At 35.8% G+C, this 288358-nt stretch overlaps 2 protein-coding genes across 2 annotated transcripts; one reads left to right on the top strand and one right to left on the bottom strand.

Moving 5' to 3' along the window:
• Positions 1-83244: 83244 nt before the first annotated feature.
• Positions 83245-96828, bottom strand: LOC127462823 (basic salivary proline-rich protein 2-like). Its single transcript, XM_051771740.1, has 3 exons — positions 95901-96828; positions 94923-95009; positions 83245-83431 (listed from the first exon to the last, which is right to left on the bottom strand). Exon 1 carries the CDS (start codon positions 96741-96743, stop codon positions 96048-96050), a length of 696 nt encoding a protein of 231 aa, XP_051627700.1. The 5' UTR covers positions 96744-96828; the 3' UTR covers positions 83245-83431; positions 94923-95009; positions 95901-96047.
• Positions 96674-266499, top strand: MMP16 (matrix metallopeptidase 16). Its single transcript, XM_051771598.1, has 10 exons — positions 96674-97094; positions 180874-181022; positions 189153-189275; positions 197557-197861; positions 217103-217264; positions 220382-220599; positions 239318-239456; positions 247159-247309; positions 251078-251193; positions 255626-266499. Exons 1-10 carry the CDS (start codon positions 96963-96965, stop codon positions 255958-255960), a joined length of 1830 nt encoding a protein of 609 aa, XP_051627558.1. The 5' UTR covers positions 96674-96962; the 3' UTR covers positions 255961-266499.
• The last annotated feature ends 21859 nt before the right edge of the window (positions 266500-288358 follow it).

Below are 288358 nucleotides of genomic sequence, written 5' to 3'. Positions count from 1 at the left end.
GCTGGAGTGTTTCTTTCCTACCATTTCTAGTACTCCTTATAAAGTTGGATTATTACTATATTGCTTCATCACAAAGCAGTTCCAGCTGTGATCTGTAGAAATTCACAATTAATTCAAAGATATGTTCATATCTGTGTATATATATGAGTCTTGCCACAGATCTCCTGCATCACTTTGTGTTATTCTGAAGTTTTACATTTCTTATCTGTCTATTCCCTGTAGGGTTTTTCCTGCTACAGAGAAAACTACATATTCAATATTTATATGGCTCATCAAAGAACATATAAACACCTGGTCATGAAATTGCAAAGATTTTCCTCTTTTAAACTAGCTAATAAAGGTGTAATGCAAGTTAAATGTGTACATATAAATGAATTTAATATCTGAAGTGGGTTTTTTAATGCCTTTCCATGGTATAAATCTCATCCTTCCAAAGTTTACAAAATTTATTGACTAAATCTTACGTAACACTGAAGCGAACTTCAAAAGATGCGTTATTATTTCCATTGTTCTCAGCTGAGATAACAAGTACAGAGAGGTGAAAATGATTTTCTCAACGTCTAGGCTTGAAGGCTGCATTTCAATAGTAGCCACTTGAAATTACTGGTATAATTCCTTCACCCAGTTATGAAAATGATAATCAAACAGCTGAGATAATTATGATAAATATGAAAAAAATAAAATAGTTGTCTAGGGCTTGGGGCTTTTTTCACATTAACCATAAAGTTCCCAATATTTGATCTAGTGTTAAGGCCAGCACACTGGCTAACACAGTACTAAAACAGTACTTGTGAAAGTTCAACTTTTCATATAAATGATGCAAAATCATTGTAACAGATGTTTCTATAACTCATTGCAATGTTTTGGATAGTAGCAGTGAAGAAGTAGGATTTTATAAAAAGAATTTTTACAAAGGCAAGCAAGAAAAAACCAGTGTAACCACAAGAACTTTAAACAGGAAAGCAGAAATGTTTACTAATAATTTTAGTCTCTCATCTGGAGCAAATCAAGAGGTTTTATCCACCCTGTATGATGTTGTTGAAATAAAAATTTGCTGCCTGTAATACTGGAATAAAACTAAAGATTTTCCAGATTAACAAAATATAACTCAACTGAGGTCATAAAGGAATTAGCTTAAGACCTAACTAGAAACTGGTTTTATTTAAGGTTTCACTGTGAAAAAAATTCACTAATCTGAGATGAATCCCACTTCCCATGGAAAGAGAGTGTGTGGTGCATCTACTAGCTAAATAGTTAGCAAACATACCACAAATTAAGAATTGTGTGTTCAGTGTATGAAAAGCAGGACAGAAAAGGAGTGCAGCTGGAGCAAGAGTGCTGAGTTGGGTCTAAAATATGGTGAGGAGGGTTGAAAATTTTCTTAGAAAATTCTGCTCTTGCCACTAGGACCAGAAAATTCCTGGTGCCAGATGTCCAGGTACTGTACTTAACAGCAAAACTTCTGTGGCTAATAGCACAATGTCAAAGGTTAACACCCTCAAGTCAGCAGCAAAAATGGGAGGTTATCTTGCAGTTGCTTGCAAACATAACAGGAAACAGGAGCCCTTTTTCAAAAACACGGGTAAAGATTTTTCCCTATCTAGATTCCTGACTTTTGCTGGCCGGGTATGCAAACAGAGCATATAGAAAGGATATTTCTTCAACAAGACTCTCGACACTGATGACCTTTCAAACCATCAAAAGCTGGAGTAATCTTTCCATCTCAGCAGTTGCAAAATGATTGTGAAGATTTTCTCCTAATTTTGAAAATACACATTATATACTTCAGACATCAGATCAGATCACATTTCTAGCATTTTCCCTTCATGATCCTGCTACAAACCCACATTTACAAAAAACTGATAGGATAGAAATCTTTAGTAGATATAGCTTATACAGTAATCATAAGTTTGCTACCCAAAATCCTTGCCTTATTAGAATGGACTAAATTATTTTTCCCCTTGATGGACAGAGCTGGTGAAGGTGCATCACTACAGACCTGACTCCCTTTCTGTTTGTCAGGAACCTTCTTCATACTCATCTGTATCCCTTTTTAATAATGTATTTCACTTTCAACTTTGTCTGGTACATTTTCGTGATCAGTGACTGATAGTTTGATGCAGTTACAAGGTCAGTTATGCAGTTACAAAGCCAGTTAAGCCTCACCTGCATTTCTATTGCCTCCCAACAGCAGTGAGGAAGGATTACACACAGTATATGCAACTTCTTTCTAATGTTGCTGGTGGAGTGATCAAAATTTAAATGTGTCAATGTTTGTGCAAAACAAGATGATAGGGTGGGGAAGAAGGGGAAAATAACATGCTTCCTAAGTTACAAAGTCCACTCTCAAAAACATAAGGAGTTCCTTTTAGAGTGTGAAATAAGATGCGTTTACACAGTTTCTAGAGTATTAAAATTGGGTGTCAGTCACAGTAGAATCTGTTATAAATTTTGTAAAAACAGATGTCCTTTGAGGCAAGCATATTTTTCCAGGGATTTGGAAGAGCATGAGTGCTACAGGGCTACCAAATCACAGTCATCCAAAAATAGTATCTCTCTCTTCTTCTCCTATTGATGATTAATTAGAAACAGTTTTTCCGGGTAAGGAATGGGTGTGTAGAAAACAGCCTAAACAAGGCTGTAGCTGAGTCAGGAATAAAAAAGTGACGTGAACCCCCAAAGGCTTTCTCAAGACTTGGCCAAAAAGTGATATTAGTACTGTAAAGGCCATCAGAACTGCTGACTGTGTCAGCAAAAATGTAAGCTACTCATCAGGTTAGCTGATGATACAGAAAGGAGAGACCCAAGCAATTAAATCCCATTATCTATTACATTAATTTATTAGGTGGCAATCTACCAATCAAATGCCACCCTGCCGTGCCAGACTTCGGCTGCTGGGATGATAACAGAAGACAGCTTGCTGAATCTTCCCGTATTTCAGGTCCTCTGGTAATTTAGAGATCACAGCATCAAGTGGAGGCTGAATGTGGCTTAAAGCCAACAGATAATTTATGAAGCAACTGTGTAATAGCAGAAGCTCATCAAGAATGTAGAGCACTAGTGCCTATGGTCCTATTTTCTTTTTATGTTATTAGAATGCATGAAATGTGTTAAATTCACATTGTGGGGAACAGGGCTCTCTGGGTTGATTTTCTGTAACAAATGAAGCTCGGAGAGCAGCAGTAGAAGCTTCCCTTTTCTGCTGTGTAATATGCTTCAGCACCAGACCTTATTGAAATGTTTATTGTTAAAAAAAATCAAAGGATAATTACTTTCCCTCTTAAATTGAAGTTTTCATAGAACATTTTTACTTAGGTAAAGATTTTCAATTTTTTTCCCCAGATAGAGCTGAATGCAGAATAAATTTTTTTTCCTTTAAAAAAGCAATGTTCAAAACAATTAAACTCCTTTAAAATTTATTGAAAATGTTATGATTAAGGAAAAGATTGGGATATATATATTTCTCAGCATGTTTAATGATAAAATCTGTTGAAACAGTTGAAAACAAATTCATTATTTCACAGAGAAATTCACATAGATGAGGAGTTTCACATAGGATGCGCTAATTCTGGGGCTAAATCTTTTTACTATTTCTTATACTGTAATATCATTTTTATTTTAAATATATGAATAAAAGTAGCATTGTAATAAATAATAGTTCTATATTGATTTATCATATGTCAATTATATAGTTACCATTAATCTTTTTTTATTTTATTAGTAACGTAAGTATTAGTAGTTACATTAAAATGAATAGCTCTATTAATGGCATTGACAGCTATCAAAAATTGTCAGTTGTGGTATGTGTATAAGTTTGTGCCTATTCTGTTGCATTTTCACTATATATTTTGAAAATGTCTGTTAATATATAGCTTAAAGACCTGGTACAGGTCCTCAGTTGCTACAGGTCTATACAGTTTTACAAGGACATGGTCTATGGAGCTTAAAGTTTAACAATGAGACAAAGGATCTAAATTTTTGAGCATTTACTGCGAAATACATGGAAGAGACAAAAATGCCCAATTTTTAACATATCTACTTGAGGCAAAGTTATAAAACCAACTCCTCTTTATGCAGCCTTTTTTCAGTACTTGAGTCCTGAAATCAAAAAACGAAAAAAAGAAATGCAAGTCCATGGAGATATATGTAATCACACAAAGTCTATAAGAAGGTACACAAAAAGGCACATAAGACAATACAGGAAATGCTTGTTTTGGTATTGTTAGAATTACCATTATTTTTCAACAATCTCTATTTTCTTTTCACATTTTTTTTTGTTCTCTTGTTAATATATTTTGTAATACAACAGTGCCTTTTACAAAAAGATTTCAGTTTAACTAGACAAAAAGTCTGCTTAAACATTTCTTCAGCTTTTTTTCAGCACAGAGCAGACACAGTGATACCAGCAAACTGTGTTAGTTAATGGAAGTAAATTCTGTGGGTGAGAATATCCAAGAACTAATTAAACTACAGAGAAAGAAACAGGAAGTGAAGAGGAACTGTTGAATGGAAGTGGGTCCGGATGGGATTAGAAAGAGGTGGGGAAGGAGATTTAGGTGGAAGATAAGAAAAAATGCTGAAAGAGAAAGTCAGTTTGTCTCTGTGAAGAAAAAGTCTGATAAAAGCTCTGAAAAGTTTTCTGAAAATCCAGTCATCCTTGGTCTGACCAAGATTTTGATTTGTGTATTGCTATTGCCTAAGGCCTTTGTACTGCATTTTTATGGCGAGGTTTTGGTACCAGGTGGCTGCAGGAGTAACTTCTTCAAGAAGCTGCAAGAAGCTTCTCCCATGTCCAACAGAGCCAATGCCAGACAGCTCCAAGACAGACAGACCACTGTCTGAGGCCAAGCCAATCAGCAATGATGGTAGCCCCTCTGGGATGACAGATTTAAGAAGGGGAAAAAAACTCTGTGCAATCGCACCTGGAGAGAGAAGCTGGAATATATGAGAGAAACAATTCTGCAGACACCAAAGCCAGTGCAGAAGGAGAGGGAGGAAGTGCTCCAAGTGCTGGAGCAGAGGTTCCCCTGCAGCCCATGGTGAAGGCCATGGTCAGGCAGTTGTGTCCCTGCAGCCCATGGAGGTCCATGGTGGAGCAGAGATCCACCTGCAGACTATGGAGAAGCCACATACCAGAGCAGGTGGGTGCCCAAAGGATGCTGTGATCCTGTAGGAAGCCCGTGCTGGAGTAGGCTCCTGGAAGGACCTGTGGGTCCATGGAGAGAGTAGCCCATGTGGAACAGGTTTGCTGGTGGTACTTGTGATCCCATGAGTGACTCACACTGGAGCAGCCTGATCCTGAAGGACTGCACCCCATGGAAGGGGCCCGTGCTGGAGCAGTTTGTGAAGAACTGCAGCGTGTGAGAGAGACTTGCACTGGAGAAGTTCATGGAGGGAGGAACCCCCACACTGGAGCAGGGATAGAGTGTAAGGAGTCTTCCCCCTGAGGAGGAAGGAGGAGCAGTCCATCATATGGTGGATGAACTGACTGCAGCCTGCAGTCCCTGTTCACCTGTGCCGCTGATGAGGAGGAGGGAGAGAAAATCAAAAGTTAAGCTAAACCCAGGAAGATGGGAGATGGTGATTGTGTGGGGAAGTTTTTTAAGGTTTGGTTTTTATTCTCATTATCCTACTTTGATTTGATTGGTAATAAATTAATTCATCTTCCCCAAGTCTGTTTTGCCCATGACAGTAATTGGTAAGTAATATCTCCCTGCCCTTATCTTGACCCATGAGCTTTGTATTATATTTTTTCTCCCCTACCTAGCTGAAGAGGGGAGGGATAGAGGTGGGCAACTGGCTACCAGCCAGGGTCTACCCACTACAGCCATTAAAGAGACTGGAATAGTTACTGTTTGCAGGAGTGCATGGGTGAGTAGAGTGAAGATGCAGTAGGATGAATTCTGTACTCGGTATGTTCAATTTTGAGCAATATGAGACTTAGAGGTTTGTAGCTTAGCCACATTTAAATAGTTTTTTGTATACAACCATTCATAAGCCAGATTTAAATTTTCATTCTGAAGTATAATAACTGAATCAGTTACTTTAAAAAATGACTGGGCATGGCAAAACAATTTATTTCCCCTACTACTGTTCTAAAATGGAATTTCATTTTAATTTTTAGGACTAAATTTCATGTGTGGCAGATATTCCACAGTAACTACTGGGGCTCAACCATTGGCCACATCTTCTTGGTGAAGATATATCTCACTAAACAGGCACTTTACTTTCTGCAGATATAATTAAGCCCTACAAATTCTGAACTAAAAATAAATCAGAAAACCCTTGATCTGATCTCCCTGATTCAAAACTTTTACTCCTAAAAATGAGTCCTGCTGTGTGATTTAAACTCATCTTGGAGAATGGATTTGGAAAAGAAGCCTCTGAACCACTACTTTTGCAGTTAGACCTCATTGCTTCCTTTTTCTTTAAATAGGTCATGAGAGATGGATTGACCTTAAATGAACAGATTTAGAGAAATTGTATTAAAATGCAAACACCAACACTAAGACTCTCAAAGTTACTTTTACTCTGTAATAAAATGTAAGGTATAGGACTGTCTACATGTCATACAAATATCTTATTTTAATCTTTTTTTCTGAGTTATTTTAATCAGATAAATGTGCAGTATTATGGTTAATATCTATGTTTTGGATACTTGAGGTGTTAATTTAGGGCTTTAAGGTGTGAGGTTTTTTCCTGTCTGCACCCTGGAAAGACTGATAAGCAGCAAGAGAGTCCTCTGTTATTAATTGTTTTGCTATCACACATGTAAACACAAATTGAGTTAATTCTGTGATGGGATCTGTAATAGTCAGTTGAAGCAAAGCATAGGAAGTTACAGACCAGAATAAAATTGGGATCCAGAATATTTAGGTATAGAATTTTAGTAAGCCTTGTCAAGACTCAATAGGATGTCTCCTTCATCTTTATAGAGGACCTAGAACAATTTACTTAGACACCTAGAGTAAAATAGAGAAGATATACTGTCCCTAATGATGCTGGCATTATAAACTTGTGGAAAGAATTCTTTGTAACGAGTAATAATTATTCTAATTAGTTTCCATGTCACAAAACTTGGAGTTTCAAGTTCCATTAGTCTCTCATTCATCCATAATAAGATAAAGGTAAGTGAATAGAATGAAAAATATGACAAATAAATTGACAGAAAAACAGGGCAGCTTAGATAATGCAAAATAAACCCCAAGGTTTTTCAAATGTTTGAATGTCTATTTCGACAATACAGAATAATTCCAGAATCCCTTCACTTATACATACCTTTTTATCTTTGATGAGAAGCAGTTAACTGCTTTTGGTTTTGAGGCAATTTAGATGATATTGCATTATATGAATCTAGTTTTACACTACAATTATGCTGAAATCAACAAAGAAAAACATTCTTGTGAATAGAGTCCTGAGAATTTTTTCTCAGCATTTTAGCTATTATCATCCCCATTGATTTCTTTATTGCTTCTTAACGAGCTCTTTTGTTAGTCCCTCTAATCATCAACTTGCACCATAAAAAACTAGGAACCTAAATCTGATTTCTCTCTTCTGCTTTCATGCTAGTGTTATTTCACTGATTTTATTTGAACATATCTTTATTTCTACCTGTTTAATAGGATAATCAAATAAATATGTTTCTTATATATCTTTTTTTTTATCAGTGCTAAGAAGACCTCACTTTAGCCTCTTCTTAATCCCACTGTAGTGGGACTTTATTTCTCGTCATCACTTTATGAATCAGATTAACTGCTCCTGTTGGTATCCTCAGTAAGGCAGCATCATCTTAATTCTATGTTTTGGGGCATTAAACAAGTGTGCATCAGGAATAGGCACAGCTGATTCTTAGGTATAGCCTAAGGAATAGCCACCAACTCACAGTAAAACCATGTCGTTCTGGGGCAGATTTTGTTTAAAATGAATTTGTAATCACAAACCAACCCTCAAAAAGCTTGCAAAATCTTCAAATTATGTTTATTTAGATGTTTGTTCTGAAAAAGATGCTGATAATACAGGCCATTAATGGACTTTACTAGATATCATTAGAGTTTTTATTTCATATGCAAAAGACTTGGATGCTAGAAAAACAGGGATCACAGAAAAGAATGTATTGGTTTTTGCTTGCAAATAAAAGCCAATGGAATGAACCTTTCTCTGCTATTTCTGTTGGCAAGTCATTCAATCTTTTTATTCTTCTGACTTCTCACACATAGTGCCAAAGGATTCTTAAAATCCATGCAGGAATTTCTTCCACAGTCATACAATCACCAAACAAAAATTTGTGGTATGAAAAAGCAAAAACATACATCACTTTGGGAAACACTTTTCTAGATCTGACTGTCAAACTCACTAAGCACAAATTGAAATGTGTCAAAAGCATCAAGCAGTTGATTAAGAGCATGTCTAGACTATCCCACTGCTCTATATTCATCATGACAATGATAGAAGGTCATTTATTTATCACACTTACCTCCATTAAAGATATAAAAGACATATGTTGTCTAAGGCAGTGTGGGTGACTTCTGTGAAATACTGAAACACATAAATTTTATTTATTCAAATAGCTGAGGTCAGCTGGTTTTTGATGTGTGGATACTAATCATTGTATTTCAGAATTTTCTACTAATATATATTAATTTGGTATTCATTATTATTGATAACCCATGTATATATTTAATTCTGACCTTTAATTAATTAAATAAGTTTATTTATCAATATGCATTTGTCAGTACTGGAGATGTTTTGGAAAGTATTTGTTCATGTCCTGCATCAACATTATAATCTGCATCATGAGGGAGAAATTTCTGTGACACTTGGTAAGTAGACCCTGACAACACATCTTTATGTGTGAGATGGGTACCCAAGTTCAGAGAGAAAGATATATGGCTATAAGTCATGTACTGTGGGAAGCTGATAAAGAAAGACAAATATCCTGTTCTCAGCACAATTGGTGATGTTTCTAAACAGGAAAACATATTACAATGTAAAAGGGAAACAATCTTCCTTTGGGATTCCTGTTGTCTGTAACATTTGCCATGAAGATAGCATGAGGAATAAGAAGAGGAATCAGGAACACAGTCCAAAAGAAAGAAAACCATTTCTGAAGGTGAATGTGAAGCACATCACCAGGACGCATTTTCCACAGCACTTCCTGTCCAACCGCCTCCACCTTCTTGTTGACAATGACTGATCATTATCATGGCTTAAGCAATTTGAAACTGAAGTATTACGAAGAATCCTCTGTAGTGGAGACAATGACTGCTTTGAGACAGAGCAGATCTCCCACAGATCACAAAGACAGTGGGGATCCCCAAAGAGGCAGTCTTCACATCCATGGGAATACTGCAAGGTAGATAAGAAAGCAGGCTGCAACAAGTGTGGATGAGACCTGTAGGTGACTTCTGTTTTCAGAGTGCTGATTGTAAAGGATAAAGAACACTGGATCTGCAGTATCCATTGAAGCATTTGCATTGGGTGCTGAGTGTAAGGAGCCCTTAATGAGGATCACCTATATGGAGGAATTAAGGTAAACTATGTTTTCTTCCTCTTTAATCTTTGCCTTTCTTATATCTGAATTAATTTTCCACCCAGTTTCAATGTTTCTTCTCCAATTATTAATTTCCATCATGTCCTTCTTGTCCTCTTTCTCCTTTTCCTATTCTGATGCTCTCATGTTATCACGTCTGTATCTAATTTTGTGTTTTCTTTTTCTGCTAAGGTATCTCCTTTTTTCATTTTCCATCATATTTACTCCCCCAAACAAATTTTCACAGACATAGTCTAAAAGTCATTGCATTTTTACTCACTTTCCCTGTCAGCTTTGCTGCTGAATTTCAGCTGCACATGCCATCTACATATATCTTGCTGTAATGAAAATAATTACCGCTGATTACCAATTGCTAGGTATCAGAATACAGATTTACTATCACCTGAAGCAATGATGAAGGATATTATGTCTCTTCCATTTTAATTCTGTAAAACGTGAGATATAAGCAATGCTATATAAATAAATTTGAGGTTGCTGATTTTTCTCTCTCATTTTCTTTCTCTTTTTTTCTTACACTACCCAATAAAATGGGTAAATAGAGAGATCAAAAATACCTGACTGAACTTCCAAAATGATACAAGGATATATAATTCAGTTGATATAAAAGCAGCCAATTTTTAAACCATCCTAAGGATTCCAAAGTCATTATTTGGATAGCCTTTTTTCTAACATTAGTCCCTTGATATGTACCTCAAAATCTAAAAAAATTGTGGTAAGCAGAAGGCAGCATGCAGATGTGTGTGCCCTCAAACACACCATGAGCATGCAGTGTATGTTGCTGAGGAAATCAGAATAAATGATGCCTCAATCAAAGGGCTTACAGTGTTTGTTCAGGCCAGTTTAAACGTAATCCATGTTTAAATTTAAAACCATAGTCTTTTATTGTAATGTAGTACATTTTCTGTTCTGTGAAAGCCATACTTCCTAATACACAACCATTTTAATAACTAAAATTAGTTAATGGCAATAAATAATGTAAGCGACAATAAGTCTTAGAACTAGATGACTTCTTGACTGACTAGAACTGGAAAGTAAATATATTTTAGCTTGGTTTTTTTCAGTAGATCAATCACTATTTATCTGTTTTGACATATCCTGGTAACTTAAATTCCACCCAAATCCTTCTATCTATAACTTCCTAATGGGCAGCTCTTTATTCAGTGTTCTTCTTAGGGTTTTTGAAATGATTTTTAATATCTAGAGCAACCTGACTTTCTTCACAGGGCAGACACAAAACTTGTGGAGATTTTAGTCATTCTGCATGTCCTGCAGAATTGCTTCTGCCTCTCCTCCACTTGAAGTCTCCATGGATCATATCAGCGAAGCCACTTCAGAGTACAATTCTCCCCTGAGTTTAATAGTCCCTTTTTTGAGGGAGAAACATCACAGCAGGTTTAGGAAGATTCCTGCACAAAAAGGTTTATGAAGGTGAACAATTTACATGATAAGAACTCATAGTTTTATTCTTAAAAATTCTTTTTAAGTATGTAGTTTTACCTCATAATATGCTAATTGAAAACACATCAATTTAACAGCTCTTCTGATTTTTTGTTAAACTTCTTAAATCTTAATAAAGAATGCTCTTAAATATAATGTTTTGCTTTGGAAATTATTTTTGTGATTTATAACTCTCAAAATCATTCTGAATATTTTTTAACTGGATTTATATCTAGCAGAGCACCATGTATAAAAATGTTAAGATAGATATGTATAAAAGAAGTGGAAATATGTATATTGAATGTGTTTTATTTCTACAGAAGTTTTGGCTAGTATTGACACTGCAGAGTTATGTTAGAAGAAAAACCTAGCAGAGCATTGCAAAAACTTGAAACAATACAAAGGCATCCACCATGACAGCTCCAGAAGCGGTCTCTAAAAAGGACATTAATGGTACTTCACTACAACATAATTTCACATACTGGGAGTAAAACCTATAGAAATTTGAAGGGAATTATTTTTACAAAATTTTATAATCATATTCCAAATTTTCAAAATTATATTAAAATGAAAGCTATTTGGAAGTGATTTACGAAAAGCAAGTAAGAAAACATCATTGACATAGATCAAAATGTCCAGTTTTCAAACTGAAAGGGAAATATTCTGCTTACTAAAATTCAGCCAATACAGATTTCGGAAATCTGTGCTTGTAGGTAACAAAAAGTTTTCACTTTGAATGCCAAATTAGATGTTATTTAAAAAAATACACAGAAGTAACAGAACCCCAAGAATCAATTTTATTTTCTGAATGTATAAGATAAACAACTGAAATAATCTGAAGAAATATGAGCAAAAATAAACAATGCTATACATTACTTGGAATAACTTGTACTTCCTCTGTGTTGAAGAATTTATAATTCAATTTACTGGTTTAAAATTTTTTTGATTTTTTTTTTAAGAAACTCTGAAGACAGTTCCATATACAATTAAAATACGTAAAAGGAACAGTTATCGCTTTCTTTTTTACAAAACATTTTTGACTGAAGGATGCCAGTTACAAAATTCAAATTTTTTTAAATCAAATTTTAATTATGACGGATTCTCAAGAAAGCCAAAGAAAACTAACATCTATCTAACAACTAACTTGAATCTATAAAAAAATAATAATAAAAAAGGATTAATTAAACAGGAATTGATTTTAGTCATAAACATGCAAAGACTTTCTTAATCAAATATTATGCAGAGGCAGGTAATAATGATTGTGAAGCCTAAATGTGTTGTAAATCTTCACTTTCTTGGAAAAAAAATAAGGTTCAATTGGATGAAACACAAAGGCAAGAAATTATCTTTCTCTGAATTATACTCTATGGGCATCATAATTTGTAATACTGCCCATATCTTCCAGTAAATGAAACCGTGTGCAGAAAATAGGTTACTAAATAATGTCAACCATATATATAAGTTTTTATTCTCTGAGTCGGAGAGCTCCGGCCTCTTTGAGCCAAACCAGTTACAGTGAACTCTAGTAAATTAGAAATATTTAATGGTCACTATGCAACTTAGATCCACTGCATGACAAATGCATACATTCTAAAATTACAAAGTAGTCTTTATATTATTTCTTACAGTAATGTTGTTGTTATATAATTTTTGTTGTTATTATTTTGTTCCTGATGCTATAAAAAAAATCTGCAAAGCCTAATAATATATGAATAAGCACTGCTTTACAAGTTAGGTGCTTAATGGTTTATAATACTAACATTAATACAAATATATTGTTAAAATATTTCCACCAGAATTCTATTCCAAATTTATAATTTTATAAATAAAAGTAGTTAGTTTAATGTTAGTACTTTTTTTTTTAGATTCTAAGGGCTGAAGTTTAAAAAGCAATATATGTAAGAATGCTCTTACTTCATAGTTTGAAGGGAGATAACCATAATTAATATCCTAAACAGATGGTTTCTAATTAAGTTCAAAAATCTTACCAAAATAGATACTATTGGGTGAAATTCAACCTTTATATAAGCCCATTTCATTCAAATGAACATCAACTGTTTACACCAAATCTGGACTTGTGTTTACAGATCTTGTTGTCATGGGATGAAAACAGATATTGTTATTAAGGCAGAAAAAACCCTTTAACATCCTGAAGTCATGGCCTTCTATCTTTTCTTTTAGATTCTCTGTTTACCAAGTGGTGAATTGATTTTTTGAATAAATGGAATTTCTTAAGAGTTGAATTTTTGAGAATTCATTTATCTGTAATCCAAAGAGACATGAATACACTTACACCAGATGTAAGGGATAACTTTCTTATTAAATTGAGACACAGATTCATCCTGATGGACCTAGAGTATCTCTAAAATTCAGCCTAATATAAAATATCTTTATGATTCCCAAATTTTCCCTAGACTCTTCAGAATTCCAAAATGGTAACTAGTCATCGTCTGTTGGAAAATACAATATTATTCAAAATGTTCCTGATCTACCAAAAAGAAATGCTCCACTGCCTGCTCTTGAGTTATATGGCAATATTGGACAAGCTAAAATTGAAGGTGCTGGAAGGAATACTCATTGTATAAAAAACCCTGCCAAAAACAAAAAGAAGAATCAATTTTAATTTTGCTTTCCTATAGGCAACATAGAAGTCCTTGAGTTATATGTTGTAGAATTGGCAGAGAATCTCTATTTAATACAGGTGAATTGAAACAAATCATGTATCAAACCTAACTAATAATTTAGGCAGTAAATGTGAATTCTTCATTTTTAAATTGAGATTACCACCAGTATAGACCTTGGACATTTTATTTCCAGAGAAACACCATTGAGAATAGGGGAAATATTCAAATGAATAGACACATGAAAAACAGGGCTGTCCATGGTATTCTTTTTTCATTGATCAGAGTATTGGGTTAAGTAGCATCTCCTCTTTACTTTCAACTAGAATTTCCCTTAAGCTAGTACCTCATTAATATGCACATCACCAGAGCTATAAATTTACAAACTGGTTATCCAAATTTATCTTGCTGCTCCTGGGTTTTACAATGAGCACTTTTTTCTCTGTTTTCATATCATACCAGGAAAGATAGTTGTCTGACAGAAATTAGAAAATATTCTTTTTTTTTCTTTCTGGCCACATTTACTTGAGTCTGCAGCAAATATGGCCCCTAATCTGAGTTCTCAGTAGGTTATGATGATAAGAAGCACAGAAGTATCTGTCTCAGGGTAGGTTCCAATATTTTTTAGCAACTGGGGCATTTGTACTCTGCAGGCACAATGGACTCCTGAGCCAGTGCAAGTCCCTTGCTCCTACCTCTTACAGCACTAGGCTGGCACTGTTACGTCCAGCATGTGCTCAGGGCAGGGGGGGAGTTAACACAGAAAGATGCTACCGAAGGTTATAAATTTCCGATGGGGCTGCATCTCACTAAAGTATGAGCCACACCATCTTGTACTTTTCTTCAAACTTTCCACTCCATCTATTTTTCAATTTTTCTTCACACTCTTATCATTTTACCTGTCTTTAGAGCCAGATGGCAGTCAAATTTTCTGGTGAACAGGAAATTCCAACATTTTAAAACTTGTTTTTCTTCTGCATTAGACGTCATGTCATTTTATATTAGGCATTAACACTACTGGCATGTTATATTGGAGTATGATACATTTGCTAAAATACTATATTTGTATTATTCAATTTGCATCATTTTTCTGATTGTGTAAAACTGTTTTCTATATATTGTTTATTTTACTTTTATATTATTTTAATATCAGATGCTTTTTCATTGTCATGCTCAGTGTCAAATCTGCCTCAATGCAAGAAACATAAGACACACCAAATTAAAAAAAGGTAATATCTTATTATCTTCTTCTAATTAGAATAAAAGGTTTGGACTGACATTACTGAAATGTGACACATGCTAATCACAAACCAACCAAGAGCTCATTGGAAGGAGTTCTTATTTAATCGGTTTATTGGTTTGATCTTTGCAAAATAAAAGTACAAACAGTCTTTGAGAATCAAGGTTTAGAATGGTTGTGTAATACAAAAAAGATCTTTTATCCATTAAGTCCAAATTTTATTCTCTAGAACAAGACATCCCTGTTAAAAGGAAACAGACCCAGTGCTGTGTACACACCACCATGAGGAGTACTCATGTGAACATACTCTTCTGGGACATCATTTAATAGAAATTGTAAGCTTTGGCCATTACCGACCTTCCTACACAGCTACCTATTTGTGACCCTGAAGAAGTGGTCATTTGGTAGCATAGGGAGGAAGCAGAGTATTAGTAGGACACAGAAATATTAACTAAAATGCTGATGTTAGAAATATACCTCCTGTTTTACTTGTCTGCAAGAGGCAAAAGAGGACTGAAACTAGGCATTGATGATTCTAAAATTCACAAATGATGTATAAACAATGAAGACTAATTAATTAAAAAAACCAACAGAACCCAAACAGCAACAAAACCAGAAATGCCCTTGTATGTGATATGGGCAGGGCATTGACAGTGTTATCCAGAGGAGTGTTATCCAGAGGAGAAAGGAAGTATTGCTGATTACATGCTTCAAGGAAGATAAGGGCCATTCAGTCTAAGAAGTCACTTATTTACAAGTTGGGGTTTTTTTGTATAACAACTGCAAAAACTGTGATTATGACAAAAGAAAACCATGGGAAACTGGGTAAGAAGTGTTTTCCTCATCTATTCATATCCTCTCGTCTTTGGTCTCCTTACTCTGATTCAGCTTTTCCAAGATGACAGGCAAGCCATGCTTTCATACAGTGATAAGCAATATGACAGCTTTGAAATTCACAACAGTGTTCTACAGGGATATAGTTTGATGCCAACTGTCTTTGGTAGAGTCTTTTCTTTCCTGATTTGTCATTCTCTCTTAACCAGAATGTAAGGTGTACACATTTACATATGTAGTCAGATGGAAAACTTGTCAATGTTTAATGAGGGTGGAATAGTAGCAAAGAAAGTAAAGAAAATGCTAAAGAGTGCATTTCTAACATTTCTCACACACAGTGAAGTTGAACACTACAGAATCTGATGCAAATTTTCTATATTCATTAATCAGTGGCATAAAAGGAACATTTATTGTTGTTTGTTTTTTGATAATTTTGGATTCATTTCCTGCTCATTAAATGTTGATTAATAAAGACAAAAAGTTATTCATAAATTCTCTTCTCCGGGGTCAAATATATGAAGTTTCTACAAATTAAGACTCACTTTTGTACTTGAATAGCATCTATTTATTCATTCATGACTATGTGGTGCTGGAATATTAAAATAGACTTGGAAACCACTAACATTTCACATTTAGCTACGTTTACCAGCTGTATGTTCTATATCGTTGTGTGACATTAGATTTTTGAACTGCACAAGGAGCCAGAGAAATAGAAAGCATGCTACTGAAAAAGAAGAAGCAGAAGAAAACAAAGACAAAAGTTCATTAAGAATTTGGCACCAAAGCTTTTTTCACCTCATCTTCTCAGTAGTGGTACTACAGTTAAGTAGTGAGCAAGTGCTAAAATATAAGAATCTGGTGCAATTTTAAATGTCTTATAGTATCTAAACATACTGACAAGACAGTTGAGCGATGACACAGGAGCTGTGCCCTACAACAAAAGTTGCAGGCTGAGTAGGACTCCCATAGGGATCTCAAAACACTCTCAATGGGCAATTGAACTGGCTTCTAGATCTCCATTAGCTGCTGTAAGGTATCGAACAACAACCTCCCATGTAAAGATTTGTATTTAGACAGCTGCATTTAAGTATCTTAATAATCAAATTTGATAGTGTCTGTGTTACTCTAATGCATTCACGGATTTTAAAACAGAAAAGAAATGTTTTGTATTCTCAAGTATTTTTCCTTAAAATTAGAAAAATATCAAAACACCTTATTAGTTTTCTCCATTAATTCCAGATTCTTAGTATTTTCAGATGAAATTTGTTTTATCAGAAGTGTCCTAGCTTTTTCTTGAATTTTTTTTTTCATCATCCACATGGTAACTAATTAAGGATTTCTGTCATATAAATGACCACTATCTTGGATAGAATTATAAATGTGTTCTGGAAATTCACAGAAGGATGTTAAGAGAAACATTGTAATAAAAAAATTTTACTAGAATTGTAACATAATAATTTTATCATGAGTAGATTTTGCTAGATCTGGACTAGTCAACAGCTGTTGTTAAAACAGGGGCTATCAGCTCATACAATTTGAGATAATTGGATAACATTTCTAAAGTCACAACTTCTGTAGTCATGTTGTGGTAAGAGAAAAAAAATCCTTCCCAGTCATAGCCAAACATTAAAAATATGTATCTAGAGATTAACAAAAATATGAACACTGAAGATAAATAAGAAGAAATTATTGTTTAGCTCTTAGCATAGAATAAAATTAAAAGAAAGATAGAATTCATGCTGTTAAATCATGAGATATACACTAGGCTTGGCAACACCAATCTTAAATATAATAGCTGTTTATTTTAATACTCCATCTCTGACAGTGGATCATATCAGGCTTTAATTACATTTTTATCTCTTTAAGGAAGGCATTTTTAGGCATCATATGCACTAAGGACAATTTTATGATAAAGTGAGTCCAAGATATTACCTGAACACAAAGCAAATTAACAACAGAGGGCTGCAACCCTGGCATATTAGTAGAAGACATTTGCCTCCTTTGTGAAGATGAAAATGCAGAAGTGTATGCCTTCCTAAACTGCACAACGAAACATCAAACAATTAATTCTCTATCAAAAATAGAACATTTAATGGACAATTTATTGACTTTAAAGAAATATGCTGTTGTTTGTGAAATTTTCCATTAACCTAAGGTCTCTGCTCAGAAAATCAAGCATTCTGAGTCAGTAAACTCACTTACTGGGAAGAAAAATCTTTGTTAAAATTAGCAAAGCTTAAGAAGAAGAGGATGTCATTCTATTTCAGGCAGTGTACAATGAATATAGTTTTTAAAGACTGATATTTTTTCTGACCTTCTTATCATTTTAGCCAGTACAAATATCTCACCTTGACTAAAGTTTCTATGGAGAAAATTCAGAGAGTGAGTGATAAAATGCAAGAGAGGTCTGAACTAAGAGATGTTCCAAAAGCAGTTATGTAATGAAACTTTACAATTCAAAGTCAGTCAACCTGTTTGAAATGTTCTTGACAACTTTTGCTACTTGGCATTTAAATTACTCACTCTCTCAGTGTCCTTGGAAAGCAATCCACCACTTCTCACACTGAGGTTGAATGAAATACAGAAATCTTGTTTATTCCTTATTTTTTATCCCTCAGAAAAAACAACCACCACTTCATAAATATATGAATACAACTCAGGAAATTCCAGGCAAAATAGACAATCACAAAGAGTACCATTATTTACAGCTAACAGTGTCAGGAATACTGTCTGGTGTGAAATATTGCATTCCTGGATAAGGAGACAGTGCTAAGGATGTTTATGCCTAACAATGCTCAGGTTTCCTAGTATTGTACCACTGAGAGGAGAGAGTTTCCAGCTCTCTGGAAAAGAAAATGGTGTGTCATCTTCATGACAAGACTATAAAATTGATGAGGAATCCCTTGTTGCAAAAGTCATCAGTTCTCTGCTGTGTGGAAGGTAATAAGCAAAAGGGCAGGGAGATTACCAAGGGCACTTCTCTGATTGTCAACATTCTTCTGTATTTTTTTTTTCTACAAAACTCCACCGTTTTAGACCAGACTGAAGGTCTGCCTGGTTCATAATCATGTCTTTGACACTGTCTGACTTGGAGGCTACTTTTTTCTTTCGCTCTGATCAGAACTATATTTTTGTAATTTATTAAACATGGTTCTGTTCCTGAGGTTTTTCTTCACGGCATAGTGTGATCCTTAGCCAGGGAGAAAGTTTTGACAATTCCATTACTCTGTCCAGTGAGAAGGTGCTTCAGATGGAACAGATTGCTGAGCTTTCTGACTGACTGTCCTTGAGATATCCTGTCAGAGAACGTCCCTCAATATTTCATGTTTACTGGTTCAGTGATCTTATTTTATTTCCAGGAAATGGCATATATACTTAATGGAAGTCTGATATGCCTGATTTAAACCCACCTCAAGGATTTTTGTCAGTACCATTCAGCAAAGAAATGGATGATGCTGTTCCATAATCAACCATGAGGTGGCTGTTAAGTTTTCCAGAACTAATTTCATTCAAGGCACGCCTGCCCATCACAGTCTAGGGACTTAATGGTGTTTCTGTCACAATCTATGGGAAAACTGATGCTGCTTTCAGCTTATGCAGGATCAGCACTGGAGGATATGGAGCCATTCAAGGCTGTGAAGGCACAAGAAGTACAGCCAGGTGAAGGGTATAGCAGGGAAAACTGTTTAGATCCCATCTCATGGCCTTTTTATTGTTATTAGTTAAAATTTGAAACAGTGTATTAAGGTGTAATCAGAAATACTAAATAATATTATATCCTCTTAGTTAATTTTTTGAGGGGGGCTTAGGGCGTTTGTTCTTTTTTTTTTTTGGTAATAATTCTCTCTGTCACTTTGCTGTATTGTCACACTGGTACCCACAATTGTACAAGTCACAGGTTTAAAATCTTCCCAATTCTAACTGATCCAGTGTATCTTGCAAAATTGCCAAAAAAATTCTCAAGAGTTATTTTGCCAAAAAAATTCCCAAACTTCTCCCATCATAGCCAAAACCTGGGAAAAAAATCAAAAAGAACTTACAGGAAACAATCAAATTATTAGCAAAATGTTTCATTTTTTTACTTGACCCCCAAAATATTATTGATCTAAATAAATTTAATAAAAAAGAGTGAAATAGAATTAGTGATTCTGAGATAGATAATATGGTGTCTGAACCAAAGGTTGTCTATAGTCAGACTACAATATCCATTATATGTCATTGCACTGGATTTATTTATATGGTATTCTTACTGCTCAGAAATGCTGACCAGGGATGTAATAAACTGCTTCAGAAAGCAAAAATTTATGAAATATAATGCAATTGCCAACAACAAAACTAACAAATAAATTCATTCAAACATGATCTGTAAAAGATGTAAGACTGTTCATATACACTTTGACCTATAATATAGTGTTGCTTTCCCAAAAATAAAAGACACTACCTGAATTATCAGGAAGATGTGCAATAGGTCATGTCATTGATTTGAATCTTCAGTGTTAACATTTACTTTAAACAGACATTGCTCTTGCTTCTATTGTCCATCCTCATAATACAAGTCAGATCTTTGCTCAGAGAAGATAATGCAGTTTTACATGAAAATTCTTTTACATTAGTATTTGTAGCTTCTGAACTATTCCAGTCATGTTTCACAATAAAATGTTTTAAGGCTTTTTACTGATAATTCCCTTAAATAGATTCAGGCCTTAGCAAGTTCAGATGAAGTTAAAACACTAGGTATTGAATGTGAAATAAGATTTAAGCCATAACGACTATCATACTTAGAGTTATATACATTAATTTAAAAATATTTTATGTCATGATGATCAAGGACATTTTCCTACAGTTACATTTGCCTTTTTTTTTTTTACCACTAAAATACAGAAAACAAAGGGGCTCTTCTCAAATACTCAATGCTCTTATTTTAATAAGAGCTTAAACGTCATGGTTTCCCTTTTATGCATTTCATGACCACCGCAAATGCTGTTTAGTAATCATTTTGGGTTTGTTACATAGGTCTATTTTTATTCAAAGTGGATTTGAATACATAACTGGAACCTAGAATTTCTTTTGTTATCATTCACAACTAGTTTCTAGGAATAAGGAGAATGACATTTCCTCACCACATGTATAAGTGTGACTCCTTTGTAAAGAGGAGAAGTGAAACACATTTGTAAGTAGCATGGGATTCCTAGAAAAATTCCTAGATAAATTAAAGAGAAAATATCTTCTGTCATGTTTTTTTCCTGATTGGTATATATTTGTATAGACCTTGAGCCAATTAATACCTCTTTCCCTACAGAACTACAATCTGTGTTTAGGGAAAGCATATTTGCCAATATCCATAATAAAATAGGTATTTCAGTAGCTTTTTTTCCCCTAGTCTATCGTGTTGAACATTAGTTTTTTCTTTTTTCACTATCCATTGAACTTTGAAACAGTATGTTTTTCCTAGGGATATGAGAAACAAATTACAGCTTCAGCTATTCAGAGACAAACAGAGTCCTGTGTGCATAAAAACATGGTACCTTATATTGGCTTGTTGGCCTTGCTAGTACATATGAGACATAATTGCATTATTGGATTATTCATTGCAGAGAAGTAGTTTGTATCAAGTTTAATTTTTATTATTTATAATGTATTTACTTTCTTGAGGAAGATGTTAAAGTTCTTGGTACTCTGGTCTGAATAGGGGTATAGAACAAAATATCCTTCTGAAGTAAACATCAGTCTCTGAACACCCTCTGGATATTCCAGCCCCTCAAATTTGAATACAAGCAATTCAGTCTTGATACAGAAATAAAAAATACAGGTTGATTTCTTTTCTTCTGAAACACACACACTGAGATACACACACTTTTAAAAATATTATTACAAAATTAGTTAAGACTACTAAACATATAGCTGAGGAAAAAAAAGAATAATATACATTTTATGCGAACAGTAAAAATGTTAAATGATTATTCTTAGTAAAATATGAGAATTTCTAACTAGAAAACAAGAACAAAAATAAGACCCACATTTAGTTAATCTTCCTTTTATGCACAATAAATTATTAATCTTCTCAAGGAATGAAATGTTGACCTTTTCTTGTAATACAATGTAAAGTTCACTTTTTGGTGAAATAAGGGTACAAACTATTTCTATAACTAAAGATTCACTAGCAATTCATATTTCTTCTTACATATTTCAAAATAAGAAAGAGTCACAGCAACATGACACTATCACAAATTCCAAACACCTTTGCCAACATCTGAAATTTCCTCTTAAACACATTGCTTAAATTGCCTGGAACAACTAGACTTTAATTCCAAGAATGTAATTAAATACTGTATATTCTCTATTGATCAGTGCTCACAGATCTCCTACCTGCTAGCTAAATTAACAGGTGGTTTTCATATCTGCAGAGTATTGCTATACTTTTTCCTATATTTTTTGTTCATGTAAGAAATAACTCAATTTCTCTTTCATACTGTTCTTGAGGAAAAGAAATGTTGTCCCACTTTTTGTGTTTATGACTTTCCAGGAAGAGAAATGACAAACTACTTACCTCCTGCAGTAAGAGAATGTTAATGACAATGAGAACTAATGAACAATATGAATTTCAAATAAAATACTTTTTATTTGGTCATGGGGTAAAACCCCTTTTCCAAAATAATAATAAATACTTTAGATATGGATAAATTGCATGGAAAATCTCTCAAAGATGACAGAAATGACAGCAATTTTTCATCTTTGCATGAGAAAATAAAATGGTGCTTAAGCAAACATTTAATCTACATGTAGTGTTACTAAAACTGTGCTATTCAAGAATCACTGAGACTAAAAAAGGAGTTCAGAGAGCAGCTTCACAAAAAGAACTAAGGCATGTAGAGATGGACACTGCAGAGTCATGCATTTAGGTGCCCATCTGTCAGAGCAGAATCAAGTCACCAATGCACTTGGGTGTCACATACTGAAAACAAAAGCAGCCATCTCACTATACAGATATTCACCAACACCTAGTCCAAAATGGAAATATGACATAAGAATATTTAATCATAATTTTGGCACATTAATAGAGGATCTACCTGCAACTACCGTTCTACAGTACTGCACCATAACCATACTGTCTTTTATGTATTTTTGCTAGGCAATTCTATTATGAAACTGTTAAATTTAATTAAATACATAAAAACAATATTATGCTAATCCCTGAAACTGTATTCCTAGTTCTGCTACAATGTAAGTATTTCAGGGCAGTAAAAGTTTAGTTCTCAAAACTTAAACTTACAGCTGAATAACATCTCCTTCACTTTTCAAACAGTTTGGTGTATGCAGCTTTTAATTCTGTTATCAACCTCCCACCATCATGCATCTTATAATATGTTAGTCTTGTAACTGGAAAAAGAAATGTGTATTCCACCCATAAAATAAGTTATAAATATGAGTTATAAGCCTCAAAATTTAGACAAATGTTTGAAACATAATTGTCCAGGCTCCCTGTGTAAGTCTATATGGTCTGCTGAGGGAAGACCTGAGGCTGTCCTCAAGACCACTCCGGTACATGCACCCAACAAGCCAGAAAACTTTGTATGTCTAGACAGCATATGGGATTTTTCACCATGTAGTGTTAACAGGTAGGCAGGCACACCACATGATCTCTAGGGCTTAAATTCAGAGGCTGCTCTTAAGAACACAGAGATGTCATCTATGTACTAATAACGTCTTCCAATTTAACACATGCAGTCTGGCTTGCAAATGGCTTTGAATTTGGACGTTTCTTGACTGAGCTAGTGGTAAGACTTCCAAGGGTCACCCCTCTGCTGATAATTGAACATCCTGATATTAAGCTACACACGTGTGTAGACTCCCCAGTCACCCGAATATACTGCTTTCAAGAAAAAGGGAATTAACTACCCGACAGTGTCATTGGATTAGTCTGAGTATATATAATTGTTCCAAAGTCTTACAGTAAAGGAAGTAGTTTCATGCCAGTTTAAGCAAGAAAAATTCCTCCTTCCTCTATGTGAGACTTCGACAATCTGAACAGGTAAACAGAAATTGTGTTCATGCATCTGTCAAAAGAGCATTTCAGCATTTTAAAGAGCAATTCCAGTCTGTCACATTACATATACATGTGTTTTCGGAGTTGAACTTACTTGTTGATTACTTGGGGGAAGATTATTGCCTTGCCCTCTTCTATCTGTCTGTAGGCAATTAGTAAGATATAATTAATGGATTTCACGTAAATGCATAGATACATTCACTTGCAGACTTTCTTTCATAAATCTTGGTATCATTATTATTCTGGATAAATTAATCTGTATAAAATGGGTTGAGCAGCCAAGTTTGTTTTATAGTTGCAACTGATTAATGATATCACTCCACGTCTTAAAATCTAAAATCATTTTTTGTCTTTCATAAATAATATAGACATTATTGTTGTCTGCACAGAAGAAAAAACACTCTGTCTGTAAAGAATTAGTAAAAGTTCCTAACAGCAGAGTGCTAATTGATCTTTAAATTATTCATAGAATTCCTCTGGGTTTTCATCTACCACAGGAGGGGTTTAGGTTTTTTCTTTTCTCTGAATAAAATGACTTTATCATTATTATAATTTCCTGTGAAGTAAATGTAGCTTTTGTTTGGAATCTGAATGAAGGACTCAGTCCATTAACATACAGATTTACACATTTTTTAAGTTAAGATCTTGACTAAAACACTGACTTATAGAAATCAACAGAAGATTTATTGTCATTTCATAGTAATTACATTAGCACTACGAGGAAAGTAAGGATAAATTTGTCTGCACAATAATTTTGGCTAGGAAGCTTCATCGTTTCTCCCTATTACTCATTAAAGTTTGTGTTTGCCTTAAATAAAATATGTTCAACTATCTGATTAATGAGCTCTGTTAACCTTTGTCTATGCGTAATTCTGCATACATTTCTTTGTCATGAGAAGATTCATGTTTTGTGTTTAACTGTATAAATCTATAAGACAGTTTTTATCTCCAGTTCTGCTGGTTTTGATTTTTTTGTGCAGGGGGGTGCGTGTTTGTTTTAAATCACTACAGAGATAATTATTTTTCTCCTCAAAATATTTTTAAGAATACTTCCCGGGCACCATATGAAAAAAAATCAATGCCTGACCTGGATTTGTGCTATTACGGGTTACAACTTCTTTTCAGTACTGCTGATGATACATATGGTATATATAATCCTATATGATATATGACAGTATATTGACATACACCAGAACGAAACTCTGATCCAGAGCATTCACATAAAATGAAATCTTTTATTGTCAAAGAAGATACTGCCCGAGAAACCGCAATTATACTGTTGACCAAGTTTTCCAAAGCAGGCACCCAAGTTACTTGTACAAAGTCTGGGCAAGTAGAACTGCAGAAAATTAATCATATAAGGATTAATTAATTAAACATGTAAGCAAACAGTGGTTTCAGTTCACAAGTATCACAATTTGTTTAGGGTGAATATTTTACTGAAACAAAAAAGGTTCTAAAAAGATACAAGCAAATTCAAGACTAGATACCTACTGTGTGAATCTCATTTGGTATAACCTAGCTAAAGCAAAATCCACCTAGAACCTTTACTTTACATCAACTTCATTTTCTTTTATTAATAAGCTGAAATATTGTCTGGCTAACTACTGCAATACAGAGAATGAGAGAAAAAAGTGCTTAAAAATTATTTAGTCAGTGCTAGTGGCCTTCTGTGCCATTTGGGAGCTAACTTATGGGTTGCTTTTCTATCACCATACATTGGGACTGATCTAGTACGGAGGTTGGGCCAAAAAACATCCAGAGCTCTTCTGCAACCTACTTATTTCATGACCCAGAGATAAGACTGAAAGGGTACAGAAGCACCTTTAGACTACACTAAATGTAGTACTGTGTTAAAGCTTGTACAGCCTAATTGGAAAGAAATAATTTGGGAATTCCTTAATTAAGATAATATGAAATCAAGGAATCCCCAGACAGGGAAAAGTTGAAGGTTAGAAAATTGCTAAGGAGTAGTATCATGTATACTTGCTCCTTTCTTCATCTTCCTAAATGTCTGCTCATGGCCACTAAGATTAAACACCAGACCCTTCAATCTTAGACATGACTCAGTATGGGTATTAGTTTTTTATTATATGTATCATTGGGGTTTCTTGTCTGATGATATTTATTGTGTCAACAAGTAATTCCTGAGTTTCCCAGACTCTGCGGGAGCCCGGTGCGGTGTTAAAACAGGACCAGGTGCTGTGGCCAAAGGCTAGGGATTTTTTCCCCCCACTACCAGCGAGAGGCAGTGGCGTGGGGCTTGAGTGGCCATCCGGGGTCTGGAGCCAGGCCCCCAGTGGGCAGGCACAGTGCTGGAGCCAAGTCAGCATGGGCAGAGGGGTGGCCTGGAGCGGGTCGGGCCCATAGCCATGACCCTGGACAGGCAGTGGCAACACGCAGCCATGGGGTAACCCAGGACGGGCTAGGGCACACAGCCATGACACTGAAACAGCAGCAGCACGCAAAACACAGAGTGGAGCGGACCTGGAATGGCCCAGACAGTGCCAGCATCCAGCTGAGACAGAGCAGACAGAGAGAGATCTGCTGGGGTAGGGACTGGAGGCAAAAACCCCCAGAACCCTTTCGACCCAGGAAAGGAGGGGTAGTCTCAGACTTGGGGGACCCCCTCAAAAACTCCCATAGAAGGAACCTCCATGAAGCAGGGGACAAAGACTTTAAGCTTTCACCCCTTGTATTCCGTGGTGCAGACGTGGTGAGACGGGTGTTTCCCTGAAGTCCATGGTAAGACCCTTGGTAATCGTGGCAGAGGGGCGAGAAGTGGGGGTAGACCCCCCTTCATTCTGGAGAGAAGAAGAGAAGAATCTTCCAACTACTGCCAATTAGAGCTGTGGCCCTAAATGGAAAAGACTTCTTCTTTCCTTCTGGACTTTTTATGGAGGGAAGGAGGGATGATTTATGTAAATATATTGTTTTACCATAGGAGAGATAGTTAGGATTATTGTATATATATATATATATGTATTATGGTATTTATTGTGTTAGTAATAAATTCTAATATAAGTCCCCCATGTTGATAGTTGTGCATGTCTGAAAACTTCTCTCACATTGAGGCAAATTGTGGGGGGTTTGAAAATTGGATTTTTTGGGGAGTCAAAGTACGACACCAGCTATTCCTCAAACTTTTCTCAATTGGTCTCAATTTATTTAGAATCGCAGAGCTCTGCTGCTCCTTTATGCAATTGTCTAGTAAGCACTGGCATCTACTTTTTTTGAAAGATGCTTGCTTGATATTTAAAACCTGGATGACCTGACTCAGCTCAGATGAAAAAAATGTTAAAAATCTCCTAAATTTATGAATAAAACACAAGTCAATGGGTATTTTATACTGGATTTTAGAGAAGACAGGGTCTCACTGCAAGACTAGACAAGAAATTTGATGTGTGTTTTTCTTATTTTTGCCACTAACTCAAAATGTATGATGGGATGCATTAATTTACTCCATTTTTTCTTCAGAATCTTAATTGTATGTTCACTGAAATGAGACACCTAAATGATTAAAAAACCCCTTCATACATCAGTACTTTTAGTTGTATACATTTCTTTTTTTAAAAAAAACTGCCCCTCTATTCTTTGGTCTCTTTATATGTAACACAAAAATCAGATTACTCACTCACTTATGTTACGATATTTTGAAATGTTAGTTGAAAGATGTTTTTCCAGTACATTTATTTATTTATTACTACCTCTACATTCAAATGGAAACAGAGATAAGCAGCATGCAAGTAATTCCAAGAATATTATAGGATCATTGAATGGCTTGGGTTGGAAGGGACCTTAAAAGTCATCTACTTCCAGCCCTTCTGCTATATGGACAGGGATACCTTTCACTAGATCAGATTGCTCAGAACTCATATGTGCCATTGGATTGATACTCATTGTAAATATAATATGGTTCTAGCTTTCTGTCAGAGCACTGTATGAAAGGAATCATTAACACATAAATTTTGGAGTGTTTTTTTTCTTACCTAGTACTTTGATCTGGGACTCAAGCCTTCAGATTCCAACTACTCAAAATATCATCTCAAGCAATGACAAATCTGTCGATGATGAGTCAGTTGGTCAGCTTGTGCTAGTGTACTTGATGACTTTTGTATTCTGCAGAAAAAGAGAAAGATGACAATGCTGAGACAGTCCATCTATTCCCTTAGGGGTTGATAAAAAGATGTTCAAAAAGATCTGACAGACAGGATAATGGTATGCTAATGGCTCCTACACACATCTGTGAGGTGAGGATAGTTTCAGTTAGAGTAGGGCAAAACCTCCTGTGTGTGAACTTTTTCAATTTCTGGCAGATTTCTCCCCTCTGGAAACACATACAATCAGTCATTTTCTGCACTGTATTTTAGAAAGAATTGGAACTGAAAAATTGCAAGAAACACTTTTCTTACCCTAATAAGACTGTTTTCTCCTGTTTATGTACCATGGATTTTGTTCATAATTTTATTACATATTCTCTCTGCTTGTTTTCATAGCAGGAGGGAGCTTGGCTAAGAAATATCAGAGGAGCTTTGAGATTATTATTTTGCAGTGTAGGATTCTTCAGAGTAGGATTGCTTCCTGATGTAACATTCCAATATGTCTCTTTTGTGTGTGGTGTCTGTCACAGATGCAGATTCAAATCTGAATTCTATTTTTATATCTATAATTAATTTAACCATTTCTCCTTTTATATTATCCAATTCTTCACTATCCTTCCATCTCCTATACAGGAGAAAGGGGACAGCTTGTTTTACCATTATGTTTTCACACAATAATATTAGAGAAATATTTTCATATGGGAAAGGAAAACATTTCTTAGACCATTTTGTGTGTCTCTCTGCCAGGCTGCAACTGTTCCCAAACATATAAATTTTAGTTTTCTGTTGCTTGAAACTTTACATGTCTCAAATGAGGAGGCTTCAACAGTTTCTCTTTAAAAAACTGTTTCATAACCTACTAAAGCTGCTCGACAGCATATTTTCCCTTCACCAGTCTCCTAAATATTTCTTTAAACTAATCTTCATTAGACTAGATAGTTTTTCTGACCCTTGGCTAATTTTTTCTACCAAATAATTAAAGATATTCCTTCTCCCTCTCCATTTATAATATTACAGAAATGTATACCAGTACATATTGTGGTTATATTTACTGTTCTACTGATTTGACAAAGTACCTGCAATCCTGCTATTTGTCAATCAAAGACTCATTAAAAATGAGTTGGAGATAAAATGGAAACTGTCTAGAGCATTTTAGGGAGACTGCAGTATGCAAGAGCATTGTCCAAGCTGGACAAAACATTGTCATGCCAAGAGATTCTACATAAAATTCAATTTATTGAACTAGACTATTCATAAGTGTAAAAGGTTGATACTTTCTAGTGATTTTGACACTAGAAAAACTATATATTGTAATGCGTTTAGTAATTATTTTAAGGTAAAGCAAAAGTAAGAAAACTGATTTCTTTCAAATTACAGTCAAGCTGAGAAACTCTCTTCTATTTGATCTTTATTTGGGAAGATTTAGCTATTTGTAATATAGTATAACATAGTTTGAATGAGCTAACAATTTTTAATAGAAGATAAGTATAACCTAACTCTAGCAACACAACACTAGTACATTATTCAACACTGACTTATTTAACGTGCATTTCAGAATGTCTTCAACTGACACCATTCAAAACCTCCCTTCAAGGTTTCCCTGTTGAAGACAGAAGCAACTCTTAACAGTAAACTGAATTTCAAAGAGGAAAGAAAAAAAACTTCTCCCAGAACTTAAAACTATGAAACATTTTTTATCACTTTTGTCACAAAAAAAAAAAAAAAAAAAAAAAGGAGATTTAACAAAACACAGTCTGGAAAAAAATATTTTTCCAATTTTCTTTTACATTTCTATATGCTGTGCCTAAAGTGTTTTCTTTCTCAAGAAGTACTCATATAAAAAAGGTATTTCTTTCTTACAGATGAAGAATGGAGACAAAATTACCGTAATTGTACACCTAGACAAGCCTTTTTAAAGTTTTTTAAAATATTTGTACTAAAACACTTTCCAACCTTCAGCAATAATACAGAAGACACATTGGCAGGAACCAGCTTGAAAACATTTTTGGAGTTCTGACTAGGCACTAGGCAGTTCAGGTCCAGCTCCTGCCTTCATGAACCATAGAAACACATAGTAGAAGTAGGAAAAATGTTTTCTTTATCATGAATGACTGAAAGTACTACTGTCTATTAACAAGAGAAATTAGAGCAATAATTTTTCATGGCCATTGCCTCCTCCTTCAGCTTTTCAAATATACCTCCTAGTGAGACTGCCAGCCTTGGGAACATCCCCCACACAGGCTGCTGTTCTTCCAGAGCCTCAGCATTACAGTGACAGTGACATTACAGCTGGCAGAGCCCAGGATGGAAAATCAATGGAGACTGGAACCTGCAATATCCATTGATGAGCTTTCAGGGTTGTTGTTCCTTGTCACCTTGGACCTCAACAGTTTGCCCAGATCTTTGTCTTTGTAGAACTCGTCTTTTCTCATTCCATGGTCTGCTCCAGGGATCCTTTACAAAGCGCCCTTTCTCCATGTTACAAGCAAACAAAGCCTCTCCTATTAACAAACTGTAAAATCAATGTAGAGAACTATTTGGCAAAGCTTTACATATGACCTTTAATGCTCTATCTTTGATTTGTATAAAGAAAATGTGGTGCTTTTTGCTCCATAACCATTTACCAAAATGTTCTCATTTGAGTAAATTCCATGCTATTAGCATTAAAATGTTGCTAGCACTTGAGAAAATGTTTTTCCTCCTTACTTTTATGACAGTTTTAGCACATAACTTTAGCAGTATCATTTCAGAGAGACACCAAAGAGTTGAGCCTTGGGGCTATGTTTTCTCGCTGATTCACTAGATAAAATTTATTATGTTTACAAAATACATCATCATGTTCATATTGCTTTTTGTTTAAGAGAAATGAAAGAAGTTTTGTGTTACCTAACATTGTATTTCTTTGCAATTTTAATTTAAAGCAACTGTAGCAATAAAGAGGGAATATGTTTCTTTTTTGGTGTTTAAATACAAACTGGTGAATGTAGGTTGTGCATACCAGACATGGGCTGCTCCTGCATGAATTAATAAAAACAAACTGAATTTTCATTCCCTCAACTTATGAATGGTGCCAGTCTTACAGTGGGATATCTATACTATTATGTGCTTAAGAAAATATACAAATTAAAAGCCAGGCTATAGAGGTGCACATTTTCGAAAGTAATTTCAAAGTAACTGTATCATAAGTTGTTGCCTTGGTGTTTTTGAATTTTTGTTAATACCACATATTATTTTAAATGATTGCCATCCAAGGCACAGTGAGGAAATGGTAATCAAATACTGAGTCCATACATCGTGATTCCACTTTCCTGAGGACTGAAAATCCACAACCGAAACCGCAGTAATATTTCCAACATTAATTTTCCTTAAAAAGGCAGAATCTAAGACCATTTGTATCAGAGTAAATTAGAAGTAACTGTTTTAGCATCTAGGACCTATACTACTTATAGTAAGACAATCAATTTTTCTACTCCTCCTACGCTAGAGCTTTGGTCACAGTCTTTCGTGTATTCAAAAGCTTTTCATGTTCCTATAATGCCATGCATCTTTACTGATTAGTAAAAAAAATCTCTAAATATTGGAAAATGGAAAGAGGGCCTAGAGATCCTAATGACTAAGAAAGCTTGTGGAAGAATATTTATTTCTCTTTTTTTCTGAAAGTGAAATTGTTGTACATATCAACTGCCTGACTGAAGACAGTGCAAATCACTTGCAAAGAATACATGTCTAGGCAGGGACAATTGGAGTGTTTACCTGCAAGACCCTCACAAAATATGTCAAGCTGCGCTCTGGACATTATTTCTATAGCTGGCAAACTAACCAAATCTCTGCAGTCATGTTATTTTGTCAGGTTTTCTTGGAGTAGCCAAAAGTGAGACACTTGCTAAAATAATACACTTTTTCTAGGGGAATACTTCTTCACTGAGGCCTGGACTGTAACAGAAATCACCAAACAGTGCTTACTCACCCTGAAAATCATGCACAAATTTTGAGTGTTTTGTAATGAGTGGAAAAAAAAGCAAAATTACGTGTAATCGGAGGAGATAAATGCATGTGAAAAAGAATGTAATCCTCATCTGAGCAGTTGCAGAAATATAATGAATAAGCATCCTAACTACAAACAATTAAAACTTCAGTAAACCACTATAGGAGGACTGATGGCGTATGAGCAATGCCAGCTGTCATGAGCTAATCCGCTTTAAACTCTGCATCCCCCCAGTGCTATTAAATACAATAATGGTGAGACACATGATCTTTCATTTCTATCCAGGAAAATTATAATTAAAACAAAAATATATTATTAAAATGTTCTTAGATTTACAAACTGGGAAACTGATAAATAGAAATTATAATCTCCATGGCTTTGTCCTTCAAGCTAAACAGCATCATCTTCTCCTGCAATGCAGTATGAACTTCCCACATTGGCTGTAATTGTCTGGTTGTGATAGGTGTTCATAGAAAAAAAAAAGAAGATATCATTTACCACTGTAGTAATTCCCACCCCCACCCTCACTTTATATCTGGTCCTATATTACAGGAATACCCAACATTCAGCTTGTCCAAGCCCATATACACTAATGTCATTTGAGTAAGCAAGTGTGTCTTGGGCACGTCAGGCACACAGTTCCCCATTGTACTTTGCTTCTCTGCCAGTACTAAAAAAGCAAAGAACTAAGGATCACAACGAGACAAAAACTTTATGTTTCCAGAGACAAATTATGACAATTATGTGGATGTAGAGAAGGTTCGAACAGCAAGTAAGCTGAAGAGCAATTAGAAACTTTATGTTGACTCTAAGTTGAGAGCAGAGATATTATGTATTAGAAAAAGTACTCTAAGGATACATTTTTTTCTAATAAATTAATCGTGGCTGGGAAAGACATTAAGGTGCTGGAGCACCTCCAGAGAAGGACATTGAAGTTGCTGAAGGTTCTAGAGCACAAGTCTTATGAGGAGTGCTCAAGGAGCTGGGATTTTTTATACTGGAGAACAGGAAGCTCAGGGATCTTTGTTGCTCTCTACAACTACCTGAAAGGAGGTTGCAACAAGATGAGTGTTGGTCTCTTCTCCCAGGTAACAAGTGACAGGATAAGAGGACATGGCCTCAAGTTACACAAGGGGATGTTTAGATTGGATATTGGGATAAATTTCTTCACTGAAATGGTTGTCAAACACTGGAACATGCTGCCCAGGGAAGTGGTGGAATCATCATCCCTGGAATTGTTCAAAAGATGTGTGAGTATACGGCTTTGTGGTGAACGCAGAGGTGCTGGGTTAACAGTTGGACTTGATGATCTCAGAGGTCTTTTCCAACCTCAACAATTATATGATTCTCTGATTTTAGGACTGCTAGTCTGAATCTGTGCCTGCACTGAAGCAATTACTTCAGCCTCCATACCAATCATAGCAAGCTTTATGCATAATATTTTTCCTCAAAATAGGCCAGTAGAACTTGAATTTTCTGTAAGTCTTGCCCAATTCTAACTTCTGAAAGGTGGTCAGAAGATATTTATAAGGATGCTGTCTGACCTGAGCAACAAATAGGTCAGGAACCATACTGTCTCCTTTACAGTGTAGGTTAAGTGAGAATTAAAAATGGATAGAAATTGTATTACATTTTTTACCTATAAATGTAACAATTGTTTTCTAAATCAGATTTCTCCCAGTTTTCCCAACTCTCCCTTATTTCCCCAGTGAATGTTTCTTGTTTTCTTCTTACACTTATGGCAATATTCAGTTATTCCCTCCAGGTCTTTTGCATGTTCCTTAACTCCTTTATGTTTCATTTAAACCTCAACCAAGTGCAAGAAGCTTGACATTTTACTAAAAACCTGCTTAAAAACTCAAGAAAGACTGCTTTTACCACTGACCTAGAAAAAATTGCTTGGAATTATGCTCTAGCTGTGATACCTTGACTTAAAGAAGTTTTCAGAAGCAAGAGAGGTACAAGGCATAAATAGAAAGATTTATTTTTTAGGACAGCACTGTAAGGTATTATATGTTCTATGTTTCATCTTACATCTGGACATTTACCAGAACCATTCCTTAAATTTATGGAGTGTTTGAGGAATTTCCTATGTATAGTGTCAGAAATAGTACAAATATTGCAATAAAGGTAAATAATGTGGTATGGAAAATATCCATTTTTTTATATTGCCAAAGAGATTTGCATATTTATAGAAATCAGGGAAAGTCCATATTTTATGTAAATCTTCAGTGGAACCACGATCACACCGTAACATATGCGATCTCCCATTAGCTTCAGAGGGTGTATGTCAAGATTTTTTTATTAAATACTTATTGTCTATCTTACTAGTGGAAAACGATGTATATAAAATAGATTTTTAGGTACATCTTATGGTGCTAAGAATGGAAAAGTCATAGAACTGTAGAGCTGAATGTCAGAAGGAATCATTAAACTAAGTGCTGTACATACTTCTAAAACCACACAAAGAATACACGATGAAGACCATTATCAGTCTAGACAAGCACTCTATATAAGATTCTTGCAGTTATATTATTCTTTCATATGGGAATGTAACAGCTCAGAGAGAATATGAAATCACTGTCCTTGGAGTATTTTGAAATACAACTGGACAAGTCCTTCAGCAGCCTAGTCTAACTTTGAACTTATCTGTGCTTTGAGCAGGACCTCCAGAGATACTTTCAGACCTTTTTGGTTGGGGTTCATTTTATTATTATTATTCTAATTCTAATGTAGACGATGTCCAGATTTAATAAAACACAAATGTTGAATTATCTATTATTGTTTAAAAAAGCTTATTTTCTTTTCTTAACTTTTAAAAATTAATCCCAGCAACATGACTTTTAGACTAGGAGCACAAAAATCAAACCAAGACAGCTTGGTGGAGGCATTCAAAGGGATCTCCCATTTCTTCTAAAAAAGTTATTCATTTTGAGATCTCATGTGATAGTAAGTATCTTCACAGATGTTGCACAATTTGCTAATATGTGTCCAGAGCAGAATCGTGCTGTTCCTGCAGGCAAAAAAAATATTCTTACAAGAGGAAATTGTAGACATGACCTAAGAAAGTAAGAGAATGTTGCTGGCTCATATTTCTAGAAAGTGTACATCTAAACATTAACAAAAGCTTAAAAAAATACAGGAATTAGGGAAATTTTCACATAAGAATTTTTCCTTTATCAGTTGGTTGAACTTCACTGGGAGAAGTGCATTTTGCCTAGGGTAAAGTTTGCCCTTTGTGTTTAAAATAATTAAGGGCCCAGCCCAGAACCAGGTGAAACTGGTCGAAGAATGAGCACTGCACTAAGGGCAGGCCTCTTAAACAAGTGATTTCCAAGTGCTTTTATAGTAATCTAGAAACTTCATTGCTTAACAATATCCCTTGTGAGTATTATCCCCTTTCTTAACCTAATTTGGTGTTAGGGTTTTGAACTCTATTCAATTTCAAACACTTCTGATTATGTCAAAAAATCCCAATTTGATATATGACATGATTCTTAATCTTTCCTAACCAAGAAAGAAGGTTATCCTGCAAAGTAATTTCCCCTGGAGAAATAGGAAGTCAGCTGAGAAAACACTCTATGTGACCTTGCAATATTGCACTGCCACATCCCATTTCTGGAGATTTTTGTACATTAAAAGACTTCCCTGGTGTTTAAGGAGACCAGTGATGTACATAGCAGCATGAAGGATTAAAATCCACAGAGATATCTCTGGGATAGAAGTAGGCATGAGAAAACTATATTTGGATAAGTTGGAAGGATAAAAAATGTATTTTTTTAGCTGAATTCTTCAAAAACCTCCATATTAGCATTATTTGCAAAGTAGGTTTTCTAAATATTGAAGTTACACATTAGTTCAACATAGAAGAAATTACTCTAACAAAAGTGGGTTTAGTAAAAGTAGTTTATAAAAAGTCTAATTTATATAAGCAAAAATCAGCATCAGCAGGGCAAAACCATAGATAGGCCTGGAATATTACAATGCTGCTGGAATATTTACACATGCTCTTAGTTCTAACATCTACTGTACTCCACTGGCAGCATTATATATCCAGGAAAATAGATTGCTTGTGATTGCACTGGGAGGTTACTTGCCTCAGTAACCTGGAGAGTAAATTATCACATTAATTGTCCTCTGACAAATATTTGAATTTAATAATGTTAAAGGTGAGCTTAAAAAATTATTTTTAGATGTCTTCATTTATGCAACTGTATAGTTTTTTTATATTAATTTATACAACTGTATTATTTCTATTCAATAGGACTGTATAGTGATAATGAGTCTAATTATTTTTATTTAGTTTTCACTACAATATGCATGCTAGGATTTTTGTCAGAAAAAAATGAAAGATAGATCTACATAAAATGGGAACATTCAAGGACACAGGTAGTGAGAAACACCTAAAATTTCCTCAGCAGATAATTTTTCTCGGGTTTTCTTTTTTTTGATGAAATCATGAACCAATTCTGATGGCTGGCATCTTGCTGGTTTCAGTGAAGGGGTTCAGCTGACATAGAAAAATACACCATCAAGAGGAGCTTCTCTATTCTTTGACCAACAGCAGTGATATTAAGGCATGAAGGTACCTGCCCAGGCAATCCAGGCACTTCAGCACCCACCTCACAGAGTCCACCAGTGCTCTGAGCACTGCAGGATGTGCAATCTGGCCAACAGCATCTGGCTAGTGGAACAGCAAGGACTCTATGCCATTGTAATATATATGAGAGATACACAGGTAGAGTTTGTGGGGGTGGGTGGGGAGGAGTTGGGAAGAGAATAGGTACTCTGAATTTCTTGGCAAGTCATTTTTTAAAAGACATTACTTTCTAAAACTGAGATAGTTCAGTGCTAGATAAAGTGATTTTCTTATTATCATTATATACTGTGCAGGTTTGACATGAGTTTTCATAATTTTAATTGCAAAAACTGCTTAGGGATCATGAATAATAGCTTCTGTGGAAATACACATAATTAGCCATAGATATATTCAGTTAAAATAACTATCACTGGTGTCTGAATTGCAGCCGTGCCAACAAACCCCAGGCAGAGACTGTGGCCTGTACAGAGGTGGCCCTTTAAGAGACAGGGTGTCAGGAGCCAGCACATCTCTTTCAATTAAGGCGTTCAGTGGAAAAGGTGGAAATTATTACAGAGGTAGGAAATGACTCATTTGAAAGAGATGTGCAGGTGAGCTGCTGCATTAGACCCAAAGACTGAGCAGAGTAAAGAAGTACCACACTCAAAGAGGCATAAGGGAAAAGACCCTCCAAGCCTCCAGGGCTGGGAACATGCAGGAAACATAAAAAAGCGTTTGTTTTAATGTTTTAGTCGAGTCATATTCTGGAGAATAAAATTGTCCCTGAAAAGAAACTCTCACACTAGTTTCTTTCAGGGCTGGGAAAGGCTCATTGCTTTCACATTGATAAGCTGATATTTTCCAGGGCCTGTAAGGCCAGGCTGTGTAAAAATCCAATGAATAAAGCCCATCTTCTTCCCTCTAATTCTTACCAGTTGCATGTACAAGTCATACCTTATAGCTGATCTGTTGAAGTACCTACACTGTCCAAAACAAACTTTACCATTTCCAGACAACTGTAAATATACACTGAAAAAAGAGTAGATTTTTTTAAAAACATTAATGCCAACTTACATCACAGAAAATTTAGATAAAAGCCCATTAGTTCTAGACTAAACATATGCCAGCTATATTTTAAACTCAAAATTCATGTCAGCAAGTAGAAATGGAGTGGACACTAATTATAGGAGGTATTCATAACCTGTAACATTGCAGACTACACACATTCCTTTGGACAAGTTGAAGCTATGTACAGTCTAAAATCTAACTCCAAAGAAAACTTTTTGAAATTAAAGTATATATCATAGTTACATACCTGAAAGAAGAATGTTAAGAAAGGAGGCAATTCACCTAAATAACAGTTTAGAGAAAACTAAGCTATTGTTTGATTTTTGCTCTATTCTGCATTCCTCCATTCACAAGGATGGGTGTATTCATGAATATGTAAATTTTTGGTATTAGGATGGATCCCACTGTGATGCTGGCACATAATTAGGAACTCATCACCAATGATATATGAGGTGATGCCATGCTATTAGCATTTAGAAATAAAACTACCACAAATAACTTTTTATTTATACTTTGCTGGGGCTATTCCTAACAGTAGCCACATTATTGAAGATCTGCAGGAAAAACATCAAGTCTTCCTTCTAAAAAGTGATGTTCATAAAACTCAGAGGATGTGAATATTTTCTATAGAAAAAAAACCCAAACCACTGGTGAAACTGTGAGGAAAGAAAAAAAAAAGGGAAACAAAACTCCCTCAGAAAAATAGTTTCTTAGTTAGAGACACAATGTGACATTGGCATAACAGATGCAATCAATATCAGTAATTCAAATTAAAAAAAATATTAATAAGGAAGTCCCAGAAAGAAAAGAAAATAGAAGGAAAAAAAAGAAACGAAAAAATGCAGCAAGAGTTATAAAACCAAACAAAAAAAATTCTACTTTTTACTGTACAAATCCCTCCATATAAGAGTCTAGTTTCTGGTTGGGAACAGAGTATTTTATTTCACTTCTAGACCTTTTTAATTACTTCTTTATCTATATAGATAAAGATTCAATCTGGGAAGGTAAAGGCTGAGACGGGGGACCTATCCATGTGTGTAAATATTTGGTAGAATGGAATGAAGAAGAGGGATCCAGGCTCTCTCAGTAGTGCCCATTGAGAGAAAAAGAGATATTAGAGGCAAATGAAAAAGAAGAAAAAAAACCAACACATAAAACATCACATTTCATGTGAACAAAAGAAAGCAACGGTTCTTTTACTGTGATGGTGGTAAAACATTGACACGAAGAAGCTGTGGTATCTCCCTTGGTGAAGATATTCAAAACCTGACTGGACAGGGTCCTGGGCAAGCTGCTCTAGCTGACCCTTCTTGAGCAAAAGGGGTTGGAAAAGATGATCTCAAGAGGTCCTTTCAAACTTAAATGATTCTGTGATAGTCCAAACTGCTGACAGAAGAAAGGCTTGTGAGCAGGTGGAGTATCTTTTACTAGGCCTTGTGGAAAAGCTGGAAAACACTTACTTTGGACCCATACAGCCAATATTAAACCTAAGAAGCAACATCAAAAAACCTAATAATAGGTAACCATACTACTCCTAGTTTACTTATTATAATTGAGTAAATACCAACATTATACAGTATTTTGATGCATTATAATAACAGTAGTTAACATTCACAAAACAGAAGTTATTAGCAGAGAAAGACAACTAGCAGTAACAAGTTAAAGCTGGCACGGCTCAGTGGTAGGGTTGAGCAAGTTTGGTCTCATTATGGCAAGTTAAATTATATTGATAAATCAACTGAGACTTTTGACCTCATTACTCTTAGACTTAAATCAGAATTAAAAATTAGTGCATCTTAAACTGCAATACTGGGGTTCTCCCCCTGTGATCTGTGTGCAGTATTGAATGCCAGCCCTGATGTGTGGTTTTCTTTAGGTTTCAGAGCTGACCAGTGTCTGGAGGAGCATGCTCCTTTAAAGTAATAATAATATAATACTGCTGGTCCAGGTGACCATCTACACTGTGGAATTGCCAACCCAAATTTTATTTTTGTCTGCAGCCCATCTGACAAGATGAACACAAAGTAGCTGCTGCAAAAGACTTCATCTCCACTCAACTGTGGTCAAACTGATGTAAGGGAGCAAGCTGTCTTGTTTAGCACATGAAGAAATTAAATTAAAGAGATTAAGGAGTCTGAACTGACCTTCAGCATGGTGATAAATGGCTTCCTACTGCACTCAGCCTCTGAGAGGAACAAATAACTAATGGCAGATGATATTACTAGAAATGTGGGAGGAGAGCCAATGGAAGGAGAGTTCACATTTGTGGTGACTGGTACTGAGGTCACTCCTCATTTAGTACAGAAGATAAGTGATTACGGAGTGACAATGGAAGAAAGAAACATTTAGAAGCTTATCTCTCTGCTCTCAATTTATGTTGAGAAACCAGATTTCCTATAATGTAGTTCCAGACGTGATATTCTCCATTTTGAGGAATCTGGTTCCATGACATTTTCAAGTGATGGAGACATAAGAGATCACAGTGGACTTTTCCTTCACTGTCAGCTATGTTCATATTACTGCTGGATTGTATATGCACATCTATTACCCTGTTTTCTGTTCTTTTACCTTTTTCCCCTCCTGGTTTCATGTTAGATTCAATAATTTAGCAACAGAGAGGGACATTGTTCAGTTGTTACAACAGCTGTAGGTCACTGCCAACACTTTTCTACAATCATTTATGGATAGACTGATAACTATGATGTCCGTATCTTCCGTAGTACTTCCCTGGCTGACATCAGGTAAATACAAAAGCCATAATATAGACTATACAGTATGTAGTTACAAGGAATGTTGCTGGGCTCTTAAATCTGACTTTCTTAATGCTAATTTGTTTCAACTGTGCCTGACTGAGTTTTGGCCCACACCATGCTGTTTCAAACAATTACCAGTCAGTCCGGGCACCAATGCAAGCGGTAGAGTATTTCTAGGAGGCTTTTCTGAAGTTCAAGGTAGTTTAGTAGGACGCAACTAGCACACCCTTTTCCAATTAGCTCCAAGACAGAGAAGGGTCCTGGGTATGTTCATGTTACTAATTTATCTATTTAATAGCTACAGATAATGAATATTAATTCAGATTTACCTAACACACCCTACCAAATTTATGACACCTGGCACTATAGATTGTTCACAGGCAATATTGGTTGTTTCCAGAGCTTCTTCCAGTACAACATTAGAGTAGATGGATAAGTGAAAAGTACGGAATGCAGAAGTTTCAGTCTTCAGCTGGAATCTGGTCTTGTCTTGCTCACATAGGTCCTCTTTGCCATGAGTATGTTGCTTGGCCCTTGTGATATCATGGACAATGAATGTCAGAAGAGCAGATATGGAGCCCATATAGCTATGAATGACTGCTCATTCACTGAATTAGGAGAGCCAAACCATGAGGGATATACTAGCTAGCTAGTTGTGCTAGCTCCTCACATTTGCCTGCTATAAAGCAGAATCATGCATATGTTGGATGACAGCAATAGATCCCAGATCAGCGCGTTTTGTTCACAGTTGCAATGTTCTCTGACACATCAAACCCTACAGCTCTCAGCAAACTAGTATTGCAAGATGATCCAGGCTCTGTAGCCCCCAGTATCTGGAGTCTCTGAAGCCCATGAAAATTCATTTCCACAGATTTCAGCTGCTTAGACCTCACAGTCCCTGAAAATCTATACTTACAGCTGCTGTCAACCCAGGTCTTTCTTTATCCAAACAGGCCCCTCTTAAAATGATTCCACCCAGCCTTTTCCAGCAGACCATGCAACTTTAATTACAATCTGACTATTGAACAAGAAAACAGTGCAAGGATTTCCTGGAAGTTAAGTCAACATGCATGCATGTGACTCAGTGTCCAGATAGGAGCTTTTTCTTTGCTTGATTTGCACTAGCCATTTAACTCAAACTTCTTTAGTCTTTAGTTTAAGGATATTATGAGGTAGACGTTGGGTTTTTTTACAGCATCCCTTGCTAGAGTTCTTCCACTTTGTGTAAACATCAAAGCACAACTTTGACTCTCAGCAGTAAGAAAAAGCTTCAGAAGACGACAGGTGAAGTTTCCCCTCTCGTTTGAGCATGTGCACCAAATTCATTATCTTTTTCTACTACAATTTCTCCTATGTTGTACCTAAGCTGTACTTTTTTTTGCTATTTTTCCTTGTCTTATAACAAAGACAGATCTGGTACATCCACTTCATTCTATTTTAAGCATTCCCTAGAGGAAAAGACACTGAAGGGATTTAAAAAAAAAACCAAACAAAACAACAAAAATCTTAGTGAAGTAAGAGATAGCTCTCTGGAATCAGTTCTGAGGGAAGAAAAATGTGAGCATATCTGATTGCTCTTTAAAGTACCAATAATAGGGATATAAAATCAATTTGGCCAATACTCTACTCTACTTTCTATATTGTTTATGGAAAGGGACAGTTTGTGACAGACTGGTGAGCAACCTCTTGTACATACAATACACATTGAGGGGTGAGGGCCCAGAGAGCAGCTCTGCAGAAAGAGATCTGTGTGTTTTGTTGATGGTAAGCTGGAAATGAGTCAAAAGTGTCCTGATGGCCAAAAGGGCTATCCGTACTCTGAGGTACAACAGACATAGCATTGCTAGATGGTTAAGGGAGGTGACCATCCCACTCTACACTGCATTGGTATAGTCCCACATCAAGTATTGTGTACAGTTTTGGGTGCCACGATGTTTGAAGAACATTGGGGTGTGTCCAGAGGAGGGCAAACAAGATGATGAAAGGCCCTGAGGGCCAGACTTACGAGAAGGGGCTGACGTCACTTGGTTTGTTCAGCTTGGAGAAGAGAAGGCTGAGGCCTGACTTTGTCACAGAGGGACAACTGCTGATCTATTACTGGTGACAAGGGACAGCACATGAGGAGATGAAGTTGCAACAGAAAGAGTTCAGACTGGACATTAGGAAACGTATCTTCACCTAGAAAGTGGTCTGTAATGGATCAGGATTCCTAGAGAAGTGGTCATGACATCAAACCTGTCAGAGTTTAAGGAGTATCTAGACAGTGTTTTTAGTCATGTAGTTTAGTTTTATGTAGCCTTGCATGGAGCAGAGCATTAGACTCAGTGATCCTTATGGGTCCCTTTCAGCTTGAGATATTCTATGATTCTATGATTGTGTTCACATCAAATGGGATTATGGCAAACATGAGCACTGAAGAAATGAGGCTGCATACACAACATGATTCAGTTTTCGGGATTCTCCACTGAGCTCTTTCTCTGTTTCCCCTTTATTAGGGTTCTTTGGTAAACAGCACCTGGTGTTGTCATTCTGTTAACCAAAATTCCCAGGACTTTTTGTAAATTCAATGTTTTGATTCACACGCTCCTTCTCAGCTCCAAGGCTGAAACACTCCCTTTTAATTTTAATTAACCGAATGCAGGTTCTTCTGGCTTAACTTGTTCCTACATGGGATGTTGTTGAGACCACAAATAAAAGATTAGCACAAATGCACAGAAACAGAATTTAAAAACTAACACACAGAATAAGTGACAACTAGCAGGAAACATAAGGGATATCATGGGATCATTTAAAAAACCCATTTATGCTATGAGAAAGTGTAATCATTTGCACTATCAATGGGGACAGTTTCAGATTTCTAAGGACAAACTGCCCTGCATAAATTCCCAATACTATAATCTTCAATTCACACTTTGATAGCTTAAAACAGATGTTCTTGTATGTGATATGTATAAAAATCAAGTTTTCTGTTCTTTCCTCAGCAATACACTCCATGAAATTCAATATTTTAGACACAGAAATTTAATTGTAAACTTATACAACATTACTTTGCATTCATTAAGCAGAATATAAACTAGAAAACTGTCTTAGTAGACAGTGGACGTCACCTAGGCATTGTAGATTTCTGCTATGATGAAGTCAGCATCATCTTTTCTGTCTGTTATTAAAAGGAATTACTTTGGTTGCTTGGACAGGATTTTAATATTTTTACTGATAGAATGCCTCATAGAAAAGCATGAAAATGTGAAGTCAATGCACTTAAAGTTCACTAGTCTCCAAATCACCCATCCTCACAGCACCAAAAAGCTATCATGCATTACAGAGCATGAAATGCAAGATTAGTCCTGTTTTCCTAAATTCATTTTTTTTTTTAATTTATACCAGGGGAGAATTTGTCTACATGTATTCATATTGAAATAGAGTCTTTTTATTTTGAAGACTAATATAATGGGAAGTGTATCAATAAGATGACAGCGGGATTTCATCATTTCTCATCTGGCTGCAGGTTGATGCATTGTGTTAGTCCATTTAACAAGCATGCATTTCATCTCAGTCTTTCAGATTTTAAGCACTGGGCATAACTCTGGACTGAATTCTGGCAAAAAAAAATCAAAAATCCAAAAACCAAAAAAAAACCCCCAAACCCTTAAAAAGTAAAAATGAAAGGTTGTCACAGATGCATTCAAGATTCACTTTTCTGACAAACTGTACATGACAGACAGCTTCCAAAGAGCTAACAGTTGGCAATTAAAGTATGAATGACCTTTGCAGAATTCAGTTTTCAGATCCCAAGTTTAAAGACATTGATGGAAAATGTTTTGAATGGCAAATTAGTAAAATCTACAAGGAAAATTTAGGAAACTGAAAAAATAATGCTGAATGAAATTTTCTACCAGTTTACCCTCTCTGCTTTTCAGAAAAAGGTTAATGTATCCTCATGGGTGTAAAACCCCTTTGGTAAGTCAGCCTCACTTGCATCTCTGTGGAATCTCTTTAGAAATCACAGAAGACAATAAATGCATAGAAGACAGCAAACGTATATTTATCTCATTTCCCAGAAAGGGAGAGCTCCAGCATGATAATGCAAAAAGAAAGATTTTTAAAATATAAGTTATAGATGACACATTAATACCACTGGAAATAATAGCAAAACCAAGAAATCTTGATCATATTTTGACTTTCAAACAAGCAGACTGTTTTTGCTGTATTTTTCTTTCTCTGCAAAGGAAAAATGCAAAATTTGAAACAGGAGCATTATCTAAGCAAGAACATTGATAAAATCTGAGTGTACTGAACAATGGAAGACCCTGAGAAAGCCAGTTATCACGTATTTTTTTTCAGCACACACTTATCTAGCAATGTGAATTGTCCCTGGCAAAACAATCTAATGTTGAAGGAATTGGTATTTGACCTGCAATTTGTACAAGCTTTCAGTCTCCTTCCCAATGAATTTAAGAACAGGTGGCGGTGGCTCAAGGTGCCCTCTCCATCTCTTCTAGAATGCAATAATCCTCCTGCTGATTACTTTAAAACAATATCATAAGTATTTTAGATAACATAACCTTTTTTAAAAAAATCTTCATTGCTCCTAAAAACCAGAAATTTGATTCGTTTTCCAGGATATATCTCCTCTCCATTGCTGTTTAATTTTTTTTTAGCAATGAGATTTACTTTCCCCAACCAATCACATTTGAACATCTGTGTTGACAACTTCAATGGGAGCTACAATTCAAAGCTCTTAACATATGTGACCCCATGTACCATGTATACTAGTTGATGGAATATTTTATTCAAGTATTTTCTGGTCTTTCAGACATTACCTAACATCTTTTACCCAAGTCAAATATCACTTGTCTGACAAGCCTCAGGAATTCAGACTCTTTCAAGCAATTGCAAGACAACAAAACTACTGCAACACACACAGGCCCCCAAGCCTCCCTATCTCACTTATACACAAGCACATACATACACCCCTCCTCAACCTCCCCCAAGACACTGGGTAAATTTAATAAGATAATTTACCAAATGTTTTAAAAAAACCTCTGAAACCATGGGGGAAAGGATAAGGAAGATGCTTTCCCTTTAATTTTCGTCCCTTCTATGAGATTCAGTTGTTGTAGGCACTTGTAGCCTGGTGCTAAACAGTTAACGAAACTAGTACTATGTCTAGTACTATTCACACAATTCTCAAGGATGTTTGCCCTCAGCTTCAGTTTTCTCTTTTGTAAAATAGAAAATTTACTGCTCTCTGGAGCATCAATTGCAAGTGCTACATGTTCTTTATAGTAGGGATGCATATTTTAGATAAAGCAACCAGAGAAGTTTCTTTATATTTATTACTCAACATTAACCCAAATATGTACATATTGCCATGAGTCCTAAAGTCTATAACTAGGAGTGTGAAGCTAGAGAAACCTGTTCCTTTATATATTCTTCACACCATGTAGTCGCCCTTTAAACCAAGACTCTTAGTACTAAATGAATCTAATCTATGAGGAAAATAACATTTCTTTATTATTGGTTTCTGTTGCTAATAAAATGGTGATTTTCTTCCATACTAAACACTAAACAATGATAAATGCTACACTGGAAAAGAAACCTTCTTGTGTTTGGTAGGACACTGTTTTTTAATCATGAAAAAACAAGCAGATATGCCATATGCTTGACAATAAAACGTATTGTATTTAGACATGGTAACTACCTATAGCCTGAAAACATGGAGGTCTTTGAAGTATATTGGGGTCATTGAATTGTAAAAGAAAAAGAAACTGAACTCTTTTACTTTTGCCAGGGAAGTTCCCAGAAAGTCAGCTGTCCTGCAAATTCATGAATGTATGCTCATGGTACATAAAAGCCTGATTATCAGACTTCTTATAAAATGCTCTGGGGCTTTGCAAATTTTAAGCAAGAAGTCTTGCTAAAGATTTAAATGTTCAGGACTCATGAGAATAGTGTCAGATTCTTTCAGACAAAAGAGAATCTTGAAAAGATCCGGAGGCATCCCTGCGGCTCTGAGTCAGGTTCCCCAGTCCTAGGCAAAAGGATGACTTCAGCCCTACTTCTTCCCCTATAGGTAAGCTCTTGACTTTCTATTTCCTCTCACAGAATGGAGCACTTAGGTAATGGAAGACAGTTGCAAATAAAGATAGTGACAGCTAATGCCACCAACCACAGGTGATGCTTTCCTTTGCTAGTAAAGAAAGTGTACAGATTTAGACAAAGGAATATTCAATCTGTATACTGGGCCTAAGTTTCATCCCCATAAATTTCATCCATATAGAGCTTTTCTGTCCAACTAGATCATGGGAGATATAATCCACAATTATAATTTCTCTTCTGAAACTTGATAGTATTTTTACTTATCTGTCTTAATGAGCTTCCTTTGACTTTCACTAGTCCTGCAGTCAGAAACAAGTCAGTATCCTTTTCCTCTTCCAATCTTTCTTCATTGTAATCTTCCTGGGAGTTTCTGCTATTCTACACTCCCCATAGTAACACAGAGTTCCAGCATGCAACCATTGAAGTTATCCTGCTTTAAATTCTAACCCTGTGAAAGGGAGCAAACAGCAATCACCTTTGCTTCACATATGCAGATCATAGAGAAGATACTTCAGTGATACTTTCTTCCAAAGACAGACTTTGAAAAAGCAAGTTCTTGTCCTTGTCCATAGTATAAATTTTATATTTTTCAGGCACATTTGTTTCTGTCTGCATAGATAGGTTTTTTTCAGGAATAGGAAGTGATTATCTCTGCTGTACAATTGTTTGCATAGTCCCTGGTACTGGGACAGTATTGGCACAGGGCAATTTTTCCAACAAAAAAAATTCTTTGGAACAGTTTGAGAGTTTACTAATAAAGATGTCGCTTCACAAACATAGAAGCCCAGAAAACAGATTCCTTAAATGTTCACTGTGGGGTTTATTTATTTAACATTTCTTTCACAGACATAGTATAGCTTTTCCAGAGGAAATGATGGACCATCGCTTTGGTTTTTTCCAGGAAAATAAGAGCTAAAACACTGAGATAATTGTACAATAGAGATCAGATGCCCCCAAATTTTTTTCTGTGTCACTGCTTCTATGTACTTGTAGGCACAGATTGATGTGTGGGAGAGAAGAGAAGAACTAAAGTCCCTAAGCGTTATCCATGTGCTGCATCAGGACCCGGATTTTGGCTTTATTACTTTAAACAAAACCAAGTTGTTTTTATAATCTTTGATCCCTGAATTATTTCCTGTGGGGTTGTCCATATTTCTCTGAGGTCCTACTATCAACTATTAAGTCAAGAACTGGCTTTGCACATCTAAATACGAAGTTTAGGTCTCATTCTAAATGTGAACATATGTTCCATCTGATTAGGTTTTGTATAACTGAGATTTCTACAGTTTTACAGAATTGAAATTGTAACATATTACTGATGTATAGTATCTTCTATTACAGAATAAACTTCCGGACATTTTAAGAAAAACTTTATTTGTCTCTTCTTATGCAGAAGCATGTTCAGACAGTTAATTTATTTTTTGCCTGTTCAATATTACAGCATCTTCAGTAGATTAGAGTATCTTTAATACTTTGGGGAAAACATTATTTCATTTTGAATTTTCGGTTGGTATGTTTTTACTATACCAAAGGTCATTACGTATAACCACTGTCAAATCAGGGACACAGCTGCCAAACTGCTCCCTACACAACTGACCCATGGAATAATATAATGCAAATAAAATCTGGAAATCTTATTGTAAAAGTTACTTTAATATTTTTTTTTTAAATTGTTGGTTATAGGTTAAACGAGTTTTCTCTTTACTTTTCTTGAGCATAATATACAGCAGTCCACTCTGCATGTATATTTATACACTAGAATGTTATATAAACACCTCCAGGAACACTGGATATTGATGGATATTGTTTAGAACATAGATGAGTGAATGGTTTGCTATGAATAATTTATCTAAATCCTTTTCTTATGACATATCTGTGAGCAGATTGCAGTTCTCTCAAATTTATAAAGTATTCAGAATTAAAAAAGCTTCTTTAAAAACTTGTTAGTTTTAGGGACTGAATATGAATTGTTTTTATAGTGTATTCATGTGTTGAATGCCTTGATCAAGAAGGGCATATAGTATTGCTCTTATTTCTTGATTGGATAAATGTCCAAGTAGCTGTACTACAAATCCTCTCAGGTGCAAACATAAATTTAGGTTCCAAGTTGTTTTCATAGACGTGACATTGTATTCCCTGTTTGCAAACATTTTACAGAGAAAAAAATAATTTGTACTGGATTTAATAAAAAGAAAAACAAAATAGAAAATGTAACTAATAGAAATGCACAAAAAAGTGAATCAGATAATCACAGAAAATATTTTGTATTATCTTCCTTTACCTGATTTATAAACATTAAATTATTACTATTTTCTTTATTTTTCCTTTTCCATAATTTATGAAATAAGATCTGTAGACCGCCATTTCTCATAATGAGTCTTCTCTCTCTTCTGTTTATTGAAAGATCTAAACCTGTTTTTTTTCCCTGCTAAATGATTACATGTCCTTTTCGTGACATTTAAAATTCAGTAAAGCATAGTGTTTAAAGGAAAAGTCAAAGTATGAATTTTTCATGGACAGACTAATCTATAATCTGATTGTTCTGAATATGACCATTTTACAGGCACACACAGTTAACTGAAAGGGAATGTGTACAATCTTCTTCATGCATACATTTCTCAGTGTACCTCTCAAGACAAAAATATGTATGGCCTATGCCTTCTTCACATTATGAAAAGAATTAATCTACTACCTACATGAAACTGGTGCTGTTCCTGGTCACTCTGTTGTTCAGATCAGGGACTTGTAAGAATCCATTACAACCCTTTCTGTAACCAAACAGAGACTGATGTCTGGTTTTGACATATTCAGATGCCCAGGAGATTTCCCAGTTATGTGAACTTGTAGTCTGAGACAGTAATGTACAGCTAGGTAATTTTATATTTTTACATGAATATGTGTGTAACAACGTTATTATAATTATAAATAATTTTAGCAGTGGTAATAATAATAGTAATAACATTGCACAAACATCTATAGAACGATCAGATTTAATTTTTTAATTCACCACAAAATATATACCAGAAGACAATCACTGCCTCTGACAAGATGCTAGACATAAATTGAAGGAGACTAGAATAACTATGAAGATGTTCTTGTAATATCACTGTGAATTGTGCTACTGGGTTATTAGAGCTCTTAAGCCCCTGATCCTTCCTTTGCCCTTACAAATTTGCAAAAGGAGAAAAGCTTGAAAACAGACAGGAATGAAAAGGAAAGCAGAATGATGACATGCCAAAGATGAAAAAATAGTTGAGGTCAGAGATATTAGTAGAATATGCTTCTTCCCATTTCTAGTCCCGTGTACTACCTACTGGCCCCTAATACACTTGTAAATCTTTCCATGTAAACCTCTGAGGCAGCAGAAGGAATCTTCAAGACGACTTCCAGAAGGAATCTTATTTTTGTTTGACAGTTTTTGACACTTCAGCTTCTCTCATGAATAAATATGTAGTTATATTATCATTTAAATAACATTTTTCATCTAAGGCCCTCCAAATACTTATCAAACATTAGTCTCTTACGTTGCACAATAGTCTTAGTGACCCTTAAAGTAAGTATCACTTGCCTGTTGAAATTTCTCATTGCTCTTTCAGCTTCCACTAAACTCAGAGATGGGTGATCTAATTCAGAGGTTCCTGGACCTTTTCCCTAGAAGTAAACAGGTCATCTGCCATGTTTTAGCATGTGAAGCTTTCTGTACTTTCGAATGGGTGATGTGTTGATAAAGAAAATTTTAATGCAATATTGAAATTTTACAGGAAAAGCAGAAGCTTGTTAACAGGTTAGAGTAGCCACTTGCCTGGTGTGTTTTTATCACTTTGTAATAGTCCTTATGTTGAAATAGTATGAGAAATGCAGTGTGGTGTCTGTGTTTACCCAAACTGTCTGAATTTCTGACTCCTGATTACCTTGGTCTATATGTTACTGTCTCATAGTCAATGATAGACCAGGCTTAGTCACCTCTGAATATAACTCAGAAAAACCTTTGAGTGAAAAGCAATATATGGGTAAATCCCAGACATTTTAACTGTGGTTTTCCTTCTGATTGGTGAATTACTATACAAACAAACAAACAAAACAAACCAAACCAAAACAAAGCAAAAGTTTTCACATAAAATGTCTCCTACAGAAAAATATTGGACAAAATAAGAATGGCCTTTACAGTTTCCTTCTGTGATGTATATTTTATAGATTCCCTTCATCAAAGAAAGTATAAAGGGACATTCATTTTTATTTTAATTTTAATTTTGTTTACAGTCTTGTATTCCACAGTACTATCAACGCACAGTTTGTGCTTTCAAAAGAACAATATTCCTTCACATGGATAACTGAAACTTTTTGTGTTTCCACTTACAGATATGGAAGTTTTAAAATTGATGATCTTGTAGGTATTCAAATGTCAGAAGGGCAATAAATTAAGAGTGTTTAAAGCCAGTAGAGATATTATATCACTTATTGTGCTATTTACCTTAGGATTTTATTTCATTAGGTTTCAAAGCTGTCCATGACTTGTTTATCTAATAAAATAGTATTTCTGTACTTGAAATATATTTCAAATACGAAAATTCCTAATTTGCCAATTAGCTTTTACAGTAGTACTGAAGTCTAAAGCTGATATCAGACAACACTGAGAAAAAACACTAATAAAAAAATAAAAGCACAAATTCTTTTGGAATGAATTACATAATAAAAACTTCATGGTTTAGATTTAATTGTTCAACTAAATTAATTCAAGAATGGGACATCTCCACAAGCCTCCTTTCCAATTTCTTAGTTACATTTCATCCTTGTCTGAGCCAAGGCTATTAGAATATTCTGAGGTTGGCTGGATTTTTAGAAATTAGAAATAAAATGTGTTTCATTAAGTGAAGATAGTAAAGAAACAGAAATGCAAAATTAAGAGGAGCAGTTAACTGCAGATGGGACACGATCCAACATAAATGCATATTTTGTCTTTGATTTCTGTATGTTTACCACAGGAATGTCATAAGTGTGGCCAAAGCTCTTACTCCCAAATAATCCTTTTAGCTGTGTGAATTTCATTCCAGATTCAAGCCTGTTAAATTCAGCATCTTAGTTATTCCCTGGAGGAGTATTTAGGAGGAATTATAAGTACAGTTTTCTTAGCATCTTAATTCAGTTTCCCTCCTAACACACATATGGGTTCCTGCAGGGAATTGTAGTATCCCAATTCATCTTTTAGTGCTTCTATCATAGGCAATAGACCAGTGCACAAGTCTGTCTGTCTACTTCTATGACTGAAATTAATATGACACTAGACAACTTCCACCTCCCATCTGAAATCTTGAATGCTTGCCTTAAAGAACAAGCATTATAGTCTACAGATAATGGACTCCTATCATAAACCTCTTGCACTATATATGCTTAATGATAGCTCCCCACATGAAGACTCCAGAAAGGAGAAAATTAGAAAAGCAAAGTTTCTTGGCCCTCGCTCTGTACTTTTTCAGGCATATAAATGATCACTTTGATTTCCATCAATAAAAAGGTAATGTCTTCTATGTGAGTGGAAAATGAGAACCCCTGAGTCTGGATTTGTTTTAAGTAAGACAGACAAATACCATGCACATCCTATGGCTTTAAATGTCATGGGTTACTCCAGGGACAGGGAATTTTCATGTCAGGTCTGATACCAAGGAGAGTTTTAGCCCTCTACATATTCTTCCATACAGGCATCTCACATTCTCCACTCCTTTTTCCCATTTGTTTAAGATTTAGCCTTTCATTTCTCAATTTTAATAGTAGCTGATGATGCAAAAATAAAGAAAGAAAATCTATTAACTGTCTGACTTGAAAAATGTCCCTCGATAGATGTTACTTAAGGGGGGAATTCGGAAGAACAACATCAAAACTTAATGTAAAAAATTCCTGCTGAGCTAAGAATTTTGTGAGTACTCACATACTCTCAGCTATGCTGAGGATGGGCCAAAGACCATCTTGATGTACCAGCACCACTACTGCTTAATCCTTTCTACATGGTTAAGTGAATGGCTCCTCTGAATTTTGAAACTCTTCCCAACATAATTATTTTAACAAAAATGGCGATTCAGCCTTTGGAATTTCTTCAGCAAATCCTTCTCTGATATTATTTATTATTGCACTTACTGCAGCATATAATCTCAGTGAAAAGTGTATCCTGATAATGTAATTAGATAATACTAGGAAATTGTGTTTATGTGACTGCTTTTTCAAGATCTCTTACAAGTTAAATGCAAGTCTCAGAAGACTCTTAGTAATGATGCCATTCCTTCACATTTTTCTATTTCCACTTGCAATTACTTTTCTGAAATTCCAGCAACTGAGCTACAATTTTCTTGTGTGCATTGGTCTAAATTCAATAAAATTCACATGAAGTAGTTCAGCTTTACCCAAAATTGAAGTGTGGAAAAAAAATGTGTTCCCTATTTTCAGAAATCACCTGGTGGCTGTTTCTCACAACACCAGAAGCACAGCAAACACTGGAACAGAACACAAAACTATGTTCTATTGGAGATGTTAAACACATTCCTTTGCTACTCAGTGAGAATAAATGCACAGGTCTATAAGCCCTCCTAAAACTCAGGAGTCACACTGTCAGTCAGTTGTTTTGAGACTAACTTAAAGCCTGTGTCTATGGTTGGATGACTACGGTTGCCAAAGCTTCTATATGACGGGATTGTTCTGTGGGCCATCTTCATGACATGCATATTCTACTTGCTTAAGATGAAGAGAACACTGAACCTAAGACTAACCTAAGAACTGACAGTTTGTTGCCTTGGACTTATGATCCAAACACTTGGAATACCATTCAGTGATGCTAAACTTGGGAAATGTGGCAAAAGCAGTGGCAAGCCAGTGGCAACGCTTGGACCTGCATTTGGGACTCTCCATGATTCACCATGGTAAGCATGGAATCAGTCTTTTATACTCTCTAAGCCATGGATAGCTCTTTCTTGTGAACTTGGCTTTTTATCTTAATCTTCTTAATTTCACCTACATAGCTAAATAAGTCTGAAAGGACGCTGTTACTGAAGGACAAATAAAGCAGTCACATGGATTCTTGACTTGTAATGGAGAGTCACTGGTTCACACAGAGTCCAAAATATGGGGTTTTGGGACCTAGTAATTTTAGTTTTAAAAGAAGAAGTGGTTTACTAAGATGTGCAATTTTAATGCTTAAAATTGCATCTTCAAAATGATTAAAATAATAGTCAAACATCTATCTGTATGAGACCAAAAAGATGAAAGGTACATAACTTGAAAAATTTATTTCCTACCCCTTTATGTCATAGAGTTCTCAGGAATATTCTGTGGTATTAAATGATCAAAAAGACACATGGTGCTCAGACTGGTATATGGCTTTTTTTACAGGCAAGAAAAACTCAGCTACAAAATCCAGAAAAAAAGAGTCTAAACTTAGCCTGGTCAAATGAAGCATTTATCTGAAAATCCATACATCAACAAAGCTAATGGGAGCTTGTGAATGTTAATACCTAAACAACAACTGTAAACTTAACATTTGTGGAGTTATTCTGGACATCAAAAATTACTTTAAATGAGTCAAAAAACCAGTAAAGCTTAAAACCAGTAAGTAACAAGTAGGTTAATATTCTTAGCCAAGAGTATTCAAAAGAATATCAAGAGATACGTCCAAAGATGTACCAGATGCTTCTGGTATTATATAGTTTGATAAATATTGTTCTGTCAGAAGGTTAGGTAAGAAAATATTATCCTAGGAAAAGTAAGATTGTTAGACTTCCTTTATAATCAATTTCTAAAAGACAATTTCTAAAAGCTGGAAGATGATACTAGCAGTCCATGACAGCGCTTTGGCCTGTTAGCATTCCTGTCTAATCCTATATTAAAGGGATTTAACAAGAACATTAGTGAAAAGCAGTAGGGTCTACCCCAGCAAACTCCATCAAAGAACACATGTAATAGTGATAGCATTAATTAATAACATAGAATGGATTAGGTACTTGTTAAAGAGAAGATACTGCTCCAAAATTGATTCAACAGTCATTCCACATGCCTGGAAAGCTCACAAATATAGACTGCTATTAGAAATAAGTCTTATGTTTTATTACTATAAATTCATGCATAGCCCATTTTTGAAAGTTTTATATCAAAAGCCTGGTGATAGTGGCCACAAAAGTGTATCTGAATTACTCCAGTGTAAATGTATCTGAGAATACAGTATTACTTTACCTGCTGAAAATATGTGCTTTACTGGTTTTAGCTATATACTTCTTGTCTTCCCTTAAAGCATAGAAAGTGTTTCCTGCAGTATTCTAGCTTGTACGGGTTTAGTGCTAAAAATGCTTATAGGCACTAACAAATATTTTATGGTTTTAATTGGATGCTTGAGATAACAAAACATTAAACAGCAGATTAATCACAAAATATATTTTCTGCTTTATCCTTTGATAAAAAACTGCTTCATATTTAATAACTGACATTGGTGATTATGTGTGCTGGTAATTCAGATCTTAATGGAGCTCCCTGCCAAGCCACCCCCAGCAGGAGCTGGCACAAGGGCTATGCTGTGGATGGATCAGAAATGACATGAGTGTAGAATCAAGTAATTTTTGTAGTGGGAGTGACAGCTGCTAAGTGTTAGCTGAAGGTGTGGAGAAGAAAGAACTGCTTTGCTCTGACTGACCTTCTATGGTAAAACTTATATCTACCATAAATATATATCATGCCACTGAAGAGAAGTAAACTGGCCCTGTTTATGCCCTGGCTATAATTTGGTCTTTACTTTCAATCTCATTAATAGAGTGATGCAGTTGAGAGCCAGTCATTCCTAAACAGATATATATTTTGCTACTGTCTTGGTAATGCAGGCTTTGACTTTCTGCCAATACCAAATTTAATTGAATAAATATTGGAATGAATTTGAGTTTGAATCAAAAATTGATTTCTGGGGGAACACCTCACAGTAGCAGCTTTCCTTTGTGTGTGATCTTTTCTCACAGGTAACAGGGAGCCACACCCTCTCAAATCCTTACCAATAGACAGAAGCCATCTTCCTAGTACCCTCCTATTTCTTTTCTCACTTCATGTAAATCTGTTGTCTCTACTGGCATATATATTGCTACTCTTGCAGATATATGAACTATGCCAAGCATAACCTGATCACAGATGGTATAAAGCTCACTTTAATCAATCTCTTGCTGTGTTCCTGGAATCAGAACTGGCCTGGCCCCAACTTCATAAGCTTGTTATGTCAATGCCCAGATTGTACAAAATATCAGTTGCATGGGGCACTAATCTGTTTATTTTTGTCCAACGAGCTATAGACTGTTTTCACAATACAGCTTTCACATGAGAAAATGTTTGTTTGCAGTTCACTAACACAGCCCTTAAGTTTTCAAGGGCCACTAATCTGACCAGCCTGAGTGATTCCAGGATGTTTATACTCCTCATTTCCTAGCAGGTAATCAGATGATATAGAAAGCTTAGATCTTTAAAAACCTGTTTTAGGATCATTTTGTGAAAATCTTAGGTTAGAGATAAATATTTAAGCAGCAGGAATTGGCCTGATAACAAACTGGATAAGACTAGTCTGGAGAGATATAAGCTGGCTCACTTTGGCACCTAATGAGGGGCGCGCTGGGGCAGCGTCTGCCATCGTCTGGCACCCAGCAGCAGGTGAGCAACAGGCCTGGCTGTTAGTCAGCAAGAGCCATGTGGGTATGAGCCAGAAGAGCAGCTCCCCTAGAGGCTCCTTCTGACCTGCTTATGGAACATGGTAACAAAAAGATTCAACTGAAATCCCATCAGTGTTTTGCAACACTGGGTTCTTGCTTACCATTCGGTTTTGAGATCTCTGACTATTTTATCTCTTTTGAGAAATGCAACAACGATGGGTTAATATGTATGTTAAAATGTGACAAAGTTTTTTCAGAGCAAGAGATGGAAAACATGCTCATTCCATTTTAATACTGAGCTAGATTTGAACCCAGGCCTTAAAAATATTTTCTATGGGATCATTATTTCCAAGATGAAAAGGAGGATGCAGCACTAGGGTCTGCTATGTGTGAGATGGAAAATACTTTTTCTGTGCATTGATTTTATTTTTTAAGTTGATGTTGATGTTTCCCCAAGGTCTGGAAATTAAAGTAAATAGTTCAGAAAATAGGATAGTGAGTAGAAACGAAAACAATCAAATTCAAGCCTTAAATGAATGTATCACATTCTTCTGGAAGTTATCCCATGCCAGTACAATTTACTACACAGATGATATCACTTTCTGTGGCCACGTCCTTGGACAGGCAGAAAATTCTGTGTATATAATATAATACACTAAAAGAGAAAATCAGATTTCACACAGATTTGAAAAAAAGCAAAAATGTTAAATCAGTTTGAAAAAATAAGTAGAAACCTCACCATGCTTAATTTCTAAAAAAACCCTCTCAATATGCTTTAACAGATTGTGTGGTGAAGTATATTCAATTCTTATAATTACTATAGAACCTGAGAATTTTGTATGAATTTTACTAAATTTTTATTCAGGTAAAATCCCCATTGGTTTCAATAACTAATAAGTTTTTGATTCTGAAGATCCAATAAAATTGTAGTAATACAACTTTAAAGCCTGAAAAAAAGTGTTTACATATAAAAATCTGAAGCAACAAAAAGTCCTTTGCACACAGGTCCTACTGAACATGATGATGACACAAAAAGATAGAAAATGCAGCTTTGCTGGAACAACATCCTCTGCATCATGGTTTCAAAAAGTCAGCTCAACACAATTTTCTTGAATGGAACTTAATTGGCATAATCCTGCAAGATGCTGAGTGCTCATAACGTTACTAAAATGCCACTCTTGAAATAATGGTTTTAATAATTTGTTTCTTAATTTCCCCATCTGTTTGATATGACTGGTAGGATTGAAAAGCTTTTGTAATGTACTTTGGTCATCCTTGAATGCAGAGCAGTTTGAAATGCAGTCATTCATGTCACATAGTAGAACTTAAAATTTCTTTCAGTGTCTGTATGTTGTGGTTTAACCTCAGCCAGCAACCAAGCACCATGCAGCCGCTCACTGACTCCCCCACCAGCAGGATCTGGGAGAGAATTGAAATGGGTAAAAGCCAGAGAAGACATGGGTGGAGATAAAGACAATTTAATAGGGAAAGCAAAACGCACACACACAAGCAAAGCAAACCAAGGAATTAATTCACTGCTTCCCATTGGCAGACAGGTGTTCAGCCATCCCCAGGAGAGCAGGGCCACATCACACTTAACTGCTGCTTGGAAAACAAACAGCATCAGTCCAAATGTCCTACCTCTCTTCCTTCATCCCCCCACTTTATATACTGAGCATGATGTCCTATGGTATGGATATCCCTTTGGTCAGTTTGAGTTACCTGTGTCGGCTGTGTCTCCTCCCAAATTCCCACGCCAGAGTGGCAGTACAAAAAGCAGAAAATGCCTTGGCTCTGTGTAAGCACTGCTCAGCAATGACAAAAACATCTCTGTATTATCAACCCGGTGGTCAGCACAAATCCAAAACATAGTCCTATAGCAGCCACTATGAAGAAAATTAACTCTACCTACCCCAGCCAAAACCAGCACACTGTATAAGGTTTAGGGTGGCTGAGGAGGAAAAATACCATCTAATTATTCTGTTCCAAATACTAAAAGTAGTTGAGAACTTCATACGAGAGCAGACTTAAAATGGCTGTGTATTTTCTCTATAATGTTTTTTACAGCTCTCTTGACTGTACTTAAACTGTTGCCTTAGAGCATCCTTAACTACTTATTTTTTCCCCAAAGTAATTAAGAAATAATCTACAATGGGCAAAAAACAGTCCTACGTATGCTATGAAAACCACAAAATGGTTTAATCTGATGTACATAAAAATGTGACTTTGATACACTAAAAGGTAAGTTTTCACAAGAGAATAGGGTTATTATTAAGAGCAATAAATGTATCTCAACATCCCATCATATATAGAATACTCAAAACCTTGTGAATTTTAGGATTTATTATATCAAAGGGTTATAACATCACAGAAGTGCTATTTAGACAGACTTTTTCAGGTCATCTAATCCAACCCGATTCTTTAACACAGGAGATCATTAGTGTCTAATTAGGTCAGTACTGGCTTTGCCTAGCTGAGTCTTGACAAGCTCCAGATATGGAAATTCCATCATCTGTTCCAGAGTTGCATTACTCCTTATCAAATTTTTTACCTAATAACAAGCCTTAGTTTGTTGCAGGCCAGGCAGCCTGCTTGGCCCCTAGGAAAATAATAGGAGTCCTTTTGGTACACTTTCCTTGTGACCCAAGAGAGAAGGAGGTAATTGGAACAAGCTGGCATGGATTTACCAAAGATCAATCATGTCTAACCAAGTTGACTGCCTTGTGTGATAAAATAACAAGGTCTGTGAACGAGATGAGAGCAGTGAATATTGTTTACCTTGATTTTAGCAAGTCTTTTGATACTGACTTACACAATATTCTTGAATGCAAATTAGTATAGTTCAGTCTAGATGGGTAAAAGGACGATTGGAGAGTAGTGGGCTGAGAGGGTGGTGGTTAATGGGTTTGTGCTCTATCTGGAGGTGGTAAAAAGTGTAGAACTAACTACAGGGGTCTGCTCTGGTACCTGTTCTGTTTAACACCATTATCGTGAAGAAATGACTGTGTGCAGTCCCCTCAGGTTTGCAGATCACACTGAAATGGAGTGAACAGCTGCTGTGGTTGAGAACAGGACTGCTATCCAAGTGTCCTGGACAGGCTGAAAGAATGGGTCAGTAGTAACCCTATAAAATTCCACAAGGACAAATGCAAAATCCTCCATCTAAGAAAGAAGAACTCCTGGAAACAATACGGTCTGGGAAGAGCCTGGCTGGGGAGCAGCTTTGCTATAAAGGACCTGGAGGTCTTCATAAGGACCTGGGGGTCTTCGTAAGAACCTGGAGGCCTTTATACACAGCAGGCTCAGCATGAGCCAGCAGTGTGTCCTGGCAGCAAAGACAGCAAACTGCATTCTGGGTGAAATGAACAGTGTCCCAGCAAACAAATATGGGGAAGTTGCACTCTACTCAGCACTCATGAGAGCACATCTGGAATCATCATCATGGCTAGGCTTCGCGAACGAAGATTTGGGAAGGCTCTATCCACATTTGCTACAGGCACGCCGGTGGCTTATGAGGCCAATACGTGACAGACATATCCGATTACATAAGGCACAGCAGAAAGACTCCTTAGATGGTATATTCTGCAAGACACGATTCTTTCTGCATTGCCTTTTTCCCTCGAGAGTGATCCTGCGTGTGTTCTCGAAGGAGACAGCTGCATTATAGATGGTGTGTCTCCAGGCCTCCCGATTGGAGGCCAGAGTAGACCAGTTATGTCGATCAATATGGCCAAGGCTGAGATGTTGTTTCAGGGAGTCCTTGTATCTTTTCTTCGGGGCTCCTCTCATGCGGTAGCCAGTGGCAAGTTCACCATAGAGCAGGATCTTCGGGAGGCGGTGGTCCTTCATCCTGAAGACGTGCCCTGCCCATCGCAGCTGCGTTCTCAGTAACATGGCCTCAATACTTGTGACAGCTGCTTGCTCTAGAACAGATGTATTGGTCACATAATCTGACCAGTGGATGTTTAAGATTGAACGGAGGCAGCATTGATGGAAGCGTTCTAGGAGACGCAGGTGGTGGCAGTAGATGACCCATGATTCAGAACCATATACGAGAGTAGACAGTACTATGGCTCTGTAAACACTGATCTTGGTGCTTTTCTTCAAGTGTTTATTACGCCATACTCTTTTGTGGAGTTTTCCAAAAGCACTGTATGCCTTTGCTAACCTGTTGTCTATCTCTCCGTCGATCTTACCATCTGAGGAGATGAGGCTACCTAGGTAATTAAACTGTTGGACTGATTTGAGCTCTGATTGGCCAATGGTGATGTGAATAATGCACCCAGTTTTGGATGTCCCAGTATAAAAAAATATTCTGAATAAGTGAATCAAATTCAGAAGAGAGTCACCATGATGGCTGGGGCTGAAGCATTTGCCCTATCAGGGAGGGCTGAGGAAGGTGGACTTGTTCACACTGGAGAATGGAAAACTTCAAAAAGACCTAAGGGCAACCTACCATTACCAAAAGGAAGGTCATTGAGAATATGGTGTTAAGCTCTTCACAGTACTACATAGTGGATGGATGAAGTGCAACATGGATAAGTCATAGCAAGAGAGACTCAGACTGCATATAAAGATAAACATTTAAACAATGAGGGAAAACAATTGAAGAGGTTGGCAAGGGAGGTCATAAGGGGTCTGTCCTCCAGTTAACTATGCTTTGAGTAGGAAGATGGATTAGAGACTTCTTGAGTTCCTGTTCATCCTGAATTATCTTATTGCCATTTCTTGAAACATTTGCTGAGAGAAGTTTTGCTCCCTTATTTTTGTAACTACCCTTCAAGGTTATTTCATTGTCCCTTAGTCTTCCCTCTGACGGTTCAAAACCCCTCCACAAATCTCTTCATATAGGTTGTTTTCTCTGAGCATGTCCATAGATAGTTTTCAGGGTGTTTAAGATCACCAGTTTTCTTTAGAGACAGAGGCATATTTAGAGAGAATAAGTCATACTTGTTTCCCATTGAACTTGTGTCAAATCTATGTAATTGTCTTTCACCTGATCACCTTTCTCACACATGCTCCAGCTCTTTCTGCAGTAAAGCTCAAGAATAAATCTGCATATATAAATAATCAATCAAAAAATAGTGACATGACTCAAATGCTTTGGACATACAGACGTGTAAATTTTTCCTAGGCCCAAGATGAAAAATGAAACAATTTGTAACACACTATGAATACAATGTGTCCAGAGAGTGGAAGAGAGTGACATGAAAATTAGGAGGAAAGCAAGCTAGAATTTTATCTCCGTTCAAATTTATGGCAACGTTTCACTGATGGCAACACTTCTGCACAGACAGTATTTCACCCACTTTTTCCAAAATAATAATTCTCAGAGATCACCCCTAAACTGCAATCCTATATTTTGCGAATAATAAATTGGTCTTGATCTTGTTCACTTCTCGTTTTTCTGCCTGATAGGCATTATTACACATCAGTATACTAATATTTTGTGCTCACAGAAGAAGAAAAAATAGTCTATCTTGGGTGGAAAATAACATACAGAACATGTTCAGCACTGCACCCAGTAAAATATTTCTATGCTTGTGAATCACAAGAGTTCTCTGTTTATCTCTATTTCCTAGGTTATTCTTTTCCTCTGGAGCAGTACTGTACTTCAGGCATTGACATGAACACCTAGCAAGAAACATCAGGATTTACTGATGTCATATATGACACATGAATGTGATGTGTATCTCTTTTAATACAGGACAGAAATTGTTCTCTTTTTTTAGTGCATGTAGAAAAAGTTACAACTCCAAAACGACTCTTCATTTTCAAGGAATTGGCAGACTAATATCTTAGTGCTGTCATAAAGAGGAGTTTGTACTCTAACTTTAGTGACTCAATAAATTGCAACACCAATATAATTCATCACATTGTCAGAAAGAAAGAACCAAGGAGAAGAGTAATAAAACATCTTATTATATTGTAGAGACAGTATTTGCAGTTACCAAGGCAGTAGGGTACCAAGCTGATTGGTATCTAAATATCAGATCACTAAAAATAGCTCAGTTAATAACTGTCTTTTTAAAAAGCTTATATTTTTAATCTGATTTTTTTTTCCCCTGGAGAGTGTTGTTTTGGTTTATCTCCACCTGTTTTAATAAGGAGTTTTTTAGTTTAGGTTCTGGGTGAATTCTGAGAATATTACATCTCATTTCTGATGAATATCTTAAAATTGTTCTCTCTACACTAAACTTTTCTGAGATTAAATATTTTGATTTAATATAATGGGTCACACTCCTTTGTTTCTAAGCCACTTAGAGAAATGCAACAGATTAGATCTAGTCTTCTTTAAAAGAAATTAATGCAGTGTCACATGGGATGTTCCTTAAACCAGAAAAAATGGGAACAAATAGAGGAACTGTATGATAGGTAAGAAACTGAACAACGAAATATGAAAAAGAACAAAAATCATATTTTTTTTTCATTGAAGAAACTTGTTGGTGAAATTCATAAAAGGTTAGCCTTGAGTCTGATATTATTTAGATATTTCATTAGGGACTCAGCACAGAAGTGTCAATGTGATAATGAAATTTATTGATGATATAGAATTGGAAAGTACTTTAAATGCAGAATATCATGTAAGGATGGCAGAATGATTCTGAGAACTGGAATAAAACATAAATAGGACAACATAAAACCCTCAAAATGCAGGATCAGGCATTTCAGGCTAGACCCCAAAGTATTCTTAGGGTGTAGCCTACTCTGTATACCTTCCATTTTAGCTGTATAGAAGCATACAAACTTCCAGAGGTAGAGTTCACGTCTATCTGGTCAATCAGGAGAGTAGATGCCTTTGAAGTCCTCATGAGTGACATCTTATCTGCCTAATTTAAGTGCTTAAACTTGGGCATACACATCCTTGCACTGGATATAAATCTTACTATTTATTTAAATACCTAAAATTAGAGGTATTAGTTATCTAAGTTAAATGAATGGGATTTATCCCAAGGAGCCTATCAGTTTGACATGAGTCCAACCAGTCTGGAATCTAAAATACACAATTAAGAGCCCTGATCTCTCATGGTGTAAATGATGTATTAGACAATCCATAAATGACATGGTTGAGCAAATGTAGAAGTTAGGAAGAGAAGCATGTCAAAAATCACATTCCTTTATATAGTTTAAGCAAGAATCCTCATTGGATTTCCCTTTCAAATGTACAGACTGAAGGAAGAAGAGGTAGCACTAAGCATCACGAGGGTTTAGGAGTAAAGCACTTTCTCCAGCTGACTGAAGATGGGCCAGGATGGACTCAGGTATAATGCAAGTTCTGAAAAGGGACTAAAAATGCTGGGGTAGGTTGTTTTATACACAGAGATTGCCTACACAAATTTGTCTAAGTCAGGAAACTTTTCTTACATCAGACTCTTACTCCTCTGTTCACAGGCATGGGTAGAGGTTTACCAAATCTGGAAGTTACAGATAAGATTGCACACTGTACTTGTCATCTCCTTATTTGTGAGTTGCAGTTGAGACCCACTTCTCACTAACTTTTTATCCTTTTCCTGCCCTTGCATGTATTAAAAGAAAATTGACTGGATTTCTGCGGCAGCAATAACTGCTCGATATAACATAGCCCAGCGTGCCTCACTCCTGACACAAACAGCATATTGAATGCTATCATCTCTATTGTTTTTCAAATGCTGTCAAGCGAGTCTTTTCCTAAGATTCCACACAATTAAGGATAAAAAAATCAAATTGTGTAACGTCGTATTACACTTAGCAATATTTTCTTTAGTCAGCTTCATTGACTACTTAAGTTTCATGTTCTTTGATTGGTTTTTATATGTTTCCTGTAGGTTTAAAAGTTTTACTGTTAGTTGTTAGTGTTGAAACACTAACAAGGGCTTTGTTAGTGACTTAATTGTTAGGCTTGAGACACCTTTTACAAGGACATCAGTAAGGACTGCCCAGGGTAGTTAAGAATAATAGAACTAAGTTTTTTTAGTTGCTTGTTTATTTAGATAAATGAATAAATGTTCATGATTTTATGAGTCAAGAATATGTAAAAAAATACCACACAGTGAAAAAGGTTTCAATTTGCTTACAGTTACTAGGATTTTGAACGCTTTTATATGCCAGTGAACACTTGTGCTTTTGTGCATGGTACTGCACTTCATAGCATGCTTTTTTTCCAGGTATGTGAAGCTCTTGGATAACAAAACTGCACCTTTTCAGAACCTGGGCAAGTAATCTGGGATGTTAGTACAGGCATATCATCTCTTTGTAAGCTACTGGCGGAATGTACATAGAAAGGTGAATTTAGATGCTGTCAAACGCTTCTGTGTGCCTAAATCTCTCACTAAATCTAGTCCTCTGTCTGTCCTCATTGAAGTTCATTACTCTTTTTTGTGGCTCAGTCTGTGGTTAGCCCAACCTTGAACAGAAAAATACAACCCAGTGGGAATCAATTACTTTAGAATTATTTATTAATTATTTAGTTTCCAAATTACTCTTTAACCACATTAACTATCCTCAGTGAAAGCCTTAAAGACTGGAAGGAAACAGCAAATTTCTATATGAGCTGTTCTCTAACCTTAAAATAACAAGTAGTGAAAGGAAAGAAGACAGTACAAATGGGGCCAACCTCATCATCACTGTCATTCTGTAAACAAGAGCTATCTTTTTGTGAGACATCTCTGCATGACGTATTAGCGGCAGTGAAACCATTTTGAATAAAATTAGGAAGTCACTATGGTTCTACCAGTTTTACACTGAAGGTTTTCCAGTATTAGGTACATCTTGAGGCTTTAAATATCCATTAAAATGATCTGTTTTCTCACACAGCAGAGTAGGAAAGGTATTAAAAACCTGCTGCCAACTTGAATTAATGACTAATCCATTAATGTTCATGCAATGCCAGGGCAATTAAAATTATTTTTAACACTTTAAAATTTACATTTAAAAAAACTAAGCACATTTTCCTACTTTATTTCCAACCCTTTATTTCCCTTGCAGATAAGCTATATTCCAACCCCCTTTTTTTTTTTTTTACCCTGGGAAATTATATATTAGCTGTTAAGATGCTAAATCAGCACTGTAATGATACAGTGAAATGGATAGCTCATTCCAACAAAAATATGGCAGGAGAAACAGACTCTAAGGTTCTTAACTCTTCCCTCTTCACTTTACATGATATTATATCTATGAACACGAGCATATCTATGAAGGAGTAATTTTAAAACCTGTAAAATCAGAGTTTAAGCTACATATATTTAAAATAACATTTTCAGCTAACGTAAAAATATAAAGCTGTTTTCCAGAGAGACTGCTTACATATGCCAAATCAGATGATACTTCTCTGTTTTCATGTACTTCAAATTTTTATGGCTATCCAAACGTTGCACTAGGGACAAGAAGAACAGAAGCGAAGGGTGTAACATAAATGCCCTCACATCTCAGCATACCATCAGGACCAACAGATGTTTAATTTTTCCTTTAGAATGAATATATGTTCTTCCCCATTTTGTTGAGAATTTACAGGTATGTTGTTAGGTAAGAGATCTTTTTAGAGTACTTATGGTGAGAAGTATCATTATAATTACTTCTTGCATACATGAAAGGAAGAGAAATTCACCACTTGCCCTTTAAGTCATTTGTTAATCAGACCATGCCTTTTAGGAATGCATTCAGCTTTCAATTCAGTGTCATAAAAGCCTAACACAGTTCCTGTTAAACTGTCTCAGTGGTTAATTGCCTTCATTAACTGAAGTAATTAATTTAGACATATAATATTATATCAATTTCTCGTTTTGGTAAACTATCTCCTTAGATTATCTTCCTACTTTAAGGTTAGGTATTCTAGATAAAATCCAGATATTGTATTAAAACCATGATCATCTGTTTGTGAAGTATTCAAGAAATTACTATTTATAATGGCAACTAGGATTAAAGTTTAATCTCTGATGTCTTTCCATAAATAGCATTAACAGGAATAACTCCCTGAATGGATTTATATTTTGTATGAATATCCACAAACATACCGAGAGCTTTGAAAATATATGCATAATTTTTTAATAAAATAACCAAAAGAAGTAGAACTGCCTACTTTAAAAAACAAACAAGCCAAAAACCTTCCATCGTATTTCATGTCGACGTATGTCAAAAAGGGTGATCTCTTTTATTACAGATACTTCACAAATAGGGAAGGTATATTTGGGTTGAAGCCTAAGTATCATGATTATCTAGAGCTGTAATTTAAAATGCTGTAATGTTTAATATTTCAAATCCATCATACCATATACTTCACATTAATATATATATTTGGCACCGCTTCTTTCATCCATTCTGCCTGTCTACATTGGATCAATTATACTTTTCTTTTAAGTGAGAGATTCCATTCAGTAAAGCTACCTGAAAAATATGGATAAACTGTGAACTGAGCACTGCCACATTGTCAGCTTTCTTATAGTCTCACTGAGAGAAGGCTAAGGAAGGTGTTGCCCATCTAAATGCAATCTCACTGTTTCACATCAAATTTTCACCTGCCAGTGCTAATTTCCATTTAAAATACTGACATTCTCTTGGTGCCAGTGTGGTGGAGATACACTTAAGAAATTTCTTTCAGTTCATCCATACAAATTAAGAAAAAACTGAAATCTCTAAATTGTGTTATTTAGTAAGTTCTTCCCTGATCTGCAAAGATGAACTTTGTATAATTTCACTTTGTTCTAATACTGTAAGTGACTTACATGGGTAACAAGTTCTAAATTAAAGTTAGAATCCCTGGTACAGATAATCCATTTATGACAAAGTGTTCTGTCAATATATGAAAGAATATTCAATATACTTCCTTTATATTGATTATAGAGGATAAATGCAACATTTCTCACTTAAAAATCAAACCAGAGGAAAATTTGAAATTCTGGTAACTTATGCTATATTAAATAAAACAAAGTTTCATCACTTTGTGTTTGCACTAACTGCTCAAAGCTTCTGCACTAAATTAATATGTTGTTAAACTACTCACACTTGAGAACATTCGATATTATTTAAGCTATTTATTTTGTGCATTTTCAGAAAGTCTATATACTATAATAGCTTAGACATTAAAAGAAAGTCATAGATGGGATCTGGTGGGAAAAGCAGTTTGAGGTACAGTTGGCTAAATCCGGAAATCCAGATTTTCTGTTTCAGGATAAAAGTTGATGATTCCTTCTGAATCAGAATGGGAACTATTTTTTCAGAATTTCTATTAATGTTAAAAATATTTTGGTCTTTGAAAGTCTGATTTTGGAAGTAGCTGTGAAGCCTATGAGGACTTGTCAGCTTACATAACCCTTGTCACAGATGAATTAGGCAGATTCATTTCTCATAGGATGTCACTCTAGGTCACCCTCTATCACTTTCTTTCTGTCCTTTATACACTGCCTGCCAATTCTATGCAGTTGTCCACAGTTTTCTCTCCGCTGTTCTCTCAGTCTGTGTTTACCTCACAGGCAATGTTTTCCATGGGAATACGGGCTATTGCCATTGTTTCTGTGGCAATTTGACAGTCGGACACAATTGTGCTCAGCTGTAGATCTCCTTTGTTATAGAGGACTGCCCACATTGCTTGGCATTCTCCTAACTGTGAGAGGGTCTGTCATTTCTCTAATGAGGTCCAGATGACTTCAGGGAATAAAAATATTTTTCTAGCTCATCGCACTTTGTTTTGTTGCCTGGGAAGACATTTCGCCAGATCCAACACTACCAGGTACGGGATCCTTTTCTGTTTGTTTGCCCTTGCCATCAGTTTCTTGGATGTCTTTCCAAGGGATTATGCATGCCTACTGCTATCCATTATGTTTTCAGATTCCCAGATGCCACTGAACCACTTGACACCTTCTGTAATGTGTTGCTCATTTCCTGACTCAATGTCAGATAGGTCAGAAATGGTAAAACCTATCTTTAGTTCCCTCATGACATATTTTGCCCTCCAGATAGACTTTCTCTCACAAATTTGGAAATTAATCTTTCATCATCCATATATTTCCTAAATAGTGATTTGATTTTTTCTACATTTAGTTGAGAACTGGTTGAGGCTGTACATCTTCTGTATTGTTTGCACTCTTCTCATTGTTCAAACATATGCCAAATAATCTTGCATATACAGACACTAGACTACATTTGTCCAGCGTGAAACATCCATTTTTATTAGGTCTGCTCCTAAATCTGCAAGGGCTACCCCTACCGCCCCCTCAGTAATGTTGCATATTTGTTCCTTAAGATCCTTCCATTGATTCAGTATCCTTCTTAGCATTTTCATGAAGTAAGCGTATGCTGGCAAGCTGACGGAATCGATATTTTGCTTTCCAGAGCTATCCTCTAGAAATCTAGTTGCATCACTTGCCAACAGTTGTCAGAGGTAAAATACTTTCAATTAGAGGAATTTTATTTATGTTTTATTGGTAATTAACAGAAACTTTTGATTACTGATTCAGGTACTGAGGAAAAAAAAAGGAAAATATACACAATTGAACACTAACATTTTCCTCCCTTCTCCCCAGGCTCATCTGCTCATTGCTGTCAGTTAACATGATTCCAGTCTTCAAGACATTTTTACACTACATTAGCCACCATCCAGAAGTTTGTATGTACATATACTGGGACCAGTGGTGTTCCTGAACATGTTCCAAGGCTATTTTCAAGGCCATTACTTCTGCAAACTGACTTGAGCCTCCAGTCCCTTCGCAGGTGGCAGCTTCTCCCATGGAGGGATTCCAAGTAACAGTTCACCACCTCCTGATTCTTGCTGTAATTTTAAAAGATCTATCTGTAAACAAATTCCATTTTTTTTTTACATAACTTAATTCATCATATGCTGGGGCTTCAATAGCCCCAGGAATCTGATTTCTTCTCATTTTTGGTTTACTGGCTATAGGCTAATAAACTCAGCTAATCCCAGTCTGGAACTTGAGCCAGTACATTCTTACTGTGCAAAGGTCAGCGCACAGCTTTGTTACATAGCACGAGTTGTTCTTCCACCAGTGGGCTTTGAATCCTTGAACTAAAAATTTAGGGCAGGTAGTCTAGAGTATAATCACAGTGATTGTTCTGTGCCTAACACTGCAGTGGTATGCAGAATGCCCTTAACTGCAGCATGAACTGCCCAGAAACGTAGTTATTTTTTTGAATCTTTTGTGACTTCAGCTCCTGAATTCCAACAGCCTGCTGCTCTTTCCTTTTGTTGTATATAATGAAATGTTTACATCTCTCTTTCTGGATGGGTACTAATGTCATTGCATTGGCTACCTCCTGCTTGACCTGGTCAAAAGCTCAATGCTGCTTCTCTTCCCTCCCAAAATGACTCTTTTTTTTTGAGATCACAATATAAAGGTTCAGTCAATTGGCTGCAACTGAGGATATGTGTACAGCAAAATGTATTAGTGTATTAAGGCATCCAAGGCATTTACTTGAGCAATTGGTTAAGCTGTGATGTGTCTCTGCCCATATGGCCATGAAAAATCTAAAAAATATATTTCTTTGGTAGACCTTGGGCTACTTTTGGAACACTTAATGGCAAATCTGGCATTGGTAAAGTACTGACTACATTTTGATTTCCTATTCTGTTGATCTGTGACAAGGTTGGGGGAGGCCTGAAGTTGTGGTCTCTGTGAGAAGAAACCAGAGGCTGCTCCACTCCAGGCAGCTTACAACTGGCTCTGTTCTAGACCCACTGCAGGACACAGCTCAGGAGTGCTGGTGGTGCTCTGTGAAAATAGTTGAGAAAGGGCAAAACCTAACACACTATCTGAAGAGAAGAAAGAAAAAAAGAGCAAGAAACAACCCTGTGAATACCAAGGTCAGAGAAGAAGGAGGGGAACAGTTCCTTCAGTCACTAGAGCAGAGATTTCCCTTCAGCCTGTGGAGAAGACCACAGTGGAGCACATGGATATTTACTGAAGGACTAGAATCCTTGGAAAGGATCTATGAAGTGGGGGGAAAGTGAGAGAAGGAAGGAGCAACAGGTAATAAATGTTAAACTGTTATGAAATGACCATAACCCCTTATTCCCCATCCACTCTGTACTACTCATGGAGCAGGGCAGAGATAGAGGAACCAGGAAAGAAGGAGTCTGAGAAATTATTTTGAACCTGTGAAAATGGGGGTGGGTGCATATATCTGTTTTAATTTTTGCCTTTATTTCTCACTAACCCCATCTATTTTAACTATCAATAAATTAAATTAATTCTCCCCAATTCAGGTGTGTTTTGCTCATGATAGTAGCTGGTAGGTGATTTCCTGTCTTCCCATGGGCTTTTTCACCCTATGTTCTTCCTATTCCCTGGTGAGAAGGTGGAGTGAGTAAGTGGCTGTGTGAGAATCTGGCTGCAGTCCAAAATTAAACTCCCTTTACTTAGCACTTCTGTAATTATTCTTCCAAGTAATGCATCATCAATGTAATTAAAAAACTGTCTGGATATCTGTTGATTCCAAGTTTGGTGGATGATGCCAAGGTGGATGGTAGGGCTGTGTTTCACCCCTGGGTCAGCTGCTTCCAGGCCTATACCACTCCAGAAAAAGAGAAATTGGGATCTTGTTTCTACAGCCAGAGGGACAGAAAACAAGTATTTGCAATACCACTTGTAGCATACAAGTTACATTCTTTGGCTTCTAGCTCACAGGAGAGGTGCAACATGTCTGAAAACACAGCAGGAAAAGGTGGGGGTGTGATTTCATCCAAAGGTTAACACCTACTGCTAAACGCCATTCTCCAGCAGGCTCTATGTATGCCAAACTGGGCTGCTGTAAAGTGAATGAGGTTTTGAGAGTACTCCTTTTATTTCCAGGTAATGAAATAATTTTTGTATTTTCCCAGAGGCCTCCTTGGTCAGTTTGATACTGCTTTTATTGATTGAGTCACTAAGGGAAAACTGCTGGTTCTATCTCAGAGAATCAGATAGAATCACAGAAAACTCAGGTTGGTAGGGAGGTAGGGACCTCTGGAGGTCCAATCTCCCCTTATTGAGCAGGATGACCTAGAGCTGATTGCCCAGTACCATGTCCAGGTGTTTTTTAAATGCATCCAAGGATGGAGACTCCAAAACCTTTCTGGACAGCCTGTACCAGTGCTCAGTCACTCTCACACTAAAAAAGTGTTTTGTTATGCTCAGAGAGAACCTCCTGTGTTTCAGATGGGGCTTCTTGACCCTTTTTCTTTCATTGGGCACCACTCAGAAGAGCCTGGCCGTGTCTTCTGTCTCCTTCCATTAGATATTTGTACACATTGACAAGATTCCCACTGAGCTTTCTCTTCTCCAGATTAAACAGTTTCAGCGCTTTCAGGTTCTCATGAGAGAGGTGCTCCGTTCCTCAACAATTTTAGTGGTCCTTTTCTGGACTTTCTCCAGAATTTCCATATCTCTCTCACATACTCTCTCACATATCTCTATGTATTCAGGTTCTTGAAAACAATGTCTGTTTCTCTGTGGTGACCAGTGACAAGACCAGAGGGAATGGCCTGAAGTTGTGTCAGGGGAGGTTTAAGTTGGATATTAAGGGTTCCTTGTCCAGAGGGTGGTTGAGTGCTAGTACAGGCTCCCCAGGGAAGTGGTCACAGCACGAAGCCTGGCAGAGTTCAAGAAGCACTTGGATGATACTCTCAGGCACATGGTGTGACTCCTGGGGATGGTCCTGTGCAGGGCTAGGAGTTGGACTCGGTGATCCTTGTTTGTCCTTTCCAACTCAGCATATTCTGTGATTCTGTGATCTTCATCTTATTCCTTCTATAGTAGCTACTGCTCTTTCTTTAACATGGCAGAGCCATGGTACTGGTCTCCTCTGGCTGTCTGTGGTTTTGGCACACAGTGAAGCACTCGCAGTGGTGTCAGAGCCGATGGAACTTGGGTGGGATCAGCCAGCTCATGGTCTCCTCCCACATCACAGCCACAACTGCTGCCCCTGTACCAAAAACCTGCCACAAATATAAAAAACAACAGTAGAGCCATTTTTGAGCAATAAAATATTGTGTTCTCCAGACTGAAGAGATTTAATATCATTCACTGCATTTTATCTTCATTATGCCTTCTTTATGGAGATTTTTATACATGATAAAAATGATAATGTGACTAAATATGTTATATTTGTCTTAAAAACTACTTCTGGAAAGTGATCCACAATGAACAGCACTTTTGAGAATCATGTCTTTAAGTATAACCCATTTTGCAGCTCCTAAAGTCTTACCAATAGATGCCACTTTCTATCAGTGCCTGAAACATTATTTAAAAATAGTGTATTGTGGTTCTAGTTTCTGAAGAGGCAAAGTTCTCTAGAAGTTGACTCTTTCCATAGTTCAACTTTGCTTTGTTGCAAAGTACTTATTTGGGCACTAATCAAATACTCATCTTAATTCTGGATCTGAGAAGACAAACCCCTGCCACTACGACTAATATAACATTAGTTACTTCAGTTACATTAACTCAGTGCACAGATTAAAATACACCATGTTTCTAAAGATAAATTGATTTTATTATTAAGAAAATTCTTATTAATTTTTTTATATTATGTACAGCAAGAAGTCTAGCTGTAAATAAGATTCTGTCTTTCTTTCTTCCTTCAAAATATATCCTGCTACAGCTGCTACTCTTCTAAGTCTAATACTACTCTGACCACAAGCTAACATGGATATCAGTATGCTTAACCTTGATGCAGACAGCAGAGACCAGTTACCTTCTATCCTCATATGCTTGTGTATTGTTTTCAATTCTCACTGTGTTTAAGGTGTTACTCTTTAAATATCAACACTCAGAGAGAAGTGTTTTCACTTATATGGCTTGCAGGTAGATGATGAGCAGCATCTTATGGCCACAATAGAGCAATAACAGGAAGCATGACAATATGATTACATTGAAGAAGTAATTTAGAAGCCTAACTTAGAAACCACTCCTAGGACACAGGAAGGTGGTATGGGGAGTGTTAGTCATGTGTCCACTACATTTGAACATTTTGGTGGCGCTGCCCAGAGTTATTAGGTTACATTGTACTGTTTAACAGTTTCCTGTATCTGTTAAGTCAATACTTTGCAGAAATTTCAGAAAATGTGGGCAAGAGCAATTAACTGATACTGATATATATGAATCTGTGACAGTCTAAATGTCAGGGGTCCTTTCCCAAACAACTTTGCAATTATTTATTTCTCTTGTGATGAAGGCACTAATACCTAAAATTAATGTACATTATTTTGCATCCAAATGGATATTTATTTTTCCTGATGTTTTATGGGGCAAAAAAGTGACTGGAGATGAAGAAAAAGATATACACCCTGGTGCTATGGCTGTATTTTCTCTATTCTTCTCTTTAATTTGTACTTCAGAAGATAGCCTGGCACAGGCTGATCTGGGAAGTTGGAGTAGAAGTTTCACTGGTACTTCAGCTATTTCCCTTTCATTAGGAGGGATAATATTTTGGCTGCCTACTCAGGCTGCTCTCCCCTTGCGAAAGCTCTGCCTACAATTATTATAAAGGACAGTTCAACACGAGGTCAATACAGAAGTCAGCCCCAAAAGACGTGTAGATCATCCCCCTCCTTTTACCAGACACTTTCTATCCTTTCTTAAACATCTATTGAAATTAAAAGCTCCTGTCTCATTATTTTTGTAATATACTTCAGGGTACCTTAAATGTGAAAGATGTGGAACAAAACCAGATTTATTACATTTAATCTTTAGGAAAAAAGAATAGAAAAAGAAAGCCAAGAAGAGAAGTAAAATCATCAATATACAATGATATATAAAAGTATTGCAGACTTCATTGTCATCCATTTGTTAAGATGAGCTGATAAGCTTCAGTCTTCAGAGAAATAATTGACTCATTAGGAGGTGAATTCAGAAATCATTGCTCTGAAGATTTTTTCTTTTTCTTATTATTTTAACTTAGTACTCTGAACAGAAAAGAAAGACAAATCTTAAAACTGCTTTACCTGTTACTTTATTCATAATAATGTACATACCCTAGCAAAAATATAAAAAAAATATTAAAATTAGTTCCATTCCACTAGCATGACACAGCTACTTTCTACCTTTAAAAGAAATCTGTATGTAAAGCAAAATGAGCATTTCTTTTAACGTGGACACACAAAATCCTTTTCAAGGAGAATCACCAAAGTCACTTGTCATCTAAAGTGACAGAGTCTGTGGCTCTAATTCAAAGTAACTTGCTCAGAAATATTTTTCATATTATGCTGACATGGCTTTGCAAGGAGTTTGGGATAGTAATGTTATTTTATAGTGGACTCGAGGCCATTTGAGTATAATGGCACAAGCATATTTGTTGCATAATTCAATACCTATTGAAAAAGACTTTAATTTTATAAAAAACTGTAGAGGCCCATCAAGAAGGAAAAGTAGGAATTGTTTTCATTCTTTTGCTCATCTTGCATTTAAAGAGTTATCAAACAATTCATACTAGAAAACGGAAAAAAGATGCAGACAGAGAATACTCTTTTCATAAATTCTAATGACAGGAAAATGTGAAATAGCAATTCTTAAAAAATAAAAATATTTTAGCAGCTGAGATCAGATTTTTTACCATGCCAACCAATTCAGACTCCAGTTAAGCTGTGCTGATAGTTACTGTACGTTTTCAGAGCAGGGCACACTGGTGAATCCAGTCAGTCTTTGTAACTGACTTTACAAAACTTTAGAGGGCTGCATAAGCAAAGGCAGTGCTACGTGACAGCTGGACACTGAAAGTCACATTTGGGAGATCTGTATCTCTCTGGGTTAAGGATTTCACCCTGTGTTTCTTACCTTATTTGTCTAGTTCCTTGTGCCTTAGACACGAAAGGTTGGTCATGGCAAAGACATGAGAAACCTTTAATTATTTTGGCAGCAAGAAACTACAAGCACTTTTAAGGAGCATCAACTACAAGATATCAAGAATTCTTGAAATAATTTTTTTTGTCTTTCTGAGTCATCTCATCACAAACACAGCTTCCTGAAGAATAACTCTAAAGGAAGAATTTTCTAACTATCCCATTGTCATTTCTTGCCTTAATTTTCTGAGGGAAACTAATTGGTAAGTCATATGAAGAAAATGAAGAAATTGAGAAAAAGAAAAATTCTTAATAGAATGCTTTAGTTTATAAATCAACATGTTTCCTTGTACTTTTCCACCAAAGTTTTTTATATTGGCTAGGCTAGGTACTTGAGAAAACTTATGTAATACTTTTCAGACAAAGAAAATTAGCAGAGACTGTGATTCAAGCACAAAATTGGATCACAACCATCCTGTCTATGATTCACTGGATTTTAGTTCTGATTTTTTAGAAATATATTATTTAATGATCTAACCACCTCTGGCATCACTATAGCATGATTCCAGACTTCCAGAAAATCATATACTAAGTAGAGAAAGCCTACACATCTGAGGTAATCCTCAGACAGAAAAAACCCTCCAGTTTATTGTAAGTATATTTTATTATAGCTATACCCATAATGATGTCTATGCTTTGGCTTCCTGTATAATATGTGTAGACAGTTTCCTCCAGATCGAGTTCAGCATGTTAAGTTAAAGTCCTGTTCATTTAGGAGAAGAAAGCTGTGGAGATTATCCTGCTTTGTTCCACACCCTGGTAAGTGCTAGTAACTAAAAAAAAAAAGCCCACTAATCCACTTAAAATGGTCTTATAAGGGATATTTTGTAGAAATCTACAAATAAGTCAATCTTCTAACAGCAAATTAATAAGATTATATATTGTGTTACTTAGATTCAGGTCTTGGTTAGAGTACTTATGGTCCCTTTAAAAACACGGTGAAAAAAATATTTCTCCTAATTGTTGAAGGATTAATTTGAAAAGTTTCCATATGCAAAGAATAGGGGCTGTGAGTTTACTTAAAGTTCACCTACTTGCTGAGCTGTATGTAGAAGAGATTTTCACTTGCATAAGAGGGAGTATCAGCTTTTGTTGCTGACATGACACCTTCCTACCAAAAATCTTCAGAAGCGAACTAGTAGTTTTACAGTCAGGACCATGTAGTTCTTGGGGAATAAGACTTCACATAACATTTAAAAATATTCTTATAATGAGCATAATTTTTGAATTTGTGAGAACATGGTAACAGAAAAAATTGTAATAAAACATGCAGTTTATTTTAACTGTGTTGTACCTGGATCTACAGTGCAATGCACTGGACACAATGGTTTAAGACATATCTACCAGGCTAAGAGAACAACATGTGTTCACAGTCAGATGTGGTAAATTCCACATGATTATCAACCAAGATCTGTATTATTTGTGAATGCTTTAAAATCACTCAGGAGCTGCTTACTGGGGAGCAGCAAGGACCAGCTGCTTGGGGCAGCCCTTGGGGCTGGGGGCTGTGGAGCCCATCCCACCACCCCAGCGAGGTGGCAGGGCAGGGCTCAGGATAGCTGACTGGTTCATCCTGGATTTCAGATGACTAAGGAAGGTCATGTTGATCAAGTAGGTCTGAAGTCAAGGGAGGTGGATGGGGCAGGTTCATGTCTGGTGAACATCCCCTGGGGATGGGGACAGGGACAGCCTGTGGGTGGGCATGTCTTGGAGGAGCCCATGGTATGGTAGGGCTGTGGGGACCTGGATATTGGCCCTGTTGCAGTGCTGCTGGGACAGGGAGCTGACAGCCTGGGGAGGCTCATGTGGGGTCCTGTGCAGTGGGCAGGATGGTGCCCTTGGGGCCCTGACAACAATATTTATTGCATTAGGTAGAGCAGATGTCTTCCTGAAAGATTATTGCATCAAAACTTCACTTGGACATTCTGGAGATAAAAACCTTCTAGGCTCTCCAATTTGAGTTTTAATATTTAAATGTGTTGTTTTTTCTTACATACATATTACCTACAGGTGATTAGGACAAATCAGAATTGATGTAGATACCATGATTCTACAGGAACAGTACATTTGAGGAAAAAGTGGGAAAGGTTATGGACTTATCTAAACATTTACCTAGATTAAAGGAAAAGATGGTTTCATATTCTATTTCCCTTGCTTCCAGGTACCTATCAGAAGGCACAAGGACTTCAGTAGCCTTAGCATGACAGGGCACCTATGCCATGCCAGAGAGAAGGCTCAAGCTGAATATATTCCCCCATCCATCTAGTGCAACAGTTATGATCTTCTAGTTTACAGTTTCCTGTGTGAATTCCTCCTGGAACATACATCAGTGCTACTTTATCTTCAGGATTAATTCAATGCTACTACTAAACCACATTTACTCATCATCTTTGACGTCACATCCCTGGCATTCTAACAGCATCTCCTTTGGCATCTGGAACATATTTCCATTTAAACTGATTTACCTATAATTTCATATGCATGTTTATTATTTCCTTAATCCATTTCGGACCTTGCACGTAAGTGTTTGTGTATATAGTAACTAGAGATATCATTAAGACTTTGCTAATATTGTGATGAAACTTAAGGAGCGTTCTTTATTTCTACTTTAATTGCTCAAAATCATCTGCAAAATTAGTTTTATAACTGAACATAGATTAGCTGAATTTGTTGTTTGTTAATAAATGCATGTTACTATTTTTTTCAGAAGAATGTTCTAACATGTGCCTGTTTGCTATCTTCTTTCTTACTTAATACTGATTTCCTACCCACATGTCCTCTACTGCAAAGGCCTATTTTTCTCTCAGTTTTAGTCTCAGTGATGCTGAGCTTTATGAGAAGTGTACCTTCATAGAGTTCAGCTAAACAGCAGGATGAATGAGAATATAGGGGCCTAACATTGCTTCAACAGTGTTTTAAATGCATTCAAATTCTATGTTTATGAATATTCTGAAAATATATATATATTGACACTATAAATAAATCTACTGCAGATTATTCACATAACATCATAATTAATTTCTACACTTAATATACTTATAGTCAAAAGTTAATTTACTGATTTTTTTCCATCTTTTTTCTTTACTTTGTTTACATAAGTGATAAATTAATTTATTATATAAATTAAATAATTTGCTGATAGTACTGGTGTGTTTTATTCTATTTTGCAGATGATTTAAATGTATATGTTATTCCATCAAAACTTTCACAATATCACTATGAACAGTCTTCTATTAGACTTATCTAGAAAGACAAATGAGCAGACCTGCATATACCTGTAAAATGTCTAATCCATCATTAAAATTTACCCAGTACAAATCTGAAATTGCACTGTATTCATCATTTTCGTATGCTTTTTGTATTACCCATGGATTAAAATTAGGCTTTCCCTTACTGCAGAAATTAGTACTCATTTCATCAGATATGAAACATTCATGACAGAAAGCCATAGCAAAGCTCTGAAGAATGAGGTGGGGAAGATGAGTGGACAAAGGGCAGTATGGTCTCAGCCTCTCTCCTTCAGGAATATTCTTTTTGCCATTTCTTCCAGTAAAAACACTTTGGAAACTACTAACTACTCTTCTATCTTTCCTACCATTCTTTACTCCCATTTTCCTCCTCATAGTGTAAGATTTGGTGCATACTCCTAAATGATAGCTTTTTTAAAGACATTGGAAAGTCTTTCTGGTACTTTGCAGGTCAGGAAGGCATTGATGACAAATATTTTACTTTTGCAACTTCTTTACATAAGTAAAGGACATTTTAACTAGTAGATCATGTGATTACTGTTCAGGATAAAGTCTGAAGGGCTTAATATTTCAGGTTGAATTACACTAGGTAAATGAGGTTCCTGAAATCCGCTACTTACAAAATTGTTTTTTTGATATTTCCTTTTCTCTTCATGGAATAGAGGACCAGCATATCTGAAGATGTTTATCCTGGGTGTTCATTTTTATGCTTGGAATAGGAAAACTAAAGAAGCTGGACAGTAGTGTTCCCAGTCTGGAGTCAGTACAAACACCCTGTCTCTTAAATGATTTCCTGTGCTTTCCTTATTCACTTAAATTTTTTAATCAACTGAAATGTAGTTATTTTAGCTGGATTAACAATGTTATTGCCCTCTAGTGGATTTAATTATTTACAATTGCATAAATTAAGCTAAAAAGATTTTTAAAAACACATGCTCGGCAACATAGAACAGTGAGTCTGAACCAGAAAACAACCTTGATTGAAAAATATCCCATAAATTACTTTTCATAAGGTATGTGTTGGGGATTATAAAATGTAAATTATATTGGAAGACAGGAATCTTCTTGTATTATAACAGTGAGAAAAGTCTATTGCAACAAAGATTCAAAAATCTACCTAGCAGTGGCACCAACCAATCAAGTATGGCACAGCCGCCTAAGACCCAAACCATACATCAGGTATGTTGTGACAGGGCAAGAGGAAATGGCTTCAAACTGAAAAAGATTAGGTTTAGATTAGATATTAGGAAGAAATTCTTTACTTTGAGGGTAGTGAGGCACTGGAACAGGTTACCCAGAGAAGCTGCAGATGCCTCATCACTGGAAGTGTTCGAGACGAGGTTGGATGGAGCTTTGAGCAACCTTGTCTAGTGAAAGGTGTCTCTGCCCATGGCAGGGGTGTAGGAACTGGATGATCATTAATGTTTCTTCCAACGTAAACTATTTTATGATTCTATGATTTCAGCTCTTCAGTATGTGCATTAATCAGTCTCAATCAGTCTCAGCTATCATTAATATTTTATTGTAGCTTCAATACTTAGCTTATTGTAGCTTGTTGTAGCTTAAATTTCTGGAATTAGTCAGCAAGTCAAACTCACATGGCTTCTGTTGGGGACAGATAGTAAGTCTTGGATAATATCCTATCAGAGAAAAAAATAAAGGGTTAGTATTGAAAGGCAACAAGAGAAAATACTGTCAGAAGTATGTTGGAGAATTATCAGGCTATGCATAAAATATAAATTGTATAAAGATTAAAATCAAGGGGAATGGTCTAATAAATATAGTTACAGTGAATAAAGATGTAGATAGATTTTAGAAAGAACCCACTAGATACCTAACTTGCTGACTTCTAAAAGCATTGTTTAATGAACATTACTTGCCATTGCAAACTACACTGAGCATCGATCTGCATAGCTAGACCCCTTCATATGTGTATAAATGTGGTCTTTACATATAAAATGAATTATATTTTAGATATTTTAATTTGGAAAAGGAATCAATGAAAGTCTATCTGGGATACAATGTATCTGAATTCTTATAAAATATGGATTAATGGGAGTAAAATATGGCTTCACAAATATCACAAATTGACATATTGCAGCATTTCTAATATTAATCTAATTTTGTAATTTAATCTTTTAAATATCAAGTAGGTTTTTTTTAAGATTTTGAGTCCATCAATAATATTTATTTTACACAATAAGGAAAAACATAAATATTTATTATATTATTCACATTTTTTCAAAACCATTTCTTAACACATAGCAGACTTGAAAACTTCACTGAGAGAGACTGATTACTGTAAATTCCATTGCTTACGCTTTGAAGTGAATTGGATTACTTTGGATTTACACTTTAAGGGCATAGAGTACACTAATAGGCTTTAGCTGCCCTAAGCAGTCTCACCTGAATCTTCACCCATCCACTCTTCCCATGGGCGTGGAGCTTTCACTGAAGCTCATGCCAGGACACATAGACCTGCCCTGAGCTACGTCGCAGGTTTCCCTGAGGCCAGACCTGCCACCTGCTCTGCTGGTTCCAGGGCTTCCTGGACAGACCTTGTGCATATGCTGCAGTAGCTTTGTTTCCACTCCTGTCTGCTATCACTCCTGAAGGAATCTCAGTGATCACCCCAGACTTTTATCTCATCTTATCTGGGACTGCTGATGGACCTTGTCCCTCTCATGGCCCTGCCTTGATGCAGTAGGGCTGTACCTTTGTCAGAGAGGACACTGCCCTGCCCATGCCACAGCTGCTCTCAGCTCTTGACTCATACTCTTCAATGGACCACCTCATACTTTTCCACTGAACTATCCTCTTCTGGACTAGACCAGATCCCTTTAACCAAGGGCTCTTGCTGCTCCCTGGAGCAGGTGACTAAAATAAGAAATTTTCCCTAATAAATTTACATACAATATCAGCAAATTAGACACACATTTATGTTTGCTTGAATTTTGTGAATCACATTTAATGTTTCTGAGTTTTCAGGCCAGAGAGGACTTCCACACATCACTCATAAAGAACTAGGGGTAAGTTTTTCTACAACTTATTTCTTGCATAGTTCTGAATATTTTCTGATCTGCTCTTATTTTGCTCATGTCATAAACAAGCCTAATATATTCATAAAAACTACCTTTCAATTATAATCCCTTTTCAGAGATTTAACTGCTATGTTGTAACCACAGTTCAAAATTTATTTTCAGATTGCATAATTTGCCAAGTATATTCTCAAAGCAACTGTTGATTTAGGCAAAAAATCAGAGTCAAAAGGACTGTGAAAGAAGACACATCCACAGCCGAAATCTAAAATTAGGCAAAGACAGATCATTCTTGGACTATTTGGTGCCTACCCTGGAGTTAACCTCTGGGGGTGGAGGAAGTGAGCAACATTAACCCCGTGGTGAAAATTTGGGCAGATATACTATATCTTTTACATCCTCAGAGAGGAATGCAAGGTAATGGAATCTGGCAAGTGGGTGCTTTACCATAATGAAAAATCAATCAGTTTAAGTGTTCCACAGTATAAGTATCACCATAATGATATAAGGCATCATATACATGGCTTCTAAGAATGAGCAAGGTGAGTCATGAGATATGTGTCAGCTATGCACACAGTTCGATCTCTGACCTATTCCTGGAGTCAGACCAACTATAAAAAAACTCTACCTGCAGCTGTTGAAAGCAAGCAAGCATTTAGGTGGTCATAATTAACTGTGATCCAGCCCTAGATTAGATTAAAAAATGACACTAAGGTGGATTTTGCATATTAAGGAATCTATCTGCTCTTCTGACTGAGTTTGAATTGTGCTTGTCTTGTTAAGAATTCCATAAAATTCTATGAAAATATAGGATTAACTCTATGAATAAAATTTTCAGGATCCAAATTTACAGCAATATTTGCGAATGAGAATCATTTTATGATAAACAAATCTATAGGTAAACATTCAATAAACTGGGGGAACTCATATCTCTGGGTTGTAATTACATGACAGACATCCCTTGGAATTTTAGTGGACCCGGTATTTCACCATTTTTCTTGCAAACTGTTTTCTGTACTACATGGTAATTTTGCCCTTGCTGCTTTAACATATACCTGGCAATTTCCAGACAAAAGATATTTTCTCCCAATTCAGTCAAGCAGTAATAAGGTCTCATAGTTCTATTTCTTGATCTCATCCTATTACTTCCCTATTTCTTTGTTCTGTTGTTCCCATCATGATGTCCTCAGATAGTATAATTTTTCCTGCTTTCTCTTAGTGGCACTGATATCTCATCCTTACCACATCCAATTAATCTCTTTAGCTACATCTGAAGAGGATATTCCCCCATTCAGATTGACTCATCATTTTTTATCACTCATTGCCTCTTTCTCTCTTTCTTTGTTGTTCGGTATTTGTTCTTTTATTTTTCTCCTCTGCTCTTTCCTTATCATGGAGTAATATGAAAGTGGCCTTCAGGTGGATGTCACAAACACAACCTACATCTCTGAATAGGGAAGAGATTGCTTCTTTCATTCACAAAAGTGGAAATGGCTCCCAAAAAATGGGGGAACAGGCAGAGACTGTAGCAGGAAATGGTGAAAGACAGTCATGTCTGAGATGGTTGACACTCTTCAGGAAATTATCAGACATTTTAAGCTCAAGTTTTACCTCTCTGTTGCTTCTGTCTTATGACGGAAGACTTTAGTCTTTTGTTTTCCTTCCTATTTTATCTACTATCTGACAAATAATTTGAGCACTATAGACAACTGATCAAGGCTTCAACAAATAAAAGATGTAGCATGAGGTGTAAACTTAGCTTTACCCACAATCTACTTCTAGGAATGCAACACAGACTTTGTATAGTTGGAAAAATTTAGAAAATTTACAACTTACTATTAGCAAAACTCTTTCTGGAGCATTGCATTATATTATGTGGATGTCACATTTGCATTTAGATATTAAGTAAGATGATCAGAACCACCTGAATGTAGAGGAAGCCAAAGCTTCAAACTAGTTTACTGAACAATTGTATAATTCACCAGAGTCCATATGGAGACAGCAATGAAAAAGTATAGCAACACAGCTGAACCAACCAACCAAACAAGAAAAACACACAACATTTTGTGTACTGATTACCTCATTAAAGAACTGTTCATTAAAGAATTCATCATTTATCTTCATCTTAGTTGTTGCTGGCACACGTATGACAGATGAAGAGTAACCAGTTAGTTTCATTTCTTTTATCTTTATGTCACAAAAATCACAGAGCAAATTCATTTTCACCAACTTGATGAAGTGGTATACATGATTTTAGGATAGGACTTCTGAGGAGATTGTGTAAATGGAAAGGAGACTCAAAGATTCTTACCTTTCACATGCACTTGCCTGAGGGTTGTTCCCCACTCAGAGCAGTTTGAAGTGTGAACAATTGCCAATTCTTTGAGTAAAATGAATGAACATGGTAAGAAGAGAACAGAAACATGGGAAAAAATTATCTTCCCTCTCATTTCAAGGAAATCATAAGTAAAAGACTGACTGGGGGACTACAGAAATACAAACTCTTTAGCTGCTTCAGTTTAATTCCAGAGAATAATTCAAAGGAGGAAAGGTGGTACTGAAGAATGACATTAGCATCCTTACTCATTTTAAAAGGGGAGATCTGGTTCCTACAATACTTTTTGTTTGTTTTCCATTTATCTCCAGTTGATGAGGTTTCCAATTGCAATATATTTGAATTGCCATGACTAGTTTTGGTTACATGTACAAGACTCATCTTCCCTAAACATTATGCAGCATTAAAAATAGCTAAATAACTACACAAGTACAGTCCTGCACTCTAATTCTGGTTCACTAGAATATTCATAGACAAACACAACCAGAAAATACAATGCTGAAGTGAATTAATTAAAAATAAAATAATATTTACAGAAATTCTTCCCTATATTCATCAGCTTATTTTAATGAAAATTACTTGCATAAGGAGTAGGTTACTCAACACAAGGTCATGCCTTTGTGTGCCTCACTTCGCTTGTTGTACTAAACAGCACTGTGTCATACTTTTCTTTTTTATGCCATACTATCTATTGCTCTACTTATGTGAAAGGTTTCTAGCTATTTAGAAGGCCCTATGTGCTCAGAGGGGCTGTTTCTTCTTCCCTGTCTTTGTTATCAAAACTATGTCAATGGTCTTCCTGGCTGTAGATATTTAAGACCCCCAGTTTAATACAGCAAAGAGCAAGCAGAAGAATGACATGGTGAGCAGTATCACTGCTCGACTTTAAATGATCTCTTTACAGTTGCTTTCAGAACAGTGGTCTTCAATAATGTGGACCAAGGTTCAGAAGTGCTTCTGCTTTTGCATTTTTCCCTCTCCAAATGGCAAGTGGAATATATTCCTGGGGAATAAAAAAAACAAAACAAAAATGCTGGAAGAGGTTACCTACGTTCATGTACCAGAAACATTTTATCTTCCCTACTTATTTTATTCACCTAACAATACAGAGAAAACTATCTAGAAAACAAGCTCTTGTGGTCAGTATTTTTAACAATTCAGAACCCTCAAGTTCATGTTTTGAAAAGGGCAGCAGGATGCCCTAAAACATAACTACAGTCTGATTACTGGCATCTGCATAGCCTAAAAACTTTTCCCTTTTCCCGTCTGTAAATGCAAGTTTAGAGACTGTACTGTAATTGTTACACAGACCTATGGTTTTCAGAAAATGAGATCACTTCCCAAGGCTGTACATGCTGTAATTACATCACAATCGTATTGTTGTCATCATGTTCTCAGAATGGCAAGCTCATAGTATTCCAAGCAAGTACATTTTTAATCATTAAATGAAAAGCTTTTAGTTCCAAGAGCTACAGAAAAATGTATCATCTGTCAGCAAAAATGAAAGGAGAGAAAACTAGCGTTTCAAGGAGTAGTCCCATTAGTCAGCACACTAATGCACTTCACAAAACCCCACAAAACTTCACATCTGTGCACTGCAGAAATGCAGGTATTTCTCTGTCCTATTTTCATTCTGAAGGGCTGGAAGTAGTAAAAATTCTTCCCACAGAAAAAAAACCCACAACAAAAGCTTCTATACACATTTAAATCCAGACCAAATATCAATTTGCTATTTTTCTAAGGTTGATTCCATTGTGTACTAGTAATTCATTACAAATTACCAGTCGATGTCTCAGTCATTTGGTCAATCTACTCTGCTTTCAGGTAGGAGCAACTTGAATCATTCTTACTTTTTAGCTTTCAACTTTTTAACTTACTTTTTAACTTACTTTTTAACTTATTTTTTAACTGTCTTGGTTTTAAATTAAATCAAATTTATCCCACAGTGATGGTGGATAAATGTATTCTTTTTATAATACCTGCACATTTTCATAGAGATCATTACCATGCCCTCTGCACCATCCTTTCTAGAGTATACAAATCCAATTTTCAGTTCAAGACAAAAACTTTTCTCATGTGTCTTTAAATCTCTGATCACTTTGTTGCTCTTTTCTGATTGTTTTCTCTGAGAGAATGGTGCCCAAACCTAATTTCTAGCTGAAGCCTTGCCAAGACTGAGGAAAGAAGTAAAAATATCACTCAGAGCTGTCAATTTTCCATGAACCATTCCCAGAACGACACTTACATTTCTTGGCAACATCTTATAAACCTTAATTCAGATTATGGCACGTCTGTACTTTTCTGTATTCTTTCTTGCATTGCTCTTCCTCCTTTTATAACTGCCCATATAACATCATTGCCAAGCGTGGCACTTGTATATGTCATCATTAAATTTAACCAGATTTGGAAACTTTTCTCTGACCTATGAGGATCTCCAGAATACTTGCAAACTCTACAAATATTGTGTCATTTGTCAATTGCGTGGTTACGCCCTTTATTTCATTTAAGTTATTAATGAAAACATGGAATAGACCTTCAGAGAAGCTGTTTCCCTGAATGGGTCAAGTGGGACAGACATACACCATCTTTTCAGTTTGACACAAAACTATCGAACACTGAACTTTGTCATCATTTTTTCAACTTCTGGTAATTTAATCTCATCATCATGGCCAGTTTTCACGAACGAAGATTTGGGAAAGGTCTTTACCCTTCGAGCCTGCGCAGTGGATTTTTTAGGTGAGAGACAGCGTGCGCTGAACTGAGCCCACCCTTTAATCCTGAGGTTCATCTGCCGGGGCCGAGCGAGCTCGGATGGTGGCAGCGAGGTCCTCAGGACATAGGTTTGTTTAGAGTGACCTTCTCTTAGATGGATGGCCTTACAGGGCTGACGGGCTCCGTCTGCCCGGGGAAGTCCCCTGACCGGGAATAGAACCCGGGCCGTGGCGGTGAGAGCGCCGCATCCTAACCACTAGACCACCAGGGGGCCCTAATTTAATCTAAACTGCATAAAATTAACATGACAGTATACTGTTAGAGAGCTGGATTTCTAAAAACTTCACATTAAGAAAAAATATTTTTTTAATCACCTAGTCATACATTATGCCACATTTTCAGACTTAAGTCCCTGCTACCCTACATGAAAAAAATATATTAAACTGATTGGTGAATGTACCAAGTCAAATAGAAATATTTGTTTTGTCATGGCAACAAAATGCTTTGGTGGGGAACAAAGCATTCAGCTAAAACCTACAATGTAATGTTATGTAAAATTTGGAACTGAACCATCAGATCTTGAAAAAACAAATTGTGAACTGTTTTGATCCTATGAATCGGTAGGAAAATGGAGATCCTTAGGTGCCAGTTTGATACCATGATGCCAAATGTCATTGTATGAAGTACTGTCAAATAACTTGAAATTCCTGTGGGTTGGAAAAGTAAGTGTCCAGTCATAATATTTTAAAGAAAAAAGTTAAGCATATGTGGCATGTCTTGGCAAACCATGTTAACTATATCATTATGATTTAAAAGGAAAAAAGTTAGTAAAAATCCAAGGAACTGTATAGCACAATCACTTTTGAATACTGAAGTAATCTCATTAGACTGAAGACCTAAGTTCCATAGACTTTGCATTTATCTGAAATTCATATTATGAGAAATAATATTAATTTTCAAGGTTATTGGTGCTTCTCTTACCACACAGACATTAATCTGGTCTCTGATGCATTATCAAAGTATTTGGTTGTACCATGCTGCAGGAAATTATTTAGGCTAAATACAGATTTTATGAAACAGGTCCTTTGGCAGTAAAAATTAGTCCCATTGAAAACAATTAAAGTATCACTTTACAGCACGTCAAGCTGAATCCTCCCCTGAATGCTAGAAATTATTCTGTCTGCTTCACACATTTTTTGGAGCTGAACTTTTAAGCAAATGATTTTTAATTCATCAGTTATTTGCAAAACACTTACTGGAACTTTACAAGTTTTTTATGAGTCTGTATAGATTCATAAGTCATCTGATAATTACTTATGGTCCCTGAATATTTTCTATATTATCATGTACGTACAGATATATTTGAATTCCTCATCTATTTTCTTCAGACTATTAATCATTTATGTGATTTGTGGATATTTAGATTTTTAACCCTTAAATTTTAGTTTTTGAATATTCCAATGATAAGCTTTTCTCAGAATTACATTATATAAGGAAGAAAAACAACTACGAAGCTTAGAGTTCATAGAAGTATAGAATGGTTTGTCTTGGAAGGGCCCTTAAAGATCCTTTAGTTCCACCCCCATGCCATGGACAGGGAACCTTCCACTAGACCAGGTTGTTCAAAACCCCATCCAACCTCGTCTTGAACACTTCTAGGGATGAGGCACCAACAGCTTCTCTGGGCAACCTGTTCCAGTGCCTCACTACCCTCACAGTAAAGAATTTCTTCCTAATATCTAATCTAAACCTACTCTCTTTCAATTTAAAACCATCCCCCCTTGTTCTATCATTACATGTCCTTGTAAGAAAGTCTCTCTCCACCTATCCGGTAGATAGACAGTTACACACTACAACTGTATGTAGGTTAACATCACGTAGATAAAAAAAATGAAGGACAAACAGCATAAAAATAGAAAAATTACAACTAAATTTGAGCTCCAGTCTCAAAGTTTTAATGATAATTAAAGACTAGACTAGTTCACTTATTTGGTTAATAAAAAATGATAAACTTACAGATTTGATCTCCCAGACAAGGTAGAGCTGGTAAAATGGAACTTGGCTCAAAGAATTAATCATAACATTTTTTTTATTTACATCTAATCTCCATTGTCTCAGTTAGTCCATATGTACATATAGATAGATAGACATATAAATAGATATAGATATACAGATATATAGATATGTTCTCATTAGCATACCATGTATATGTTTCACACTCATTTTTTTCAACACTAACCATGGATGAACATTATATGTTTGAAGAGTACCTCTATGGGTTTGGGAAAACAAGAAGTTTCTGTCCCAGAACTCCCCCTCTTACTCTACTTTCTGGCAGCTCTCCGGATATTTGTAATTAAAAACAATTATATATATAAGTAAGTCTCTTTCTAATTCTCCTATTTTTACTTTGTTTCATTTTTATTTCATGCTTTCCAAGGCAGAGCAATGAAATAGATGAAATGCATGCCTAGTGTTTGCCAATGTGCCTCTGGGATAGGTTTGTCCAGTTCCCATAAAAAATTAATGAGAACTAGGTGTTCAAATCTGTTGGGTTCCCTGGAAATTTAAACCTGAAAGTAGGAGTACTATCTGGAAAGCTCTCTCAAGCTAAAGGTTTAAGCATAATTCTTCTTCAGTTATGCATGAGCAAGAACACATGCGTAGGATTTTTACTGGAAGATTCCTTAATGATGCAGAAATACTGTATAGCCAGTTCTTTTGGTTTTATGAAGTGTCTCTCAATGCAGAAGTTAGAAGAAAATAAAATTGTGGAGACCAGAAAATTATAGGCAGAGGAAAGATATAAAAACTTGTATGTCTTAGATTAAGGAAGATTTTATAAACATATATATATAAATAGTGGCTGTCTTAGAGAAAAATAATATAAAACATTACAAATACCGGGGCTGTGTTTGTGCTCACACACTGTATAGAGCAGAATTGGGGTGAGAGGGGGTGTGGGTAGGTGGAGTGTGTTGACTTTTCTGTGCCTGAGCTGTACAGGTCACATCAAACTGAACCAGTAAGACTTCAAAAAACTCTACGCCATAATCTAACTACTTTATATATGCTCCTCCCAGAATACAGATATAAAACTGGACTGCTTTTCTAACTTTCTTGCCAGTGTCACTGTCACCATGCATAGCCATGTATAAAGAGACTTTTCAAAGTTAATAACCTTCAGTTGTGCCTCACCATTTTATAGGAACATGGAATATCCTGGGTTGGAATTAACCTTAAAGATCATCTAGTTCCAACTTTTCTGATCTTCCCATATTTGTGCTTTACCTGTGTGTACCAGAAATACAATGAATTTAAATCTATTTTAGTAGCTCTACACACAGCTACAATACCATCACATATACAATACCTAATAGACAGGTTTGAAATATACCTCTTTGCATGAGGTCATCCCCACTAAAAATGCTTTATTATTGTGGTAGATCATCAGATTATAACAACAATCTTCCCAGTAATCACAACTACACCAGCACTTTCGTCTTTTGCCACAGATTTTATGCTAATTATTTAAATTTCTGTTGCTAAGGTCATGACTACACTGGAATAGCAAATAGCCAGAGTGGCCATGAAATTTGACTGATGAAAAAAGTTAACAGGCTAAAATTTGTTTTAAGTTCAATTACTTTAAAATCATTCCCTATCCTCTTCTTCCAGAACAATATAAATTAAAAACCACCTGTAAGAGTAAGAAGAGAGTGTTCACATTGCTCTAATTGGGAAGTAAACTATGTTAAAAACAGAGGAACTGAACATTCTTTAGTTAGAGGAGTCTGGGCAGAGGAAAACTGAGTCAGGTCCAAAGTGACATTTCCCAAAGATATGTAAAATCATCTATACGGTGCAACAAGATCCTGTGAGCGTGCAAAGCATTTTCAGATAGTGTAGCCCTATTCTGGATTAATTTTCTGAATCTTTTCTTCCCTTCACCTTTCCAGCCTTTTTCACCTTGGGATATGCGGGACTATAAAAACTCACCCACACTCTAATATTCTTGCATTTAAAAGCTACATTTCTAAAACTATTAAATGTTGTTTATTAGGCCATCAGCATTCAAGACAAAAAGTTGAAATTGGTAATGGAACCTTAATCCCAGTCTCATAAGAATGTGTATTGTTTTATAGTCCTCTTTGACCTTACCACTACTTCCCAAATGACAAAAAATTAACCAAATATAGCAAAACGATGCTAAAATAATCCTAACATGGAAGATTATCAATAAAAGGGGAAAACAAACAGGCTGTAGTTGGAGAAATACAGACACAGAGAAACTGAAACACTTCTGTGTGTGATTTTTCCTCTCTCAATTGAATAACAGTTTCTATTGGATAGGTATCTGTCACTTTGGGTGCACTTACATTGCACAGTGGAGTAATATAAAAGCTTAACCTTAAGAAACCTCTTTCTTGCAGGCTGCCCTCTTCAGATCTGTTTTCAAGTATGCCCTTTTAAAACGCATTTTCTGTTGTTAACTCTGCTCTCTCTTTACAAGCAGTGTGCATTTTTTCTTGTCTAAACCCTTCTCTCAGCCCTTCTTGATCAAAAATCTCATATATGTATGGTATAAAGTAAAATGATCTTAAGAAGTCATATGTGTCCAATGGTTTTGAGAGGAGTAACTCTACTTCTTGGGCTACCAAAGAAACAGAACTGCTTTTTAGAACCTAAACTTTAATTAATGTAAAAATAAAAAAGTAATTATGCTGTCATAGTAAAGATATCCTTGAATGTATATGTCAAGTATAATAATTGTTTTCTTTCCTGAGACTGCAGAAAAATAACTTTAAGAGGTGCAATGATTTCCTTAGTGACACCAGTAATTAACTCTGAAACTCACCAATTATATTTACATGTTAACATTCCTAGCTATTTTAATGCTACTCATTTTCCCAGACGCATCCAATCATCTATGAAATTCCAGTCTTGGTTTTACTCTTGCCCAACACAATGCTATTTCTCCCAAACTCCAATTGCCAAGACTTATCTTCCCCCAGGTAACACTTCCCATGTTCATTTGTGCTGTAAACATATGGGAAGAAAATGTACTTCGATGGTGTGTTGAAAGCTGAAAAGAGACAATATAAAATTAATTTTTGTGGATAATGAAAAAGTGACACAGGTTCTAAGTACCGTTAATTTGGAGAGGTTAATTAATAGAGAAATTTTAAAAAGGCCTATTTTGACCATCTCGATGTGGAATTTCCAGCCAGGTTTGAGCAACACAAAGCTGGGGATAATTACCTTCCATTTAAGATTCTAATTGATATAAAGCTATGAAGTTCTTTGCATTTTCGTTATAGAAACCACCTAGTAACTAGATCTTTACAAAGTTTCATAAGCTAGTATTTATGACAGACACCTCTTTGTATCTTAATATTTTTAAGAGGACTTGGTTACTTTTTGAGCCAGTGTAATATCTCAGAACTCCTCGTGTCTTCCTCCTCAAATCTGTCAGAATCACCTGACACTGCTCTGTGTTATTTTTTCTGTTTCATGTACTGTGTTTTCTCCTAGCTGCTAACAAGATCAATCTTAAATGCAGGGCAGCTTGTAAAAACGAAGGAGATAATATTCAACACAAATGGTTAAGCTCTTACAACAATCACCGGACTGCCGTTGTGACACCACTCTAAACTCAGTGAATAATCACCAGACAGTCCAAAGGACAGCTGGACTCCTCATAAGCCTTTGGTTGTAAAGAATCCTCTAGTTTGAGATATATATGTTGGGAAATTGCTGATGGACTTGATATTTAAATGGACCTTTCTTGCCCTGCAAGAAAGCCAGAAATCAGAAAGCATAGAGAGAATGCACCAAGATTAGGAGAGAAAAAAGCAGCATGGAAATTGTCATAAAGTAGAGAAAAAACTGTTTTGTGTGAACAGTTACACAGATTAAATAAGCAAGGACTTGACTGCTTCACTGCATCTTTTTTAATCTCTTCTTCATTAACCCAATAGTAACTCATATTCGTAAAAGTGTTATTATGAAGCAAGAAAAAAATTTTTTTTTGTTATTATTGTATACTTCTTGATGTTTTTCTTCCAGGGGCCATTTCTTTTTCTTTCTCTATGTTCTTTCACTTTAAAATGTATTTATCTCAGTCTTCAGCTACAGAATTATATGTTCTGTACCTATTTCTCTTGACCACTTCTCCTGCCTCCATGAGAGTAGGAGACACCTGCTGTACTTGATGAAATGGGTGTTGTCACTACAGAGACAAAAATAACCAAAAGGTTGACAAATGCTTCATGGAAGAGATTTTACCCTCAAAATAACTCCCTGGGACAGAGAAATAATCTTGCAGACTAGGAAATGATGCTTGGGTTAGACTACCTTGATTTGTAACTCCCTGAACAAGCAACAGAGTAAACTAACCTGAGTTTTCTCTGCATTTGTAGAGAGTTGGACATGATGACTTAAAGAAGTCTCATTGAACCTAAATTATTCTATGAATTTAATTTAGAACTTCCTTAAAAAGAAAAATACACTTTTTTCCTCTCTGACTTCACTGGCTCTTCATCAAAAATGGCAGCCAAACGTGAACCAAAATATTCTGAAATATTACTGATTTTTATGACTCTAGCATTTTCCTTGTGATCCTTCAACCACTATGTGTGAGGTTGTACACTGTCATTTCTCGTTATCTTTACTTACGTTCTTCATAAAGCCATTGTTGCAGCTGTAAGACAACACAGTAAAGTGCACTGACAGTATAAGTCAGTTCTGTTTCCCCACAGGATAACCTTATACCTACAGTGAACCTGGGGTAAATAGATACCTGAACACAGGCAATAATGAGTGTGATCCTAACAGGAGTACATATTCAATGTAATAATCCCTCCTACACTGTTAAACTTGGTCTTTGCCTTCTATCCTATAGGACCTTTCAAACAGCCAAAAAGAATTCATATGGACACATCTATGAAAGTCTCATTCCATGAGTAAAAGGCAAGGTGTTTTCAACCCAAAACTGAATATAATGGAGATATTTGATATCTACCTTCAATCTCTGCAGTTTTTTATATCCTGTAATGAAGCTTTCTTCTTCAAAAATTTTAGCTGATACTATCAGCAGATAAGCAACACAAAATGCAGAAAGGAAAACATGTAATATTTTGATTTTTTTAATCACATGAATTTTAATTAATAATTGATATAGAAAACAGTAGAAGATGTTTGCCCCATGTTCAAAGCTGGGAATGTATCATGTTTATGTCTGATTCTGGTATTCATCTGTTGCAAACCTGTGACTATAGTCATACATAAAAGATATATTCTAGAGTCTAAGAAACTCAGATGGTAAACATGCTGCTTGGGAGTACAGGAGAAAGATCTCTTCATGCCTTTTTAAAAGGCTAGAAGTTTTACAACCAAGACTTTCAATTTCAGTTTTTCAATGTTTCTTCCCTACAAACCTGCTCACTGCTTGTTAAATACTGCTGGTAACTGCCATAGGCAAGAATATAAAAATCATATTGGTATTTGATAAAGATAAAAATCTGCAAAAGTCTTATAAAGTATATGACTTGAATCATTTAAGTACTTCAACAAACAGTTCCAATTTCTTTCCAATTTAATTTCTCTGCTTCCTTCCTTCTTCATCTTTGCTGCTTGTTCTGTCTTTTCTTTAATCTCTATCATAATCTCATACACACATAAGTACAAACAGTGCTCTGTATTGAGATTTAAATTCTTTTCTATTTTCTTTTACCTTCCTACATGTCCCATGAGGCTCTGACCCTCCTCTTGTATGTTTCTGCCCACAGCTTACTCATAAATATTCAAAGCCCTTTCCCATCATTGTTGGCATTTTTTTACTCATACAAGCATTCCTGAACGATATTTTTCACTTCAAAGATCTTCTCTGTCCTTCATATGCCTTGTCTCTTCTGTTGGTGCTCATATTCACACATTGCTACTCTCTTTCCTTACCAATCTCTTTCTTTACCTCTGTGATCTCTTTCTCTCTTCCTCAAACACCCTTAAGAAATATTCAGGTGCCTTCGTTGTCCACCATTCTATTTATATTTATACCATTGCTTTTCTTCTTTCCTCTTCAAATGTATACAGTGTAAAGGAAGGAGGTAGCTGTATTTATGGCCCTGTGCTTTTCATAATAAATAGCCACAGCAGTCCTGGCAGGGCAGACAAATGAAATTCCAGTTACAGTAACTTATTTATTTCCATTTCCGTTTCGATTTCTGGGTATTACACTGATGGCAGACTCTACAAAATAGACCAGGAAAAATAGAGCTAATGCTCACTAAGGGCACAAACAAGAAGGAGGTCCCTTTGGAAAAGAAAAAGGGACAGTATAAAATTAACGAGTTAATGTTTCTTTTATACCAGTTACAGCAATTAATTCACAGAGTAACAAAAGGGAAAAAATTACTGAATTACTTTTGCTAGAAGTAAAAAAGTTTACTGGATTTCATAATACAATCCACTGCCCTAAGAATAGACAAAGGTTAACTACAATGATCTTGCCTATCAAACCTACGTATGGAAGAGATTCCACACTTCCACTAGGTGTCTTGTTCCAAATGCTAAATTTGGAACATTATTTTTCCAGTATATATAAATATACATATTCCAATACATAAACCTTAAAGTTTTAGAAAGTTTTGTCTAATATTGAATCTGAACTTTATGAACAATTTAGATGATTCATTTTTTCCTTTTTTTTCCCAGAAAGAATAAAATATTTCTGTCCATTTCACAGCAACATCTACCATATAAAGAGACCATTTACCTTCTATCTTCTCAGTCTAAATGGAATTCTTTCAACTTTTACACATACCTCTTACTTTATATTTTAATATTTTGTTATTTTCCTCTGGACTGTCCTCTGTTTGAAAGGTCCAAACATAGCTGGTTTTGTCAATCCCTAGCAGAAAAATAATTAGTCCTGTCAGATGTACTGCACACCTATTAATACACTCTACAAATGAGGTTGTCTTTTTTCTTTAACAGTAGAACGTTGCTGACTCATATTTACTTTATAGTCCATTACAGCCCCCAGATTCTTTTCTGAAGAGCTGTTGTTTTACTGGTATTCTTTTGATTTTACATTTGATTTTTCTTCCCAAATGTAATTTGCATTTGTCAATATTAAGTTTCTTCTGATGGTTCCAAGACATTTTTTTAATTTGTGCTTAATCATTAATTTCTTTAATTTGACTTCTGATACTGGTCACCAAAGTGCAAACAGGTCATTTTAGCTCACTGACAGCTCTATATTTCATAATTTCATAACTCACATCACTAACAATCTGAAGAACAGAAAACGCCTTTAGATCAAGCAATTAACATGAAAAAAAAGTATATTACATAAGGAATTTTGCTAAAACACTGTTACTTTTGGTTAGACAGATCATGACTTCTTCAGATAACTAACTGCCTTATTCTTAAGATATCAAATGATGGAGAACGCAACACATTCCTACACCCTTTTACTAGGTGTTGTCAGAATTGCACACATCTAGTCTGCATGTCTTTTAATTCCGGCCATTGACGTCAACTATCAGAGTAAGGAAATTTCATCTGTCAGGTATGCCTCTTTCCTTCCAGGTTTTGCCATATCATGATTAAGCGTCTTTGCATCATTTTTGATAACCGAACAAGTAAAAAAAATAAAACAAGTTTTTTAAAATGCCTTTTTTTTTTTTTTAAATCCGCAGGCTTGGGGTTGGTTTGTTTTTTTCATTTTTCCCCCCTTTTGTCCCCCAAAATACATTACTGCAGTATCTTGTTCCACTGATTTTATGGATCATCTCACCTTCCTTTCACTGGATGACATATCAAGGGGCTGCATAAAATGGCCTATTCACCATAAGAGCACCGCAAGAGTAGTTTATCTGCCGTAACCACAAGGCATTTTGAACGTGACAACATCCAGCCTGAAGTTTGTCTGTGCTATAGTATTTCACGCGTTGTTTTCCCTCACGTGTGTGAGCACATATTTGGACGCGCTACCCAGACTTCCAGCCAGCCCACGGAGCGGTGTGGGCAGCGCGGCACTCCGGGGCACACGCACCGCGCGGCCGCGCCCGCACCCGGTGGGAACCGCGGGCGGCTCGGGGCGTTCGCTTCGCCCGGGCGCCTCCCCGTGAGGAGGGCTGGGAGGCTCCCACACTTTGTGCGGCTGCCGGGGACGTGCCTGTGGGGAAAGGCCGCGCGGTGCTCCCGGGCGGCCGCTCTCCCGCAGCCGCTCCCACAGGAACCACGCCGGCGCCCGACCACCGCGGCCGAGCTGCGGCGGCTCGGCGGGGCCGCCTGGCGGGGCCGTCGCCTTTGAGCCGCCCACGGGGCGGGGCCCTGTAGGTTTCGGCTGAACATTCTGGAGTGGAGGGGAGCGGCGGGGGCCGAGGAGAGGCAGGGCAGGGAGCAGAGCGGAGCGGAGCCGAGTGGCGGCGAGCCGAGCCGAACCGAGCCGAGCCGAGCCAGGCCGGCCTTCCCCGGGAGGAGGCGGAGGCTGAGGGGGAGGAGGCAGGAGAGAAGGAGGAGAAGAAGTAGGAGGAGGAGGCGGAGGCGGGAGCGAAGGGAGGACAGGGGGAGGTGGTTGCTGCTGCTGGGCAGAGAGGAGTCGTGCAGGAGCTGCGGCTGCACTCGGACGCCACATTCCCTCCTTACGGGGCTGGCGGTGAGGATGAGCGAGAGCTGACCCTGCCGCCGCCGCCTGTGCTGTGAAGTGTCTGCTCCTCCTCCTCCTCCCCGGCTGTGGGTGAACCTGCGCTACGGGCTCTTCACCGAAACGGGGGGGGGAGGTTGGTTTGTTTGTGTATTTAAGGCAAAGAGAGAAAAAGAGAGAGATTTTCCACCCGCTGAAGCACAGTCCACTATGATCGTACTCGCATCCAGCATTGGAAGCCGGTTGGATTTCGTGTCTCAGTCCAGGGTGTTTTTCTTGCAAACCTTCATTTGGATTTTATGTGCTACAGTGTGCAAAGCGGAGCAATATTTCAATGTGGAGGTAAGATCAGCCGGATGCGTGAGCGAGTGTGTATGCTTTCCCTTCTCCCTTTCCTCTCTTCTCTTTTTTTATATCCCTTAAATAAAAGGAAATCAAATAGCCAGCCAGCCAGCCATGTCTTCCATCAGCCAGGGCATACGTCTGTGTAGGCTTTCCTTCCAGCAGCCGGTAGCTAGCTCCCCTCCCCGAGTTCCCCCGCCTGATGGATGCATTTCAGCCGGAGATCCCGTTATCCCGGCAGCGCGATGCCGGGCGCTGGAGCGCAGCCCGTGCCTCCCGCTGACCTCGCCCACGGGGGACGGGAAACCCTCACCCGGGCATGGAGGAAACCTGAGGCGCAGTATGTGCACGCAGCTCAGGGAAAGCTCTGTGAATGTCTTGGACTTAAGGTACCGCTCTATTGCTGAGTTTCCCTAGCCTTTTTTTTTCCCCCCAAAGAAGAATGAATGAAAGAGAATTACAGGAACAGGAGGAAGGAAACTTGAGATTTTTGGCACGTTTCTTTGTGGTAGAGTATTTGAAAAAACAAGATCTTTTTCCCATTTAAACGTAACAAAAAGAGTTGCTACTAGAAATAGTGAAACAAATGGCATAAAGGTGCAACTACAGCAGAGAAGTTAGAAGGTGTGGAGGACAAGGAAACAGTATTTTTCGAAGTGAAAATAAAGATTAAAATGTGGGGATACCTGGATGGGGCAAACCCTAAGAGTTTACAGTGACAATTCAGTGAACATCCATTTCCAGTCATCTTTGTCTATGCTCTCAGTCTTCCTGCTGGGATTTTTTACATAATGCTTTCTATTAACTAATATTCCTTTACTGACATTTATCATCTTTGCATATATTTTTTCTCCGTCCTGTCACTCTGTTTGTTCTGCTGTGAACCCTTATTCTATTTCAGTGTGATATGTCTATTTCTTTCTGCTTTTCCCTGTCTATTCAACTTCTTAATTTTTCTTGTTATGTCTCTGCAATTGTTATGTGCTCTTTCAACTTCTAGTAAATAATTCTGGCTTTCTGTTAAAATGTTGTGTTCCTTCACTTTCTTCTGTCCTGCCACCCCACTCAAAACTTTCTGTTGCACTCCGACACCAGCCTTTTTTGTGTCTAGTTTCTTTCGTCTTCTGGGTTCCCATAATTCTTTCTTTCAGAGAAATGAAGTCTATGTCTCTTCCTCTGTCTCACACATATGCACACTTGCTTGTTTTATATGAGCTCTTGTTCTCACTCAGTGACACTCATTCTTGCTCCTGTTTCTGGCAAGATTGCTCATGCAGATGCTCCTCCATTCCTAGACTGTCTCCCTTTTTGTCTAATATTCTTAACTGTACATCTTTTCCTTCTGCCTCATGCAAGATCACCTCAAATTTATGAAAAAGTCACTTTTTCTTTCTCTATGTCTGCTTTCATCCTAGTCTTTCATTGTCTACAGCCAGTTTCCTTTGCCTCATGCAGTTGTCTCAGCTTAACACTCATCCACAGCTTCTCTCTTTGACTTCCATATCTCCAGAAAATAGTCTTTTTGCTCCATCACTGAGATCTCTCCTGATTATAAATCTGAGTCTTTTTTACTCTGTCATCTACACTCTAGTCACTTGTTTGTTCCTTATCACAGAAATGCATCTCTGCTTCTGTTTGATTGTAAGCTTTCTAGGGCAGGACTCGCATCTTCTCACATGTTTATGTGGTGTGTACCATGCTCAAGTCTGGAGTAGAATTGTGATCTTTTTGCTATATAAATATTAAACCCACAAATTTCAGAGTACACACTGGAGTTTTATCTTTCTTTTGCTCATGTCCTCAGCTGCCTTCTTTACTGACAAGCAGGGGAAGGCAGTGTAGAACAGAGGAAGTTGCTCTCTGTATCCTCTCCAGGCTTCACAGGCTGGCCCCCTGCGGAGTATAGGGATGAAATTCCAGCGACAGAACTTTCTCCTCCCACAGCAGTCTGCTTTGCTGGCATCTGGCTCTGCTGGAGAGACGGGCGGCAGATGGAGCTAGTGTGGGAGGAGAAAAAGGTTGGTTTAGTCAAGTGGAATATGAACAGGAGGCCAGCTCCAGTCAGGAGGAGATTTTATGAGGAAAGAAGGGAAACACTTTCATTTTTGCCACCTCTTCTATATGGAGAACAGCACATTTTGAGGGCAAAGGCAATATCAGGAGCAAGAAACACTGTTGGATGTAATGAAGTAGGACGTATGTGTGATGAGGGCACATATTTCTCCTTTTTGAAATATGCCATCTCCTGTTCTTCTTCCTAGCCCTTCTGAGACAGACTGTGTCACATGCCAACACTTTCAATCTCTTCATATTTAAGTCTTTGAGCCACACATTGCTGGGAACCAGAAGAGTGTTCCACGGAATTACTCTAGTATTTGAGAGTTGTCCTAATATGGGGCTTCTACCTAGGCCACTCCTTTTGACCACCATCAGTGACATGGTCCTGGGCTAAATGAACCTGAAATTTGTCCCAGAACAGCCATTGCCATGTTCGCATTGTTTGGATAGTGCTGAAAATTCAATTTTCTTTGTTGCTGGGAATAGCAAAGGCTAAAAGCATGGGAAATTTGAGGCAAAGCACTTGGCAACAGCAAGTATGTATTATGCTGTTCAATTCTGTGTGTCAGCACAAGTACGTAAAGCAGTTGTACTTCATAGTAAAGTGTGAAAATATAACAAAGATTCTCATGACAATAAGTATGCAAAGCAGGCTTCAGAAAAGAAGTGGGGTACATGTAGTTGAATGAAGTGTCACTGAAAAAAATGCTTAGAATGGCTGTAAAGCAGGTTTTTTTTTCATTCTTTCTTGTCTTTAAATAAAGTACAGATAATACCTGTTGAACGTTTTAAAATGTGAGATCAATTATTTCCTCTTGTTGTTCTGCTTTGTTTAATCCACATTCCTGACTGATAAACAAAATCTCTGTAGTCAAGTTGGATTTTTTAGTTTATTTATTTCAGTGCTGTTAGCCAGACAATTCTCAGGAGATACTACTGTAGCTCAGAGATATTAAATAATAATGTTACCTTTCAAAAGTAAAACACAAAGCTAAAGTTTACAAGCTTGTGTGTACGTTGTTGTTCCTTGTAATTTGGTTGTCCCTTTGTAAAGTTTCTTTTAGGTGAACAACTGTATAGATGAATTCTTCAAGCTTCCAATGACAACTGAGTTGTCAATCCTGAAATGTATTTGTGTGTGTGGTATTCCGTGTAATAGACATAGCTGAGCAGGATTCAGATCATAGAGTACGGGACACAGGAGGGGCAAACTTGCACTTCGTATCAGTGAGAGCTTTGTGGTAAAGCTGCATGAGATATGACTGTAACTGATAGGTTAAGAAATCATGAGGTTTAGGAAGATTTTATCACTAGTTTTCAAAGTTCATCGATTACCAGTGGCATTTCTGTGAGACTTTGCTTCTGACATGTGAGAAAAACTAGGAACTACACTGTTAGCTTCCTCTTCTCAGTGTTCTTCTCAGTCCAAAACAATAACTTCCTCGAGTAAGTGTATCACTGGAAAACTATGTCATCAATATAGAGTTTTTCTGCTACTTTCAACTGTTTCTGTACAATAGCAAGGCAAGATGTCTATCAGTGAGATAGTGAATGGAATAACAGTTATTAAAAGACCATTTTAAATGTACAACTGAATCAAACACATAGAAGATAATTTATTACTTAAAACTGATAGAGCAACCAATTATCTTCTTCTCCCTACTGGGCTCCTCACTATAGTAATAGTATTTTGTGTTGCTCAAAGATAACTCCTTTGCATGTTACGGGGAGTGTCTGTAGATGGTCCTTCTCAAGTGTCATCCATCTAGTATATGTATGTGTATATGTATATATATATATATATAACTGTTTCAGCTGGTATTCTATAAATTTCTCTTCTAATTTCATTCTATATACCTCAATAATAAGTATGTGTATATTTAATTAACCATTAAATATTCAATACAGAAAAATGAAAACCAATGTCACTGTTTTGTAAGGGAAAAATGGTTATTGAAACAAGAATACCTTGGTTAGAAGACAGGATCAGCATGAATCTAGAATGCAACTAATCTCCGGAACCTAGTACTGCTTACTCTTACACAGCTGAGTATCTGCCTAAACCCTGTCGAGAAAAGAAGTGTTTTTAGAATTGTATCCTAGTTTCATTGACTGATTCTGTGATGTGGGAAACACTAGAGAGAAAGCATGCTTCATCATCACTCTCCTCAGGCTGGCAGTTATGCTCTGTTTTCCTCCTTCTAATGCTAAATGTGTAGACTTGAATCCCTAGGGAAGATCTTTAAATGATACTTACTTTAGTGTAAGCAACTGTTTAAAACAATAGTCATCTCCCATTTTCAGAAGTGGTATAGTTAAATTGCATATTGTGGAACAAAATACAGTGGAATCCAAACTTCAGAAAAATATTGTCAGTTTCCTCCATGGTAATAAGTGGCTGAGAACCCCATTGTTTTCATTGTTAATAAATTTTACAATTAGCCTCCAACTCTTGCTGAATAGTAATGCATGACCTTTTATTCCATAAGCTTTTAGTCTTTTAAACATAAAAGCAGACTGGTTTCATTCTCCAGCTGGCAATTTAAGAGGAATAAACATTTGAGAGGGGAAAAAATCCTCCAATATCACCTTTACATACTTTTCAAATAATGGGCTTCGTTGTGAAGTTTGTAAGCACAACACAGGTTTTTTTAGAATTTGTTAAAATGCAAGCTGAAAACTATGGAGAAGCAATTAAGGTGGTTTTGATATCAGTAGTGCCATATGTCCCAAAAAGAATTTACAGGATCTTCTGCTTTATTTTTAGTTGCAGTCAGTATGCATAATTCTTAATTATTTAAATTCTGAATCTCACTCTTGCATGTTATCAACTAAATGAACTGGACTTTTGTTAGAACAAGAAGTTCAAACTGAAATTATTAGAAGGATGGAAAGGAGTTACTGGATCAGGTGGTGAAGGTGCTTAATGAGTGAACTACTAGTCAAGAAAAATATATAATGCGGTATATTTCCTATATGCTTATTGATGAAATACAGATATGAAGAAAGCCTCCTGTACAGGCCTCTCATGAGCAGGTATATCTAGATGAGGAAGATAATTGAAAAGTTATATGTTTGATGGATAGGCAACAGAATGTTTTTCTATCAAAGAAGGTGAATGCCTACAATCTAATGAACTGGATCTCATTTGATATGAAGAAATACATGTGTAGACAACTACTTGGTCGAGTGCATTTTCTACTGTAAAGTATGAGATTATTTTGTGCTACTAATGTTGCAGAGAAGTTCATGGATTCTGTTGCCTGTATTTTGTTCAAAGACAGGTTAAAAAGATGGTTCCCGTTCTTATGGGTTCATAGTTGACATAGTATGTTAGACCTTAGGTGCAAGATCTATTTGTTTATAATCATAGTTCATCTTGTTTTCCTCTTGCAAATTTTTGACAGTTCAGTATTTAAGCATCACAGCTATTAGTGAATCTCAAGTCTACTGAAGAAAAGAAATAAAATGGTTAAAGAGATTTATGTAATCATCTTATGTAGTGCAAAATAAACCCACAAAACCAGGTATTCATAATGTTTTCTGACATGAAGCTTACTAAAATAAATACACAATTTATTAGCCCATCAGTAAACCTTGAACAAGCCCAAGCTCTCCCCATTCCATTATTTGGAAGGCGTAATGTAAAATTCCTGCCTTACCATTCATTGTTTCTTCAGAGTGGATATACTGTGTTCTTTAACTGGTTTAAGATTTATGCTGCTCTTTGTCAGTTTTATTTGAATCCATCTAAAAGGTCAGTACTTGCTCTAGGCGCCTCAGCTCTGCTTATGCACTCAGCAAGACTGTGTTGTAAGAGTTTATAAAGATAGAATGTGGTATTATATAGATTTTAGAGCATTTCAAACTGCATCTGGTTTTAGTATTTTAAAGTCTGTCTCAGCCTTCTACTTCCCTGAATGATCATTTTGTGGTGTTAAAAACTGGAGGACTTTGTGTTGATACTTGAAGATCCTTAAAGAAACAATGTAACTTAAAAAGAAAATTACCCTATTTAAATTGCTTAAATCTTCTCAGCTCTCTGTTTCAGATTCCAGTCTAACCTGTTTGCCATCTTCAAACTACATTGTTAACTGTAATCTGAAGAAGCAGGTTGAGTCTGTTTAATTTGTTATTTGCGATATGTCAAATGACAGATTTGGTTTCATTTCGTATGAGGAAGACCAGGATTAGTGCTACAAACATGATTTTAGTTGGCACTGAAATGGATTTGAAAAATAATTGTGATTAGAGCTTTATCCTTTAAAGAGAGGTCATGCTATTTGGAACCTTTATTTATGGGTTGCCTGGCAACTGTTCATTCATGTTCCTGCTTATCATCATTCATTATAAGCATCTTTGCTGTACAGTAAGAGCAATTAAGTGGTAACAATTTATTTCTGTGATGAATTAAAATTGACATAAATTACAGATAAAGAAAAAAATATTTCTGTAGTTTTACTTATTAACCAAAACTGTTGGTACTATGTTTCTCTGCTTATTAACATCTGGTTTGTACCAGCTGAGGAGTTATCTGCACTTAGCTGTGATCATGATGTTTCTAGCAAACCTTTTGAGGTATTACAGCACATAGTTGATTTAGGGACTTGTTCAGGTGTTTTTGTCATGTTTAAAATCCCCTGTTAATTTCAAGATCGAGGCTTCAGGGTACGAGGAAACTTATGCCTCGTTGATTTCAGTGCTTAACATTAGGCAGTCCAATCTCAAGTGCTGAGGCTTGAACACAGTTATTGGGAAAGGAGTTTAACATTCTGGAGTTAAAACTGCTGTGCTAGGGGATGTGCAGCTAAAGCAATAAGCTGCAATTGCTCTGAAGAGCATAAAAGTCTCTTGATGCTTTCTCTCTGTAGAACAATAGCAGTTTTTATTACACTGTGAAAAAAACATTTATAAAGCATATGATTCAACAATTGTTTTGTGACTGTGGATGAAAAAATATTTTGCTTTCTGTATTAATTCATTATGAATTATATCACAATTGACCCGTGTGTAGAAGTGCCATGTGGAATGGGATGGGTTGGGCTATGGAGTATTCGTAGAAGATGTCTTTGTAAGGAAGACTGAAGAAAATTCCTTATGGATGCATCTTAAAAGAACATCTGCACTGTATGACCAGGGTGGAAGTAGATTTGTGTCTCTGCTGCTACTTCTTGGTACCTTTGCCTCTCAACTGGTTAGTTCAGAGCTTTGGAAAAGAGGCCACCTCTATCCTCAAGAATGACAAGAAGATGATTGGGAATAGTCAGCGTGGATTCTCTAAAGGTAAATCGTGCTTGACCAACTTGATTGCCTCCTACAATGAAACAACTACCTGGACAGATGAGAGGAGAGCAGTAGATATTGTCTACCTTGACCTCATCAAGGCTTTCAACACTGTCTCTCACAACATCCTCAGAGACAAACTCGGAAGTATGGACTGGATGATTGAGAACTGGCTGAGCAGATTCCAGAGTTGAAATCAATTGCACAGGGTTTAGTTGGAGGCCTGTCACTAGTGGTGTCCCCCAAGGTTCAATACTGGGCCTAGTATTGTTTAACTTATTCATCAAAACTCGGATGAAGGGGCAGATGCCCCCTCAGCAAGTTTGCTGATAACAGAAAACTGGGAGGAGTGGCCAATACCCCAGAGGGCTGTGCAGCCCTTCAGAAGGACCTCGACTGGTTGGAGAGATGGACAGAGTGGAAACTGTTTGAAATTCAGCAAAGGCAAGTGCAGGGTCCTCCTGCATCTGGGGAAGAATAACCCCAAGCACCAGTACAGGCTGGGGGCTGACCTGCTGGAAAGCAGCTCTGTGGAGGAGGACCTGGAGGTCCTGGTGGACAACAGAGTGTCCATGAACCAGCAGTGCTCTTGTGGCCAAAAAGGCCAGTGGTATCCTGGAGTGCATTAGGAAAAGCATTGCCAGGAGGTTGGGGGAGATGATCCTGTTGCTCTACTCAGACCTATTAAGGCACATCTAGAGTGCTGTGTCCAATTCTGGGCCCTTCAGTACAAGAGAGACATGGAGCTACTGGAGCCAGTCCAGCGGAATGCAAAAAGGATGATTAAGGGACTAGAGCATCTCTCTTAGGAGGAAAGGCTGAGAGAGTTGGGCCTGTTTGGCCTTGAGAAGAGATGGCTGAGAGGGGACTTCATTAATCAATGCCTGTAAATATCTGAAGGGAGGCTGTCAAGAGGCTGGAGCCAGGCTCTTCTTGGTGGTACCAAGCATTGGGACAAGATGCAAAGAACAGAAACTGGTGCACAGGAAGTTCCACCTGAATATGAGGAAGAACTTTACTGTGCAGGTAACTGTGAGTGGAACAGATCGCCGAGAGAGGTTGTGGAGTCTCCCTCACTGGAGATAAAAAATTATCTGGATGCAATCCCATGCAATGTGCTCTAGGATGACCCTGCTTGAGCAGGGAGGTTGTACTAGATGACCCATTGTATACCTTGCAATCCATTCTGTGATTCTGTAAAAGAATGTCCCTCTGGGACTGATGCCCTCTTTGAGCTTCTGATTGTATTCGCTCACCAGTACTCTTCATACCATGCCACCGTTATGAGGAACAAAGTAACTGCTGTAAGACAATTCTGTATCAATTTGCAGATTTTCTCACTCGTGTGACATGTTGGTAATTTGAAGATGCTGTGCTATGTGTTTTTCCCTTTCATGAGATAGTTGAACTGTTTTCAAAGTTGTATAGATAATTTGAAAAGAAATGCCAACCTCAGAAAATCTGGTCTTTAATATTTTTTTCTTATCATCTTGTAGAGAAAAAGTTGTTTTATTTCATTGGTGCAGTTAATTTTTGCTGGCATGTAATCACAAATCCACTTACAGGTGTGAAATACAGGTTGGAAAGTGAAAGACTTATCTTTTCTGAAAATTACGAGCTGAAAGGCAGACAGAAAATTATCAATATCTTTAAAACATAGATGGTAAAATGGAAAAACAAGCCTCCCTTTCAATGAGGAGGGAGATACTTCATTTAAATGTATTGGTAGATATTTACGAAGTGTACAAAAGAGGAAATTGCTTTCTTTTTGTACGGCATCTCAAACTGAAGGTGATGATCCTGTCACATTTTTCTTTTTTACCTCAGACATTGGTTGTGTGATGCTCTTCTAGGAAATTGCTTTGACCCACTGTCTTTGCAGAGACTTGACAGATTGTATTTATCTACATCATGGTTTATGTTTCAAGTGAAACAAATGGTCTTTCACACAATACAATTATTATTGTTACTAGAAATAATAGAATTATATTGCTAACTGTATAGCATGATTTTGGTCTTGGCAAGTGAGGCTTTTTTTTTTCTCTCATTACTTCTATGTATTTAGAAAAATAAAATAATAAAAAAAAACCCAACCCAGGACAGTATTCCATTTTTTGGTTTTCCTTATTGATTATGAACTGCTAGACTCTGATATTTCTGTCCTTCATTACTAGGACGTGAAATGTCAGCTTTGGAAAGGTCTTTGTTATATTTTTCTCTATCACATATATTTTTAAATATGTAGTAAAATGGATGTGATGTAGATTACTGAGGCATTGTGCTGGGGTCTGGAGATCCAGATTGTGTGTCCAGTTCCATCATGAGTCTTCATTTCGATCACGTAGCTTATCCATGTTTGTAACCTAGCTTGCACAAATATGCATTGAGCTAATTGAAGAGTATTTTTGGCCTTTTCCAATACGTGTCAAGAGCAATAGAAGTGATGTAAAGAAGCCAGGAATATATCTTTATCATTCACTTACTTGGGACTATTTCACATTTTTTCATAAAATGTAGTAGAGGAATATCATAAAATATAAATACAGCATTTCAATTTAATCCTCTGTGTAATCATTCCAGGAGCGAATATGTTCAAGAGACAAGTACCAGAGCAGAAAAGGTGAAAAACATGTCTATAACACTTGACCACTAGTTTTGAGTTTTTTTTTTTTTTAGTTTTGTTTTCATCTTTTAAAATATAAGTACTAAAACTTGGTAGACAACGTTGTTAGGATTAGGTGAAGGATGTCATTAGATGACTGAAGACAGAGAGTATCACATTCTCTCTCAGAATGCAAGTTGAATAAGATAATTTTTGTTGCTCAAATATGAAAACAGTCTGCCTCAAAATGTTTTTAAATAAATATAAAAGTCTTAACAAATAAATAGATTTTGGATCAGATTGTAAATATTACACAATGCAAAATTAAAAACTGTTCTATTCTCGAATGAATGTACTCTTAAATAAGTAATTGTTCCACAAACATTCATGTTTCCTTTTTATCACAGTACCTAAGCTTCTCCTTTTTTATTCGAATATTTGTAGATTTTTGTGAAATACAATAAAAGATTCACTGCTCCAGGTATTTAATGTTTTTATTAGACACCATTAACACTCAGATATGCTGCTCACATGCCCCTGGATGTTAAAAACTGAATGGGGGGAGGATTAGGCCAATAAGATTTGCTGTGCTGACATGTGAAGTGGAAGTGGATGATAGAAGTGGAAACTTAATCTTGTTCTTCAAGGTTCCTGTACCATGTGTTCACCATATTACCTTCCTTCTTTCCTCTCTCCTCCCTTATTTTCTTTTACTTGCTTTTTTCTCATATCTTGTTTTCTTTTTTTTTCTTTCTTTTTTTGTCCCTCAGTTTGTCTTCGTACAGAGCATTACCTGCAGCCAAGGAACATCATCAGTCATTATTGAACCACAGAATCGGAAAGATTAGAGATGGGAAAGACTTATCAAGAACCTATTTCTCTGCCAGTGCAGGATTGCTATAAAGCAATATAGCAAATATAGCTGGAGTTTTGTCAAGTCAAGTTTTAAAATCCACAGTGGTGGGACTTCCAAATTTGGAATTAAAAAAAAAAACAAACCAAAAACCAAAACATGATAAAAGTACAGTAGGGAATACTACAATGGAAGAATTCTCTTTGATAGATTTTTCCTTTGGCCACTGGCAGCAGTTAGAAGTTGGCTCAGGTTAGGCAATTTCTGTTTGTAAGATATGTCTGTCCTATAATCCAAGATGACATGAGCTGTGTATGAGCATAGATGGCATACACTGATTGGTAATTCAGTATATTTCTTTGGCTTTACAGAATGAAAAATACAGAAAGGGCAGAGAGAAATGAAGGCTTGATTTAAATTTTCACTCCATTTGAAATCCTTAGTGCAGTTGAAATGGACTAACACTGCCTGATTTTGAAATATTTTTAGAGGCATGTAGATTGATGACACTGTCTCAGGAGGACTTGGCTACTTTAAGATGATTTTCTCTAAGTATTATGCCTGTTTGTATTTAAATATCACTACCTATTAATAAAATTGGATGCTAGTAGAAGTGTAATAGATATCTAGATATTACGCTCTGTTAAAAATGTTATTTTGGTATTTCACACATTACTTTGTTAGTATGGTCACAAACACAGACTTAAAGATGCCTATAACACTGGCAAATATGAGTGATCACAATGTCCATGCTTTGCAAATTATGTAATACTTGCAAAACAAGATCTAAAGATATTTTATGTGGAAAGGTTGAATTTGTTTGCTGATGAGATATGTACAGGATGGGTTACATGAGGTATATTGCAAGTGTGCAAGAGGCAGGGTTAGATGGGGAAAGGGATTCAGTTAGAACAGTACTTAAATTTAAGTGTTAGATGTTCTTTACATGTTTCTAATATATTAATATCAGTCAGATCCCTGTCAGTGAAACAGAGAGCCAACCAATCTGTTAATATGTACCAATTCAACCAACCAGCCAGTTAATATATGTATCAAAGCGACTGGAATAATTTTTCTGAATTCTACTGATGGTATTGACTAGTAGTGTGATTCAGTTGCTTATGTGTATAGATATCCAGCCCCTTTTAAGGTACCCTTGGCAGAGATGTACACAAGTCTGGCAGAAATAACATGGGACCAAAGAAAGCTTCATCTTTTTAGGCTAGCAACAGGAAGCCAGTCTGTGTGTCCTAAGTCATCTCATATGACAGCAGACATTTCTGTTCAGGTAACTAAATCCTGTTCCTAATTTTAAGTGGTGGTGGAGAGTGTTGAGACCTATGTCCATGGGGCTCCCCCAGGTAGACACTGGCATTCAGATGTCGTAATTTTGGGTTGAATCCCTTCCCTCTAGAATGGTAGGATTCATTACCCTTTTGTAGTAACCTGGTGCTGTTTAGGCCCTGTGGTCTGACTTGCTTGGTCTCTCGATATTGTTCCAGAAAACCATGTGCCTCCTAAAGGTCTGATGATATCTCCCCCATCCCCTGGATATTGTAGATTATCTCAGATCACACCAGACATCTGTATTCCTGACAAAAGTAGGAGCAGAACTCCTTTCTTATGACACTATTACAGCCAGGTCCAGGAGCTCCATGCTTTTACTGGTTGTACACTTTAATTTCAGGCTTCAAGAGATTTTGCTCACATAAACCCTTGCAAAGCCTTTGATTCTTTGATACCTTGAGTTCACGTCCAGAGAAAAGACTTTTCTCTGAGAGATTTCTTTTAATTTGGTGAGCAAATAGGCATTTTGGCAAAAAGATTTTTACAGAGATAACATGCAAACCAAGGAAAATCATTACAACAGATTACTGAAACTAGCAGGCATTGCTATAGTAAGGGAACCTTTGTTACATTCAGCAAATACAAACTCCATACAACTTAGATGCAATACCCATAACTTAAGTGAAATAGGGAAAACAGGTGTTTAAGTTGCCCACAAGAGGAAGAAAAGAGAAATTAAGAGAAGAAAGAATAAAGAGGGAAAGAGGAGAGAGAGAAATATATAATTACCACTATGAAGGTCACATTCTGACAAGTCAGAAGGGCAGAGGCCAAAGGCAAGATGGAGGCCTCGTGCATGTCTGTTTATAGACTCTGGCTATTGTGGCCACTCACCCTAGGCGGGACTTTTGGCTCGCTGCCACTCAGTGTCCCCTTAGCCAAAGTGAGGGGTGCCACAGCCAATTAGAGGCTCCAGGGGGCACGTTGTGGGCAGGCCACCAGGCAGACCTTATTGATTGACAGCCCAGCCTCATGGCTTTCCCTGCCGTGTGCTCTTCTTGGGTTCAGCCGTGTCGGCTGCTGGCCTTACATGTGCCTTCTTGCCATGGACCTGCAGATCATGTGTCTGCAGGCCTAGCCTAGCCCTTCCTCCCCCCTGCACACAGAGCCTCACAAGGTGATTCTGACCCAAGAATAGCTGATCTGGTGTCTTAGCAGGCACTACAGTGTGCCTGTCACTCTGGTGCCCTGCACATCATTAAATATACATAATAAATATATTTATCCCTTAGTGCAAGAGGCTAACACTACCTTACATCTTTAGATCTCATGTATTCTGAGTATTTAGTCAGAGATTTAAAGAACACAACATTTCTCTAGTGGTAACAAGGCAGTTTTGCCTTCAACCATAACAAGACCAGGCCTGGGCCTATTTAAATCTGTGTAAAACATGTTGCCTAACGTGGGGTGAATATTTATGTCAGGTTTTATAAACTCAGTGCTTCTAACTGTTATATGGCCCCTTAGCACAAAGGATTTTAAAGGCTGTCTTTCCTTCCTAAACTTACAAACTTCTAAACAGCTATTTGTCACCCTTGAGGGGAAAGAAGAAAATGTTAAGCATATTTTTAAAAAGTAAGTAATTAGAAAATATATTTTAGGAGAATAAGCTCACTAAGTGTCTTTTGTCTGATAGGCAATCCCCAAGAAGATAAAAATGAAAATGACATTTTAATAATTTCTTTGGATAACAGCCCTAGGCCCTCAAGAGTAATTATCTGTGTTTTCAAGTACTTTTGTTATGTAAAGCAAAATGTGGATTAATCCAACAGAAATTTACATTTCTGTGTTAATACAAGAATTTAAATCTTATCATAGGCAGGTATGTAATTTCACTGATATATTTATACTGCTTGCTTTAGATCATCAAAACTGTGATACGAAATGTGTCAGATTAAGAGTGTAATTGGCCAGCTTGGATTTATATGTTTGCTTATTTACTTAAATTATAGATTCAAAATTTGAAATACCTCAGTATGCTACCTGATGTACTATTTAAATGAGCTTTCTGTTATCATGTAACTACAGACAGACTAGATCTGCTGTTGATTTTTAGAACTGCATTTGGGAAGAAAGAGTGCTGTATCTGCAATCTTTTAATCCAGAAGAGCTTCCTTTGTAGTATATAGCTCTATTGTTTTTCACTGACAGGCTCATTTAGAGAAAAAACAGTATTTTAGATTCTTTCTGAATAATTCCATCATTTTTCCTGACTGCCAAGAGAATTCACTTTTTGTCCCAGCAGTCAGATATAGATAGAGTCATTGTTCTTCATAGATTAATTGCTTAGATGCCTTTTCCGCTGAGATATTAGAGAAGGTGATGTCAATTTAAATTGGACCAAAAGATTTGGATTCTATAGAAATATGTTCTTTCTGTAACTTTGCTACAAATAAAGATTTCGTTTAAGTTTTTTTTTTTTTAACGTCTTTATGAACATTCCCTTATCTAAATTTTCAGCAGCAGAAGAAATGATTCTTAAGGCAAAACTAAGCTTTTAAAATGTTAGAACAATATTCTGTGACATTTTGTAAAAGTTACAAGTGACGAAGGACAGGGGAGCCTTAAGCAACTATAGCTTTTCTCATGTCCCAACTCTAATAATACAGTAGAGAACTTCACCATGACTGTTAGATTATCCTGATAGATAGAAAATGAGACAGGGAATTTTAAATGTCCTACAATCCAAGGGCTTTATAGGTATTAGTTTGTTTTTAGAAATAAAATAACTAAATGTGTAGCGAAAATTATGTAATGGTGTTTGGTGAAGTATCTAATAAAAAAAAAGATTACTTTTTTTCATTTGGAACAAAAAAATTCACAGAGTTTTTGAAAGAAGTTAACAACCTTCTGAGTTATATAGAAATGGAGATTAGAAGTATGCTTTTGCTCCATGCTTGCTTTGTTTGGAGCTCATACACTACTTATGTTTCGTTGATAAGAAGAAACTAGAGACAGTAAGAAGAAAGGGAATCCACCCATATTTAATCTATTTTCTTTTATGTACCTGTTATTTGTTTTCTTATTTACTTATTAGCCCAGTAAAATATCTGTGTCTAATGGTCTTCACTGAAGATTTTAACTTCATGGAATTGGTCAGATTGTACCCTTAATTTCATTGCATCCAAGACTTTACTCCAAGCTGTTTGAAAAGCACTGAATTGCTAAACATTTTAACTGAGCAAATGAAGAGTATGTATATAATAGAATCACAGAATGGTTTGAGTTGGTATGGACTTTAAAGATCATCTAGTTCCAACCCTCCTGCCATGAGCAGGGACACCTTCCACTAGACCAGGTTGCTCAAAGCCATCCAACCTAGCCTTGGAAAGTTCCAGGAATGGGGCATTCATGCCGTCCCTTGGCAGCCTGTACCAGTGTCTCACTGCTGACCCAGTGAAAAATTTCTTCCTAATATCTGATCTAAACCTGCCCTCCTTCTATTTAAACTCTGTGTCCTATCACGACATGCTTTTGTCAGAAGTCCCTCTCCAGATTCCTTTTAGGCTCCTTTAGGTATTGGAAGGCTGCTAGAAGGTCCCTGGAGCCTTCTCTTCTCTAGGCTGGGAATTTATATAAATATTTTATAATATATTTTTATATTTATTAAATACATAAGGTAAATATTGGTGTGGAAATAAGGAATAAATATGGAAATAAGGGATGAAACAAGTACAAAAAGAAGTAGAGATACACTATCTATGTATAAACTGACTTTTGTATTTAGAAAAAAGCTTAAAATCATTAGAGGGGTGATATTCTTGAGCCCTTTTACAAAAAGAATAGTAGTGGGGTCATGTAGTGGAGAAAAACTTCCGTTATTTTGAGATGGGATCTAACTATTTAATGAAGGGGTTTACATAGTATAAGTTCGGTTATCGGCAGTAATGGACTGGATTCCTTCCTTTTTCTATACCCTCAGTCTAACAGTAATTTTCCTCATTCACTGGGGCTGATGGCTCTACTGACAGCCATTGACTGTAATGTTTATTCTTCTGCATTAGTCTGTCTACCTTAAGAAGTCTATAGCTATTGTATTAGACTGAAAATGTGGGCTATATTGCATCAATACAGTTCTCTGCTTCATTGTTTTTTCTCATTTGCACTTTTCAGTCACCATGTGTGAAAGACTATTTTTCTAATAACATTAAATTCAATGCTGAAAATTGTGAATAAAGCCTGTGGTATCAACCAGTCTGGTTTGAAAATCATAAAAAAGACTTTAAAAATATTTTTGATTGTCCTCTTTTTGAGCTCTTGGGTTCACATTTTTTTTCTTTTTCTTTCTTTTTCTTTCTGAAATGAGTGAGAAATTCACAATTAAAGATGAAACTGAATATTTTCATTATGTACAGTAAGCCAAGTCTTCTGAAAACTTTCCAGCAGTTTAACATGAAAACTGTCTAACACCAGCCACAGTGCTCACTTCATACCTCTTTTCAGTTTTGATTGTCTTCAAAATTGTATTTGCTACTATTTTTGGCTGCTGTTAAAGCTTGCCACTTCAAAAGGTTAAAGTACTTCTAACTGCTGACAAACACTGTTTTTCATTATATGATGACTACTAGCATTACACAATTTGCATAACACCATTAAACTGTTTAACAGTGCATAACTGGCTGACCTTGTATGTTACTATGGCAGGAGAAGCCTGTTTGATTCTAAGACTTAGGTGCTAATTGTTTGTAGCATCAGGGTCTGGGTAGTTCTGAAATTTAGGTTTTATTTTTATAGGTATTGAAGTTTCTCCAACAGGAGAAACAAAACACAGATTTTACTGCTTTTAAACTAAGTTTGTGATTTTATACTCTTGACTTGATATTTTATAGCATCTATGAGAGACAGAGTTGTAGTGAGGTAGGACAAATTCATAGAGGTTCAGGATAAGACCTTCAAAAACAGTATTTAAAAATACCAATATCATTAGTGACATGTACTTTTAGTCATAAACTAACATTAGTTTATGAACTAAGGAGTTTAATTTAGATAATAGTGTTTAAATAATATAAATGAATTTTTAGATGAGTATAAATCCTCCCTCCTCCTCGGTAATCAGGTACTTTTTCTTCTATTTTTTTTGTTTTATTTTGTTTCACTTTGATTATGTGAAATTTAACAAGATAGGACTGCTTAGTAGCTGACTGCTTAGATAATATTTTCATGTGAAAAATACCAGTGATTGATATACCTCAATGAATATTGGATGAAGGGGGGGTGACACTATAGACAGTTGACTGCCAGCAATATAAACTTAAACCAGAATTACTATATTGATTGAATTTCATGCATGAATCAGGAGTTAGAAACAGAGGATGGCCTTACAAGCTGGCAGTAGAGATTCTACTTGTTCAAGAATGCAAATAGGGCATTCAACATTATTTTAATCATATATACTTATAATGGGGGACATTTTAAATCAGCTTATTAATTTCTGTCCTACAATTCAGAAAACATTTCTGGGGTAGAAACGAAATAACAAGTCATGAATTTCAAAGTAAGAGATAAACAGAAACATACTGTATTATGTTAGAAGTGCAGTAGATAGTGAGGCTCTTTGTTTTGAAAGAACAGAGGTATTGCCCGTTGCTTGTATTAGTAGGGTTAGATTCAGCTTTTGAGGTGTAGCCCCATAAAGGGTCTCTTTAAGGACAGAAGGAGCACCCAAGTCTCCAGGTGAAAGAATAGAGTCATCTGAAGCAGAAACATTGTTACCTCTGATCATGGCCTACACAGTTGGCTCTTGTGAAACATTGCCCTGCAGTTCCTATGTTTGCAGGACCATGTTCCAACTTCCATTAAGGTGGTAGATTGTGGGTGATGCAAATGTTATGCTGTTGCCTTGTGGTCTGGTCCATATCTCTGGGTTCATCTCACAGTGTGTTCATGTCACAGTGGATAAAATTTTGTCTCAAAATGTGTCCCAGTTTGGTGAGAAAACCCAAGGCTCCTTTGAGGAATGTGGACAGTTGTATGCTGGTGATATGATTAATTTCTGGTATATGATTCAGGGAAAAGAAGAAACCAGTGCTTGGAGTCTCCTGTGATTAAGGTGAGATAAGTCAAGAGAGCTTTCCAAGGCTCCTCACTGTTTGGTACTTCCTGAGACTGTCAAAGAAGAATGCCACTGAGAATTGTTCTGTACTATATTTTTGGGAATGGAGCTGGGATGATCAACTTGTTTTATGTGCTAGCAGCCCTCTGAACTCCTGTAGTAGCAATGATGTAGCATTATTAGCCTTTAAGACCACATTCAGAGTAGTGCTTAGGTAGGGAAAAATGAGTCTTCCTCTGCTTTATTCCTTTCTCTTTCTCTTTATAAACCTCAGCCTGGTACACAGCAAAGGACTTTAGCCTTGATCTGGGAAAGCATGCAATTGAGAACTGTGTTTAGGGAGGCTGGACCAGTCAGCATTTTTAAGAGGAGAAAGCCCAGTGGCTTTTATCATTGATATTATTAGCCTGCTCTAGTAGCCTGTGAAATAATGTCTTCAGTATAAACTGTGTAAGCAAAATCAAGCTATTGATACCTACTGTGCTTATTAATCCTACACAAGTCAAATGTTTTCTCTTGATCTGACACCCTCCATTCTTGTTTTGTATGCCCGTTCTTAATCTCTGTGAGAACCTTCTTTAATGTCTGACCTTGTAGGTGAAACTGCTGTGTGATGCAGCATTAACTGATTTGAAATTGAAATAAATAAAATCTTCTTTGTGTCCCATTTATCATCTGTCGTATCAGCAATACATACAGTATTGTTGGGTTTTTTTTTTGTTTTTCATGCTGCATGAAAAACTTTAAAACAGAGACCATAACCATGGTCTATGCTGCATACAGTTTTAAAGTTTGTAAATGAGGCCATAGAAAGCATTTTCAATTTCTGTTCTAAAAGTGAAATCAGAGTTGCTGGACTGCAGTTCTTCAGATCCTCCCTTGTTCTTTATGTAAATATAGTTATTACCATATAATATATGGTGCTTCCTCTCTGCTTTTTAACTTCATTTCTTTATTCTAAGTAGAAGAAAGGATATTAAAAATACAGCAAGACTGGTGACAATAAAATTCCTACCGTGAAATTGTGTTCTGACTGAAATTTACAGGAGTTTTGCTCTGACCTGTGTGTGCCTGTGCTTTCACCTGGGGCACTTCTCTCACAAAGCTTTCAGTTCAAGTCTGAGGGGTTATGTCTGAAGCTGTGAATCCCCTGTCACTAGCTAGAGTGTTTCATATTGCTTTTGCTACATGCTCTTTGCTCATGGGATTAGTTCTTAATAAAATCACTGCTGTAGGTTGAACAATGTTGGATAAATGCAATTCAGGGAAGTATTTCTTGAAGGATGATAATATGGCTTATAATTTTCCAGAAATGTTTCATGTGCACTTGGCAAAGTAGTTTCAAGTCATTAAGACTTATTTAACTTTATTTAGAAAATGTTAAAACTAAACAAAATATCAAGTAAGGCAACACAGCTGTTTGAACTGAGAGAAACCTGTTGGAATCCTTTGAATAAGTTGTTGACAATTTTCAAGGTAGTGCCTAAGTTTAAGCAACTTGCAGAAAAATGTGTCAAATGATAATCAATATGTTAACTTACCTATATCCACAAGGTAAATATATACCAGATCACTAGAAATATTTTTCTTGCATTTTATCGTGATATAAAATGAGAACATAGTTTCTGCATGAACTTGGAATTATTCTCTCTTAAATTTAGTCTGAATGATCCACAAGCAGAACAAGCTGTAAATGTTGTTACTTTCGTCCACCCTCTTTACTTGAACTGCTTCTGGGACAAATTATTTGCAGTTCGTCTCCATGTGGAGGAGAGTGTGGGATAGATTGCAGCATTGCCACTCCATTGGCATTAGCTGTGTTACTCCTGCTTTCTTTAGCCAAGGACCAAATGAAGTGTTTCTTTTAAAGTGTATGAGATACTCTTTAGTGATATCTATAGTGACATATAGATCTTTCATGATGTTCGTGATATGCAAGGCATATCTGTCCTACAATATCTGAAACACAGTTATCCTGAAACTGCTATTGATTCTACCTGCTGGTGCCTGCTGGGTACAGATATTTGATTGGGCTCCCAATAGCAATCGTACCTTGCTATACCTGACCCCAAAATCCCCATATCCAAAGACAGATAATTAGTATGTGTGTGAGTAGATCCAGACCTACATCACTTTACTCCTTTTGGACAGAGACCTAGGGGAGATCCCTTCTTCACTTTAAAGTCCATTTTACTTTATTTCATTTTGCTAGTCAGCCTAGCGTTTTGTTAAGCAGTTGTCATGGCTTAACCCATGTAAGCAGTTGAGCCCCACACAGCCAGTGGCTCACTTTCCCTGCAGTGTGATAGGAGGAGAATTAGAAGGGCAAAAGTGAGGAAAATCACGGGTTGGGGTAAAGACAGTTTAATAGGTAAAGCAAAAGCTGTGCACATTAGGAGAGCTAAAAAGGAATTAATTCACCACTTCCCATGGTTCAGCCATCCCCAGAAAAGCTGGGCTCCATCTCGCATAACAGTGGCTTGGAAGACAAATGCCATAACTCTGAATGTCCCCCCATGCCTTTTCACAGCTTTATATGCTGCACATGACACTATATGGTACGGAATATCCCTTTGGTCAGTTGGTGTCAGCTGTCCTATTTGTGTCCCTTCCCAACTTTTTGTGCTAGCCTGCTAGCTGGTGGAGCAGTGCAAGGAGCAGGAAAGGCCTTGATGCTGTGTAAGCACTGCTCAGCCATAATTGAAACATCCCTGTGTTATCAGTGCTGTTATCATCACAAATCCATAACATAGATACAAGCTACTATGCAAAAAATTAACACTATTCCAACCAAAACCAGAGCAGCAATTAAAATAGTGGAACCAAAACATTTATGTGTCCACAATTCCCAAATGCATAGAAAGATATACAAGGTGCCAAGGTAAAGGAAAGTTATAGTGGTGGTCTGGAGGAAGAGCCTTACATTCTTTCATAGTTGCCAGCAGCTAGATATGGCTATCTTTTTTTTACTGTACATAAATGTGTCATTGTTCAAAATACTTGACAAACATCATCAAACAAATTCTCATAACAATAATAATGCTGGTAAAAGTATTATTTCTGCATTTTCTGTAGCATTTTATAGGACATTTATTAAAACTTTGTGTATATATGCTGGAAAATATTAGTCATCACTCCAGGCAGACCTTTTAAACTGCTCTGCCACATTCCTATAGTTCTTTTTGAGTCTCCAGTCTGTACTGCTTTTATGTTCTAGACACGCGTACTCTTTGTTTAAATATCCCACTCAGTGAACACCCACCACCCCAGTGGTTTCTATGGATCTATCACATGCCATAGCAGTTACCTATAGTTTGGTGGTAAAGTCATTAAGGAATCACGGTATGGCTCCAAAAGTTCTTTCCCTGAAAGGCTTCCTCATATATAGCAATTCAGTTATAGGTGGGATGTTTGGTAATGTGATCTGTGTGATTAAAAACAAGCTACAATATGCCATGCTTGATACTAGTACATTTGTACCATCCTAGCCTTCTGAAACTTCAGCAGACATTTGAGAAAAGTATGTACTCTTTGTCAAATGGGATTTTTTTTCGGATACTTTTGTTAGTCTGTCGTAGGTATATGTCATAGGAAAATGGCATCAGTTAATCTGCCCAAACCTTGCTGCAAGAGACAGATTCAGACATTATGATTAATATCTTTGGAAAAGCAGTGTCATACCGCTGTGTCACACATTCTCCTATTAATGAGCTTTAAAATCCTGTGTATGCTAGCACGTAAGCCACACTCTCTACAAGAAATATGGGTCAAATAACTAACATCAGAGTGCTTAAGAGATGCTAAAGGAACCTAGAGATGGAAAGAGAGCCAAGCAACCGTAAAAAAAAGGAGAAAATGGCCTTCCTCTCCTGTGACAGAGGACAAGGTCTTGTACATTTTACCCCATCTTTCCTTTCCCCTAAAAGTATAAAGAAGAAAGAGGCAATTGTTTTGGGACAAGGTGAAATTTACTGCGTTTCATGTGAATAACTATTTTTCTACCCTTTTCTGTATCAAAAGAATCTTAAGTTCTGTAAACAACATTTATGTCCACTGTAAGACTCCTATGCAGAGAAAATTTAAACAGCAGGCCAGTAGCTGAAAACCAACTCCAAAAGAATCCATTTCCTATGTCTTTTATGTCCCACATGATCATAATAATAATAGAAGAGGAAGCTTTATGTCAGGAAATGTGATTTTTCTTTATTACCTTTATTTCTACTACGTATACCCTCAGCAGCCACTGAATCCATCTGTAACAATATTTTCTATCAAGTTTTCATGGTAATTGTTCTTTTTTATATTTTTCCCCATGTCCATTTATGCTGTGTTCTAAAGGAAAAATGTGTCAACAGACTCTTACTTATGCCTTTTCTTTGCACATTTTAGAAATAAAGAAAATTAGGCTATATATATTTGTTTTTTTCTTTTTACAAGCAACAGTTCGTAAAAAAGAGATTTATTAACATCAGCAACATGCAAGGATTTACAGGAATGTAAGTGCAATATTCATGAAACAATAGATAAATTTAAGGCAGATGAATAACAACTTTTTTTCCAAGCTATGTATGTTCAGGAGAGGATAAAAGGCCTCTGGATAAATGGCTCTGGCATTACGTGAAGGTTGGATCAAAATTACCTCTCTTCTAGTCCTTTTAAATCAGCGTGAGCATCAAAATCATCAACACTTTTCTTCAGCTGTCCAGCACTCACTGGTGTTTGTTTTACCATATCTGGATTTTTTACATGTTCATAATGAGGTCTTCAGATCCACGATACTCAGGCTGTTCTCTGTGTAGCCTTGGAAGCAGACCAGACCTGTCAAATCCAATGGAAAATAAATGTAATGGCCAGCTGGCTTAGAAGGCTGCAGTTAGATCATCAAGAATGAAAACTCAGAGCTTTGCCTTCCTCCTGTAGTGGCCTTTGGTCTTCCAAGCAACAGATTGTGCTATCCCTACCTGAGCAGCAAGGCTTTAACCTTCAGGTTTTTTTATCATTTCATAATTGAGCTAAGGGACTCTACTTGTTCTGATTTTCTGTCTGAAGCATATCAGAGCATCAGTAGAGGTTTTTTTGTGATTTAGTAATCTCTTTCTCGACATGGGAACTCTTGTTTTCAGTGTAATGAAATAGTGGAAAGATGTCCCACATGCCTTCTTGTCAAGAAAATATGTGATGGTAAGAGTCAGTCACATGATAGTACCTGGATTTCCAAACTGTTTCATGCCAAAATATTATTCTAAAAAAGAAAAAAATCTTCTCTATAACATAAAAAGCTATTTTTAACTCTTTTGCCTCCTTAATAATTAGACAACAAAGACAAAAGAAATATGTTGATAAAGTGGGTTTTGTTGAGTGGACTGAGATTTAAACTGGGCCCGTGTTTCTTACATCAGGGGTTGCCTGACTTTTATCTCCTTAGATTTTTTTTTAAGAGCTACACTAAGTTCCAATTTTTATCTATCAGCTTTATCTTGGTAGAATTTGGTCTCAAATTCTATGTGGTTTACACACATGCAATTGCTAGAGGGGACACTACTGCAAAATGTTGTGGATCTTCTCTTTATGAACTTTAATTTGAACATGGAGGATCTCTGTGGGAGTATAGAAAATCAGAAAATGTCTATTATGTCCACTCAGCCCTCCTATACTTTGAGTAGCTTTTAGTAAACCAAAAATCTTTAAGAAATGATAGACAAGCATATTGCTAGAAATCATTGAGCCTAAGCAGAAGTTGGGATTGACAGCTATAGAGAAAAAAATTAAAGGGATTGGTCCCTACAAGATAAAGGGTTCTGCAACCCAAACAGGGGTGTGTGGTGGAGGCAATGGGAAGCTCTATAAGATCTTCCAGAGCAAGCAGTCAGAGATACTCTTCTTCTGTTTTCAGGGTTACCACACAGAAATCATGTGGTTCTCTCACTTAGGCACTTGTGGTCTCATACTGTAAAATTTCCCATTATCACCTATAGAAAGTTCACTGTGGTTTGCAAAGGCTATATATATAAGTATATATATATATAGTACTATGTTGTATTAATGTGATGTCAGCATTCCACAGAATCACTTTTTCCAATAAATGTGCAAGCTTGAGGATGTGGGAATGTGCTAGAGGGAGTGGTTTTATATGATTTCTGGAATAAATATGCTTAGAAATGAGGAAAAAAAATCAAGAACTTTACAGTAAGAGGTTGCAAAATATAGTTTGTTTTAAGGTTTGTGCTTTATATATCTAATAAAAACATGACCAGGCCCTTGATTTACAGGTGGTTTTGGGTAATAAAATATGATGATGTTTAATAACAGGTGCCTGGAGAACAAGATAGCCAAGGAACAGCAGTACATAGCAGGAAAAAAAAAGGAAAGAATACTGGTTATGAAGTTAAGCTGATCTACTATAAATATTTCAGAATAGATTTTCATTTTTTCATTCATAAAGCATACAAAAATGCTGATTTCCTGTTAGTGAAAAACGTTTAGCAAGAAATAAAACAAACCTTCAGTAAACACAGTTCAAAACATTTTTCATCTTTGATGTATTTTTTTACATTTTTGACTGCTATATTTTGTGTTAGATAATAAATATGCCTGTCTTTTTAAAGAATGATGAGAGAACTCTGAAAATCAGTATTCTATAGCAACTGTACACAAGAGGGTAAAAGAAATCTAAGCAGCAAATCTTATTTTTTGTCAGGATTTAGTTTTACCCCTATAACTCTATTTTAGTAGCAGAAAGGAGTTCCAAGGAGAATGTGTCTTTAATAATTTGTATAGGATAGTCTAGTTGTTTGAAGAGCATCAATAGCTCTTACTAATAATGGGAGGATTAATACTTCTTTCATGTGAAATAATAGTTGTAGCAGTCTAAATAGGAACTGCTTTATGACTCATTTGTCATTTAAGTCTTTCAATGCAGTTACAGCAGATGCTTTTATATGCTTATTTTGCCTTTTTTTTGTTTTATTTTATTATACCTATTGTTCACTGCTGAAATGAGCATGGCTGCTCAGCCGATGCCGTTCCTCATAAGCTCTCTCTGCAGCGGAGGGAGCGGGGGATGAAGCTGCATGTAGGTCTCCATGGCGACCTTGGTCTTGGCCTGATGCCTGCAGTCTGGCCTGCTCACAGAGCGCTGTGCCCTGATGAATTATTTAGCTATGCTGAAGAAAAAAAGTATGTCAACAGGCTCCTAGTGAGTAACTGAGGAGAGCAGTAAGGTGACATCAGTCAGCTTATACCAATGTGCTTGAGGGTTCTCAGCAGCTAGCAGAGGAATTTTTTTGCTCTTGCTCTTCTTAAGGCTCTGCTATTTATCATTGTCCATATTGAATACCTGCATTTTGTCAATTATTGTGGATGAAAAATATAATAATAATATTTCTGTCACTTCATAGTCTGTTTTTCCTCTGTTGGTTTTTATTTATGTTCAAACAATTTTGTTCTTCCATTTTTAACAATACACTTCCATAGAAATTTTGACAAGAGTTTGAGAATATCATACACTGAATTATTAAGCTCAGAAATAATTATGCTTAAAATTGCTATGTGTTTTGGTGTAATTATATGACTGTATCTGTTTTTTAAAGAGTATTTGGTAGTTGTGAATTGTTTCTGACAGTATTAACTGACCTTTATTCTGTTTATGCAGTGTTATTGCGCTTGGTTACACATACTCAACCCAAAACTTTTGAGGCCAAAACTCTGGGTAAAAAGTTTAAGCAGAAGAGACAGAAATTATTGCTATTTCTAACAGTATTATCTGCTGTGAGTATGAAGAAAATTTGGAATATTGGGGGAAGAGGTAATGTATCAAGTGTGCACTGTTTGGTTTGGCATCTCAGACTTTGGAGACAAATTTTATTAGTTAGCCTGATTTTTAAAAGTTCAGTCTATAAAGAATTATTCCTGTGGATGTACTTAGGGCAGAGTACCATTACGTGAATGTGCATGACTCAAAAGCCATCTATTTCAGAAGAATTCATAATTTTCTTTCTAAGGAAGAGAGATTATTTCATATTACTACTGATTAAATATCTTCATTTCAATAAAGTGAAATATTTAAAATAGTTTTGACCCTAGACCTGGTGTATTTTTGCATGCTTTTGAACAATACAATAGCTCATCCTGTGACCCATCCTTGTATAACACCACTAAGTAAGGTTTACAAATGAGCTATTTGACAGGTTCAGTGAGGAGCATGTCTGTGTCAGGGGGTTGAAGTTCAGGTATATTTTTTGGTTGACTGACCACCTCCTCTCAGTTTTGAAACGGCAACATGTAATTGGCCTTCATGCCAATTCTATGAAATCTGAACCCGCAGAAGGAATGTTTCCTGCTTGACATACTGTATAATTAGTCCATGTGAGTCTTGAACTAACTCAGTGAAATGCTACCAGTGCTACCCCTCATCATCAGGGCCTTGCAAAGGAGCCAGACCTTCACTCCATTCCTCTTTGCAGCATCATCCAACCAGAAAGATCCTCTTCACATCTCTGTCAGCTTGTAAATCCAAGGCAGGACTCAGAATGAGGTGTCTGAACTTGCACTGTTCCCTTGCACTCCGCTTTTGTTTTAACCAGCAGTTACATCAACTAAACTAAGGTTACTATAAATAAAAAGCTGTGTGGTAATTATTGAGTCCTTATTTTGAAAGTGAGCAAGTTAGTCTAATAATCTCATTTTGCCTTGGGACTCACATTTTTTGAAAATGCAGCATGGAATAATTTGCTGAAGGAAAATTGTATCTCCTCTACATTTCACAAAGTCACATGTCAAAATCTCCTGAGTGTAGCTAACATCTTTGCATCTGCCAGCTGCAAATAAAGATGAATTAGTAAATACAGAGCTTAGTTATAGTCAAGAGAATACAAGAATGTGAGGACCTTACAAAGTCACTGTAAAGATACACAATATGATTCAAAGGCAGACAGCTAATGACAAAAAAAAAAAAAGAAATTATCATTTTTTTTTATCAGGCAAACATACCAGAGTAATAAAACACTACAGTGGAAAAGCATCCATGGATTAGCAGGAAAAAACCTCACAGATTTCTGACTATGGAAAATCATAAAGTCCTCATTTTCTGTGAATTATCAACAAGTACTCTTCTCTTTTTTCATTGTCTTTATCACTTTTATTTTTCTTCATTTATAGGAATATTCATTATTCTTGGGGGAACTGGTTCTGCATCTGGGAATGGTGCTCTACATAAGGCTGTTAGGTGATTAATTATAGCTGAAATCTGGAGTTTGCTTAGTCCTTTCATTGTATTATTTTTGACAGGTGGAACATCTGGGTGTTGTTATTACATGGATTATATTTATTCCCAAACAATCAAACATGTAAGCTTATACTTATACTTAGTTTCACTTTAAAAATATTACAAAAATCATTACTTCAAAATTTAAAGCATCTTTGTAGAAACCATCAAAACCCAATTGACTGTGTATTAAATAAGTTCCCTGAAATACCATTGCAATAGTACAGATCCATTATAAAATCTCATTAGACTACTCTCATTAACATTAGTTAGGTAATTTCTAGTTCTAAAGATGGTATTGAAAATTGGGAATGGATTCTTTTTGATTTTCAAGTAATAGCATGTAAGTAATATATTTTATTTTGCATATTTTTTAGGTTTTTTTACAGTATCAATTTATGAGTGTTGGTCCTTTGCATTAATCATCCAAGGTGATGGCCATCTCGCTACTACCATGGCCCAAAGTAATTTAGGACCATTCACCACCTTTGATTACAAATTAACAGTTACAGTGATTTATGAGATATGTTCTATTTTTCCAGCTCTGGCTTTCAAGATAACCTGATGATACCCGGTAGACATGTAAAAATAAATTCTATCAGCAATGTAGTGTGTGGGTTTGGCTGTGACGTTTCAGCATTGCTTTTAATAAAACTGACTATTTTAATAACAACCCCTTGTGCCATTTTGCCCCGTTAAAATACCTCCATTTCCCAGTGAACCTACTTAAGAAAGGATTTCAATCTCTGTATCTTTGCTGTTCTTTTAAAGATTTGAAAGTCGTATTCAAAATACTTAAATCACTGAGTTAGGTTTACTGTTGAATGGCTCAGCTATGTTTAAAAATGAGGTGTAGAACCTCTAATCAGTAGGCTTAAAAATTTATCATACAATAGTTAAACTGATTTGTCAGTGGTCTAGGTGTATAATGTGGTATTAAATTAGAATATTCTTCATATTTTTTCTTATGTTGTCTTCTGTTATTTAAAACAGAAGTGTCTGGAGCAAGGAGGAATGGTATTTTAAAGAAATATTATGAGGCTTTTACATCTTTAGTTTGCAGTTGTGTTTACTGAAGTGTTCCTTTAAGATAATGTGACTTCAACTATGCCACAGGAAATTCATTTTGTGCTTAGTGGGAAAAAAATCTTTTTTGAAAATACTATAATAATGGCAAGCAAAGGTCTCCAAAACAATTAAAAGTCTGTTAACCAGTTTAGTACATTATTTCTAATGTTTTCCTGGCACGTCTTGTGAATCAGAGAACGTTTTGGTAGGTCAGTTTCAATTTTATGCAGTTTTTACTGAGAAAAATGGTGTTCAAGTGCACTGCTGCTACACCTGTCATTTACATCCTAGATAAAAGGGAAGAGAGTTTTGCCCCAAGTTGTTCCGCAGAATTCATTCCCATGTCCCTAAATTTCAGGGGAAACTGAAAGAAAATATCCTATTTAACATATAATGCACGGTATGATCTCATAGCTCAGCTGAAGTAGAAGACTGTAATCCATAATTTAAGAGTGTGAAATGCACTTTGTGCAATTAAATCAAACATAATTTAAGAAATACTTTTCATATTAGCTGGTCTGCCTTTCAAAAAGACGGCACAATTGGGATATGGAAGGAGAAGTTTCTATTGTAAATTATTACTCAAAAAATGACCCTTTAATTCTTGCTGGTTAGTGCAGTGGACTGAATATCCTTCAATGACTGCTTACCTTAATCAGCTTTTGGTATTTTCCATCTGTTGAATATTGACATGAATAAAACAGAAAAAGCAGCATGAGAGGATTCTCATGGCATGTCTAAGCTTTTGTAGAGACTGCAGAGAGGGATGGCCCTCAGGGAAAAGACATTACATAGTATGGGTTTGGTGATTGGCACAGCTATAAAAGAAGTTGCATGCAGACAAGCAAAATTTAGTATTCCTGTATTAGTATCCCAGTATTCCCTGCACAGTAGTTCCCCCACACCCTGGCCCTCTGCAGCTGCCCACCTTCTTGTGTGTGTTGCTTCAGAAATTGCTGCTGGTATGGATATACTTCTGTCATTACAATGAGCATGAACCTCGCCCTGAAATTAGCCTACATTATTCAGTGTGCTGTTGTTAAAATTAGAAAGGATCAACTGCAGACTAACTTGAAAAGCATAAGCTTCGAAGAAATGCTTATGAAAGTTAGATTTAAGTAAAGGATTAGTAAGACTGAAAAATACTTGAGGAGTATTCATGGAGTCGTTTGGCTTGGAAGGGACCTTAAACATCATCTAGTTCCAATCCCCTTACCAGGGGCAGGTACCCCTTCCACTAGATCAGGCTGCTCAAGGCCCCATCCAACCTGGCCTTGAACACTCCAGAGATGGAGCATCCTCAACTTCTCCAGAAAATGTCACAGTTTGAGGCCACATTGACAGTGTAGAGACTAATGGGGCTCCGGGGAGATGATTGGTGCTGCGGTGGCTTTCCTTGTTTCAAATAGGTGGGTTGAATCTTTGTTATTCATGAGGCACTTCTTATTCCTTTTGCTAGATGATTGTCTAACAGCAATCAGAGGTAAAAGTTAGGAGGGGTTGAGCTCTTGAATTGATGACCAAATCTATGAACTTACAAGACCAACAGACTTGGTACAGCTTGATTCTGTTATTGATTATTTTTCTTGTGGTGGCTTTGTTTCTTTCTTTTTGCCAGAAACTTCTGAAGCTTTCCTGATATTCATTCCCTTGCACGTGCAGATAGTTTTGTGATTTCATCTGAAAATTATTCTACTGAATTTTAGAGAAGAAAAGGTATTTCATTGAGGGGGTCACTTCTAAATGTTCCTTCAAAATACAGTCAAGCAGAAGTATTTATCTAATTAATGCATAATGGGAGTGTTGCATACCTTTAACTGATTGGTCATCAGTTGTTTTTTTTCTCAGAAGCGAGACTTAAGAGCAGCGGTCATGGTGCCTGAGAACAAGCCATTCAGTCATTGGTGTGTTCTTGATTGTGCTGGTTTTTCTGTAATTGTGTGTATGTGTGCACATACAGCTCACAGGTTTGGTGATTGTGTACTTTTTCAGGGGTCAGTCTTATGAATCCAGAGTCCTTATTCATCCCCTGGGAGATAGGCTATTTAGTCTCCAAGAAAATGCTGCAAACTATTTCTTTTTCTTTCATTCATTGTGGAGTTTAGCTGGTGGGATGTGTAGGTTGGATGTATGAAAGCACTTCTGGTATGATGTGATAAGTGACTTTGAGAATTGGGCACTTTTCCTTCTGAAATAGGTTATATGGATTTTGTAGGGCTTGCTTAGTGCACAACTCTAAATGAAAGCAAACTTTCAGTTTCCATAGAAATAAGTACAGCGTGTGTTTAAAAACTTTGAATCATGGCCCTACTTAAGACTATCAAAAGATATTTAACAGCAGTATAACTCTGTCTGCTGAAGTTGCACATTACTTGCAGCTTTATTGCTATTTAACATTTTTCAGTTTCTGGAAATATTTGTATATGCTTGGTTTCTCTGATTTTTGAAAAGAGTCATTGCACCAACAGCTGTATAGTAGATTAAAGCTGAACATTCATTCAAATTACGGTTCATGTTCACAATTCGAAGTAAGGAAATAATAAGTTTAATATCTGGTTTTCATTTCTGATTGTTACGTGTGACATATAAGCATTGTATCTGAAGCAAAGACAGTGCTCAGACATGGAAAGACTGTGTATGGAAAAACTTTGGCAGAACACCATACTGGGAATTGACTGGATGCTACGTGGGTTGGTGACGGTGTATGAAAAAATAAAGAAAATGTAAAAATAAAGAGAGGTGTGAAAGTTTCAGCATAACTTGATCAACACAGGCTTTCCAGGTCTGTTTGTTATCCTGCTACTGTATCCTAATGCATGTTGAAATCTTGGAAGAAGTGTCTGGCAAGCAGTTTGTGATAAACTGTAGCCTGTCATTCAGAAACTAGATCCAAAGAGAAGAGGGTTATTTAAAAAGCAGACAGTAAGTCAGTGAGGTAAGCATTTCTTCTGTAGTAACTAAGGCTATGTGGAAATGGATAGTTTTCCATTCGTTTTAGGATATGGAAAGTTTTGCAGGAGCCTCTCATTTTGGTAAGTAATATTGCTGAACTGATATTGCACAGTCACAGCACAGGTTAAGTGAGAAAGGCAAGCTTGCAATAGTTAATGCAGTGTGATTTTTCCTTCATAAGCATTGACAACCATTTCTCTAGTTTTAACCTGCTTGCATGCCAATAATTCTTTAAAGTCCAACACACATGGCAGTCCTTAAAATCTCAGAAAAATATATCAGCATACCAGTGTCTTAAGAAGGTGGTATGTCATGGTAGGAGAAGTCCAGACTTTCCTTAAAGAAATAATCACATAAACTTGTAGTTGTGATTACATTCTAGAACATTTTAATCTCATTTGTCATCATTTCTATTCAATAGAAATTGTGTATCCCAACAATAGATTTTATGGTTCAGGATTCTTGAGCATCAGGTCAGAAAAAAACCTGAACTGTTATGACTGATTATAAATTTAAAGCAGGCCTGGGCATAAATGTGGTAATGCTGATGTCCTAACCAAGTATTTGATATTTGAGGACAGTATCTAGATGAAGAACAAAAGTTGAATGTACAGGAGGAAAGTATACATGGTAAGAGAGGTTTATCTCTTTATATAATTCAAACAGTGAAGAGTTTACTAAATTTCTTGGTAAAACATAGAGTAGGAAGATGTGGGAAATCACTGCAAGTGAAATAAGCTTGCATTACAAAGTTTTTTTAAGACTAAGCTTCAACAGTTCCATGTCATTCAAGGTTCCTTATTGGAGTATGCTGTAATTTGGGCATCTGCCTGGAACAGAAGCTGACAATTGTGTTTGCTGATAACAATGAACTGCTTCACAAAATAGCCTGAAACTTACTCAGTAAGAAACCAAGAGGCTGTGACAGTAGCCAGGGCTCCACAAAACCAAATTGATTGGTTTGGATGTTCTGAGTCAGTTCAGATGGGAAAGCCCAGCATTCAAAGTGTTTCAAAGGCCTTGAAGCAGTCTAGGTTAAACAAAAGATACACCATCTTGGAAATTAAAATCTAAGAGAAATCTAGTATCAAATCTCAGGAATTCTCCTAGGGAATGTTCCGACAACATGATGCAGTGGTTGGTCTGATTAGCTGTGGCACTTCTATAGTGCAGCTATACTGCCTCCAATATTTGAGCTAGCTTGTGCAACTCCACTGATAGCATTATATCCTGCTGGCATAGGTTGGAATTCAGCTTACTGCCTATGCAGTACAAGAGCATTACAGCTCAGAGCCAGACTGTGTGGAAATTCTAGTAACCAGGTAAAAATACAAGCAGAAGAGTTGGAGTCTGTTTTCATTAAAATCACTTCCTGTGTTAATGTGTCTCACTGCTTTCTGCTAACATGCTTTCCTGTGCTCACCATGCTGTACCTCCCCATTGTTTCATAACAGAACAGCTGAGGCCTTGATTATTACTGAGTGAAATGGAATGGATTGGTTAGTCGCACCTTCCAACGGTACTGAACCAAGTGTGGCAGCTCTTCCACCGATTGTTTTGTGTTGATATATCTGTAGAGACAGGACAAGGAGTAATGGGTGAAAACTGAAAGAGGAGAAATTTAGGCTAGACATTAGAAAGAAATTCTTTACTGTGAGGATAGTTAGATACTGGAACAGGTTGCCAAGGGAGGTTGTGGAAGCCCCAACACTGACAGTGTTCAAGGCGAGGTTGGATAAGGCCTTGAGCAGCCTGGTCTAATGGGAGGTGTCTCTACCCTTGGCAGGGACAGATGATTTTTAAGGTCCCTTCCAACCCTAAACATTCTATTATTCTATGATTTTTCTCTTAGTTTAGAATTATCATAGAGAGTTGTTTGTAGTCAATATGTGTCTATATGTGTAGTCAATCTCACAGCTGTGCTTAGAAAATTCACCCTTCACTCCCCCGCAAGTCAGGGAGGTTTGAACACAGTTGTTATAAACAAGTCCTTGTGGGGAGAAACAACATTTCCTGGGATCAGCATTAATTACCTTGATATCAAACTTCTTTCCCTGAATCCGTCAAATCCACCTTTCCTTGGGCTATCAGTTAAAAAAAGAAGACTCCTGATTGCATCATTCTTCACTGGACCTGTCAAACAAATGTCACCTATTGACAGAGATTAGTAGAAGCTTGATAACCATCCCTGGTTGTTGGAAAAATCTGAATAATTAATTTTTTTCTTGCACAGGTTTTCTCAGTTCTTTCTTTTCCGTCTTTGTTACTCATTCTTTCTTTTTTTTTTCTGTTCTTCCTACTCTTTAACCAAGAGTTACAACAGTTACAAACAGTCACAGATGGAAATAGGAATTATAGGGAAGAGGGCTTATAAAATACATCCAAGTAGGAAAAAAAGACTAGAGAATTCTCTTCAAAATTAAAAACAATGCCAAAAACCTAAGTCTGAAATTGACCTCTTTTAATGTAATAACTTCTGAGTTTAGACCAAAAAGAGTAAAGACCTATGTTCACATTGAGAATGAAGGTGAGAGATATGTATCAGTGCTGGAATGGGAAGAGTGGCCCTCCTATTTCATTATAATCACATTTGTTGCCTGGATATGTTTCATTTAGCATGACTTGAGAGATAATTAAATTAAGGCATGCTATTTAAAAATTTTTTTTGATCCTTTTACATATCAACTTAGCAGTTGTTCTACTGAAGGAAGATGTGTTACTTTTTCATTACTGATGATTAGTTATGGAAAGACTGTACTGCATGAAGCCAACTGGGATATGAGTGGCAGTTTTCAAGCAGGAAAAAACTACTGACCCATCACATGCTTTGGTGATACTAGAAAATCTTCAGTATCTATGTAGCATACTGTGCTTTCAAACATGAAAACACCTTCTCCATCATCCCTTTTAAGAAAATATCCAAAAAAGCATTCTGACATATGAATGGAAATTCGGGTGGAATGTTAGTGTCTGAATTGAAAGTGAGTTCTTCAAAAGCCCTGCTGTGAGGGCTGCCCACTTACCTACAGAGGTTTGGAGATTATATCATTTTTGTGCAGGATGCTCAGGACCTATAACCCAATTGAAATTATTGGAGCTTCTCAAATGATGAGTCCTTAAACTTCATAATCTCCTCAGCAGTCAATTTAATAGGCAGGTTTGAGGAAATTCGGATGTATAAACTTAGAGGATCTCTTTTATAACCAGTGCAGTCATGTTTCTTTTGCTCTAAACAGACAATTGGAAATAGTCTGTTAGGTAGACATTTATTAGAGAGAAAATAATTCTAATTTTCAGAATGTTAATCAAAGGCAATCTTGGGGTGAAAAAGTCTACTATGTTCTAAGGCTATCTTTATCTGAGGCCAAAAGAAGACACAACTTTTACAGATTTTGAGAAAACTCTGAAAGGATTTCCCCTGCTTAAACGGGATTAGATTACCTGGAGATGCATTTTATGTGTTAAGAGATATGATTAGAAAGTCAAGGCCTCTGAGGATAAAAATATTTAATGAAAAACAGTAAAAAATTGGACTTTCTAGTTTTCTGGATAATCCATCTCTTATCATTCTTAAAAATAATTTCAAGTATTTGATGACCTCAGTTTGGTCAAGTGGTTTTCACACGTCAGTGAAGAATGTTAAAAGCAGACATAATATACTAAATTTGAGATTGTAATTACACAAGAGACTAATGTCAGTGATTAAACCCTGTTGTGTGAGAACATGACATCACTGCAGAAATTTCTAAAACTAATCTCTAATATGGGCCTGTTTTGCTCTAGCTCTGTCAGTAGAGCTATCATTTTGGATGCAGACAGTATAAGGGATCTCTTAGAAGCTGTGGTACTCTGAAGACATTTTTATTATATTAATTTTATGACTTCACTGAGAGCATTTCCTGCTCAGTGCTTTTAGCATAGGACAGGACAAGGTAAGAGCCGGATGGTCTCTTTTTTTTTTAGGGAGCAGCACATGTTGGAAAACACTTATCTGATAAAACAGAAAAATTTCTAGAGTATGTTTTCTTCTACAATTATTCTCTCCTGTGATGAAGATTCCCATGAAATAGTGTCTGAGTTTCTTTTTTGTGTCTATGTTTCTTTGGGTAAATCAGACTGGTGATAGGTAGTTTCCTTCTGATGAAAGTTAAAGACATAAATACGTCATTCTTCCTTAATTTTATGATATTAATATTCTCTCTGTATTTAGATACCTATTCTAATACTAGAGAATAATAAAAGTAATATTTAATGGCAAGGCTTATATGGAAAAAAAGAAGGCTGGTATTTGGTTTATTGCAATAAATTTTAATGATTCCATCCTTCTTTGGTGTATGATTGAGACAAGGACTTTGTTGGAAAGGATCTTCCTCTTCATGTATTCCCACCTTTCCTTCCAGTGTATCAGCAGCATTTCTATTAGCTAATCCAACGACGCAACAGGAGACAGTGCCTACAGGAAGCACCTATTCCACTGGAAGGTTCTTTGTTCTGAAAAACTGCAGCTCATGGTACAAATTGCTGAGTTCATTTGTGCTGTCTTTGTATTTGTTGAAGGTATAAAAACTTAGGCTGTAGCTCTTAATATATTGACTTACAAAGTGCCTGGCATGTGGAACGATAACTCCCTGTATTCATCCCACCTTGTCAGTGTTCCATTAGGCTGCTTATGGTGAAATTACTTAATCATTTGTTTTATAACTTAGAAAGACTAAGAGCAGAAGGTGTTATTACATCAGATAAAGTGTTGCTATGTACTGCAGATGCCATGCAAGTACAAGCTACACAGTCTATGGGGACATCCTCCCATATGGTCTGTGGTAAGCTAAACTCTTGGCTGATGCTGATGCCCACTATATTTTTCTGTAAGTGAATGTAAATGCTGATTTGTAAAACCTGAGTAATTATTTATTTAAAATTTATCTTCTGGATGGCTGTTTGAGTGTTGATTTTGGCAAGCTCTCTGAGATACTCAGTTATTTTGCTTTTCTTGTATATCCACTAAAATTTAAAATGCATGTGAATCCTATTAGGATCATAGAATTGTCTTTTTACAAATGGTATGTTTTCACTCCACACTCTGTTTGTGTGTTGAGCTTTTATATTCAAAGTGTTGCTGCACATTTCATTTCTATGCCCGAATCTTGAAATGCTTGTACTAGCTAAATATAAGTGACGGCAGCTGCAGAATTTTATTTAATCCTGTAGGATTGCACTTCTCTAACTGTTTGAATCTTCCAGAATTATCTATGCATGTTTATTTTAGATTGTTCAGAATATGATTAGTAGTCAGCTTTTTTATGAGTAGGTAGCCAAAAATAGGCTGTTTTACCATATTCTTGGGTTTGCTATATTTGCCTCTTTTTTTTTTTACTAACTGGAATACCTTACCGGGAAGATACATCAAGAAGTTTTATGCTATTCAGTTGGTTTTATCTATTGCTGAATTTCCAGTTAGTATCACATAGTTCTATATGAATGGTGAGTTTTGAGAAGTGTCTTGAATATTATTTCTTGTGAATGAAGCAAATTTTTGGATCTAAGAAGAGAAGATATTTGAGGGAGATTTCCCATGGCCCTACCTTCCTTTGGTGAAATGGACTGCATCAAATGAAGTTAGCTAATGTATTTTCCTGTAAGAAAATGAAGGCAGAGTTAAAAGTTTAAAGAAAAGGTGATTTTACTTTCTCATCCTGAGATTTAAAAATCCTTTATTATTTAAATAGGCCTAGCTATTTTTTCACTGCTAAATCTAGAAATTACTAAGGTGAACATGTTCTAAAATATTGAAAAAAGCTCACTATGGCTTCCTGTTTGTTTTTTTTTGTTTGTTTGTTTGTTTGCTTTTCTTTCTTCCCTTTTTCTGTTCTCCACTTTCTGCCATAATCTCTTTGCCTTACTCCCTTTTCCACATAACTTTACCTAAAATTCTCCTCCCAGAATGCTTTTGTAACTCTCCTGTGTCCCCAAACCTTCTACCTTTTCTTTCCCTTACCTTCCTCAACTTTACCTTTCAATCTTTATTGCTCCTTCCACTGTATTTCCATTTTGCATTGTCCATGTCCCTCCCTGGATACTGTCCCATTAGCTACCTTATTCTGTTCTCCATTTGCAAAACCATGTCCCGGCTGATGAAGTTTTGATAACATCTCAAATGAGAATGTGGGATGAAGCAACCACAGAACATACCCTGCATGACTGCAGGCACAGCAGGTGAAGCAGATACCAAAGCGTAGCAGAGAAATGTTTAAGAAAAGTAAACACTTCACAGGTACGTCTGGCAAAAGCTATTTCAATAATTCATTAGAATACCACTATATACTTAAAAATTTAGAATAGACATACTTCTGCAAAAAGGTTTATGGAGAAGAAGTGAAGAAAAAGCCTTTGTGTCAAGCTCATCCGTATAAACTGAAGGGAAACATGCAGTTCTGCACATTTTCTTGGTCTGTGACAGCAACAACCAACCTGCACTGCTTATCCCAGAACTCATCAGCTAAAGGCGGCTGTGCCCAAACCTTTGACCTTAATTTATCTTGACTGGGCTAAACTGTGGCTGATGAGCTACTGAAGAAGTTTAATCCCACAGTACCAGCTAGCTAAAGCTATTACTGTAAGATTTACTATTTGAAAAACTTTACTTTTCTGTCTGTAAATGACTGCTGAGTCAAATACATGTAATTCAGAGATGGACCACAGTTTCATAAATGTGACTTGCTGCTTCCCTGCTTCAAAGTGAAATATCTTGAACCAGCTCCAGTTTTGTACTGAAATAAATAAATTACACAGAAAATTTTATTACAATTTTTAGTATACTAGGCTCTTTAGACAAGGTCTTTAAAAAAAAATACTGTCACACAGAGGCATACACACAAGAATTTTTTTGTGAAATAAAACTTCTGTAAAGACAAGATTCTCTTTTCTCAGTTAGTGCAATTATAACAGAACTCAGGGACTGTCCTCAAGGTCACTCTGTCCTCCTTTACCAAATGCCTTTGAAGATCTGTATCTGTGTATTTGTGGGGAAACTTGTCACTGGCTCCATATATTGTCCATTTACAACATATTCATACAGTATTATTGGTCTGGTTAATTTTTTCTTCAAAACATAAATAATTCTTATATAATAATAATTATTCTTATATAATAATATTTATTTTTCTTTTTCTCCCTCTCTGTGTTACTAGAAGTCAGACTTTTCAGGGCATGAACACAGCAGTGTTCATTAGTTTATTAGCAGTACAACAAACAAACTCTAGCTTTTTTATTCAGGTTCTCAAAGGTAATGTGATCAGACTACTTTGATTGCAGCATAGCCAGAAGACAGACAGATATTAGTCTGGCATGATATATTATTATGTAATAGTATGTCAGACATTAAATCAGGCTCAGCCATTGAGTGTTATCTTCTGCTGGGTCGTAGTCTTCAAAACCCCCTTACTTAGGAGGGGTAGCAGTTATTGTATTATGATGCAAGGATTTTTAGAATTACTAATTTTTTTAGAGTACACATTGGTTTTGGTTCTTTGCTTGTGCTGATACAGTGGAAAAGTAATCACTACTTCTAGAGCTATGCAACTATCAGTCAAATGGTGGTAGCACTCAGACAGAGATATATGGGAATGTCAAAACACTGTGCAAGTTGAAGTTACTCTTGTTAAACAAATGCAGACATGCAAATTTCATTTCTGTTCAGGGGACAAGGAGAAAAATCAGTATTTTCCAAATATATATCAGTGCAAATATGCTAAAGTGTATCTCTGTATTCTCTTGCTGTGTGTTACAGTTTCTAATGGGTTGTTGCGTGAGTGCACTAGAAAATATGAACATGTATTGATCATTTTCTTACCTAAAAAGGATAGAAAAGTACTGCTGAGCAGAAAATATTTTTCCTTTAAAGTCTTTGCTGATATTTGGAAGTCTTTTCTCCATTTCTGAGCATATAGGTTTCTGAGAATATGAAGTTCAAAACACATATGGTTTATGCACTTGACTGAAATGAGACAATAAAGGGAAGCAAGTAATGTTTGACGGGTAATGGGTTTTGTCTGTCTGAATGACCTCTAGTCTAGTCTTTGAAACTACTCTCTATGATGTGTGCTCAGATACTAGAACCATGATAATAAAATAGAGTAGGTATCATTTTCTGAGAAATTTAGCTATACTGTGAGCAGTTGTTTGAAACGCCATTTGCGAAGGAGAAATGTTACCCTAAAATAAATGCTGCAGATTAAAAAGATTGATGTAGGGCTTTTAGATCTGAAATGATTTGCAAATTCAGCATGGCATCACTTGCAACATAACTGATGTATGTATTACTGTATGAGAAATTAAGGCAGTTCTCGGTCTCTCTTGTAATGCAAACATCAGCTTCTCCTCATTACTTTGAAACTGAAAGGCTATGTACTTTTGTATGGGATTCATTAAATAGATCTATAGGCAGATATATATGGCCTCTACAGATGATGATCAAATGTTGATATGGCAAAGAGTTCACATAATCACAAGCTGTGATTGTTTCATTAGCTTAACCCTTTAGTTTTGTAGTTTGCATAAAGATACTTTACAAAATATGGCACCTTTCTTTACAGAAGCATTTACACAGTTCCATCAGGAAGCTATGCTGGAAGGAGAGTGCAGACTCAGCAGATTTCCATTTAAAGATATTATGCATATGATAGCTTGCAAAAAAGCCACTCTGTTGCAAATACTTTGTTTATTTGTATTTTTTTCTCTTTTGGAAGGGCTAGTATTTATGCTAATTAGATAAGATTTTTTCTTAGTTCTTAAAAAAGAAAAAATATTTTTTTCCTCTTCAGAGCAACCATAACTGTAGAACAGGTTCACATTGCACACACATACAACAATATTAATTTCTTTCTCTTTGAAACACTTTATCTACTCTTCTTTCTTTTTACTGTTTACTTTTCATCCAGCACTCTGTGAAACAGTCAACCATTGCTGGTACTTTTGAGTAATTCTCACTTTTATTATGCTCTAGGGGTTTTTTTTGTTTGTTTTGTTTGTTTGTTTGTTGGTTGGTTGGTTGGTTTTGGTTTTGTTTGTTTGTTGGGTTTTTTTCTTTGGTTTGGTTTGTTTGTTTGTTTTTTGGGTTTTTTACGTGTTGCATAGTCAAATAAAAAGAACTTTTTAGAAATGGAATAAAAAGGACAGAGGTATTTGCTTCCTGTAATACTGGAGTCTGGAAGAGAATTTTATGTTCCTTAAAAGTGATTAAAACTGATTTCAAATGTCTCAAAAGGCTCTGTAAACATAAATGAGTTTAATTATTCCTTTGTGGTATTACCATGCAAAAATATTGAGAATATTTTTGCACTAAACTATCATACATGACCTTTCCTTTCAACTTATATACCTGAGTGCTTGAGAGTTATGAAAAAAGGAAGATATTTATATTTTCAATATTTCTGTTATCAATGCACATGGCTGATGTTATTCTCTCCATTTTTAAACAGGTAAAATGAGAAGTGTAAGTCCTCTGACCTCATTTTAGATATTTGACTAGAGAGAGAGCATAGTCAAACATTTGGAAACTTTTGGATTGCTTTTCTGTATTGTGCTGAACTGCAAAACTCAGAAAGATTTAGACCAAATTATTGAGTCATAGAATCATAGAATAGTTTGGGTTGAAAGAGATCTTTAAGGGTTGTCTGGTTCAGTGCTCCATTCTAGCTCAGTTACTCAGGTAAAATGCCTCCTACATGAGTGGGACTGGAGCCTTGCTTAAGAAAGACTGGTTGTATCCATCCCTCAATGAGATGCAGGTGTGAAACTCTTTCTTTCCCTCCAGGTACCACAAGATCCTTCCACAAGCAAATCTTTAATCTTTCCAGTGACCTCTACGAGCCTTAGAGCACAACTGCTTCTGCAGTCTCTGTGCTAGTACTAACCTTCAAGCTTTCCCCAAGAAATTCTCAGCTTTTTAAATAGACCCATTGAGTTAGATAACATCAATTACATTCTTAGTAGTTAAATATATGCTTGAATTACAGCCTAATGAAACATGATAAACTACATCTACAGTAAACAATTCTGGACATTATTAAGATACAGTTAATGAAGATAATATTTAAAGTATTATGGGAACTGTTTAGCTTGGGAGGAATACCAAGGCAAAATCATTTTATAACATGCTCATAATTGAACACCACTTGTGATTATACCTATTTGGGTCTTAATAGGCATGCTATGCTGAGGTGTCTGAAGCTTATATTCTAATTAAAACTTCTGAAAAGGTCTGACAGTGAGAGATACAACTCTTTCATAACCTAGCCATCTTCTTGATCTATTTAAAAACACTTTGCAGCTGAAGAATGGTTTTAGGAAAGTCAGCCAGGGCTTATTACTTACGTGATTGATGTTTTAGTTGTTGACCTTGAGCACTCCGGCTTAGTGCTGCACCTTTAATTACACAGCCAAGTGCTGCAAAATGCAGGTGTTTGATTAGGTAATCAAGAATTTAACCTCTGACTACCTAAAATATTATGAAAGGTAGAGGTTCTTTTTGTGCAGTCAGAATGATTAGCTGCCAAAACTTAATTCTTTGCTAACACAGATGGTAGTTTACCTGTAAATATTATAAATGAGATGTTGATTTGTGATGAAGAGGTAAGATTTCTATTGTTCTTGTATAGTTTTTAAAAATATGGAAAAGTAATTAAACCACTAATACAAGCAGACATTAAAAAAAAACAAGTTGGGTTGTAGTCATTTGTATCCTCATATAGCCTGGATTTACTCAGGATGTGAAGGTGGTTGTAGCCTTCCTCTTCAGTTGGGGAACACAGTCTAAGTATGGTGCAGCTGCTTGAATGCACTGTGTCTCCATGTTTTCTGCGTGTCTCCCTTCTGCCAACCTCTCACAGACTGTGGCAGCATCCATCCTGGTAGCATTGTTCTGGATGCTCTACTATCTGTAGTTTGGTGATGTGATCCCAGCCCTTACTGGGATACTGTTTGTATCAAAAGCAGGTGACAAATTGTTATTCAATTTTATGCCCAAAAACATGCATCTGTTTTTTAATGTTGCTTAAGCCATGTCATTCCTAATTAAAATACAACTGCCCTTTATTCAAGATGAGTTTCTAGAAATTGAAAATGGCCAGTCTCTCCTGAACTTAGTGTTTCACAGTGATTACAGGAGTATTCTCAAATACTCAGTCACCTCTGGCAGCAGCTACTTGTGCTGCCTATCTGATGTTACTGGCCGTCAAAAAGGGTGTAAAGACATTTTTTTCGAACATGCACATGGAGTTTGTATCTGCCCAGAATTTGGGGAATTTGGAATAGATTGCAGATATGTTTTAATATATTTATGGGATTAATAAATATTATCAATCAAATAATTATTTTAAATAAAAATAGTTATTAATGTCTTTACTGATGAGGGCAGTAGTCCAAACAAATTATTCTTGCCATAGTTTCCTTTGGCTATGTGCAAGCGGGATCGAGATTACTGGGGAAAATATGAGAGAGAAACAAGCTTTCTGAGTCCCATGGTGACAGCTGGAAAGGGGCTAAAGGGTGAAGTGGCACTCCGTTACAATCTCGTTACTTGGAAAGTGGTAAACACAACTGAAATTCAGTAAATGCTGAACTATGAGGTGCTGTTTTCACAAAAACACTTTTTGGGATTGAATCATTCCTTAAAATTGACTATGCTCACTGGTTCACGAAGCATGTTTTGCTGGGCTACATTCTATGACCAGATGATGGCTAAAGCTCTACCTGGGCTTGGAGTCCTTGGTGTTTCGGGATGTTTATTTCTGTGTGTCTGTGTCTGTCTTTCAGTCTTATTTTGAATATGATTATTGCTAGCACTGTAAGAGTTAACTTTTCTACAAGGAAACTACTGCCCAGTGTGGGAAGATATGAGAGAGAAAAGCAGTGCAATTGACATTGATTCCCTTTCGGAACAGCGTGGATGTTCTCCAGGCAGGGCCATTTACTCCGAACAGCTCTCTGGCCAAAAATCCAGTAACAAATGATAGGAGCATTAGGGCAAAAAGAACTGCCACTGAAACATCAGAAGTAAGAACATTTTAAAAGGAGCATGCTCTGTGGACAAAGAAGGTTGCTTTTGCCCAGAAATGGAATATGAAGGGGGAAAATGAACGAGCTTCTGGATAAGCATAAAGGTCATTAGAAGTTTCACAAGTAAAATTGCATTCAGGAAGCTGTTGTTTCCTTGAGGAGCTTACTTTGCCCCTCTACCTCACTTTTTTCTTTTTTTTTTTAATTTCGCATTTTTCACTCATTTTCAGAAGAACAACAGTTTTGTTTGTTTTAGAAATTCCATTGCTGCAGCTGAGTTCTTTCTGTCTCTTACATTTAGATCTTTAAAACTTAATGATAAACTGGCATCTCTGTTATAGCCATGTGTTTTGTAGGAGAAATTTATTCAATTAACTGTGGTAGTTAGCAGGCTTGAAGGGCTATTCCAGGGTTGAGGCAGCTGAATCTGAGGATTCTGCTCACCTGGAATAGTGTCAGATTAGAATTTGCATTGAGACTGGTTAAACAGAGGGAACTTTACAGCACATAAAGAATATATAATTCTATCAAACAGACTAACTTTCAGTGAGAAGAGCAGAGCTGAACCAAGCTGTGATACAGGACCTTCTTTTGACATTTTTATCAAGAATGAACAATTTAAAATATGTGCTTATTGGAAAAACACTGAAAGAGAAAAAACTGTATCATGGATTTTCAAGAGGTTGAATAGGGAATAGCTTATAGGCTTTTCATTTTACTATTTGCATAGTTGAGGAAACAGAAGACAACAGGGCTTAGGACCACAATGATGATCAAAAGGGATGAAGCACCTTCCCTATGAAGACAGGCTGAGAGAGACGGGGTTGTTCAGTGTGGAGAAGAGAAAGTGTCGGGGGGACCTCACTGTGGTCTTCCAGTACCTTAAAGGGTCTAACAAAAAGGAGGGAGAGGGACTCCTAATATGGGCAGATAGTGACAGGACAAGGAGTAATGGTTTTAAAATGAAAGAGGGCAGTATTAGGATTAGATGTTACAAAGAAATTCTTTACTCAGAAGATGATGAAGCACTGGAACATGTTGCCAGAGAAGCTGTGGATGCCCTATCTCTGGAAGTGTTCAAGGCCAGGTTGGATAGGACTTTGAGCAACCTGGTCTCGTGGTGGGTATCCTGCCCATAGCAGAGTGGTTAGAACTAGATGATCTTTTAGGTCCCTTCCAACCCTAAGCATGCTATGATTCTGTGTTTCTATGATTCTAACCAATCCACTGAACTCACAGGAAATCTAAACTTTTTGGCTGCACTTAAATAAAAAAAAAAAAACCAATATTTGGATACTGATATTATTTACAGGAATTCATTTATTTATTATTATGTGGCAATAGACTGTCACATTTCTTTAATGTCTGAGTAAATATTAAAGAATTTAGAATTTTCATAATGGAAAACTGGATGCTTGGATAAAGGAATCTGTTTCTTCTCAACAGAATGTAAAGTGCTGGCTAGTGGAGCATTATATTGCATATAGTTTGCATATAGAATGTGGTTCAATTAAGTATGAATCAAGTAGAGTTTGGAAGTGAAGTTTAGACCTCACGAAAGAAGCAATTGAGAAAAAAATATATTTGTCATGTTTTGTCTCTTTTAGAATTGTGCCCTTCACTGATTTGCAATAATAAATCTGTAATGGAAAGAAACATTGTACTAATGGGAAAAGTAGGAGTGTGGACTTGTGCCAGACATGTCATTTTCTCATTTGCTTTTGTGCCTTACTTTTGCCTTTCTCCTGTCACATAAGAAGATCCTTTTCCAGTGCCTGCAATTAGATGCTTACTACTGTCAAGTGTTCCTACCCAGTTATGTGTAAGGAAATTAGTGGTGCTACATCATTGAACAAGTACTTCTCATTCTGGCATGCATCAGTAATATTTGAAGCCAATTGGAGTGGTCTGTCTCCTTCACAGAAAAGATGTTGTCTGTATTCAGTAGCTGTTTCTTGGGTGTAACATCTGTCCCAGATAGGAACAGTATCTCTAACATCACTGCTCAGGCGAGTGGGTTTAAGTTTGGAAAAAGACAGATAGGCTGCAGAGTTACCTTGCTCTTTCACAGCAGCAGAGCGATGCTCCAGGTGCATCTTTGTGCATTAGATCTACCTAAAAGGAGTGCTAATAAATCAATTCTCACTTTTAGTGTAGGTGCTTTACACTATAAAAGAGGAGAGAAAAACAGTGTTAACACTAAGAAGCAGTGATTGTAGGAAGACAAATTGATCTGGGAATTGTGGGACTGTGGTGTACATACAACTGCTTTTAATACTGTATTCAAAAACTAAGACTATTTCTAACTCAATCTCCACAGATCCATGTTGTGCATTATATTTTTTCTTCTGTAACAGGAATTTACAATTTCTAATCTTGCAAGTACTTAAGGCAATGAGGAGAGTGTACTGCAGTTCTTTTAAATGAGGTGAGAATGGATTTTATAAGCTTTAAGATTTTGAATTTCTATAGATCATACATTTCAATGTGTTATGCTAAACACAGGCAATGGAGATTTAGCCGCAGCTGTAATTAAACAAAGTCAGAATTCAAACCATGATATTGCTGTAGCAGAGTAGACTTAATTAATGAGAGCTGGAAGATGGACATTTGTTTTTCCAACTAAGAAGATAAAGTCTTCTCATGCTTAAATTACACTTTTAATGTAATTAATTAGGTAGGCACTGTATTTCACTATTTGTTCTGAAAAGAGGGAATTTAGTGTCAAGGAGGCATAGCAGAGCACTAGAACCAGAAGAGCTGGATTCTGTACTTGACTTTGGCACTAATCCATCAGTGAAAAAAAGGAAGATATACTGCATAGGTAAAATTGCCATTAATAAAATTTCTGTTTTTTTTTTTCTTTTAATTTTTATTATAAAGCAGTTGAAGATACCTGTTTTGCAATCTCTTATGAGTCTAGCGTAATAATTAACTTTTGACTTTTCAGAATACTGATTGAAAATTGATGAATGTATGCATAGTTTATAGAAGTGACAATTTTCTGGAGAGAATATTATTTATCTTAGACTACTAAATAAAAAAAAAATATGGTTTCGTGGTAAATTCTCAGGTCTCAGTCTTTTTTAAAAAGATAGACTTAAGGGAACTGACAATCCTGTATAATCTAATGACTTAGACATTATCCTGTCTCATAAGAACACTAGATATCTACAGGTTGAATGGGAAATCATTTTTCTCAATTCAACAGTTCCAGAAGAATTGTAAGATTATATTTCATTAAATATCCAGAGGGAGAAGCGTATGAACATTCGCATGAGTGACCGTTCGTTCACTTATGTTGGTTCATTGTTTTAGTCTCCCTTTGTGGCCTCTGCGTTGCGCCGGTAATGACCCAGTGGGAGCCGGCAATGACCTGGGAGACTGAGAACTGGCTTGCCAATTATCATAGCAGTTAAGTAAATAGTCAAGTGAACTTGTTTGCACTGTGGATATAAGAAAATAGGGAGAATTTAGCATCCGCTATGACTATTGCATATCCTCAATTGAATCTAATTTTTATTCAGAATTCATATTGCACCCCATAGAATTCACCACAGATAAAAAGGAGATGGTTAGCAAGTCTGCAGACTGTGAGTGAAATGTAGATTGGAAGGGTACAGATTGCCTTAAAGGGCTACAATGCACGGTAGTATTGAAGTTATAGGCCTAGAACCCCTTAACTTCAATGAAAGCAACATGGAACCCCTGCAGAGTACCAGTGTTTGGATGATAGCATAGTTTTCAATCTGACAGTGAATTAGCACAGTTGTAACAACAAATTATACAAGCGGATATCTTAATATGTCAGGAAAAAAGTCAGTTTTGGGTCTAGTTATAGGTCTTTTTTAATATGGTTTTGATATGTTGCACCTGGATCTATAATTAAACTGGCTTTGTTGGAGAAGCCCACAATGGGCATTTTTTCATTCGGGGAATGAGAACTGATTGTCTCTTCAGCTGATCCAATGCTCATCTCTTTGAGCTAAACCCAGGACAAAGATTTATACAACTGAATTTACAAATAAGGCAAAATGTGTCACTAGCTACTTATTGAGTAAGAATTTAAATATAACTTCGCAGTAGCAAGAGCTGTAAACAGGAACTGCGTGTTGCTGTTCAAATTCACCCTTTCTTTCATAAAGTGGCTGTAGGGTCTTTTAGGTGCAGTCCAAAGCCATTAGTGTGTGAAATTAGTGTAATTAACTTCTAGATGCTTGCTAGGAGATATTGATATGTTGCTTGATGATGACTCCTCTTCATTTGCATCTAAGGTTTAGTGATTAGCCTTACACATAAATGCTACATATTTTAGGTTAACTTTTTCAAAACCAAGTAAAACAGGATACAAACCTCACAATAAACCACAAAAGAACGACAAAACACCCACCCCTGTTCAATTTTCTGTAACATTTTCTATTGAAATGTGGTGAATTCTATAGTAGAGGCAGATGTTTTCCCCTTAATAGTCTGAAGGCATCTTTCTGCTCATTTAGTTGAAAGTATGACAAAAGCTATTTAGAATTACCAATTATAATATCTTTGCCTTGTCAGAAATAGAAAGGTGCAAATTGGTATGAGAATTAAGCAAATGCAAAGCTTAGGGATTCTAGAAGAAGCAAAGAAATGATAAGATTGGTAGCTGCATATGTCTCCTTCATTAAACTGGTACCTCAGGCCCAGTCAATCCAAGGTAAAGTTCCATGAGCAAACTTCTACCATGAACCTACTATGTCCATGTAAATCCCTTGGTGTTGGTTCTGTGAACTATTGCAGGTTCTTAATGAATAAAAAGTTGAGCTCTGCTGTTTTGTCATGTTAGTACATGATAAAATAAAATTTAACACTACCAATTTCAATTGCACTTTTCAGAAAGAAGTTAGTGGTGCAGAAATCTTTCAGAATTTATGATCACCTACTTGTGTAAATATCAAGTCTCCTGGTACAAAAAAGGTTGCAAGGGATAAATTACTGGATTACTGGTTTCTAGAAACATTATGTGCTTTCCTTCCTCTGCAATCTTCATTATAAAACCTACAGATTCTTGCATGTATCCTGGAATGGACTCCAGGTGTTCAGGACTCTATGTTAATGAGGAAAGGCAGATTTATTTTGTTTTAAACTTAAAACCTTTAAGTAATAAAAACACATGTGTGAGAAATAAAAGATATTGTTTAGAGTGGTTTGCCTAGAAAGTTTGTATTCTCCACTGTAGATAAAAGAATTGTGACTTGACCTATATTCATTTGCAAAACACTCCTTTTGTCTTAAATGCCTGTAATGGGTAATTAATTCTGTTTTGTTTTATAGGACTCTGGATTTCACTGAACTCTTTTCAGAATTCTGCTTTGGTCAGATGTTCTTAGTAAAGTTCAAACCTTTTTCTGTTATTGTAGCTGTGATTCTTGGAGGCCACTGCTGGATAGCAGAGTATGTGATTTTAGTAAAAATCTACGCACAGCACAATGACATTTAGTTACTGATAAATTTGTTGTTGGTTGGAGAATCTGGTAGAAAGGATCTGATTCCAGTAAATTATATTAAATTTAAAAATATATAATTTGTTTAAATGCCTGCAATTTATCACAGTAAGAATTTCTTTTCATATTTCTCCAGCCTGTTGACCTTTTTGATTCAGTGATTTTCTGTCTCACAGACCTGTTCCTTAGCTAAAATGTCTCTTACAGTTTTTGACAAAGTTCATATAAACTGGAACACATTCAACCATTGTTTTAATGATCTTCTTTGAAGTTTCTTTAGTGAAATTCAGTTTACAAGATTTTCTTCAATGTGTAAGGTGAACTTGGGGAAACATGTTACTGAATTTCTATAACATTTTTTCCGCTAATAAGAAAAAAAACTTCTTACTTTGTTGGCTCAAGTAGTGTAGGCTACTGCAGAAGCAGATCAGAGCTAACATGTTATTTTAACATCAAGGATGAATATATTTCTTTGTTACGAAGTGTAAGGTGGATTCAATCTAACATCTGACCCCTCTCTTTTTTAGTCTTGAGATTCTTGAAGTCTTGAATTTCCCTTGAAACTTCCTGACACTTTTTCATAGACCACATTACGCTTTTCAAAACTTCTTTTCATTATTTTCACCATTACAATTTTATTTCAGCTTTGACTTTTTTAGTAAATTGGTAAAGTGGAGTGATGGTGTTACAGTGTCCTGAAGAAATCTGGGTCTTGTAGAAGCTGGTGGGTCTTTCATTGATTTTAGCATTCTCCTTACTTTTAGAGAGCTATAAAATTTGAATTGGACCTATTGACTTTGTTAGGAATGTTTGCACAATTCCAAAGGTTATTGTACTTTGCCTGCTAGTGAAGAGATGTCGTCTCTCAGTATTTAGATCTTTACAGCTTCTCTTCCTCTTCTTTAATTTCTGTTTCTTATCTGTACTGTCACACACTACTTTATAAGCTGCCATTATCTGATTCACTGAAATAAGTTGAACTATGGAAAAAGTGTTTCTTTATTTTGCTGTGTTAACACAGTGTGAGGAAGACACTTGACATCATCTCTGAAACAACACCGGATTAAGGAACCTTTGGAAGTAGTGGAGTAAATTAAATGCTTTTTTGCTGTCTCTGGTAACTTTTTTTTATAATTCTATCTATCTTGTGGTGGAAAAGACTTAACATCTTACAGTGGTTTTAATGATTAGGTATACATAACCTTAAAGACCCTAGAAGCCATCTCCTACATCTTCTTGAAGAGAATGCAAGAATAAACTCAAATGAGCTAGAGATAGGGTCATCTTAGGGGAGCCTTGTCCTCTTCTTGATATAATAAATATGGGAGAACTTTCAATGATAACAGCCTATTATTGTATCAAGAACAGGACAAGGAACTGAGCTTACCGCCTTCTGGGGAAACTTTACATATTTTTAAGCACGTGTAGGCCACGATGATTGACATTTTCATAAATGTTTGTACTGTAGAGGGATTGTTAAATTGCCAAGCAATTGCTAGTGAAATGTAAAAGAAACCCTCTCTTAAATATTCTGTTATAGTGCAGAAGACTGAAAAAGTTTTACTGTATCAGAATTGTGCATAAAACAATTATGTACTGAGAAATTCTTATGTGAATGCAATAGTAGCATAATTAAAAGCAAACAGTTAAAATGCAAATAATATCACTCTACCAGTTGATACTTAAAAAGGGTTTCAGTTTGTTTGTTTTGCAGCACTGTATGTGAAACATAAAATTGAATATTATGAAAATATTTGATCTTATTGGAATTTATTATTTATTAGAATTCTTTTTAAATTTAATTTGATTTTAGGATAAACGAATTCTCAATTTTTGTCTCAGATACCCAGTCTTTAAGTTTATATTAATCTGACCTAATAAATCAGCTTTATATGAACAATGATTGTAGAATTCAAATGGATTCTTCTAAATTTTTATTGCATTTTTCTAATACATATATAATACAAAATATGTAGAGACTTTATAAGTTTTCTTATATCTATTTCAAGAATACATCATAGATATGATGATTGTGTTTTTTATTTTAAAGGTTTTTACAGGTTCAGTGTCTCAATGTATATGTTTGCCTTGAGAAAGGGTGTGAAGTATATATTGCAAATTGCTCACCTCCTTTCAAAGGCAAGCTTATGATGGTTATAGTGGCCCTTCGGATATTTCTAATAATGAGGATGGAGGAATTTATGTGTGCATCCCTCTTTTCTTCAAAGCATACTCACTGAGGAAGCAATCTTCCTTCACTTGTCTGCTAATATTAAAAAAACCCCTTTATTCACATAAATTCTCTTGCATGATAAAGGTGTTATGCAAGTTGTCTCAAAATTGCAGCTGGGTGTTACATTGTCAGTGGTGGAAGTTCCTGTTGCAGATATAACCCTTTTGCAGTTACCTCCATGCTACTAGTTGCAGAAGGTACTGTCCAGTGTTGTGAACACACATATTAAGTGCTTATTTTAGTATAAGTTAATAAATTTATCTTAGTAAAGTAACACTTTTTTCATTATAGTCTTTGCAGTTCAGAATTTCCTCACAGTTCTGAAGATAATTTAATGAAAATTCTGGTCATAGTGAGATCAAGGTGTATGACTGACAGATGTTCACATCATACCTTGTACTTTAAAAGGCACTTAGGATTTCATCACTTCTGCCTAAAGCAGTGACAAAAATGTTCAAGTCCTAAAAAACATATCTGCAACAGAATAGTTTTTATGTTGTTTTAAGTACTAATATTGAAAGAATTGATTGATATGGTTAACAGCATTTATTTGAGGGCTTATAGGTTTTGTAAACAGCTTTGTTTTCCCTTCTTTTTGATTTCACTTCTATTGCCATATGTGTATATATAGACACACAATTAATAAAACCCTTTTGATGAATTTCAGGAAGATAATACACTCCATTTTCAGCTTGCTCAGCCATGGGGAGAGGACAACCAGACTTCAGAGAACCATAGAAAGGTTTGAATTGGAAGGGACCATTTAAAGATCATCTAGTACAACCCATCTATAGGCAGACACAACCTTCTCTAGGCCAGGTTGTTCAGAACCCCATCTAAGTTGATCTGGAACACTTACAGGGATGGGGCATCCACATTCTCTGGGCAACCTCTTCCAGTACCTTGCTGATCTCACAGTAGAGAATTTCTTCCTGATATCCAGTCTAAATCTACTCTCTTCCACTGTAAAACAGTTGCCTCATCCTGCCACTACCAGCTTTGGCAAAAAGTCTCTCTCCAGCTTTCATAAATGCTCCCTTTAAGTATGGAAAGGCTGCAATAAGGTCTCCCTGGAGTGTACTCTTGTCTGGGCTGAACAACCCTAACTCTTTTAGCCTTTCCTCATAGGAGGAGCCCTTTTCACTTTATTTTGAAATGTGTTAATGACAAGGACCTATTTGTGCGTTAAGATATCAGTGATAGGCTGAATTATTCACAGATCTGAAAACTGAGGCAGGAAGTTGGAAATTGTAGAAGGATAGTAGGAAAGACGGAAGGTTAAAACTACCAACTGATGAGAGTTGTCTACAGAAATATATGAAGACACCTAGAACTATTACTTAGTGTGGATTACAGAGATGCCACGAATATGGACTGGTGGGTTAGAAGAGTATGACCTGTTTAGAAAACACAAACTAAGGAAAACTGGTAGAGTCACATTTAATTTGAAATATATAGTTCTAGTTTTCTGATGTTCAGGTGAGAAAGTGAGAAGTAGAATTCTTGAAGGGACACCTTCACAAGTTTTGAAGGGAAAAGAAAAGGGACATAGCCATTCTTGGAATCTGTTGTAGGCAACTTGGTCAGAAGAGTAGAATGGCGAGAAACATATAAATGATTTGGTGTGGTTGAATTGGAGACCATCAGATATTCAATTCCAAAATTGGTATGTAAGGGTAGAGAAGGTCTGACATAAGAAAAACTTTATTTTAAAAGATAAAGGAAGTTATTATTATGATCAGCATTTCTTAGATTTGGACATGACTAAGAGATGAGAATCTCCATTTGGAAGCTAATTAGAGGGAAAGTGACTATGAAATGGAAACATTTATGGGTTTAGGAAGGAGCAACTATAGTAGTAGAACATGAGCAACTGAATTCAAAAAACCATACTTTAATGAACCTGGGGACCTAGTAGAAATGGTCTCCTGGGAAGATAATCTAAAGGATATATGAGTGAAGGAGACCTAGCAGTTACTGAAAAAGAACATGTTAAAAAACAGAGCTGAAAACTATCACAATGGGGAGAGAAGACAGAAAATGTACTCAGAAATATGGATGCATAAGGCTACACAAATAAACATGACAGCTTTGGGGGAAAAATTCTGAAGGTGATAGAATGATGCATTAGATAAAAGGATAGTACTGGTCCATTGCTTAGCAGGAAAGAATAACAAGAAAAAGAAAAAGAAATTCCCTTCTCTAGGCATGTCTTTAACCAAAAAACATTGCCCAATAGGTGCAAACAGAATTGAGAAGGAACAATTTAAAGAATATTAATGTAACATGATGTATTCGTGTTGACAGGATCCAATTAAATTTGCCCTTAAGTACTTAGGAAACCTAGCCAACTTAATCCCTGAACCATTAACAAATGGTACCTAGCTTTAAAAAAGGAAAAATAGACTATTGTAGAATTACAGATGAATCAGTGTAATTTCAACATCTGGAAAGTTACCGGAATGAGTTATTAGTATTCAATGTGTAGCTACAGAGAAGATAAAGTAATAAAAAGAGCTAGAATGATTTTGTCAAAACCAATCACATCAATGTACTCTAATTACTTTCTTTGATGGGATTTCTGGGTTAATCAGATCTGGGCACAGATAGGATTATTTTTTACTTCAGGCAAGGTTTCTGACATTGTCCCATAAAGAAGTCCATAAATAAATTAGGACAATATGATCTAGATGAAATTAAGACAAGGTGCTTAACTAGTTGGAAATGACACTTAAAGCTGAGTTATCAATATCTGACTATCAAGAAGGGTCAATAGTGCTGGGCCTGTTTTTTTAAACATTCTTGTAAATTACTTTGTAGCAGACTATATATACATATATATATTTAATATATTTTATGGATGAAACGTGAGAGTTTAGTAGCTTTTTGACAATAGGAAAGAAGGATGATTGTCACAGAAAATTTTAGATGTTTTATATCACTGTGCTGAAATTTGATAATAAATAACTGTAAAATGCTTAGTGGGAAGAGTAAAATGTGCAAATACAAAATGAGAATAAAGAAAAAGGTGTTTATTCTAAAGATCAGCATCTGAATACCAGAGTGGACCACAGACTTTGTCAGCTAAAAAAATAATGGTTTTGAAAAATAAACATTGGATGTTATTCTGGTTATGTTAACCAGAGTGCCATATGCAGTATTTGTAATTTAATACTTTTACTCTAGACCTGATGAAGACTTCACTATGAAGTAATATGTCCATTCTTTGCCTCCATACTTTAGAAAAAAACTGAAAATTATTACATGCCCAGAGAAGAGCTGCAAAATTACAAGAGGTACGGAAAATTCCCTTTTGAGCCATGAAGACATATTTAATTGATTTCACCTAAATGGTGAAACTCAAGATAATAGATTTACAGTATACAAAAGACTGTTATAGACAAAAGACATCTATGTGTATAAACAGGTAATAAGTAACTCATCTAAAAAAAAAAACCAAACAAAAAACAAACTAGAGGGAGCAACCAATCAAAGACCAGTGCTTTAGATTAGGTATGTGGAAAACCCTTCACCTTTATGAATGAAATGTAGGAATGCTGACTAACGGGAAACAGTGAGAGTTCTCTTTCACTGGGAATTTTTAAGGAAAAAAAATCTGACCTATATTGACTTGCTGCACTTTACTCTGCTTTCGGGATAAGCAAGTGACTTCATTACTCCTGTACACTCCGGTAACCCTCCTTTTTTTATGGTTTGTTGCTATATCAAAATTCTGATTTTCTCTGATCTCTGTTACTTTTAAATTTTGATTTAGTTTAATGTGACTTTTAAATTTGGTCTTTGTATCTGGGGAACCTGACAGGTTATCTCAAATATGATGCCTTCCTAATTAATCAGTTATTACGAATAGGTTTACACATACAGAGGCAGGGAACAGAACTTCTGAATCCGCTCGGGGTGTCACTTGCCAGACTGCTGCTATTTATTACTCCAGAGATACTCTCTCTACAGTTTTACACAAATGCTTTTCTGTCTTGTGGGTGCTCTAGATGTGCATCTGGAACACAGCAACCTCTCTGCTGTGGACTGAGAATGTCACCTCTCCAGGCTATGATCTTGTTTATTTGGGCTATTTGATGGAAATGGCAGCCACCATATCTGAATACATCACATTAGAACTAGCTGGAATCACAAATTTTCTCCCGAGGCAATTCCAGTATTTTCAGATTCGTTTTCTGTCTCCCTTACTAGATTAGATCTCCTCTATCACATTGGTTTCATTTAGGTGAGTCTGCAATGCCTCTTGGAAGATGTAGTTCAGACAGGCTGACAGGTATTTCACCACCACCTTAGAACAACTTGTGCTGGGTATTTCATTTGCTTGCATGACTTTTGTACCAAATCAGTCATATAAGCTTTCATAGAGTTATTCCTGATTTGTGCCTGTGTAAGCAAGAGAACCTTAAGCAAAACATGTCAAACACTGTGATTCAGTAACAAAACAGGACCTCAGTTCAGAACTGGAGGATTTTTTTTTTCCAAAATATTTCCCCCTTTCATTTAAAAATCTAAGAGATTCATCTGAAAGTACAGGTTTTATTTTCATTGATGATGAAATAAGTTTCCACAGATATCCCCATCTTTGTTGCTTCAAAAAAGAAAAAGAAAAAAAAAGATTCTTGGCTGGAGTAAGGAAAGACATGGCTTCAGGAGCAGCAGTAATGTAATAATGTAATGTTTTGTTTATTTTGCTCCTGCACAGCTGATGGGTGGTACTTAGGGGCATTCTGTTTTTTAAGCAGGATTTTTCTGGTTTTTTCACTGTTGAAATGATTATGTAAGAAAAGTTGTTTGTTTTGGGCTTGTGGAGATTTTTTATTATTTCTGGAAAAACCAGTCACATTTTCCCTTGAATACATGATACTTTAGTATATGCAGTTTATTTATTCTGAAAAATATATAGTAGACCACCATGTCATATTGTTTTTCTATATAAGTTTACTAAAGCTGTAAACGTTCCTTGAAAGCATTTAAGTACTTGATTTATGTGGATAATGAAATCACCCTTACACAGAACTTCTGTCCATTTAAACTGTAGCAACCATATTTCTTCATTCATTGTAAGTTTTTTGTTTTGGGCCCAACAAATGACAAGTATAGTTTTCATTTTTCATTTACCTTCATTGATTAGTTTTGCATTTGCATTTTACTTCTCTTCTCTTGGTCATTCGATTATTTTTTTTTATATGGCTCATGTCCAGTGGGTAAGTGGTAGGAATTTCCAGATCGGTCTTACACTTGTTTTATAGCAAAACCTGCACAATTTTGCCAAGGTGCTTGGCATGGAAAGCCAAGGTGGTTTTTTGGCTTTAAATGTATTTTTTAATGGGTTTTATTTTCATACTTTGTCCTTTTGTATGGGACGTGATATCTAGTATTTACCTTTTTTTTTCAATCCTCGGCAAGAGTAAATTATTCTGCTTTCATTTCCTTTCCTTTTGTTGGAAGAGGATGGGCAGAAAAACCTAGAAAACTGACTTCTAGGCCAGAATACCAGAAGAAATACCTGTCTAATGGAAAATCCATGTGTGCTTGCTTCCCTGTCCTAACATAACCACCGCTGAGATGTTTTTGTTGATGGAGGAGTGTGGAAAGCTGCTCTCATGGCATTAATAGGCCCTGCAAGCACCAAGCTAAAATAGGAGCAACTTATCTAGCAGACCCTCCCTGCTTTCTATTCCAGATAGCTCTTCAATCATTTTGACTTATGTCTGCTTCTATCATAGCTGGATTTTGTCTTGTCAGTCTGTTTCTAGTAGTAAAATGAAGCAGCATTAGTGCCAGTCTCCCTGCTACAGAGCTACATCTACTGTGTTGGCTTTTATCTGTGACTTTAAAACTCCTCAGGGCTTTGTCCCTGTTATTCAGTATAATTACATATTTTAAGCACTATGTAACTTTTGGCAATATCAGCTTATATAACAGAATGCAGAAAAAATACTTTTTGATAGCATTGGTGGTTTGTATTTTTCATGAAGCAGGATGATGTTTCAATTTATATGTTTGGATTTGGATATAGTAAAATCTTATTACAGAAAGCTAAATTATACTGCAATCTCTAGTAAAGCAGAATGCAGTCGATTAAATAATTTACTACTTTGCCTTTTTCTTATCTTTAATTGAATCTAGCCCATCTCAATTGGACAAACAGTGTTCTTTGAAGTTTTCCCTTTATGTCAGCTTATATGTATGTCCCTATATAACCAGGTTTGAAGCTTGTGATTGACCATCTTATAACAGTAATTAAATGCAATATTTTTTTAAAAATAGCAGTAGAAATCTGGACGATTCTTTCTTCAGTACTTTGATATAATTCTTGCAGCATGGAACACCAGCTTCTTCCCTCCACTGCATCTACTAAAGCAAGGAATAATTATACCAAAGCAACTAGGATTAATGAAAGGATGATTAGGTCAGTTGTTTACCCAAGGTCTGTAGGGATGGGGGAGAGGAGGCCTGTATTCTGAATAGGCTGATTTTACAATGAGTAAAGTAACTGAAAATATAATGAAACTAAAATTTGGTAAATCTTCCATTAAAATGTCAGGATTTTAAGGCCTTCTTTACTTTGATATTCCTGGTTAAAAGGCAGGTCGTGCCTATTATAGTAAATAACTCAGAGAACTGGTTTGAGTTTAGTCAGAAGGAGCATGACTTCTTACCTGGTTCAAAAAAATAGTGGCATTTTAGACCAAGGTGACAAAGGGCAGCAGGAATTGGGAGAACAGAAATGAAATCAACTTTCTTTTCAGTTATCCGGTCTGTACATACATCATGCTGGGGGTCCAGTCAGCACAATTAATTCTACTCTAGCTTTCTTGCACGTGGCATTGATTAGAAGTCCAGAACTGACTCTGCAGTTGGGTGTCATTAATGAGCCTTCCAAGAAAGAGAGACAGAAAGGACCAGGAATGGGAGGAGGAGAAAGAAGAGGGAGTCATGAACAGTTTCAAAAGCAAGAAACGGACCAAAGGCACAAAGTTCTTAGATATCACAGAATTGTTTAAGGCTTGAAAGCATCCTTGGAGATGATCAAGTATAACTTCCTTGCTCAAAGAATGATCAGCTAAAGCAGATTAACCAGGGCCATGTCCAAGTGGATTTTTAATGTCTCCAAGGATGGAGACTCCAAGACCTCTCTGGGCAATTTCTTCAAAAATCTCTTGTAAAATCTTGCAACCCTCACAGACAGAAAGATTTTTCTTCTGTATAAAAAGAAATTTTCTTTATGTCAATTTGTACCCATTGCCTCTTTTCCTGTCCCTGGGAACCACTGATAAGAGTCTGCTTTTGTCTTCTTTCTCCTACTCATCAGTTATGTATACACATTGATGAGATCCTTCCTGAACCTTCCTTTCTTCAGGCTGTACAGTTCCTACTCTCTCAGCTTCTTCTTGTATGGCAGGTTCTCCAGTCCTTTAATAATCTTCAAGACCCTTTACTAAACTTGCTTCCATGTGTCTATGCCTACTTTGTACTGGGAAGTCCAGAACTGGAAACTGTAACCCATGACATGATAGCAAATGTATTCAAGGTGTGGAAAGAAAAAAGTGGCAGCATCAGAAACAGGTCAGCTGAGCCTGAGTGGTGAACAGCCTGAGCTAGTGATCCTCTATATCCACATGGTCCTACGCAGAGCTGGCTCAGGTGTTTTTGTACCTTCAGCAGAAGTTCAGTGGGAAGAGGATTTTTTTTAAACCCCAACCCCCCCAAAACTACAGAGAAAATACCAAGGGTAAAGAAGAATAAGTGCTCAGGAGTTCAGAATTGTCTTATTTGCTGCGACCGGGAATAATTTCCACACATTTATATGTGAAATGAGGAAACATCTCTTAAAATATTCCATGGGTGTATTCTCATGAGGGCTCTGAGAAAGTGCAATGGGAGTTGAGCGGACTCAAGAGTGTTTGTATCTGTACTGACGTAATGTTGGGTTTGATCTGATGTACTTTATATCTCAGGAGGGCTTTTGTAATTCAGGCTTAGCTCTGTGTAAAGCAGGTTCATCTTGGCTAGCTCATAGGGTGGCAGAATGAACTCATTATCTCCTGTAATGCACTGTGCAGACTCATGTGGGCCATTGCCAGAAAGGCTATAATCTGCTATGGAAGCTGTTGGCTTAGAAAAGGCAGGGAAGAAGGCTGGGGTAAAGCCTGAGTGAAGTGACTGAGCAAGTATGGCACTCAGACTTCATGATTTCCAATCCCAAGGTGAGTAGTGAAAGAGGTGGAAAGGTAACATTTTCTTGGAGTTTGTAGAGAGGTTAAATGGGATCTAAGTAAGAATAATCCAGAACTGTGTCAAGGTTGAACAAGGCAGAGGCAGAGCTTTGAGTGTAAGTGTAAGAATGTAGAGAAGGCAGGTGAATGACAGCAGGGAGAGCTTTAGGAAGTGTGTCAGTCAGGTTTTCAGAGACAAGTGGGTAAATAAATGGGAGCGATATATACAATCACATAAAAGAATATAAAATACATGCTTTTTAGGAAACAAGATGTCTAAACAGCTGGTTCATAAAGTAATGTCTGATTCTTCTAAACTCAAAATGTATTGCAATTTATTTAATTCATAAAGAAACTGTGGTGAAGCACAGTGAAGTTGATATCTACTCTCTCTATATTCCTACTTCTTTATAATCAAAGGGCAAAGACATGAAATTGTTGAAGATTTTTACAGCTGCAGTTTCTCCCTTTACAGTATAATCATCACACAGCTGCTTTAGAGCATACTTCAGGTTGATCATATGAATTTAGTTCTGCTGATGGCTGCCTGCATGTTTTTATTTGAGAAAGCTTACGCATGTCATTCTGTAATGGTTCCCATTTCCATTTTAGGTCAGTGTGCTTATGATGGCAAACATCTATAAATGGCACCACCACATGCAGGCATAAGAAATTAAGCAGAAGAATATCTCATCACACTATACCCACAAGTTTACCCCTTGACAGCAGTGTTTCTCTTCTGCAAGATACAAAACTTATGTTTCCAAATAAATTGTCATAACATTCCTTAAAAAAAGATGTTGTACTGCATCATTGTCATTTGAAATGACATATCTTTCATAGTGGAAGTCAAATACCTGTTATATGTTTAGAAGGTGATGGGGACTTGAGAATGTCATGTACTGTGGGTGCTCTTTAAACACATTTAGGTAAATGTACCAGGTTATATGGTAACCAACAATAGTAGCATAGGTGTCCTTTTCTGGTCTGAGACAGATCTGACTATAAAATATAGTCAGTTTGACTTCTCACTGTATTAGAGTAAGAAATAGATAGGGTTTTGGTTTCGTTTGGGGGTTTGGTTTTGGTTTATGTTTTCCCTCAAATTGAGAAAAATATTTCACAAAATGATTTGGGAATTGTTTATAAATATGAGTAATTCGTAAAAAAATTAATTAGCGGTAAGGCAGGCACCTTAAACTGTATATGGCTTATATGTCTTGCACGGTGTAGGTGAGGAAAAAAAGCATCAAAATGATTTGCACACTTCATAAGTATACTGCAAAATATTTCTTGTAGGTATGTATTGATATCTATTTAGAGTCATTGAAATTTTTGGCTTAGAAATACTTTTGTTTATGAAGATCTTATACAAATTTGAATACATACTATTATGCTATTCTTGACTTTTGTGTTTTCTATCATACTTATATTCCACTTTTCTCTCTTCCACTTTTCCTTCATGTGCACCCATTTCTGAATTTCCCAGAGGAGAATGTCAGAGGAGTCCTGGCAGTAAAAGTCTCCCACATGACATGTGTTGGCTTACTTTGCTTAAATCTTTTGTACAGTGTGTTTGGCCATGGAAATCACCAGCTACAAGCTAGTTTTTCCCAGAGATCTGAGAAGTTTCATGACAGTAACTGTGTGAACTGTGAATGTTAGGTGATAAAACGTGCTGAGAAAGATACTTGAAAGGATGAAGTAATGGTGTAACATGTGGAACAGCAGAGAAAATTACAAATCAAATTTGTGATGAAATTTGATATCATTCTAATTGGTTAGAATTGCATTTAATTCTTAACTGATGCTAACTCTTTTTGGTTTTAATTATTATTATTTTTAAATATTCCTTCACAAGTACCACCAATATTTACCTGTGTGGGATGTGTAGTTTCTCTGATCTACACATTCTCGTATCTTAAAGTTGTCAGTTTTTCTAGACGCTTCAACTGCATCATTTCTGCTTTACTTTTGCTTTAAACAAAAGCAAAGTGTGTATTACCTGGGCTGTATTGTATAATAGTAGTCTGGCATCATTGGGCTGTTTTCAGAGTTGGGCTTTTTAATTCTATGTGCAACATATAGCTCCATAATATACTTCAAAAGCAAGAGCAGAAAGTTGCATTATTTTCAAGTGACTTTTATCACAAGATTAAAAGAGAGAACCTTATAATTGAAATTCAAATCTCATCTGTCCTGTTGGGTTTCTGGACTTTTTTTGCCTGCATCTGTACTAAAGACGATACTGTCAAGGTAGCTGGAACTAGTTCAGACACTGATCTGCCTTGACATTTGTATCATCTGGAAGCTCTTATCTTTTTTAAGTGAAGGATGTATGTGTTTTTTTCCAAGTAGTAAAGATTTTTAGTCATAACTGTGCTCAAGTAGTGCTTGGCACATCTTAAGTGGTGGATGATGCAAACGTCACTTCAAGCAAGGCTGGTTTCTCAGAAAGCCAGTCTTTGAGCACAGGTGAAGACTCTAAGTGGTGTTCTTTGACTTGCACTGGTTGCCTGTGACCATAGAGGGTTTCTAGCACAGCAGTAGTTTTGCTTTGCTTTGCATGTCTTTCCTGCCAGGCTTTCCTTCCCTTAGCTGGGACTGGAGAGAGTTTGGTGCAAACTGTCAGGATTGGAAAGTTGAATACATTTCATGCTCTAAAAATGTGTGAGAGTCACTGTTCATCCCAGCTGTCTGGAAATCACTTAGGTAAAACAGGAGTGTGCACTGCTTGCAGTAATTACATTGCACAATAAATGGGTGGGGGGAGGAAAGGAGACATCACTGTAATGCAAATGTCCTAGCTGGACTTTTTCATGACAAATATGGAGCTGCACCACTTCCAGCAATGGGCTGCAGTCAAGTCTGAATTGGTCTTGGGTATAGGAGAACAGTCTGTTGCTGTTGCTCTAGTCCAAAACAAAGATTACCAAACTGCAGCATACCTTTTTTTTATAATTCATACACCATTTATTTCAAAGTAGCATGCAGGATAATAATCTTGCTCCTTTATTCACAGAGGAGATGAATGACAGCTGATGGCCACTAAATGCCCCCTCCTGTATCTGTGCGCAGCACAGGGATGTGCCAGCTACTGCCACTGCCATGTGGAAGGGGTGGGACAGGAGTCTTCCTGAGCCTGTGATTCTGCACTGACTCTGCAAGAGCGGCTGCTCATTATGCAGGGGAATTCCTGTGGAAAAAAATAACATATTAGAAAATATCATAAGTAAGGGGGGGATAGCCAGAGAGCTAAGAAGCTTTTCCACATGTTTTACCAATAATTGCCTTGCTTTAATGTGCTGGATTTTGTTTAAAGAAGCCTATGGCACAGATGATGATGTAAAACAAATTTACAGTTTAACTTAATATCAGCCTTAGGTGATTCCCTGATCCCTACCATTCCAATGAGACTTAGACATACTAAACTAACATGACGAATGGCATCACCCTGTCCATATTATGTCACACTCCACGTATTGTTTGGAGCACTCATTTTGAAGCATTCATGAAATTAAAACAAATAGTGGAATTTGAAGTGACTTTAGCAGTTTATGCTCATTAGATGGCACTACAGCAGCTAAAAGATGTGATAAGCTTTAAATCATTCTCATCATATTTGACTCATCTAACCACTGCAAATGTATTTTTGAGGTCAATGACTATCACAGGTCTCAGCATCTTCTTCATACTCCAGTTCTATTTCATGTTTGTGATTCTACCTGTAGGCTGTTACACTAGAGAGTTGCAGGAGACCATCTAGTTAGCATGCTAAATATATTACCAAATTGCTTTTTCAGTCCTAATAAAATGAAAAGGAGAAACAACTATGCATGAATGAAAGAATTAGAGGAAGTAGTACTTCTAGAAGTTTAATCTGTTGTAATTGTAAGTTACACTGGTGTTTAAAAGATATCTTGAACTATTTAAAGAACTAAATAAGTAATTTAACTTTACTTGAGTGCTCCATCCTGCCAAAAGAAAAAATTATCATAATATATAAATCATTATTTTATACGGTATCTTACCAGTGGAAAGTAATGAAAGAGATTTGGGCCACATTTACACTTTTCTATAGAGTTCTGATTGATCAGTTAGAACTAGTGTACCACAGAGATCAAGCAGTGCTTGATACTGATTTCAGTGGCAACATACCCCAAACTGTCACTGTAGTTTCCTGTAGTGTTGCTTCTACTGCTTTTTTTCTAAATAATTTGCCTTAAGTCAGCACAAGGTTCGTTGCATCCATCCTTACTTCCATGTACTGTTTCTACTTGCATTTTTCATAGTTACCTATGAAAGTAAAAAGTAATGTTGAACTTCCTTCAAGGCTCAAATGTTGCTTGATTACTGTAGCTATTTTTCTGACATGTCCATGGAAAAAGTTGAACTCTGAGCAAAGCAGAGTGTGAGTAATTCTACCTTGCTGTCATATTTTGAAGAGGCATACAGAAGGTCAAAGTGTTCCCACAGATCAGAAGCTCTGAAAAGTTGCTGAAGGGCATTGTCTGCATAGACAGGGTCGAATAGCTCATGAAGGAATAAAACAATTAAAGTAGTTTCATGGTCTGGAGGTTTTTTGACTTAACAACTTTATAACTAGTTAACCAGAATTTAAACTTATATGTATTTTTCAATTAAAAAAAGATATATTTTTACATTATAAAAACTGTGATTTAAAGAAAGCACTATTTCCTTAAGTATTTTTTCTGATAACTTTTCTAATTAATTCTTTCTGTGATGTCAAATGGTTTGAAGCAGTCTCCCAAACTGGAGTATTATGCAGACTTGAAGGTGATAGTATCAAAGAAAAATCAATATTTACAAACATGTTAGTGCTTATTCGTAGTATTTCAAGACATTGCCCTGATATTGCGTGATCAATCAGACTAAAAGAAAGTATTTTCTTCATCCAAACTGCTGAATTTTGTTGCAATGGATGAGGCAAGGAAGGTTGTCCTTCAGCATTGACCTTTCTAAAGCTGAACATGTCAGATTCTCATCACAGATGGCATTGCTTAGAGGTTCTTTGTCAGATCCCTTGTCACTGAGATTGTGTTTGAATTTTGGGTCAGTAAAAAATAGGCTGATAAAAACCTTGAGAGTTATTTGGACATTATCTGAAAATGCATCTCTTAAATTCACCTGTCATACTATTTACGTATCAGAAAGTTGATAAAATTTGTGGCAGCAAAATCAGGTGAAAGATCTGCCTTTCCAAAACACTGGTCATAGTTTACTTAAATTCTGAAAATATTAAAAAAGTAATGTTTATCAGTTCTTGATCAAAATGAGAGTCAGCAGTTGATGCCAAGTCTAACTTGGTGTTGCTTTTAAGCATTTCATAAGATCAAACATCTGGTGAGGCCACTTTAATCCCAATTTTAATAATATCCCATTTAGATAATGAACTTCTGACTTTCATGTGCTTTAAACTAAGCCTTTCCTCATGTGCAAGCTTGCAGGGGAGGACATCTGGGTCTGGATTTAATTCCATGTTTCCATAACAAAGTGTTGAAAAAGTAACGTAAACTTAAGACTTCACTTTTGCAGTTCATTTTATTAATTGAAGCACAGTTATTAACAAGAGCTAGGGTGTTACAAGCAACATTAAAAGCATTACTTTGATATGTTGAATTATGGTGAAACACAGACTTCTGAGGATGTACAGATTGTGCTGTAAAGATGGAAGATATTGAAAGCCAAACCATCGTTACTGGGATCAGTTACAGTAAAATGATAGTATTTAAGGTGTCTTATGGATCTACAGGCCTTATTGTTGAAAAATGCCTGGTAAGAGTTATGCTTTTGGAGCCTCCCTGTCTAAATTGAAAGCTTCTGCCTAGCTGCCAATTTGTGTCGTTATTTTATGTAGTAAAAAACTACTGAATGTATACCATAATAAAACTAAACATACTGCATTTCAGTTTCCTCTGAAATTAATTAAAGGCATTTTAAATAATAGAACGGGGTAAAATTGCCTGTGAAGGACAGTAAGTAGGGTCAAGTGATAATCATTAAGGTATTTTTAAACTATAAGACAGTTAATGTAACAGTAACAGAAATAGAATTCAAACACACTGTGAAATTCATAACTCATTTCTGTCTGGCTGCAAACACAGTAAATGAATATAAGGTATTTTGGTTTAATAAGACTAGTCTGCAATTTCAGTTGGAAAAATCCATGCTTTTTGATTTGGTTACTTTATTAACATAAAAAACCAGAAACTAGATGTGGTTTCAATAGCTCACTATATTTTTTATACATTAGATGTATTGTATTATTTATGAATATGGGCTATAGTATTGTTTTCATTCCTTGTTTTAATTCCTAATTTGAGATTTTTTGGCCGTCTATAGTCACAATCAGTATAAAATTCAGGAACTACAACTATCTGTGAAGATATGCATTTTGTATATTTTATAAATCCTTAGATCAGGAATTAATAGAATGCGGTATGAAAAAATGGCTCTGTTTTGGAAATAAACTTTATGCTATAACCATCCTGGCTAGTTAGATGTGTATGATGAAGAAATCTTCACAATATGTAGCTTGTGTATGGTTCCACCTGACCTACTCAGTTCTTCCTGAAGAGGCCTGAATTTAATTTTCCAGGCCTTTGATTTTAATGGATTCATTTCCAGATTATAATTTGTTGCTTTCAACTGACACTGAATAGTTCAAGTTCACTATTAGATTTCTCAGTCTACCTCTGAGAAGCTGCTGTGAACTTGAACAGCTTAAGCTACCACTCGAGGACTTCTGAGGATTTGTTCTAATTATCCATGTTATTCTTCTTTTTTGACATCTATGAGGCTTGCAAAACCCTAGATGCATTCCAAATTTTACATACAAGGGTGGAGAAGACAGTTAAAAGGTTAGGTGGGGTGGAACACAAGAGTGAATGCCTCCCTTCATTACCTGCTCTTCTGTATAGGACCTGATCTTGTTTTCATTGTTATGTTCTTTTTCCTAACTTTTTTGATCCTATGCTTTTTAAGCAGTTCATATTGAAATTCACTGTAGTAGATGCTAACATATGCAATCGTATGAAGGGAGAACAGGGTATTTATCAGCACAGGTTATACAATAGTTTCAGCTTCCACTCAGAAATATGGAAAAGAGAAGTTTGTCTGTGACTGCTACTCTCTTTAGGTTTTGTCAAGTTAAATAAGCTCCTTGAATAACATGGTCTTTGAAAAGTACTTAGCTAGTGCTAAGGAGTCATCGAATTTTCCATTATTCTTTTTTAAATAAAGGATTTGCTCATATTCTTGGCTGTTTGAGCCAGTCCCTTGCAATAGACTGTTAGACTAGAGGCAAGTTTGAAGGTCTCCACCCTCTGGAGAAATACTACTGTGTAGGAGGAATGCTACCTGAAGCAGTGGGAATGCCTCCACAGGGGAGAGCACAAGTAACAGCATGGATTTGTATTCCAGTGTTTAGAACAGGAAAAAGGAGAATTGGACCAAAGACTGCTTATTGCTCTTTCTGTGAAGGAAATTTTCATGCATACCTGTGTGATATAAAGATCTTTCTGAATAGCAAAAATCTAAATTCAAAGCAACCTGAGGAATCTGGGATAATGCTTGTGCTATCCAAGGAAAATGTGATTGTCTCCAAAAATAAGAGTACTACACTAAGAACAGTTACCAAATCTACAGAATTCTACGATAAGGGGTTTAAAGGAATCCTGAGATATATAAGTTCAGATAAGAGCATCTCAAACATTAGAATATCTGATAGAAGTAAAGATGGAAAGTATTCCATGAAACTGTTCTTCACACATCTGTAAATTCACTGAAAATGGAAAATGTTTAATGGTATTTATTAAATATTGTGAAATTCTGGATAAACTGAAGGTTTTGAGGGAAATTTCTGTATATGCTAGCATAAATTTTTGATGGGCTTTTTTCAATGAATGCATGCAATAAAGCTGGAAAAATAACTGAAATTCTTAGTTGTATAACACTACAATAGGGAAAGATCCATTTTTAAGAACAGATCTATTTGAAAGCTCTAACTTCTGAAGGTCCTACTTAGTGTTTCATTGGTAAGAGCAGAATTTTACTGCGACAGAACTGAATGTAATTGAATTTTGTGAGTTAAAGGCAAACAAACAGTAAAGTATTTTTACATGTATATTTGAATTCATTTATTTATCTCATAGGTAAATATTTATTTATTTCCATAGGTTTTAATTATTCATAGAAATAACAGCTTGCTAACTGATACTGTATATTTTATAATAATAATAATACAATATAAAGTTATTTATTTACTTAAGAGTATGAAAAATTTGCAGTTGTTTTAAGAAATTGATATATGATCCAAAGTATAGTGCAGGGACACATCTGTAAAACTAGTGAGTAATACAAGAGGCACAGGTGCAGATTTTTGAAACTCTAGTATTTAACCATTATAGGGGGTTATTTTTTTAAAAGTATATATTTAAATAGAAGACAAATTATGAATTAGCTATCAGTTAAATACAACTTATCAAATTGGCTCTAATATCTGAATATAGAAATAAATGATAACAGCATATGTGCTTTCATACATGTGTTTCCTCCTTTGCAAAAGACATAAATTGTCCTGAAGCCTTCCTTCGTGGGCATTTCTAGGTATTTTGCAAAGCATTTGATCAAATGTCTAAAGTGAAAGCATTTCAACCAACTTCAGGAATTTGAAAGTATCAGCATAAGTGTTTGTTCTGATGAACCAGGCAGAAGCACAACTTCCTCCCCTCCCCTTCCCTCCTTTCCCCTCTCCTCCCCTCTCCTCTCCTGTCAGAGGCTTAAGAGGACAGTTCTTCTGGAGATTACCATTGTTTCCCTATCTGATTTGCTATAAGAATAAATCTTGTAAAACTACAAAATATTCAGATAAACTAATTTTTTTAAGACAATGTAAGCTCTATGATAGATTTTAATGTATACATATCCATGGTGTACTGAATTAAGCTCTCCATAATAAACCTTTTCCAGTCTTTGGAGAAATTAAAATTTAAAGTCTGAGTATTTCAAAATTAGATTCTGTACCTTTCTAGAAAAGAACAGCTACTCTAGAAGCCTTTCAGAGTGGCAGAATAGTCCCTGAGGGTACCAAATCCATATTACATGGAAAGGCACTTTTAAGCAGAGTTTTCGGCAGAACTTTCGACACATATGAGAATCAAAACCATATTTCTGAGAGATTTCAGGTACTTTCCTGGTGTAACAAGTTTTCAATATTTTAAAATTAATAAGAGAAGAAGAACATAAAAAGTAGCATCAGAAGAAGTCTTGCCAAGCATTTCTGTTATAGTGCTGAATTGTGCACTACTTGGCACTATCTGAAAGGTTTCGTGACCTTCACAAGATTAGGAACAGACTTTCTGTATATTCTTCTCACACTAATTAGCTGTAAGGATTTTACAATATTTGGTTCAAGTATTCCATTATGAAAAGTGACATCTACAGAACTTGGTGTGTCAGCTGCCCTATGTGCCCTACAGAAATGACCAAATAGCTCATTTGGAGACTGCAATCAAATATAAATTAATATTTTTTTTAATCATATGTCAGAAAATTGACTTTGGTTAAATTTGAAGGAATATATATGTATATTCCACCTGTCTAGACCTTATGTGCACAAACAAAGTGATTTATGTAAACAGCAATTGAGCCAATAGATCATCCCCTGCATCAGTAGCAGAATTTTGATCTGTTTCTCTCAGATTTCTTTCTCTACAAAGCAGCTCAGTGCTCACTAAAACCACATGAATCTTTTCCAGATCCTTCCAACCCCACAGTGGCCTATATTAGTCCCTCTGCAGACCTGCTTTTTTTCATTAAGGCTTCTGCGATGTCCCCTGGAGGCATCAACTGCCAGACCTCCCAAAGTCTGGCAATGCTATTGCTTAAATATACAGCTTTCACTCACAGAAAATTTTACCTCTTTGCTGTCATAACCTCATGTGTTTTGTTGGGCTGAGATAAAGTGAACAGGCACAGAAGACAAACTGGTGATTGCTAGATCCTGATATCCAAAAATGCAAGTCTAGTAGCTACTGCCATGGTGATTGTACAAGTATCCTGTCATATTTTCTCTTCATGAAAAATTATTATCTCTGTGAAGTTTGTTAAGTCTAGGAGGAAAGTAAGGTGAAACCTTTTCTCACAGAAGACTGTTGATCATCCTGCTTCCAAAGTAAAGGTCATAGGACTTCCCTGAACTAAGTCTTCTTTGAAATAATACCCATCCTTTAGGAAAAAGACAATCCATCCTGATTTCCAACTTACCAGTGAAAAAAAATTTCTTAAAACTTTGAAACTTATTCCATTAGATGCTTAGCCTTGTGAGACTTTTTCCCAAAGATTTTATTGAGAGGTGAGTTTATGATGAGAATTTGAATTTATTGAGAGAGAGAGAATATTTGCTTAGTGCTATAGTACAGTTCTCTGGATGTGTGGATTGGAGTAAGGGTGGCAGGTGAAATTCAGTGCTGATGGGGTAATGCCTACTAGAGGGGATAATTTGAATTCACACACATTGCAGATTTCTAGATTAATTGTAGTCATTGAGGAAAGAGACTTGGGCAATGTTTTAGACAGCTCAGCAGAAACAACTGTTCACTGTGCTACAAAAAGAAAATGCTAGGACATTAAAAAACAATTCTGAAAATTCTGAAATATTTTAATATCGTTAAACTAATCCATTAGTATTTTCTTATATAGTGTTTTGGCTGCAGTTGTCTTTCTCAGCAGTATGATTCCTCACAACTTTCACTCTCTAGGAACTTCTCATTAAAGTCTTGTTCCCCTTATAAGACTATCAAAGAGCACAATGAGCAAACTAAGGACTCTTCTTTAGATTCAGGAAGTCACCTTTTCATCAGTCTCCATTCAGATTGTAGCTGCATTATTAAATGCACTATTAAACTAAAAAAGGCTTGAGTCTTACTGATATGTTTAAAATGCCTTTTAAAATATCCCAAGTTAGAGTGTTGAGCTAGAAAGCATTTATTGCTTTAAAGGCAGATTTTATACATCATTCCAAAATTAAAAGGTATTTATACATTTTAGTAACATGAAATTCTCATTCTTAAAAAAGGATGGGTAATTTAATAACTTTTCTCAAAACCTTAGATTGGAAGAAAGATGAAAGATTACTTTTCATGAAAAATTACTTACAGAAAAAAGTATGTGGCAAACATATATATAAAAAAAAATGAACCTTAGAACAGATATGATGATGGTCAATTGCACAATTTTAAGGTAAGGAGGTGGCCCTTGATAAAAATAGAATTTATACTGCAATGTTTATCATGCAAGTATCACCTTCAAACAGTGCAAAAACACACTGTTGTCTCTTACCTGTAGGAAGTCAAAAACAGTGCCAAATTTCTAAAAATTTCTAAAAAAAAATTTCTAAAATAAATTCTACCTTAGCAGTCATACAGAAAAACGGCACAACAAAATGAGAATACTACTTCCATGATGTCCACCACCTATTGGAAAATCTCAGTCAGAAATGTTTTGTGTGTTTCTTTCTGTTTTGCGATAGGATGGACTAGAACAATGCATCCTAACCAGTTCATGCCATGTCAATCATAATCTGAATTTTTTTTTTGTTCATTAACCATGAGTCACAGGCTGAAGGTTTTCTGGGTTCCTTAGCTGCAGTTCTGAGATGTCTTAATCTGTAGGAGAGCTTGATGTTCACAAAATTCAGGATTCATTTGATTCCTAACTTTGTTTTCTCTCTCCTTGACCCCCTCCTTTATTTTTTTTTTTTTTTTTTTAATTATTTATTTTTTGTTTGTTTGCTTTGTTTTTCTGTATAGCAAAACTTACACTGCTAATTTTTCCTAGGGCTTTTTCCTTCTTCTTGGTAGGAGCTGAGAAATACAACATTCAGTTTGTTTGTTATCAATTGCTAACTCAATTACCTATACCTAGACCTTATTTCTTGTTTCTAAGAACAAAATTAGAAAAAAAAGGTTTTTCTCTGAAGCATATGTATACATACACAGAAAAACAGTTGTAAACACCATGGTCTTTAATACATGCAAAATCTCTTTTCATTTGCACTTTGAACCTGTACAAAATGTATATATACTTTTGGAAATTTGAATTTAATTGCTGAAAGGGTAATACCAAAATAATTTTACCTCTAGTTTATGGTAGACCAAGTCTGAAGAAAACATATTCAACTGAAAACAAATTAATAAACTAATATTAAATAAACAGCTGCTTGGGATACTTGAATATTAGTTTCACAGTATTAGCACAATAATGACATTGCTATGACAATACAGGAACTATTATGTTTATTAATTGCAAATGTAATTTCCAAAATGTACTAGGTTACTTGGTTTGCATATTATAGTTCTTAATTGCATAAAAGACCATGTCTCTTGGAAGAAAAAACAGAAAAGCATACACATGTAATTTTCCCTGGCCTTTTCCCTCTATTTTGATTTTGTCTCCATGTTTGAGCTAGAAAAGCAATGAATGTATTTATAAAAAAAAAATCCATAAAAACCCAAACCTCTAAAATGTCTGAACTTTATAAATGTTACAGGTGATGAGTGTAAAGAAAATTATTTTCTTTAAGTGACTAATTTTTCTAATATATATAAAAGTATGGATAAATCCTATTCTTTTTAGTTGATAGAAATGCTTGACTGAGTTCTGCTGGGCACTGAGGGCTGTAAGCATCCATCTGAACCTATGGCTGTTGAGAGCACTCAGAAATTCACAGTGTCAGGTCCTAATTAAGCAAAGCTGAAATTGTTCTATTACATTTTAAAATTGCAAAACGCATGACCAGAGCCCATCCTGTAGCTAATAAAAGATATTCCTGTGGCTTGCTTTGAAGCAATTACTCTGTGTCTTTTTCTGCCTTCAGGAATCACCTTGTCACATCCCTCACATGAATCAATCCACCACTTCCCTTTCCCCCCTTCTATTTTTGTAATTCTGCCCTTTGACAAAATTAGAATTTAGAGGATGATATAAAAAAAAAAGTTGCAGATGTACTGAAATTTATGCAGTCTTTCTGCTACTTGCAGGCAGCTTACAAACAGCTGGTGAGTTAGTGTACTGCAAGCAAAATAGACTTACCAAATGAAGTAGGAGGATGTTTTTATCTCTGTGAAAGTAGGAGGATAATAGAGCTAGCCTGAGTTGGTCATATTCTGCCACTAATCTACACAGACCTTGTTTCAAGGAAAGGGAATATTTTACTTTGGAATTTATATGTCTTTATTATATCAAGAAATATTCTCTATACTTTCTGTCTTTTTTTTTTCTTCATCATAACATCTATATCAGGAGCCAAATGTTGTTAATTTTGGTACTGAATTCACCTGTTCTTGCTACTTAATATTTGAACTCTATACAGAAAAGCTGGTGTATTCATCTATTTTGACCCATGCTAAAACAGAATTAGTGAAAGCTATGTGGTCATTGTTGATGATGAATAAAAAATCAAGTAAAAATGTTTAACTGGTATTGCTGTTACCTCTTTAGTTATAGGGCACTGTCTGGCTTTGTTTGAACCATGATACAAGAGGAAAATAAAGGCAGGTGTAATTTCCATAAATTATTGAAGAGAATCATTAGAAGCAAGCATGTATAAATGGAGGCACTAGGTTCTGATTGATCCTTGCCCTCCCTGTGGCAGAGTCATCTCCCGCGGGCGTTTTCTGAAGAAGGATTGGAAATCAAAGTGGGAAACATTAATTATAGATCAATATCCCATGGAAACTTTTCTACTGGACCAGCATTTTCAAAACTAGGGAATAAGTCAGAAACTAAAAGAGTATGGGATAGAGGACAAGCTATTTTTTGTTCTGTCTTTTTCTTTACATTGTTAAAGCTTCTGATTAGATAGACTCATTATGCAGCTGAACAGATTGTCTTCATTTCAAAACAGTAAGAGAATAGTTGAACTAATATATTGTCATTCTTCCTCATGAAGAAATCATACATTTCAGGGATTTTACTTCCTTTCTTTATTAACTTCCTTGAAGAAATTACAAGGTTTTTCTTTCAAATGTTGTGTTTTAGTATTTACTTTTGTTTTGGTTTTGTTTCATTCTCCTGTGTGGACCAAATAAAGTAATTTATAAAACCACAGTTTTACATTTTATGTTCATTGCATTCCCTTCTTGTCTCTCCCTGGGAAGTGACAAACTGATATCATACATCAATTTTATGTATTTATAAAATTCCCATTCATCTTCTATCTACAGATTTCTGCAGGAAAACGTAAATCAGATTTTCTTAAGAGCTATTATTGTACTGTAAATATCACAAATCTTATACCAGTCGAAAAAAGGATTTCTAACATATGGAATGATATTCAGCAAGGATCTGAAATTTTACATTTTACATATCATACTTTGAAAAGCAGAAGACAGGAAAAAAAGATATTTTTAGTTTTAAAGTTTAGTATATATTTCTATTTAAAAACTCTTCACTGTGGTAAACAAACATACTGTAACATAAAAGAAAAAGCTTATGTTGCAAATAATCATGACATCATTGATTACTGAAAAAAACACAGAAAGGAATAAAAGAGAAATTCATCCAAATAAAGGAACTAACTGATTCAGTTAAATACTTCCTGTTTCAACTTTGCTCTTGACTGTAGCATAGCCAGTTGTTTTTTTACAAACACTGCTTATGTATGGTACAGTATGAATTTATACGCAATCTTATCTGCGAAGATATACTAAACTATGAAGTATAAGTCAACAAAAAAATACATTGTGTTTTTTGCATTTCTATTCTTTTGCTTTAATGTGATTTTAGTTTAACCCATAATATAAGAGTATTCATGATATTAATACAGGAAACATTTGCATAGATATTTAATTGATGTTTTTATGATTCAGAATATGATATTTCTTGTGTTTATAACATGAGAAAAAACTATCATAATGAAGAAAATTAAATGTAAGTGATATGGAGAAAAAAAGTTTGTCCAAGTCATGTTTCCTTTAGATGATAACTTGCATCTCATCTATTTCACTGTGGTAAACTTAAAACCACATAACATAAAAACCCACATAACATAAAAAAGTTATTTTATCTAATGGATTGAAATACCAAGTGTCAAATATAGTTTGAATAATCATTTACCCAAAGGAACTTTTTAGCTTGAACTTTTCATCTTATTACAATGGACTAGCTTCCCCAAAGCCTTTTTTAAGTAGCACTCCACCATTGGTACATTAGATATTTATGTATTTCCTATGTAAATGTCTTAGAACAAAGTTCTAGAACAAAGTTTTAGTACTTTTGTTAAAATTATTTGAAGCAACCTATTGGGACATATAAAACTCAACAGTGATCGTTACTGCATTTTTGGTCAATAGACTGCTTGTTTTATATTTGTTTTTCTTTATATGACAGCATGTAATTTATAATTGTGCCATAGAAGGCAGACATACCAAATAACTGAGGCTTTTTACTTTAGTGTTACAAAAGTATACAGTTTTTATTTACCTGATGTTACTGCTGCTGCTAATGATTTTACAGTCCAAGAGGAAAAATCCTGTATTACTGTTAAATTTTAGTGATACGAGTGCCTCCCTTTTGAAGTATATGATTGCCTGAAATTATATTCTCAGAGACTAAAAATGTATATGGTCATTTCCAACTAGTGCCAACCACTTGGGACTTTGTTGCTTTTAGACTGATGATTGAAGTAGTAAGGCAGTTCTTATGAATTCATGATGAAATTCATTGCTTTGGTTGTTTAGAATATGTGTGTGAGGGGAGATAAGCCTGTCTCTAGAGAAATCTATACCAGAAGAAACAAAAGTTCAAACAAGTTCTAAGCTGCAGGATCTAAGCAGCAAACTCGATTTCCCAAGTTGATGTTCAGTTCCCTGCTTGCTTTTGGAAATAGTAAGAATAAACAGCTCTACCCTAAAATAATGTGATGGTAAGCATTTCCAAAATTATCCCATCAATATATAGTTGGATTAGACCAAAATAATCAACTTGCTGGTGAGGTATTGCAAAGTTATAGGGGCTAAAGATTCAAATACCAAGGCAATGATGAAGTGGCGTAATCTTCTGGAGTGTGGTGAAAGAGCCACTTTTGACTTCTCTGATACATCACCAAGCAACAGTTGCATTTATATAGTGATTCATATGTTCTAAGCCTTGTCTGGATTCTTGCAATGCTGTGATGAGGAAAATTGGGAAGCATCACTCCGTCTTACTTTTGCTACCTAAAAAGCTAGATGATTTCCCAAGGAACATGAGCCTTTGGCTCAACCAGAATTGTTCTGACTCCAGTTTCATCATTGTTTTTGTCATATGTGCATCACTTTGATCTGGCCACTGGTCTTCTGGGATTGAAGCATCTGAATGAACTCCACAACTACATATAATGAGCCAAAGAAAACCATAAAAATCTAAACCCAGGAAAGATCAAGGATGTTTCATGTAGGACCACATAAGTAACCTCTTAGATGATCCATGGAGAGGAACAGAAAGAAGCACAAAAATTGAAACATCTGAGTCTTACAGGCACTGGAGGTTATGGAATTGTGTGGGCAATCACCGTACCCCACAATATGACAGTTATCAAAGAAGTAGACCACAATTCTTTCAAAATGTATACCAGAAGCTAGATTGCTTAGCTATCAGGCAGAGAGCTGCAAAAACGCATACATGTTCTTCCTTAATTTGAAATTCGTAAACTAGATGTGTTATTGAAGAGGTATTGTAGAAAGAGAGCTCTGTCCAAACCCCTTCCCAAATGGCTTTTGAATATCTCCAAAAATGGAGGCTCCACAGCGTCTCTGGACAACCTGTGCAAAATGTTTGACCACCCTCACAGAGAGAAAGTGTTTCCTTAGGCTGAGAAAGAACCTCCTGTATTTCAGTTTGTACCCATACCTGGGTCATGTTACTGGGCATTGCTGAAAAGAACCTGACTCCATCTTCTCCATTCCCTCCCTTCAGATATTTGAATACATAGATAAGATCCCTCTGGAGCCATCTCTTCTGTAGCTGAACAGTTCCAGCTCTTTCGGTCTTTCTTCACAGTTGTGATGCTCCAATCTGTTATTCATCCTCATGGCCCTAGAAGTTTCTTTTTTTTTTTTGGAACATCTCATGACATATCTAGCCAGACTATTCAATACAGTGTTCTTATCCCTGCAGAGCACTTAATATTTTTTTAGAAGGTGATGCTGGGCATTCTAGTAAGATGTAGAGACAGTGTCCCTACAGAGACAGCTGTATGATTGAGTGTTTACATCTACTGGAACTGTTAGTTTTATTTGTGAAGTATTTCCACTGGTCTGGGTCTATGCCAGGCTTCAACAGAGATTTCTATTAGGGATTGAAGAAAATTTTGCTGAGCAACTGATAAATAAGGTCCACATTTTGCAGACGGTTATAAATGTGCACACTGTTAGAGGGAACGATCAAGGTACAAAGAGTTTCTTTCCAGGCCAAGGATTTGTGTCACAGTTGTTATACCACTAACCCACTCTTGGTACAGACAGTAGTGAATGAACAATGTAGATCCTGCATTTAGAGATGGGTAGTATCTAATCCCTGTTCTAAGCATATTTCAGTCACTCAAGGACTGTGCTATATGCAAATCCCACATCTGCTACTTACTGGTAGATTCCTATCTGCCTGGAATCTGCAAATGGCACTGGCCTGGTGCTCCCAGAGGCTCTTTTACACCTCCCATTTCTGCTGCTTTCAAGCTGCATTGTTTTTTCCATGTGTAAGTGTGGCAGTAAAGGAAATTATTTAGAATATTTAAACTAAACTTGAATTACAAATGAGAGGAATTCAGCACACAGTTTTGAATACATTTTACCTTTTTACTTTTGCCACTCCTTAGACCCTGAGTTTGGTTCAAGTCAGTAAAAAGGCAGAGCTTCTGGCCTTGGACTGCAGTCTTCATTCTTGAGTTACATCTCACTGGGAGCAGGAGCTCCCTTGTAAAATTATCTGTCACCATATATGTGAGTGGGAAAATTCAAGACTGCCACCTCTCTGCTGACATACCAGATCACATGTTGGTGCATCTGGTTTTGTACTGTTGGAGGCGAATATAATACAATTATTTAATTTCATTATTTAGTTTATTTTCTAGCTAGAACACAGAAAAAAACCCTCTAAGAATATAGATAATAAACTAGTGGAGATGCCTCAATTATTTTTGAGCTAACTAGCTTCAGCAACACTGAACTCAATGAAGCTGAATTTATCCTCTCTTTTGGCCACTGTGGGGTCAATTCTGCTACTTCTAGTACTGCATCTAAGTATTAACCATAGTGCATCCTGTAATCTCAAGTGCAATTGCACAGACTTTTCTGAATTATTAAGTCCCTGTTACAAATTCTGTAATTTACAGTAAAAACTACCACTATTAATGTGTCTACAGCTATGCTTGTGCCACATGTAAATAGTTTTATGAGGAGTTGTCAAAAAATTTACAAGAAAAGAGATTGACCACTTTCTAGTTTAGGTCATTGGAGAACTAAATTTTACAAGTTGGTATTTTGACTTTCTGGCATGTTCATAGTGATAAAAAAGAATTGGTTGGTCTGAAGATGCTTCCTTCTATTTAAGATCTTTTACACCCTTCTATACAATTTCCAGTAAATTGATTTGGTTTTGAGCTTCAATGTACTCTGAACAGTCAGGCTGATTTTTGGCTATAAGGATTGGTTATATCAACTTCTAACCAGAGGTACTAAACCAATCCTAACTATTAAGCTATTTTTTAATGTATCTTAATTGTTATTTTCATTCTGTAGACATTACTGATAGACACATTAGACTCTTCTGGACTCTATGTTCTTTTTATGTTCTATTTTTTTGGAAGTATTTTTCTTATTAGATAGATAAAACGCACCATATAACCATTCTGTAAATTCACATCAGTGTCTTCTGTTAAAAAGAGAAAACATCATTTGTGATGAACTGGTGGCAATCAAGACATGAGGGAGGAAAAACATCAGAAGATTCCTATAATTCTCTGTGTAAACATTTCTGTTTACTTCTGGCTGTCTGGGTATCAAGTTGTCACTGAAAAGTCGGTATTAGCTGCAATAGTCAGGTCTGTAATTAAAACACACCATTAGCCATGATTATTTGACCTAAATGAAGAAATGACTTGGTCATATGGATACTAATTCTAGAGATAGCTTATTTATCCTTACCATAGTTAAAGCCTTCAATCGCCTTTCAAAATTACATCAACACTTGAACTACTAAATCCTGTGGTGATCACTGTAAGTTAGATTCCTAAATGTATGCTTTTTGAAAGCATAAATCTTATAAATTACTCAGACATTTTAAATCATTTCCTTTATAGTGTCTTTGGTGGAAGTATATTAAAAAACAGAAGTCAAAATATTTTGAAATTATGAAATCTCACAGTTTCACTCAGTGCAGATAGGAATTTTGTTTGCAGATAAAATATAAAAAAAAAGAGCAGGGATACATGAATAATGATATGCAGCTGCACTACTGAAGGTGTTTATGAAATTGTTTTAATCCATGCATGCTTCATTAGACTGATTTAGTAAGCCTTTATGTTCATAGAACATAATTGTACTGTAGCTTACACTATGTACTGTCATTCAGGAACATTAATAGTTTGTTGCTAAGTTTTCTTCTATCTTAGAAATCAGTAATCTCTCTGAAACTCTGATTATCTTAATAATATTCTTGTTTAATATTTAATGAAAATATATGTGTTTTCTTTGTTCTAGTAACAGTATGGTGTCAACATACTGTTTTTAAGACCACTCATTCTTCTTAAACTAGCAAAGACCGGAATGATTAAAATCCATCAGTGTGTTTAGTACACTTTAAGTTAGACCATTCTTTAACCTTTAGACGAGAAAAAAATACAGTCATGTGACAAACTGCTATCTATTCCATAGCCAGATGATCTATACAGCATTGCATAAGCAGCAGTTAAAAGCTAAAATGAAAAGATCCTTTCGTCATGGCAGAAAAAAACCCAAACGCTACATATCTAGTCAATGACATCCAAAATCTGGAAGATGATACAGCTCATGTGCTGAGCCCTTACAGATTCCTTGGACTCCTGCAGAAGTGGCAGGTCCTCAACAAACTCCTAGCATCTCTACAGATTTCATCACCATGGGATTCTGTTTATCATTTTCTTTACAATTAGGAAAACAAGAGGTGAGGAATTATGGTTTTAAAATTTTAAAATGTATAGATAAATGGGACATAAGCCTTGAAGTTCAATTAATGGGTAAAAATATTTTTAGGCTAATTTTATTTCTGTTTTTTTTCTTTTTTTTTCTTTTTTTTTTTTTTGTTTGGTTGGTTGGTTGGTTTTTTTGCTTTTGTTTTTCTTTCCAAAATGAAATGTTTGAGTGTCCATGTTCTTCTGAATTACTCCCAACACTTCATCTAAACTCCGGTGTTTGTTAGTTGGCCAACAATGGGAATTGGCATAGAAATCTAGTGCAAGCAGATGTTTAGTAAAGAAAGACTGTAGTAAAGAAAGCTTTTAGCTTCAAGTTTTCAGGAGGTTAATGTGGATAATGAAATATGATTAAACAAAAGGAGTTTCTTTATTTACAAATATTAGAAAGAGTGACATCAGGAAGTTCAAGTACATGAAAGGATGCTGCAGAAGAGAAAGGAATAATTGGTTCCCCTTACCCATAGCAGGTAAAATGAAAAGTTACAGTCTTAAATTTTAGTAAGAGAGATTCAACTCTAAAGCAAACTTTATAGCAGTAGAATACTAAAGCAGTCTAATAGAGAGGGATGTTGTGGGACCTGTTGTCTTCCAGCTGTTTTTCTGTGATTATGTGAGAGGTACCATGGTTTTCATTTTGCTGCAGGACAAGAAAGTCCTGCCCAAAACCTTCACTTGAAGTAGCAGTATTTTATCTTCTTAAATTGTATAAAAGAATTAAACAAATCACTGATTTTGGAGTCTGTGCAAAGGGTCTCTGTTGACACTCCAGATACGACATATTAGATGGATCTGCTTCACTATTTCTTTGTTCCAAGATTGATGGTTTCCTCACAATGAGGCTTGCCAAGATGACTTTTTCATTGCTGAAGTACATTAAGGCACACACATGTCTAATTTCAGTAGAGGGGAGGGGAAAATTCTTGTGAATATAATTTCTTTAATAATTTACCTCAAAAATACAAGGTGGTAAGGAAGGTCTTTTCTTTCATTCTTATGCTGTGTCTGCCTCATTCTGTTTCTTCTTCTCATTGTTGTTTTACCCACCTATATATTTTGGACTTAAAGTTAAGCTTCTCCTCTGTAGTTCCCAGCATTTCGACTATGCACTATTACAGGATTTACCATCTTTTATCTTGTTTCATGATCCTTTCTCATAAAGACAAAGCACAGAATTTTGTAATACTAAATGCTACTAGCTCTCAAACATTCACCAGTCCAGAGGTCAATTTGTCTGAATTTTAGAAAAAAGAAACTTGCTTTGAGAGTGTCATCTGACTTTCCAGTATGTTGGCTGTATCTTCTAGTTGCTATTTTGAAGGCTGAGGGAAGACCTAGGTGGTCTACTTCTTTTGTTCAATGATAGGGGGTGGCTATCGGGCATCCTGTATTTAACTTGTATGTAAGTCCTTTTAGACAGAGAAAGGCTATACTGTCCTCTCCTGCTGTTTCTGAGCCAACTCTCTTTTCCTTTTCTGCAGAGTGTCTCTGCAGTGGCACTCTGCTAGATTCCAGGTTGTTCTCCCTGCTCCACTTCTCCAATGAGCAGTACTCCCCGAGATATTTTTTCTGTCTCTCTCTTTATAGCTTTTCTAATTCATATCTGAAGGTTTAACTTCTGGCAAATTTGCTTACTTGTAACCCCATACCTCTGATACCTTCAGTTATGCCATAGTGAGAATGGTTTTGAGTGGTGGTGGATGACCTCACAAGCCTACCAAGCAATTTTGTCTGCCCTTAGCACCTGAGAGATTCATAAAAAGCCCTGTTCTGTGTCTGCATACCAAATTCTTTTTGAGGCGATGACAAGAAGGTAGCATAATTTTAGATAATAGTGACATGATATTCAGAATTTTTTTTCTTCCCTGACTGATCATTTGTTTTAATATCACTGACTTGAGAAGATGAATATAAAAATAACCCCATTCTTAAATACACTCATTGTAAATATTAATTCAAAGGGACTTTACACAGTACACTGAAATCAACCCACTCTGTCAAACTTATTTATTTCTTACTTCCATGATTCTGTTTCCACATACTGCATTGCTCTTGCCCACATTCAAACTCTATCTGGCGTTTCAGATCTATCTTCTAATAACAGAAGAAAGAACAAACTTCCTGTGCAAAGTGACACATAAATGAAATTATTTCTGTGGTGACCCAAATCTTGCACATAGCGTACACTAGTTCTCCCTTGAAGCTGAAAAGTGCAAGAAGGTAGGAATATGTAAGTTGGATGTAGGTAGTGATCATAGCAATTAATTTATATTGGAAAGAAGAGCATTTTTCTATCTATTAAACACAATTTTTTTCTTATTCTGAATCATTCCTGTATATAGAGTTAGTGTGAAGGTGAAAGAGTTTAGGCTAGGTCTTAATCCTGTCTCTGTCTCCCTGTCCTGGTGTATCTCCCTGTTGTGTGGAGCTCACAAACATTGTTGAGGTTGTGTGTCAACCACACTATGGGAAGGTAAACCTGTTTAAATTAGAAATATCTAAACTCATAACCTGATGGTTTCCCCAATCTCTAATGCCAGTTTGATCTTTTGTTTACACTGAGCCAATGTTCACCTATAATACACATTCAGTGTTAGTAAAGTGAACCTTAATAATCTTGATCATCTTCACTGTGTAAAAGGGGAGTGCACCACCACCATGGTTAACCTGCTACAGAACTGAATTGGGTAGACTTTGCAAGATAAACTTAAAGCTGAAAATAGCTACACAGTTTGGTGTTAGGCTGTGTATGAACAGTGTATATACAAACAGATAAAAACCTCCAAAGTGTTGTATGAGTCACAGAGGGCCTACAACACACTGTAAGGGTATAGGGGGTGGATAGCATTCATTAATGTAAGTATTCAGAATCTGTGAACTATGATGTGATATGTTTGAAAGAGGTGGCTGAATCAATTTTTCTTTTTTTTTTCTTTTTTTTTTTTTTGATTTTATTTTAAAAGAACAGATCAGATTTATGAGGTCACAAGTAGTTTGTTCCTGGAGAGAGTGAAATCGAAGCAATACATTTTAATGGAGCCTTGTAGATTGGCAATATACGTACCTTTCATTCTAGTGAGTAGTTCCAGCCCTTAGATGAGAAGATAAGACATTTTTAATGATATATCAGTGTTCTCATTGCCTCAAAAATCTTACACTGTGCTTTATATAGGCTAGATTTTGAGAATGCTTAGGAACATTATGATGCAACTACTTGCTTATGAAACATTGGCTCAAGAAGACAGCATTTTTCAAAGGGTTTGTCTAAGTATTCTTAAGATAGTGGCTTTAATCCATAAAACTTTCAGTTATTTGGACCCTGCTTTCTCCCTCACACTTCTACACAATTAAGAGCATAAATAGTTGGCATTAAATTCATCTTGGTTTAAAAAAGCAGTTCCTCTTATCAGGAAGTTTTCTCTTAATGGAGGCAGAGTCTGCTATTTCACTATCTCCTGGACACCTGCTTTGCCTATAACTATGTGATTTTGATATTCTTCTCAGAAAGCTCAATGTCTCCCTACCCTCTCTTTTGTATTCTTTGAGAGACAATAACAATATAGTGTAACTGTGTGAGAGCCATTGTGGATTTATTATTGTAGATGGTGAATATTGTTATGTGCCCTGTGGGCAGTCAATTTTATGTGGCATATATTGTAGATTTATATTTTTATCTGCTTAAAACATTTCTTGAAATGCTTAGAGCCAGGGTTAGGTGCTTAAGTTGTAACTTCAAAAAAAATAAATACATTAAATAAATAATTGAAGCAGGCAGTTTCAGATAATAAAGAGAGCTGGCTCCTGGGTAGAAAACACTGCAAGACTTAAAACAATGGAATCTTTAATAAAGAATATGAAATAAAAGCCAAAAAAATTTCTTATCTGCAAATAAAAAACCCAACCCAAACCAAACCAAAAAAAACAAAACCAAAAAACAAACACCCAAAGTAACAGGACTTGTACTTTGTGAATTAAAAGCTTCATTATATATGATATAAAGCTAATTACTAGGGAGCATTTTATTTACCTCTAATTTCTATTTAATAGCCACTGCACTTGTCATTGCAGGTATGGTTACAAAAGTATGGCTACCTTCCACCAACTGACCCCCGAATGTCGGTGTTGCGCTCTGCAGAAACCATGCAATCAGCTATAGCTGCCATGCAGCAGTTCTATGGCATTAATATGACAGGAAAAGTGGACAGGAACACAATTGAGTAAGTAACCAGTACTGAACTGCTCTTGACTTTTCTGTTTCAAGAAGGGTAAAGTAGAATTGGGAAACCTTTTTAACACATGTAACAGTGTAACCGGAGTATCCAAAAAGTGTTGCAGCTTCAGATGGGGAGTTAAATTGTTTCTCTCTGTCCTTGCCTTTTTATTTTCTTCATCTTCTGGATTTTATGGTAGCAGGTAGTCACCTACCTAACTGCTGTCTGATTTTGGGCACATAACTGTAAATAAGATGTTGCCGATTGCCTAAAGAAAGGGCCAAAAGGTTATCTGTGTGAAAGTGGAGAAACCTATTTGAAACTGGCAAGAATTCATGAAATGTTTCACAGTTGAAGTCATCTTTTCTTACTGGAAAATCTTTAGTGTAATTTTCTTTAGTCTCATTAAAAAAAAAAATTGGCAGACTCCACTGGTCCATTTGTTTAGTGATTTCGAGTAACAAAAGATCAGGTGTGATCATTTTAACATGGAGTAAAATTGAATTAGTTTTGCATGCCCTTTTAAATTCTGTAGTTGTGTCTGCCTGGTAGCGTCTGATTTTAGTGACCAAATGGACACTTAGTGAAACAGAGTGAAACAGAGCTATTAAAGGACAATTTCAAACACTCTATACTATGCCAAATTTTAAAACTGTGCCAGGAAAACTGAAAAAAAAAAAAAAAAAAAGGAACATTAGTACACAATTAAGAAAATGCAAAACTGTATCTGGGATTAAGACAGCAGGATCAGAGCAATGATCATCTGTACTTTGCACTGGAGGCCACACCTTGAATCCTGTGTTCAGTCTTGGACCCTTAACTGGAATAAAGGTATTGAGGTGCTGCAGTGTGTCCAGAGAAGGGCAACAAAGCTGGGGAAGGGTCTGAAGCGTAAGTGTTATGTGGAGTGGCTGTGGGAATTGGGGTTATTTAACCTGAAAAAAGAGAGACTCGTGGGAGACCTTAAGACTTTCTACAACTACCTGGAGGGAGATTGTAGTGGGGTGGGATCGGTCTCTTCTCTCAGGTAACAAGTGACAGCGCAAAAGGAAATGGCCTCAAGTTGCATCAGGAGAGGTTTAGATTGGATATTAGGGAGTATTTCTTCCCCCAAATGATTGTTAAACATTAGAACAGGCTGCCCAGCAAAGTGTAGTTGTGGTACCTAGGGACATAGTTTCATGACGGATTTGGCAGTGCCTTGCTAATGGTTGGAATCAATGACCTTAGAGGTCTTTTACAACCAAAAATATTCTATGATTCTCTGATTCTATGATTTGAAGTGCTTGTTGCAGTCATTTCAGTTAAATTGCTATAAAGATTATCTTGTGACTTTAGAAAAAGTTACTTTACTTGAAAACCAAGCAATAACTCAATAGTACTGTCATTACATATCCAACATTTACTTCTTTGAAATATGTTTCTACTACTCTAAAACGCTTATTTGGGGGAAAAAAAAGTCCTCCTTGGATTTCAATTTACCACCCCCAACCTGATATGTCATCTTTTGTTATTCTTTTATGGTAAAGTAGCTGACATTAATGATTTTTCTATCATTTAGACTTTAGGGAAGAGACTACACAAAATGCTGGCAGGACTGGAAAAATCATTTTATTCCACTGACACATACACTATTGCATTGAAAAGCAATAAGGCAAAGCAGATTTTGTGGCTGCCCTAAGGGGAGGTGAGTTGATCACACATCCCTCAGTTCAGGAATTTAAAGGGCCTCAGAACATGCAGTGCAATAGCAGCAAACACCTTGTGAGATAGCCATGCTCAAAAGTATGTTTATGGTCTAATCCGCAGGGTGAAGAGACTGGGCTCTTTGTACAGCTTCAGTGACTGATCTTTGAGGGAGGGTGCTGCTATACCAGTCACTAGTACCCTTTTAAAGACACATTAACAGCAACTTTGTAAGAGACAATATATTTCACTAAAAGTAAAATAGTCTGTTCACAGCAGTACAGAGAAGACAGGAAGAGGTAGCCTAAGGAAAAGCAGAGGACATCTCTTAGTTTAGAACATCAGCTAAAGAATTGAAAAAAACCCAAACCAACCCAAAACTTGAATTTCAAATGGAAGCGGTTTATGTTTGCTAATTACACTTTTTGGCAAACAAGGTTTTCTTCACTTCTTTTGCTATATAAGTGATGAAGAAATCCATCTATTAAGCAGTCGAAAACATTAATTTTATAAACTAGTGGATATGGAGTCTTCCAAACCTTTTAATGTGTGACTTTCTTCTACACAGAAAGATATATTAATGTGTTGCAATTCTTAGATACATGTAACTCATGCTGGATGAATGCTGCATTCACTTACATATTTGGAGTTGCATTAACTTGAGTTGAGTTAGGAACAGAACTGATTTTTAAAGACTTGTCACACGTAGATTGGTGTTGAGAAAAACAAACAAACAAACAAACAAAAAAAACCCTCATTTTAAACTAAACTGATACCAGTAGTTTACATCACTGGATATTCTTGGGAGGTATAACTATATAACAAAGGGTAAATATTTTTTCAACTGTTCATTTATGGCATTAATTTATAAATGTTTGAAATAATTTTCTCTTTCATCTGCACAGGAAGTATATATACTCTTTTGACCAGAAATATGTGGCAGTTTACCATTGTTTCTCTGGAATTAGTATGTTATAATCACTAACAATGCTGTCATTACAAAAAAAGGAGTACAGCAGGAACCTCATTAAAAAATATGTTCTCATCTTGTGCATGAGGATTTACCTCCTTCTCTTACGCATCTTGAGAAGAGATTATGAAGTGCCTTGTGTTCAGAAGGACAAACAATTAAAAGAAGTTATAGTAGTAACTTGATAGGAACCAACTTTGGGGATATTAACAAAGAAATATTGTCCTACAGCATCATCATTGTCAAAAGTCTCCTGGGGGATTTTGCTGCTCTGAAAAAAGATAATCCCTCAATGAGCATTCTGGTATGCATGAATATTGACAGTAATCATCCTTCCTCTACTACTCAGCATTCATTTGTTTTTGTTATATTTTTAATGTTTTTCTCAAGTGTCTTGAAAAGCATGATGCATACTTATTTCTGGGGATAAGGAAAAGTGAGTGATAGAAAGAAATACCATTATTTTGGCATAAAAATATGGGAGATGTTCTGAACAGAAGTACCATGGCAGTGGCAAACCCAATGAAAATACTCTCTGATGTTTGCATGGAGTGACACAGTATTTTCTGTGGTTCATTTATATATTACCAAATAAAATCAATAATTTGTGGAAAAGGACACTTTTGAAACTGGAGCCACTGTTGCCATCCTGGTCTTCCACATCCCTAAACCAAACATATTAAGTAGAAAAAGTAGGTTTTGTCTTTTCTTTAAGCTGCTACGTGCATTTATTTCCAAAACTTGTTTTGCAGTTTAAAGAGGTACATTGCAAACTTCTTGGTATACAGATGGAATGGTTGTGTATAGGATGCTGACTAAATCTGTGCAATAATAAAGAATTCATTTTATTCTAATGTCACCCTTTATAAATGAATGGCAAATATGCTTATTTTAATGCTTAGAGCTTCCAACCAAGTTTACTTCAAGATTCACACTTAAGATGTTTATGTACACTCTCTGCTGTTTATATATTAACTTTCAGTCCCACAGTAAATTCTGAGCTGTAGAAATTGATCCAGTGGTTTATTTTCCTAGTAAATGTTTTTGTACAAAGGTATACATCAAGAAATATGCAATGAGAAGCCCTGAAGAGAAATCACCATCAGTAACAGGGCTGAAATGCAATATCTTACATCAGTCTTTGACTGTTTTCTATTAATTAGCAAGTGTCGGTAAAGTCCTGCAATAGCATGCTACAGTAGGCAAAAGTAAAGATGTTTAGAAAACATACCTGTCTCTCCTCACTAGAAATTTAAAGGTATAATTCAGTAGTTTTCTTAAATAACTGTCTTTCATTTTTCCAGCCACTAAATTAAGTTGCAATAACTCAAGTTAAAACTTCCCTTTTATTTTCATTTTTTTTTACTATAACTCTGCCCAAAATAACCCCCAAAAACCAACAACAAAACCATTGTGTAAACTAAGGAGCAATTTTGATTAGGGACAAATGAGGTGGGACATTTAACCAAAGGTAGACTTTTTAATCTTTTGATTCTGTGTTTGACCAAAATTTTTTCCCGAAGGTTTATGAGGTAGAAGTTCAGTTTCATCTTTCACTACTGAAAGAGCAACCAGTTTCACTGCATATTTTTCTTTTGATCTTTCTAGATTTTCTGTGAGTTTAAAACATTTAAATTGTCCTGACATATATAGCTCCTCACGATTCAAACTGATGGAGCTAAGAGACGAGTTTGATGTGACACAGTGTACAGATAGAGAACATTAGTCACAATTAAACCTCTTTATTGAGTACTGATAAAATATTAATTTTGAGGGGCTGCTGCATAAAAGTTTTCTGCAAGTTCAAAAACAAACAGATGAAAGCAAGCAAAAGTCATTATCTGTATGCACCTTTTTAAAACCAAACACATTTCAAAACACTTCAAAAACATTTTGAAAAAACATTTAAAAAAATTAAATTCCAACAAGCAATCAAGAACATGGAAGACCTCAATCATATTATGTTAAAGAAGCTATATTTGGAAGAAAATAGAAATAATGGGGTTTTTTGTCAACCCCCCCGTATGGAAGACCGTATTATGTGCTAAGTATACCAAATATCATGAGCATTAGTGATTACTACTGACAAGTCTTCCTCTCAGAGAGTGTGAGAAAAAAATAAAAAAATAAAAGGAAAATGTATGTGCCTGAAGTTGTTAACATTTTGTCTTATTTCTGTGGTAGAAAATACTTAACTCCAATATTAGTCATGCCATAGTTTGTTTAAAATTCTAACTGCTAAACTTAGCTAAGATCTAGGTGATAGATCTGGTGATGGTCCAACTCTTCAGCTGCAAATTGCATCTCTCCTTAAATTTTACATAAAGATAATTTCCTGAAAGATAGCGAACAACTTGTGCAATGATTTCCATTTAATTTATGTTCAGATTTGTACTGTGTGAACCACAGTCCCATAATTCATATAAAGACAATAAGAATATTATTGGGCCAGGCAACATGACAACTTAGAACATCCCCTACCTGTTCAAACCAATAAAGATACAAGCATAATGTTCTTAATAAGTACATATTACTTCAAAATCAATGCAAGAACAAATTGTGACTGTTTGAATTTCATAACGCGTTATTTTGGGCTATGTTTTGTTTTGTTAAAAATGAATTGTCAGTAGTTCTAGTAAGATAATACAATGTTGACTTCTGAATCCATGGTGTCTATTGTTCTTGAATTTTGATATCAATTCTTAAGCTTAAAAGATTTTATGTTAACATTACTTTTTGTATTATTGAATCTTTTGACATAATTTGAGAGATTATTTCAATAACAGCTTTGAAGATTAATTTTTAAATTCACAACTTGGAATATTTACTCTTATCTGCCCCTAGCTTGCCAATGACCAAACTCTGTTATTAAAATAGGTCTTCATCAGTTAAACTAAATAATGTAAACTTTTTTTTGGGGGGAGACCTAGTTCAAAGGGCTTTAAAGGGCTTTAAAGTCATTGCCCTTTAAATGATACAACTATAAGCAATATATTATGTATTATATATACAGCATTGTTGTACTGTGTTTCTAATGAAATATAATAGTTATTTGATTTTGCTTTATTCCTTGCCTCTTGCTCTTGATGTAGTGATATCACCTTAAGGTGAGAACACTGATCTTTTGTTAAATTTATGTCTTTTTCTGCAATGCATGTGTATGTGCAGTTTCAACAGCATAATTTATATATACCCTACCATTAAAATGCTGCATACTGATCTAACATGCACTGTGAAAAAGTATTACTGACAAAGTGTGTAAATGTTTTTGAAGGTCTGAGCCAATTTTAATCTCATTTGCTGAAGTGTAAATATATCATTTTACTAAGGAGAATATAGCTACCATTTGGTCTGTAACTAAGGTCTACTTCTTTCCTTCATTTTTCTTTCATTAGTAGAGCAAATTAAACTTTTCAATAATATTTAATTCCAAAAATCCTTAATGTCTACTTTATTGAACTGTTAAGTTCATTTAAAAAACTAGAGGAACCTGAAGTAAAGTCGCAGGGTGTTTCAGCAAATACTGATGGGGTAAAGTTTTACAGATTTGTGTAGTATGGTCTTTGCAGGAACTAGGGAACAAAGATTGTCCTCCTCGCAAATATAAATAATAATCAGCTGTTTTATGTGCCATGCATAACTATTCTGACCACCAATTAGAGCAAATTATTCTAAGTGTCTTATTTGAAAAAGGTAACTATGGACTCTCTGTCTTCAGTTTAGGCAGTTGAATTCATGAGGTCTGGTTTCCACACTTACACTACTCGATGGATTTGTCACCCATCAGAATTTTTGCAGGCACTTCTATAGTCCTTATCAGAGTAAGTGGGGAGCAGTGCCATCATGGTACAATCAATAAAATTTTCGACTTTCCCACAGGCTGGGGAGCTTAACACCTACTTGTGCATTTGAAAAATAGTTTAGTATATATCCATACCTACAGTATATAGGAAGTGTTACAAGTCTAACTGTACTTTTAAACCTCTTATACACATTTATGAAAATGAGGCTGATTTTGACTGAATTAGCTCCTCTCTAAAAAATACATTCAGTATGGTTCGTCTTGTATTACCAGGTGTAAAACTTAAAATGCAATGATTTCATTTTACAAGGGGATGTAGTGATAGAATGGGGGGAAATGGTTTTAAAGAAGGTAGATTTAGATTATACACAAGGAAAAAATTCTTTAATGTGAGCATGGTGAGGCACTGGAACAGGTTACCCAGAGAAGTTGTGAATACCACATCCCTGGAGGTGTTCAAGGCCAGGTTGGATGGGGCTTTGAGCAACCTGGTCTAGTGTAAGGTGTCCTTCCCCACGGCAGGGGCGTTGGACTAGATAATCTTTAAGGTTCCTTCCAACTGAAACCATTCTATGATTCTGTGATTCTATGATTCATTACATTATGTATAGTTTTATACTCTCTCTCATCTCCTTTGTACTGCAAATATGATATTTTTCTTTTGGTCAAAACTAAATGGTTTCTTCATTTTGCATGTATTGAACCAAGAGTATCTACTGAAATAGATTAAGAATGGTTGACTGTCTTCTCTTTTTTTTTTTATTTTTTTATTACCTGCGCATGTTTTAAAAGAATCTACATTCTGAGATGACATTTCAAATTACTTTTCTGTCATCCAATCATACATATGTACAGCTGCTGTGTGTACATTTATTTATGAAACAATGCTGGTTTAATGGTCAGAAATTTATTCATACAAGCCTGAATATAGGGTATGACTACACTTCTGGTAAATGCCATTGGAAAACTAGCTTTTATATAAGTAATGATTTGGATGATAGAAATATAGTCAAATGAACTGGAAAAGTAACAAAGGAGATTTGTCTTCACTGTATGCAGTGAATTAATTCAGTCTTACTCTCTTCCTGATGGTAAATCATTCTGCAGATATCAGCTCATATAAAATAAAAACTTTAGCTGAGTTTTGTTTAAATTATATGGTGCCTAACAATACAAGTGAGAAACAGTTCAATGATACTACTGTTCAATTTAAGCTTTTGAATTAGATATCATCTTAATTATGACATATTTTGAATATGTCAAATTTGGAATTGAATTTGGCAAATTTAAATTTTTTGAAATATTGGAAAACATAAAAATATTGAAGACCATTGTAAAAATACAACACTTCTGTGGAAAGTCTGGTGCTGTTGTAATGGTAATTTTCATTGTTTGTGATTTAGACATTTTCAGCCTGATTTTGAGTATTAAATATTAATGCTCATAATAATAGTAATTAATATTTTGAGCATTAAATATTGTTAAGCGGAATTCTTGAGTTAAGTATCTCTGCTAGGAGATTAATAGCAGCTTACACTTGCAATGAGATATTTCTCATTTTGTGGAAAGAGATTAAGATAGAATAACATGATAGTGTCATAACGTTAGCAGTTTCACTATCTTGAATTTAAAATAAAAATACTAGTTTAGATTTTATATGTTCATATGTTTCTTGCAGCTGGATGAAGAAGCCTCGATGTGGTGTGCCTGACCAAACAAGAGGTAACTCCAAATTTAACATTCGTCGGAAACGCTACGCTTTAACAGGACAGAAATGGCAACACAAGCATATCACTTACAGGTACTAAAGATATTCATATAGGTATATAAATGCCACTAATAATGATGACTTTTAATGTAAAGTAAATATAGATTCCTGAATATTTTTCAATACTTCGAGAAGTTTATTATTAATATATGTTATAAAAATCCTAATTTGGTTACCTCTTATAAATATGTATGTGCTACATAAGAACCAAGTTATTTTCTTGGATTAAAATTGCATGTATTTAGTAGCTGGTAAATTCTCTGAAGATTACAGCATCAATTTAACACCCAGTATGTCTTTAACCTTACCTTTGAACTCTCGGCAACTTCTCAGGGAACATTGCTCTGAAGCTAGGAGTGCTGTAATGAAACTCAGAGCTCTAATTTAGATATGTAAAATAGGTTATTGAAAGGAGTCAGTCTCTGCAAAATGTAGGTGCCTACGGGTCTGTTCTAAGGACAAATTAATTTGATTAGAATTTAATTAGTCACTGACCCAACCATTTCTTTCCTACATGATGATGGGCATAAGGGTGTGTCTGGGGCAGTACATCTGTATAAATCTTGAGTAGTAGTTTGCACAGTGTACCTACTGTCAAAACTGAGCTTTGCGGGTGAAAGTTAGATGGAAACTTTCAAGATGCACTTGCTAGAGCTCTGTCAACCAAAGAAAGTGTCATGTATATAATATAAAATTCATAATTTGTCAGCAAACCAAGGATTCCAATACAGCCTGTTGGAAAATTTACACAGCCTCATCATGGATTCCTGTAATACCTAACAGGGGTAAGTTCTGAGGGATAAAATAGTTTTCAAGTTCTTTAGTTGGTTCCATTATTCATGAACCCATGTAAATATTAAATTTTAAGTTCATAAGCTCTAATAGTCATATAGACTGCTCTTCATATCATGGTGAAAAGATAGTTTCATTAGTAACTCCTTGTCAATACTATGGCTTATAACTGAATTGGAGAATTCTATTTAAGACATTACACACTGATATAACATCAAACAGTGGAGAACTGACTGCCTTGAGATTGGTATGTTGAATTTTAGAATTTAAGTGTAGTGTGTGTACACATGAGGAGTCATGCATCACCATCTACTAATATGTGTGGTTTTCTGTCTTTCTGATTTGTACAGAGTCTGATTCTCTAGTTCATTACAGAATTTTTTACAACAGTCTAAATCCTACCACTTATATATCTTCTATACTGTCACCTAGGGCCTTCATCAGAATAACAAACAAGGGTACCCAGTATTAAACTAAGTGGCAACTATCTAGTAATCTTTCTCACTTTGAAGAATTTATAGCAGTTCCCTACCTCCTGCCTTCCTTCTTCAAAAATGTTCACTCTCTTACTTTGACAAGATCTCCAGTCAACCAGAGCTTTGAAGTGAATGTCTGTATTTTTTGCAGTGAATTACAGTCCAAAAGACATTTCAAGTAGAACCCCTAAATTTGATTAGAATAAAAAAAATATAAGATTGATCTTTCTGAATTAGAAAGTAACTAAAAGTAAATAAGGACAAAAAAAAAAAAAAAGAACTAAAATTCTTTATATGCTTCTCCTCACCAATTCCCTGCTTCAGGCTTAATACTTATTAAACGAATGACAGTTTAACTTGCTTTGTTTCCTAAAATGTTAATCATATCTCTAATGTCACTTATCTCCTCCATTTCAAGATAGAACTTCAAAGAAGCAACTTAAAATTATAATTATAATTTACATTAATTATGTCTTTTTTTGACCACATATTACACTTTAAACATTAATTATGTCCTTTCAACCACATATTAAATTTTGGACTCAGGTGATATTTATTCTTAGAAAGCAATGTGTGCACATTGAGTACTGAAATGCAGATTTCCAGTATTGGGAATATCAGTGTGGAATGGACATTGTGCTGCATTAATTATACTTTCTTTCCCTCAGGGAATGAAGCTTTCTGCTTATTTGGACTGGTGTATAGGGTATTTGTTAGACTTGCTGTTTCTAATGAAGTTACACAGCTAACTGTATCTTTTCTGCCTGGTATAGTTCATGCCAGTATACCTTGTAAATGTTATTACTATGTATGTCATATACTAAGCTGACTTTTACAAAGAGAGAAACAGACAGTAAGTATTTGAAACTTTTAACCAGGCAGAGGAGTACAGGAGTGAAGGAGAATGTCTAGAGCACATGAAAATTATAACTCCATTACAGAAAAAGCTAGAGATCTTAATGATATAATCTTAATATTTCCTTAGTGTTTTAGACTGCGTCAGGTTATACAACAATCTCTGAACATTGTATAAAATCAGAGAAGAAATTTATGAAAGCTATTAAAGGATTTTTTTTAAATTGTTTATTTTCTTAAATTTTCTTCAAGGGAGTATTTACAAAGACACATAATTCTCAAAAATATAATTACCTTCTCTTTTGCAGGGAAGTAAGTAATCCAGTAAATTAAAGAAGGAGTAACAATGTGTATCAATAAAGCAACCACTTTTGTAAAAATAGAATATAAATGTTTATATGTCCTTTTTAGACAAAGAATTATTGAATATGAAACCCTCTTTATCAGAATTCTGGGCATACTATTCATAATTTTAACTCCAGCATTCAGTCATTTGTCAACTGCTCAGATTATTCAATCTTTAAAACACCTTTGCAAGTAAAATTTGAGAATGCTTTCTAAAAATCCAAGCTTTACCTTGAATTCTAACCATTACTTAGAAGTCATAATGATGTAAAATAAAATAATAGCTTACAAGTCATTCTGATTTATTTTTTTCTGACTTGAGGAAGAAAAAAAAACAAATTCAATTGATCAGCAATATGTAATAATTTAATTGGTGCGGGAAATTTAGGTGTAGATAGTTAATAGCTTCATCCCAAAACCACTGTAAATAATTTAATATTTCTCTTCTGAGGACAGTGGATCAAGCCCCAGATTAATGTCTTTTTCCAAGTTAGATGCATCCTGAAATTCATCTTTGATGAACATGAAAGATTTGGACAGGTCTAACTTTATGCTGTTCAGATAAATGAATTAATGCTAGCTGGGAGCTTTGGTATGCAATGAAGAGTCTAATCTAGTTTGTTAGTAATAGACTATGTAATTTCTGTGGTCTAAATGGTCCATATTGTGTAGAATATGAAAGAGAATTTTTTCTTGGATATTTGAAATCCACACTGAAAAGTAAGGAAACACTGGATAAAGAAAAAACTTTGAAAAACTGTTGATTCAAAAAAGCAACAAGATTTTTGAGTTTACTACTAAAGAGTAATATTTAGAAAACATTCCATGCTTACGTTGCATTTCATTGATTTTAGATTACTTAGCAGTAAATTATGATATGAGATTACTTAAAACATCTTTCCTATAAAAGCATTTATCTATCATGTATTTTGCTAATCTTGGTTTGGTATCTTGGAAATCTCATTTTGTCACTTCTCATCTCCTTGTAATGAATGTTGAGGAGAATATTATCCATGAAAATGAAGAGGCAGGATTACTATAAATTTTTTCCAGCGTGGCAGCAGTAGGTTGACTTTCAATGTGGCCACAGAAAATCAAAAGTAATAGTTCTGATTTAGGTTTGATCAAAGTGAGCAGGAGCTATATGAACCAGTTTATAGCTACAAACAATTAGCAAAGTGAGACTGGAAAGAAGTTGAAGCTATGAAAACCCACATCAGTGAGAGAATAATGAAGCAATTTGATAGAAAGTATTTCTAGAGAAATGATGGCACAAAGTGAAATATGTCTTTGACCAGAGGTAATCTCTTAATTTCAATAAAACTAACAGTGGTATAAAAAAGAAAGTTATTTAAATTTATGGTATGTTTCAATTCATTTTACTTTAACTGTTTCATATCAAGTACGATATAGTCAGATCTATAACTGACTTCAAACAGTTTTCGAACTGCATCTTCCTACCTACTCAGTTGAATTTCCTGATTTTCCATCTTGTGTGCCCTCTGCTTCTTTAGAATGGGGTTTCTAATATGTGATTTTCCTCCAAGAAAATCTTGGAATGTTTGGGACAAATGGCATTGTAGAAATGTTTTCCTCATTAATATTTGATTTATATATTTATGTTGGAAAAAAATTAAAATATCATCTTGCATCATTATATTACCTAATAATTTTAAAAACACTCACTAGTATCCAGTCTAACAAACACAACAAGGTAGCAAGATATGGCTAATCTTATACTCTGGATTTGATGGACTAAGGAGCACAGAACCAATTTAAAACCAATATTTACTATATTCAGTGGAGAATAGAAGTATCAAAGTCAACAGGCCATGAAGAAGTCAAAATGCATAAGCTTTATGCATTTTGAGCTTTGTCTAGCCTTACCTCTTGGATGTAGCTTGGGTCAGAAGGTTTGATTTTACGTACAGAATTGTACCAATTTACATAAAAATATAATAGGCTGTTCTAATGACAGCTCAGCAAGGAAAAAAGGAAATAGTGAAGTTTAATGGCAAATATGTACTACTTAATGTACTGTATTTAAATTTCAGATGACTGATTTTACACAGTCAAGTGAGGTATATCCTGACAGTCTTGCAAGGCTTCTGTTGCAGCCAAAAATGTGTCACTGAAACATGGAAATTTTTTTTTAAAGGATTTCTTGAGGAAGCCGGGGGAAGGGAAGGAAAACCCAAAGCTTTTCTTAAATCAATAGGACTCAAAATTTCAGAATAACACTGCAAAAAAAGACTCTTCAGGCATTGCTAGAAATAGAATATCAGTGGTAGAGACATTGTGCAAGATATAAAAGCTATAATGCCTAAAGCAATTATCAGATTGAAAGCCATGCAAAAATAGCAATAATAACCACAAAAAAGCATAATAAATTTATAAATGGCTGTGATTCTTTAAGAACAAACAACTCTTGACATTTATACAAAGTATACTCCATTTATTAGTTTGTAAAAAATTACATAAATGTTTCATCTTATGGATCATCTTTTTTTTATTAAAATACTTTCCCTTTGAAAATAATTTTATGTTCTTCAACTTCTTTATAAAGTTGCATTGTCAGTCTGGTCAAGGTCGAGTTTGGATCTTTCTCTTGTTTGAATCTCTTTTCCATGGAATGATCACTAAATTTAAGAGATTATGACACAGTTACAGCTATTTCAGGTGACTGCTAACTTTAAGATGTAGAGCTAAATGTAGTAGGAAAAGGGCTCATATGAGACTTTAATTGCTATTGCAGTGATAGGTCTAAACTGAAGACTTTTAAAAGATGAAACCTAGTATCTCTGATGATTGATAGACTGTCTGTATAGATTGATCTTACTGTACTTCCCCTTTGGAGGTTGTATGGTCAACACCATCATTAAAATGGACAGTTATTTTCTGGAAATACCCTTATGTTGGAATAACTACTGATTTATTTAATTTGTCTTAGAAGCAAGATTTTTCAGTGTAGTGTTACCCACTTCAGAATGTTGGTTTGGAAGCTGGAAATCTCTCTAGTTTTAATACAGAAAGTATGCTTTGAAAAATATTGCTTTACAATGAATCTTGAGATGTAGGGTGCTATTTCAAAAGTAATTCAATAGATGAAACCTATGGAAAATGTCTTCTATTGCAGGTAGTCAGCTCTAGTTTGTGTGTGTGAAACTGGCACAAAGGCTCAATTTTTCATTTGTAATCAATGAGTAACACCTAATTCTATGCACTGAAAATGGAAGAAAATATAAAACTATAAGTTTTAAAGTGTGAGACAAACCCTTTTAGACCAATTAACTAATCAACTTACCATCAATACAAAACTCTAATATATTTTTATACATTTCCTCATTTTACATATAACAGCATAAGTCTATCCTTTGTTCTGTTTACTTAGCACCAATTGACTTTGGCCAATTACTAAGATTCCTAAATAAAAAAAAATTAAAACAAAAAGCAAACTGTATATTTATTTCAAATGAACTTTTCCTACACCAATATTTCAATTTTGCTAGACATACTCTGTTTTCTACGAGACCCTGTTGATTCATTTGTTGTATTCATTATACATAGCAAATAACAGAAGCTTTAATCCTTCAATGAACTGTGCTTAAGGCAATACATGTGCCTTAGAGAGCACATGGCAGGGTTGACTAAAGCCCATTTGCCAGCCTTTTAATTGATATTCTTAGTATAGCAACAGGTGAACTGTTATGCTTTTGGTAGTGGCAGTATAAGTGTGCCATTGTGGTGTGTTTTGATTTAGTGTCACATGACAGTCAGGTTGTAAAATGCTGTACTTTCTCAAGGGGCACATTTTGAACTTAGCAAATTTATGAACTTGCTAATTAAAACATCTCAAAAATAGTAATTCACAAAGGAGGGAGCTTTCAGAGTGGAATTCTGCAAGGGCTGATAGTTGGTCCAGCATGTCCAATATCTTTTTAATCATATCAAAAGCAAGGCAACGCTGATGATAAAATTACTGATGAGCAAATAATTATGAAAAGGCATCATACAAAGCACTTTAAATCACATGGCATTTACATCATGTAGGGTAAGGTCATGCCTACAGATTATAGGACTTTTTCTCTCTGACAGTGAGATCTGTACTTTGTAGTTCTGACAGGGTCAGTTTTAAAAGAACATTGAAAAATTGGAGTGAGTTCAATAAAAATCACAGAAAATATTTAATAGACTGGAGAAAATGTCTTATAACAAGAGATTAGAAGAGTTCAGACTTTTAATTTCTTAGAGACAACAAAAAGGTAGTGACTTTGCAGTACAGAAATGTTTTTTAAATGTCTTTTTATAGGAGGGGAAAATGTTCTCGAAGGTCATGTATGTGAAAGAGAAAGGCAGAATAAGAACCAAAGTTACAAGCCAGACAAAAAAAGGAATAGGCATGAGTATGTAATGATTGGTTAAATCATCTTTGGAACAAAAGATGCTTTGGAAAACAGGGGATTCTCTACAGTGTACTATTTTATAATCCATGTTGATATCTCTTTGGAACAAAAGTACAAACTAAAAAGAAATAATGCTTTGGTTAGACTAGCATTATTGTACTCAATACAGTAGTATTTTTGAATGGAAGTAAAAATATGTAACTTTATGTTTTCTACATGAACCTATGAACAAAATGTGATATAAGTGAAGTAAAATCTATAAAATTAGACTTGAAATATTTGTTTCTATTTGTATAAATATAAATTCCATATAATTAGGCACATGGAATGCACCAAACAAATCAATCATTTAAGGTTTATTCATGAGGGTATAAATATTCTCCTTTAGTATGCCATTCTGTGTAAACTTACACAAATCTTACATATACTCTAAATTTCTGCAATTTGTGCTGGACATTCAGTCAAGCACATGTCAAATGAACAAGGTGCATCTGATTGCATGAGTTTCAAACAGACACAAACCTAAGAGAGTTTTTTCTGGCCATATGAATTGAGTGCAAATGATAGAGAAAATTGGATAGGTCTGAAATTGATTATTGACATTCTCTTCTTGAATTCCATAATGGAAATAAGAAAGATTTTTTTAAAAAAAAAAAGATGATTCCATTATAATTTAGAAATAACTATGCTAGTAAACTTAACTTCAGTTCTGATGGGTTTTTGCCTTTCTCTTATGTGTGTCATGTAAGGAAGTAATGAAGACTGAAATTTCTGTTTAAATGCACATTTTTGTATTACCACATAATTTCTTCTATAAAATGATTTGTCTGATGTATTATACAGTTTTATAAAAGATTTAGAGATGTAATCAGATCATAAAAGGACATCTTAGCCTGTATTGAAGTCAAAAGGCTTTGTTTCTGATAAGAAATTATCTATCCAATGACAAATGCAAGAAGGCTTTGTGAATACTGGTTGGTGGTCACAGTATGGAGCTCTGCTTTTGTTAATGAACTTACTAAGAAATGAAAACTTCATTTAACTGAAAACATTTTTCTTTTGATCAGAAAGGACATGCCATTCTTTATGTGATGGATTCTAATTGTGGTCCAGGAGGTAAACAGTCAGTGGTTGATTAATCTGGTTATACCACTGTTAAGAATTTTTCATTTAAAAATATTTTTAATCTCCTAAAAATAAATTTTTTGTACTGCTGGGAGTAAGCTAGCTAACATAGAATAAGTTCTAGCATAAAGGGCTATGCAGATTGACACCATAATTTTGCACCAGCTGGTTCAAAAATACTCTTCTTAAAACATATAATGCCAGATTAGCACATTTTATTAAAAGTACAGAACTTATAATAATTAGGGGAAAATGTATGTTAGCAGTGTCACCACTCTGTTAAATTTAATCTGTGTAATGTTTCTCTGTTTCTTTCAGCATAAAGAACGTCACTCCAAAAGTTGGTGATGCTGAAACTCGTAAAGCCATTCGCCGTGCCTTCGATGTGTGGCAGAATGTAACTCCCTTAACATTTGAAGAAGTTCCTTATATTGAATTAGAAAATGGCAAGAGAGACGTGGATATTACTATAATTTTTGCATCAGGTTTTCATGGAGATAGTTCTCCCTTTGATGGGGAGGGAGGATTTTTGGCTCATGCATATTTCCCTGGGCCTGGAATTGGAGGAGACACTCATTTTGACTCAGATGAGCCATGGACTTTGGGAAATCCCAATCATGATGGTAAGAGAAGATTTAAGTTTAAACAAATAAGTGGCATGAATTTTTAGCTAACAGAAGTATTGCCATGCTACCCTGTCCCTAAAGACACATAGTTTTCTTTCAGAAGTTCACATTACTTTAGAAATATCTTCAGTTAATTGGTGTCTTTGGATCTGAGACAGAAGAGTATCTGTCTAAATGTAATGCAATATGAAAACGTGTTTTTCTTGAAAAACGCTGAATTCTTATTAGGAACATTTGTGTTCATTCAGATATTATACTGTTGAATGTTTGCATAAACTACTTTCATTTTGACATTTATTGCCATATAGATCTTATTTAGGTTTAGGGAAAATGTGGAATATTCTTTGACAGTGATATGAGAGGTTAAGAACAACTGCGGCTACCCACCAATACAGTACATATCAGTGTACATAAACCTAGTCTTCAGTTTTTATTTACGATGATGCAGTGGCAGCATTTAAAGGCAAGTGTTAAAGATACCATTCCAAGAGTAGAACTAGTGTTTCCCAAAAACTTTTGAATGTCTTTTGGAATTGTTAATTTGAACAAGTCCAATTTACTTAAATTGTACATTCTCCGTGGTCAAATAATTGGCTGCATAGTGCAGTTAACATACCTGAAATTTGAAAAATCAAGATTAAATATACTCTTTAAAGTTACTCTTCACAGAAATATAATCTGGCGCTTGCTGATCTCCAAGCTGATGTGACTAAATTTGTGCCTTTATCTAGGAATCCCAGTTTAAAACTAGCCTTTGCATCTCTGTAGAACAGTATGAAAGAAGAGTTTTTCTGTATACATATTCTGTGTTTGATGCTGTGACAGGTTTTGGTTCCAAACAGCTTCAGTGGTCCTATTAGATCTCTCCAAGCCTGTTACATAGAGTTTGTGAGAGTCTCTTCAGCAAACAATGGCACGCAAAGAAGATACAGAGATGCACAAATAGGATGTTTCTGTCGTACGAAAGATGATAGAGATGACAAGAATTATGGAACTGTTGTATTTCAGTGTTACGCTGAGTTTGTGAATGACAAGAGGATTTGTCTTATTCCTTTCCCTCTCTCACCTGAGATCTTCCAAGTAAAATTCAGAGCTTTTTATGTAGCAAGATTCGTAGCCTGGAGTTTGCAACAAAGCTTTAATGTAATATTTCAGGAGTATAAATACGGTAGGTATTGTGACTATTCCAATAGTGCAATGTTTCTGCTGTGCCTGAGTCAGTTGAAGCAAGAGCAATGTATGGCACTGTGAAAGCCCTTAGTTGTGGAATGGGTTCAAGAAGCTTTTTTCCTGTGAACCAAGCCCTAGATTCTTACTGAAGCAAAATCTGTGGTATTGCACAGGTCATGTTTGCCCTCTTCACACTTTTAGCTCAAAGGAGCACCAGTGGCAATCTTCTGTTTGTGCAGTTCAGATACGTAGTCAGTCACAATTGCAAGGGTAAATTAAGTTGCCTTTATGTGCCTCAGTTGGAGACCAACACTGCACATAATATTTTGTGGGTTTGGAGTTATTACTTCAGGCACTCAGGAAAATCTACAAGTATGTGTACACTGAAGTCAGGATATCAATTTAAATTGTGATAACTCTTTTGGAGCAGTTCCACATATGGATACTTGGTATGAAAGTGAGTGAACTTCTGGCTAACTCATTCTCCTTTAAGTTAAATAATTTTTATAGTGCAAAAGGGCACTCATGTCTCTATATGCCTTTTGAGGTTGAGTTTCGTACAGCAGTTTTCAAAAGATATTTCTTGTATTAATGAATTTTAAGATATCTTGAATGAAAAAATCAAGTGAAAGTAAAATGATACTATCTCTAAGACTGTTCTTTTATGTATCTTAGAACATTGAACTTTTATAATAAAAAGTTTTTATGAAGATTTAGCAAGAAGGTTTAATATGTATCATTGGAATTTTTTTCTGCAAATTTAATAAGTTATGTACTTTGGTGTACTAATATACTTTTTTCAGGGGCACATATTCCTGTTAGAATGGAATATTTACAGAACAAAGCTGGAAGATTTGTGCAAAATACACGATAGTTAAAATAAACATTTTAGCAATGCAAGTTCTCTAAAGAATTTTGGCAACTCTTAGTTTCATTGTTGAAATGGTATGAACTGTGAATTGTAGGTCATAGCTATTGTCCAAAGAAAAGTCTCTTGTCATTGTAACTCTAGAAATAGAAATATATGTGCATTTGATCTGTATATGCCTGTTTAACTGATTTGTGACTTCCAGTTATCAGGTAGGCCAGGTTTATCTTACTGTTTTGTTTAGGAATCCTGAAGGATCATCCAGAATTTATTTTTTTTTTGTGCCTGGACAAAATTTCCAGGTGGAAAAAAAAGACAAGCATGCCACTTGGGATTGACAGGAAAGAAAGACTTACAGCTCTCTTAGGCTTCATATCATTTTGAGCTGAGTCTCAGAGCACTGAAAAGCAGAAGTTTGAAAAATATATTTATGATCTTAGCTATGAGTCATTTTTCCCAGGTGAGTGTCATTTTCTTTTAAGATTCATTGCTCCAGTAGTCCAATAGTCACCTCCATGTAGTTTTATTTGAAATCCAGTAGAATGGGAAAAAGATTTGGTGATTTTTTTTTTATTTTTAAATTAACTCTCACCCCAAAAGGCTGATTTTCTCCGATTCCTCTTCTAGTGTTCTAGAGGTTTTAAAGCACAGAGTAACTTGGTTATTTATCAGAAAGAATGCAAAAATAAGACCCTCTTGAAAAGTTTTAGCCTCATTCTCCACCTTGTACTAGACTAATGAAAATGATTTACGTGCTGTCTACCTCAGACAACTTCTTGAGGTGCTTTCATAAACTGTTGTCCTTTTAAAAATAATTTTCATTCTAAATAAGTAATCATATATAAAGTCAATATTCTGAGTATATTTAATTTCTACAGTAATTTATCCTGACTTGCAGAATACTTCAGGGTTTTGTTGATTTGATGTTTTATTTCTTATCATGTGTGGTTGATTTTCTTGTGTTTTCCTTGTGTTTAATAATATTCTAGACTGAAAGGACAGTTGCAACAGAAATACATTATCAGCACAGTGTGTTGCTGCTTTCCTTTTTTCTCACTTCAGTGGCATGTTGTCTTATCAAACATGTCTTAGGAAGAGATCTGTACTCCTCCCTTGTTCTGAAGAATGAATAAGGCTTTTGTAGGAGTAAAGACTAATGGGGCTGTTGCTCAGGAAAAAACCTCCTGTCATACAATTTTATACTTGCAGACTTTCTACAGCGATATATTTCTTTTCTTTCATAATACCCTGTAAGCAAGTACAGCCAGTACCTCAACTCCAGCCGAGCTGTGGAGGTCTTTTCTCTGAATTTCCACCCATAGTGCTGCAGGTGATGCTACAAGTATTGGCTAGAAGGAAGGACAAGAGGCTTATCATCACAGGAAAGCAGTGGAAACCAGGACAGAATTTATTTTGGTAGGGAATGAGGGAGGTACTGGAGGATAAAACGTTCTTGGGGTTTTTTTGCATGGTTGGGAAATTGTATTCTTCAAATACTTTGTACAATGTGTATGTGTTGGTCTGTAGGTTTCCTTCAGTCGGCTGTCGTGTTCCTCTTGTTCTTTTATCACAACTACTTTTCAAATTGTTCTGTTGGAGTAGGCCTTTTCAGTAAAGTACAGTAGACTCCACTTCCTTTGTGATCTGCCTATCTAGACTTCAGTGTGAGATGACAACCTTAGGTTTGTAAATAATTTGGAACAGGATGGTTACTTCATATGGAGTATGTGCTCCTAGGCAGTCTCAGTTAAAACTCAGGTTATTCTGGTAACACTTGGCAACTATAGTAGAAGAAGAAACAATGTTCAGGAATAACCAATCAGAATGGCTAGGGTTGTTACAGGAAAATGTTTCATAAAATGTATACTTAAAAATTTAAAAATGGAAAGGAATAAACAGGAGATGAAAATAAAGTTACATAAATAACTATCTGAAAAATTGATACATTAAGAAAAACTTTAAATTCTTGTTTTCTTCTGAACTTAACAACTGTAAAGAAAAAGAAGAAAAAGGAAGAAATCTTAATATACCAGTCTTGAGGCTAGAGAAAGATTTCCTTGTTCCCATGACTCCAATCCATTTAGGTGATATATATTTTTCATATATAATTTTTTAATTCAAATTTTATGGACAATGAATGATGTCACAAAATCCAGAAAAGGACAATTACTTCTTCCTAAGAGTGGCAGTACTTTGGTGATATTGTATTATCAAAAACCTCAGCAGAAGTATTTTTCAAATATTTTCTTCAATGACAGTATTTCAAATCACTGTGATGAAATTCAAAGTCACTGCCAGGAAGGGGCTGGGATAGCTACTGTCTCTAAATTTTCTAGTAGCTTGCAGAAAAATCCTTTCTTTAGCCCTATCTTTCTGTATCAAAACTGAAAGGGGCATTCTTATTAGCCTTAGTGCATTGGTTTATCAAAATTGATTTCACATTTGTCTGACTACATGCACTTAAGTTGGTTTAAACCTCTTTAAAGCAGATATTTTTTCTGGGAAATTACTGAGTGCATCTAAACCTATTTAAGGGAGCGTTATACCAGTTTAAATTGAGAGTGCACTACTTTTAACTAGATTAGTTTAAGATTGACCTACTTACCTCAAGTGCAGCTTTTTAAAACAGGGTAAAATTTAGAAGTAGTGCTTGAGGAAAACAGGGATTTCTTGGGAGCTTAGTTTTCAAGTACCTTAGACATGATACCTGACGTACCAATTACTGGATAAAATGTGACCATAGAACTATGTCTTCCAGCAGCAGAAAATATTTGGCAAAAACTAAGTTTCAGTTCTCTGCAGATAAACACAGCAGATCAGTAGTGGTAATTTGATACTTTTATCTTCATATCATATCTACAAGGGAAATAGAAGTCAAAGTAATATATGTGATTTTTTTACCTCTGTAGCGAATTTACCAAGGCAGTAACTGTAGCATACTGAAATTCTTCAGAAAACAGTTCTTCCATCAAAGAACCTACAGTAGATAATAACAAGTAAAACAGAAGTAATAAATGGTTTTAGTGTACAGTAACATTTAAATGTAAGGGGAATATTACTGCAGAGTGCTTGTATACATGTGGAATATTTGTAACTTGTGTATACATAAAACTGCATCTTTGGAAAAACAAACCCAAAAATTCAGGAATTCATGGAGGGTTTTTGTTAACTGTCCAGCATTCAAAAATTATTCAAGTTTGCAGGCAATAAAAAGAAAACAAACAAGCAAACCTGTCACTTTGTACCATGCCATTTGTAGGTTGCCAAGTAAAAACTTCTTGGACCTGATGCAAATACAGTATCTAGTGTAATGTACTTGGACTCTAGTTAGTGCATAGATTGTGCTGTGGGCACTGTACTGGCAGCCAAGAAAAATTTATGAAAATTCTGATCTCTGAACTGCATAGATCAACTTGTAGTAAATTTTTTTGGCTGCCAGTGTGGTTGACACAGTGCAGGAGATATATGCTGCTGGAAATGTGAACCAGTGGAGTTGTGAAAACCATCTCCTAAGGGAGCTCTGTGTCTCGAACTATCCTCATGTCAGATGCTATGGTTATGTATGAAGGAAGCCAAGCATTTCAGATCAAAGGATTTATTAACATGACTTTAGTTTGATAAAGCATAGTACTCTTACTTAATTGATTATGTGTATTTTTAATAAGCACTTAACAATATCAAATTTGATCTGTAATCAAGAAGTGTTATCCTAGTTCTGTACTAGGATAAATGTGTATAAGATTAATATTTTATTTGAATTTTTATTGTATTTTACTCATGTATGTACTTGTAAACAAAGAGTTGCAAACATGGTTTCAGATCAAAGACTATCCCACAAAATATCCTATCTCCAGTTAATGACTATTAACAGATACATAAGGAAGAGAATAAGAGCAGGACAAACATATGGCAACAAAACCCCAGCATATTCCCTCTTAGCTTTCAATAGTCTGTGTCTCATTGAATTTCTGAGGCACAAGCCATATTTTTGTGCTTAATAACCTATGATGGATTTCCTTTCATGAATTGGTGTAATCTCTTTTTGAACTCATGCAAGCATTTGGTATCCACAACATCCTATGACAATATGTCTTATAGTTTAAGCAGATGTGAAATACTACTTCTTTCTGAATTTTGAACCTGACATTGATAAATTCATTTTAAGCAGATGGTTGTTCATATTGTGAGGAAGTAATTTTCTAATATTTTTATCTATTCCATTATATTTTATGTGTCATATCTTGTTTCCGGGATAATGAGACCGAGCCTGTTGAGTTGTAGCTTTGTTTACACGTGGTTGTAAGGTTAAGGAGGCACAACTTCTATTTTAAATTTGAACTATTTAAGTGCAATATTATAACATTACATAATGATGAAGATGCCAGGATAATATTTAGAAGAACTGTGCAAGTCACAGGCAAATGGAATATCGATTGATTCTCCTAATTTCACTAGTTTCCCTGATGTCCAATTTAATTTAGGAGTCAATTAACACAGATAATACTTTCTGTCACTAAAATGCAAAGCTTTCACTATTTAAAAAGCAAATGAGTCTTTCCCTGTCAGTAAGTGCATGCTGTGGTGATAGAATTAAAAAGGGTCAGTCTGTCCTCAAACTTCCCAAACCTTCCATGGATTATACTTGCTTGGTGTGCATGTACCCACCTATCCCATATACAAGATCTTACTTAAAATGGTAACTCTTAGATGTTCAGTGTCTGATGGATAAAATGTATCCTTGAAAATATGGTTATGGTATGCAAAGCTGTGCTTGAGAATAGAAAAATCCCTTTCAGTTATTGAAGAGATGGGAAATTATTTAAAAAACAAACAAAAAATTAAGAGCCCTAGCTGCTTGTGAAGACTCAACCATTGGATGTAGAAATATGCAGATAGGAGAAGAGGATCTGTCTGCTGGACTACACCTACTGGCTGGAAGCTAGATGATGGAAAGTGTTAACTGTTGGCAAGGTAATGACCTCATTTTTATATTTTTGGGGGAGTTTTTTTGCTTTCATGAAGCACCCTTTTGGCTTTGAGGAAAGCACTTCATTTGCATGTCATTGAAAAGGAAATCTGTTAAACACTGGCTGTCAGTGAAAGCAGTCTTGTGGATGAATCCAGCCCTATATTCTAGATGTGTGTTTAACTAGATGCTTTTCATACATCCCAGGGTCTATCAGGACACTATATTATACTCACAGTTTCCTTCTTGGCCTAAAATTGCCACATCCCCTATTATGCAAACAGAAAGAGAGGCTGAGGAATATGTCAGGAGGATTGACTTTGCAATAGTCTTAATTAAAACAATGGGAATGTAGACAACAACATGCATCTTACATTGTGCTTTCCGTGTCTACAGAAGCAAGGTGATATTTACACTGTCGCTCATTTGCCGGCGAGATGGTCGTGATACAGGCTGCAACCCAAAAAGGCAGCATAACCTGAGCCAAATAATTGCATATTGCTTCCATCACAGTGGAGGTAAACACAGATCGTTGCAAGCCTTTCTGGAGTATTTAGTGAAGTTGCAAACTCAGCTGTTCATTCAAACTGCAACTGTAGGTTGTTTCCCATGTACCAGGGCCAGCAGAACAAACTGCTTATGTTTGCCATCTGCCTCAGTTTGCGATCAGCTGTCCGATCTTAAACTGCTAATGAAAAGTGTTACAGCAGGCCTGGCTGACTTTGCATCGAAATAAATGAGGAAGGTTCACATTGTCTGTTGCATCAACTTTGCTGCCAAGGAAACATCTAGCTGAAAGGCAGTATGGGTCCTTGCAGACAGTTTTGGCAGCATTTGCACCTACATTCACTGAAAAAGAACTGCCGTTTGGGGTTTTTTTTTAGAGATGTCTTTGTCTCAAACAACTGTTTATGCAACAATGAAGTCAAGTTTATCTCCCAAAATGGATTAACTTAGTCAGACCCTCATATTAGTCTATTATGAGAACTGAGTTTACATGACGAAATTTAACTGAAAAATGTTTGTTAAAATTATTAGTAAGTTGAAACTAACAATGTTGGAGTTTTTGGGTTTGTTTCTGATTTTCTCTCTGCATTATGCTGGAGAAGACCATTGGGAAGGCATTTTTGCTTAAGCAAATAGATTTATTTTGAATGAGTCCATACATAAAATGTGGGCCAGCCTCTTCATGATTGTTTTTTCAACCTCACAACACCTCACATGTGAGGAATGACAAAGAAAAAAAGTAACACTGCACACATAACGAATAAATAAATAAATAAATAAATCCATGTCCTACCTTAATCTTTCCTCCTCTTAGAAAGAAGCTTAGAAGATTTTGAGTCCTGAATCTGAGAGAGCTTCATATAATTTTTATACATGTCAGAAAGTTATAGAGAAGGAGGGAAAAAAAAGAAAAAAATTAACATGTTCCAGTGCTTTTTTTGTCTTATCCTCGGTGCATTTTCATGTGTGCTCCATTAGCTTACATAAAGCAATATTTCTTTAAAATGTATGATACAAAAATAATAGTAATAAAACTAATGCTAATAATAAGAAAACTGCCTTATAAGCTATCAAATTTCACACTATAGATTGAATTTCAGGTTCTTGAAAGATTACTTACTATGGAGAGCTTGTGAAAAGCCATATCTCAAACATGTTTGGTTAAAAAAAAAAAAAAAGAGAACATTCCCTTTATTAGTGCACATAAATTGAAAAGAGTTCACAACATTAATTAATAGCTTGAAATGATTTATTTTTCTTTTCAGTCTGATCTGATAGTAGCAATAATTTAGGAAAGAGGCATTATCTATGAACCTCAAATTCTTCCTTTAAACAGAAAGTGACATTTCAGTCATTTAAAGCAGGCATCAGGCTTAGCACTCCAACTCTCATGTGATCCAGAGATCACCAAGTCTCTATTTGTTGCTACGACCACTTAATGGAGACTTTTTCACCAAGACAGCAGATTTAGGACATACCGAAGATGTTCTATAGGATATTATTACTGCACTGCCTTCTTATTTCTCCTGCCTTTTTAGGGACAAACAGAATCTGAAAAATCATGTTTCCAATTGATATGGATGTTGTCATGGTTTCCTGAGAGAATGAGACAAGAATTTTACAGTAATTACATATTTATTTATTAGTCAGAAATTTAATGGATTGTTTTTGAAAAAGTAGAAGAATGTAAGATAACCCTAAAATATAGGATAGTATTATATTTGACTTGTAAGAATAGTATAAGATTAACTAATGAAAGATTTTCTGCAATATCTACTCTCAAACCTAGAGAATAATTTGTGTTTTTCCTGACAATTCTTCACTTTAAAATGCCCAAACCATATGTTCTTGAGGGAAAAATGTTTTTAATCTATATTTAGACTCCTTCCTAACTGATTTGAGTTCCAATAGCTGGAAACATCTACAGCTTAAACATCAGGTTGGGGAAATAAAGATCAAAGCTGAAAAATCAAAAAGAACCATGCAAATTAAAAGAGCAATATTTTTTGTGCAAAATGTTTTCTGTTGGTGTTTGTTTGTTTTGTTGGTTTTGTTTGGGTTTTGGAGGTGTTTGTTTGTTGTTGATGTTGTGGTTTTTTGTTGTTTTTCTTTTCCCTAGTGGACAGATTTAAGTTTCGACTTCAGGTCTATGTGAATGCTTCCTGGTTTTGTACATATATCACTCAAGTCCATATCCTGTACTTCTATAATTAATGTTTTGCCACGGACTTAAATGAAAAGACCTAAATCAAAAGCCAGAAGACTTGAGGGGGTGGAATTAATCTGACCATATGTTGATGTTTATATCTGACTTAATCTCATGGAGTCCCCTTTAGAGTTAGAGGAGAGATATATTGCCTTCCTGGGTAAGGTTTGTTGCATCCTGAAGTGGATGTCTAAAATAAACTAGATGAATCATGTTCTGAAATACCTGTTTCTCATGTCTTGCTGTGAGGGGTGCAGGTATAGGCATTTGTTTTACAGTGTTGTATAGCTAGATAACTTCCACCAGTGATGTTGAATCATGCCATTTCAGATTAGAGGAGAACCAAAGTGATAAGTGCTTCAAAATAACTACCAACTGGGGTAAAAAGAAATCTGTCAGTCGCAGAAATGCCTGTTTTGGGAAGAGCTCAGTGTAGTACTCAGAAAAGGTAATTGCTGGTGTCAGCCATCTCCCATCTCTCTTGGTATGGCAGGACAAAGACTCTTCTATTGGTCTAAATATGGTATTTCACAAATAGGGTGCACCTCTGAATATTTGAATGCATAGCTGATAGTATGGTAATGTGTAAACATACTTTTAGTTTCCCATTTTTAAGAATCATATATAGCTCCTTTCTTACGATACAGTTTAGGAACTGATAGAATGTAAGTATGAGGAAAGGGGATTATCACTGAGTATTCAGGACACTGAAGATACATTAGTGACATGGAATTAATGTTGCTATCTTTACTCCAGCTAGCAGGGCTAGTGGAAGCAGCAAAAGTATTAGGGTCTGAGCTTCAGGAAGAGTTAGCAACTAAAATATAGATATATATCAACAGTCAGTCCTTAGCTGGTTTGAGTTTTTAATGATCACTTATGCTACTGCCAGGGCTGGCCATAGTGGCTGGCAGAGGTGCAGAGATAATGGTCCTGACATGCCTGTACGTGGAATATAGTGCCCCCAGTGACTCTGCACTCAGCTCCCTTCTTTCCAGTGGGAAGCTCTGGTCTGAAAACCATCAAACATGGGACCTCTGGCATTACCCCTTCTCCCTACCAGAGCCAACCACTGTCACCTCAGTCTGGGGTTCTGCTGAGCTCCTAACTCATAGAAGGGGAAGTTTGCCAGGATTGACTTCTGCCCTGGCTAACATTCTCATGTCCAGTCTTTCCTGCACTTTCGCAGGGGCAACAAACTCCTGCTTTCATCTTCCTCTATAAGCAAATTCTTTCATAGGCTTTCCTCTGCTGGGAGGCCCAGAAGCATGACTTAGCAGCCTGACCATCTTATCCTTTCCAGCACCCTTTGTGCTGTCCTCTGCAATCTTTCATCTTCGAGGCTGCCCCTCCCTGGCAGGTGCTCAGGCATCTCCGTGCCAACAAGTGCCAAGAGTCACTGGCGTCAAGCCCACAGTATTCTTCAAGTGCTAAAGAGGCTCACAGTGGTTCCTCTAGCTGTAGGAACATACAGCTGTATGGATATAGAATCATAGCATCTTAGCAGCAGATTATCCAATAGATCAGAGCATTTCATGTGAGTAAATTTTAACAAAGTAAAACCAAAGTAGCAGGTTTGTCTTTCTGTCACTTTTTCCATGTACATGATCCCCAGTTTGAAGCTGTCTCAATTTAAAATATGGTGCACACTTGGATAAGGTTTCTCTTTGAAGTCTGCAGACTTCTTAGAAAACACGTCAGTTTTTCAGATCAGAGAACTTCTAATGATTTTTTTCTTCTAATCTCTTTGCCAATTAGTATTCAAAATTCCCACTTCTTTTTATCAGCAGTCCAATGGAAAAAAAACAAAAACCAACAAATGACAAATCATCTTGACATTTTTCCTTAATATGAATTAAACAAGCAAAATAACAGTGAAGGAAGAATGGTTCATATAAAAAAATTCATATATATATGCACGCATATATATATACACAAACACACCACTATGTCACGTTCTCTTTAAAAAATCTGTGTTAAGTAGATACAATGATACGGTAAGAATAATGGCCTAGTTTTGATGGGTTTAATGTGAGTTAATTTAGAGGATAATATAATTGCTCTCAGTAGTTTAACTGACATGGAGTGAAAAAAAAAATCTGTGCAGAGAGCCAACACGAGGTTTACACATAAATGAAATGCTATGTGCATTCTATTGCAGGGATTTTGGTGTTCTATAGGACCTTTTCAGAGTTCTGAAAGGTGGTGAGACACTGGAACAGGCTGCCCAGAGAAGCTGTGGATGCTCCATCCCTGGAAGTGTTTGAGGCCAGGTTTAATGGAACTCTGAGCAACTTAGTCTAGTGGAAGGTGTCCCTGTCCATAGCAGGAGGGTTGGAACTAAGGTGGTCTTTAAGGTCTCTTCCAACCCAAACAATTCTATGATTTCTGCCCCATGGCAGGTTATGTCTGTTGTGAATATTTTCAGTGTGACTTTGACTTTGTCCTAGTATTTAGAAATATTTCTTCAGAGGTGGACACACAGGACATTTGGGCAAATGAAGACAAAAAAATCATCCATTTAAAACAAAAGAAGGTACGGTGTTAAAAAGCCAACACTTCAGCTGAGTGGCTTAGAGGCAAATTCTGCATTTGTTTTTGTCACTTGACTTACCCACAGGACCATGGAGGATAGCTGAGAATTGTATGATACACACTCTTTTCATGCACGTATCCAAATCTTCAATCTGAGCATGTGTTCATTCTCACAGCCATCAGAAAGAAGTTTTAAATTCTTCTCTAGTTTATTGTTTCTACTAAAAAACAAAAACAGAAACAAAGAGAAGACAGAAAAGAGAATAAATAGATAAGGCTGCTGCAGTATTTGCAGCATTTGTAATTGCATTGGACTACTGGGAAAAAAAATAGCATAAATGTTATTTAGCAACAAGGGTAATGATCAATATATTTTGAAACATTTTACTATCATGAACTTGCTGAAATAAATTAATTTGGAAAGGTCTTTTCTAGCAAAATGCAAAATTCCATCATAATTCAAATTTCTTTAAGATAGTTATTATCTAAAGATGACCATGACAACATTCAAAATGAAACTTTTCAGTCTGTTAATCAATATGAATTTATTACTAATGGAATGAAAGTACCATTTGAAAATAATATACAAATTCAGTAGTGGACCTGAGTGATGAAGTTGTTCTCAGGAGCTAGAAATTCAACATAGATGTAGGGATTTTTTTAGTTTGCTAGGTTCCCTGTCACAGCAGGGTTTCCTCAAAGCATGAAATAAAGCCATAAGCATTTTATTTGCAGAAGGAACACATACCATCATATTGATGCAAGCTCTCATGTCTTCTTTACATCCCCTAGGAGCGTCTCCAACTACTTCTCCTTTTGGAAAAGTTGATATTGATTCACTAGTCAGAATAGTTTTCAAGTTTTTCAGCACTAGTGATTGAAACTGTGAGAAACAAAGTAGAAATATCCTTATACCCATGCCTTTTATAGAAAGAAAATTAAAAATACGTAAAGTAATTAATTCCACCCATATCAAGCAATTTACTAGGAAGTTATAGAATGTACTTGGTAACAGATCTAAGTAGTAAGGCAGAAATTCTTACCTTTTGCATGTCCTTGCCTTCCAAAGCACAGGCTGATCTGTATTATAAAAGAACGTGGTCTTCTGAATTCTTCTAAATTGTGCCCACAATATGCAGAAACAGTTAAACACTGTCAGGAAGGACATACACACTTCTAAACTCACATGTCCTCTTCACATCTCATCAATGATCTGAGTCACCTGAGGACAGTGTTTCTCTGTAGGAATATGCCCTTTTCAAGTTTCAAGCAAGTAAACTTAAATTTCACACTAATCTGTTCATCTTTTTAGAATAGAATAGGGTATCAAAAATATACTCATATCGTTGTAGGTATTCTCAATTGTACACAGAGTAATTAGTACATACTTTGTCTGTACCTCCCTCTGTTTCTGCATATATACCTATGTCTTCTTGAAAAGATTTTATTGTGTATGTTAGTGTACGTAATAATAGAGTGAAAGAAGACATTTTTATGTCATTGTCTTTTGTCACAATGAAAAAGCTAAATTTATAGATATATTATTGAAAAATTATTGTTTAAAATACAGTGTGTAAAAAGTAGATGCACTAAATTCATATAGAAAATGAATATACATTTTTATTTAAACCCACAAAAAATTAGTTTAACTCTTCATTTTTCAGAGCTGCTGCATCCATCTTTTAGAAAAACTTTCTTTCCAAAATAACCACCAAGCTACTAAATTTTAGTGCCAATGGCAGAAGTCTGAGATAATGTCAAGCAACTATATATGATTTCTTAGACTGGAAAAAGTTGCACCTTTATTTGGGTAAGAGTATGCCTATGATTTATATTTAGGTCCATGTATACTCTCAGTATAGCATATATATACATATATTGTGCTTATGTAAGTGCATATGTAATGTATATACTCAGTTCCACTGTATTGTAATAAGGTCAGAAAGAGAAAGAATCTTCTTTTATTACTGACTGTTGAAATAGCATGTTCAAATTCTGTGCTGTCTGGAAAGGATGGGAATAACAAAGATACAAAACTTTTTTTTTTTCCACTTCTCTGTATGCTTTGTAGAGTAAGAACCTTACTCTAGAGTTTGTGATATTTTATTTGGTAGAGATTATCAGCATTGGTTCGATGAGTCAAATGGGGGTACAAATGAACAGAATAATGAAAATGCAAATTCTGAATACCTCTAACAGAAACTTATGGATAGTATGTGTGTGTAATATTTCTGATTAGATGTGAATTTGCCTTTGAAGTACTGACTTGTTGATAATGGGACTGTAAAAGAAGTTTTTCTTGTGCAGATTTGCATTTCAGATTTATGTGGATTTAATTGGAAAATATCTATTTGCATCACCTGAAAAATGAAGTAAAATAGACTTTGGAAGGAAGAGTGTATGTGTGTAAAACATCTTTGTATTTTTACAGTTTATTATTTGAAATTCAGTTTCTAGATTTTTTTGTTTTTTTCTGGATGGAGAAGTCTTCAAAATTGAGGTCACATGTTAAGACACTAGGGTATTGCTTTTATAAATTGAACTCAGGTACCATAGAATGGGAATTAATATCTTCAGACCTAGGTTTTCTTGATAGCTTACTATGGACAAACATATTAGCTTTGTTTATCTGTAGACATGAAAAATAGCGTATATATTACCTACAGGGAAAAGTTTCCCCATACAACATACTCCACAGTGCTGGCTGTTGAATATTTGATATAGTAATACATATTTATATTCTGGAGTCTGGGCAGTGCTTGAAAAGTCAGGCAGATTTAGTACCTAAAATAGTTTAGAGCCTCAGAGAAAAGTGTCAGTATAAAAATAATAATTTTGTCTTAGTTTTTACACACAGTGTCTTTATTTTTTCCCTTGTGAAAACAAATTTGAGATAAAATAAGAAAAAAAAATCACAATCTTTTTGAGCTTACAGCCATTCTATTCCAAATCTCCATGCTAATGGAGAACACAAGAACAGAGATGCACAAATTTCGGACTTGTGAAACATGTTTTCTAATATTTTTGTACTACTCTGTCGATAAATACAAGGTGTAACTGAGGCTATTCACAAAGAATATTCACCATTGTATATCCTTCAGTGGCAACTTTTACTTTAAAAATCATCAGAGTCATATGGATTTTAACTTTGTTACTCTCAACTTGTTTGTGGTGGTGCTTCATTTTGCTGAGTGGACTGAAATATGTGTTTCTACTTGGATAATGTATGCTGAAATATAGAATCTTTTGGGACTCTCTCCTTCAATGATGGGGACTGAAAATGTAAAAAGTACCCAATGTTAATAGGATAACAAAGCTAGCCTGAGCTGGTATGAATGTTTACTTGCCTTTACATTCCTTCATCTTACTATGAGTACTGGCCAAGGAACTGAAGTTGGCCTGCTATCAACCTTGCAGTCACAAGTACACTTCCATGCAGTCCTGAAAGAGCCAGCGAGCACTTAGGGTTGTCCTGCTCTCTCAGTAGTTTGTTACAGTAATGTCGAGATGCTCAGGGCAAGTCTGCTCCCTAAAGCAACGCTGGCCTCAGTAATTGTTACCTGATTGGAGAAATCTAATCGTATGCACAGAGAGAAGAATGGAAACTAAGATAATAAGGTCCTACCTGCATTGGACTCACATCTTGAGCTAGTTTAAATTGAAACCTCAGTTTCAATGCATTAAGTTATTTGGGTCAGTTTAAATTCAGGATGCCCTGAAGACAATCATGACTCTTGATGGAAATTGTTGTGAATAATGGGGCTATTTGACTACAAGTAGAAAATATGTTGCCTGTTAAATCATTGTCACCCCAGGCAAGAATATTATGCTCCTAGCTCTTTCCTGTGACCTTCTCCCTTCCCCCTTATTCATTCGCTCAAGGGCTACTCTGCCTTTGCCACACTTAATAGCTCCCCTGATGGCTGAAAGTTGCATTGCATGGGGTGGAAATAAATACTGAATCCAGAGGAACAGTCAGATGCTGAATGTAATGTCTTTTTTTTTTTTTTTTTTAAATTTTTACATAATCTCCCCTATTCAAAAGGCAAAGGGAGAAAGTCACACTAAGAAACAGCCAGCCCTTGCATAATATCTGTTATCTGACATGGTCCCACTGTCATTTGGAAGCACTACTCTAAAAGCGCTCTACCATATGCTCGTTATCTCTGATCCCAGAAGGAAGATATACCAGTATCTGAAAGTGCTGTTTATTTATTTCCCTGTTACTGTGTACTTCACCTTTCAAAGTCAACATGGACCAAAACACAGAAATTCCTGGAGATCTGTATGGGGAATCAATAAGGACTGATAACCAAAGAATATATTAATTCTTCACGCATTGCATAACTGGTACAAATAGAAGCAGTAGACTCTTCCAAGACTGTTTGTTAACCGTGGTTTCTTGAAATTTTAGAAAGTATAACAAGTTAAGTTCCCAGGTGTCCTGCCTCAAATAGTAGAGGTTGGATTCCGCATGTAAAACACTTTTTGGTCTACTGATACTAACGAGCCTAATTATAGTGGTAGAATAAATACTATTAATTAAAAACTATTTGAAAATGGTTCAGTCAATACTGTGGCCAACTTATGAGTGCAATTTTTAATATAGGACTTAGACTACTTAATATTCTTAATTATTATTTAGGAAGCATGGGTCTAGGAGGCAAATTTGCCCATCACAGGTCTGAAAAGCAAAAGAAGGTTGCTTCCTAAATATTTGAGTTAATACCAAGGAAAGAAATATTGCATTCTAATAAACCCAGTTTAGAACTCTAACTTCCATAAAATGCAGAAAAGAATGGAAACATAATCTGAGACATGTTGTCATAGTACAATAGTTATAGTATAGTAGCATGTTCTTTCGTGTCTTTTCAGTTTAAGCCTATGATTTTTTCAAAATTACGTTAATTAGTCCATTATTAGTGCAGAATGAAAATCTTTACAGAATTCCTTCTGTGCGTCACTTCCAGTGCTGAGGTTAGCTATAGAAGCTGAGGATTATTCATATGAGATGATGTCAAGATCAGCTTTGTTTGCATATAAAAGGGCAGATTCAGACATCGAGACTCTTTGTCACCAGGACAGTCAAGCTTAGCAAACCTATTGCAACAGCACATTGAGAATCTGCTTTACTATAAAAAGAACTGCATCTAAGAAAAATACTGTCATAAAACATTTCATCTGGAAACCATATAATTATAAATGATAGGATAAACTTCTCATTTCTGGAAGCACATTATGTCACATTACTTTCTGAAAAATGTGATTTTTCTGCACAATTACATTGAATAAAAGATCAAGAACATTTCGTTTTCATATTTCCATATTAAGAATGAGAAGGTATGAAAAGACTCTGTGAACTAAGCAGAGTCTTACTTGTGTCTGTTTTCATGCTTTTATTCAAACATTTATTTTACAAACATTAGCATGGCTCCATACATCATGAAGTCATCTACTGCCAAGTGTTTTCTCTTTCATATGTACTTGGGAGAAAGTTTATTTATTCATGTCAACAAGAGAAAAGACTTTAACAATGGAAATACTGTCAACTATGTCCTCAAAGTTCTGTAACATATATATGCATTTTTTTTTTGCTAAATTCTTCTTAATATTATAACTATTAATATTATAGTACTTCTAGATCAAGTGCCAGCAGTGGAAAATAACTGTCTATCCCCAAAGGATTTACAGAATATAGGACAAGAGTTAGCACTGACCATTTTGTTTTTCCAATTTGCGACTACCAGGCCACAGTATAGGCTTTTAATTATTTATATTTTTCTTTCAACAAGAAACTACCTACTGTGGGTGGCACCAATTTCCTTTGGGTCCAGCCATCTAACAGTTAGATGGTCAGCATAAGCTGGTAATCTAGAGTATTTCTCTTGTCAGTGGGACAGGATCACACTTCTGGAGGATCGTTCCTCCCATCCATAGGCGGTGAAAATGAGCAATATTCTGGATGTGACCCTTTCCAGCTTACTGGAATCTTTCTCCCGATGTAAAACATTTTCCCAAAGTCTCGTTTTGTGACAAGTTGACTACAACGAAAGACTCATAGAAAGATATGCAGAACTAAGTCGTAGATAAGTAAAAATAGACAGAAGTAATACCATAGAGGCCCAGCTTTGAAACTCTTTTAGAAACAATCTTATTGGCTTTGATTTGTGTTTGCTTCACAGAGTGCCATAATTCTACTGCCAAATCTTCCAGTTGTGTCAAATACCCTATAATAAAAAATTTAAAGATACTTTTTAGAAGGAAATAACAAAAAAATTAAATTGGTCTATTGTTTGGTTTTTTTAGTCCTACAAAAATAAAAAGATTCTAGTACTTAAGCAAGCAACTACACTTATAAGGGAATTGCACAATGAAATATATAAGGACATCCTATTTTAAGAAGAATAGCACAACACCCATATTTTCCTCATTAGGATTTCAGTTACGGTTATTCAGAAATGGACAACATCAACAGATATACAGCAGGGGTCTGATTACAAGTGTTTGGATGACTAAGTTCCCTATGGAGTTTGTCCTAAATAGGTAGTCCTCGGTTTGTGAAGTTTAACACACAAAGCAAGGATATTTTCCTTTCAGAACTATGTCTTAATGAAAGCATTTCTAGTCAGGTTCACTGCAGCATCAGCTTCAAGTCAGAAATTGCACACAAGCCTAGATGTGAGCTATGACACTTGAACCCTACACTTACAATGTGCATCAGTTAAAAAAGTTTATGGTGTCTGTAACAGCATCATACATTAAAAAATAATGTTTTCCTCGTTTAAAAAAAGAAAAAAAAAAGACAAAACTGCTTTTGCTGCCACATTATCCTTTGTCTCCTTGCTCATCTATTAATTATTAAGCATTACCTTGTGAAATTCAAATTCAGTGAAAATGTCTTGCAAGTGCAGAGCCCTCCACATGTGTTATTTCTGTTAATATGTTTATGGTTTCAAAGGTTTTTTTTCCTTTTCTTCTCTTCACAGGAAATGATCTCTTTCTAGTTGCGGTGCATGAACTGGGACATGCTTTGGGCTTGGAGCACTCTAATGATCCCACTGCAATCATGGCTCCATTTTACCAGTATATGGAAACTGACAACTTCAAACTACCTAATGATGATTTACAGGGCATCCAGAAGATATATGGTATGTCATGCTTTAATTAGACAGTGCAAGTGTTTCGCTTCAGAACACCTTTGAGGTCCTCCGACTGTCCATATCACTTCTCCAAAAGAGTTTGTTAGTATGGACTGAACCAGTCATTGGGCCAGAGTCCTCCTTGTGAGTAGATAATCCAAAGATTTTGGTGAAGCTATCTTACTTTGTTTCTGTTCGCTGTTCACAACTTGCATTCAAATTTGCACTCATCTGGAATAGTAATTTTAAATGTTAAAAAAATCCATAAAGAAAATATTTGCAAAGGGATTCCAAACTATAAAAATATTAAGAAATACAGGCCTTTAACTATCATGAGCTTATTTGTACAGGAATCCAAGCTCATATAACTGGATGAATTGATTGCTTTTCAGTTTATAATTTAAAATGCAAAACAGTCCCCTGGCTGTACAAAGTCTGAGGTCCCAGAAAAACCCTTTCTTGTGATTAATATAACAAATTGATCTCAAAATAATGCTATCACCAGTGCAAGATTTTGAGCTACCTAGAAGGAAAAAAAAAAGCCTACTGCTTTAAAATATATTTAGGTTTTTCATGGCCTGATATTAAAGACACATGATGTAAATAAATTCTGCATTTATTGAATTCCATTTGACAAGGTAATTGAAAATTAAAAAAAAAAAAAGGCAAAACAGTAACATAATTATGATTATAGGTTAAATGTAACACTAACTGCCGTATTACTCCCTTAAATTTCCAAAGACATAGTTTTGGGTTTGGTTTTAAAGACTTTGATTCTGTTGGTATATGTTAAATATTCTGGTTTTTCCTTTAAAAATATATTTTATTTTTCTCTCCTGTAGTGAAAAATCTGTGGTATCTCTATGTTAATACTCTGTATCCAGTACATATCATTTGCTTAATATTCCTCAATTAAATTTGTATTGGATTCAATTTTGTACTCTCAATTTATTCTGCTTGAAGGTTTGTCATGTTTATCTTGAATATTTTCAAGGACATTCCTTTTTTAGTTTTACTACTAGAAAGTACAACTATTATCATGTAGAATTACTGTACTACTAATTAGAACTCTGCAGCATCCACGGTGTTTTATATTAAAAAGATTTTTAAAATATCATACAACAAGCACAGATATTTACTTCCATAAAGAATAAATAGCAATTTCAAAATAATTGGCTGATCAAGCAAACAAAGCTTTTTTTTCCTCTGTGATTAGCTGGAAGGAAGGTTGTTTCTCATGACCTCATAAGTTGGTAGTCTAGACTTAAGGGCTAGACAAGAATACTTTGCTGAAAACTAGCTGCTAAGCTCTAACAGCTGTGAGCTATACATTAGGAGAAATGTGTTACCCCTGGGAAGTAGTATCTGACATCACCACCAAATGGCATAAAAAAATTTGGTTTGGGGTTAAAAACTTTCCAACATGAGCTACTGCAAAACTGATTCCTTTGCTCCCTTTAAAATCAAAAGGTGATCTGGAATCATATGCCTCAATAAAAATGTCACACCTATTAAAATAATTACTTTGGTCTGCAGTATTCCTTGAAACACCATTATTAACTGTAAATTATAAATGTCACAAGTCTTAAAATTGTGAATAAAATAAATGCCTTATTAAATTGTATGACAACCAGTTGGCGAGTTTAAGATTTCCATGCACAATCCATCTTGTTCTTTTAAAAGTTTGTGTTTTTGTAAAATTCTCAGAAATTCAAATGCTATTTATGCAGTTTTAGAGTAGTCTTACTATTGAAAAGTATTTCTGAAGCTGGTGGTGCAAATGGTTTTTATTTTTTGAAGTCGAAATGTATTATGTGTTTAAATTATTTGGAGAGAGGCTTGAACAGAATGAACAAAATGAAAGTGTTCATCTTGTTTCCAGAAATCTTACTGATCCAACTGAAACTTCCTCTTTTTGTACGTGAAAAATATATTTAAATATTATTTGTAAATGTAGAAAGAGAAAAATATTTTCAGTACACCCATTGCAAGTCATTCAGTATACAATTAGGATTATGATCAGCATCTATCTAGGATGCCTTTTGACTTTCAGGTAGAGAAATTATGAGTGGGATTCATATTTATTATGGAATTATTTTACCTGTCATTAAACTCGGTATATCATAATAGACAATGTATTTGGAAGAAGAAAAATGTTTCAAGATTGCTCTACAGAGTTTTAGTTTTCCACTTTGGTTCTTTTAAATTCATTTATCTGCAAAACAATTCCTTTAACTACCAGGTATCTAGCTTTTTAAGACTTATTGGGGAAAAAAGAAAAAAAAAAGAAGTAATTTCAGAATATTGAAGAAAATATGTGAATCATGGAGGTTTTATTTATATAGATGCCTAGAATTTGAGATCCAATTTTAAGAGCTCTTATATATACAGAGGGGGCTTTGGGAAAACTGGGAATGTCTTGTCGCTAATGAACATGACATTACTTGGTCTAAAAATTTGGTCCGTAGTAAGTGTCAGGTATGTTACATACATACATGTATGAATTGATGAGCATAAGCTAGAAATAAGAGTTGAAAATCTATTGACTGATGATCATAATAGTAACAGGATTTTTGCTTTCATTTATTTGTACAAGTCCCAGTGATTCTGTTATAACAGGTCTTGCTCGGTTGATAAATAATGTGCTTTGAACTCATCTGAAATGATGGTGGGCTAAGCATCCTTGGCAGCTTTTATGGGAATATTGTTCCAATAAGGAAGATCCCGGACAGTGAAAAGTAATTGTTTTCCTTTATTTTGGTAGTCATTCTTTATACCCTTTATAACCAGTGCTTGGCTGACCACTGGAACAGGCTCCTCAGGGAAGTGGTCACAGCAGCAAGCCTGTCTGAGTTCAAGAAGTGTTTGGACAATGCTCTCAGGCACATGATGTGATTCTTGGGGTGTCCTTTGCAAGACCAGAAGTTGGACTCAATGATCATAATGGACCCCTTCCAACTCAGCATATTCTATGATTTTACAATTTAATAACATCAGAAAGCTATATTAGGTCACTTTTTCATTCCCCTTTCACTGCAGGTTTTGCACTGCTTACAGCTGTTTTTTATTGTGTATTTTTCCTTTGAGTGGGCATGTATGTTACATCCTGCTGCTGTGTTTTTAAAGGTCCACCTGACAGGATTCCACCCCCAACCAGACCTCTGCCAACCGTGCCCCCACATCGTTCAGTTCCACCAGCAGACCCACGAAAGAATGACAGGCAACCTAAACCTCCCCGGCCACCCACTGGTGACAAACCTTCCTATCCTGGAGCCAAACCTAACATCTGTGATGGGAACTTCAACACTCTGGCTATTCTTCGTCGGGAAATGTTTGTTTTCAAGGTAGGAGGCTGTGAATTTTTCAATATTAGATCAAATGTCTACATTTCTCTTTTTTTTTTTTTTTTAAAGCAAACTCTCATTCATCACTACTCTGCTTTCCCTGTCTGTTCAGTTAGAAAGTTCAAGAAAGAAATTAAAAAATAAACATACACATGGCTTAAACGTCTATCAGGGGACTGCTGTAATGTTCTATTTTAGGAAAATACCCATGTCAGCAGAAACTGTAATGCCTCAAAATGTAAGGGTAAATAAATGCTGCGTATTATGGAGGGATAAAAAGGGCAAATCAATTCATGAATAATAGGGGTGATTTTGTTGGGAATAGAGCCACATCCCAACATGCAGTGTCTTTAACACTTGGGTTTTTTCCCATGAACTATAATTTTAATTTTACAATTAGATCTGTCATTTACAAAGGAAGTTTGTCATTGTATTGTGGTTGCATTGAAACCACAATATCTTAGTGAAGGTCTTTGCCACTAAATTCCTATTGTAAATATGTCATTGTTTATTTCTATTCATCTTCTTGCTCTGAGCTGAAAATGTGGTATATACAAAAAATTGAAATAAACAAACTGAACTGAAAGGCAATCTTTTAATAGAAACACTTTGCTAAGACTCATGGACATCAAAGCTATCTTAGGGGGACGATCTGCAGCATGGTTTCCAGAAGACATTGAATGTTGAAGAATAATTATAGAATCACTATTACTCAGTCTCGTAAACCAATTTGCTGACAGGTAGTGTTGTGCAATTATTCAGAAACACACAAGATAATCTGTTTTTTTGAACTAGCAGTGTGTCATATTTGCTTAAGCAATGGAAAGTGTGGGATGTTTGTTTTGCAAATATATGATCGGATCCTTTTTAACTTCAATATTATAGGTAGACAAAAAGGGCCTTTCATATGAATAGATAACACTTTTCTTTTCAGCAATAGTGTAAGTGCAAGGGAAGGGCAATGTATTTGTCCCAAAACATGAAGCTCCCGGTTCAATCGTTTTTGTTTTTCCCTTCTGATAGGACCTATTTTTTCCTTATGTGTTTTCTTTGTATATAACCTATCTCACTAGATAAATCTTATTACACAGGCTTTCAATTTCTATATACCTATAAAAAGCATGTACAAATAGCTTTGCATGAATTTGTTCAAAATTATTGAGCTACCTTCACAACCCAATGGGCAGGAAACATTTTTTTCCATAAACAGCTAAGGATTTTGCCAGCCTCGGGCTGACAGCCCATTCCATTTGAATAGACGGTATATTGTCAAACGCTGGGAGGTCCTGAACCATCAGTCTTTTTATGACTAAAACTCAAAGGTTAAGGAAGAACCTAATTTTCTACCTTGACATTAAACAGGATATTAAAATACCTACTTCAGTCTCATGTCATCCACCTCAAGAGCAATAGAACATATTCTCATTTAGTTTAGACATAAATCAATAAATTGTGAAATGCTCTTCCACTAGTACAAAATTTCCTGTCTAGCCAAGTCTGTGTTCCTGGATAAATAGATACACCGCCATTACTAATCACTCTTTCCTATTCTGATTGAAAATACAAATTAAATGATTACTGTTTACTGCCTTAACATCACATATTTACTATACATTTTGTATGCTTACTAGTGTGCAGACTGCATTTATGTTCCAAAATCTAAATTCCATTCATAATCCATACTGTAGTGAGGCAACATGATAAAAATTTCTCAGAGAAAAATGGCTAGTCGCAAAACGTGTACAGATTTTATGTATAAAGTCTGACTCTCCAAAATGAAGTTGCTGAAATCATAAAAGCAATGTGTTGGGAAGGGAAGTAAGAGGTCACCTTTGCCCTGGTTATTTTCTCTAGGCTCTCACAGTTCCTGTTTTCTCCTCAGGATACCTGGGAACATGGCAAGGCACGCCTTGGGTTAGTGTGTTAAGCAACTGAGCTTACCTAAGTATACCAATCTTGGCTTTGTAGACTGTCTTTGAATGCTTGAGTTAATAAGCCTTAACTCTCTTGCCTGTCCATTAATTTGCTAATGAAGATTTTTGTCTGCTAAAGGATTTTCATTACATGTTTGAGATTTTTTGGGGTAAGGAAGGGGCGATGTATAGGCAGGCGTATGACAGGAGCATAAAAGAAGTTAGAGAAGTCAAGAGTTGTCGGTAATTTTCAATTTACCTTGCAGAATCCTGGGGATGGGGGGTTGGTTATAAGGAAAAGTTCAGCATGTCAGACTGTAGCAGAAACAGGAGGAATTAGTTCTCAGGTGGTATAAACAGAAATAGGGACTGAATACAGGGAAAGCATCCAGCAATGGAGGAAGCAATGCTGGAGGTTCTGTGGTCTGTCACAACAAAAAAAAGCAAACCAAAACCTCTTTGCCCTTGCCCCTTAACACTAGTGCAAGGATAGACTAGGAAGGCATGAGTGATGGGCTGAGAGCCAAGTATAGAGAGGTGGAGAACAGGGGATTGATGACAGTATGGTACCAGGTGGAAACAATTAAAGAAGAATTATGACCTTCATTGGAAGAATTATTGCTGGATATTTCCCAGATGAGTTAAATGAATAAAGTTGGAGTCTAATCAATTGAAATCCTTTCCTTTCTTTGCCTTTATCCAGAGGTCTTTAATTATTGTCTAGTGGCAGATTTTATTGCCTTCTGAATGGCATGTATGCCATGTACCAGTTTCATGTTGAAAATAGCCACTTCTTTATCTCATGGGCAAGTCTCAAGCTCAGGAGCTCAATTTATTTAAATAATCCTTGAAATTTCTTGGGAACTCTAGCCACAGAGTTGAAGAATGTGACCCCTTTTGAATAATTAAATTCTAATTTAAGCATAAAATTGAAGCATGAAATCTAACAGTTTGAGATACACTATGGATTTTCATAGTAGATGACAAACAATATTAATTTCAAGATTTTTTTCTCTTGGCTGTTGAGATATTAGGTGTACTTAAGAGTATCAGAATATTAAAAACAGTTTCTATGTTGAGTCAAATTAATGAGCTTTGACTATCTGGCATTCTCAAATGGATATATCCAGAGTAAAACTGAATAACTGTAAACTTAAAGAGAAATGAAATTTCCACTTAGACATCACTTTTTATTGTTTTGCCATCACTTTGACAAAGTACCAATACTAGCAACACTTGATAAAAATTGTAGAGTTATAGAAATGAAAAAAAGGAACTCTTCTTGACCTAATATAAACATTATACATAAAAGTAAAGCAATCAACTTATTAAATATTCCCCAAAAAATCACCAAATAAAACTATAATTTTGCAGATCAACTGTTTTGGTAGAAATTATTGGATTTTAAGGAAAAGAAAATTATTTTACATCAAATATATACATATTACTGACATATAAATGTGTTGTCCCAAAAGGACTTCTACCTTAGTTGTTTAAATTAGATGCCCTTAAAATGTCCTTGCTAGCTGTAAGGTTTGGAGACACAGTATGCTATACTACAAAAATATTGGTTAAAATCAGTAGATTGTAACTATTGGTTTCTGTTGTCATCAACTGATAAATATTGCTATTATTTAATGCATGCTTAAATTGGTATAAGGGACCATCAGGACAGAAGAATTTCTATGCCAAAAATTATGAGTGCCAAGTTTTTATCTTTGGACAGCTTCTGTATTTATATTGAATACAATTAGTATTTAGCTGTCACACTTCCAATCTTTTCTCCAGCTATTTTCTCCTTCTGTTTAGTTAGAACTCCCCTAGGATGCAGAAAATGGCTGAAAATGGAGAAAGGTCTTCCTTTTCTGGAAAAGTTGAGCAGAGGGGTATGACACTGTCTGCCTTTAATGGAAAAACCTCTCTTCCACTGTGTATAGCAATATGTGCTATCCAACAATACTGTCTTCTTAAAGTCTCCTGAGAGTACCTTCAGGCCTAGTGCATCATGAAAAGGAACTCCATTGTCTAAGGTCACCAGAAAACATCCATTAGTGAAGAAGTTTGCAGCATATATTTCTGCTTTCTTCCTGTGTCCTGTACAATTCACACTTTGTTCCTTGGAAACAGAATTACCTATAGCTCTGCTTCAACAAATGGTGTGACTGCTGTTAATATAATTTTCCTTTACATTCTTTTCAGTTTTACCGATTAAAAGAAATCCTTAGTTTTCTTGAACAAGTTATGTCTAGAGAAGTAAGTGATAAATGTGTGGAATTTGTCCTACATAATCAGCAAGTTAGAGGGACAAATCACTGTCCTTTGTTTATGTAACGCAGAATTTCGTTTCACAGAAGAACATATAGTGGTTTCACTGGTCCTTTCTTTGTTTAATGCTAAATCTTTAAGAAACAAATTAATGAATCCTATATAATCTCCAGTGGGCTTAGTATTCATGTTGGAAAAGTTAACTCACTGCTTGAAGAACAGCATTTTTACCGCTGTTGTATACTGGGAGTTTTGATGAAATATAATTTGAGTATTAGAGAAAGAAGTTTGTCCATCAATCAAATAGCATTTGCAGCTCAGAGAAATGGATTCTGAACATTACAGCTGGTAGAATATGGAACCAATTTTAGGAAGGCCTTAACGAGCTGTGTTTCACTATTTTATAGCAATTTCTCCACAACTTGCAGAAATTTGTTTTCTGACTCTTCGTCTGCTAAGAACCATTGTAAAAACATTTATGACATGCCAAACGAGCCAAGCCAATTAGGCTGTAATTACCCCTTGGCATTAGTTTAGACAGCAGTTGCTTTCATACGTAACTGTATAGATTCCATTTAATATCCCTCTCAGAATTGTGTATTTATATATAGTAGGCTGTTAAAAACAAAAGAAAAAATCACCTTGATGTGTGATAAACACACAACGAATTTTTAAAGCATTTTAGCATTGGCTATTTTATCACAACTGGTATGTCTAATTAAAAATCTGTGAGACAGAGGGAAAATACTACTAATAAAAAGCAGAGACAAAGAAACAGCTATAGTATGAGACTTGACTTCACTATATTTGAGATTTTTTTCAAAGCTCTCCTGTTCTGTTTGTGTAGCTGGTTTTTGTTGCGTGATACTGTGGGTGTCTGAGCTGTCAACTGCTGCCTGGGAAAGTTCAGCAGAGGACCCTGAGGAAGTAGACACTGATTTGAGAGGCAAAACCACTTAACATCTCAGACTGGGAACAAGAGTTCAGAAGTAGCTAAGTCTGAAGAGAACAGACTCCTTTCACCCTACTTTCTATATCATGTTAGGAAGAACAATTTGGTGGAATTTGACAGTTTTGAACTCATCAGAGAGGAGAGATGCTTTAATTCGAGTAATTCAGATTGTATGTTGAAAAGGAAGGAGGAAAACAGCAAAAACTCAGAGGCGACTTCAATGTATCAGAGTAGATCAAGCTCACTGGAAATGTACAGCATGGATATTCTGTGGCACAAAAACAAGTTGTAGGATGTCCTGAAGGATAAAAGCAGGGACATGCTGGGATTCCAAAAAGTCATAGCCTGTCTGTTTTTGATAATTGAATACTTTCACTGACAGATGTAAAAATATTTTCCAAATGTTGGCTTGGCCTTTCAGCGTGCTTCTAAGCAGGGAAAGGTTTTTAGCTAACACATTCACAGGTTTAAAATGGGAAGCACAGTTTGATCCTTACTGTATGGAAAGTAGGTAGTATATTCCATCCAGCAGCAGAGGAATTCAGGTAAGGATATAATCACCTGGGTATTAATTGTGCCCGAATAGTTCAGTTTAAAATCCTTGTACCTTCTCACTTTTAAAAACGTTTTCTTGGACTTTATTATACAGTCAGAAAGATGGCATCCCAGTCATAGCTACACTTATTATTTAACCCCTATTAACCTACAGACATAGGTGTATATACACATAAATTTTATGCATAGAAAGTTATAAAAAATCATAACTATTTTTAGGTCTTTTTTTACAAAGTTATCAATCGAATTGATATAGATCTTATTGAAACTTATAACCAACCTGAACCAATTATTAATCTGTACTATCTGGCTAATAAAATTCTTGTTATTCATGTAGTAGCCCATTATAAAGTATGACCCTAGCAGGATGATCAACTCAGGATCTTCAACAGGGCTTTAGATCTGTCAGAAGAAAGAGTACTATTTTTTTTCCAAAAGGCTATGTTTTCATTGGCAAACAGTGTGCTGTAAAGTGGTTTAATCAGTAGTAGAGCAGATGGTACTTAGCTCCTCTCATGTCCATCATATGTGCTTTGCTTTTAATTAGATACAGTCTATCCTCTGAGGCCAAACAGTTGCAAAATACATGTGGTTCAGATTTTTCTCAAGGGTAGCTAATCCCTTAGACACTGGTGTCTTTGACTGTGGACCCCATGAGGGCACCGCACAAGCATTTCATCTAATGGTAGGTGTTACCATCTTGTTCATATGTAATTGCTCACACCATCTTGACACAAATAAACCCTCACATGTAAAATATATTATTATTTCTCCTTATACCACTTTTTGCATGACACAATGGTACCTGTTGATTGACTACCTCCATACTGTGAGTTTGGATGATATGCATTGCAATAAAGTTCAGGAAGATTTAACAGCTATGATGAGACATTACATTGAGCTTACAGACTAATATTCTTCTGAATTTATTCTCCCTGAGAGAAAAACAAGGCAGAATGATTTGTTTGACTTCAATTTAAACATAAGAATTTTTTCTTTTTTCATTGTAAACACTTACAGATTAAACATGGAAACAGGTGGTCCAGAGGTTGTGGAGTCTCCGTCTTCAAAGATACTCAGAAGTTGACTGGACATAGACCTGGTCAGCTGGCTGTAGATTGTTCTGCTTTAAGCAGAGGAGTGGGTTGGTTCTCTAAGGGTGCCTTCGAACCTAAACCTTTCTGTGATTTTGTGTAGCGACTGAAATATAAGCACTAAAAAGTCATAGCCTCCCAAAATGTTTCTCTTACCTGTTTTCCCAACTTAACTCCAAGGGAAGTTTCAAGTCTTTCTTCATATTTCCCCAAAATCCTCAGAGGTCCCTTCCAACCTCAGCCAGATTCTGTGAATCTGCTGAAATTTGACTGTTACCCCTACTCATCTCACAGCAGCATTTGCTTCATCATCTCTTTTGGCATATGGCCATCAGAGGCAATAGCTAGATGGCCAGGAGACTGTTTTATGACTTCTGCATTCATCTTAGAAAAAAAGGCTAGGCAGAGGAGATTGGAGTGTGTGGTAAGTGCTCACAAAGGACTAACGAGAGGAGTGCAGGGGAGGGACACGCACCCCTTCCAGCTGTGTGAGACAGATCCTCTGCTGTCTCCTTTCCCTGGCTCAGCTTTCAGAGGAAATCACCCTCCTTCCTGGGGTTAGGCTTTGGGCTAAAACTCTTTATTCAAAGACTGACTTGGTCCTGTGTCTCTGAGACTCTCACCATGTCATGATGAGCCATTAATACCCACAAGGTGCACTCCCTAACCCAGAGAGTACTCGCAGATAAAAACGAATACTTCAGACTCTTCAAGGGATTTCACAGAGAGTTGGACAGGCTGAATTTAACAGGAATACTGGAGTGAATTATGTGAATTAATATACAAATGTAGTGGTAGCCTTTGGGACAACATTTTAAAGATTTGGGGAGTTAAATGTGAATCTTAAATTCTTATTTCTGATTTAGTTTTAATCTAATAAATATTGAAAAATCTGATACTAAATATTTGTAAATCATAGACCACAATTCCAGGAATTAGTCATTCTTTAGAAGCATTTTTTTAAAAATAGAGTGGAATTGGGGGAATCTGAAGATCTCTGTTATTCTCTTTATGCAAAAGGATAGAGTGGGACAAGTTTTTATGTACTCTTAGAAAAGTATTTGTAACAATAGTGAATAAAAAAAATTGAATTTTTACTTTTTTCTTACTTCCAAAAATAATCCACAGCATCCTCCAACAAATGATAGCTTGCTTATATGGTGTGACTTGTGCATTCAGAATTGCTCTTTTTCTTAGTAATTGAATATGTCCTTTTATTGCTCCCCATATGTCAAGAGCCTGTTCTGAAATCTACTTGACTATTAACTTCATTGTGGTTTTGATCAAAACAAGTTTTACATCCTATCAAATGTGAGAAATACAGAATAATTCTAGTTCTGCATAGCACTAATAAATAAGCAAAAGATATTAAAAATACAGATAAATGCATGTGAAAAGACTCTAATCTGGTAAATTTATTTCTTATTAATAACTCAGGAATAGACAGAGAATCTTGAGATGTATGTATGAGAATACATACTTTCAATGGGCATTATCACTTCAGTAAGGACTAATGATGTAAATTAAAGGGGAAAGATCAAATCCCGATTTTTTTTTTCTTATAGTTACAATATTTGTTTGCTACAGACAGAGAATCCTGTGACCTTATTAATTTTAGTATAGCAAAATACAAAATAACAAAAAACTTTAACTGAATTCTAGGGTACAAAAGGTATTTCATTTTTTAGAACTTGCCTGTTTTCAGAGGCTCAGTGTTTAAGTGAACTGATTAAAAATATTAAATTGGCAAGAGAATAGAAAAAAACATTATTGACAAAAAATAATTACAAAAAACTCACAGCAAGGAATGATCTAAAATTACATGGAGGCATATCTTCAATTTTGTACCAGCAAGTGTTATCTTGTAATATTAACAATACATTTTAATTGGGGCTACATCCTAATGGAACCAAAGGGAATAATTGAAAAAACACTTCAAGCACAAGGTTTAATTAAAATTTCCTGTTGTATAAAATTGGGGTCTTTCAACTAATTTAGGTAAACATTTTGGGAAAAAAATGGAATGGCTTGTAATGTAAGCTTTTTCAAGCAGTGGTATTGTTTGATTATATGTGCATAATCTTGATTTACAGCCAATCCTTTATATTCTGGCAGTATTTCTATATTTTTAATTTCTTTGATTCTTTTTTTTTTCCCTTTCAAGGGGTTGTGAGTCCACAGTGTAAAAGTTTAGCAGTGGTTTAAATGAAAATAAACTAATCTCATTTGTTACTCTGAATTAGCTGTTTCCTGTGCAAAACACTGCACTACTAAACAGTTGAGATCTTAAATAGTGTAAAACAATGTGTGTGTTTATTTTTTCAACAACTTAACGAAACTATTCACGCTATTGAGAATCTATTGAAACATATAACAGATATTAATGTTAATTACCTAAATACTCTATTTTCTTCTATTTTATATAAGCTATATCTTGAATACTTTTTTAAGTGTTACTTTGCTTGACTACTGAATGAAACTTGGCCCAGTTGAAAGTAATGGGAAAAAACTCCATTGACTGTAACAGACTGAAGACCTCATTCAGTATTAAATACCTTTGGCAAGGCAGGGAGACTATTTTGAATAATGCGTATTGGGTAAAATCACACAAGAAACAATAGATTAGCTTGTAATAGCAAGTATATGAAATCAAAAACTCTTTTCCTATACAAAATCAAATTCTGTTATACTACAATTCCAGTCAATATCTTTACCAAGGAGAGTAGACTGTATTAGATCAAAGGTTATACTTGATAATGGTAGAGTTCAATCCTTTCCCATTCTCCCTAACAGTTTGCCAGTGTTTCTCCTCAATCTTATCACAATGGATACTTTGATGATATTTTGTGGTGGTGTCTGACCAGCCCTTTATGACACCTGCAGTCATTTACTGCTTTAAATTGTACATTCCTAGCTTATCTGTAATCAGATGTAGTTTACAGTATTACATGTTCACTGTTAGAAATTCCTTCACTTTCTTCATGACCTAATCCCTGTATCTGAGTGACAGATTCAGTGAGCAAAGACAATCGAATATCTATAATTTTCATATTTTCATTGTCATGACAGATATTGTTGGCTGCTTGGTCTGGTTTTTTCTATGGCTATTACTCGTGCTGAAATCATAACTGTGCTTTTTTAAAAAAAAACCAAAACGTAAAGCTGAGACAGTTCAAGAATATTGCTGGTTTTGTAGCCTCAAAGTGCAATCCCTACTGAAGAAATAAATAGTTAACTGCTCTGTAAAGGCCTAATGTTCCTCATGTGGATGAAGGGTCTTGTGCAGTACTTCATGGGCATGTGCAGTTACCTACAGAGCATTAGGGGGAATATGAGCATTCCAGAGATTCCTGGCTGCAAGCCTAGATTTGATGTCTTTACAGGTCTTTATTGTGCCTCTTTCATGCCAGTCTGTTTGTTTCTTCATATTGGATCATCACCATGTGGCAATGGGAACATTTTATAGAGTCTCAGTCAGTTTAGTTATTTGGACAAAATCAGAATGAATTGAAATGCTCAATTCAGTTAGGATTACAGAAACCCACCTAAATGGAGACTCAGACCACATTTTTATCCTGTTAGGGGTAAAAATGCTGTTGTCTCAAACACATTAGGAAAGATGAATTATTTCTATAAATTCAAATAAGTCGTCTTCAATTCATTGTCCATCCATCTGTTATTGAATTGATAATAGACCTTGTTAGTTTTAAAGCAGCTTTGTTTGTTCAGTGCGTGAATCCACTTAATAATAAGCTGAGCTAAAGTATTCCATGTGTGTATAGAATAGTCCATTTAGTTAATTGTTTCCTAAAATGAGCTAGATCGGTAGCAGCTATTTAGTGTCTGATTCCAGTATAAATCGAGTCAATTGTTTTCTGCTGTGGAATTAAGTATGAACTGAAGTAGGGTTAATCTATACATTTCATTAGAAATACTGCATTGGGAAAAAAAAAAGAAAAGGCAAAACAGCAAAGAGAAATTATTTCAGCAATCCTTCTCATAGCTGAATTGTGCTAATATTTTTTCTGTACCTAAATCCCCTGGACTCTATCTTCTTTTTTCTGCTCCATGAAAATTATTTCACAGAAAGTTGCTAAAAAGAATTTTTTTTTCCTGTTCTGTGCAGGGTTGTCCTTTGGCTTAGATGCTATTAATTCCATATTTGGAATGTTGAAAATGGATGTCACTAAAGAAATAGTGGAATTCCCCAAATGAGTAGGCACAAAGACTAATTCCACATGTCACAGGCCCAGTATTACCAGCACTGAGATTCCCTGATGTATTCGTATGAACTGATGAAGATGTGGAATAGTGTCTTTTGAGATTAGATCAAGATTTTTAAAAGGATATTCACCATTTATTTTGACTTAGATACAATAGCTATACCTTGCATTTCCCAAGTTCAGGAAGTTTCTTAATTCTCCCATAAAGGTGTCTAGTAGGGGAACTTTATTGTCTCCTCAATCACAGTCTTTAAATGTAGTCTCTGCAGGCTCTGTCCTTTGGTAAGTTTCTCTGTACATAACTGGAACTCTTCTTTCTCTATAAGAGAAGAATTTAAAGTTACTAAACACCTTAGAGTATTATTTACCACTGTTTTGGTTTTTTTGGGTTGTTTTTAAATGCTCAGATGAGGAAAAAATTAGGTTACTCATTTGTCTGAATGTCTGCTGCTGCTGTCCTTTTGCTTAGCTGCTGGGTATGTGTAAACTTACATTGACAGACTTGCTTTTGCACATGATCAGAGTATGCTTGTGGGAGAAGACAAGACCCAATGTGATACCTTGATGTATTTTATCAGTAATATTAATCTACAGTATTAATTGCAATTCAGTATTTTATTAACATTTATTTAAGGCAGAAGTATTATGTTTATTTGCCCTTTTTTTCCAAATTAAATAGGCCAAGCAGTAATCCTGTGGAATCTAGTCATTGTAAAACTTCTTTGTCTATCAGGTATAGATATTAAACTTTCCTTCTTGTTAAGGGAATATTGTTAACAGAACTATATATAAATATATATATATTTATATATATGTGTATATATATATATATACACTTCAACATCAAGACAGAGAGAAATTCACACAGATTTTTACTGTATAATGCAAGGGTATTTCACAAACTACTGCGTGTTCACACACATTTTTCTAATCATAGTCAAAATATTATTATTTACAGTTTCAATTTGTCCTTGTTTTGAACCTGTCTCATTACCTGCCTTAAATCTTTTCCTGCCTTCATCTCTGAGTAATTACAAAAGGTACCACCTTAAATGTTTCTGATTTTTTTCTTCTTTCTAGCTCTTTTTAGATTTTTTAGAATGTCTATCAGATGGGCAATCTTTCTGTTTAAGGTGGATATCATTTGAACCTCTGAGTCAGAGAGTCACATGTCATTACGGAATTGTAGACAGAGTTCATTGGGTATAAAATAAAGGTCATAGCTCTAGACATTTTGTGTCAAATTAATGTTTTAATGTTGTTTCAGAGACATAGGAGAAAATTAAGTACTCAGACAAGAAAGCTCCATTAATTTTGTGCTAAAAACTCCTCTGGTGTGTGTATTATAGTTGAACCAAAATACCTGGAGATTGTTTTCAATTCTCCTACACATCAGCTGTATCCCTTAAGAAACCTGAAAGTTGTTCCTTAAGATGAGAATAAATATTGAAATTGAAATCAATTTTCATAGAAGTACAGATTTAAACATTCATAGTATGAAATATGAAAAATGATTTAACTCAATCTTCACAAAAAAAGCTTAAATCATATATTCTAAGATTAGGAGGAGACTTTATCTAACAGCAAAGTATGAAAATTATGCATTATGAACCAGATTCTTTGATTCTAACTCTACTATTCAAGATTCTCTGAGCTGTTAATAAAGAAGTGCTTTTTTGAGGAAGGTGTTTTCTGTGATTAAACACAATATACAATATTTTAGTCCCTTTATATGCACAGAAAAAAAAATACCTAAAATATTCACTGACAGTGCAGAATGATTTATGTATAATCTTTTTTCAGTTTGTTTTCTCTAAAAAGCCTTATTGTCCTTTTTTCTCAGAAATATCCCTTCTTAATAAAATTTGAAAACATTCAATTTGAGTGACTGCTTCTGCTTCTTCATTCTACTATTTCTCTTTATCCATCACAGCGTTTCTGAAACAGCTTGCAGTCTCTCCTTACTCAATGCCCATTTTCTGGTTCTGAGATATTTCTCTCTTTTCAATTAAATTTTTATTTTTGTTTTCTTTTTTTTCAGTTCTGCTTTTTGAACTGGGAATAATTGTCCAAGTTTAATTTACTTAACATGTCTATAGTCATAATATTTAATGATCCATTATTATGCCAGATCCCAGCAGAACAGGAGCGATCCATATTTTTGAAGCAATTGGGTAAATACAGATGCTTACAAAGCATCATTTGCTAGCCAGCAAGGAAAGAAATTAAAAGCTATGCATCCAATGTAGCTGTTTGTAGCTTTGAATTGAAGTGCATTTGCCAAATCATGTGTTCAACCTGTCTACAGTAGTTAATCTTTTGGGGAAACAAAATAAGAAAAAGTATATTTAACCAACGTTGTGGGAAAAGAAAACAGTTTTTCAAAAGAGAAAAAATTGTGTTTATTCAACATAAACACAATAAACTGTTTATTAAACAACAATAAACTGTTTATTAAACATAAACAGTTTCTCTGGCAAGTGTTTTGCCAGAGAAACTGTTTCAAGCTATTTACTTCAAGAGTGAAAGAGCTTTCTAAGAGTCAATATGCTTTCTCTTGGACTGTGCCTCTTTTGAATTTCAATAATAGTAAAACTTTTGTGAAAACACATTTACAGTAACTGGACCTGTTTACCAGAATGCAGATGATAAAAATTCTGGTAAATATAACTTTGTTTGAGATAAATATATTTACTTATATGTGCTGAAATGATGCATTCTTTCTATAAGCAGAGCCTATGCCATCTGATACTTCAGAAAGATTCTTGGCATGCTTTACAGCCACAAGTTGGAGTTCCTTGAGTTCCAGAGTTTGAACTATAGCAGTCTAAAATCATTGAGTCCAGTATGTTCATATGAAAGTCAGACAGGAAAATTAAATTTACACAAACAAATTATTCCATCAACTTCTGCCAACACCTACCTTCCCCAATCTTATAAATGGTCCAAAGTTTCAGTTCTGCCCTCAGATGTTTCCAAATATCTGCTGATTCTCTGAAATTACATCTATTGACAAATCTTGTGCCAACTTCTACCTGTTTAAATAAGACCATAAAAATGCTAAAATTATAAACTTACAAAATTTTAGTTTTGTGGAAACCTGTAGGGTCCTTACTGATAAGCAATATCCCATTGTTCATGATTATTGCAGTATCACGTAAATATGCTGAAAATAGATCAGGAAAATAAGGAGTCTACAGGATTCCATCCTGTAGAACAGATAATATGGTATGTTATGTTCATAATTATGCTTCAAAATGGAATATTTAGACATTAAAGGCAATGACCCAGGAAGATCTTCTTTCAAGCCACAGATCTGCTACCCTAAATGTTGGCCAGATGTGTTACAGTGTAGAAAGTTTTTGTGAAAATAATCAAAAGGATTTAATCTACAAGGTGTTTTTAATATACAGCAACAAAGACCCTGAATTAGATCTTGCAGTTAACGTGCTACTGATCTTGGTGATAAACAAATCAGGTGAATGAGGGTTGAAAACCGGTGAGCAGCTGTAGCTGTTCCTGATTGCTTATGGCTTTTCACACTAAAGGTTGTTACATTGTTATACACATTTCTGCAGGTAGCTGTGGATGCTCTAACTTTGCGTGCGTTTAGGAAGGAGTCCAAAGGAGTTAAAGCCCATCAAGTGCTATCAATCACAAAATCAATGCCTTTGGTTCAAGAGGTCCCTGAACTACAAGTGATGGGTAGCTGGGAGAGTGTATCAGAGAGGTGTCATTGCATGTTCCTTTTTTTTTTATCATCACAGGATACAGTAGAGTAGTGTAGAGCAATGCAGTTGGAAAGAACCTACAATAGTCATCTAGTCCAACTGCTTGATCACTTCAGGGCTGAAGTCTTATCTGTTAACTTGCTGTTGGCTCCACTGGAGAGAGAATACAGGCCTAGATGGACCCTCATCTGACCCTATGTGGTCATCTTTTTGATTTTATGTTTTTTGCATTATGACAGGTTGAACCCAGGAGACAAAAAGTAGACAACAAACAGTATTTTGCTTGCATTTGGATTTCCACTTTGTGAAAAGTGGACATCTGAACAGGAGCCAGGTTTCTAGGTTCCATTTTTAGTCAATGTAGAGAAATAAACGACCAAGTGATGCTTACCTTAGAATGTTTCAGTGAGGGAGCTTCATTAGGTGAAGTTCACTGGTTCATTTCTAAACAGATTTGTACATTGTGGACATATAAATCTGGTCAAGACATTTCCACTTACATAACTCACTGAGCACTAATCTAGTAGTATTAGAGTAGAATAAGTAGTCTCATTTCTTTGTAGAATTCGGGAAGTAAGAAGGTACATATTTAAAAAAAGATTTTGAAAATTCCTGATTTTTCATGATACCACGTGAGATACCATTCTATTGGAAGTATCTTTAAAATGACTATAGGAAAGAGTGGGGATCTATAATCAGTCTCAGATGAAAAGGCCTGTGCCAGTCTAGGATGGATGTGTTTACACAGTTAATACCCTGCTGAATTAATTTCTTGTCAGATACTTTGAATTATTTCTTGTTGAAAGATTATGGATACATAGTATTCACATTACTGTATATAGATATACACATACATACACATTTAAAAACAAATTCATGGGGCCATGCTGCATGAATCAAACATTCCAGCCTTGCCATAATTATATTATTAAGATTTTAATTGTATAGCAGGGAAAATTATTGGTTTGCTAAGGAATTTGAGCAAAATGAATGAATAAGAATATTCTCACTATTATACTGAAAATCAACAATATTAAGTATGAAATACAATTTGACATAAAACTCAATACCAAATCTGCAGAGTATAATTTCTTTGGTCTTATTATCAAAATGAAATCATGCAAATATACTCCATAAATCACTAACGCTGAAACATAACTCATTCTCAAGAAAAATATATTTGTTGACTTGATTTTACAGATTTTGTTGCACTGTGAAATCTGTGTTCGTTACAGAGTCTGTTTCTTTCAAGAATGCATGATTAGTCTCTTTACTGAGTTCATTCCACTGACACTTTGGTATTTTACCTAAGATGACCATGATGGGATGGTACTAGCCAATCACCAATGCAGTACTGCTCTAACCAAAAAAGACTACTTGCTACTCCAGCCATCTCTATCTTAAAATTTGAAAGTTTGTGAACTTCTGAATATAGCTATGACTATTTAAAGTTTGGGTATTTTTGTTTGTTTGTTTTATTTCTTTTTTTCCCATTAAAAAAACAAAACCAAGCCAATACAATGCAATCAATGAAATTGAATATTTAACAATGTAGCTTAAGTCTGATAAAAAGAAGATAATTGATGTCATTAGAACTAAAGAAATCCTTCCCTTGTAACACATGAATATGATTTGCAAGATCTGGTTTGGTTTACTAGCTGAATGTTGAGATGCATTAGCCAACTTAGAATGTTATAAGCTTTGTCTATAGCAGCAATATCTAGATTTTCCAGAGTATGTGTGCTCTCTCAGGAAGCTCCTGAAAACCTGGACATTTCATTTATGACCTCTATTCAATGAAGCAATTATGCATGTACTTATGTCCTTTTGTATTCAGCAAAGTAGTTAGCCTTTGTTCAGCTTTAAATATCTTGCTTATTTTGCACCCACAACTTGATCAATGTCCTTCTGAGTTAGAGGACATTTTATGAGAGATGGGTATGTTCCTTCCTTCAACTAAACATTGTTGTCAAAGATGTGCTTTTGCAACAAAATTCCGACCAAAAAAAGGGTTATCTGTCTGGGAGTGAAGAAAGACAAGCTTAAATTATTCCATTGCACTGAAGATAGTAGCAGGTAACACAAATTCTGCAGTTTCAAATCAATGCAGCTTGCTACTTGTTTGTTCATTTAAAAAAAAATAAATAACTGATCTCTGAGATCAGTCTCAGAGAAAACTCTGGCTTCTGAGGGTTTTATAGAAATTTGGGGAGCAAAAAGGACTGTTTCGTCTACTGAGACTTAGCATTATGTCATTCCTTTCTCAGTCATATCCAGATTGATGATGCCGAAAAAATCTGACTAGAAAATCCATTTCAAACATTTATTACTGTTTCAATGAAAAAGTACTTCCAAATGTCTTATCTACACACAATATTAAAAAAGAACAGAAATTAGCATTATCTGTATCAGCATTCAGAACACGTGCTTCACTTCCTAAATACTTGTATCTCCAAGTTGTATTCCCCTCCTTTTGCCAGTTATCTTACTGAAATTTAATCAATTAATCCTAAAGGAAGGTCTTGTTGACCTTCCTCAAATGTTATAATACATTTTTTAATAAAACAAAAATAAAAACTGAAAACAGGAATCTAATTGGATGAGAGTAGTGCAACTGCATTATACAGGCAATGAAATACCTAGACATGAAAAAATGTGAGAATTTGTATTAGTGTTATTTTCAGGCAATTACAACTTCCCAGTATAATATTTTCGTCAGGTTGTGTAACTGCTTGAACTTTTTTTTTTAATAGTAAATTTCTCATAAATCTGGCACTCAAAGCAACACTTTCAATTTTAGATTCATTTACACAGATGATTGAGATGTATTTTTGTATATATATTGAGCTGGTTTATACTTGTATGACTAATACTTTTTGTGGAAATTTATAAATTGTTAAGTCTTTGGAAAGATAAACCATTAAAGAGAGATGTGATCTCAGGTTTAGAAAGATGATGAATACAGTTCATCATAAACCTGCTCCTGCAAAGTATTCATCTTGTCTCTAAGCTGTGCCAAGTCCTGTAAGAACCTCTCGTGCTTGGTAAGTTGACTATACAGGAAGAACTACCATGTAAAACCAAGACAAATATCTAACAGAATATCATGTTCTTTATTATTTAAGTAGGGTTGTTTTCTACAATACTAATGCTGAAAAATATACACATATGTAAGAAGTTAAATACTTGCTTACCCTATCCTTTGCCTCTAAATATTGAATAAGGTGAAACAGTTGCTGTTGTAAGACCTGAAGAGGTACAACAATATCTTTATTGATACGCACCTAGTGTACCACAAACTAGATTTAGCTGGATTTAACACCTATTATGTATAAATATAAATAAATAAATAAATTATTTATATATATATATATATATATATATATATATATATATATATATATATATATATGGCCGTAATATTAGCCATTCTGTTTAATATCACACAGAAAGATTGTTAATCTTCACTACAGTAAAATTGACATCAAATTGTAGTTCTTATTGGACTGATGCAGCAATGCTACGCATATACCTATCAACCTTTCACTGTTAGCCACCATTGCAAAAAAATTCACCTGCAGAATTATTGATCATCTAAGCCTGTCTGCAGTCCCATTATATTAAGCATACACATGTGCTTATGGTTCAGTTTAAAGCACTTGTAGTCAGACCACAAATTTTAAATTGGGCCCCTTATAGGAGTGAAATTGAGAAAGTTACATCATCTCGTAGAGAGCTGTGTATGTTCTGCCAAAGGCTATCTTCAGCAAACACACTATTCACATGTGTAGCTTATTCCCACCTCGGGGAACAACTAGGTCTGACACTTTTGTAATGTGTGGATGTGACATGAATGCAAACACAACATGGTTCTGCAAACAGCGAAAGGTCATGCTCTAAAAATGCTAGGATAGGCTGTTCAGTATTTTCAAGACAACATCTGAACACATATAAATGGAGTAAGAGGTGTATATTTGGTTTCCAGGATCAGTGGTTTTGGCGGGTCAGAAACAACAGGGTAATGGATGGATACCCCATGCAGATTACCTACTTCTGGAGGGGACTGCCTCCCAGCATTGATGCAGTTTATGAAAACAGTGAGGGGAATTTTGTCTTCTTTAAAGGTAAGAAAGAAAAAAGGTAAAATTTTATGTAATACTTTTGACTGTGATTATTTCTTGAAACATATCTTGCTTATTTTTGCTAATGATTTGTAGATCTTGTTGCAAATTGGTAGTTAAATGAAGAGTATTTGAGTTACATTTTCTTATTTGACAGCTACATCTTTAATTTATGGTTATCCTTCACAGTATCAGTTTATCTGCTCTTACATATTCACTAAAAATTTGGAAGTATAAATACAAGACATAGCAATGCAGTGACCTACTATGAAATCCTTTTTGAAAAATGTGGATTAGGAAGCAACAATGAACACCTTTCCATTATTAATTTTCTTTACTTTTCTTCCTTTTAACAAATGATCTTCTTGTATACTTAAATGGTATCTCTGCTATATATATCTCACTGTACTGCACTGTTTATTTCATCTAAGAACTGTGATGTTAGGAGTTTTGGGTGGGGAAAATTATTATCTTTTTCACTGACGTGTATTTAGTATTTTTAAAGAAGCATAAGCTGCAGAAAATAGGCGTTATGGATTGAATTTTTGCTTATCATTCTGTTCATAGTTTTGGTCCAGACATCTGCTGTTCTTCAAAATTTAAGTTCTTGAACATGTATTTAATTTAGATTTAATCAGCAAATTATACTATATATTTAATAAATACATATTTAGCAACGAAAGTTTGCAAATTATGTAAAGTATGTTTTATAAGATAATTTAAGAGGAGAAAGAAGAAATTTAATATACAGATATGTGGAAAATTACTCAGTTATTTAGTGATGTAAGTGATTAATTTGTTAACTCATTACAAAAAATAATAGAATTATTTTGAATTGTTACATCAAAAATTAATTCATTTTTACAAGTTGAATCATTGACAGGGAGCTAGAAATAATATTTAATTCACTATGGAAATATTGTGATCTTGGGAATGTTAAATGAAAAATATTTAATAACATGCAGAAACACTACATAACGCTACAGTGAAGTTTATGTTTTGCTAATAGACAAATTGTATTTTTTATGTGAATTATGAGGAAAATTAAATTCCATATAGTACATTTTCTATTTCTATGATTTCAATACAATATATGTTTTTACTTCTGTTGCCATAAAATAAACTTCAAGCCACTAATTCTGGGAAGTTGTTAAGACTGGAGTCATGATCAAGGTACCTCCATCCCTCTACTTGATTTTTGGGTCCCTAGGACGTGGAAGGATACAAATATAATTTGGTAGATATTCCTTTGCTCACCAGTGCTACATAGAGCAAAGGAACTACCCTGTGCGTTCCAGACCTCAGCCTTGATAATCCTGGGATCCACTACCTGAGCTCCAGACAGAAATGATCAAGCTTACTCTTATACCTTCTTTCCTTCCCAGTGACCTTGAAATATGTTTTATCATTATTTAACTCTTCACCCAATGCTTACTGGCTCTTGTTAGGACTTAGAGGAATGGGTGTACTCAGTAGTCAGTAGGTTATAGATAACAAACAACAGAAGGAGGAGGCAACTTCTCTATTTTCTACCTGGGAAATCAAACCAAGATTAATTAAAGCAAGGAGGAGGAGCAGGATTGTCAGAACACTGTGTTTTCCTTTCTCATCATCCCCAGTTTATGCTATCTGATTTCAGATCAGCTAGTTTTATGCCTTCTAGCTGAGATCATATGATACTTGGACTTTCTGCTGCAAGTATTTTTCCATATGATTTCTTTTCAAAGTTTCTTCCATTATTTTTCCAATGACATTTGTATTGTCCCTTTGTTTGCCAAAGTCAATTCCTCAAATTTCCTTGTGCAATTTTTAAAAAAAATTTTGCTTCTCTGTCACTTCTTCATGATTTGCAATATCGAACTGGTGGTGTTTGTCTAGCAGTGTAATTCATGTATGTCCGCTGCCACAGAATCATAAAGTTCAGCTGAGTCTTTTGTATGGTTGTTCTTGAAAATTCCTTTTAACCGAGAATCTCAGGTTAACCAAGAATCTGCCTTGTGGAACATGATTACAGAAGTCTATGTAAATAGACTGTAGGTAAACATTCATTGTCTTGTTTCTTTCACTCCCTAACAAAATTTCTTCCTTGGAAAAGAGCACCTGTCCTCCTCCCAAAGGTGCTAGAAATAGACGAGTTGATTGTTGCTAAGATGATGAACAACTGGTGTGCTTTACCAATCTAAAACTGGTCAAAACAAGTAAGTTCTAGAATGAGCTTTAAATCTTAAACCTGGCATATAGATGTGTTAACAAAGCACGTACCTAAGCCAATATTTAGATCCATTATTCAGAGAATAAAATAGAAAAATGGAATAAGTGAAAGCAGAGAACTTGTACTGAATTAATGCCACTATGCACTCCTCTGACCCACACTATAATGTCACCTGTTCCTGCCCTCCCTTTAGTGCTGACCCATAACCACTGGGCAAGCTCCTCATCTATTCCAGGCAGAGCTCCATGCACTCAACTTGGTCATTGACATGACAACCCCACCTCCTCTCCTCTGCCTGTCCTTCCTAAAGAGCCTGTAGCCTTCCATTCCAATACTCCAGTCATTGGAGCCATGCCACCATGTCTCTGTGATACCAGTAAGATCCCAACCCTGCAGCTGTGTGCACATCTCCAGCTGCTGTTGCTTATTCCCCAGGATACATGTGTTTGTGTAGAAGCATTTAATTTGATGCCCCAGATGAAAGAGACTTACTGGCTGGAGTGGCTGGAATTCCTTTGTGCTGTTCTTCAGGTGCTCTGCTGCTTACCTGTGATCCCTCCCCAGGCTCTGGACATCTCTTGCCAGCACTGGCATCACACTGGTAGGAGTGGGATGGATTGAAGTGCCCCTCCACCAACAACTGTAGTTGAAAGCCCTCTTTACCAGCTTGTCAAGCCTATGAACAAAAATGCTCTTTCCTTTCTCTGCCAGATGGACTCCATCAGCCTCCAGTAGACCAGACCATACTCATAAAGTACACAGTAATCTGGTGGATAGCTGCTTATAAAAACCAGATGTTTACATTCTTGTTATTATTCACTGCTGGTGTCTATGCTGAATGCTAATAAGAAGATGGTACTATAAAGATACTTTTTTTTTTTTTTTAATGAGAAAGTGTGAATACTAAAATTCATTCTGTGTACCTGCGGGAATTTATATCATGCTAAAAATGAAATTTTCAAGCCATCTGTGCTGTTGAATGTCATGGTAAACCAAATGTAGCAATAGAAGGCTGCTGTAAAACTCATACTACCAGTGCCTCCATCACAACTTTCAATTGCACTTATCCCATGGCCTGACAGTTTTATATTGAAAAATAGATTTACTATAGCGTCAATCATGGAACAGAGAAATTATAGAAACTTAATGTGGGAAATAGAGAATGAGAAAAAAAGGAAGCATGGGTAGTAATTTGGGGGTACTAGTAGAGAGACATTTGATCCTTGCTTAAAAGACCAAAATAAAGAGGAAAGGTGACAGGAAAAAACAACGTTCAGAATTAGATATTAAATATTTTAACTAATTTCAATTGCATATAATTCTTTAAAATTTTGAGAATTCATCTCACCCCTCTAACACAGTGATTATATACCACACACTTCTTGCACTACACATACATCATAATTGCAAATAATTTGAACAAAAAACTCAGTTTCTGATAACTGAGAAGCACAACTATTTATCATTCCAATTCTATAGAGGAAGAACTACAATTGCTAGAAACTGCATAATTGTTTGCAGTAGTCAGTAGGCAGTTAAATAGTCTGAAAAATATCTAGCAGTAAATATTCATTTTTTTAAGTGAAGCATAGCAATACAGGTACCCTCTATTTCCAGTAATTTTTTAGAATGTCAAAGGTAGATATTGAGAGACTTCAAATAATTGCATGGTTCATCCTTCTCAATTGTTTCCCTACAGTGCTGATATTTAACAAAGTATTATTGCAAAACATAAGACATTTTAGCTTTCTTATCTCTTGCTTTATTCTCAGTTTGTGACCTTACCAATCTGCTTCTTATTATATTAGATCTTACATTAGGGAAGAAAAGCAGAGAGATGAAACATTCTGAAGGCTGACCAGACTTCATGAAATGTGGTGCTTTATTCTCTGTGAGAATAACAAACATACCAACAAGACCTTAAAAAAACAACTTTGTAAAATAAATACAATGGTAATTCTGCCAAGGGCATAGGTTATGACTCTAAAGAAGCATTAGTTACCTATAAAAAGAATAAAAATTTAACTGTTCTAGTTTTTTCATATATTCTTTATTTTCATTGTACTCACAATTATTGGAGTGCATCAACTATTTACTGGTGGGAGTGGAACATGAGCTACATGAAAGTATACGGACAGGCATTACTTTGTAATATATTTTAAGTTACATAAACATAAGTTAGAAATAAAATTAGCTCATTCTCATCACAGTTGGGCGGGGTTTTTTGACCTGATTTCCAGCTTTAACTTCTCCTAATATTGCATTCTGACTTTTCTGAAATCCTCTTAGTAATAGTCATCGCCTTCCTCCAACTGAGGGATAGAAGCTAAACAGAAAAGAAATCCAAAACAACAAAATTGACAATGTACCACCTAAAAAGACTCAAACAAACAAAAAAACCAAAGTGAAAACTGTCAGCCAGATGGAACATTTGGATTTCTTATATACAGTACTTCTCATTAACAATCAACACAGTTACAGCAGACTAAACATATCTTCCAAAGCAAATATTAAATAAAATTCCCTCTAGTTAGCATCAATGGGTCTTGCTCACATATGTTAGAGCTCTCAAAGCCCTACTGTCTCCTTGAAATACAGTTAAATTTACCTTTTCTCAGTTTACTGAGAAAGAATTTGCTTCTTAGTAAGAAATTATGTGAAGAAGAATTTAGTTTCTTAAGTCTGTTCCCACATATACACTTTCCTTCTATTTCAGTATATCTGAATAAGTAACAAATACCTGGCTCAGTGGTGTTGTCACTTATAATGGTATGTGCTCAACCCTGCTTTATTTTGGTATGACCTGATCTTGTTAATAGTTAATTTTGCCTCCTTGTGGTAGGGCAGATAATGATCTATTCACAACAATTGCTTTTACTTTTATTCCTTGTGAGACACAGAGAAAGGTATTGGCACTGCATATGCCTTTCAATGCTGTGTAACAGCTGTCATTTTGAATGATCTTCTGAAATATAAATGAGTTGGCTCAGTATCATTCACTGGATGCCATCTGTATTCACACTGTGAGTACCAACTAGTAAGGTCCAAAACCCATGACTTTTCTTATCATTGCATTTGAAACTGCCATTAACATCTGAAGCCTTCTGTGTCCTGTTATGTGAATTGGCAAAAGTATAAACCACGTAGGAGAATGGACAGAGAATGATGGAAAATACTCACCTCTGTCGTGATCAAACCCTATAAGTGAATTTTCTAAGGCATTTCACTAAAGGTAAATCACAGGTTAGCACAAACCTTAATCCCAGGTCAACACAGACCTCAGTTTTCCATGACTGTTCTTCATAGATCTCTGTGCCTCTTTTATTTTTAATACTTCAAATGGCTCTGTTTCTACTCATTCTTTGAGTCCTTTTTTCTTTCAACTGGCAGGGGGGATAAGACGGATCTGTTGATCAAACTGTAGTGTCTGTGCTTGGAAGTGGGTGACAAGCAGCTGTAAAGAAGCTGATAAAAAATTAACTCTGGAAACCCAGCATGGGAGGGATGGAAACTATACCCCCTCTCCTAATTAACACTGTGATAAAATGAAAACGTGCTTTAAATCACTGTAGTACAAACAGGGAGATTAAAAAACCCCTCCCTTTAAACAAACATTTAATATCACTGAGGGATAGCTAGAATATAAAACCAACTGCAAAACATCTCTATGGATTTTCCCTCTTGATGCTTCTGGCATACACCTGATCCTAGGTCTTTGGGGTAATATTACATTTCTTCATAAAATATTTATTTAATACAGTACCTTAATCTCCTACATCTGTGTTACAGCCAGTCTAGCCTTACAGGTAAGTACAAAGACTAATGTAAGCAGCAATGATTTTATCTCTTAAGTCCTCTTTCCAAATGCATTTGAGCAAAATATATTTTCAAACTTTTCCCCTTATATTTTCAATATTATCATCATAAATGACAATGGATAGACCAAAGTGAAGTATCCAATAAGGCCAATTCAATATATATATTCATGGATCTATTCTAGACCTTTCTGTGATTTAACTCAGGTGAGTCCACATGATGTCAAAGAGTATCTTCTCCTTCAGTATAACTATTAATAAAAATAGAAATGCTTTTTGGAAACACAGATTAAGGTAGTTCTTTAAAGAGAAAATAAACACATGGTTCCTACACAATGGAGCCTATAGTCTAGGTTGAAGAGAGTGTCCCTGTGGGACAGTGCAAAGAGAAGACAGGCATCAAAGCAAGCTCTTCAGATAAGTACGTAAATGCAAATTATGCTCCCTTTTCCCTATTTCTAGGGGGCATATGAGGATCTTTATTCCCTTTTTTTCAGCCAAAGCTGTCTGTGTTTGAAAGAGAAGTCTCTGCTGAAAAGACACAGGTGAGAAGTGTGTTTTGAAGAAGAATTAGAAGAAAACAAAAATGTAAAATGGAGAAGATAGTTGCAAGAATAGGACAGGAAGCAGAGTATGTTGGGAAGACCCTAGGAGGACAACACTATTATCGGGGAAATTATTGGACTATAGGCTTAATATGAGATGATGAAGCAGGTGAGATAATTGTGGAAGTGTTAATTGAGAAAGAGCTTGGCTAGGAAGGTACAGCAAAAGCTGAATCTTGGAAACTGGAGTTGTGAACTGGTGAGGTAAGCTGTCCGGTTCCAAGACAGAGCACAGAAAGCATCCTCTCCACAGGGGGGATCTATACTGTAAAACACTGGTTCAGTAGCTGCTTCTGTAGGCATGCACACCCCTATATAGACAATATATTTATCTAGTAACTGCAACAGTAGGGATTCAGCCACTGAGCATTGCAGTCCAGGAAGTGCTAGGCTATTATTCATGTTTGAGACAGTAACCTGACTAACCTGGCTAATCTGAGGTTTGTGCAGACACTGTGCTATCAGCTAGAGTCATACAACTACCTTGTATTTTTATCATGTAATAAGTCAATTGGGTGGTTTTGAATGATTTGTCACCTACATCCAAAGGTTAAGTCTTGCCACTGGCGACCCACCATTAATTCAGAGACAAAAGGCTTTCACCTGTGGGACTTCAGAATCTTAGTTGTATGTCTTTAGAACACACTAGAAAATGTGTCAAAAATTTTTATTTATTTAAATGTTTTCTTACCTTATTTTCTTATAAAATTCACTCTTCTTTCCTCATGAAATGTGAAACTGCTTTGTATTTCTGTGAATATATTACATTATCAACCACAGAGCCTCTTAAGATGACTTCATTTTCATTCCAGTTTTGATCACTATGTAGTTGGTATAAAAAATATTCTGTGGGCTTATTGAAAGGAAGATGCTTTATAAATGCAAAGTATCCTTAAAGCATATTTAATTTTGCAATATGTGCAGTGACAGAACAATTTTCATGTCATTGTGTTTGGCTGAACCATTGCTACAGCCCTTTGGGAGTCTTCATTACTTCTTAGGAGTGTATTACTACTGAGAGTACTGATGACTAACACACATATATGTATGTGTATATATATGCTTTTGCACAGGTAACAAGTTCTGGATTTTCAAGGACACTACTCTCCAGCCAGGTTATCCTCATGATTTGATAACACTTGGAAGTGGAATTCCTTCCCATGGCATTGATTCAGCAATTTGGTGGGAAGATGTTGGAAAAACCTACTTCTTCAAAGGAGATAGGTTGGTATAGGAGTTCTGCAAGGAAACAGCTTGGTGGATATCAGCTAAACATGTTAACCTTTTTCTCTTTCTCGAAAGAAGAAGTCAAGACACTTAAACAGTTCATATTCTGTGGATGAAATTAACTACTCCCACATAGACAACCACACTATTTTCACATTTCTTATAACTTAAATTATATTTGTGTGTGTATCCTGAAATGAGTATATGTATATACAGTAGAAAAACTGTGTTTTAGAAGTGAATAGGCAAGTCATGGGTGTGGCAAGTTTAAACTTAAATATTCAAAGCAATGTATTTATGTACACTCTTACCTGCTTCTTTTTATCCACATTTCTAAACCCTAACACATAAGCAGGGAAGGCATGATCCAAATCTTTTTAAGGTTAGTGAAAATGACAGCTAAACCTGGAAGCTAAAAAAGAATTTGAGAAGTTTCTTGGAATCAGTTTTAAATAAATCTTATAGTTCCCTTCAGAAGGGACAGTTATAGTCATGATTAATAACAAAAAAACCCAAAAAACCCAAAAAAACCAAAAACACAGAAAAAATGTGAAATCTGAGTTCTTTTCCGTTCCTGAAAAAGATTTGCACTAGTCAGTTAGTCTCTGTGTCTTCATTTCCCTGTCTATTAAAAAAGGGAAGAATATTTGTCTGCTTTGTAGAGATGTCAAGAAAACTCATTAATTTTTGAAACCCTGCAAGTTATTTGAATGATGGATTTTGCAGGTTTTCGGTATGATACTGGGTTTGTTTACTGATGTATCACTGTGCAAATTCTGTGTGCTCAGAGATGAATTACTCTTTAGCAATGACTGTGATGTTTCTATTAGTATTATTAAAACTATAACTGCTTTTGTTACTGTGTGGTAGAGTTCTCAGACACTAATAGTATTCATGGATCACTTAAGAAATTAATTTCATGCACATCATAGAATATATTTAGCACACTACAGTTCATAATTTTTTAGCAGTACTGTAATATTACACTACAGATTGCTGCAACAAATTTTATTATTAAAGCTTTTTTTTTTTTAAAATAGGGAAAGTAGATAGCTAAATAAAATTTTTGTCGTGTTTGAAAATAAGCTATCATTAAAAGCAATCAATTTCCACAGTGAAGTAGAAAGTCACCTAAATAATTTGCTTCCTATGGTGGAGTAGATTTTATAAAACAAATATAAATTCATTTTTCAGGTAATAATTTTCTACCTCCACATGCATTATTAAAGTATATACAGAAGGAATCTTTTGTGACTTGTACTTTCTTTAGGCTTTATTCAGCAATGTCCTTTTATATTTCCATGCATAGGAAGTTACTTATAGCCCGGACTTTCCTAAAACACCATTGGTAATAACAGAAGATGAAAGGAACAAGCAGAGAAAACATCTGCTCCCTACTTAGAGCTAACAAGCACAATGAAACTCAGCAAGACATAAATGCAATACAGTATGTTAGAAGAAGATTGAGCATGAGCCTTGCAGAGATAATTGAGCTATTAGAGGATATTGACCATCAGTGAGAATAAACCCATATACCACTAAGTTTCTCAATGTGTATTGCTTATATCACAATTTTTTCTTAAAGCAAAGTTAGAGTTGGATTCTCCTGCTGGTTTTAGTAGTATGTAGAAGTCTGTTATGGATGTGGATCTTTCCCTGAAGAAGGTATAACATAAATGCAGCTTCTTGGTGGCATAAATTAGGAATGAAAGGAAAGTAAACAGTTATGCCAGCATCAATGTAACAAAGTATGTTACTCCTTGTGTACCTCAAGGACCTGTACACTTAGTTGGTTTTGACAATAATCTGTAGTTAAAGAGCTCCAGGGCAGAATCTAGACACAGTAAAATGTCCCAGTACAATGGTATACATAAAAAAAATTAGAGCAATAGAATAAAAAGCGTCAAATGTTGGCTATAAAATAAAAATAATAATTAAAACTCAAACAACCAACCAAATAAACAAACAGACAAAAAAATCCCATAAACCAAACCAGTAACAAGATTTAAAAGTCAAAACAGTAAATGCTGTTGTAATACTTATATGTCTAAACCGGCTCATATATGGAACATTGCTGTTAATATTTGAAATTATCTATTTCAACACTAATGATAATTCTTCCAAATAATTATATGAAACCTTAAGAGGGAAAAACATGACTACAGAAAATATTTTTCCCTCTCTTATTCCTCTTCTACCAGAACTGAGTAGTACAGGATAGATGATAATAGGTTTGCTGCACTGCTTGACACATGAGCTTGTTTATGCCCCCGTCTAGTGTGACCAGTTTTATGTACTTTAGACTTTAAATGAATATTCTTTCTTCATAAAACTCAATCATAATATATTTGTTAAAAAAATGTAAACTAAGGATGAAAATTAGAGTCAAAAGATGAGGAAGAACTGGTTTCAATAGTATTGAAGTCAGAGCTTTGTTTGCAACTTCTTTGTGTTGTTTCTTTCGGCATGTAAACTCTCAAAGATGTTACATTTCCAAATAAAGAGCATTGCTTTGTTGACTGGTTACTGATGCATACGTGACTAGACTAAGAAATCAGACTATAAAAATAATTTATGCATAAGAAAGAAAAAATACATCTTTTTAATCTTACTTGCTAGCTCTTAACCCACTTGAAATCTGCCACCTTTTAATTTCATCAAAAGTTTAAAGCCAGAGAAATGCACCACAGGGAACATTGTCTAAATTGAGGAGTTTAGACCACTTTATTTAAAAAGAAAAATTAAAATGTGAATCAATTAGAGTGTTTACATACCTTCGCAGGAACAAAATATCATCCACTTAAGGACTCTTTAATATATGAGGAATTATGATAACAAGGATTTCTAAAAACTGAAGTCAAATGAGGAAAAGGGTGAAGTTTTTAGCAGTGACCAGATTATCAATGATAGTGATATATTTTCAGGTTTTTGATGTCCTGAAATGGTGAGTGGCTGCCTTTTAATGTAATTTTCATATGGATAAAGCTGATTGTGGAAAAAAAAGTTGTCCAAGGAAACTACTCTCTAAATTAGTGGAGTCAATCAAAATATGAAATGACCCACTGAAATATTATGACAGGATACACAGAGGATACTAGGGATGCAGTATGTTGATTCTTAGAACCAACTCATAAGATATGCATAGCAATTTAACAGGCAGTATAAGGAAAAAGAAATTATCAACATTATCTGTAAGTGTAAACAAAATCACAAGTGTAAATACTTCTTACATTTTCAGGATTACTAGAATTTGAGTGCTGAAGCTTTTTAAATTTGAGAAGAGAAGGGCTGGCTGGAAAAAAGTCACAAAAGCAGGTTGAAGTTTGTATCACATTGTGTTTATTTAGGGATAATGAAATTAAAAGCTCCTGTAATGCATACATATAAAGAGTTTTTTAATCTGAATCTGCTGTCACTTTCATTATTAAAATGTTATTTAGAACATTAAAGTATTTTTTTACATTTGTTGCATCTCTGTGTCACTGTGCAAAAGTCCTAGGCATCAGAATTGCAGTCATTATAAGTGAGGTACATGGCGGTTTACTTGTCAAAGTACAAAAATCTTTTATCTTCTATCTACTTACATGAAGCAGTTGTCCAGTCAGCAAATAGATTTCTTTGTAATCTGGTAATATGTTCAAAGAGAAGAAGTCAAGTATTGCCATTTGTGGCTAATGAAGGTAACAAGTATTAGGAGGGGGAAATATAAAGTTACTATCTTCTATCTTACCAATGAGCATTTTTTTCCTCTTTAAAAAAATTCAGGTACTGGAGGTACAGTGAAGAAATGAGATCCATGGACCCTGGTTATCCCAAGCCAATCACAATTTGGAAAGGTATCCCAGAATCTCCTCAGGGAGCCTTTGTCCACAAAGAAAATGGTATGCAAACACATTCTTGTTTTAATGATTTACTTACACCCTCTATGTAAGACAGAGTAGTAGAGGGATGATTGACTATTCAGCTTAAGTAGTGAAAGAATTCCTGATTTGTGAACAGAATATTTCCTGCTATAGAACTGGCTTTAGTGAAAATGGCTGTTTGTTCACCTATGCCAGGTTCACCTATATCAGGCTGTTTGTTCTCTTCCTTAATGTAAGGAAGAGAAAGCTTTCAAATTTAGTGTTATAAACATTACTTTTCAGTCTTTTTTTCTCTGTCTTAATTCACTTTATTTGTGTTCTTTGATGAATTATATGATGTCTTAAAATGAGCTTTGTATACACAGTATATTTCCATTGAATTGTCCAGGCACTGGCTGTTTAAACAGCTTAGAAGTTATTGCGTTCATTCTGAAAAACTAGAGAATGTGAGCAAAATCTTTAACTAAGCAGAAATATTCCTATGAATTTATGTAAATTGAAGATGTCATAAGCCCATGATGCACAAATACAGATAACAGGACTTTTAGTATGAAGTATTATTACGTGCATCAAGATGCATTATGACATACCTAGAATCTCAGCTGGACACATCTCCAAATGAATGAGAACAGCCAGAGTCTTCTCCATCTTATGAGAATTCAGTGCTACCCAGGAGATGCTGGCACACTGCCAACAGAGCCCTCAGCTGCACAGAATTTAGATCCCTTTGATGGGAATAAAAATATGCATTTGTTGTCACTTAACTTTGTTGGACAGTTGTTTTTTGGCCTATATGATTTATTTATTTATTAGTAGGTTCTGAGTTTATTCTGTTTGCCTTACAAGACAGCACACAAATATATATTGCCATATTATTTTAATTTCCTCTTAATAAGAAGATAAAAATGTTTATTTCCTTTTATAAACCGTTTCAGTCTCATATTTCAACCTCTAACTTGATTAAGTAATTTACCATGAAAATGTTTGAGGGTTTTTTTCAGAAATATGTTTAATTACTTTTTGTTTTGTCTCTGTTTTATCCAGAAAAAAAGAAACCCTGTCTGTATTCTGGCCTTCTTGATAGATTGGAATTTTTTGTTTTGTTTTTAGCTGGAAAGTAGGTCAGTCAAGATGATATTCTGCATACATGATATTACTGAGTGCATACACTCAGTAATTAACTGTTTGCAAATACACATATATGTGGAAATAGTCACCCACATTATGAATGCACAGACAAACATAATGGTTATAACCTCTTCCTTTAATTACTTTTTAAGTGCATTTTTAAAGTTTTACATCCAAAGGGAATTATATATATGTATATATATATATATATATATTTCTAAGGCAGGAAAGACTTTGGGTTACATTAAAGCCACTTCTCTTTTTAACCTCAGTGGTTTTGATAGTCTGCCTGACTCTTTTAATGAGCAAGTTGGTAAAACATGACAAGAAATTGTGGAGGAGGTGAAAGGAATTCTTGGGCATCTCAGAAAGCCTATAAGGGCCCCAGGGCAGAAAAATGACACCATAAAGTTTGCAAGAAGACCACTAAGACATTTTCCCTGAAATCAGGAAAATGGAAGTCTTAAGAAACAGTTCACAACTCCACTGTCATGAGTATGAGGAAAGAAATAAACAAAAGCAGATGGAAATAAGAAATATCACAGCTTAATTGTAAAGAAGTTGATTTCATTTTGTCTGAAACTGTTTTTATTTCTTTGGACAGAAGCAGAGTTGATAAAGAAGTTTTACTATATACATTTATAAGAGAACAAGTGAAAGCAACTCTTTCAGTGAATCCACTTCATTTTAAAGGATACTTTTAATTTCCCTTGTCTTTCTGTTGTGTAAACTGTGCAAACGAACACCTGCAATAAGTCTGATTATGAAGGGGTTTCCTTCACTGACGAGAAAAATTTTGGGTAATTTCACCTTAAAAGGCTTGGGAAGGATGAGAAAAAATTATTTCCTACACTAATCAGCATTCTGACTCAGTGTCCTAAAAGCTTGGTAAGGTGCAAGTAGCATCTCTGAAACTCTCCCTGCTGCTTCCCATAATGTGATTTGCTTTCTAACACTATGGTAATAACTCTTAGAAGGAGACGGAGAGGAAATTTCCTTTCTTTTTTTCCATGGAATCTGAGATCACACAAAAATCTCCAGATTGGAGAAATCTCTTTCCGTCTTGAGAGCAGCACAGAAAATTTTACCTTTCAACTAGAAATTCTGCTAAAGTGGATGATGGGGCAATTTTAAGGGAGAAGGAAGAGAAAAGGTACCTTATTAGTTCATTGGCCTTTTTTTGCCTTACTACATAAGTACATTTAACATATTAGTGACTACTTAACCCTTTGTTGCTGTTTGGGTCAGCTATTATACTCACTACTCTCAGTGACTAGTACCTGGAAAATTTTAAGTAGCAGCTCCCAAAAGCAGGCTCAACAAGGTAAGCAGACTAGATGAAATTACTTTCAACACTTGTGTGAAGCCATTTGTTCTGCCACGAGAAGCAGTAAAACTACTCAGTCTCTTAGAACTAAGCTTCTCTGCTGCTAATTTCCATTTTTCAGCTGTAACTGGCTGTTATCCTGGTTGCTGCCTCAGCAAAAATGGTAAAAAAGTTTAAACTACCTTCAGAGTTTCTCAGCTGAAAAGGTGCTCTGATTGAAAAATTTTTGTTGGATGTCTAGCAGCTGGAAATTCCTTTGCTGCTTTTATTTTAAGAGTTTTAATTTGACCTTTTGCTGTATAACATCAATTACTACTAATGTCTGTATTTTGACTTACCTGTACCCCTGTTGTATACATACATGTATCCTGCATATATGCATGAATATAGATTTAGAGATGCCATATCTTTATATAGTCTCCATATATGTATTTGAATATTGACAGAGATAATACATCAAATTTCCATACTTGAAATATTATCTGTGACCAGTATGTCCAGTACTTTCTTACATACATGTTATTATATGAAATGCAAAGGTGGAGTAGACTGTGGCTCAAAATACTGAAATTTTGCATTTGATAATACTTTTCATTTAAACTACAGATTGCTGCAAGAAAATTATACATGCTAAAGTTTTAAAATTTCATCATATTTAAAGAATTCCAGTCCTCTTTTTTGTTGCATTCCAATCAGAATAGAAGGCTTTTTCTGAACAAGTCTAGCTACTGTTTTCAAACTGCTCAGTACTTTTTGTTTATTTTCTTTTTTGCTTTTTGACTTGTATTAGACCTTTCAATAAGTCTACTAGCATATTTTCAGGTAATAAAACTGAAAGGGATTAAGAAAAGGAAAATGGTACCTTTTTATTGGCTAGGAAGGCTATCAAAATTACAAAAATGCGTAATGTAGAAGAATGTTGAAATACTCAAATATTCTGAAAATGGTACTAGATGATCAAGATTTTTTTACAATTTGAGCAGCAAAATATACAATCAAATATTTATTTCTTGTTTAGAGTTGTAAGAAAATACCTGTTGATTGAATAGGTGGTTACTAATACTATCTCCAGATAGACGGTTACCAACTTCTTCAAGGAGTATTGTTAAAATGATGAATAGTGCCCAGTCTACCTTAGTAGCCTTTAGTATTGTGGGAAATAAGCTGAGGTCTATAAAGTGAAGATATGGAAAAATTCAGCTATTTCCATTTAGTTAATAAACAGTAGAAGGAAGTTCACCCATCCTGAAGGTTTGTTTCTTGCCAGGTCAATGTAATTTTTCAGTTGGGATAATAAAGTAATGTAGATTTTTGGTAAGAATCAAGCTTTTTTCTCCATTTAGGCATGTTTAATAGTAACATTGGATTGTCCCTGAACGAACAAATACCATCTCTTTACAGAAAACTTAAATCTGTTTACACCTGATTTCTCATGTGAAAGATGCTGTTACTTCATCCAGTTTCCTTGTGAAATACAGCAATAGGCTATGTAACAGTAAAGTGGGGCAGTTCTTATATCTGGATAACATAGCATAACATTGCAATTTATTTCAGTAGACTTCCCATATTGAAGAGATTGCAATGCTTTAAAGTCCTGGCCCTGGGGTTTCCAACTCTACTTGGGTTTTCCATGAATGAACAAATCAGCTGGATCTTGGCTTGTCATAGATCATATTCTCTGGAATTCTCTCTCTCTCTTTTTTTTTTCTTTTTGGTAATAATGAAAAAAAAAAATCCCAGTTTATCGAATAAAAAAACAACAACAAAATCCCAAAACCAACAAACCATCCAAACCCCTATGTTAGATTTTCTAGAGACAGTAAAGAAATTAAATTTCTAAAGAAGATTTGAAGTCTACCCCTTACACCTTTCTAATTTTTTAATTACAAAAAAAAAATTTATTATTACAATTACAAAAAGTAGTTTCCATCATGGTGTGTTGATGACATGATTTGATTTGATATGACCATAAATAATTGCAAATTTCTTCCTCAGGCTTCACATATTTCTACAAAGGAAAAGAGTACTGGAAATTCAATAACCAGATGCTCAGGGTGGAACCTGGCTATCCCAGATCTATCCTCAAGGATTTTATGGGTTGTGATGGACCAACAGATCGAGATAAAGACCGACACAGCCCTCAAGATGACGTTGACATTGTCATCAAACTGGACAACACAGCCAGCACTGTGAAAGCCATAGCCATCGTCATTCCCTGCATCCTGGCCTTGTGCCTCCTTGTCTTGGTTTACACTGTGTTCCAGTTCAAAAGAAAAGGAACACCCCGCCACATACTGTACTGCAAACGCTCTATGCAAGAGTGGGTGTGATGTAGGGTTTTGGTTTTTTGTCTTTCCCTCCCAGGAGTTTGTGGTAACTTGAGATTCAACACAAGAGCTGTTATGCAGTTTCCTAGCTAGGAGCAGGCATCTGTCAGTCTGAAACAAAGCTGATCTTTAAAACCCAGGGGGTTGCCTGTCCTGCGCATGAGTGGCGATTTGCTCAGCTGGGAAGCTTCCATGATACACAGTATCTGCTGTTTCTTCAGTCCTTTGTCTTTCTTTGTCATTCGATTCTAGGCCTTTCCTCTGCACACTCAATGCCCTATAAACTATCAGGATTAACTAAAGAAGAGGAAAAAAAAGTATCTCCAATGTTTCTACATTTTCCCCTTAAGGCCTGTTCCCCTTTGAAAAATTTTTTGCTGAAAGTAAATTTTTTTAGAGAAACACAACAACCAACAATGGAACTTTCAGGAAAGTGAGAAGACCCAAAACAGCTTTGTCTCCAAAGAGGATTGCTTTCTGTCTGCTACAGATAAAGTCCTATACTCCTACTTGCAGTTTTGTCATGTGGGAGACTCGAATGACACGCAGGACTTCAGACTGCTTGGACAGCCATTTTCCAACAAACAAGGGGCCAAAATATCTGCAATATAGTAACAGCCTTAATAATACATTCATTTTGTGTTTTTTACAGCTGCTCTGGGCTATGTCCTCAATGTTTTAAACTCATTTATATCCAATACTATATTCAAGCAGAATCTTTTTATTGGTTTGTTTGATTTTTTGTTGGTTTTCCTACATAACCTTTCCCAAGCTGTACCAAGCTGACTGCCCAGGCCTTTCATAGGCCTATCAGGAGCACTCATTCCGAAGCATGGTAAAAAGCAGTGTGTCTCTGAAGTGGATTTCAATGAACTTAAGCAACAAACATGCTATTGATAAACTTGAGACTGGTATTATATAGGTGGTGTAACCCTTTGAGAACTACTGCATCCATTTTCAGAGTCTGGTGGATGTTAATCTTGGTTGTCATTAAATTATAGGATTGTGTTTGGTTTAAAGGTTTAAATACCGGTTTAAAAAGAAAATCAATTTTTCAAAACAGATTTCCTGTGACTGCGAGTGTTTTTAATTATTTGCATTATTGATAGAAAAGCCTTTGTAACATAAATAGAAAACAAAATATATTTACCAGCTACTTTCTTTTTAAAGGAACCAAACCTATTTTAATAATTTCTACCACTTACCAAGAATTTTTCTGAACTGGCAACAATTTTATAGCTTAGCTTCTTATCTTAAGCATCTTGGATTTCTCTTTTGAGACTATGTTGCATGATAAGTCAATTTACCTCTGCAGAGGTAGAGTTACAGTTTCAAAGGAAAGCTAAAACGATGACTCTGATATTGCATGAGTATCCTCTGGTGTGTTACCCTTTTGCATGTTCATCATAGTTCTCAAAGGGTTAATCAAATTTCTGGCCTTCACTCGAACATGGTATCACTGACAGAGCCAAGGGACCACCAAAACATTTTGTCATTCCGTGTAATTTGTGCTAACAGCAGTATTGTCGTTTTCATGTGACCTGCAGAGCAGGTTTGTATCAATATTTTTTTCCTAGAGAAAAGTCAGCAAATGACAGACCTCTTTATTGATTTAGGAGCTGCTTCTTGCAGTGATAGGCTTTACAGTCACTGGGCTGTGAACTTATTAAAGATGGTCAGAATGATGCACCCCAAAAGTCAGACACCTGGTTTTTTATGAAAGCCAGGATTTGAGGGGAGTAACTTTTGCAACAATGAACAGCTTGCCTTGAACTTGATTATTGACCTGTTGACTGTCATTACCAAGTTAAACATTGTCTTCTGTGAACAGCTTCACTGTCTGAATTTCCTTAAAGTGTACTGTCCTGTGTCTTTGACCTTTAACTTGCAAACTGGCACAAACTGAAGGGAATCTGGTGTTGCAAATGAACTGAGTTTTATTTCTTGAAAGGCCTGATAGATATGATCCAAAATTTGAGAAAAAAACATTGAAGTGTTTTAGTAGGAAAGAACTGTCATAGACTAAAATATTTATGATTGATCTGTAGAAAGGTATTTTGCTATGTATACATGCACACTCTAAAAATGAACTACAGCAGAAGTTAATTTTTATTTAACTTGAATACAATTTTCAGTATAAAATTATTATTTCTACAAATACCTAGTTATTAATGAAAAGGTTATAGGAAAGTATTAAAATACTTGAAATGGCCAGTATGGGCTTTTACATAAAATGAGACTTTTATACTATGTTCAACCAATTTCTTACTGGTTTCTTAATCTACATAACTGGATCACTTTTTAGAGAGTGTAGGTATATATACATATGTATTACAATTATTATTGTTTTGGTAATGGATAGCTTGACTGCCTTGAATTTATATTTATATTGAGCATAGCATGAAAAATAGTATGTCTTTTTTTCAATTACATGATTTTATATTGATTTGAGGACTTTCAAATGTATGTGGCATGCTATAAAGCATTGCAAACTTATTTCTTAGAGCATAAACAGATATACATATGTATGGTTAACAAAAATGAAGATTAGGAAAAGATATAGTTTTACAACAAATATGCAATGCAGATGGCATTTTGGAGATGTTTTTAGAAGTACTGCATACTGTAGGTTAGAAGCGCACCAGTATCAGCCCATAGCATTATTTAGTAAATTCATTTCAGTTGTTGCTGAAAATATAGATTTATTGACAGTTTATTAACACAGGATTTTTACTGCAGATCAGCTCATTTGGTGAATTTAAAATTTGATGCCTGTTTGTCATATATGTTAATATGCGTGTGTGTTTGTTTACTTATAAAAGCACACAAATGCACACATACACAATTTAATCCATGGAGAATTTTTTATTGTCAACAAATTACAACTTATGTTCTGCTACACACAGAACAAAAAGATTGATGTTGCTGTTCCAGGTTTTTTCCCTTGGATAGTTGGAGGAAAATGCTAACAGCACTACTTATTCTGCATTTGTTTTTCCTCTACAACAGGAGAACTTACTTAATATTATTTTTAAGTCAGAACTGCATCTCATCTGAGGTTTTTTTATTCACTTAAAAATTTCACTTCAATTTTGAAATATCTTTCATGGCAGCTTTAACTTTTTGTGCAACTGTTTCCCTGACAGTAATGAAGTGGTGAGCATGTTGACTGTTGTTCTTTGATAAGGTAACAAAAATATTTGTATTTGGATAATTTAATTATGCAGGAAGGTAAGTGTGATAATTCTAGTGCTTGGTATATGGTACATCATAGATACATGAATACATGATAAGTTGACTGTTTAATCTATTTTCTTTTACTTAAAAGTGCATATATGCTATATACAGAGAGAGGGAGAAAAATAGTATTATATCGGCATGTTTATGTCATGCAGAGCAAGATTGTGTCAACATTTCTGTTACATACTCATATTTTCAGTAGGTTGTAATGCAGTCATAAAGGTTTGCTTTAAGTAAAAGATGTAGGAGCTATTGTGTTCACTGTAATTTCCAAATACTTACTGGCTAGTTTCAAATTATAGAAGTCCTGAGTAAATGAGTGATGTTGCCTGATCTAATTTTGAACTCAAATGAGTAAAAGTTCTAAGACAATTTTTTTTTTTTTGAATAGTTATTTCTCTACCAGGGCCTATAACTATCAGAATTAAGAAAAAGCAAATTTAAAATATTTTCAGTTCTGCAATCTCGGTTCCTGCTCATGTGCCGTAACTTTTTTAATAAACATTTCCATATTGCTATTGTCATGATCTGTACTGGGGAACAATACAAAACTGAATATGTGTTGTGTTAATCAGCTACAGTCTATCAAGCTGACTATACAAGGTCGTGCATCTCCATAGTACTATGGTCTGTACGATGCAGGAGGCCAGAGTAGATGATGGCAGTGTTTCCTTTGGCCTTTCAATGTATAAACCTATGAAAAGATTATTGACTGTAGACAAAAATTAATTTTTATCAAAAAATACATCTTAAAAAATATGTAACTGTATATTTACTGGATAGGCTGGGATGGAGAGACTCAAATGGCTCCAAAGGAGCCCTTTCAAGTCTCCTGAATAAATGTAATACACATTTTATATATTCCTATGAACTTTTGATCTTTTTCTGCTTTCAAAGTGGGGCAAAGGGAGGGAATAATTAAAGAAAAAGATTTTTAAAGGCTAATTTTATGAATGAGCATAACAGAAGCTAATAGATTTAAACATAAGGGGCAGACTTACTCTTTTTCTTAGAAGTATACTTCACCTCCCAATTGCTTGATCAAGACTCCTGTGCCATTAGCACTGTGGGTTAAAAACAAAATGTAAGGCTTAATTTTTGATTTTTCAACTTTTTTGGGGGTCTTACTTCAAAATCTAAATGTCAGCTAAATGTAGCTTTTGGTACCAAATTATATAGAATCTAATTCTAGTTTGTTGGTTAGAAAAAAAGTGCATAGACTAGAAAGTCAGTCTGCCTATTAGCAACAGCAGCATTACATTCCTATTCTCATTTTTTTATTTTCTTTTGCATTTTAATCTTCATTAGGACAAACCTTAAAAAAGACACATAGCAAAATGAACAGTGAATATTCCAGGCACTGGATTTTTAAGAAAGTAGAAATGCAAGCTACCATACCATTAGCAGCCTAAATTGGAGAGAGCACAAGATGACTGGGTGGAGGAGCAAGGATATATGACTACAGAGGCTTGCTCTGTCCTGGCTTCCATATCTTCTCACAACATGGACTAAGTTGTATCACCTAATTAGCAGAGATGAAGGAAACCCTGCACCATGGCAGTAGGAGACGTGAAGCAGCCATTACAGAGCAATACCTCCCTGTTGCCTTTTGTTGTTTTCAAGACTGTCTCTGGACACGTCTGTTTCCAGAAGTGTAAATAGATAACTGCAGCTCTATGAGCCATAAGGGAAATCATTATTATCTATGGAAGAAACAACTGTCACTGGCCACTTACGTGTTCAGCTATACTGTAAATCAAATAATATTGTGTGGGAGCTGAGGAACAGATAAGCTGTTATTGAATACAACAGTATAGCTGTGACTGATACACCAGCACTGTAATGTCAGGCATACTTCCTTAGCTCACACAGAGTGCAGACAAACAGAGTGGTTCTTATAAGACCATTTCAACATATGTCAGTTACAAAATCAGGTGTAAATGAACCATGTGCTCATAAAATTAATGTCTGATATATGCATGGAATTCAATGAGTTGTCTGCCATTAGTCTCATGAAAAATATGTAATGTGTGAGTCAAATCTTCCTAACTCATTCTTGTGACTTGCCATCTGTGATGTCAAAGGCTGATAGAGAAAAACATTATCCTCAGTGCCATCATGTCATGCTGAAAATGTCTGCTAAGCATCAAAGGCCTACCATCACTTGTAACTGGCTCCATTTGATGCTTTATCTAAGGTAGTTTCTAATGTTAGGCAGCATACATTTTGTATGATATGGCATTATTTGATGTTCGAATATATGTAACTAGGAATGCCCAATAATAATCAGAAGATCATATTTTGAAGGATCATCAGTATGTGATCATAGGAAACATCTGTTCCTAAAATCAAAATGTATTTCAAAGAAGCATATATACAGCATTAAACACGTGCGTCATAAACAGGTCTTGTTTCAGAGTATACATAAACTTGAGCATATCATCTACAAATTATAGTCAATTTATTAACATTTTCAGTTGTACCTGCCTATTATGTCTTTGAAAGAGGACATTCTGTGAGTAGCATACATAAAGTATGTTCGCTTTGTGGAGAAAACCTTAAGTATTGCTATGGTCTGCCAATAGTGTAGATGAAATAAATTTTAGAGGCAGAGAAGACATAAATGAAGAAATGCTGATGTAAACTAGCATGCTGAAGACAATTTTCTATACTGGGATGTGCATGCAGCATAGTGCTGCTTGCTGTCACAGTAAAACTACATAAACAATAATCATTACACATGCTGCATTTATGGTGGCACAAAGCTCTCCGGTCACACAGCTTAGTTTCTTCTCCTCTAGAATGACATCATCCACAGATTATAATTATAGCCACCACATAAACCTAAGATTTCTGTTTAGTTAATAGTAACTTCTACCCTATGAAATTGTATCACGTCCTTTTCATAACTACAACTTTAATCTCCTTGGAAAGCTCTCAGCATATCTTAATTCATAGCCTTTCATGCCCCTTATTTTTCTTGCTCTTGCAGTAATATATATGCTGAATATTCTTTCCATCTTGCTGCCTGGCACTAACATGTGGAATAATCACATTCATTCTGTGCCATGCACATGTTCCTGGATAACCCATTTGCCCATCCCTCATTCTGGGAACTAGCTTTCTGGGAACTGGGATTAGTAACAGAAAACTGAGATAAAATAACTTCCTAAAGTACCTGATTAGTCCTCAACAATATAACAATGAAGTTTGAAGAATTTTTAGTGAAGTATTGTATTACTTATACACTGGCAACAGAACAGTGTAACTGGCAATCAGTGCATGCCCATATGGATTCACCACTTGCAGAGCAGTGTGTTAAGTCAGAAAAAGTGTGTTTAATCCACATTTTCATCCTAATGTGTTGTCATGTAACATCCAGTCCACACACACATTCATAACTTTCATGACTGTGCATAAAGTCATCTGCCTTGTAGAAGCCAAAAGTGCTCAGTGTCAGCAGGCAATCAGTGCTAACTTGTTTATTATGTATAAGACAAATTTGGGTCCTTTACTAGCATTTTGCAACCTTAAAGAAGAGAAATTACATAGTGTAAAGTGACAGTTTCTAATACTCTTTGTCAGTGTTCAAAATTAGATTATATTATATACAGCTCAAAGAGTAGTGGTTTACGACTGATATATTGCAGCCCTATTTTTAGGCATACAATGATTCTAAAGAGAGATGTACATACTGTGTATGCTATACTTGGCTATTGCCACAAAATTGTCAGTGCTCACATACCAATCATCTTCATATCTTATGGGAGCACCATATTGAAGTTAAACCTGAGCAGTTTGTCTGCTTGGATATACATAGAATTATATAACTTAGGAAATGGTACATGTGTTGACGTGTATCCAGAAGACACCATCAGCAACCTACAGTGCTGTTTTAAATGTGGTTCATACCTGCAAGGCATAACTGCAACCTGTATGGTTGTGTTTTACATCATAAGATAAAGTGCTATAAACTCTGGCCGTGCATGCCCAGGTAGATGAAAAGTATTGAAAAAACCATTCAGGATAGCCATTGTCAATACTCACACAGCTTACAGAAATAAATGAGATTGTTATACCCGAGAAAATTTAACATCAAATAGAAATCCAGACCTGAAGGAACATGTGATGATGCAAATAATTCCCATCTCTTTCTCTACGTAATGCATTAGGTAAAGCATTGTCAACTAGGTATACACCTAACATCTGTCTTTACTATGTTTCCAAAACCATGCAGACATCTATCAATTCATGCACAGTACTGTCTTACTGCATCTGGTTGAAAATCATTTTACAGGATAGATCAAGGCTTATGATCTTCCTTTTTCATCATCCAGGACACACATATCATCATCTGCTATCAATATTCATTCATTTGAAAGTGGTAGTCCGTGCATCACAGTGATGACAATTACAGTTTTAAATGAACACCGTATTGAAATCTTTCTCAGAAAAAAGTTAGTCATGAACTTTCTTTCCACAACTTCTAGGACCCACAGGAAAACCAACTAGGTCCTTTGGTCAAAGTCTGCAGACAGACACAGGAAAAGCAGCATAAGAACATTTTCATTTTTATTTGCCAGAAGAATACAAAAAAAGGAATGAAAACATTTTGATTTATAATTGCAAGTACAACAACAGTTTGTCAGAAAGGGAATGTTTGTCAGACAAGGAATGTTTGTCAGACAAGGACTACTAACACCACTAAAATTTCATGTAATGAAACAATAAAAGTGAAGAGATTTTATCAGGGAGTTGGTGATAGCTTTGAAAGTATTATGGGTCTCCAACAACAAAGTTACCTGTTAGCCTATAAAAAGTCCACTGAGTTCTATATTTGGTGTCATAATCCACCAGAGAGGAGTCAGTCAAAAGTCCCCTCAGTATAGCTGCTCTAAAGCTGATGGCAAATATAGTACGTTATTTATCTGATGCAATCAAAATCTTTGGAGATAGCCAAATTAATATCAGCTTGAATCTCTGTGCAAAAACTGGTCACAGTGAAATGTTCTTACATTTGTTCTCAGAAATTAGATCCAATAAAATTATCTATGATTTAAAGAACTCCACTGGATGAAATACTGAAGGACAAAGAAGCCTTTAACCTCTATTAGTCTGCATTATAGCCATGTATCTTTACTTCTGTGATATCTCAGTCCTGAAGTGTTTGATATAACAGAAATACTTTTATGGCCCTTGGATAGATCATCTATTGGTATTTCTATATGTAAATTGATAAATACAATTTCAATGCCAGCCATTTTATACCATTTGCATGCATGGTTTATGACATCTGTGAAACGTGAGCAGTCTAGAAATCTGCATTTCAACAGTTTGTATTATTTCCAGTGGTTCCAGTTCTCATTTAACCTCATTTAGCCTCTTTCTCCTTTCATTCTGATGCTTATAATCTGTGTCATAGATATTCAGACAAGAATTTTATGGCTGGATTCCTTTCTGTACCACAAGTCAGTTCATACTCATACATCAGCTGCCATTACATTACTGCTGTAGCATAATATGCACTGTTGCGTGGCAGAATGCTCTGCTATTATGCATCGTTTTCTGATCAGTCCTAATTTTTAGATAGCATAAATAACATTTAGGAAGAGTTCCCTTTTTTCATCTGCTATTTTAGTTTGGATTCATTGCTTAGTTCAGTCACAGCTTGCAGAGAAAGATGCAGGTGTTTGACTTCTGAGATTTACTCTATGTGATAGGTGTTCCTATATGATCAGAAGCTGTTTGAGGGAGGCAATGTCTGCTCCTTGCCAGTCCCATGGTTAGTATTGTTAGCACTTAAAGCATGTGCAGCTTGTTTTGTCATTCTTTAGTCAACCAAGGTTTGATATGGATATATACAAGAAAGGTACATTGTTTTCCAATCTTCATACAGATCCTTGTTTCTCTTTCTGAATAACATGCACCTTGCTTTCTCTCTAAGTGCTGTGTTCTTGTATCTATCAGAACCTGATTTCTTCCTTAGTTCTGCTTGTTGGGTGTTGTTTTAGCAGTTGATTCCATTTTCCTTCTTGTTGACTTTCCTTCATCTCTGTAATTCCAACAGAAATTGTTCTGGTTCCAATATGTTAGCTAGAAGCTACTACAATTGCGGCTCTGCCCACACAGTAATTTGCTTATTTATTCTCCACTTCAGAGAAAGAGGAAATCAACCTTTCATGCAGAGACAAAGGTGTTCATGCAGTTGATAGGATATTTCTGAAAGTGGTTTTATGCGTAACATGACCATAAAACTCACACATTGTTAAACAAAAACTCTTCAAGCTCTACTTCTTCAACTACCCAACAGTTGTTCATTTAATTTGCAAAGCCTGACAAATAAGAATATGGATGTGATAATTTCTCTGTGTGAAATACATTTCTCATTTTTATTCCCTTTTCTCTGCATAGCCCCATCTTCATTTCATGCCCATGTTCTGCTCATTAGGATGTGTGTTAGTATCAAAACAACTGGAGCATTTATTTGCTTTCTGCAACTAAATTTCATTTTACTATTGTTATTTTATTTTATTGGCTCACACAGCATTCTATACAGTAACCTTTTTATAACTGACATATGTTATTCTTTCAGGTAGCTTGTACTGACAAACACAAAGCTTGTTTGTGTGCAATCGCAAGGCTGACTAAATGGTGCTAAAGTGTATTATGACTGTCAGATATAATCAGGCAAAAATTTGTGGTGCTTAGACTGATTTTTTTCATTGATTTTATTGATCAATGCATTGAACAGTGTTTTATTATACACAAGTTGTCTCTTATTAGTAAATTAAGACCTCATAGTGCATTGTTAAACTAAATGGGTTAATTAATCTATGTAACAGCTCACCAAGCTAATCTCTTTAACTCCTTATACTGTTGTGTCATTAAAGGTCAAGGGGTCATGATAATAATCTCATTGCTGTAGACCATTAACATGACAACATTTTCAACAAAGTACTTATGTTTACAATGCTATAACCCTTTGACTGCTGCGGCAACCTTTAACCACGGAACGTCACATGCTAGGATCATCATTATGATTCTTGCCATGGCAATCAAAGAGTTAAGGGCTGTGCAGTGATTTGTTTTATATTTATTAATTTATATTTATTTTTTGTTTTCTTTTGAGAAGGGGGGATTGGGGTGGGGCAGTTCTTGTCTGCTGTAAGTGTCTTAACCAAGGGAAGGGTTAAAATGGCTTTTTATACTATTGCATCTTATGTACTTACCATCGTTTCATTGTGTTGTAATTAAAAAAAAAATCTGTCAATAAATAAGAGAACAGAAAAAAATTTTCATAAAGGCATTGTGGTTTAATTGGTATACATTACTGTGAGATTTATAGCTGCAGTTCTTTAGATACTGTACGGCATAAAGCCAAATTTAGCCTCAGAACAGGAAAACCCCATGTATGATAACAGATTATGAAAATGTATAGAGATATTATGGATATATCTGGGTATGAGCAAGGTGAAAGAAACAGTTGATTTTTCTAATCAAAATAGAGAAGTAAAAACCAATTTTTATAGAAAAGAAGTGGAGTAAGTGACAGTGGACATACTTCTATAATGTCTGAAGAGCCATTGGATATTGCCGTCACAACCACTTCAAAAATGATGAACAGGTGGCTGAATTCCCTCCTTTGTCGTATGTAACTGTCATGGTTTGAGAGCTCCAAAATCCAATTCCCTAGTCCAAACCCCCTCCCACATCTCAACCCAGTGTGAGATGAGTTTTCCAGACACCACACGAGACTCAAATGGGGGAAAGGGAATATATATTACAATGACTGTACAAACAAATACTACAATACATTATATACAGTCTTAGCTATCTCTACCATGACATAAGTATTTACAATGGATCAAATCTCTCCTCCCCTCCAAATAAAAGTCCAGGAGGGAAGTAGGAAAGGATCCTTTTCCACTCTCAGAGCAGCAGTGTCTCTAAGGCAGCAGGTTCTCTTCTCATGCAGCAGCTGTACCTGGATCTATGCCAGTACACATGAGGGGGTATCCAAGCCCCTTGGCCACTAGTCTTCAAGCAAGGGTCTTCTCTTCTGTGGGCTACCTTTACCCAGACAACGGTCGCATCACCACGGTCATACCACGAAGCACGGGGGGCTTCGTGGTGGTCCGTATCTTCAGGGGATTCAAGTCCCCTTTGCAGAGCTCTGTGCTGTGTCTCAAGCAGCAGGGGGGCCAAGGTCACCCTCTCCACATTCCTTCTCTGAGGTTTTCAGCTCCTTCTTACAGTGCATGTTGCACTTCACCCCTCCCTTCTAGGAAGTGAGGGGTCTCCAAGGAGTTTGGGGTCCTTTGGTTCAGTACTTACCCCAAAAACTCTGTCTGTAGAGCTTAGGTCTGCTCTCTCTGCTGCTGGCTCTCTTTCTCTCGGACAGCTCAGTGTCTTCCTTGGCTGCATGTCTGTTGTTGCTGCGCGGTCTTATCTCTCCTGGCTCTCTGCCACTTTCTCCGTCCACTGTTGTCCCTGCAGCTGCTCCGTCTACCAACTCACGGTGGAGAAAACTTCTTTAGCTTCTCAGTCACAGACTTCAGTCCAGTTTAACACTGTTTCTGAGTTTCTATGACCCCAGCCAGGGCTGGGGGGCCAAAGCCCCCCAGAGGGGCTCCTGCCCCTTCTGCTCGTGGCTTTCACAACATGGCTACTTTTTCTACAACAACTACAACCACCTTCTCTTCCGTTCTGCTTGTGATATGTTTATATTTTGCAGAAGCGCTCATTGGGTAAAACCTCAAAACTTCAAGGGTCACCACCCCCTGGGGTTTTACCATTTTATAACTTCTGGGGGAAAAACTGTTTCCCCCCACCACATGAAAAGTTTAAAGAAAAGGTGAGTCTAATGTTTCAAGTAGAAAATAGATGAAGAATAAACACAATAACAATGAAAAATTTCTTGAAAGTGAATCACAATATAAGACCAGAACACTAAGATGCAAATTAGAGTTTTGTTAAACTTTAGCAATGCAGCTCAGCTTTGCAAAGATCTATGCGCCTCCCATGTCAACAAACATGTAGTTCTTCTTCGGCTATAAAGAATTATAGGTTTTCTACACCTGTGCATATCTGTGGGCATAGGAAACCGGGAACAAGCTCAGTCTATATGGAGAAAAACATAGAGTTATTATTGTTTCAGTGTCCTAGCAAGAAAGAAGACAGTGCTTGTAAGTTGATCAAGACCTGAGGCCAAACTCATCACATGCCTAAGCTACCTCAAGCTTTGCTCTTTTCCATTCTAAATCAGAGGTGCACGTGTAAAAGAAATCACTGATTTCAGTTCTCACACATGAGAGAGGAAAAGGGCCCTGTCTGGGTCTTATCTGAAGGTGACTGACAGGAAAAACACCAGTTCTGAATGGAATGGCTTGGGGAGTGTCTTAAATATTTTAGAATCCTTGAGTTGATGGAAGTATGTTGTTTCTGAAAGATTTGAATTAAAACAACTTCCCTGTTGATTCATGTCTTAATACCACTCACTTCATAAGTAAAGGTGATCCTACAGGCAGAAAACTGATTGATAAACATCTAGCAAGCACAGTTAAACATATGAGAAATTTGGTACCATAACTCAATGTTTTTCAGATCTATTGCCGTACAATTATGTGACAGATCATTAGATTTTTGTTTTAATTCTTGGGCCCAAATTTAAAATTTAGCTTCCAGGCATTATTATCCTTCTTCATAAACCTTTCCAATCAAGAAAAAATCAATATTGTGTTAATCAATTAGACAAAAACTATTATGAATAACAAATATTTTTAATCACTGCTTACCAACTGTTTCTGGTTACTTGTTTGAATTATTACAAACAGTAAACACAATCAACCAAACATCTGGACATCAATAGCTGGAATCAATGGAATTAAAGCTTATGAATGTATTATATATTACTTTCTTCAGGTCAAAACAGCATACAATGGCATAATCATTTTCCACTCTAAAGAAACTAAGAATAAAATAAACCAATATTTTACAGAGCACCTACTGAGCCAACTGGGAAAACTCTGGATGCTTACTATGAGTTGTAATTATTGCACTTTAATGAACATTATTCAGTCCTAAAGTCTACAATACAAATAAGTCAAGCTGCCTTTTCTCCAAGTATATTGGCAATGCACTACTGGTGTTGGTAAAAATGAGTCTGTATTGGTAAGGAGAATTTTACTATAAGATATGCAAATTTTGGGTGCCCATTTGAACTGTGCTTCACTAGTACAAAAAGTTAGACCATGATCAGTGCCTAACCAGTGTTTGCTTAAGTCACTTTTAACCCAAAGGAAAGTGTATTATGATCCTTTGCACAAACATTCAGAAAGTAAGGGAGTTTTTCCAGCACTTAAAACCTTATTTTCTTACTTCAGTATGTGTCATATTAAATGCAACTTACAGACATACATTTCACTTAAGTACCTCTCTCCCCCATGAGCTTTTTTTTTATTTTTATGTTTTAAATATGAAATATTCAAATTATAATTCAGGAGAGCCAATGTAGTTAGCTGTAAAGATAAAGCAGCATCCAAGAAAACAACAAAAAAAAAGGTATTTGAAAAATAGTTTTGAAGATGTTTTTATGTTAGTATTCAATTTCTGAAAAGTTTCCAGGCTGAAATAAGCATTGGTGCTACCACACTGTTCAATATATTGACACTAAGTTTGGTTTGCAACTCATTCATCCCTTTACAAGTTACTGCAAGAAACAACTCCTAAACAGCATACTTAATTTCCCAGATGTTTGTGTGAAATTACTGTCATTAATAACCATATTGATTATCTTTCTTCACTTTTCCAGGATTCTTCTATTTAAAGTGTTACCCTGAAGTGACATGTAGAGGCATTCTTGTTACCCATGACTAGCTCACTTGCTGTCTAATTGCTAGATAAGAGATTTACTGTGCAGTGCTTTTTTGTTGATAGATAATTTTTGCTTTGATTTTCGGCGTTAGTCAAACAATCTCACCATAACAAATGGCAAGTGTGGCTGCATTCCCCTTGTTTCTACACCAGGAAGTTGTTATTCTGTCACAGTGGCCAGCTTCCCACTGCATGTCTTTAATCATACTGTGATTAAAGTAATAGATTCAGTTTAAAAAGATCCTGAAGACTTTTTCTATTCATGTTGTTCTTTTGTGAGGAAATACTATATTATCTGTGAAGGACTAGTTTTACAAGGAAGATGTGGAGTATCGGAATACTGTCACAATGTCAAATGTTCTCAAATTGCTCCCAGGTCCTGTTTCCATGGCAGTCCACACTATGTGTGCATTGCAGATTTTGTTTTGGAGTGCACTAGCTAGGTCTTTTAGACAAAAAACCTGTGTTTTCTTTTGTGAGGCAGTTGTTCCAGGAATCATTCTGGCACATTGGGTGAAGTAGCATCACCCCTTCCATATGATCCCAGCAGATATAAGACTTTCAGGCATAAGGTATGTTCTGAAAATACCTCAATTCAAAATGAAATAAAACCTCACAGTTCACAAGAAGTTCAGTTCAGTTAGAAGAATGATGAGTTTTTGAGTCCTGTTTGGGTATAATTGACAACTAGTCGGGCACTCTTTATATTCAGAACAGTAGCGAGCTCAGAGGTAAAGAATATTTTGACCTTCTACAAGGTCAGCCTAGTCTATCAGAAAAACAGTTTGGGGTCCAAAATTTAAATGCCCCTTAGAAGTCTAGCAAAGGCCATAATTGCTAACTTGTAACTCCTAACCTGTGCCTGAAGTAATCACATTAGGGCTTTACTTGAATATAATAGATCTGGTGGCCTTTGGAAGCTGGTTCCTCTCTCCATTGAACAGACAGCTACATTTAGGAGTTAATTTAAGACTCTTTCTCTTCATAAGACATGTAAGTTAAATCAATTTTATCCCTTTCACCTGTCAGCCAGGAGAACAGAGATGTGGACAATAGAATAAATGCTGGGAACAGCAACACTCACACAATGAAAAGAAATGGGGTATGCAAGCACTGTCAGGAATCACAGTACAAAGAGGAAATAAAAAAGGAAAATGGAAAGTGAACTCAATACATGCTTCTCTGTATTTAATTATGTGACATGAACTTGCATTCCTGACTTTCCTGCAGTTTTGTACTACCACTGGACACTGCCCAGACAACAACCAAATCTGAGTCTCCCACAGGAGACAGTCTTCCACAGACTTCTGCACAGTGAGTCCTTCCCACAGGTTGCAATTATTGGTGAACTATGTGTGTCTTTCACAGGGTGCAGGCCTTCAGGAACAGACTGCTCCAGCATGGATCTTCTGCCAGGTCACAAGTCCTGCCTGCAAACCTGCTCCAGCATAGGGTCCTCTCTCCATGGGGTCACAGGTTGTGCCTGCTCCAGTGCAGGCTTCCCATGGAGTCACAGCTTTCTTTGAGTACATCCACTTTTGTGGGGTCCTCCACAGGCTGCAGGTGGATCTCTGCTCCACCGTGGACCTCCCTGGGCTGCAGAGGCACAGCTGCCTCACTATGGCCTTCACCACAGACTGCAGGGGAATCTCTGCTCCAGTGCCTGGAGCACCTCTTCCCCCTCCTTTTTCTCTGACCTTAGTATCTGCAAAGTTGTTTCTCTCCCATATTCCCACTCCTCTCTCTGGCTGCAGTTACAGGGTTTTTACCCCTCCTTCTTAAATACATTATTCCAGAGGTGCTATCACCATCACTGGTGGGCTCAGCCTTGGCCAGCAGCTGGCCCCTCTTGGAGCCAACTCTAATTGTCTCTATTGGATGTGGAGGAAGCTTCTATCAGCTCCTCACAGAAGTCACCTCTGTAGTACCCTGCTACTGAAACCTGGCCACGAAAATTCAATATAACCCTTTCTTGATTTCTTTTGTTTAAGTCAACTAAAATTCAGGTGTAATTAGGTCACTCCTCACCTATATGGAAAGCGCCTCCAGTGATTTTCTCAAAATTCATGTGTACAGAGACTTTGCACATTACAGAAAGCATTGAGAAGGCACATTTGTTGGACTATCCCATACGGACATCAGTTAGTAGGACAGGACATAGGTGGGAAGAAAAAGAGACTTTGTAAAGGCAGTAGTGCTGAATGCCCTCTGAATGCAACCTACAGCTTTTGCACACACAGTCCTTTGTACAGAACTTTGCTTGTATGCTGGCTTAGACCATACAGCTCAAGCTTATATCTTGTGAGAAACATTACTGCACTTTCTAAACTCAGGTCTCTCAGAGGATGAAGGAAAAGATAAACTTGTATGCACAGAAAATTACTAATGTAATAAAAAGATGGAAATGGGGGAAAGATAAACAATCTGAGACAAATGAGAAAAGAAATAAAGACCAGAGTATTTAGCAAGAGTAGTTCTGAGCTTTGCTTTAAACTATATGGAAATTAATTTTGGCAATGGAATTTCTATTTACTTAACTTTGGGGAAAATCTGGACCATGCACATTTTTCTTATCAAGCCTAGGTACAATCACTAGTTAAAGAGGAAGCAGCAAAATAATTCCAGATCAACAGTACCGGGAAAGTATAAAATGTCTGGATGTGAGAACTTTTCTCAAATCCTTTGATATGAAAGGGACATTGCCTAATGCTGTAAAGTCCTAATGACCTTTGAAAATGCAAACAGGGAATTGTAATCTCATTTAAATGTTAATTAAAAGAATTGAACCTATGTGGTTCAGAGAGACAAGAAATTGAAAGTTCTGAAGATTAAATTATTCCTTTGATGGGTCAGGCTACATGGTGCTGAGCAGTACGTATGCCTCTGTTGATGTGGGCTGCAGGAACAGCTCCTTAGGGGACAAAAGCTCTCGCTTCACTTCTCCCACCTCTCTCCAAATTACACCAGCACAATCATATGTGCCTGTTTATCTCGGAAGCTGTACAGTTCATGCAGAGCTTTCTTTTTTATACCTAAAAGTAATTATTTTAGCACTGGTAATCTTATTCCCCTGTGTCTCTTTTTCTTCATACTCTTTACATGGATTATTGCAGCAGTTAGTCCCAGACTGCAGCCTGGCAACCTCAGGAGTTCCTCTAAGGCTGATTCTTTCCATCTGTATAGAACATAAAGTAGTTTTGCAGCTGCTGTCGTAGTCTTGTTCTAGAGTGAAAAAGATACCTAGGTGATAGCCACACTAACCTAACTGGAATAGTATTCAACTTCCCAGCACAGTCAGATTACTTTTGTGACCTTTCATGAATCATATGATTACCACTGGCCAGCTGTTTCAGTACTCTGTATTGAAATTAGTAGAATCACCAATAAAGAGTTGCATGACTAAGCACTCCATACCCTGAGCACCAAAAATGTGATTCATAATAGTTAAACTTTTGAGCAAGGTGACACTTACACTTACTATTAAGAAGCATTGAAGGAGAAAAACAGTATGACTGCCTCTAGTTTTCTAGACACAACTGGAGTTCTGAATCATCATCAGTTGATGAATTGGTAAATTTCACATTTGGAGATGGTTGACTCATTCTATCATTGTCCCTGACATGTGGAGCCTACTGGACTCCAAAGCCCCCGAGCTCAAGGGAATCTGTCTCTTATTCCTAAGAAGAGCCTTTCATCAGCTCAGTCTTCTTCCCTCTGAGTCTAAAAAGGGAAAATTTAGATATTTAATCTTCAGAGAGCTTTTGCCATTCTCTTAGCCCAGAGAGAGAAGAAGGATTTTAGATGCTGTTTAGACACTATTTCCTCAGTATTGTTTTTTTCCTGAGCCTTCATCTAGGAAATATTATGGCAACTGGTGTGAATATGATTCTAAACTGCCTCTCTAGTCAATGCATAAGGAAATTAGACACTATCTTAGATATGAAAAAAAAGACTCTTTGTAGCAGATGTCTTAAGTTGGGCCATGCTAAATTCTGTGATGAGTCTGTGTTTCTTCACACTCTAAGGTTGCATCTGTCACAGTAAGTTCCTTGTCAGTGGAATAAGTTGGCTGATCTGGGACCACTTGGTGGCTTACAGCAAATTTAGTCACTGTATCTGCTATCAGTGCCCAGGTGCTGACCTCCTCTATGAGGAGAGTCCAGAGCTTCTCCATTACGCACTCAGTTAGTTCCAGCCGGCTCCAGTGGAACCAATGGTGAACACAACTGAACCCATCAACAAAGTGTTTAGTGGCTCTGGGAAAATGTATTCAAGAATGGTTGAAAATACTACACAGGTAGTGAGGAGTGAGGGAAAAAAAAGATGAGAAGCATCTCTGCAATCACCACGGTCAAAGAAGAAAGAAAAGGAGACAGTGTTTCAAAGACCAGAGCAGAGATTCCTCAGCAGCTTGTGCAAGAGACCATGGTGGACACTGTGCTCATGGAGGACCCTAATCTGGAGCATGTTCTTTCTCAAGGACTGCAACTTGTGGAATGTCCCCACACTGGAGCAGGGGAGAAATGTGAGGAGGAAGGGGTTGCAGAGAAAATTTGTTATGGACTGATCACAGCCCTTACTCCCCATTCGTCTCCCTCAAACATGGAGATGTAGAGGAATCAGGAGTATAAGAAAGTCAGGACCCTGGAAAAACAGAGGGCAAGGTGGTGGCTTAATTTTTCTGCATTTCTTACTATCCAAACTTATTTTAACTGTCAATAAATTAAATTAATTTCCCACCCGCTGACTATGTTTGATCATGGTAGTGATTATTAAGTGATCTCCCTGACTTTATCTCAACCCATGAGATTTTCCATCCTATTTTCTGCCCTTATCCTGTGGAAAAGGGGATGTGAGTAAGCAGCTGTATGGGTATCTGTTGGACAAACATACCCCCCTGCAACTATTCTTTATGTTTATTTAACTTTATTTGATAGTATACTGGGCAAATTTTTTCCTGACACAAATGTCTGTGGACATACAAAATTCTGTATCTGTTTTCAGAATGGAAGAACGTGGAGAAGTCAAACTGTCTTCATGGATGTGATTATCACAGTATCATCTCAAGTTGAAATGTCAGTATAAGATGTTATACAATAGCTGATAGAATGATAAGTATCAAATTTCTTCTGTAATTAGAAATAACTGATTTATGAATTGTGTAGATTCATGTCTTCCTAAAACTGCCTCATGATGGTTAAAGTGGAAGTGATTTTTTAGAGAGCTTTGTACAAAATCTGAAAAATTGCAGCCAAGTAAACTGCTCTATTGAGCAAAGTGACCTTAGGAGAGGGACTTGTAAACACGGGTAAATATAATACATGTTACGACCCGCCCCAGGAAAAGAGGGGGGGGGGGGGGTAACTCAGGTTTTATCAAAAATTCCTTTGGGGTGGATTAAAGCGAAGCGACACTAAATAATCGGTGTATGAAAATATGTAAGATTTATTTCAACAGTTTTGTATCAACAAGTAAGTTAATAAGATTTATTTTAACAGTTTTGTATCAACAGATAGGTTAACATTTTTGGGTGCTGTCATAATCAATAGGTAAACTAACACCTTTGGGTGCTGTCATAAGCTTTCTGGGGAGGAGAAAAATGCATAGGGGAGAGAAAGGCAGGATAAGAGCCAGGGAGAGTAAGGGAAAGAAAAGCTGAAAGTAGATAGATGTCCATAGTCACCGCCCACGGGGTCCAGCGATGCTTGATGGTCTTGATTCGCAGGCGGTGGGGGAGAAGAACTCCCGAATTCCCAAAGTCACCAGTCAGTTTATATGCTCTAGTGCCTCCTGGCATAAGGGGTTGTTTTTCCCTTTTTTGGGACAGTAGTGCCTCCTGGCATAAGGGGTTGTTTTTCCCTTTTTTGGGACAGTAGTGCCTCCTGGCATAAGGGGTTGTTTTTCCCTTTTTTTTAGGAGGAAACAGTAGACAGTCAAGAGCCCGCAAGCTCGGCTCGTTGTTTTTTAGGAACAGTCAAGAGCCCGCAAGCTCGGCTACTTCCCAGCAGGTGTGTCAAAAAACCCGAGAATGCATAAATCATCAACTATTTCAGTCACCCAGATTGTTGCTGATCTTTCCTTTCCAAAGTTTCTTCTCTAATTAATATAATTTTCACATTTTTATACTTCTTTTAAAGCTGGTTCTTCTTGTTCTCCAATAGTCCCTTAATAATTCCATCATTACTGTTTAGCCTGTCTGTTTGTCGTTGTCCTTGCTCCCATATTCTAACTGGGATGAAATGAATCTTTGGGCAGTTTTGGGAGTCCACTTCACTCACAGTTACACCCACATTCCTGTCTTGTCACCTGACATTTTGTCAAGGTGACTATCCTTGTGAGCACCCAAAGAGCTGATATCTCTTATAACTGATAGGAAACCAAATATGAACCCACTTGTTTCCCCAATCACTCATACCATTAAGATTTTTTTAAATAGACCATAAAAGACGAAAGAAATTTGGGAGAAATATTTTATTTATATTGATACTTAAAATACTAATATGCAACTAATAACTTAGCCTAGGGTGTTATAGAATAACTGAATACTTTCCATATATATATATATATATATTTCAATCTCTTGCAAGCTATACCATGGAAATATTTTGTGTTCCTAGTAAGGAAAGTTTAAACTTCATTTAAATATTTTATTCAAACAAAGTTATGCAGTCTATGAATCTGCTTTTGTAAAGTACATGCAAAAATAATTTCCTTCATATTCTGCAGTGCTTTGAGATTTCTTGGAAACTAAAAGTGTCTGGGCCCCTAGAACTCATCATAAATTTACATTGACATATTTAACCTAACTTCCCCTGCTGGAACCTCCTCAGTCAACAGTTCTTCTAAGTCTTCTTAGAGCATACACTTTTGAGTTTCAAAATGTGTGTTTTCAGTTCCACTAGAACACAGAACAAAGATCTTCTTTCACTTGGATGCTATTGAAAGATGTTTCAGTTCTTCCACCAACACTGGGAGTAGCCAGCACATGTAGCCAAAGAAGTTTTTCCTGTGTCTGTTGGCAGCAGGATAGAGATCCTAATGAATCTATTATCAGTAAACATAGGCTTTATTTTTATGACATGTTTGTTGTGCATGTGAATGCACTACTGTTCTTGATCTGAAAAGAGTAATTTTGTCATAAAAGCGGATATTTCCATATCTGTGTTTCAGACCCTAACTTGTAAACTGAAGCTTCCCTGACAGAAATAAAGCTAAAAGCATTAAAATTATACTTTTATGCAATTTTATAATTTTAAGACAAGCCTCTACAGAAAAGATTCTGTGAGGTAGAAGTGGAGTCCAATACTAACCTGAATAGCTGTAAACTGAAATTCTCACACATCCTTGTGCCTATTTTGGATGCCTTTTCCTATCTTCTGGAGGGACATTTTAGTGCAAGGGTGTATGACTTTATTAAAGTCCTGAATATGGATTTGTACAATTCTGAATCTGTTAAAATAACTCGAGATGTTTCAGGCAGACGTAGACACCCTGCAACCAGTTTAGAGAGATATTAAAATAAAGGTCTTAGGATCGTATGCCCTTGTTTGATTTTTTTAATTCTGGGTTTCTACAGTCTCAGTTCATTTACTTCTTTTAAAATAATCAGTCATAATAATATAAAATCTTTTTCCTGCTATATAAGTTCAATACTGGAAGAGTTAATTGAATGAACAAGCATGAAAAATACTACAGCTAGGTTGCTGATAATTTGAGTTTAGAAAAACTGGCATACAAGGGCTGAACTCTACTGCTAGAGAGGAAAACAATTCAGTGAAAGTTTTGTTTCCTAAAGAGATGATGCTTCAGATATTGCCAAATGAGTTGCTCAAAGAAAAAGAGTCTTCCACTTCTTTTAAGAGGCCTGTACTTATAAACTAAATGTGTCCATAAAAGCCTGTCAGTGACTATTGTTTCACTTCAGATGCAATGATAAATGACATTGAAAATGAGTTTCAAGATAAATGGGGACTCTAAAACTATGGAGATTGTTTCACAACTGTACAACAATTAAGGAAAAATATTTAGGATATTGACACTGAGTCTGAGGTTAAGTCTGAACAGGCACTGTTTCTTTGAATTACGTAAAGAAGTCCAGATGGTTTAAATGCTGGCGATTTGTATTGCACCCTGACATAATAGGGTCTGAAGGTCCTGGGGACAGAGAGCTATTAGCAATTTATATTTTCCTTGTAGGCCTTGGATAGGGTAAATCATTCCACCTCATTAGGTCCCACATTTAGATTTCACAGAAGTATTTTAGAGTCCCACACATCTGTTAATTACAAATCCTTCATCAGCCTGTAACAATGCTTCTGTCAATTATGTCTTGCCTTTTCTGCAGAGCCTGCTTTAGCAAAGAATCTTGGAGCATACCTGCCTGAATAACTAGACAAGGAGAAGTAGAGGCTTCCTGCATCCCATAACCTAAATCTTCAGACTTTAGGTGTTATTTATAGGGCTTCTGGCTGGAACTAGACAAGATGCTTGTAATGTTAAGAGAAGGTAAGGCAAAAAAAAAAAATAGTTATACCTTTCCATTGTGACTCCTTACCTTAGCTGGTAATGTTTGTGTCTTAGGACTTGTTTTTATTAAAGTGATTGGTAACAATATTTATATTTTTTTGTTCAGATTATTCTTGGGATTATTCTTTGAAGCTGGATTAATTTAACGTATTTTTGGTGTAAAGTTAAAAATAGCAATCCAGATTCTTTCCAGAGTTACTGTTTTGAAGTAGACATATATCTCCCTTAATACATGAAGGGAGATAAGGACAGACTTCCTATAGAAAAGAAGAATGCTACTAGTTTTAGATGCTTATGTTGTGATGGAATTGGTATTCCCTTTTATTTCCATTGACCTTACAGGAAGCATGATCTTTTACGGAGCCTTCCTGACCTGCTTATTCTAGATTGATAATAATGTCAGTTTACATGATAGCATCCCCATATTTCATTGTGCCAAATAGAAAGAAAAGCGAAGATGTTCATATTGCATCTGTATTGTACTTGAAATTCTTGAACAAATGATAGTGTGGTTGCTCATATATTACTTTAGAAACCAGATATTTTAGGGAGAGGAAGGAACAATTTATGCAAAAAAGATTATGATGTTGAATTTAAGATTAAACAAATCTGCTTTAATTTATCTTGTTTACATTTTTTGTCTATTGGTTGGGGCATGTGAGGGATTGTCTATTTGATTGTTAATGGTTACTCCATTTAAGACTAGAGGAACTGCTGTCTGTGCATGACAAGAAAAGAAATTTTTCAAATATTCTGCAGTGTACTGTAAAGGACTGAAAAAAAGGAAGGTGCCCAGAATCAACTTTAAATGATTTTTTTTCCCTCCAGGGAGTTAATATACATAAAATGCTTCTGGTTTGATTTTTTTGTCACCTTTTTTTTAGATGTAGTCCTCATCTCTCTAAAGGAATAAGATCGGAGCACTATAGGATAGTCTGAATTGAAAAATTACTGTTTGATGTTGTTTAAATGGGAAAGTCACATTATATGACCTTGTCTTTCAAACTGTTCTGAGAATAGGAGCCAAGGTCTGTTTCAAACATAAGAATCAGAATGCTAAAAAGACACAGGATGCTTCACTTGCTACTCCTTGTAACGACAATCTTGTTTTTAAATCAGAAAAAGTAATCTAGCGATCATAAAGACAGATGTGAAAGAAAACAGTACAAACATATTGCATCTTTGTATTTAGCAAGCACTGCCTTATAGATGGTAGTTAAACTTCCAATGGATAGAGGTTAATTGAGAGAAGGGTTACAGTGCATGTCAGAAGGGTAGATTAATCCCATCAGGTGAAACAGTAAGAGATAAATCAGAACATTTAAGATACATCAAGGAAATTTCTTAGATGTCAGCTGCATTCCTCTGGCAGCTAAACAGAGGGACAGAATCAGAAAGGAAGGAAAATCATGGCAAAGACAAGACCATGAAGTCAAATAAATTGAAACATCCAGGCAAGAATCATAGGAATATATATATTTCTCATCTTAACAAGTGAAAAAAATACTTTTTTTTACCAGATTACAACTCTATGTGTACAGCTGACATTTACCTGTATGGTAAAGGAATCTAAATGTTTAAAGTAATGTGTAGGTTTTTGTGATATTATGGATTGTTAAGGAAGTTATCTATGCTTGTCTTGATTAAGTAGCCTCATTTGTAATTTATCAATTTCCTATTAAAAGAGATGAGGCATACTTGCCCACCACAAAGCTGCCAGAGTGTGTTACAGTGAAGGACTGTCTGATGCTGAGACCGTGTCATCACCTGTTCTAAGCTGAATTTTTCAGGTAGCATAGAACAACCTGCATCTGTAGATGTGTTTTCTTTTTCATTTAAACAGAACTGTTTTTTAAAAAAATTACTTGCATACCTCTATTCTACCTTTGTAGTTAAGAAAATAAAAAGTTGAACATGAAATGGCAGATTGAGTGAAACATGTCTGTACATTCAACACAGTGGTTGAGCGTCTGCTTAGAAGGAGTGAGAGAAAAGAAATAAAAATGAAGGTCCAAGACAAGCACTATCAGAAGCATTTTAGGACAGAGTTCCCAACACTTTTTGTAGAAAGCAGGCACACAAGCTATCTGCAAGAGAAGTCTCAGCCTCTGAGACCCATGTGGTCAGAGACACCTCCTGTAGCCTTCAATCTAGCTAAGGAATAAAGGTAAGGCTTTATTTTTGATTGTGTGGCCTCAGTAGAACAAGTGCTGTGATGGGAAGTTTTGTACTCCTTAAATTTAAGTGAATAAATGGGTCATAGAATCATAGAATCATTAACATTGGAACAAAAACCTGAGATCATCGAATCCAACCTTTGACTGAGCACCACCATATCAACAAAACCATAGCACTAAGTGCCACATCCAGACATTTCTTAAACACTTCTAGGGAAGGTGACTCCACCACCTCCCTGAGCAGCCTGTTCCAATGCTTGACAACACTTTCAGTGAAGAAATTCTTCCTGATATCCAACCTCAGCCTTCCTGGTGCAGCTTGAGGTCACGTCCTCTCAATCTGTTCCCAGTTGGCTGGAAGAAGAGGCTGACACCCACCTTGCTATAACTGCTTTCAAGTAGTTGTAGAGAGTGATAAGGTCTTGACAGGCCTGTAGTTCCCCAAATCCTCCTTCCAACCCGTCCTATAGATGGGCATCACATTTGGCTAACCTCCAGTCATCTGGGGCCTTCCCAGTTAACAACGGTTGATGATAAATGATGGAGAGTAACTTGGTGAGCTTTTCTGCCAGCTCCCTCAGTACTGTTGGATGAATCCCATTCAGCCCGTTGACTTTGACTGTCTAAGTGGCCCAGCAGGCCTCTAACTACTCACTCCTGAATTCTGTTCCCTGTCCTTGTCTGCCAGCTCAGGGGACTGGTTGCCCTGAGGATTTAAGCACCTCAGCCTTTTCCTCATGCATCATGTTCCCCTCCATATCCAATCAAGGATGGAGATTTTCTTTGGCCCTCCTTTTTTTTTTTTAATGTATTTATAAAAACACTTTTCATTATCTTTTAAAGCTGTGGTCAGATGAGTTTTAGCTGTTCTTTCTCCTTTCTAATTTTCTCTCTATATGACCTAAGGACACCCTCGTACTCTTCTTGATTTTCCTGCCCCTTCTTCCAAAAGTCATAAACTCTCTTCCCCCCACCGCTGGAGCTCCTGTGAAAGCTGCCTCTTTAGCCAGACTGGTCTTCTTCCCTGTCAGCTTGTCTTTTGGCAGATAGTGACAATCTGCTCCTGCACCTTTAAGATTTCTCTCTTAAGTGTGTCTAGTATTCCTGAATTACTATATTATTAAGGACTGTTTCCCAAGGGATTCTCTGAACCAGTGTCCTGATTGTTGCTCTAAGCATTGGACTATTGTGTAGAAGAGAAACCTACCTATATGGGAGGTCAGAACCATTGACCAGATTTTGGAAAATATACTTAAACAAACACAAGAGATGAGCTAAACATGGAAACACACCATTTTTGAATATTCCTGACACATACAAAGAATAATTTTCTTCTGTTGTGCTATTGAAGGCTTTACATGGTGTCAGCAGTTCATGCTCAGCACCCAGATTATCTTTACTGGTAAAAGCTTAGACTTCTAAGGAACTTCGGTTCCTCCGGAGTTAGCTCTCAGCACATAAAGTGCATTATGGTAGCTATATTTTAAGTGCAAGCATCTGAGGTGTCATCTTGATATTTAAGCCCTCCTGAGGAGCTAGTTCCTTGTGATTTGTCTGAGTTAAAATATTTAATAGCTGCATATGTAAATCAGTAAATATTTTCTATCCAAATTCTCAGATAAGGTATCTAAATCTGTACGCAGAGATCTGAATAGGCAGCCTTAATGACTGGCATTCAGTTCCCAGTTAATCAGGTTCTCATCATGTAGCACCCAATAGTCATTAAGGCACTGCTAAAAAAAGAGGGTCATTTAAAAAATAACATCACCAGATGCTTATGATCAAAGATTTTATCAAATTGATATGATGAAAGAAAAAAAATCACAAATTTTATTTGCTTTTGTCTTGCATTCTGACTTGGATTTTGAATCAGAAAGCATAATGATACAAAGACAACACAGTATATTTAAAATGGATTTAAATCTCCAATTCTCAGAATGTCATTTTGAGCGGAGAGCTATCTATTCTTCTGATTTTACTGGAGTCCTGTGGTGATCTATTCTTGGTTGTACAGTATTTAGTTTTTCAGTGACATGGAATACATAAAATCATTACTGATAAAATTTACTGTTGACAAAGATTGATGGAGTGGTAATTAGAATGAAGAATACAGATCACTAATGTAGAAAGCTGGGTCACCTTGTAAACTGGGCACAATTCGTATGTTTCTGCCTTCCTCAGCATAAGATTATAAATACATCCGGGAGTAAAGAATGTAGGTTGGGCTTCCAACACAAAACTCAGGAAAAAAATGAGTCTGAGAGAGATCATAATGGAGAGTCACTCCAGTTTACAGGGATTACATACAGACAGTTGAATGCTGAGTAGTAGTTGAAAGTGTCTAATAACACTATTAGTGAGAATGACTGCTGCTGCTGAGATGGGATGTGTGCCCAGCTCTGGTGCATGCCTCTTATAAAAAGAAAATTGATAAATGGGATGTGTTCCAGAGCAGCAAGAAAACAATTAAAAACAAACCTTAAAAGACCATTGAAGCATAGAATATTCAAGGATGAGGCTGGTCATGGGTCAGTGTTTCTTACACTCTCTTCCTGAGGCAACTTTCCTTTTACCATAATCTCCTTTGAATTACAGCAACTGCCTTTAAATCTTTCTTTCTTTTACATCTAGACTCTTCACTGGCTTTCCCCCCATCTTTCCTTCAGTAGCCCTCTAGTTGCTTTCCCAGATTACCAATTATACAAGCAAAGCCTTTCTGAAGACCAGATAGGAAAAGCCCTCCCCCAGTAACAAGACCTCAATTCTAATCCTTGGTGCCATGTCAACTCCCATAGTCAGAGGACACATTTTGCCAACACACTTACCTCTCTTTTACATAAAGGTACAGTGACCTGCAAGACTAGCACTTAGGATGTAGTATGAAAAGTAGATATAAAATTAAGAAATCTGTGCCCTAAAAGATCAAAAGACATGTTTTAGAACACTGGATTAGCATAATGTGCTTTATTTATGGATCTTCAGTATAGGTATATCTTTCTGATAATTTTTCAGTTCCCAAAGTTTTCAAAAAAAGTGAGCCAGAATAGTTTTCACTTGCAAAATAAAACGTGTAAGAGAGTAAAACATGTAAGAGAGTAGATCCAAACTATCATGACTGACATCACAGGGAACATGAATATCATTTCACTTGTGTATATTAAAGCTATAGCATAAACCCCTCCAGTGCATGCTCTAACACAGTGAATGTGTACAAATAGTAAGGTGGATGGGGTGGGAGGGCAGGAAGTTACAAATAACTAAGGATTTAAAAAATACTTGCATTTTATTTAACAATTGTAATTGTCAAAGATATTCAAGTATCTGACTACTGGCTGAAATGTGAAGTCACGCTGTCAGACAAAATGTAGCAAATTCTTGAGAAAGTTTCTACAACAAATTATTCCAGCTGGCCTGGAATACACCTGACATATCTCTGGAAAATAAAATTTTAGGCTACTCTAATTATAAATAAAGAATGATAAATCCTATTTTACATGATTATTTTTTTTCCTTTTGAGTCCTTCAAAAGCCCTTTGTAATACCCACACAAGAAAACAGAGAATAACAATAGGAAAATCAGTAAGATTCCTGGTGTTACATTGTACTGCACCATGTACTGGGACTTGAAGTAGAATCATCCACCTGAGACAAGGCAGAGTACAGAAGCTGAGGTGTAAGAAGGCAACTATGGGCTCTGCATGCAGTGGTTCTCTTACTCTATACCAAGAACCTGATGTTAATCCTTTCCCTTTTCAGCTTTAAATTAGAGTTGCTTGCTTACTTACTAAAATTGGATCATTACTTTCTCTACATTAACCTGACACTGTTATTTTATTCACTTTCAACCCAGGGTTTCATTCAGTTATCCTTTATACACCTATTGATTGTATTTTAAGTGTTGTAGAAGAGCTCTGATACATAAGAAAAATCCATCTACTTTATCCTTTTTCTGAACCACAGTCTCACTATATCCTAAGAAAGAGATTTTCTTTCTTCCAAATCCCATACATGTTTTCCTATTCCATCTTCCTGAACATGTTCTCAAGTTCATTTGTTTATATTCTCTTAGAGCAGCAGCCAGTAAAATCTGGAAAAGAGACCTGCAATTAAGTAGAGAATCAGAGCAAAAGATTCTAAACAGAAAATGACCACATCTCTCCTTCAGCAGTTTTGTGATGAGAAAATGAGGACTTTGAAAAAGAAAACAACCTGGACTAGTCCCAATATTAGTGCACAAACCTACCTACCATGAAATTTAAGCAGTGAATGGAGCATCTTGTTACACTTGGGTTTGTCAAATGCTCGAGTAAAGTCATTGTGTCTGAAAAACAAATCTTGTTCTGCTTATGCATCCAGGATGCAATCTTGTGAATTTTCAAAACAAACCCATGGTAACAGAATGTTTCCTCCAGATGACAAAAAAATGCTGTTAATTCTGTCTTATAAATAAAGTAGAGTACTTTAACCATGTTTGTAGATAAAAGAGGTTGTTCCTCTTCTGGAACTGCAGGCTGGAAAGAGCTTTATTTTCTATAACTGTGGATGAAATTCTGGACTTAAATTCAGTAGATTCTTATCATTGGTTTAAGTGGAGTGAGAACTTGACAAGTCTTATTGTAAAAGAAGGAGTATATATGTATATGTGCTAAATATGAACATATAAGAATGTGTAATGAACAGAACTCTGATCTTCCTTTTACAGAGGAAATGAAATGCACGATAAAAATCAATTAGCCTGAAACTGAAGAGAGGTGCTGTGACTCATATTTGGAAATACGGATATAGTTTGGTGTTGGCTCAAAGAAAGTAGACACACATAAACATTTCTTCAAGTCTCTTTAAAATGTAAACATGGAAAAAGCATAATATTTTGTATAAGAAAACTAAGTCTGCATGTATAGGCGGAACTTGCTCTGCTATGTGATCTGTAGTTGTGAAAATGGGCAGGTAGGAATGAGTTGCCTGTTTCTCCCATAAGACATTGTCTTCTTGAAAGTGAACACTGAGGGAATGAGCATTTATTAGAAGGATGGAGAGGCAAACTTTTTTGCAAAAGATCAGAGCAAACAGTGTTTTCATAGCTGTATAAACTGTACAGAGTGGGATGTGCAGCATCAAGCATGTTGATCAGGGAGATTACAAATATGTGTAGTAGGAAATGTGTAAAGAAAAAAAAAAGAAAAGGCTGTAGCTCTCTCTCACCTTCTCCAGAGCTGACTGTCTCTTTCCTAGTGTTAGGACAGTAAGTGTGAAAGTAGTTGACCTAAGGTTCGAATTTTTATCAACACAGCTATGTGTAACCCGAGCCTTTCACTTTCAAGAAGAGTGCCCTAAACACTGGACCTTTATACACACTTTACACCTTCTCTACAGAATATACCATTCAATAGAAAGTCGTGTGTGGGGCCAGCAGTGATGTCCAAGTGATATAGTATTATTCTAATGATGATGAAAAAATTCCTGTAGGAGAGGGAGAAGGAAATATAAACTTTTCCACTGCATTGCAAGGGACTTTGTGTATTTAAATTCCTATTTTTAGCATGTTCTGATATTTCTGTCCCAATTTGTTTCTGGTACTGAAAGGAGATACAGCCCTTTGGCCCATTCAGTGCTTCATCCCTATAAGTTTAGCGGTCACTAGTTTAGCAGTTACTGCACTTCTTGCCTAGTTCCCTACAATGTTTTTAGCCATTGTTATTACAGCTGTACATTATAACCCAACACAGCATATCAAAATAAATGAGAAAAGAAAAATGAAAATTGCAATTATTTGTAGTAGAGTGAAATGTTTCTTGTTAGGGAAGCAGAATGTACCACCTGCTGTTTGAAGGGTGGTTACAAATAGCAACACATACATATACTCAAACCTTCCCCCATACAGTCTCACTTGACCCACACACTCTGGCTGCTCAGTAAGTAATTGTATTTCATTAAATTCAGCTTCAACCACTTGACTAAATCACAATGTTCTTCCACGGACCAATTTCCCCTTTATAGTAATTCAGCTTTCACAAGACTCAGAATTTGTGCTTGTTTATTTATCATGTAATAGTACAATGGAAATAACAAAACTTCAGTGAATGCAGCAAAAGACAGCTGCTGGATGGGTAAGGAATTTTCAAATTTCATAATATAAGTATTTTCTGTGTAAATTTAGAATTTATTGTGAGATTATTTAGGAGCTATGCAAGCCCTTTAGCAGTCAAATACAGAAGTGATTATTGCCTACTAAATGTGCCAGCAAGTTCTATTTTGAACATCAGGTAAGGTTTCCAGAACGGATCTTTCCTAATGGATAAATTTTGACTGAAACACAGCCAGATCCATAAGCAGATTCAGGTGTGATAGCACAACACGTTACCACACAAAACATTTATGTGTCAAGTATCTAATGAAATTCATTAATTGAAGCTAGTATTTAGGTTCTTGAGGTTATTCCTAGTGTGCCTAGTGATGGGGATTCACAGCAACTGAAAAGCTAAGCCAAATGACATCTCAACCAGCCTGTAGGAATTAATGTTGCAATGCTGTAGCAACATAAATGTAGCAAAGCTCAGCCTGAGGCATTAGGGAGAAAGGTGATTTAATTCTAAAGCACAAGCTGTTTCATTCATTCACACTCACACTGTCTCAGCCACATACTCAAACCCGCTAAAACCTGTGTGTCCAAGTAGTCCATTTAGTATCCAAGGCACCTGTATTCAGGTGTTTTATGATGACACAGGAGGTAAAGTGTCCTGTCCTCTTCATATCTCCTGGTATGGTCTTGTGCTGGTTTTGGATAGGTTTTTTGTCCTCTACAAGCTGGCAGTCTTTCCCGTCCTTCATATCTGTGTGACCAATGAGAATTAACCACTGTCCTTTGTCTTTCAGTCTGGTGGTCCTAAGGAGCTGCAAGTAAATATACTGGGATCCTCTTGGTCTGGGGGACCACCAGCATGTGACATTTTTGCAGCCATTTTTCTGACTGGTGTGTGTCCCTCTTAGTGCGTCATGCATTCCCATTCAGAGAGGCTGGAGTGTATGCATGGTGTGTGGTTACATATGTCACTGTGTGATTATTTGTGAATATTAAGCTGAACTAGTTGGTAAGTAGGGCAAGTAGCCTGGGAAACATGTATTGAAGTGACTGGAATTGGAATCTGGACATTGAAAAGACCATTAAATCAGCTAGTAGATTACTGGAGGGATAAGGAGGACAAAGCCAGCTGCTGGGCTGACCATGGGTTCTAGGGTTCAACCAAGGGACCAGTTTGCACATGTGTGTGTCAGTGCATGAGGCAACAGGAGGTGAGAGGATATCAAGGCAAGTTACTGGATAGACCTCCAACAGAAACTCCGTGACATCCACAACAAGTGGTGGATCGATCTAGCTGAAAAAACTCAATTATGTGCAGATACAGGTGATCACAAAGGATTCTATGAGGCCTTGAAAACAGCATACGGACCTACATACTAGGTACAAAGCCCTCTACTCAACGCTGATGGACAAACGTTTCTAACAGATAAACCTCCATTCTGAGTCGATGGTCTGAACACTTTCAGACTCTTTTCAGTACTAGCCGTGTAGTCCAAGACTCAGCAAT

Source organism: Manacus candei, unplaced genomic scaffold (assembly GCF_025592945.1).
Source record: "Manacus candei isolate 608988 ecotype Guabito, Panama unplaced genomic scaffold, ASM2559294v1 h1tg000008l, whole genome shotgun sequence".
NCBI classification, from domain to species: domain Eukaryota; kingdom Metazoa; phylum Chordata; class Aves; order Passeriformes; family Pipridae; genus Manacus; species Manacus candei.
Note: the sequence above shows the minus strand (reverse complement) of the source record. Positions and strands in the feature narration are given on the sequence as shown.

Coding starts and splice junctions, on each gene's coding strand:
- LOC127462823 (XM_051771740.1), bottom strand. CDS start 96,743: ATGTGGCGTCCGAGTGCAGCCGCAGCTCCTGCACGACTCCTCTCTGCC.
- MMP16 (XM_051771598.1), top strand. CDS start 96,963: ATGATCGTACTCGCATCCAGCATTGGAAGCCGGTTGGATTTCGTGTCT. Junction 189,276..197,556: donor CACAAGCATATCACTTACAG/GTACTAAAGATA, acceptor TGTTTCTTTCAG/CATAAAGAACGTCACTCCAA. Junction 217,265..220,381: donor GGGCATCCAGAAGATATATG/GTATGTCATGCT, acceptor GTGTTTTTAAAG/GTCCACCTGACAGGATTCCA.